This window comes from Hyperolius riggenbachi, chromosome 11, assembly GCF_040937935.1.
Source record: "Hyperolius riggenbachi isolate aHypRig1 chromosome 11, aHypRig1.pri, whole genome shotgun sequence".
Classification (NCBI taxonomy): domain Eukaryota; kingdom Metazoa; phylum Chordata; class Amphibia; order Anura; family Hyperoliidae; genus Hyperolius; species Hyperolius riggenbachi.
The window spans coordinates 88,370,035-88,658,392 of NC_090656.1; the positions used below are offsets into that span (position 1 = coordinate 88,370,035).

The 288,358-nt window shown below is 44.7% G+C and overlaps 2 protein-coding genes across 10 annotated transcripts in view; one reads left to right on the plus strand and one right to left on the minus strand.

Annotated features, from left to right (window-relative positions):
- Nucleotides 1-251: 251 nt before the first annotated feature.
- Nucleotides 252-154,075, minus strand: DAGLA (diacylglycerol lipase alpha). Of its 3 annotated transcripts, XR_011024755.1 has the most exons (21): nucleotides 153,883-154,075; nucleotides 79,550-79,687; nucleotides 60,578-60,789; nucleotides 60,384-60,485; nucleotides 56,281-56,419; nucleotides 53,858-53,945; nucleotides 50,893-51,027; nucleotides 47,664-47,741; nucleotides 47,453-47,577; nucleotides 47,071-47,230; nucleotides 39,248-39,331; nucleotides 39,064-39,141; nucleotides 36,569-36,649; nucleotides 29,478-29,620; nucleotides 28,708-28,776; nucleotides 28,548-28,620; nucleotides 24,799-24,995; nucleotides 24,559-24,688; nucleotides 22,386-22,576; nucleotides 1,983-3,016; nucleotides 252-614 (listed from the first exon to the last, which is right to left on the minus strand). XR_011024755.1 is itself a non-coding variant. In XM_068260428.1 (20 exons), exons 2-20 carry the CDS (start codon nucleotides 79,642-79,644, stop codon nucleotides 2,095-2,097), a joined length of 3,102 nt encoding a protein of 1,033 aa, XP_068116529.1. In that variant the 5' UTR covers nucleotides 79,645-79,687; nucleotides 153,883-154,075; the 3' UTR covers nucleotides 252-2,094. The 3 variants fall into 3 exon arrangements, 2 of the variants coding, with proteins under 2 accessions (XP_068116529.1, XP_068116530.1); XM_068260428.1 differs by having other exon boundaries at nucleotides 252-3,016; XM_068260429.1 differs by lacking the exon at nucleotides 153,883-154,075 and adding an exon at nucleotides 103,688-103,742 and having other exon boundaries at nucleotides 252-3,016.
- A 94,937-nt stretch (nucleotides 154,076-249,012) lies between these two features.
- The window catches only part of SYT7 (synaptotagmin 7), a 945,664-nt gene continuing 906,318 nt past the window's right edge, over nucleotides 249,013-288,358 (plus strand). For 6 of the 7 annotated variants that reach the window (XM_068261176.1, XM_068261179.1, XM_068261180.1 and 3 more), the window contains exons 1-2: nucleotides 249,016-249,066; nucleotides 262,518-262,563. The gene's annotated coding sequence lies outside the window, so the exon portion shown is untranslated. Of the gene's footprint in view, nucleotides 249,067-262,517; nucleotides 262,564-288,358 lie in introns of all 7 variants that reach the window. The other variant, XM_068261178.1, reaches the window with a different exon arrangement.

Consider the following 288,358-nt stretch of genomic DNA (forward strand, 5'->3'; position numbering starts at 1 on the left):
TGCCATGTGACCTGACCTGGGTAGATTCCACAATTATTATTTTACAGTCTTTGTTGGAATAGCATTTGGAATACCAAACATTACAATGCTTGTGATACCATATTGTTGGTCTACTGGCGATCACTGAGAATATTGGAAACTACTACTACTACTATTAAGGCTAGATGGGCCAGATTTTCATTTCCCTTCTAGATACAAAAAATAAAATAAAGCATATTTTTGAAAGGAGCAAGATGAAAGTAGCACAATACTTTGACAAAGTGGTCAACTTTTAATATCGTAGGTTTTCTCTCAAAGATTTCTGATTGATCACTAAAAGTTGTACTCTGAATTCTGCATAATTCTCTAGACTCCATAATACTAATTTCTTGTTTTGGCTTTCATATAAAAACTTCTATTCCAGTTGAGAGTTCCAAGTGAAATGGTGAGTATCGTAGGGATATAAATAGACTCATCTGACGCAAATACTTTCTGCCTGAAGAAACACTGACCTGTAGGAGGTGTAGGTTTTCGCTATAGTGCAGTTGTCCACTTAAGTACTTGTGGGTGTGAACCATGTAGAGTTCTTCCACAAGTGCATTCATAGATGAGCCCTCCAAAACTGGCTGTACTTCCTGTCACAGCATAAAAATATAATCAAAAAGATGACCAATGGATTTGTGCAAGCACAAATATTAATCAGCATTGACATGAAGTCTAACTGGGGGTACCTTGAACATTTGAAAGTAGGAATATTTGACTACACTGGACTTCATTGAGTGGGTCTTGTTATAAAGACTGAATTACTGAACGGAGTTGCTCAGGCATACAAGTATCTGTGGTGTGTGGATTTCCCATCACAACAGTTTCTCAGTTATCCAACACCCACCTTTTTGTGTAATAAATAAGAGGCATTTTTAAAAAGATGCCAGTATAACTTTCTTTGAAGTCCCCTCTGCATGATCAAACTGTCAAGCAGATGAAAAAAACTGTGCCCACAGAACATACATCTGCAACCTACTGTGGTACCTATGGTGGACCGATCCTTCTCCAGTTGCCCCAATGTGTTTAAGAAGAAGCTAATGGTCAGGCAAGGTTTTGGAACGTTTACACCCTAATCTGACAATATGATGAAAACAGCATGCACAGATATGGATCTCAGATGGCAGAGGTAATCCAGCTATATATTTATCATGTCTGTCTATACATGCTATTTCTGTACATCTGGTTACACTGTCCTTTGTTTGGCCACAAGTCCGAGTCATAGTAAGATATGTTGGACTGCATTCATTGGCACAGGTGAGAGATGCCTTTAACCAGTTTCTTATTGCTTCACGCAAGAGGGCAAAACACACACACACTGGCAATTCTAACTGAAGTAAAAGAGACTACCAATAGTGAAAAAGCACATAGTCCTGACTATTTCTCATAGTACATGTCCCTTTGACCGTGCTGTAGTGCAATGTGGAGAGTGAGGTCATGCTGCTTAACACAGGCTAAATATTCCAGTTCATATTCCGTAAGTTTGCCACTCATACATTCTTGCACATAACCCAGTCTTATAAACCTAACATGGCACCAAAAAAGACTTAAGCAATGAAGGCAGAGGGTAAAAGGGGGCCCTGCTTGCCCCGCAGTGACTGTGAGCCAGTAGTTTGACTGGGTTTCTGTAGGGCAAAGGGTAGTAAATATGGCCTTCTGTAGATGCCCTAGGGCAGACAGTGGTAGAGCGACCTTGAAAGTCAGCTCAGTTTTCTTAGTAACTTCAACATTCCAACAGACCAATGACACAGGATGGCAAGTAGCTTTGGCTGGTGAAGGACAAGCCATGCAAGACTGCCAAATGGTGGTATCTTCTTAGTGCAATGTAACACTTTCCTTGGTTTATGATCTTCTCAAACGTTCTAAAATCCCTTTTAGCTGCCACATGGTCTGCAACTTATTGGTGCCATAGGCATTAAATTTAATGGCAAGACGGCAGCTATTTCTGCCATCTTATTTACCTCTGCTAATGAAGCTCTGGCACATCCCTTCCTTTAGTAACCTGGCAGGGCTCTATTCCTAAAGCTGAATTCCCACCAATCAGATTCTACCATTTTTTCTTTGTGCATTCTGCTAGAGGGCAGAGATGAGCAGTTCTTCCTGTTTAGCATGTGTGGGTCCTGTAGGAGTAGCAGTCCGCGTGGGATCAGGTGTCAAGCACTCCTGGCTGCTCATTCCTGTAGGAGTCAGGTCCATGAGCTCACCTGAAGAGCTAAGAGGGAAGGAGGCAGAAACAGATATGCCTGAAGAAGGATCAGCTGAACCAGCAAAGAGGCGAGGAGGTTTCGGCACCAGGTTCGGCTCAAACTGTGCTCTTAAAAGGATCTCCTGATCGCTAACTGACTTGGCAATTTCTCTGTCTGTTCCTTCTGAGACCATCATATGGTAAAGGTCCTGAAGTGACCCACTTTTAGTGTCTAGATTGAAAAGGCTGTCTATGAACTCTGCAAACTCTAATACTTGTGGGCTGGGCACTTCTGTGAGGCGACCATTCTGTAAAGCCAGCTCCTCCTGGGCAGGAGTCTGTACCCTAGTGGTTTCTGCTCCTGCTACTACTTCTTCCTCCCAGGGTGGTAGTTCTCCTGGAGATGACCGACCACTGTTATGGATAATTTCAGTGTGTTGGCTTTCCTGTGAGTGTTTTGAAAGGGCATCTGCTCCTAAAAGCTCAGTACGGGAGCTTAGGGATGGATTCTCCTCCGGAATGGTGGGGTCAATGAAAAAGCAGTGCGACTCATCACGTTCCAGGACAGCTCTGAGACTCGGAGATCCGCGTATGCTTCGAAAGCCAGAGGAACGTCTGGAATCAAAACTGTACACAGACTCATTGTCTGATAGGCTCTCCATTGTAGCCAATGGCGCCCTGCGGTCGTGCAGGGAAACTGCCAGGCAATCCTTGGTGCTCATCAACAATAACTCCACAGGGTCCTTTAGCACTGGGGACAGAAGTCGGGAGTCATAAAACCCCTCTAGGCTGATCTCCGATTGTTTGCTCCTAAGGAGGTGAAACATAACAGTCAGAATCTTTAATACCGGTGCAAGAAATGCAAAATTAGAAAGAAACAAACAAACAAACAAACACAAAAACAAAGTATACATTACAAGTAAAAGAGTAGGAAGAGAGTAGAAACGGCACTAATTGTTTTAACAAGTTCTGCAGCACACTTTATCTCATAGACATTGAAGAATACTCCTGATGTATCCTTTGGTGGCTTTGTGGACATAATTTAATTCCCTGATAAGAACATAATAATACATCAGTCTCCATTGACTAGCACCAAAAATGGAGACACATGTATTGTAGCAAATATGTATGTATAGTAGAACAATAATGCAATAAATACACTTGAAATTCTGAATGTCAATCTTTCAGCAGCATGAGAAAAGCGTATGAGGACAAACCAAATAAGTCTGTTTCATCCCACTCTATAGAAACTGCTCTGTTACAAACCAAGATATGCATGATTAAGCCATGATGAAAGCAGCTGTAAGGGCCTGTACACACTGCTGCACTTGCGCTGCGCTTTTCAAATCGCATGCGCTTTTTAATCGCAAGGTCTTTTGAAAAATAATGAAAATCGCGGAGACCTGTACACACTGCTGCAATGCGCTTTTCCTATTCTCATGAAGGCTTGCGCTTTTAAAAATCGCATGCGATTTTAAAAGCGCAGCAGTGTGTACAGGCCCTTAGAGAACAGTCCAGCAGCATGCTACTTTAACTACTTGCTGCATGCCGTGCAGTATATTCACGGCCCTTTAAAAAAGACAGGATGCAGCAGGGCCGTGAAAACAAGTCTGCAGCGGCATGCAGCCGCCACTCGCTCCCGTTCGCGCGTGCGCGCGCACCGCCGTTACCGCCGCTTAGAGGGGAAGTTAATGAATGGGACCGCAGGTCCCATTCATAAATCTAAGTCCCCGATTCAATGAATACCAGCGTCTACGAGACGCCGGCATTCATTGTATCTTCCTGTGTTACACAGCCACGGATTACTTCCGATTCACGTGCTTACGTACGTGAATCGGAAATGACGACTGAGGACATCTTGTGGCCAAATAGTATATTGCACCAAAATTGCATTTTATTTAATAAAAATCCCCACACTGACTGATATAATTAACTATTTCCCTCCCACAATACCCAAACTTTTTTTTTTATTTATAAAAGGGGGGAAAAAAATTTCATCAAAAAAAAAAAAATATAAGTAGTTACCTTAGGGACTGAACTTTTAAAAAATTTATGGCAAGGCAGTATATTACTATTAATTTTTAATTTATGGGCTTGTAATTCGTGATGGACGCAAAATTGAAAAAATGCACCTTTATTTCCAAATGAAATATTGGCGCCATACATTGTACTAGGGAAATTTTTTGAACGTTGCAATAACCGGGACAAAAGGGCACATAAAATGTGTGGCTTTTATCCACAGTAGAATGTTTTATTTTAACACTATAATGGTCAAAAACGGAAAAATAATGCATTTTATAATTTTTTTTTCTTATTATTCATGTTAAAATGCATTTAGGATAAAATAATTCTTGGCATACTGTACACCCAAAGAAAGCCTAATTGGTGGCAAGAAAAACAAGATATAGATCATTACGCTGTGATTAGTAGTGATTAAGTTATTGGTAAAAGAAAGGGAGGAGCGCTGACAGGTGAAAATTGCTCTGGTCCACAAGAGGAAAAATGCCTCAGGTGTCAAGTGGTTAAAGTGCTAGCTGGGTGCTTAACCTCCTGAGTGTTACGCCGCTCAGGAGGTTTTGCAGCCTCAGAGTCCTGCGCTAAAAAACTATTAGATTACATACGATCGGTACATATTAGCTAGCACTAGGTGGCCGGCTCCCCCCGATTGCCTAGAATCCCCCCGATCAGTCCGCTTATACATTACCCAGCCAGGATCCAGCGATCGCTGCAGCCTCCCCGGACAGCTTGGCTCTTCTCTATGGGGAGGATCGTACATGACATTATCAACGTCATGCGCAGACCCGGTCCTCCCCATAGCGAAGAGAGGATCTGTCCGGTGAGGCTGCGGCGATCGCTGGATCATGGCTGGGTAATGTATAAGTGGACTGATCGGGGGATTCTGGGCAATCGGGGGGAGCCGGCCACCTATTCTTGCTAGCCTAGTGCTAGCTAATATGTATGGAGTGCATGTAATCTAAATAGTTTTATAGTGCGGGACTCCTGAGCCTATTAAAACCCCTAGAGCGGCATGCCCGACAGTGTCGGGCATACCACTCAGGAGGTTAAAGAGGCACTGTAGTGACAAAGTAGAATGCAGCTAATTATTCAGGATACCCACTTTAAAGGTAATTTTCCTGGTTTTATCATTAGAAATACTTTCTATATCTATATATTTCTGTATATTGTATATAACCCCACCCTCCCAGTAATGCGTAACCTAGGCTGTTTAGCTATGATCCCACGGATGTCAGACTGCACCCTATGAGGTTAGAGGCTCATGGCCCTGTGGGCGTTCTCAGGTAAGTTTGCTCTTAGGCTTTTTATCCCACATTAGACATACATCCAATCGTGGATACGCTCACTGCATGTGTAGGATACGGATGTATCCATCGTTAGCGTAGGGGCCACTCTAAGAGATTGGCCTTGATGATGGCAGATAGGCTTAACCCACATGTCTTTTGGATATGTGGCGCCAACAATCTCATTTATTTTGGGATGTTGTGTTAGCCGCTGGCGATCTGTGAGTTTTGAGCCCAGGTCCCTTTAAAATTTTTCTCTGTGTATTTGCCCAGCCTTGTGAGCTCCTCTTATGTTGGTTATCAGCCTGATTGAGTGACTTCCAATCTTTTGCTGTGTTTACCTATGCAGAATTCTCCCCCAAGAGCATTCTGGGAGACCAGGTATTTTTGTACTGGCTTCAGAATTCTCAGTAAACCAACTTTCCGCAGAGATCACCTCACAGAACTAAAGAGGTCAACTAGCTGTGATAAATTCCGGAACGTAAATAAGGGTGTGGAAAGATTTTCAATGAGAAAATAGTGACTAAATAATTTATAAACAATTATTGTAAAAAGAAAAAAAAAACAATTTTATTAATTAAGATTATTTTCACTGCAGGTTCTCTTTAAATTCAGGTTGGCTGCTGTGAAACTATTACTGAGCTCAGGAGGTGGAGAACCTCGGCTCATATAGCACAGGCTTTCAAATTAAGCCTGGTGCCAGTTTGCTGTCAGTTCTGCATTATTTGATGTCAGTTTAACTTTAGTTTGACCTCAGTTTGCTACACTGTCTTCAGTTTGATGTCAGCATTCACTAGTAATCCTAGACATCAAGTCAGATGGAAAGCTACTAAATAAAATGCTCCATTGTGATCCTATATAATAGGGATTGACCACCGTTATACTGAGGGTGGTTCAAGAGAATCCGGAATGATATCTCAGCGTTGTTTTCTCCATTGGTATTGCTGTGCAATTCTTGTTCAAACAGACACCAGTCCTGGTCTTCCCACAACACTTTTATTACCAGTTTCATGTAAAGCTATATGGCATGGTGAGGATCAGGGCCGGGCCGAGGCAGAGGCTGGAGAGGCTCCAGCCTCACAGGGCAGTGTAGGAGGGGGCGCACAACTCGCTTAGCTATCATTTCCCTATTGTGTTTGGAGTAGAGAGAAATAAGAAAAGGGGATACATGGCAGTGACTGCAAGCCAGATAACTAGAGGTTAAGGTGTTGGGGGCCCTGGGGCACCTCTTACTCTAATAGCAATAAGTGTGTGATGGCTGGGGTGGGATAGATGGGGGGGTGCACTTTGGTGTTTCAGCCTTGGGTGCTGGAGGACCTTGTCCCGGCTCTGATGAGGATTCCTATAAGCACAATTTCTTCCAGTTTTATTTTCGCTCTGTATCTTGCAGTGTAAAGCTTTATCCGGCATATAAAGTTCCTTTCAAGGCAAACTATTTTACCTTTAAACACCCAGGGCCGGTTCTAGACTTTTTTCCACCTGAAGCAATACATTGTAAGGGCATCCTCCGTCTTTCCCAGCACTACAGCATGTCCTTCCTGCACTATGCAGCTGAAAGAATGACCCTTTCATGTGTCATACAATGGCATTCAGAAATTTAAGTATAATTTCCACCTAATGAAAAAGCTCTTTTCTGAAATGTGAACCAGCAGTAAGTAATCTCATCAACCACTGTCTATTAATTAAATTGCATTTTATCATGTTTCGTGCTTGAATCAGTATACATTTTTGCTAAGACCAAAACGGGTTTTCCTTTCTGGCTAGAAAACATGTTAAGACTAAAAATAAAAAGCCCTTTTGTGTATATATATATATATATATATATATATATATATATATATATATATATATAATGTCTTCAGTTTGGGAGAAGTAATACAGGAGACAGAGGGCATGTATTTCTGGGCCTATGAGGTCACCTGTCCCCATGTAGTGACAGTGACCAATAACACAAAATACCCTTTTATCTTTGGAGAGAGAGGAGTCGTAATTACCTTCCTCCTTTACATGGTGTGCCAGCAAAAAGGCCAAGTGGTTAGCATTGCCACCTTTCAACACAATTCTCATGGAGAAACTATGTTCTCCCAACACGTATTTGGGTTTCCTCCAGCTCTCCGATTTCCTCCCACATTTCAAAAACACACTGGTGAGTTGTCTTGCCCTTAAACTAGGTCCAAGACTGTGAAAAAGATATTAGATTGCTGTTACCTTGGTGGAAGTTAGTGACATGAATTTAGGTAAGTGCACAGGAAAATATTTGAGCACCATATAAATGTGTAATAATAATAGTGCATCTGCTGTATAAGCTTTTATTTATGAGATATATGGGCTGTGTTTTTTCTATTGACCTCCTGATGTTAGTTATTTCCTTGAATGTAACACAGTTATGTATGGCAGTGCAGAGTCTGATTAAAAGGAAGTTTTAATAGTCATTATAAATATTGCTTGCAACAAGTGGACCATTAAGGTGTGTTAAAGTGGAACAGAACTCTTGCACAGCACACAATGAAAAGTCTCTATGCCACATATAGTTGCTGAAGACAGCCACTGCTGTTTCTGTGTCCAGTTTACCCCTGCAGTTTCCTCCCTGCAAACTAAAGTCAAGTTCTAAATTTCAGAGGGGTTTTAGGATTTCCATAAATGTTAATGAAAAAGTTTGTCTATAAAGGTTATGCTGCGGCTAATCTTTTAGAGCACAGAGAAAATTATTAATTTGTTCCACTTTAAAAGACAACTGAAGTGAGAGGTATATGGAGGTATTTCCTTTTTAACAATACAAGTTTCCTGGCAGTCCTGCCAATTTATTTGGCTGTATTAGTGTCTGAATAACACCAGAAACAAGTACGCAGCTAATCGTGTCAGATCTGACAATAATGTCAGAAACACCTAATCTGCTGCATGCTTGTTCAGGGTCTATGGCTAAACGTATTGAGGCAGAGGATCAGCAGGACAGTCAGGCAATTGGTATTGCTTAAAAGGAAATAAATATGGCAGCCTCCATATCCCTCTCACTACAGTTGTCCTTTAAGCAAGCACTATTATGGTGGCCATACATGGTACAATAAAAACGTTCGATTATCCAGTTTATTCGATCTAAATGATCGAATCGAATGAAAGTTGAAAATATTTTTTCTTTCGATTAAGAAATTTGAACGGTTATAGCGTTTTTTCGAGAAAAATAAGATCGGACATGCTGGAAAAATCTTTATATTCGATCTAACGGAATAATCAAATTAAATTATCTAATCGACAAAAAAAGAAAAATTGTACCATGTATGGCCACCTTAAATGGATGTAAGCAGTCAATACTGCAACAGGAACAGAAGGGCCCAAATTAAATGCAGTTTGAGGTTGGCAAGATACCAATCTAGCTCACCTCCAGAGGAAGAGCAATTTCACTGTGTACTAGACTAGTGAATAAATGACAAACTACAAGCAAGGAGGGGGATGCTGAAAGGACATGTCTGGAAAATAAAAATTGAAAAAACTCACAGATGAGATTACAAATCACGACACAAACAGGCCATGGTAATGCAAGAAAAAGGGACAGAATAGTATCCATTATACAGGCGAGCACAGAGAAATCAGACCACACCACACAGGTTCCTGAATAATGAGGACAAGAGATGTGTGTAAGGAGATGAGAGACACATGGAAGACGACATGGCACACATTGAAATCATTACTGAGAGGAAAGAAAAGCTAAAACGAGTACCCTTCATTCCAAACTCATTTTAGTTCAAGCTATCCAATTCTAATAATTCGTCTAAGCCATGCACACAATCCCATGCAGCATCATCCATATGAGAACAAGATTGTCCTACCGGACAACTGACACTTCTAGTATGTGCTCTATAATGAAAGCATTACAGAAGATTTCCAGTTTAGATAGAAATTCTCCGTCTGCTTCTGGCATCTGGGCACAATAACATGGAAGACACGCTGTTCAGAGCAACTGCATTTTACGGAATGTGGAGTGGAGGGACAGAGATTAATCTGCTATGGCAGCCCGGAAATTAAAGTGAACCTGAAGTGAAAATAAACTGATGAGATAAACAATTATATTTATCCTCCTACTCCTAAGTATCCCATGGTTATCTTTTATATGTAAACATTTACAAAGTAGGTTGAGTGTTTTACTGTTTCTAATCAGTGGCAGCCTATTAAGTGTCCCAGAGTTAGAACAAGGTCAATAGTTAATGTATTTTATCTCTCCCTGCTATCAGAAGTTGTATTCTGCCAGGAAAACTACTATGGCTGTAATTTGATTATCAGTGATGATTACCATATTCCTGAAAAGGTAATGACAACTTGACAAGACAAAAGCTGTCACTTGCATGCCTAGAAATTAACTCTTTCAGACAGAAATATAACAGTGAAACAGCCTGGTTATTAATGTTTTGTACCGTACATACACGTTTATCTCATCATGTCCATATTGCCTCGGGTACACTTTCGCTTGCATAAATGTAAATGAAGTGAGATGCTGGGACAGACGTCTGTCTGAACCAGCCCTAATCCTCACAATTGGACAACACAGTAAAACATTATCTTGATAATACAGAAGGTTGCAGGAGGTTATTAGTTCCTGCTTATGTTTAAAAAGCAAGACCATATTACATTACATCTCAACAGCGTTCACATATACAATTAATTGATTCTGATAACTGGGATAACAGAGCTATTTTATTCTGATATCCGGGGTAAGATGGCTACTTAATTATATCTGGGGTGACACTGTCCCTGAATTCTAATATCTGGGGTCAGGGTGGTACTACTGTTTAATCCTGATATTTGTGATGACAACGCTACGTAATTCTGATATCTAGGGGCACAGTACTGCTTAAATCTGATATCTGAGGGCACAAAGCCTGATTAATTCTGAAATCTGGGAACAAATAGATAATTCTGATATCTGTAGGTTTTTAGTTCTGGTATCTAGGGCACATTAATTACAATAGGGAAACTTGACTCTTTATTAGCGTTATATGGGGGCATGCCGCTGTTTACTTCTAATAATGGGGGGATATGTGATTTGTAAAGGTCAAGGGTGGGGTGGTGCCCATTCCTTGCACCTACATTTGAGTTTGCATTAACATCACCATCCCTCAACTATGGACATACTGTATGTGTAGTTGCCAATGTTGATATTCACCTGCAAATTTGGGACTGATCCTTACTGCAAGCAGGCAGTTTAGCCATCCATGTGAATTGGTAATGTTACTACCTCTCCCTTTCCAGTCAAAGAGGTTATTCAATGGGAAAAGCTGGAAAACTTACATGGCTCCCACAGCACAGCGACTGTGCATTGGGAAGCATTATGTGCTTTCTCCCGTGGCATTTTCATGGTGTGGAAATATGGCTGTGATTGTGACAGGTGTGAGCCCTGCCTAAATGATGGAAGAAGGCTGTAGCAGGAGTTTACAGAGACACCGGAAGCAGCCAGGGTAAGACTATTTAAATTGGAAATCTTTATTAGCCCTGTACAAAGAACACATCAACACTGCCCAGAAAAAAGCAGGCCATACATTGGGAAAAGTTTAGCAAACCCTTAGACTAGGTTTCCACTAGCTAAACTTGTGCGATTTTTTCCACAATTTTCGCAATTAAAGTGTACCAGAGATGAAAACTCCTGGATGTTCGGTACAGGGTGCCAGTTTCTTGGGCCAGTCGGGGCAAGCTGGCACATGCACTGTGCGGCTGCCGAGCCGCGCATGCGCAGTAAGCCCCGACTGGCTAAGTACCGGGACCCCGTACCAAGGATCCAGGAGGTAGTGGACCACACAGAGGGAGCGGTCAGGTCGGAGGGGGCTGGAGGAAGCCCCAAGGTATGTATGAAATTTTTTTTAAGCTTTCGTCTCTGGTTTCCTTTAAAATTTGTATGAAAAACAATGATTGTGAATGGTGAAAAAAACTATTTTTTTACTTGCAGTACATGATTTCTTTTGTATAGAATGCAAAAAAAATGCATTCAAATCCAAATTTCCACTTCCCAGTTCTTACCAGAAAAAGGAACTTGTCATGCTGTTACTAGGCAGAACATGTAAATTAGGGTCATTGTGAAAATTTGCATAAAAACAAGTAAAATACCATGCAGTTTTTTTGATTTTGAGAAAAATCGCATATGATTTTCCTGATGTGAAAACGCAATGCTGCAGTGGAAACATACCCTAAGACAGTGTTTCTCAACATTTTACTGGTATGTACCCCTTTTAAAACCCTGTACTCACCGAGTACCCCCTAGCATAGTAAACATTATCACAAGTACCCCTTACAAAATATATATTTAATCATAGTACATGATAATTGGTTCTAAACCATTTCCAAGCATTTACTATTGCTTTTAATTAGCTAAAATACTAACTTGGTGTTGTTTAAATAAGATTTATCTTTTTCTAAAACTGTAAATTTGATATTCTTGGTTAAGTATATCAAGCCCGAGTACCCCCTGAAACCACCAGAAGTACCCCCTGGGGTACGCGTACCACACGTTGAGAACCTAGGCCCTAAGAGACGTTGTGGATTTCTGCAAACATGGCTTCTTAAAGGGTCTGCTCTACAGGCACTAACATTCCATGGTGTGACTAAAAGTACCTCTTAAATTACCGTATATACTCGAGTATAAGCCGACCCCCCAACTTTTACATTCAAAATCGTGGAAAAATGATTGACTCGTGTATAAGCCGGGGATAGGAAATGCAGCAGCCACTGGTGACTTTTAGATTGGACCTGAACTTTTGCAGTAGATAGAAGGAAAATGGGGAAAGGCCTCCCCCTCATCTGTCAGCTGACTGCCAGGGCAGAGCAGCTGATTAGTAAATGCAGATTGTTAACAATATATGTGTTCTTCCATGAAAGCAGGAAGTAGACACACTGCAGATGTATTGCAGGATTTGTATCAGCTATAAACAAAAATATTTTCTCTTTAACGGTTATTATGCTTTTGCTTATCTTTTAGAGCTGAGATTGTGTTCTCAGTCAAAATAGTATGTCACTATACAAATTAATAAGGAGCACACAAGAGCTCAGGAATACACAGGTGCCAGGGAAAGGACATATCTACTTTGAAGCTAGTTACATATAAATGTACTGATAATAAATTGGAAGACCCTGCGAGCACCCCCACAGGAAGAGTGGAACTGGATTGTAAACTGCCGTCCGAGCAGAGCAGCATGTATTGTGAGCAGCGTGTAGTGTGTTGAGGTGAGGCTGGAGGGCTCTCACCTGCTGGCTGCTGCCTGGGCATCGGTCAGCATGTACTGTTCTTCCCCAGACAGTTCTCCGCTGCCCTCTCACGCCAATTTCCCCCACTGTCAGTGGATCAGAGCTCCGGAAACTTGCTACACGGCACGGAGTCCTTTCTAACCTTATTGCTATGGCGCCCTCTGGAGGCGCCTATGCGGCATTGCAGGAGTCAAAGCAATACAACTAGGGAGAACAGCAGAGGCCTCCTTGCCGTGTAGCAAGTTTCCGGAGCTCCGATTCATTGATAGCGGGGGAAATTGGCGTGAGAAGGAAGCAGAGAAGCGGCGAACCGGCGGGAGAAGCATAGTACATGCCGACCGATGCCCAGGCAGCAGCCAGCAGGTGAAAGCACTGCAGCCTCACCTCAACACATGACACGCTGCTCACAATACATGCTGCTTTGCTCGGAAGGGACGACGGCTTACAATCCAGCTCCACTCTTCCTGTGGCGGGTGGGGGTGCTCGTGGTGGGTTGTACTTTAGATACTCGAGTATATGACTCGAGTATAAACCGAGACCCCCACTTTTGGGTTTATACTCTAGTATAAACGGTATATAATTTCAGTTCAGGTATGCAATATATTTTTGTTGTTTGTAACCTGATCAGAAAAGTAGAAACAACCAGTTCTGCGTATCTAATGGGTCTGCATTGCTACACATTTTGACATTGCATTAGTTTCTTTCAAGCAGTACACACCCATTCTACTGTCTTGAGCTAGAGACCAATAATTTAGGGAGGTGCCAGGTCCACGGCCAGAGAACTGATTAGACAGACAGATTAGGAAAAATAAAGCTGGCCGTACACTGGCCCGATTTGCCGCCGTTTCGACAGCAGATTCGATCACTGGGATCGAATCTGCTGCCAATCGTTCGCGCTACACGCCGAATTTCGATCCATTTCGTCCGATCCCGTCGATCGCTCTGTGCGGAAAATTACCGTCGATCGCCCCCCTGTAGAGAGCGCGTCGCTAGCGGCGTTCGAGTGCCCGACGACCGACGCAATAGAGCGGCAATACATAACCTGCTCCACCGGCGCGACTACCCCCGGTCACCGCTGCTCCGTGTCCGCGCTGGTCTCCGGCATGCTTCAGTTCCTCCTGCCCGGCAGGAAGTTTAAACAGTAGAGGGCGCTCTACTGTTTAAACTTCCTGCCGGGCAGGCAGAAGTAAAGCATGCCAGACCTGGAGACCAGAGAGGAGAAGGCAGCGGAGACCTGGGGACTGGAGTCGCGCCGGCGGAGCAGGTAATGTATGCGGGCATGCGGGCTGGGGGAGCGGCGGCAGCACCACCACCACAACAGATTGTGAACGGTTTCAGGCTGAAATCGGTTCACAATCTGTTTGCAGTAAAGGTAGCCATACGATCCCTCTCTGATCAGATTCGATCAGAGAGGGATCTATCTGTTGGTCGAATCTGATGGCAAATTGACCAGTGTATGGCTACCTACCTACCTTTAGGCTCAGTTCCCATCTGCACGTGAAGCAGTGCTCAGCGTAGTGTCCGCTCAGATGGTCTACTATGGTCCGGATGAAGCCCGGGCAGATTTGTTACCACTGTACGCTATAGGGGGAACAAATCTTCCTGTCCGGATATTATGGACAACTGCACAGAAGTGTGGTCCGCTTACTGCAATGGATCAAATGGACCGTTCAATGGATCTGTTGCAAAATGACAAGTGGAAACGACTCCTATGTATAAAATAGGTTCTGTTCGCTGTAACCTATGCTATGCAGTAAAACGCATAAAAAAATGTCCATTTTACCCTCAAATGGGAACACAGCCTCAGACATTTCTTTAATATATATCTCTGTCACACAGGTCATTTGCCTATATATCAAATATCCTGCAAGCAATTTGTGCATATAAAATTCAGGGTATGAGGAAAACAATTTCTAATTATGTATAAATGTCCTCCCTCCAGAGCAGCATTGCTCCTTCTGTAACCTCCTTTTGGTCTGAATCACAGGAATTGATATCTACATTCACCTTTGACTCTGAAGATGAGGTAATTGAGGAAACCCCCGAGCAGAAGTTCAATGTTTGGGCTTGTGGAAGTCAGTAAATCATTGACACATTTGTGACCATCTAATTCGCTTTTCCTGCTCCGTTGTTTGTCAACTGTTTGTCACAGTTCTAATCACTGAACTAAATAGCGAATACTAAAGGATGTATCAGACTCAGGTTATGAGAAGTAAAAAGAATTGCTTAGAGAGGAAAACACTCAGAGAGGAACCTACATATTCATTAGTGTGAATCTAGGCTAGAAGAAGAAAGCACACTTATACAGCAATTTTTACATCCAAATTTCTGGACACATTGAAACCAATCTCTAATGATAAAATATTTTTGATTTCTGGCCTTCCACATAAAAAAAAATAGACAAGAAGACTGTCTGTGGGAGTATAATGGGGAATAGTATGTTACGTTTTAGAAATAAATTTTACATGCAATACAATTTACATGCAATACAATACATTTTATTTGTACAAGTTGAAAAAGTTATATAAAAGACTTAGCATCCTATATAATAAACCCTAAGTGTCCCTGCATCATCCTGTCCGTGTGCTGCGCTACTGCGCATGTGCAGGAGTGACAGCCGTTGGGACAGGAGGACGGGGCCAGGGAGCTGGGTGTGCGCGCATGCACACTGACATGCGGCAGTTTGAAGAGACCTAGAGCCCGCTTTTAAACGGGCTTAGGTCTACTAGTATTCAATAAGATGAACGGAGCTTGGTTCTCTATTTACGTCAGTTATAACAAATAGAATTTTTCATACCCACAACCCTAAGTGGAATACACGGTGTGTCTAAATAACACAGAAACTCGGTTATTCATTAGACTATGTATAAGTCAGAATACTAATAATTTTTCAAGGCCGAACATAGACGACACGTTTTGTGAAAGAAACTCCACTTCTTCTGGAATTTTTCAGCTCTTGAGTAAGAGACATATATAATCACCTACAAGGTATAAGAAAACACTCGTGTCACGGGACAAATAATCTTATCTAGAGGCCAATGGACAGAAAGATGGGAGGGAAGGGGCAGAGGAGGGAGGGAAAGAGGGAGGGGGAAGGGAGAGGGAAATGGAAATCACTCAAGACCACCACCATAAAGCTCAAGTTTCTGAACACCACAAATGCACAGTGCGTACCCTAGAGATAACCATAACCTGATGCAGTGCACTGTTAAAGAATAATCATAGAATGATAAGTGATATGCATGTATATAGTTTACTATCACCCTAGTGAACTTTCGGTTTGCATACACATATACATACCCATCCGAGAAGCCCTAATTAGGTATGGGGTTGTCTATTAAAAAAATATATAACTGGATTAACTGTATATATACACTGTGAAAAAACATAGTGACAACAATAAAATAACAGCAAACGTCACCAAACATACAGTATCCCCCAATCTTAATATCAGTGCTGATAAAAACATAGATCTCTCACTCAGGCATAGCTTAATGGGGCTAGTCTTGACCCATCTACAGCTTAAAACTATCCCTATTTCCCTCTCCCTTCTCCTCAGGGCTGTGGATTCGGAGCAATTTTTGGGTACATGGAGTCGGAGTCGGGAAAAAAATGCACCGACTCCGAATCAATATAAACTGTAATTAAAATAGAAAATATGATAACATTTTCTATTTCTCAGATAATAGTCATCATCAATTATGTATACAGTAATAGCTGTGCTTAGCACACAAAAATGAAATAAACTAATCAAAAATAGAAAAAAACATCTAGAGACTGAAATCCTTGCCCATTCTTCTTTGCAAAACAGCTCCAGCTCAGTCAGATTACATGGACAGCTTTGTGAACAGCAGTTTTCAGATCTTGCCACAGATTCTCGATTGGATTTAGATCTGGACTTTGACTGGGCCATTCTAACACATTGTTATGTTTTGTTTTAAACCATTCCATTGTTGCCCTGGCTTTAAGTTTAGGGTCATTGTTCTGCTGGAAGGTGAACCTCCGCCCCAGTCTCAAGTCTTTTGCAGGCTCCAAGAGGTTTTCTTCCAAGATTGCCCTGTATTTGGCTCCATCCATCTTCCCATCAACTCTGACCAGCTATCCTGTCCCTGCTGAAGAGAAGAATCCCAGAGCATGATGCTGCCACCACCATATTTGACAGTGGGGATGGTGTGTTCAGAGTGATGTGCAGTGTTAGTTTTCCGCTACACATAGCATTTTGCTTTTTGGCCAAAAAGTTCCATTTTGGTCTCATCTGACCAGAGCATCTTCTTCCACATGTTTGCTGTGCCCCCCATATGGCTTGTGGCAATCTGCAAACGGGACTTCTTATGCTTTTCTGTTAACAATGGCTTTCTTCATGCCATTCTTCCATAAAGGCCAACTTTGTGCAGTGCACGACTAATAGTTGTCTTATGGACAGATTCCCCCACCTGAGCTGTAGATCTCTGCAGCTCGTCCAGAGTCACCATGGGCCTCTTGACTGCATTTCTGATCAGCACTCTCCTTGTTCAGCCTGTGAGTTTAGGTGGACGGCCTTGTCTTGGTAGGTTTACAGTTGTGCCATACTCCTTCCATTTCTGAATGATCGCTGGAACAGTGCTCCGTGGGATGTTCAAGGCTTTGGAAATCGTTTTGTAGCCTAAGCCCGCATTAAATTTCTCAATAACTTTATCCCTGACCTGTCTGGTGTGTTCTTTGGACTTCATGGTGTTGTTGCTCCCAATATTCTCTTAGACAACCTCTGAGGCCGTCACAGAGCAGCTGTATTTGTACTGACATTAGATTACACGCAGGTGCACTCTATTTAGTCATTAGCACTCATCAGGCAATGTCTATGGGCAACTGACTGCACTCAGACCAAAGGGGGCTGAATAATTACGCACACCCCCCTTTGCAGTTATTTGTAAAAAATGTTTGGAATCATGTATGATTTTCGTTCCACTTCTCACGTGTACACCACTTTGTATTGGTCTTTGACGTGGAATTCCAATAAAATTGATTCATGTTTGTGGCAGTAATAGGACAAAATGGAAAACGTCAAGGGGGCCAAATACTTTGATACTATGAGATGCAAATAATTTTGCATTGATGCGTGTTTATGCAAATGCATGCACTCCTTTTTCTCATGAAATCAAATAATTTGATATGTTGTTAGAATTTGGTTTGGACTACGAATGAAAGGATACCTGAGGCGGATGAAAAGAACGTTTTATACATACCTGGGGCTTCCTCCAGCCTCCTTCAGGCTAATCAGTCCCTTGCTGTCCTCTACCACCACCTGGATCTTCTGCTATATAATTCAGCCAGTCAGCGCAGTCCGGCCACGGGCCGCTTCCACAGCCAGGAGCGTTCTGCATCTGCGTAATAGTGCTGCGCAGGTGTAGTACATTCCTGGCAGCGGAATGTGTGCATGCGCACTGCCTGGCTCAAGCGCCTGGACCCATAGCAGAGGATCCAGGTGGTGGTGGAGGACAGCGAGGGACTGATTAGCCTGAAGGGGGCTGTAAGGAAGCCCCATGTATGTATAAAACTTTCCTTTGTCTCAGGTTTACTTTAAGTTACACAGTAGTACTATACTCTACATATGCACTCCCCACAGAGCTGCAGGGAATCTTCTCAGAATGTTGTGCACCCATAAACCTGGTTCAGATTGTACATGAAGAATATGTAATACAGGAAGAATCGCCTCATTCTCCTGCAGAGTACCTGCACATCACTCTTCCATGTACCCACAGTTACATTGCCTAGGGCCTGATAGATGTTCTTTGTTCCTGTCTGTACCTTCTACAAGTACTCTTACCAAGCACTAGTTTTAGGCCTCGTTCACATCTATGCAGCACAGATGGCCACGCGATCGGAACCCAACGCGTATGATCGCTCGCCATCTGCGCTGCTACCCGCTGCACTGCTGATCCCATCCATTGACAGTGAATGGGTCAGCTCTGCACTTGCGTGCAGAATGCATGCAGGAGTACGCAAGCACATCATAGCCCATCGTATTGCTGCGCATTTCATGTGAACGGTAGAAGGGCTGTCTATACCCTTCTGCCTTTCTTGCATGTTACCACATCATACGCGCTTCCCAACGCACATGGAATCGCTTATGATGTGAACGAGGCCTAATTCAAGTCTATGACTAAAAGTATTAAAGGCAGAAGATCAGCTGGATAGCAAGGTAACTGGTTTTGTTTAAAAGGGAATAAATATGGCAGCCTCCATATCCCTCTCAGTTCAGTTGTCTTTTTAAATTTCTAAGCGTTGGCAGTTAAGAGATGCATTTTATGTCACATCCTTTCAATCAACAAGATAGTAATATGCAAATTAGAGGAGTCGGTGGAACCCTAACCTGAGGAGTCGGAAGATTTTTGTACCGACTCCACAGCACTGCTTCTCCTCCCCCCCCCCCCTTTACTCCTCCCTCCCTCCATCTTTCTGTCCACTGGCCATATCTATTGGCCTCTAGATAAGATTAATGGTCCGTGACACGTGTTTTCTTATAACTTATAGGTGATTATATAGGTCTCTTACTCAAGAGCCGAATAGTTCCTTAAGAAGTGAAGTTTCTTTTACGAAACATGTTGAGTCTATGTTAGGCATTCAGAAAATATTAGTATTCTAACTTATACATAGTCTAATGAATAATAGAGATTCTGTGGTCACTTAGACACACTTTATAGTCCACTAATGGGTGTGGATATGGATAACTATATTTGTTATATCTGACGTTAATAGAGAACGAAGTTCTGGGATTCATATAACTTCTGGGTCTTATATATTTTTTTTTAACTTGTATAAATAAAATGTAGAAGTTTTATGGAAATGGTGCCATATGACTTTTCTTTCTAAAAAATAACCTGCTATTCCTGTTTATACTCCCACAGACCTTCGTATTTAATGAATGCTTAATTGAGAGGAGGGGTCTTAGATTAATATCATAATCTAAGCAGGAAGGTAAATACTCCATTCTCCTCCTCCTTGACCTTTCAGCAGCTTTTGACACAGTAGATCATCCCCTACTTCCCCAGTGCCTCCAGTCCATGGGCATTCATGACCTCGCCCTGACCTGGCTTTCATCCTACCTCTCCAACCGCTAATTCACAACCTCCTTCAATAAGTCCTCATCCACCCCAACCGCCTCTCAGTGGGAGTCCACTAAGGCTCAGTCCTTGGCCCCCTACAGTTCTCCCTATACACATCCTCCATTGGCAAGGTTATCACCTCCATGGGTTCTAACTATCATTTGTATGCTGATGAAACCTAGATCTACCTCCACACCCCTGACATATCCCCCACTACCATGGACAAGGTCTGCTCCTGCCTATCAGCCATCTCCTCCTGGATATCCGCTAGGTTCCTGAAACTAAATCTAGACAAAACGGAATTTATGATCTTCCCACCCCGGCCATGCCTGAACCTCCCAGATGTGCATGTCACTGTTAACCACACTAACAATCGCCCTACCTCTCAAGCTCGCTGTCTGGGTGTCACCCTGGACTCCGCACTCTCCACATCAAAAACCTCACAAAGTCCTGCAACTACCACCTTCGTAACATCTGCAAGATCCTACCTTTCCTGACCTCTGCCACCACCAAACTCCTCATCCATGCCCTCAGAATTTCCCGCCTTGACTACTGCAATGCCCTTCTGTCTGGTCTCCCTATGACCCGAATAGCCCCACTGCAGTTCATCATGAATGTGGCAGCCAGAATTATCCACTCCTCCTAACGCTCCACCACGGTGGCTCCCCTCCGTGAATCCCTCCACTGGCTTCCTATCCAGTCCAGAATCAGGATACTGTGTCTGACCTACAAATCTGTCCACAAAACCTGTCCAACCTACATTTCCGATCTTACTCAGTGGTACACACCCAGCCGCTCACTCCGCTCCTCGAATGAACTTCGCCTGACCGCCCCCCGCATACCTCCAGAACTTCTCAAGAGCTGCTCCAACATTATGGAACTCCCTACCTCACCCCATTAGGGCAGCCCCCTCCTTCGACATCTTCAAGAAGGCCCTCAAAACTCACCTTTTCACTCTGGCCTACCACCCCTCACAAGTGCTCTAAACCCACAGCTAAACTCTGGTCCCCTACCTTTCGTGTCCCTACCTGTCCCTCTAGATTGTAAGCCTTTGAGCAGGGTCCTCCTCCTTTTGTGTCCTACATGATCATGCACCTCCATTACTGTGCACCCATGCTATGCATTTGAGTGAACCTAACTTGCTTAATCTGAATGCTCCCATCCAGTGACTGACTAAGCATTACCTTGTACTCCTACTTTGCTGCGTGATCTGGTTTTTCTTGTATTCCTGTATTGTTGTATAGCTGCAGGTCACCCCTAAATATTGTCTGTGACCTAAACTAATGTCCAGCGCTGCGTAATATGTTGGCGCTTTATAAATACAACAAATAAATAAATAATAATAAATAATTATGAATCCCTATACTAGTGCTTACTCAATTGGTCTTAATTTAAAAACGTACGCATAAAAAGCAATATGGTCTTATTCCTGTGATTGGAAATACTAGTAGAACATCTGATAGAAATACTGCTGTATCTCTGAAAGTAAGATGACCTGCTGAGCATCTGATAGAAATACTGCTGTATCCCCGGCCACAGTAGGATAACCTGCTGAGCATCTGATAGAAATACTGCTGCATCCCCGGCCACAGTAGGATAACCTGCTGAGCATCTGATAGAAATACTGATGCATCTCTGGCCACAGTAAGATGGCCTGCTGAGCATCTAATAGAAATACTGCTGTATCTGTGGCCACAGTAAGATGACCGGCTGAACATCTGATATAAATACTGCTGTATCTGTGGCCACAGTAAGATGACCTGCTGAGCATCTAATAGAAATACTGATGTATCTCCGCCCACAGTAGGATAACCTGCTGAGCATCTGATAGAAATACTGATGCATCTCTGGCCACAGTAAGATGACCAAATGAGCATCTGATAGAAATACTGATGTATCTCTGACCACAGTAAGATAACCTGCTGAGCAGCTGATACAAATTCTGATGCATCTTTAACCTCAGTAAGATGGCCTGCTGAGCATCTGATAGAAATCCTGCAGCATCTTCGGCCACAGAAAGATGACCTGCTGAGTATCTGATCCAAATACTGGTGATGCCGTACACCTTCAACCCGCAAAGCTACCTGTTACGTCATTTATTGATAGAGGACATGAATAAAAGTTACTTGACCACAAATATCTGCTCACTGGCTGCCAATATTTAAATGAGCACAACTGTAGTATGTACCGTAATAATTATACGCTAATAGTTAACACGCTTACTTTAAGAAGCCAAGTGTAGATCAATCCAGATAATAACTAATACTGGGATTACACGGCTCGATTCTGAGCTGATAAGATGGTTAGATAGATCATTTCCGACATGTCCGATCACCGGTCGATCGTTTTGCCGCTTGATTCCTCATTGAAGTGAATTGAAAAAAGATAAGAAAAACTAGCGGAAGATAAGAGAATCGAGCAGGCAAAATGATCGGGTGCAGAATCGACCCGTGTATTCCCAGCATTAGAGTTTCAAAGCTTTTTTTTCACTTCTGTAAAATCTTCTATCATTGCTAAGTAGAGGAACTGAACAGTAGGAAACCCTTCCATTGTGTGATCATTTCCATCCCTTACTTGGTGCTGCTGTTCCTCCTGTTGGCATTCGTCCCAGGCATAATGGCAGGTATCACCTCCAGGATTGGGGGAGACAGATGGGGAGGCTGATGGAAGATCAGCTCAGGATTCAAGTCAACCTCTGTTGGACTAACCATTACTTTAGCAGCAGAAAGCAGAGCTGTCTTTCCCTTGTTATAATTCTCCAGCACCTGACCAAGGAAAAAAAAAACAGTAATCATAAGAAACTAGATTTCCACATAGGAATTTAAAACTAAGCTCCAGACAGCAATCCAAGCTCATACATAAACAGTTAATAGTTGACATATTAGTCCACCCATTAGGGCAGCCCCCTCCTTCAACATCTTCAAGAAAGCCCTCAAAACTCACCTTTTCACTCTGGCCTACTACCCCTCACAAATGCTCTAAACCCACAGCTGAACTCTGGTCCCCTACCTTCCGTTTGTGTCCTACCTGATCATGCACCTCCATTACTGTGCACCTATGCTATGCATTTGAGTGAACATAACTTGCCTAATCTCCATGCCCCCCTCCAGTGACTAAGCATTACCTGGTACTCATACTGTGCTGTGTTATCTGGTCTTTCTTGTATTCATGTATTGTCATTTTGCTGTATGTCACCCCTAAATATTGTCTGTAACCTAAATTAATGTCCAGCGCTGCGTAATATGTTGGCGCTTTATAAATACAATAAATAATAATAATAATATTAACATGCATAAAGATCCTATCAAGTAACTTAAAGTGGGATTATATTCCCAAATCTAAAATTTCAGTACTACTCTTAGTTACAAAGCTAGAAGAACCACACAGTCGGCACCAAATGCACTGTTGGACCTTAGGGTGACGATTGACTACTCCTGCGGTGTGCACTCGTAACAAGGATAATCCAATATAGCAACCAGAGAGGCAGACAAGGCACCATCCACAATGCTTAGCAGTATTTATTTTTCAACCATCACCAGCACAAGAGTTACAAGCATCTTACAAGTGATGGACTCACTTGGTCGTCCCTTATATGCTGCTTGTAACTCTTGTGCTGGTGATGGTTGAAAAATAAATACTACTAAGGATTGTGGATGGTGCCTCGTCTGCCTCTGTTGCTGCTATATTACATTAAAAGACATTTGAAAGCATTCTCACGTATTCTCTGTGTGTAAAATTGTCTATTTTCACTGCAGAGAGCAGTAGAGGTTTGTAGAAGCAGAAGAAGCTTACTTATCTCTGGTCAAAGGCAAGAATCTCCCCATAACGGTGTCTTCACTCTGCCCCTCTACTTTTCTGCTGAAGTGACTCAGCTGTTGTCAGGGCGATGTGTTTAATCGGGGGGCAGAGTAAAGACGCAGAGCTTTAGCCGGAAATTATTACATTTAGATAAGCAAGCTTCTACTGCTCTGAAGTGACAAGGAATGATGTTACACACAGGGAATGCTTGGAAAAGCTTTCAAATGTTCATTTATATAACTAAAAGTAGTTACAGTCATTTTATTTTCGGGAGTGTAATCCCACTTTAAAAGATAGATGCAATTACATGGTACACACACACCAGTAACATATTCCTTTATTTCTAATTAGTATAACCATATGCAATCACATCTCCCCCTCCATCCCTGATGTGGTATGATCCAGCTGATGCCAGTGAATGCAGGAGCTGTCACCTCAGACTTATTGGTAAGAACATATATGGAAGACTATACCTTTTCTTTAGTTTTTAATTATAGGTAAGGACTAAAGGCCATTTTTCACTAAAAAACATGACTGCATTTCTTGTCATTTACACTACTGCAATTGTACCGCGATCAGTCAGGTGGACATCACGACTGGGGTATGTTAGCATTTTTGGCAGAAGGAAAAAAAACATCCAGGAAAATACATTGTATCGCCGAAAAATAGAGCAGCACAATTGCTTTGCGGTTCTCTTGTGTGCCTATACTTTGTATAGAGGTAAAACAGCAAAAAAAATGCAGCAGGCATAACAAATGTGAAAAAGAAAGAATCACGGCACAAACGCAGCATGCTAATGGGAACAATCCTGCATGTTTTCCATTAGTTTAAAAGTACCATACCTAGCATTTTGTAATCCGATTGTATTGCAAAAGGCATGCATGGAAAACACATAATACTCACAGGTTAACTGTGGGATCCCTAAATGAAAATGAGTTATTTCTCTTACCTTGTTTAGTCCTTCCATCACTACATGAGGAAGATGTTCATGCAGCATGGCTGGAGAGATAATCACTTCCTCAAATGCTTTGTTGTCCCCCCAAATAGCAAAGTATGTTGGCTCTTCTTGATCCCAGAAACTTCAGAAGGTAAAGAGGCAAGCCCAGTGTTAGAAGATGAATATACAGACTTGAGTCTTACTATTCACAGCAGTTTATAATGAAGTCTATGCAAGTCTACAAGCACTTACCAACACCGTTCCTCCGGATGATTGTGCACAACATGAATGATTCGTCCGGGTGGATACAGTGGTGTGCTGGCAGAGAGTGCAATGGTCAGGTCACTAGGGTGAGTCCACAGCCGATTATTTGGAATGGTTATGCCCTCAGACTCATCAGGGAGTTCTGATTTAGGTATACACTTTGTTCCCCCCAAGATGATCCGCCACTATAGGAGCAATACAAAAGAGAGGAGATATTTATCAGGACATGTGCAGAGGGAATAAGGTGCTGTTCCTAATCCATGGACACCCAAGGCTCAATTAGGAACAGTTTTTGTGCATTTTTATTTGATTTAAATAACGGATGATCTGGAGGTACATAAACTAAGATTTCTCCTGGCCACGGGAGTGTGATTGGCCCACAACCCAGACAAAGTCGGTGATCTTACAGAGGGGACAGCAGCAGCCTGGAGGACAGGGGGACTTCAGCGCTGGATCAGCTAGACGTCTAGGGACTGGAACAAGCTCCAGGTAAGTAAAGCTTAAAGAGAACCTGAGGTGGGTTCTAAGAATCCAATTAGCATACAGAGGCTGATTGGAGGGAAGGGACGCAGACGGGGAGCGGCGATATCAGAGGCGGGGGAGCGGCAGAGACTGACACTTAAGATGTAAACAGCCGGCTGGCGACACGCTGCACGTCGCCAGCAGGGCGATTGATTTCTGGGGGTACAGCAGAGCGCAGGGGGAGACTGGGGCAAACAGTATAGCAACAAGGGCTGTGTATTATATGCAGACCCAGCCTCTGTGTGCTAATTGCATTCTTACAACCCACCTTGGGTTCTCTTTAACGTTTTATTTTACATTAGATATCCTTTAAGGTTCCTGTGCTATTATTTTTAATAACATGGAGAGGTTTACCACATTTCCTGTATTGGGGACTGACCTAATTCTCCAAACAACATAGATGCAGTAGGGGTAGAAAGATGTCTTCATTTTTTTTTGTTTACCATTCTCTAAAAGCTGAACACAACCAGGTCCTTTCCCCACAAGTTGGATGAGTCTCCTCCACTCACACACAACAAATGCTGCAGAATTCACCCTACAATAGCCTAGCCTATACTAGCCCTGATGTTCCCACTAGGGCCGGATCTCCAGCAGCCTTCGATGGTCCATTGTGGGCCAGTTGGAGTCTACAGCAGATGCGTTTGCACCATAGACTCCTATGGGAAATGTATTCGCTGTCCAGTAATCATCATGCAGGTTCCAATCTTGCATCCCACTGGCCGCAACGGAACCAATGGATCTGTTGCTGTCTTATACTGGGAATACACGGGTCCATCCGGCGGCCGATTAGCCGCCGGACCGACCCCAGCCGCGTCCCCGCTCGTCTGCGCGGATCGATTGCCGCTCGTCCCATTATGCTGGGGGTACACGGTACGTTTCTGTACCGTGTATCGGCCAGCTGATAATATTCAGCTGGCCCGATCAAGCCGCTCGACCCCCGCCGGATCGACCCGTGTATTCCCAGCATAACAAGTGTGAACGGATCCTATAAAAACAATAGGATCAGTCAATTGACAGTTTTCCGATGCGGTAAAACAGACCAAAAAAAATAATCTTGTTTTCTGCTATAATAGGAAGGGGGCATAAAACAAGTGCAATTTGAGTAATGCTATGCCTTCTAGTGGTAATAGTGAGGTTATGTATGTACAAGTGAAACTCAAAACTCAAAAAATTAGAAGATCGTGCAAAAGTTTATTTCAGTAATTCAACTTAAAAGGTGAAAGTAATAAATGAAATAGACTCATTACATGCAAAACAAGATATATTAAACCTTTCTTTTGTTATAATTTAGAGATGATTAAGGCTTACAGCGTATGAAAACCCCAAAATTAAAATCTCAGACCATTAGGATATTGTGAAAGTGTTCACTATACTGGGCTCCAAGTGTCAGACTCTATTCAGCTAATTAACCCAAAACACCTGCAAAGGGTTTCTATTTCATACATTAATTTCACTTTTTAGTTGAATTACTGAAATAAATAGCAAGATATTCAAATTTTTCGAGTTTCCCCTGTAAATATGTTAGTTTACATGAACGGTATATATGTGAACGCCATCTTTCTTTTGACCTGTTCCTCCGTGCTCTCGTTTATTTATCTTGGATATAATCCCATAGGTGGAAGCAAAAAAAAAAAAACAGACCACCCCTTTCCTGTACACAAAACTTCTGATCTGATGTAATTGAATATTTTTCCTCTTGATTTTTTATTCCCAACCTAATTCTTAAGAATGATTTCATCTTTTTTCTCTTGTAGTTGCTTCTAAATCAAATATACCTGTGTGGTACATTGCTTAGAGGAATCAGAATCTCCGTTCAGCCAAAAATAACGATCAGAATTTTCAAATCGATACAAATAAATTGTATGGTATGTGGCCACCTTTACATGATACATTGTCCACGTGCTCCTCCCCCACTCACTTCCTACATCAATTAGATATGTCTGCTTCTGGGGTTTCCCCATCCTGCTGCTTGTGCCCCCTGCCTCACTGGGGCTCCCCACACAGCGTCCTCATTGTGTACCCCATTCCTTATCCCCCCTTCCCCCACCCCTTGACTACCCTCCCATGTTATGTTCCCCATGCCCACTTCCCTCTCTCAATGTACCTCACTCCTAGGATCCCATACTCCGCATATTCTCTGACCTTGGGATACCCATATGTATTCCTAAAATATGGTCTTCCGCCTTCTTTCACTGAACCATCCACATTCCTAAAGTCTACATTATTGTACTTCCCACTCTCCACCACTGTGCCCCTCCAATCATCTGTAGGGAAACAGGGGTGTCCAGAAGCAATGCAGTGGTAGCAGTGCTCTGTTCTCCTACATATTTTGTGCTCTGCGTGGCTCTTAGCATTGCATACTATCCTCAACACTGCTTCTGCTCTATTTCCTGCCCATAATGCCAACCACATTGCATGTTCTTTCCGACTCCTGTTTCCTCTTCCAGCTCTATGCTCCCCTAACCACTGTTTCTGCTTTTACCCCTATTGTGAGCAGGGCTGTGGAGTCGGAGTTGGAGTCGGAGTCAAGGAGTCAGAGTCGGGGCAATTTTGGGCACCCGGAGTCAGAGTAGTTTATTTCATAAACTGAGGAGTCGGAGTATTTTTGTACAAAATCCACAGCCCCGTTAAGTATTAGACTAAGGAGTCGGAGTCGGAGCCATTTTGGGTGCCCGGAGTTGGGAGTCGGAGTCGTGGTTTCAGAAACTGAGGAGTCGGAAGATTTTTGTACCGACTCCACAGCCCTGATTGTGAGTAGTGAAAAGATCCACTAACCTGCAATGTGCATCCATTTGTCAGAACACTGGCCTGACATCACATAGCATGAGCTATAGAGCTACATACTGGCATACTAGTATATGAAGCTGTACAGTGTGGTGTTGAGCTCTAGCTAACAGAATTAACAGAGATAACAGAATGTGGCTAATGCTGGGAATACACACTACGTTTTTCGCGTTCGATTCTGCGCGATCTATTAGCCATTCGATTTTCTGCTTGATTCTCTTATTTCAAGTTGTGTGATGTCAGGATGGCAGAACACTGCGAAGGAAGCAGAGTCTGTCTCTTCTCAGAGGAACAAAGCAGAGCAAGAGGAACCACGGAACAATGGGATCAAGGCAGTACGGGAGAGTCGATAAGAAGTAGCATTGACTGAGAGACCTCAGCAAGTGATTTGAGTGCAGGGACCTATTACTATGGCTGATTGGCCAGCTAACCTTTGGCTTGTTGCTTCTCTGAAGTACATCTAGAAGATGCCTGCGAAAACCTTCAAGCTGAGATAAACCAATCCTACACAAAACAGGAAACAAAAATAAGAACAAAGTACGGTATATTGTACAAAATAAGACCATGCCAAGGCTAAACAACCAAAGTTACCTGGGAACCAAGTCTTTTCCAAGCACTACAGATGTCACAAATTCCTTTGAGTATTCCATAGCATCCTCACTTAAAAAAACAAATATAAAAATTAGTGTAATGAATGAACTTGAGCCAATCCATCACTAAAGCTACTGTTCATCTGAATGGAAATGGTACATGTCAGCTGTACAAAACCCCATGGCTATTTTGAGTACAAAGAGCTCCTGCCTTGCAATTAAGAAGTTGAAGGACTTTGTGACATACAGGTGGCTAGTAAAAGCTAAATCCACAGAGATTACATTAGAAAACATCTAGAAATGAAACTCACTTGTCTTATACTTTACAAACTTACAGCTTGAACCACAAAATAGACCTTTTCATGACTTCTTTGTACTGGTGACTATAAAATTAGAGGAGGCATAAAAAGACCTGACATAACGAGGTGGATCCTCTGAACCACATACTGCCTATCATTAAGATGTTCTATTCAGCCAGATTTTTAGAGCAACAGGAGCTGTAAGCTTACTGATCTCTCCCTCAATTACCAGCTCGGACTGGATTTTGCAGTCTAGCCTCCTCTTCTTGTAACCCTCACTTTATTTCCTGCCATCTTTCCCTATGCTTTATCTTCTATCCAATGTTCATAATGTATTATCTTCCTTGTTTGCGCTACACTTTTCTTCATTTTTTTACTCTGACCCTTTTGTTCATTAATTTCAGGTTAGGAATTCTCCTCAGCATAGCACATGCTGTGAACAGCCCATTATACGCATATGTGTAGAATGTACCTTAGCAGGCCACCCGGTGGAGAATATGCAAAACACTTGAGGGAAGGGTACTGTGGGCGCAGGAGGAAGGAAAGAATAGCAGCAGTTCCGGCTCCAAGAGAGTGTCCTACCACAATAAGGCCGTAGTGTTTGGTTCCACGAGCCTGAAGGAAAGAACAATGAGCTATAGATGGTCACACAGGTGGTAATCTCGGTTAACACCTCAGGAAGTTACAACACCAAGTCACAAAATGTGATATACATCTCCACTTTACTAAGTTAATGAAGAACACCCTTAAAATGAAAGCAACGTTTGCTGATGCACAATCACAAACAAGGGTCTCTGCATGGCCAAAATCTGTCGAAGGGTTTCATAAAATTTACCAGCATGCTGGAAAATGTCTGTCCTTTAGAGGTTGCAGAAACTGAATTTGTGCATGTAAATGGCAACTGCATTTCTGAAAAGATTCTCTCACTGGACAGACATCTGCAAATACAGTACAAATGTGGATGAGATCTGAAATTCAGCTGTCTGGAAAAATACAGAAAACAAGTACAAAATGCGAAAACTGGAGAATTTGGTGAACAAGCAAACACTTCCTGTTGTCACAGGAAACACCCAATTACATGGTTTAGCAATAGTTTTATCTCTACACATAAACTACTGAGAAAACAGTTCAAAGAGAAACAATCAAATATCAAAAAATACATTCCATGGAGTCAAAGGGAGTCCAGTACTGTATAAAAAGGAAAATATTGGTTATTGTTAGCCTGGAGCAACCAATCATATTCTTCAGTTTCCCTGTGATAACTTTAAAGAGGAACTCCAGTGAACATTTTAGTGTTGGCAGGTGATGTAGCTGCGGCATGGTTTTTGGCAGTTGGAAACAGCTGTAAACAGCTATTTTCCACAATGCAACAAGGTTCACAGATAGGAAACTGCCAAAAAAGTATGTACTTTTCTTGTGGGAGGGGTTTCTAGTGGGAGGGGTTTCACCACAATATCAGTCATACAGCACCCCCTGATGGTCTGTTTGTGAAAAGGAATAGATTTTGCATGTAATAGGGGGGGATCAACTACTGATTGGGATAAAGTTCAATTTTTGGTCGGAGTTTCTCTTTAAACTTGCTGTCGTGCTGCAAATATCCCATATCAGTTTCTCAGCACCCAATAGGATCTTTAAAATAAATACAGTGAAACCTAATTGTATGTTTGCTTCAGTAATGCCTGGTACACATCATGAAATTTCCTGTCAGATAGACAGGACAAATCAATATTTCCCAATGAGTGCAATGTGATTTCCGGTCATTCTTCTGACTGATTTTCTGATCACTTCTATACAAAATCGATCAGAAAATCAGAAAACAGATTGGACCTGTTTAACAACAAAGGTGTCCACTAATAATCCAAATTTTACCCTCTAATCGCCTGGATTGGATCAGATTGGATACTGTTAATGGTACCAATTGACAACAAAGGATCAGATCTTTGATCAAATTATCAAACCATTTTTCGGATCAATCCTGCCATCGGATTGGTTAAAATGTTTATTGCATTGATGGGCTCAATCGAAGATTTCAAATGGTTTCTTTACAATCGCAATAATCAGATCAGAAGATCAATTGGTAAAATTCAATAATTAGTGGGCAAATTAAAGGTAATCTGATCAAAGAGAGGGGCAAATACCATCTTTTACAGCTTGCACTAGAACGTGGTAGAGTCCTGTTGTGATGGCAGCCCCAGGCCCGCAGACCTCACAATTTTAGTCTTGACAGCAGTCACAGGAACAGGAAGGGAGGGAAAAAAATCTCCCTGACAGGAACCTTAGACAATAAAGCTCTACAGAGATTCCTATTCAAAGCGTTTTAACATGACTTCCACTTTAAGAAACAAAAGAAGGTCAACTTATTCAGCATGCAAACAAGTGAAAGAAAAGCAGATCCGCAACATATCTTTTGCTTGGAAAACCTCAAATCCCCACCCTCCACCCTGGGCAAGATGCCAGGACTTGTGTGAAGTGTGAGAGGAGAACTCTTTCTAGTCCTCTCCTAGCAACCAAAATAAAATACTGCCTTTTTTAAACACCAGAGTGTAAAGGACCCATTTGCACAGCTCTGACTACTATACTGCAATGATGATCAAGTGGTACCTGCAATGTTATGTGGAGCCATTTCTATCCATTCTTAAAGCGGTATAAAACCCTGACATAACATTCAATAAAACATGTTTTCCTACTTTTTATATGCCATACGATTATCGTATTTGCTTTTGTGCAGAAGTATTATTATTCATTTAGAAATTATAAGTTCCCAAAGTACATCTTTTTTTCTCTGAGAGCTGCCATTGCATTTTATTCATAACTGGTTTATTCATCTTGTAAAATAAGCAGAAATGCTTTCTGAGTGTCTGTGTCCAGGAGTGTCTGCACAGTCAGAGAAGTATTTACTTAATTGTATCAAGTGAGGAATGTAAACACAAGATAACATTATCTTCAGTTCCAATGGTCCAGCTTTCTCTGCACTGAGCTTGTAACTCCTGTGTTTAACTAATTGAATGCTGTTCTAGTAAAAACTTGGTGATAGTATATAATATGCTGTAAATAATAATAATGATCTGCCTCTGTGTCCTTGCATTGTGCCTCCAGCGCCCCCCCCCCCCCCACCTCCCCTGGGCTCTGCGGTCCCCCATTAAAAAAAGCTCCAGGATAGCGACACACAGATGGCCTGTGTCGCTGGCCTGCTATTTTACCTCAGCCTGTCAGTCACCGCCGCTCCCCCACCGTGTCCCTTCCTTTCCCACCTCCATAAGCTTCCTCCAATCGGCTTACGGAGGCAGGGAGGGAAGGGACACAGACGAAGAGCCGCGTTATACAAGAGGCGGGGAAGCAGGGGTGAAGGCACACTGAAAGGGCACAGAGGCTGGTGATTGTATACAGAACGTGCCTCTGTGTCCTAATATAATTTCACAAGCCCACTGCGGGTGTCCTTTAAAGAGAACCCAAGGTGGGTTTGTGAAATCAACACATGTCTCTATCCTCCTTCTCCTAAAAATTACTTTTTAAAATATTCCACAGTTTTATTTTATATTTAATTCTACTCTTTAAGTTTTTTCTGTTTTATTGTTTTTGCTCAATGACACATTCATTGAAGTATGCCAGAGCGAAAATCTATGAACTACTGTCCCTTTTTATCTCTTTCCTGCTCGCAGAAGTCATTTTCTGCTAGGAAAGTATTTTATAGTTGTAATTTCTTATCAGTGAGGGTCACACTGTAGTCTGACCACTTAAATACCTGAAATTTAACTCTTTCAGGCAGAGAAAGAAAAAAAAGGAACACAGCATAGTTATTTGTGTGCTAGGCACCGTACATACACGTCTATCTCATCATGTCACGTCACTTCGGGTATCCTTTAAGGCAGGGGTCCCCAACCTTTTCCGGCCCACTTTCTGACCAAATTTTTCTCCGGGGACCGCGGGGGTGTCTCCTAGTGGACAGTGTCGTGTGCAGAGGGTTACGGATGGGGGGGAGGGAGGGGGAGGGTTGGGGTGCGGCGGCATAGCTAGCATAGTTGCCCCAGTATAGGGAGTTTAGTTGCCCCAGTGTGGCTAGTATAGTTACCCCAGTATAGCTAGTATAGTGCCCCAGTATAGCTAGTATAGTGGCCAATATAGCTAATATAGAGCCCAGTATAGGTAGGTAGTGCCCGAGTATAGCTAGTATAGTGCCCAGTATAGGTAGTATAGCGCCCCAGTATGGGTAGTTAGTGCCCCAGTATAGCTAGTATAGTGCCCAGTATGTGTAGGTAGTGCCCCAGTATAGCTAGTATAGTGCCCAGTATAGGTAGTTAGTGCCCCAGTATAGCTAGTATAGTGTCCAGTATAGGTAGTATAGCGCCCCAGTATGGGTAGGTATTGCCCCAGTATAGCCCCCCCCGGCTGTTACCTTAGCCGGTGGCCGCTTCCTCTATATTCCCTTCTCCTGCCTGTGTAACTGATTCACAGCAGCGCACCCCGCGGCTGCTGTGATGAGGCAGGAAGCAGGAGAGAGCTCGGCTTCCTGTAGCGGCGATGTGTATCGCCGTTACTATGGGAACCGCTCTCTCTCTCTCCTGCTTTATCATAGCAGCTGCGGGGCGCGCTGCTGTGAATCAGTTACATGGGCAGGAGAGGGGAATAGAGAGGAAGTGGCCACCGGCTAAGGTAACAGCAGCGGCAAACGCTGGGGGAGCGGGCGGGGGGTCAAGAGGACAGTCCCGCGGCCCAACTGCAAACATCCCACGGACCAGCAGTGGGCCGCGGACCAGTGGTTGGGGACCCCTGCTTTAAGGCACACCTGCTGAGCCCACTATGCGGGGTGAACATTTCTGAAAATGCTGTAGCAGAAGTCACCCAGCTCTTCATTAATGCAAGCCAGGGTTCACTTCTCTGCAGCAAAAGTTAACTTATTGGACATTTACTTTTTCCATTCTTGAAGAACAATTAATTGTGTGTGGTTTATGGACTTTAGCCATTTCATTTAAATGTCACAAATCGTTTAGCACGTTTATCAAGACTAGAGAAAGTCAATGGGATGCAAATAGTTCTGAGTTGTTGCAGGATTATGCAAATTTTGTATGCAAATTTGTGCAGCTTTAAAGGAATACTTAAGTGAGCTGAAAAAAATGACTTTTACTCACCCGGGGCTCTCCTCAGCCCCCTGCAGCTGAACGGTGCCCTCGCCGTGTCCCTCCGATGCGTCTGGACTCGCCGGCGGTCACTTCTGGTTTGGCCGTCACCGGCCGACAGGCTGGGAACACGGCCTATTAGCTGTGTTCCCGGCCGCAATAGCATTATAGAGGGCGCTATTGTGGCCGGGAACGCGGCTAATCAGCCGCGTTCCCAGCCTGTCGGCCGGTGACGGCCGAACCGGAAGTGGCCGCTGGCGAGTCCAGGCGCAACGGAGGGACACGGCGAGGGCACCGTTCAGCTGCAGGGGGCTGAGGAGAGCCCCGGGTGAGTAAAAGTCATTTTTTTCAGCTGACTTAAGTATTCATTTAAGATGGACCAATCAAATTCCACTTCAGCAGAAAATGTTGCAGACAAACTTGCACAAATCTGCATGAACCCGGAATTATTTGCATCTCATTGACCATCCGTGCCAAAAAATTTAGTGCAAAAGTAGTTGCCCAGGAAACCAATCAGAAATCTTGTTCTATTTAGCAACTGAATCCTGCTGAGTTGCCATGGGCAAAAGCTACATTTTTCCTCCATTTCTCATTGCACCTGTCTCGATCTTTCTTGCTAGATTACCCATTAATCTATCATCCTCCCAGCACGATTCTTTCTATTCCAGGAAGTCAATTTCAACGGGTCAGTCGTATAGTTACCAAAGTAGATTTGAGAAACACTAGATTGGATGAGATGCAGCAAAAGTTTGAAGAGAGAAAATATCCTCGGCAGGTGCTTAGTAGGGCTAGGCAGAGAATACAGCATCAGAGATCTTCTGCTGTTGGTCATCGGAGGGGACATAGTAAAAGAGTTCCTTATGTATCTCAACACAATATACATAGTGAGAGAATTGCGGATGCCATACAAAAAAAATTGGTACATCCTTAAAGATGCCTTTCCCGATATCGAAGAATTTCAGACTACTCCCCTTATGTCTTATAGACGTGCTCCCACGTTGAGGGACAAATTAGTCCATGCTGATTTAGGTTCTAAAATAATATATCCAACATCTAATCGCCCAAGTGGCACTTACCCATGTTTGGGATGTGTCAGCAGTAATAGTGTTATTAGGGGTCAGGAAGTTAGACATCCCCATTTAGGTACTACGCTTAAAATTAAAGGCCAATTTGATTGTAACTCCAAATATGTTGTTTACGCATTGAAATGTCCTTGTGGACTTTTATATATTTTTATATATACAAAACAAAGTGTGCGCCAATTAAGTTTCCAGATATTGGATATTAGGGTTAAAAGATTACTCTATAGGGAAGCAGTATGGATTAAACGTTTAGATACTTTAGAATCCTGGGGTATGAATAGGGAATATGATATGCTGCCGTTTATCTACCGTAATTCTCTTTCTATCGTATTTATTCATTTTTATTTTGGGTTCCCTCTGATGATCAACAGTAATATTATGCGTATTTGATTTGTGTGAAAATGATCCTAAGAGCTATCCTGGACGTGCGTAGACTGGGGGCAGGCAGAGCGGCTGTCCGTGCTTCTGTTGACATTGTGGCCACGTGTGCGGTCTGTTTACATTCCACACACGAGGTCCTGTGACGTCTGATCCAGGAGGCGCGGAGGTGGCTGCGTCTCCGTGAACCTGTGAGGTTTCCCATCTGGTCCGCTTGCATTGTGGGCGTATCCAGAATGAGGTCACCATCTACCCACAGGGGATTGGTCGACGTCTTCAGTTGACGAGGGCACCCCCCGCGTGTCTCCTCCGCCTCCACCTGCGCATACATGGGAGTTTCCAGTGGCTGCCCACATTTGCATGTTAGGTAGTAAGTTCCCCATCAGGTCCGCCTGACATAGTGAGAGGGGATTGGTCACCATAGGTGACAGGCAAATGTGATTGGCTAATTTCCATGTTACATGACTATATAAAGCTGAATGTTTGAGATGGAACTTTAGACACTGACATACACTTGACAAAGGAGGAACTACCTCTGAAACGTCGTTATATTAAGATGTCTTGAGTGTCTTTTTAACAATAAAAGAGCAAAGATACAACTGATGGTGCCGTTCTTTTCTACTTGCAATCTATCATTTCCATAGACTTCAAATAAAACCCTCTGCTGGAATGGCAAGATGAATCATGGCTAGAAACAAAGTACAAGGAGATTCTGTGGCAATAGTGATGAATGATATAAACCTCTCCAAACTAGTTTGAGCTTTCCATGTCCTCATACTGGACACTGTTTAGCTCATTCTATCTCTGGATGGTATACAAAGGAGTCAGAAACACCCCTTTTTCATGTGTACAGAAGTGTCAAATTCCTCATTTTATTTTGTGACCAGCATTTGAAATCACACCAGTGCTCTCAGACACTTTGAATAACTGAGCTTGGGTAAATTCTACATCTACATAAGATGTGTCACTCACAAATAGGTCTAACCTACCAGATCTCGGCCAAAAGCTTGGGAAAGAACCATTTCTTGCTCCAACTTCTTCTTAATGTACTCTGCGGAAAGCACCATCCCCTGCAGGTGATAACATACAACGGTCAAAGAAAGCTTTATCCCACGGGATCAAAAATGACATCACCAAAAGAGAAAAATACATTAATCAGTCATCTCTATTTACTGTCCCCACAGGGTCACTGACAGGGGTGAGACTGAGATGTAAGCGACATTACTGTAATATGACTAATGCTGACACTGCCAAATAAAAGGTGATTTGTGGGAATAGTTCACATAGCTAATGTGTTACCAATGTGTAGTCTCTGTAGTATGTTTGTACAAGAGAAACAGCTCTAGGGGGCATGGGACAGGAACTTTACCCCCACTACAGTCCTGGCTGCTAAACAAGGTATTTAAGGGGAAAAAAAAGAAGAAGAAGAAGGGGAATGTTAACATTAACATATTATGTCGCTTTCACCTATGCCTGTCCTGCTTGTTTTAAGTCCACCTAGTCATAGTCATTCCGCTAATTCCCTTTAGATGTAGTTTTAGAACAATTAATGTAGCCATACATTTAGCGTTTCTGATTTAATCGACAAAGCGATCGGCTTTATTAAGGAATCTACTTCAGTATGGTTGATTGAAAGTCGATCGACTAGTGGCCCACACGCTACAAATGATATCCTATGCGATTCACCTTCAAAAATTGATCTGACCGATTTAGTGTCTCCATGCTCTGAATGCAAAAATTGATTCAGAGTCGATCGAATGACATGTGAACAGTAGCCAATTTCTGTGCGCTCATATCTTGCACCCTGCTCGATCGACTAAGCTGGTTGATTCGAAATGAATTCATCAACTGGAAATTCTGGAATAAACTCTATTCTCTCTCCATTCTATAAAATGATCGAATCGAATGGTGGATCGTACAGCCAAATCGCTAGATGTATGGCTACCTTTACGTTTGCTATTAAGTGTCCTTTACAATGCCAAAAATGCATTACAACCTCAGTGACCAATCAGGAGGCTGCCATCGCTTCCCATGCAGGTTCACAACAGACAAACATGGGCTGCCTGCAGCACACAGTGTAAGCCGTGCAGACGGTACAACATCAGTAATGTTGCAATCTGGCCAAGGTAACTCCTTTATCCTGTGCCAGGGTAAGGATAGCAGTTTGGTTCACATAGGAGCTAAACAAAAAAAACAAACATTGTTTAAAAGGATCTACCGCCATTGCAATAAAATGAATGGAAGCGTTAGTTGGTGTCGTTCATGTAAATGTCACAGTGGATCCTGTCGTTTCATTTCATACATTATGTGTAGCATCAGCTGCATTTGCACGGTTTTATATTCCCCTAGGCCTAGGGGCTCAAAATGTGACACAATGGGAACCAAAACCGAAGCTTTTCTGTAGCAGAAAAGCATTCAGCATCAGCCAGTTGTCCTGCCAGCTACCCGCGTGAACCAACCCTACAGACTGATTGTACTAGCTCTTGGGACTTGTTCTGTAAAGGTCAAGTAAAAAGTAACACATTTGAAGAGTTGCCGCCTCCCAACCTTTGTCACTGAAATGTCACTGAGATGAGCAAATACGCTAGACAGTCATGAGGCGCGGGGGGAGGAACGCTGAGACCGTTCACAATGATTGCTTATTGCAATGATTTCCAGGTCCTGAGGTCCTGAAATGCTGCATGTTAAGTCCCTGTTTTGCATGTTTTTGGAAAAAATGCCTTTTTTCTTTGTGAAATGCTGCTTGGTAGATTTTCTCCTGTGGAGGCCAGGCCGTGTGACACCATATTTCACTGCCCCATACAATGCCTTATGTGAGGATCTGTGGCCGGTGCTAGAAACGCCTCTCCCTCCCGCTGCTTTTCAAGAGTACGGTGTAAGTGGCGTATTTTGCAGGGACACTGGTCCAACAGCCAGATTATGTAAGCCAGAATGATTAAAAGGAAAAAATGTAATTTTCTTCTTCGTTTAAGTATCTGGAGGACTTGCTTTGAAAATAATAAAGTTTATCTGTAACGAAAAAGTGCCCCTAAGAAATACTTACCTCAGGAGGGGGAAGTCTCTGAATCCTAAAGAGTCTGCCCTCAGCCTCCTCCAAAAAGCGTGCTCTGGCGCTGAGACCCCCAAAAAGGGCTTACTGACAGCATGCACAGGCACACTAGCACCATTCCACTCAACTTTATTCAGAAGAAGCCGGGCCAGATCGGGTTCATGCTACTGCACGGGACGGTGCTAGTGCCTATGCACAAGGAGGCCTCTCTTCAGGGGACTCAGTGCTGGAACAGACTGATGTATGAGGACAGGAGGAAGTCTCTTTAGGATCCAGAGTTTTCCCCCTCCCGAGGTAAATATCTACATGTGGCCTTCGCAAACCTTTCAGGTTTAATCACTCGATGAATTGAGGATCTGCTGCATCAACTCTTCCTCACCACACCCCATGTAAAATATCATATTTCCTGCACACTTTCTTAATCCAGCCAGTTACCTTGTGACCCAACCACGTTCCATGGTGACCTTCCACTGGCAGGCGCTCTGCATCTCCTGTCAGGTCTGTCAAGGCATCCTGAGACAACACAAATGGTTCTGTTATATGACTACAAGAATATAGCATAAAAGAAGTTGAAAAATAAATCCTACAGCTCAAATCTAAATGATTCTTTTGCTTTTACCTTTGGAGAGAGTGTTCCACGTATGCTTATCACCACTTTCTTCTTGTCATGATCTACTGCCACAAAGAATGGGGTTTCATAAACCTACAAAAAGAAGATGTATATGACATTGCTAATAGGAGGATTTGCTGCATAACATTCATCAGCGGTTCCAGCGTTTCTTGGCAGGGCAAAGTGTGAAATGACTGTGTGGCGAGGCTGCTGGCAACACAAGTCAGGATTAGGAGGAGGCATCACAGAAAGTGGAGGAAAACAAGGTGCTGCATTCAGTAGCCAATCAAACACTGTCTTTTTCATCAAGAACATAAAGAAAATATCCAGTTAAATATGGGACAGCAAGGGAAAGGGGACAGCCTCATGACGGAATCAGTACAGGTAAATGTATACACTCTTCACTTTGTCCATGCCGACCTAACCTACTTGTACACAAACAGCAACCAGATAAGTTACTGGCTCCACAGTCAGGCACCTTGTACTGAATGATGACCTGTGAGCATATAATAAAACCACAGTGTACCATGCAAAAGGCCTGTATAAAGTGACATGTAGCCAAAAAATAGAGGGGGGGGGGGGTCTTTGCTGATCCCCCCACCTGGTATGTGAAAGGTGGGGTGTTGCTATCCCTTCTGTAATGGTCACAAAAGATAAAGTCACTCAGCCCTATGTATATTGCATAGATGCACCAGAATCACAATATGGATCAAATAGTAAAATGAACCTACTTAGTGGCAGGGGGCTAAATCGGCATGAATGTGATTGGATAAAAGTAAAATACTCTGACCACTATGTGTGGCCAGAGTAACCAATCACAGTGCCACCGTGCCCCCTGAGAAGGGCCAGCCACTAATAGGTATATAAGACCTTCATAGAAGGTAAATGGTGGTAGGAATCAGGTGTGAAAAATGGGTGCATATATATACAATGCTAACTAAACAAAGTTTCCTCCTGTAAGAGGGTGTCGTCAGGAGAATATAGTGCACAAAATAATAAACAGCAAATCCCCCCACCAACCAACAAAGATTCCCCAGCAATAGCCCAAGTCAGAAGGAAAAGAGATAGTACAGCTTTAATTGTGTCCTGACTAACTTTAGGCCTATTACTATTAAAAATAAATTCTTCAAGAGTAGACCTCAAACTAATGTATGTGTATCACCCATTTCACTGCCTGATAGACTCCAGATTTTCCCCAACCCATCAAGAACTGTATGCAGCCATTGAGGCAGAAAAATAAGTAGCCAATAAAACATATCTTGCCTGGCAATGAGGAGGTACACCCACACTGCGCAAGACAGGATGCATATTAGTTCAGTCTACCATCTAGCTACCATTACTATAAAAGTAGGGTGTGCTTTCAGGCTGTATGACAGCTCTGCAGAGAAAAAAAACCAAGAGGCCTCTGCTAAGCTACTTTGAGCAAGCATTGTGTTTGGACCAGGACATCCAAGCGCTGCCAGTAATTATACAGCTACAACATAATCCCACAGGATTCCGGCAATTACATATCCACACTACTGTAGAATTAAGCCTAATTATCCAAAGGCTAAGAATGCAACTACAGCACCGCTCTATGAATCATTACAAATGTAGCATTCGTGTCAATCAGTAATGAGGTCCAGAGTGTCGTTCTCACCAAGGTCACTATGGATGGAGTCAATGGGCCTCATCTACTAAAAGCAGCAGCTGGATAGTGTTAGGTGTGGTCTGGTTAAGTGTGCAGCCTTTGATATAGGATTTGAGCCTTCAAATCCCGGCTCAAGCTAGTACGTAAACAGTAAGGCGTCTTTGGTCGTCTGTGGAGAGCTTATTCATACAAGAGCTTTTCTACGTACTTTGCAGTTTTAAAAGCTCTTGCTAACGTTATCCTATGTGTGTGTTCACATTGAAAGGATGTGATTTTGTAAAAATCCCCCATAGCATTGCATTAGAAAGATCTTTTCAAAATCATTAGCGCTTAAAAAGCTCTTCTAGTGTGAACAAGCGGCTGCGGTAGAAAAGGCTGAAAGTCAGCCTTTTGCTTAACGCCAATACATAGCGTTTTCAAAGTGTTTTCAAAGCCTTTTGAAAGAGTTTTACAGCTCATATGAAAACGTCCTCTTTTTTTCTTCTATAAAAATAAGTGAACAAGTTAGCTGTAAAACGCTTTGAAAACGCTTTGAAAACGCTGAAGTTAGCGTTTTCCATTGACTATCATTGAAACGCCAACAGCCAACTTCGGCTGTAAACAGCCCTGAAAAAGCTCCTGGGAGCGTTGAAACGCAACGCTCCAAAACGCCGAGTTAGATGTGAAAGGTAAAATGAAAGTCTATGGACTTTCTTTTACCTAGCAAAACGCCAACTTCGGCCGTGGCGTTAAAACGCCGAAAAATCCCTCTGGTGTGAAAGGGCCCACAGGCCTCATTTCCAAGTGTGATTCTGTCTGTTTTTTTTCAGGACATCAATGTTACAGATTGATACATGTTGCTGAAAAGCGGACAGATGGAAACGAGGCCTAGTGTCTGCAACTGTGAAGCGCTTTGAGTCCACCAGGATAAAAACACAATATAAAAGCCCTTATCTACTAGTAAACACGATGCAAGCAAAATCGCACTGCAATGTGATCGTGCTTCCTTCTATTTCCACTACTGCAATTTGGCCGAGATTCGTCGGTTGTATGGCGCAATTTTGGTTGGCGATTTCTGATGGGTGGAAAAGAAACCCTGCCAGAAATATAGTTTGACTTGCCGATCATGGGGGAAAAACACATAGTGGCGCCCTCCTATACAAGCGTAGGAGCACAAATAAACAAAAAATGCTGCAAGCTAGTGATTGCGATTCAGAGGTCATCAAATTGCACAAGTGGAAAATAAGCACTGCAATTTACATATTAATCGCAGTGCTGTAGCGATCGGTAAACTGGCCCCTCCAGAGATCTTTAGTGGGGATATCATAAGAGATCAGGAAAACTATAGGTGTCCATTAATGCTACAATCTGGATTACCCAAGCTGTGTAATAGAAGTGCTAAGATTGTACAATAAAAGTTGTAACATTAGTGGGCAACTAAAAACTGTATTTTTTTTAAACCTAGTTGAAACATAGTGGATTGCTGTAAGGTTAGTGAACTGGCAGTTGTGTGACTGCAGTTTCATGCAGGTGCCCACAGTGAAAACTTTTACCTTAAAAAAAGAAAGAAAAAAAAAAGGATATGCTGGCTTTAAAAAACAACAACAACAAAACCATAAAAAATAAAGTACAACACTTGCTCACAAAGCCACTAATTCTCAAATCTCTCCACAACACTAATTATATGATATGACCCAGGTGAGGGTGGCTAATTATAGTGACATAATAGCAGATGGTTTTTAATTAATCCAGTCCAGGTTTTCTGGATTACCTATGATATCCTCACTGGAGTTGCCTCAGCAAATCAAACCCTGTATGTTTTCAGTGTTCACACAAGTGGACCTCTGTGTGCTTTCCCAAACTGAATGCCTTCACTGAATTGCTGAAAAGTGTCACTGGACTGGCTGGTGGGCAAGCGTTCAAAAACGGTTAGTCAATTGCGGGTTCTTAAACTCTGAATGCACTGTCACTGGCGCGAGTAAGGAGCTTGGGGCCCCAGTGCGATCTTTACATGGGGCTCCGAGCACTCTATTGATGTGAAGCTTCAAAACCTACCAAGGACAGCTGCAGTGTCAGAGAGGTGTAAAAAGAGCAAGGAAAGAGTTTAAGGATTACCACTATGCAATACACATATAGAGGTGTTTATTACCAGCACAGTACCAATGAAAAGCTAATAAGATGAATGAAGGAGGGCCCTAGTGGGCCCATCTGGTTAAGGGGCCCTAGTGTGGTTGCAGCCTCTGCATCCCCTATTGCTACACCACTGGTCAGCTGAAATACTGTATAAGATCTGCACTGGCACACTGTAAGAATGCAGATGTACGTGGCTGCCTAACCCCTACACCTTGACAAACAGTCATCCAGCACAATCAGGTGTGAACACATGCATGCTTGTCAGGGGCTGATCTCTGCTGAATGGGGATCTGGTGACAATGTGGCTCCTCTACTGTCAGTCTAAACCAGCATTTAACTAAAAGAGTAACAGTCGCCAAAAAAGGAATGTGTACTAATCTGTTTCACCACTCTGAACAACCATTAGCAGTAATGCCTAGATATTGTGTAGTGCATGCCTACCATAACAGTAGGTAGTCAAATTATAACAAATGTCCATCCTTCACAAATTCTCTTAAAGGATACCTGAGCTGACACAATAAGATAAGCAGAGGTACTTACGGTACTAGTCCTACTAAGAAAAGTCCCTTTCTCTTTTTCTGCACAGCAAGTGTTACAAAACTAGTTATGCTATCTAGGAAAATAAAGCAGGCAAATAAAAGCTGAACTTATCCTGAAGTCCTGAAAAGTAAACAGAAGGAGAAACTTTTATCTGGCTAAGGCAACAATGCTGACAAGGTTTTAGTGCTGAAAGGTTCAAAGGGTCATTACTTCTTTTGCTTTTCTGCTGCTGCATGTAGCAGATTTTACATCAGACTGTCAGCGCTGCTGTTTAGAATTCAGTATAAAAAATTCAGATCTAACACATAAATTAAAAATAGGAGACGGTTCCATGTTATTAATACACTATTTTAATGTTCTACACTAAACAAATAAAACAAATAACATTTATGCGCTCTATTGGCAGTAGCAGTAGGGAATCTTGCCCAAGGACTCCTACTGAATAGGTGCTGGCTTACTGAACAGGAAGAGATTTGAACCCAGGTCTCCTGTGTCAGAGGCAGGGCCCTTAACCAGTACACTATCCAGCCTCAACTATTTACCATTATTACTACACACATAATTATCTCATTAGTTTAGTTTTGGTTCAGGTTCGCTTTAAGACTAATTCATTTGATAGTAAAGGTTCAACAGTACTAATAATCTGGCCTGCATAAAAAAAATCCTGGGGCTATGCTGCTGCAGCACCATTCTTTGCGATTACTCACGTAGTAAGGCATTTTGCAACTAAGACATGCTTGATATTGTAATGATACAAAACTATATGAAATATAAAAAACTCAGAGAGGAAACAATTCAGAGAAACTGCATTAAGGTACAATGTCTACACAGAGGTTAGTGTAGGGACTGATCACGTGGAAACGCCTTGGCAGGCCTAATCAGCCGCTGACTATAATCTTTGGTAAACGGCGAGTTCCTATGTAAAACAATAATACCAACGCTTTTATTTCTGTCAAAATGTCACTTTGCAGAAGTTTCAGTGCGCTTAAGGTTAATATTATTTAATTGGTCTACATACTGCATGCTCCTCTCTCTTTGGTGATGAGTGATGATCTGTTTATAATTATGTTTTGTGTTAGCCAAGGGGTTGGGTGTACCTGTGTTTATTCTTGTTCTGGTGTGTTTCTGTTGCGTAAATGGTGTGAGCATTGATGTGTACTGCCAAGTTACTACAGATTTACAGTGTCTAGGCATCCCTTGTGGCATACGTTGAAAAAAAGGTAGTAAAAAGTAGTATACTAAAGTAGTACATTCCTCTCATGATCCCCGTTCCAGCACCCTCTACCCCGTTCAAATCTACCACCGCAGGAGGCTTCGGAAGTGTTCGTAAGCCAGAGTGCTCCTGAAGACGGGCAGCTCTATACTGTGCATATGCAAGAGAGCGCGCTCGCACAAGTGCACTACGGAACTGCACGTCTTTAGGAGCACTCATGCTCACAAAGCCTCCCGCGGTGGAAGAGAGCAGACACTGATCCATCAGTTGGAGACTCCTAAAGGGAGTGACAGTGCTATAACGAGGGGACAAGGAGAGGAATAGGAAGACTCTATAAGACCCAGAGCCTTCCCCCCTACTTAGGTTGTTTTTTTAACCACCTGAGTGTTACGCTGCTCAGGAGGTTTTGCAGCTAGAGTCCCCCAGGAAGATTCTAACAGATTGCATGCCCCCACAAGCTTTAGCTAGCACTAGGCTAGCTAGCATAAGTAGCCGTCACCCTCCGATCGCCGCCGATTATACTTTACCCAGCCTGGATCCAGCCATCAGTGCAGCCTCCCCGCACAGCTCCGGTCTCTCTATGGGGAGGATTGCACATGACGACGTCATGCACAGACCCAATCCTCCCCATAGAGAGACCGGAGCTGTGCGGGGAGGCTGCACTGATGGCTGGAGCCAGGTGGGGTAATGTATTAAGTGGTTGGATCAGCGGTGATCGGAGGGTGCCGGCTACTTATAATAGCTAGCCTAGTACTAGCTAAAGCTTGTGGGGACATTACATCTATTAGAATGTTCCTGGGGGACTTGTGATTCTAGCGAGCGGTATGCCTGACAGTGTTGGGCATACCGCTCAGGAGGTTAAAAATGCTTCAGGTTCACTTTAATGTGTTCTTCCTATGAGGTTTGATAAATAATAATAATAATACATAGTTAATTTGCCAAAAGGTGCCCATACACACATCCATTTTTCCATTTGATTCCCTGCAGATTCAATCACTCTAATCGAATCGGATGGGAATCGACTCCCTAAAATGTTTGATTCTATCGATCTTGACCAAATAAACGGTCAAAAGTATTTGGACGGAAAATCTAGGTCAACTGGGGTTGGGGCAGGAGTGGAAGATTATCGACGGGCCATAGCATTTCACTGCATTGAACAGTGCGATGCTGCAGTCCAATCAATTTTTTTATAGATCTCTTGCTGGAATCTATTAAAAATCGATGTGCTGTGTGTGGTTGGAATAGATTCCTTCTGAAAGGAATAGTTTGTTTTGGAACATTGGGTAGAAATTGATAAGTGTATGGTCAGCTTCAGTGTTGCTGTTACCGCAGGGTCCAAGTGGGACAAACATCTTGGTGTTAACGATCAGCAGACAATTACTGTAGTCTTTTGGGAATTAAAGTGGACCTGAACTCAGAACTTCCTCTCTGCACTAAAAGATGCGCAACAGCATAATAACCTTTAAAGAAAACCTGTAACTAAAAAACGTTCCCCTGGGTGGTATTTACCTCGGGTGGGGGGAAGGCTCCGTATCTTATCGAGGCTTCCCCCGTCGTCTTGTGTCCCACGGCGGTCTCGCTGTGCCCCTCCAAACAGCGGGGATGTAAATATTTACCTTCCCGGCTCCAGCGCAGGATCGGCTCTCCGCTCAGAAATAGGCGGAAATAGCCGATCGCTGTCGGGCCGCTCTAGTGCGCAGATGCAAGTCTCCTGCGCCTGCGTAGTAGAGCGGACCCAATAGGCTATTTCCACCTATCTCTGTGCTGAGAGCCGCAACAGCGCCCCCACTGGAGCCAGGAAGGTAAATATATCAAGCCTTGTCGAGCCAGGATTGCGGGACGCTTCGGCGGAGCCAGCGCTGGATTGCCTGCAGCTACAGGGGAGGGGGAAGCTTCATTGGGACCTTCAGGCCTCCCCCTCCCAAGGCAAGTACCCCCCAGGGGAACTTTTTTTTTTGTTACAGTCTCTTTAAAAAAAAATGTTTTGTTACAGCTGATACAAATCCTGCAATTAATCTGCAGTGTTTCCACTTCCTGCTTTCATGGAAGCAGACATATTGTTAACATCCTGTGCTTTCAAATGAGCTTATCTGCCACGGCAGTCAGCTGAGGGATCAAATTACAACTTGTGTTTAGTCACAGATCAGGGGGAAATAGGCTAAGCTCTCTAAATACATACAGGGTGCATTTCTCTAAATTTTCCTTCTGTCCTGTGCAAGAGTTCAGGTACACTTTAAGCATTCTCATTTTAAACAATAGCAGTGCTGCGTTCCTTGCGGTCTGTGAAAAAGTCATTGTGTGCACAAGTTTCAGTAAGAAGGTAATAGTCAGACTAACCGCATCATGGCACGACGTGTACACAATGTCCACCATGTTCATATTCTCATCCAGGAAGTGACGCTTTATGGCAATTGCGTTACAACCACAGCAGTTGTCTTCCTCAATGGTGACTCCCGGAGCAAAGCGCGGGCGGGCAGAGCAGGGGCAGCAGCAGCTACTAATTGCAGCAAAGACACAAGCAGATACAAATAGTGTGTATGTCAGAGAGGAAATCCACAGCTAAGAAAATAAATATGCATAAAAGATTCAGAAATATGCTGAAGGCATCAAAATAAAATGAAATGCAACAGCAACTGAGCGCACACACACCAGGAATGGAGATACAAATGTCAGCGACACGCAAAAAACAGAAGGAAACACACACGATCAGAGTACTTACGAGCATGCGCCCGCCAACCGACAGATGCCACATGTTGGCTTTCTAATGAGGTACATGGGCCAGCCATATGCTGCCAGTGCAAAAAGCATGTAGTAGCAAACCTCCTTGTAGCGCTGCATCTCTTGCTGGAAGAGGGAAGAGAGAAGCCGTAAGGAGGAGATACGACTCCATGAATGTACTTGTAGTGAAGCCGTGACAGCTGCATACTCACAGTATTCTTCAGGTCCAAGTACTTTGTTTTTCGGGTGACTGGCATGCCAGACAAGAAAGCCAATATGTCGTTATTAGCCTGAAGACAGAGAATAGTGCAGCTCAGCATAGAATATGTTCCATTTCACAGGGAAGTGACATTGGGCTGCACCTGTTAAATGTCAGAGAGAAGAACTGCCCAGAGAAACACTACCAATGTCAGTAATGTCATTATGCCATATACAGTGTATCCCAATACTGCTGTGGCTTTGTGCAACTCTTTCTTGCCAATTTTCTAATGCCAAGTCTACGGGATTCAGCATAACCCGAAGTGGGAGGAATACAGAACGAGTTACTACTGGACTTAGAGAAAAAAAACAACAACAAAAAAAAAACACACAAAAAAAGGTCACTGGCCTGTCTTTTGTGCGGATTATACATTTTTTGGATGTTTTATATATTCTGGATCACTGACCCGGGAAAAGTCCAGGTGTTCTCAGCAATTCTAAAGCAACTGACTGCATGCTTTTTTGCACGTAAAAAGCCAAAAGAACCATGCAACAGTGAAAAAAAAAAAAAATGTCGGAACTCAGCTCTGCCTGTTCAGTAAGCCAACACCTATTCAGTAGGAGACCTTGGGCAAGTCTCCCTAACACTGCTACTGCCTATAGAGCACGCCCTAGTGGCTGCAGCTCTTACACTTTGAGTCCGCCAGGAGAAAAGCGCAATATAAATGTTCTGTGTCTGTCTGTGTCTAATAGTGACAGAATAATATGGGGGGCTCTGTATTCCCCACACTTCAGGTCACCTTGAAGCTTTCAACGCCAAATTGCCCCAACATGGCCTAGCCTCACCTAATCCTCCATGCTGTGCTAGCACTAACTTTATTCTCTAACATTCCCTTACACCAGTGATCCCAATCTACTCACCCAACATTCACTTAAAGCGGACCCAAACCAAACATTTTTTAAATTAAAAATATTTAGTTGCACCACTCTAACACATACAAAGCTAAATAAACACTCCTTCAAGCCTATAAGCATTTCAGTGCATGCTTTTCACCCTTCTCTTTTCATAACTAGGGTTATACTGGGGGCAGCCATTAGCAATTCCTCCATTGCCGGACACTATCTACTCCACCAGTTTGCCGGAAAAATGCCGGCAATTTGAAAGGAAGGGAGGGGTTTCTCCAATAAATGTAAAATATTTTATATTTGTCATCATGCAGCTGAAAAAAAGGCTGCTATTTATTATTATAATTTAGAAAATAGATTTTATTTCTGAAATCTTGTCTTTTTAATTTGGGTCCACTTTAAGCCCAAAAAGTGCAAACTCCTATCCCATCCCCTTCACTCACCATCCCTAACTATGCACTTAAAGGGAACCTGAAGTGAGAAGAATATGGAGGCTGCCATTTATTTCCTTTTAAGCAATAGTTGCCGGTCTAGCCTGCTGATCCTCTGCCGCTAATATTTTTATTAGCCATAAACCCAGAATAAGCATATGCAAATCAGGTGTTTCTGACATTACTGTCAAATCTGACAAGATTAGCTACATACTTGTTTTTGGTGCGATTTAGACACTACTAGGGATAGTCAATGAGATGCACATAATTTCAAGTTGATTAAGCATTATGCAAACTTTGCATGCTACTTTATGCAGCTTGAACATGAACCAATCAATTCCTGCTGAGGTAACATTCGATTGGTCCAATTTAAAGCTGCCTAAATGTACATATAAAATTTGCATAACCCTGCATCAACTCAAAATTATTTGCATCTCATTGACCATCCCTAGACACTACTGCAGCCAAATACACCAGCAGGGCTGCCAGGCAACTGGTTTAGTTTAAAGGGAAATAAATATGACAGCCTCCATAAACTTTGCACTTCAGGTTCCCTTTAAAGCAACCCTTGCTTGCAGATGTCAGTTGATATTTGCGCTTTGTGCTTCCATATTGGTTTACTGTGGACTTCTAATGTTCCTATATAGATCTCAAACATTAGGTTCCAGAGATGTACATAGTTATTGCTAAGAACACATTTAAGGTGGCAACAACGTACAATGTTTTAAATATCTGTTCAATTCAAGAATTGCAAACAATTTTTCTGACTGATTGTAATATTTCAAAAATAGGACCAATTTACCACACACCAATTTTCCCCCAATTATGATATGATTGGAAAATTGCTAATCTAATCTAACACACACTATACAATCTTTAGATACATTTAAGAAAAATGTCCAGCATTCTGGATCAATAAAAATCGAAAAAAAGCGGGAATTCCAATCGGATTTTTCAGTCGAATGAAAAGAAAGCTTTTACATTTTTTTTTTTCAGGAGATCCGATCATATTTATCGAATGGCCGTAAAATCGCTTCATCTTATTGTTTGGTGTGTGGCCACCTTTAGATCTGGTAAATGGTTGCATGGGCAGGGTCACAGGAGTGGGAGGAGCACTCTGCACACAACAAAAAGAAATTAGAACTGGGAGCCTGTGCAGTAGGTTATCAACAGCAGAGAGAGAGAGAGAGAGAGTGCGGACAGGTGGGTTACTTTAAACATATCCTTTTCCACAGACGGAACCCAAAAAACTAACCCAGCCTTTCACTGAAGCTAGAACGAGCAAAAGCTAAATTAAAATTGGGCATGTATTATTTTAGTTAACTTTCCCGACACCCCTCATATTGCTCGTGGTCTACAGGGTCCCTCCTGCTCCCCCTTCCAATACCATTTAATATTAGACTGGCTCTTCAGTGGATTAATCTGTAGGAAGTGGCCATGGCAATGCACAAACAAATCTAGTTTGAGCTTCACCCGTGCTCAGTTTAGAATCACTTGTTCACCACTTTGTTAACTCCTGTGAAGCTGTGAGTGTGGGAAAGGGGGGGGGGGGATCTTTGAATAGGAGGGGCCCAGAATACAATAGGAGTGTTAGAAGTACTGTAAGTGTTTTTACACCCCCACCATTTTTTTTTTTTCAGCACACTTCAAGTATGTCCTGACAAATGACTATAAATACCAACTTACTTTTTTCTAGAAATAACTGAGACCCCAAACTAACCAAATCTGACCCTCTCACTAACCTTTCCTCACCTAACCAACCCCACACAAGATCAATATTTACCTATTAGGACAAGAAGTATTAATAATTATGTACCACTGACATAATCCCAAAATGACTCAATTGTTCCCACTTTGAAAAAGAAGACCAGTTCTTTTTGAAATATACTCATCCTGCTTAACTTGCCTCATCCAGAACTGCATTCCGTTTCGCTCTTTGTCGCTGGCGCAGTAGGACTAGCCCAGCAATGATATCAGAAGGAACAATGTCCAGATCTCGGAAAAACTCAGCAAACAGATAGGCAATCTCTGAATAGGCATCCTGGGAGAAGAGACATATTTGGGTCAAGAACTAGAAGAACTATGTACAGTACGCAAAGTTCTGCAATTAACCTACTTAGAGGAGTGATTATATTTCAAAGCTGTGAAAAAATATACTGAAGTTAACGTAGTGCCTCTGAATGCTCTTAAAGAAAACTTAACATTAAAGATAAATACAGTAAATAAGATAAGAAGGAACACACAGTCACACTATAGTTGTGTGGGGGATCTACCACACCTCTGCCTATCATCTGGCCAATCAACAGACAGGAACACTTTTAGATGGAGATGAGGATACGCATGTGTCAGAACTGTAACTCTATGTGACAATTGGAAATTGTACAGCAAGATGAGTACGTTGTGTTGTATTTTACTGATTTCTGAGACCTTACTATAGACATTTCTGTACTTTTCTGTTAGCCGGGCGCATCCAATTGGTGGCGCTAATTACATTAATAGTCACGTAACAAAAGTGCAATGTAGTCGATTCTATTGTTTTTTTTACTGGCCGTCTCGCTGCGGCCAAATGTATTATCAAAAGTGAATTAATTGAATTAAATGAAGCCGGTGGCAATGTAACATATGAAGCCGCTTGCTTCGGCTCTCCCCCCCCCCCCCCCCCCCCCCGCCACTCTCCTATACAATACTGGCAGCCGGCAGGGACATGCATGTCCCCCCAGAGTCGTTCGTCACGGCAGGGAATCCTGCCGTTCGTTCTTGCAGAGCGGGTGCTGGCAGAAGCAATGTCTGCAGCCTCCCCGCTCTGCTTTCCCTGCTGCGAAGAACGACTCTGGGGGGACACGCATGTCCCCGCCGGCTGCCAGGATTGTATAGGAGAGAGGCAGGGGAAGGAGAGAGAGCCGAAGCCGGCGGCTTCATCTGTTACATTGCCGCCGGCTTAATTTAATTAAATTAACTCACTTTTGATAATACATTTGGCCTTTTGTTACGTGCCTATTAATGTAATTAGCGCACCTACCGGATGCGCCCGGCTAACAGAAAAGTACCGAAATTTCCTTAGTCGTATTGTCTTCAGTGATTCGAAAGGATCTGAGTGTCTATAGGAGTGATGTGTTATGGGAACCCACAGTTGTTGACTTACAGCTGGATTAACGAAAATACCTTCTGTTTTAGGAAGGTAAATTATACTCTGCACTGTTTTGTATAATGTCTTCTATGCTGTTGTGTCGCCATCTCAGGTTCCAGATGGAAAGTGAAAGAAATGTTATTAACCATTTCAAACTTTAAAAAAAGGGGATTGTTTGAAGTTATACAAGAATGTGGGAGGAGTTTGGATAAGCAGAGACCGCCGTTCAGTCTAGCCCAGGCTTTCTCAATCAGGTTCCCTGGAACCCCAGGGTTCCTTGAGTACTCTGCAGGGGTTCCTTGGCATTTTCCCCCATCGTGGGGGAAGTATAATAGAGCACATTATAATAGGTAGTACTGTAACAAGAAGCACTAAATTGGGGCATCAGGAGACGGTATAATGAGTGGCAGTGTAATGGGGGTAGTGAAATAAACAACCACACAGACTTTTAAAGACCATGTCTCCTCCAAAATAAATGCAGGGGTTCCTCGAGATCAAAACATTGTTTGCAGTGGCTCCTTGAGATCCAAAAGTTATGCAGGTTTCCTCCATGGTAGAAAGGTTGAGAAAGGCTGTTCTAGCCAATCATCATCTGAACTTAGCAAAGGAAGGCAGCATTGCAAAACATGCCATCCAAGTAATGAAAAAGTAGAATGCAAAAACATTGGCACCAGTCTAGTTCAGGGGACTCTGCAGTAAACCTCATAGGGGACAGTTCTCCAATCACAGCACTGTCTACAGCACAAAGCCTTGTGAATGGCTCAATAGAGCGGGCATAGTTTACTACAACCTATCTGAAACCTAGCAGCTCGAGAGGGTGCTGTCTACCTAATCATATTAGCAGTATTTCCCAATGAGGTTTCCTGCTGGGTCCCCTAAAATAAAACTAGTGGCAACACTTTTCATGTGCAATGAACAAACCTGCATGCATTGTAATAAATTATATATTCTACAGTGTATGTAACACATATTTGAACTAGGGCTTAAAAAACATCTAACCTTTGGGTGGGAGACTACACACTTCCTTCCAAGATGAATGCTGGGATGACTTACAATAACGGAGTCTGCAAACAGCTCCACCCAGGGCTTCTCCACAGCTCTGACAGAGGAATCTGGCATTTTTAAATAAATGATGAGATAAGGACACAGCATGCAAAGGCTGGTATACGGTTTGTTGCATATTATGCAAATTACATAATATTTGAATATTATGTCACTTCCTGGGGGTGGGCATATAAAACCTGTTTGGACTGTGGGTGGTACACCTGAAGAAGGGCTCCGCCTGAAACATGTAGGGTGTGCCCACTAAGCTCCAAGCATACAGCCTTTGAGTGCTGTGTCCTTATTTCATCGCTGTCCATTGGATTACAGTTCCTTTCCCAAAGGTGTGAAGTTTGGATTTACTTTTTTAAATAAACCACTATTAAAAAAAATAAATCTGAAATGGGGTTTTCATTCAGGATAGGAGAATGTCTATTGGCTATATTCTACTAAATATTATTATTTAGTTAGCAATCAAAATAGTGCCTTATATAAAAAATACATAATGGGATTATTTGCTTAAGTTCGCATACCTTTCGCACACTGTATAAATCAACATCTATCTATCTATCTATCTATCTATCTATCTATCTATCTATCTACTGTGACATGGGAGAAGTAGGACCTCAGATCACCGTGAGAATATATACAGAGGCAGAGCTTAGCCATTTCAAGTGACAGTATTGGTGCTCTGTAAGCTTACAGACTGAGAGTCCTTAGTGCGAGTGCAGCACAGGAAGACTTTCAGACGACGAGTCCAGCTGCTGGCTTGGCCTTCTTCCAGACGGTGCCTATGAGAAAAGTAAGGATTAATCAGGCAGGCATAGCAAAGAATGAGCTTCACTGTACTTAACACAAAGGAACTGTAAATCTATAGCGAGCAGTGAAACATTAACTACTGAACTCCAGGCTAACAGCAAAACACAGTGTGTGTCACATATTATACCTTCCAAAGATCTGTTATGTCCAGCCAGTACTGTGAGAACATGAGAGAGTCTGGCTAGACAGTGGAAAAAAAAAAACTCTCCTCCTCTTCATTCTTAGGAACTACAAATATGTCTGGTCCTACCAACTGGAGTATGAAAAGCTGCATCATACTGATGAGGTCATAACTGTGTGTCTATAAAGAGTCTAACAGCGCTTATCGATGTGTGGTAAATCAGGTAAACGATCTTCCAAATCTCAATCATTTACCAGTTATACCTCTCTGCATCTTTACATATTAGACAAGAATTCAGTTGAATCTGTTGTCCGTTTATTAAGATCATGGCTGCAGTCACCAGCTTTCTACTGCTCAATGAAATACAAAGCTATGGCAAACTTTCATTGTGCGCTGTCGCTGCCCACACACCCCACATGCAGCATTTTCGATCTATACATGATTAATAATTTGATAGTAATATTGATGCCATAGATTTTCCTTAGATTCAGTGTTTATTGTATGTACTTGAGCCGACACTCTCCAAACTTTTACCTCAAAAATATGTAGGAATTGTAGTGGTCTTGTGGTGGAGAATACAGTTGGCTTGGAGGTGGTAGAAGGGACATAAGCAGTGAAAACTGCTAGAGTGGAGCAGTATGTGTAAGTGATCTCTGAGAGCGTCATAGCAATGAGACTGATAAGCTGCAGAGGAATGTTGACAGCGTGGACCAGTAAACCATTGAGCAACAGAAGCACCACCACACTGCATATGCTGGAGGGGACATGGAGGTCTCCCACAAAGTCCTCTCTGGGGGGTGGGAATTAACACGGCCACCGCAAGGTACCAGCAGCACCCTGCACATGGCTATTGGGACACCGCGGTCACCGCACACCTCCATTGTTTTGCGGGGTTTTGTGCTCATATTGCGGTGGGAGGTGCACACACGGGGTCACTATAAGCTTAGAACTTGAGTATAAGCCAAGACCCCCACTTTTGGGCCACTTTTTTGGTCTCAAAAACTTGGCTTATACTAAAAACAGTAAATTAAAACTGATGTATAATCTATTGAAACAAGTAGAGTTTGGGTACCTTAAAGGAAACATCCGAGCTTTATAAAAAAAAAAAAACACGATCTACTTACCTGGGGCTTCCTCCAGCTCCTGGCAGCCTATATGTCCCTTGCCGCAGCTTCCCTCCCAGCCGGTGGCCCAGGTTCCTCTCCACTGGAGATGCCGCATCTTCTGCGCCTAGGAGTGCGTGGCCACGCTGCTCGCAACTGCGACAGTCTCTGCAACAGAGGGGACCCCTGACCACCGGCTGGGAGGAGAGCTGTGGTGAGGGACAGATAGTCTGCCAGGAGCTGGAGGAAGCCCCAGATAAGTAGATCTTGTTTTTTTCTTTTTAGCTCGAACTGACCAATGCTGCCACCTCCATGTAGTATGAAGGCCAACAGATTCTGAATACTATGAGCAGACTGTGTAAGTAAGAACTGATACTACAAGGAAATTGTAAAATTGTCCAATCATTGGCCAATCAAAATTGGATGCATGTATGCACTGTCTGGACGTATTGTGCTTTCTCTTCTTTTCGCAGACATTGAGCCATTAAACAAGGGTATACCATAATGCTAATCTACAAGCAGGTTTAGGTATTAGAGACTAGCAAATACAACTCTGACAAAATAATTTTCAACAATTTACGGAAAAAACTTAAGTTGTCATTTAAGACTTTTACTGCCGCCTGTATAACACAATTTGAGAACTTCACTTCCTTCCTGTTATCAGTGATGCCAAAGGAAGTGAGAGGAAACTGTCCCTACAAGGAAACTAGCAGGAATAAAAGCAAGACAGAAGCTTCTAACATTCTTTGCTCTGTCCAGACCTAAAAAAATGAAGTTTTGGTTGGGATTTTCAATCAACATTTTATATACAGACTAGTTAAAAGGCCCACCCATTAAAAAATGGGTGCTAGGCCTCGCCTAACCGTGTATGGCCTCGAATCGCACACAAGGCCGCAACTGCTGCTGTCCGAACACTAGCATGCACAGTGGCCACCCATCCTCCTTCGCTGTCTGAAGTTCGCCCGCAGTTCGTTACAGGGACAAAAGGGGGATGCAGCGACAGGTATTTCATTATATAGGATGAAAGATATATTACATTTGCCTGGAGGTCACCATTCAGGATGGACCTCAAGCTTTTCTTACCGCAAGTTGTAAGTGCGTAAATTCCTCTGTCTTCTCTTTGTTGCTCGTAGCTTTACAAATGTTCTTCCAGTTGGATCAAAGACACAGAGAACCGTGATGCAGACACTGAGTATGACCACCCAGTTACACACCACCATCCCTGCATGAAAAACCAAACACATCCTCAGCAACAGGGAACACAAGGATTTTACTAAAGATGCCAAAAGCATATAATACAAGAAAATATAGAAACCTATTATAAAGACACATGCTCATAGGGAGAGTGCTTGTCCATTTGTAAAATCTATTTAAAGTGGACTTGAACTCTTGCACAGGACAGAAGGATAACCTGGAGAAATGCACCCTATATGTATTTAGAGAGTTTAGCCTGTCTAATTACCCCTCATCTGTGACTAATCAGAACTGTAATATGATCTCTCGGCTGTCAGCCCCGGCAGAGCAGTTAATTTGTAAACACAGGTATTCATTGAATCGGGGACTTAGATTTATGAATGGGAATTGCGGTCCCATTCATTAACTTCCCTGCAAAGCGGCGGTAACGACAGTACGCGCGCAAGGATGAACGGGAGCGAGCACCGGCTGCACGCCGCTGCAGACTTGCATTCACGGCCCTGGTGCATCCTGTGAACTTTGCAGGGCCGTGAATGTACTGCACGGCGTGCATCATGTAGTTAATTGCAGGATTTGTATCAGCTGTAAAAAAGAAACACGTTTCTTTAAGGGCCCTTTCACACTAGAGCGGTGCAGCATTTTTACCGCACCCCACCGACGGGCAATGAAAGTCTATAGAGACTTTCATACTTCTGCATTATGGTGTGGCACGAGTGAAATTTTCACTGCATCCCCATTGCAGGTCCAGAACTACTGTACGTTACTGCGCGGCTTCTGCGTCGACCTGGAAGGCGTGTTAGTCTATGACGACAAATTAATTTTTAAAAGATTACCAATGCAACCTTGCGGCGCGCAGAAGCATATTATTTTAACAATACACTTCCATGCACTTCCGCATACCCCAAAGCAGAAAGTGACCGCAAGCGCGTCACTTCCTGCTTGACCCAATGCCAGATGGGGAATCGGTATTCCCGAAGGCCTGTTTTTTGGCGATGCGGTGCTGCTGTCGCACCGCCAGTTTGCAGTGTGAAACTGGCCTAAAGGTCATTATGCTGTTGCTTATCTTTTAGAGCAGCTTTAATTGGACTGTATTCAATAAACGTCATCATTTTTGTAAATGTGTAATCCAAAGGTAACATAACCATCAGAAAAATGCCCTGGTGAGAACAGCACAGGTTACGTGTGACTTTCCATGTTGAGGGCAGCCATACTGGAGCTTTAGGCTGCATACACACTTAGAAGAAAGGCAGAGACCCTTGTTCTGCAAGCTATTGGCTGAAATCTAGCAAGCTTACAGGCCTCTCACAAACTTCTGTAGCCATTCAGGACACCGGATCAAGTACATTGAGGACTGAGTGCACTGTGTTCACACTTACCCTGCCTGCAAGAAGCTGCTCACTCCATCATCCCTCCTTCCTGCTCCATTAAACAGGACACATTTGTTGGCTAAAGATGAGAAGCGTATCTGTGCAGCGCAAGTACACTGCAATGTCTATGGCTTTTAAAGGGAACCCGAGGCGAGAGTGACATGATGGCTGCTATATTTATTTCCTTTTAAAAAAAGTTAGCTTCAAAGGAAATAAATATGACAGCCTCCACATCACTTTCACCTCAAGTTGACTTTAGGGCCCCTTTCACACTGGCACGGTGCGGCAACCGCAGACTAATGAGACCCTATGTGGGAGTTCATACTTCATACATTGCAGTACACTGCGCCATAAGTGCAGAACTATTTACCGCGTGGAACCCGCAGCAACCTGCGACGATCTGTATCAGCCCGGAAGTCATATTAGTCTATGGCTACGCAGGATTTTTAAATAAGTTGGTGTCGCAGCATTGCGGTGCCCAAGTGCGGAAGTGTATTTTTACATCCGCATACCCAAAGCAGGAAGTGACCGAAGTGCGCGTCACTTCCTGCTTGGCTGGTGGCCAGACAGGGAACACCGTGTACTAGCACCCCCCAGATGACACACTACTCTGCCAAAGACTCTGCAGAGGTCCCGGGGAGCAAAAGTTAAGATGGGGGGGGGGGGGCACCTTGGGGGCTCCTACAGGCTCTGGGGTGATTGCCCCCTTTGCCTCTATGATAGCGCTGGCCCTGCCCATGCAGCTGAGTGCTGTGGCATTCTCTGTATCGGAGATACAGAGTGCCACTAAAGCACCACAACACTTGACTGCAAGGGGGAGGGGCTAACCATAGAAAGTCATGGCACAGGGAATCTCCGAGAGTCAGTTATACTGAGAGCACAGCTGAAGTCAGTATAACTTTTTACAAGAACGCCATGCACATGATGAGTATTTTAGACTATAATCTCTTTAAAGTTGTGTTGAGCATGTGCACTGCAGTTAATTTCCCGATCTCTGTGGAGATGCCCCAGTAGACATGTAAGACTCTAAACTGTAGTTGCTAAATATTTGCACTACCATTCCTCCCAAGGGGTTTCCCTGAGATGTCCCTGATTACATTGCATTATAAAATACATTTTACTTTGTCAATTGGGGAATCCAGTTCTCTGCTGTAAAGGTTGTGCGCAGATTTTTTTTCCCATGTTTTATAATCTACCCTAAAAGGTGATTAACTATCTCAGAAATATTGTCATTTGATTTTAAAATATAAAATCATAGTTCAGGCAAATATAAAGCATAGAAGAGTCAATGTTTCTGTTGTCCAATGTCTGTTCTAGGTTACACAACAGGCTATCTGGACATAAGTGGGTTTTTCCTAATGAGCCAGAGCCCAGTTCTGCCTAAAAGTGTGGAGCAGGAGGAAAACCCAGCCCAATTCCTGACCTGTAAGGCCGGCCTACCGCCTGCATACAGTGTCTCTTCCTACAGTATATAGCATCATTTGAATGATGAGCAGGAGACCTGTGATCCTGTAACCAGATTGAGAATTTTCCAAAATAGGTAAAAGGCTAGTTTATAATAGCTGAAATGTATTACAGTACATACGGCACCTCTTAGGGTACATTAAAGTGGACTTCCTTTGTAAATTCTGAAGTGAGAAAAAGCCAACATTAAACTATGACTGTACCCTCCCTTTTCTTTACCAAATGCAGCAATGGGTGGACTACTTCATTAACGTAATCCTGAGATGAAAGGAATCTCAGGTTCTGTACTTACCTTCGCCGGGAGTGTTCTGTGCCTGTGCAGCGCAGGTGCATAACGTTTCCAGTCACGGGAGCGCGATAGGAGTGCACATGTGCAACGAAGCACGGCTTGGCTAGGCTACCGGGCCGTATTGCGTGGGGACAGGAGCCACCCGAGAAGAAAGCGAGGGATCAGAGCAGCCTCAAGGGAGCTTAAGGAAGCCCCAGGTAAGTATGGTATCTGAGATGTCTCATCTCAGGTACACTTTAAGCAGCAGGGAAGCACTGTGGCAGTTCTGATTGGCCTGATACTCTACTCTGAGATAGGCTGGCTTAGCGTCACAGGTACACAGGTAGAAGCAGAGTACCTTTCAGGCCACAGTGAGGCTCCTCCCACCCACAGATCACACAATGGGCTTGATTCACAAAGCAGTGATAACCCAGTTAAAGACTTAAGGCGTGATAACCATTTTTATCATGCCTAAACTCAGTTTAGGCATGATAAGTTTAGGCATGATAAGTTTAGATCGCTCGCAAAGTCCCGCACGCAAAGCAGCGCCATTAAACTCTATGCAAAGTGCACCAGACTTTGCTAGCGCAAAACTTTTGATCAGTTGTGCACTGCGGTGCTAACACTGTTGGTGCTTAAATTTATCACGCCTAAAAACGTATCACACCTAAACTTATCATGCCTAAACTTATCATGCCCAAACTTATCACACCTAAACTTATCACACCTAAACTTATCATGCCTAAACTTATCATGCCTAAACAGAGTTTAGGCGTGATAAAGGGCTTTTCACTAGCGTGCTAACTGTTAGCACCGCTTTGTAATTCAGGCCCAATCTCTTACCATTCTTTGCAATTTCCACTTAAAAAGAAAGTAAAGAGGGTTTCACTTACCAAGTGTAACATTTTTTGCTGTGATGTCATTGCAGGATGTGTAATACTGAGCAAGCCAGACAATGCCAACGATTGCGTAAATAAACTCAATCACCAGAATTGCTACAAGGAAAAAAAGTAGAATAAATAGAGGAACTTCTTTACTTTCCTTATGACTGATTAATGAAAAACATTTAAGGTTAGCTGTGACTTACCAAGCCGCACGTATAACACATACTGCATGGAGTCCCGGGGCTCGGTGTACAGGATCCCTCCTCTCATGCTCAGCCAGATGATGGCCACCTCTGCAATCATGCAGCTGAGCAGGATGCCCAGATATCCTCGCCCGTGATCCACCAGATTCAGAGAACATGTTTCATGGGGGTTATAGGTCAGACCAAAGAGAACCACGGAAAGGATCACAAACCTGCAAGAGAAGAAAAAAAGAATATACATTAAATCACTGTATTTATCAGAACTACCATCAAAACTCAACCACTTGAAGTCTGTATGGTATGTTCTCCTCTAGCACCGTTTTATTTTACATCGGCAGAATTAGGCAGTTGCAGTGGTAGAAAAAGTGCCAAAAAAACATTTAAAGAATAGTAAAATAGGTAGGAGGAGGCACCCCAAACAATTGTGAACAGCTGGAGAGCAATGTGAAGTAAGCAATCTTACTTTGGTACAAGGATAGTGAGAAATATTTAATTTATTGGACGCTTTAAGGATGGCTCATTTTGAAGTCCTTACTTGCTTCTTCAGGTAAAAAAATACAGCGTCTCACAAGGCGCTCCGAGTCTGAGGCACTTGAGTTACAGACACTGTATTTTTTGACCTGAAGAAGTGGGTAAGGCCTGCCTGCAAAATGCGTCATGCTTTAAAGAGTCTGACGCCTCTTAAAATTCCTCTTTTTATTTAACAATCCCCTTCTACACTATAACCCCATCTAAAAAGCTGCTATCCCGCGGCAGAATGCTGTGTTAAACCCCCCAAATACCCTGGGCAATGTTGGAGCGTTTCCTAGTAGAGGCAGAGCTTTGGGCTGTAGCTCTGTCTCTACTCCCGTCAATCGGCGCTGATCGCCGCCTCTCCCCGCCCCTCTCAGTCTTCCTTTACTGGGAGGGGTGGGGGAGAGGCGGCGATTAGCACTGATTGACGCAAATAGAGGCAGAGCTACAACTCAAAGCTCTGCCTCCCCGGGCAGCAAAATCCATGACCTGGAAAGTCGTGGATTTTTGCCCTGGTGTTTGGGGGGGGGTTAAACTCTGCGTTCTGCAGCGGGATAGCAGCGTTTTAGATGGGGTGATAGTGTAGAAGGGGATAAAAAGATGAATTTTAAGAGGCTTCAGAGTCTCTTTAAGTGTCCAATAAATGGAATATTTCTCACTCTCCTTCCTCTACCAAGAGAAGACTATTTATTTCACACCATTGCCAATTGTCTGGGGTGCTGCATCCCACCTATTTTAGTTTGTTCCGCCTAGTTTGGGGCCTCCCCTGTGCAATTAGTTCCAGGGGGCGTTTTTGCTTCTCTGGAGTACGACCCACCATACTGCGAGGAACAGGACTGTGGAGTCGGTACAAAAATAATCCAACTCCAACTAAGACTCCTCAGTTTATGAAACCACTGACTCCAACTCCGAGTACCCCAAATTGCTCCAACTCCCCGACTTCAACTTCTTAGTCTAATACTTACCAGGGCTGTGGAGTTGGTACAAAAAGCATCTGACTTCGACTCCTCAGTTTATGAAACCACCGACTCCGACTCCAGGTACCCAAAATTGCTCCGATTCCTCGACTCAAACTCCACAGCCCTGGTGAGGAAGATTCCTGTATATCTGTGTGGAGACTGAATTCTACACACGCCTGTTACTGTGGTTGCCTTTCAGCAACTCAGTCTTGTACACAGCATTTCTTGTACCAGTTATCTAGTGTTCTGGAATACTGCACTATATTGGTGCTCCTGGTTTTTCTGTCTTTTTTCTGCTTTGGTTCCTGGAGTTCATCCTTTGAATATAATTCACCAGATACACCTATCATTGAAAGAATAGTGCTTTCTACAAAATTATTAAACAAAGCTCCAAGATATATAGGTGGAACTGCATCTGTAAGTGGAATTGACTGCGACGCAGAGATTATATTGTGAGCTTGATGGAGGATGCATAATAAAATAATAAATAATAAACACAACGTAATACAATAGTAAGTAAAACAATAACAAATGTTGCATAATGTGTAATCAATATATAAAAACAGAAAATGAATATGTTAAACATAAGGTGTATCACAATACCAACTAGTATAGGCAGGAGGTTTTCAGTTTTCTCCAATGTTGCGATCGTGTTCTAGAAATGCGTGTGGAACTAATATTTGGCATAATTTAAGCAATAACTTCCCGTGGGAAGAAATGAAAATGGCTATATTTGTATTCTACATTCGTAACTCAGACCCAAATGACATACATACCATAGAAATGAATGATGAGACCAACCACTCAATAATTCAGTTATGTCTGCTAATGTTGATCACATCTCATCTCAGAAGGTTCAGAAAAGCCCTACAATGTCCTGTGGTGCAGCTGTAAACTGCAGACAAAATCTCTTAAAGAGAACCTGAACTGAAAATAAAAAGTCAAAATAACCATACACAGGTCAATCTTCCCTCCTGGGTAGTCTACTCCTCAATCTCTTTCTCCGCTCCTGTGTCCTGTTTGTCCACTGTGATCAATGGAATTCTCCGTCCTCCAATTTAAAAATGGTCATTACCCCATAACAGCTTCCTGGTCAGCACACTGTTAAACTGTAATGTCACCCACTTGAGTCATAGGGAAACATTCAGTTGTAACTGACAGCTGCTGCTATATAACTGACAGCAACTGGTATATTTCAGTTCTGACAAAATATTGTCAGAACTGGAAGGGATCACTGTAAGAACAAAATGGTGAGCTTCTGAGAGGAACTGATGGTGAGGTTAGTATGTAATATTCATTTCCAGCTACGTCACGTGTTATTTTTAAATAATTTTACTCGCTTCAGGTTCCCTTTAAGTATCAAAGCTTAATTAATCCATGCAAAGTACTAAATCTAAATTTGTACACAAACTGGACATTGATCGTTTGAAGAATCTGATGAGCAATCAATCAACCAGAATAAAGGGTTACTGCACACGGTGTACAACTAAAGCTTGGAACACATCATGCAATTTTCACTAAGAGCAAGAGATCACATCGATATTCAGATCCGACAGTGATCAGCTATAGAAGAAAGCTAGCGTACACATGTATGCCATTTTATTCAAATTGGATATCAATCGGAAAAGAAACAATAAAGGACATACACATGGAACAATAGCCAGTATTTTGATCAATATTTTCCAGCATGTCCCATCTGCTTCTGATTGAGAAAGAGATCGATTTTGAGCTTAAGATCAGGCACTGGCAATCAGTAGAAATTGAAGTGAAAACTGCATGATGAGCACCAAGTCTTCCTTATTGCACACAATGCATCACTCATCACATAACAGAACAAATAAGTAATCAGAACCATAATAGTGTGTGTGTTGTGTGGTGTGTGTGTGTGGTGTGTGTGTGTGTGTGGTGTGTGTGTGTGTGTGTGATGTGTGTGATGTGTGTGTGTGTGTGATGTGTGTGTGATGTGTGTGTGATGTGTGTGTGTTGTGTGTGTGATGTGTGTGTGATGTGTGTGATGTGTGTGGTGTGTGTGTGTGTGTGTGTGTGTGTGTGTGTGTGTGTGTGTGTGTGTGTGTGTGTGTGTGTGTGTGTGTGTGTGTGTGTGTGTGTGTGTGTGTGTGTGTTTGTGTGTGTGTGTGGTGTGTGTGTGGTGTGTGTGTGGTGTGTGTGGTGTGTGTGTGTGGTGTGTGTGTGTGTGTAGTAGAAGGTGTCAAAGGTCCGCTGAGTACATACAAATATTTCAGCGCTACATATATACATAATAGTAAAATAAACATAATAGAAGTCATGTGTTTGTTACATATGCAGGCTGTGCGTGCTGGAAAGCAGTGCACCATATGGCTTTATTGTGTCCATCCATAAATCCAAATCTGTATGTTAAGGGGAACCGAGCTGAAAGTAATATGGAGGATTCCATATTTATTTCCTTTTAAACAATACCAGTTGCCTGGCAGTCCTCCTGATCCTGTGTATCTAATATTTTTTAGCCATAGACCCTAAACAAGCACATGCAGGTCAGGTACTCTGACTCAGCTGACCCAGGTTTTACTGAATTAGCCATATGCTTGATCCAGGGTTTTGACTCATACACTCCGTGTACCAGAAGATCAACAGGGCAGCCAAGCAACTGGCATTGTTTACAAAAAAATAAATACGGCAGCCTACATATTACCCACAACTCGGGGCTCCCTTTAACCCTAACCGTGAAATTTAAAAAATACAATCAATAAATACAATCAATAAATCCGATGAAGATTATTAACTTTAGTCAGTCTGTCTTTGTCTTACTGCACAGACTGATGTAAAGATAGCCATGGGGACATAGTACTTATCTCGATATGAATCAGCAGAACGATATAGGAAGTGCAAGGATGTACTATGTAAATTCCACAACAAAAACTGCATAAACTTTACAAAAACTCCAATTACATATTCACTTTTGTCCTGGATGACCTCCTACAGCTCATCCAACTCCTTTTGTTCAGCCAGATGCACACATACTACAGTATAAGGCTTATGCTGGGAATACACCATACGTTTTTTTTTCAGCAGATAGATGGTTCGAAAGATAATTTCCGACATTTCCAATCATTTTTCTGATCGATTTCTCATAGAAGTGAATGGAAATTGATAAGATAAAAAAATGGATTGTAAAAGCGGTCAGAAATAAGATCGGACAGTAAATCGACTGAAAAATCTCATTGTGTATTCTCAGCATTACAGTTACACAACACAGTTTGTACGCACCCTTGTGAATGAAACTAGAGTGTGCTAGGGTCAAAATACAATATTAACCACATCAAGAAGCAGAAACCCCGGAACAAGCACCACTCAATACTATCACTAATATCATATAAGAGATCTTTGACAATGATCTACCAAAGGGTACACGTACAAAGGGTATAGCACCAAAAAGATTAAAACATATTTAAAACATTCCATAAAACATCTCCATGCAAAATATATCTGCAGCAATCAATATTCATCACTGATGGGATGTAAATCGATGTTATGGGATGTAAAAATTACGTTTAGCATTCAATGGGCCTGATCCAATTCACTTTTTCTTCTATGTTTTCTCCTAGGTGATAACTAACATCTTATCAATAAAATGCATTTTAAGCCACCAGCAAAAAAAAAAAAAAAAATCAAAAATAATTTTGACAGAACTTTTTCACTTACTATTTGGTACTTTTTCAATTGCATTGTGTTATTTTAAACAGAAAATGCTAATTATCCCCTAGGAGAAAAAGTGAATTAGATTGGGCCCAGTGTATAAAGTGCACAAAAATGGCTAACTACCTAATTTGCACCTTCTATATACTTGTATTCTTGGAAAATTATGAAATGGCAACTTACCGTATTTATGCTGTCAATATTCGGAAGTTTGCGTTGCATTTACCGGAACAGATCTAACTGGTCTGTTATGGACTGACAAGTGTGTTTTGTGTTGCAGTGTGAACCAAGCCTTGGGGATGGAAGTACTCAATAGCTGTCACCTGTGTTAAAACAGCTGGTATATTTCTGCAGCTCAATATTAAAATGGATTTCCATTTATCCAAGTTGCCAGACAGGGAATGCCGTGTACCAATGCAGTGTTCCCTGAAGCCCTGTTTTTGGTGGTGCGATACGCAATGCATCGCATCACTAACGTCAATATACAGTGTGAAACCATCCTAAAACCTCCTTTTACAAATACCCATTATGTAGCACAGCTCGTTTTCTTACACAGTGGGATATCATCCACATACACTTGTAGTTTGAGGTAGTTGGCTTTAGGGTAAGCATGTACTTTCACACGACCTCAAAAGTCCCAGTTATCCAGAATTCAGGCAAGCGGAAGTCTCAACTAACCAGCATGCCTGAGGGGGATAACAGGGACAGTACTTTGGGGTGTTTGCAGAGCACTGTAGGGTCAAAACTAATTACTGCTCCCTCCGGCTTTCCGGAAAGCCGCCAGGAGCTACAGGAAGTGTAGAAGCACCCAGAGGCCTGCAAAGCAGTTCAGGGGCAAACCCAGGATTTTCAAGGGGCGGGGGGGGCGGGATTCCTGAAAGGTCTCCCTCAGCTGGGTACACATAATGCAATTTCTCATCCAACCGACCAACAACGTAATTGATCAGGAGCAGTTTGGATACAGATAATAATGAGGACAGCAGACATTGGTAATGAACGGGAAAGTGAAGCATTCACCCAGCAGGGCACAGGGCTGGGCTCATACCTGACTTTTTAAAGTTCCCCAGAGCTGCTCCATGCTCTGTACACACGCTGCTGCTCCATGCTCTGTACACACGCTGCTGCTACATCCAAAGTCAACTGTAGCTGGGAAAGAAAGGAGGCGGTGCTGTGAGCTGCAGGATACCTGCAGATAGTATGGTGTATCAACTTGTGCCTGTCCCCAGACACATCAACGGCCCTGGTCTGAGGCGGGATTCTGGGCAGCTGTAAGGTTTGTGCTTTGTCTGAAGGCTGCTCAAGCAACCTGCAAGCACACAAATCCAGCATCAGGCAATCCCAGCTGGAATCAGGAAATTTGGGTGCCTGCAGCTAATGGACTCTTTGGGCGCACTATAGGTGCTAATGCAAAATATTGGCTATTGGGCGCACCATAGGTGCTAATGCAAAATATTGGCTATTGGGCGCAAAAAGCAGAAATTTGGGCACCACCTTTATTAGCCTGTCAAACCAAAATTTTTCATTTTGAGAATTAATTTTTTGAAAATTACGGTATTGTCTTGAAATTCATTTTGACAATTGTAAATTATTGTTTTACTTTTTTTTGTCACTTTGAAATTCGTATTGAGAATTATAATTTCGTAAATTGTCATTTTGAAATGTATTGTCTGAGAATTGTATTGCTTTTTGTATTTATGTTATTTGCAGCGTAGAAAGGGGATTATAGGATTAGGCATCAGGAAGGGAGGTTTTAGGGTTAGGCACCACCAGTGGGGTCTTAGGGTTAGGAACCACGGGGGGTGGGGGGGGGTCTTAAGGTCAGGCACCACCAGGGGTGTCCTAGGGTTAGGCGCCACGAGGTGAGGTCTAAGGGTTAGCCACCACTAGGGTGGTCTTTGGGTTAGGCACCACCGGGGGGGGGGGGTCTAATAAAACATTTACCAATGTTTTATAATCCTGATTACGGTTGTAAATATTTTTTCATTTTCATTTTTTATAAAGGATATTTTGCAATTTCAGCTCTACCCTGTGCCCTTTTTAATACCATCATTTTAACATATTTATTATTCTATCTCAGATAAAGAAATGATCACAAAAAGACAATATCTAAAAATTTCAGGTATACCTCATGCCCTTTATTCCTGGAAAATCATTTAAAAATAGTTCACTGTCCTGCCCTGTGCAGTAAGGGCTGGGACCCAAAAGGTGCACTTTGGCAAAGCGTTAGGCCAGTGGATGCCTATGGGGGTGGGCCCACTAGCAGTGCTGCGATAGTGGAGTGATCACAAAACAATTGTGAAGCGATCCCAGAGCAAGCGCATCAGTGGCTACAGTAGTCAAATCGCTATCACTGCAGGAGATTTTGGCACTTCTATGATTTTAAAAAGTGTGGGCGCTTTGTGAAACCTGTAATAACACCTGTAGTAAGTCCCAGCTCTAAATCCCCCCTGCAACAAGGTACGAATTCCTGAAGAGTCTCATAGCACTGCCACTAAGGCTGCAAACAAGAGCAGCTCAATTTTGGAATTTCCTAGATGGCTGTGGGTTGAAATACAAGAATGATTTTTAATAACATTAAACTGCAGAAACATTTGTGCACCATAGATCTGTATTTACAAATTTATTTTTTTCTATGTGAGAAAATTAGAACTACGGTACTTTTTAAGCCACAAGAACCAAATGTACTGAGCAGGAAAAAAACAATGTGTTTCGTAAGACTTTTGCTTATCTGCTTATGCTTAGGGAAATTTTCAGTTTGCTAAAACTGAACCTTCCTGAGAGGAGCAATATGAGATCCAGCAGGCAAACTTTGTACCACAGTTCATTACGGTCTCCTCTGTATGTATATACATTGATGTATGTACTTTACCATCCAGTGTATATAACTATGGGACAAGGGTCACACAGCTGCTTACAAGTGGAAAAGGAAAGAGGTGGAGCCTCCTCTATGTTGCTGTAGGTATGTGTCTGGATGGAAGATTGAGATCACCAATTGCTGTAAAAGTAAGCCAGGTACTCCAGCATGTGATAGTAAATAACTGTGAACTAGCAGTGGGCTGAAAGTACAGTTGTGGCAAAAATGATTAGCCCCTCTTATGAAATTAGACAACACTCTTGATTTATCCATGAAAATGACCATGAACAACAAGTGTTGTTACTTTGGCTACAAATACACTATAAAAAAAACAATGTCCACTAAGTTTAAAAAGATTCAGAGATGAGCAATACCCCTGCATTTATACTTACCTGGGGTTCCTCTAGCCCCACGCGGTCCTCTCCGGCGACTCTGTTCAGTAGACATTGCCCCCGGTGTTCTGGCTAGCCGCGGTCTTCTGAGGATGCGCAGCCTGGCCGCATTCTATTATTATTTATTGTATTTATAAAGGGCCAACATATTACACAACACACCATGCAATTTTCCATTAGATCAGAGTTGAATCGATAATTTTCAACAGGTCTAATCTGATCAATTTTGTACAGAAGTGATTTGAAATAAGCAAAAAATATTCTGTTGTATTGTTGCATGGCCAGTATTTCATTCAATTAGGTCTTAACGTCATTAAAGATCATATCACAATCAACAAATGCTCAATCAACTTCAGGGTATATTATTGATTGAATTACTTGAAAACTAGAAAACAAAAAGAATCCTGAGTGGCAGGAGGTGCAAGGAGAGGTGTGGAACATGAAGGGGCCCCACTGGAGCCCAGTGGTGAGTGGCAGGAGGTGCAGGGAGAGGTAAGGAACATAAAGGGGCCCCACTGGAGCCCAGTGGTGAGCGGCAGGAGGTGCAGGGAGAGGTAAGGAACATAAAGGGGCCACACTGGAGCCCAGTAGTGAGTGGAAGGAGGTGCAGGGAGAGATGTGGAATGCAAAGGGCCACACTGGAGCCATGTGGTGAGTGGCAGGAGGTGCAGAGAGGGGTGTGGAACATGAAGGGGCTACACTGGAGAAAGGCAGGAAGTGCAGGGAGAGGTGTGGTACACGAAGAGGCCACACTGGAGCCCAGTGGTGAGAGCAGCAGGAGGTACAGGGGGTGCAGGGAGAGGTGAGGAAAATGAAGGGGCCACACTGGAGCCCAGTGGTGAGTGGCAAGAGGTGCAGGGAGAGGTGTGGAACATGAAGAGGCCACACAGGAGCCCTGTGGTGTGCGGCAGGAGATGCAGGGAGAGGTGAGGAAAATAAGGGGGCAACACTGGAGCCCTGTGGTGACTGGCAGGAGGTGCAGGGAGAGGTGAGGAACATGAAGGGGCCACACTGGAGCCCAGTGGGGAGTGGCAGGAGGTACAGGAAAACGTGAGGAACATGAAGGGGCCCCACTGGAGCCCAGTGGTGAGTAGCAGGAGGTGCAGGGAAAGGTGAGGAACATGAAGGGGTCACACTGGAACCCAGTGGTGAGCGGCAGGAGGTGCAGGGAGAGGTGAGGAACATAAAGGGGCCACATGGGAGCCCAGTAGTGAGTGGAAGGAGGTGCAGGGAGAGATGTGGAACACAAAGGGCCACACTGGAGCCATGTGGTGAGTGGCAGGATGTGCAGGGAGGGGTGTGGTACACGAAGGGGCCACACTGGAGTCCAGTGGTGAGAGCAGCAGGAGGTACAGGGAAAGGTGTAGTACATGAGACGGCCACACTGGAGCCCAGTAGTGAGTGGCAGGAGGTGCAGGGAATGGTGTGGAACATGAAGGGGCCACACTAGAGAGTGGCAGGAGGTGCAAGGAGTGTTGTGGTACATGAAGCGGCCCACTGGAGCCCTGTAGTGAATGGCAGGAGGTGCAGGTAAAGGTGTGGTACATAAAGGGGCCACACTGGAGCCCTGTAGTGAAAGGCAGGGGGTACAGGGAAAGGGGTAATACATGAAGAGGACACACTGGAGCCCAGTGGTGAGTGGCAGGAGGTGTAGGGAGAGATGTGAAACATGAAGGGGCCACACTGGAGAGAGGCAGGAGGTGCAAGGAGAGGTGTGGAACATGAAGGGGCCACACTGAAGCCCAGTGGTGAAAGGCAGGAGGTGTAGGGAGAGGTGTGGAACATGAAGGAGTCACACTGGAGCTCAGTGGCGAGTAGCAGGAGGTACAGGGAGAGGTGTGGAACATGAAGGGGTCACACTGGAGCCCTGTGGTGAGCGGCAGGATGTGCAGGGAGAGGTGAGGAACATAAAGGGGCCACACTGGAGCCCTGCGGTGACTGGCAGGAGGTGCAGGGAGAGATGTGAAACATGAAGGGGCCACACTGGAGAGTGGCAGGAGGTGCAAGGAGAGTTGTGGAACATGAAGGGGCCACACTGAAGCCCAGTGGTGAAAGGCAGGAGGTGAAGGGAGAGGTGTGGAACATGAGGGAGCCGCACTGGAGCTCAGTGGCGAGTAGCAGGAGGTACACGGAGATGTGTGGAACATGAAGAGGCCACACTGGAGCTCAGTGGCGAGTGGCAGGATGTGCAGGGAGAGGTGAGGACCATGAAAGGGTCACACTGGAGCCCTGTGGTGAGCGGCAGGATGTGCAAGGAGAGGTGAGGAACATAAAGGGGCCACACTGGAGCCCTGTGGTGACTGGCAGGAGGTGCAGGGAGAGGTGAGGAACATAAAGGGGCCACACTGGAGCCCTGTGGTGACTGGCAGGAGGTGCAGAGAGAGATGTGGAACACAAAGTGCCACACTGGAGCCATGTGGTGAGTGGCAGGATGTGCAGGGAGGGGTGTGGAACATGAAGGGGCTACACTGGAGAGAGGCAGGAGGTGCAGGGAGAGGTGTGGTACACGAAGGGGCCACACTGGTGCCCAGCAGTGAGTGGCAGGAGGTGCAGGGAGAGGTGTAGTACACGAAGGGCCACACTGGAGCCCAGTGGTGAGGTGCAGGGAGAGGTGTGGAACATGAAGGAGTCGCACTGGAACTCAGTGGCGAGTAGCAGGAGGTACAGGGAGAGGTATGAAACATGAAGGGGGCCACACTGGAGCTCAGTGGTGAATGACAGGAGGTGCAGGGAGAGGTGTGGAACATGAAGGGGCCCACTGGAGCCCTGTAGTGAGTGGCAGGAGGTGCAGGTAGAGGTGTGGTACATAAAGGGGCCACACTGGAGCCCTGTAGTAAGTGGCAGGGGGTACAGGGAAAGGTTTAATACAAGAAGGGGCCACACTGGAGCCCAGTGGTGAGAGTGGCAGGAGGTACAGGGAGATGTGAAACATGAAAGGGCCCACTGGAGCCCTGTAGTGAGTGGCAGGAGGTGCAGGTAGAGGTGTGGTACATAAAGGGGCCACACTGGAGCCCTGTAGTGAGTGGCAGGGGGTACAGGGAAAGGTGTGATACATAAAGAGGACACACTGGAGCCCAGTGGTGAGTGGCAGGAGGTGTAGGGAGAGATGTGGAACACAAAGGGCCACACTGTGGAACATGAAGGAGTCGCACTGGAGCTCAGTGGCGAGTAGCAGGAGGTACAGGGAGAGTTGTGGAACATGAAGGGGCCACACTGGAGCTCAGTGGTGAAAGGCAGGAGGTGAAGGGAGAGGTGTGGAACATGAGGGAGCCGCACTGGAGCTCAGTTGCTAGTGGCAGGAGGTACACAGAGATGTGTGGAACATAAAGAGGCCACACTGGAGCTCAGTGGCAAGAGGCAGGAGGTACACAGAGATGTGTGGAACATGAAGGAGCCGCACTGGAGTTCAGTGGCATTGCATATTGCAGGAGGTGCAAGGAGAGTTGTGGTACATGAAAGGGCCCACTGGAGCCCTGTAGTGAGTGGCAGGAGGTGCAGGTAGAGGTGTGGTACATAAAGGGGCCACACTGGAGCCCTGTAGTGAAAGGCAGGGGGTACAGGGAAAGGTGTGATACATGAAGAGGACACACTGGAGCCCAGTGGTGAGTGGCAGGAGGTGTAGGGAGAGATGTGAAACATGAAGGGGCCACACTGGAGAGTGGCAGGAGGTGCAAGGAGAGGTGTGGAACATGAAGGAGCCACACTGGAGCTCAGTGGTGAAAGGCAGGAGGTGCAGGGAGAGGTGTGGAACATGAAGGAGTCACACTGGAGCTCAGTGGCGAGTAGAAGGAGGTACAGGGAGAGGTGTGGAACATGAAGGGGCCACACTGGAGCTCAGTGGCGAGTGGCAGGAGGTACACAGAGATGTGTGGAACATGAAGAGGCCACACTGATGCTCAGTGGCGAGTGGCAGGAGGTACACGGATATGTGTGGTACATGAAGAGGCCACACTGGAGCTCAGTGGCGAGTAGAAGGAGGTGCAGGGAGAGGTGTGGAACATGAAAGGGCCACACTGGAGCTCAGTTGCTAGTGGCAGGAGGTACACGGAGATGTGTGGAACATGAAGGGGCCACACTGGAGCCCAGTGGCGAGTGGCAGGAGGTACAGGAAGATGTGTGGTACATGAAGAGGCCACACTGGAGCTCAGTGGCGAGTGGCAGGAGGTACACAGAGATGTGTGGTACATGAAGAGGCCACACTGATGCTCAGTGGCGAGTGGCAGGAGGTACACGGATATGTGTGGTACATGAAGAGGCCACACTGGAGCTCAGTGGCGAGTAGCAGGAGGTACACGGAGATGTGTGGAACATGAAGAGGCCACACTGGAGCTTAGTGGCGAGTGGCAGGAGGTACACAGAGATGTGTGGAACATGAAGAGGCCACACTGATGCTCAGTGGAGAGTGGCAGGAGGTACATGGATATGTGTGGTACATGAAGAGGCCACACTGGAGCTCAGGGGCGAGTGGCAGGAGGTACAGGAAGATGTGTGGAACATGAAGAGGCCACACTGGAGCTTAGTGGCGAGTGGCAGGAGGTACAGGAAGATGTGTGAAACATGAAGAGGCCACACTGGAGCTCAGTGGCGAGTGGCAGGAGGTACAGGAAGATGTGTGGAATATGAAGGGGCCACACTGGAGCTCAGTGACGAGTGGCAGGAGGTACAGGAAGATGTGTGGAACATGAAGAGGCCACACTGAGGCTTAGTGGCGAGTGGCAGGAGGTACAGTCGGGGGTAACTCAGTAAGCCAACCGTAATACACTAAACTATTTCTGGAGCTGGGCTATAAAATTAACATTACAATGAAAATACAAACTGCCTGATAAACTAACACATCCAATGGTATTTCAGTGTATTAAATTGCACCATGTTATGTTTTATTTTTAAATATTGACAATGTCATTTGAAACATTTTTACATTTTGATAGTCAGGCCTTAGTGGCAGAATTTTACACAATACCAAGAGAAGCTGTGGGGTTTGCAGCCCCTTTCCTCCCCTTATCAGAGCTGGAGGAACTGTGATTACATACTTCCCAAGTTATTTGGGAACGTAGCTGCTGTGCAGGATGTTATAAAACAAGTACAGCCATTGTGACCCTCACAATTCAGGAGGGTACAAAGTCTGGCTGGCTGCACTTTGCTATACAGAAGTCAGTCTTGGCCGCTCCTGTGGAGAGGGGCTATGAGAAAAGGCAGAACTGCTTATGTTAACTTCTGAGTGCTGCTCACAGGACCAAGCTCTATATGTTATCAGAATCAAAGCATACAAGAAATTGCATATGCGAGGAGGGAGGAAAGAGCTTCAGACCAGTGAAGCGCAATAATACGTGATTAAATGAGAATGTGACCGGAAGTGTGATGAAACCATGATGATGGGGAGTCAGGAGATTTGATGGTGTGACTGGAAATGTGACTGGTAGTATAGCGGGAGTATGGCTAGAGGTATGATGAAAGCAAGGTGAATATGTGATTAGAGGTGTGATGAAGGTGTGACTGGAGGTGTGATGAAGGTGTGACTGGAGATGTGATGAAGGTGCGCCTGGAGGCATGATGAAGGTGCGCCTGGAGGCGTGAAGAAGGTGCACCTGGAGGCATGATGAAGGTGTGACTGGAGGCGTGATGAAGGTGCGCCTGGAGGCATGATGAAAGTAAGATGAAGGTGTGACTGGTGGTATAATAGGAGCATGGCTGGAGGCATGATGAAGGTGTAACAGTGGTGGGGTCTTTTGCCCAAATATGTCTGCACTGAAAAGCATCCTCCTTTCTCACCTCAGAAATTTGGGAAGTGGGACTCTGGCATTCATATAAATAAACAGGTGATCAGTCAGCACAAATGTGATTAAGTCCTAATGATATCCCAACATTTTATGAGCAAACCCAATGGGAATTATACAGAATAGGAATATGTAGACCAGAAATGGAAAACAATTAAAAGAAAAAGAGAGAGAGAGAGAGAGAGAGAGAGAGAGAGAGAGAGAGAGAGAGAGAGAGAGAGAGAGAGAGAGAGAGAGAGAGAGAGACCATAGAGTGGGGGAGGATCTGATAATTATTTCATGAGACTTCAGCATATCCAAACACTAATAGTAAACAGATGGCAGCTGGCGGATGCAACCATAAAAACCTTGAAATGATATACATTGTAAAATTCTGTAAAATATTTATATTTGCCAAATGAATGAAAACAAATGGCGATGAATGGCTAGCCTGCGTCATCCCTTCCTAAGATGTCAAATCCGGTGAGGAATTTTCAGTGACAGGAAAATTGGACATCTGTACACATTACAAATGTGCAGTTTGTTTACATGTAGGAATCTTATCTAGTACTGCAGTATATGTATTTTTGAACATACAATGTGTACCAAGTCATTGCTGCTTCAAAAGCCACAGTGGCAAAACAAAACAAAGTCATTGGGAACAGAAATAATAAAAAAAAAAAAATCCGGATATTACCTAAGGAGAGGGAAGGCTCTGGGTCCTATAAAAAAGCCTTCCCTCTCCTCTCCTGGTCCCTGTTACAGCGCAGGATTCCCCGTAGCAGTATTTGACCAATTTGGTCAAATACTGCTGCTATCTTTACCGCCGAAGGAAGGCTTTGAAGTCTTTGGGAGCCCAAGTGCTCCCGAAGATGGGCCGCTCCATACGGCGCACGCGCAAGTGCTCTCACAGATGCGTAGTATGGAGCTGCCTGTCTTCATGAGGACTCGGCTTCTGAAGTACCCCGCGGCGGGGGATTCAAACAAAGGAGCTGCCGCCGCAACAATGGCACCAGGAGAGAAGTGCAGAGAAGTGCTTCAGTGTAAGCTGGCTGTACAGGTAAGTGCTTCAGTGTAATGTGGTTGTGCAGAGAAGCGCTTCAGTGTCAGGCGGCTGTGCAGACAAGCGCATCAGTGTAAGGCGGCTGTGCAGAGAAGCGCTTCAGTGTGAGGTGGGTGTGCAGAGAAGCGCTTCAGTGTGAGGTGATTGTGCAGAGAAGTGCTTCAGTGTGAGGTGGCTGTGCAGAAAAGCGCTTCAGTGCAAGGTGGTTGTGCAGAGAAGCACTTCAGTGTAAGGTGGTTGTGCAGAGAAGCACTTCAGTGTAAGGTGGTTGTGCAGAGAAGCACTTCAGTGTAAGGTGGTTGTGCAGAGAAGCACTTCAGTGTAAGGTGGTTGTGCAGAGAAGCACTTCAGTGTAAGGTGGTTGTGCAGAGAAGCACTTCAGTGTAAGCAGCTATGCAGAGAAGCGCTTCAGTGTCAGGTGGCTGTGCAGAGAAGCGCTTCAGTGCAAGGTGGTTGTGCAGAGAAGCGCTTCAGTGTAAGGTGGCTGTGCGGAGAAGCGCTTCAGTGTGAGGTGGGTGTGCAGAGAAGTGCTTCAGTGTAAGGTGGTTGTGCAGAAAAGCGCTTCAGTGTAAGGTGGGTGTGCAGAGAAGTGCTTCAGTGTAAGGTGGCTGTGCAGAAAAGCGCTTCAGTGTAAGGTGGGTGTGCAGAGAAGTGCTTCAGTGTAAGCAGCTGTGCAGAGAAGTGCTTCAGTGTAAGGTGGCTGTGCAGAGAAGCGCTTCAGTGTAAGGTGGCTGTGCAGAGAAGCGCTTCAGTGTAAGGCGGCTGTGCAGAGAGGTTCCTAAGTGAAAGGTGACTGTGTAGGCAGGCAAAGGTTTCTGTGTATGCATGCAAAAAAATGGCATGTTGCATGACAGCTTTGCAAGGAGATAAATGGTTTAAAGTATACTAGCTGGGCACACAGAAAAGCACATCTATGTGTTGTTGCTGTGCAGGAAAGGTGGCTATGCAGATAGACAATGAATTGAGTGTGTGGTGGCTGTGTAGGGAGCAATGGTGTTAATTCATGATTGGTCATGTAGGCAAAAAAGCAGGTAAGTGGTGGTTCTGCAGGTGAGAGACAGTTCTTTGTCTGTTCGTCATTGCATGCTTTGCACTACTATGTTTTTGCCGCTTTGTACTATGCTCTATGCCGATGTGTACCACAAACAATTCCGAGTGTGGCAACTGCTGCACTTGGCGAAATAAATCTGATTCTGATTCAATGTATGCTAGCTGTTCAGGCAGGGAAGGTGTTAAGTGCTTAAAGTGAACCAGAGACGAAGCACCCTTATGTATTTTACCATATTTATATCAGTGGGAACATTAGAGAAAAAAACCTATCCTGCTCTCTGTTTCATTCTTCACTGCTCAGCATGCTGGTTATCAGCCCTGATAAAATCCCAGACTGAGCATTCAGTCTAGCTTTGTTCAGGAATCATTATAGCAGAGTCTGTCTTCTCTGATGTGTACCAAGTCATTGCTGCTTCAAAAGCCACAGTGGCAAAACAAAACAAAGTCATTGGGAACAGAAATAATAAAAAAAAAAAAATCCGGATATTACCTAAGGAGAGGGAAGGCTCTGGGTCCTATAAAAAAGCCTTCCCTCTCCTCTCCTGGTCCCTGTTACAGCGCAGGATTCCCCGTAGCAGTATTTGACCAATTTGGTCAAATACTGCTGCTATCTTTACCGCCGAAGGAAGGCTTTGAAGTCTTTGGGAGCCCAAGTGCTCCCGAAGATGGGCCGCTCCATACGGCGCACGCGCAAGTGCTCTCACAGATGCGTAGTATGGAGCTGCCTGTCTTCATGAGGACTCGGCTTCTGAAGTACCCCGCGGCGGGGGATTCAAACAAAGGAGCTGCCGCCGCAACAATGGCACCAGGAGAGAAGTGCAGAGAAGTGCTTCAGTGTAAGCTGGCTGTACAGGTAAGTGCTTCAGTGTAATGTGGTTGTGCAGAGAAGCGCTTCAGTGTCAGGCGGCTGTGCAGACAAGCGCATCAGTGTAAGGCGGCTGTGCAGAGAAGCGCTTCAGTGTGAGGTGGGTGTGCAGAGAAGCGCTTCAGTGTGAGGTGATTGTGCAGAGAAGTGCTTCAGTGTGAGGTGGCTGTGCAGAAAAGCGCTTCAGTGCAAGGTGGTTGTGCAGAGAAGCACTTCAGTGTAAGGTGGTTGTGCAGAGAAGCACTTCAGTGTAAGGTGGTTGTGCAGAGAAGCACTTCAGTGTAAGGTGGTTGTGCAGAGAAGCACTTCAGTGTAAGGTGGTTGTGCAGAGAAGCACTTCAGTGTAAGGTGGTTGTGCAGAGAAGCACTTCAGTGTAAGCAGCTATGCAGAGAAGCGCTTCAGTGTCAGGTGGCTGTGCAGAGAAGCGCTTCAGTGCAAGGTGGTTGTGCAGAGAAGCGCTTCAGTGTAAGGTGGCTGTGCGGAGAAGCGCTTCAGTGTGAGGTGGGTGTGCAGAGAAGTGCTTCAGTGTAAGGTGGTTGTGCAGAAAAGCGCTTCAGTGTAAGGTGGGTGTGCAGAGAAGTGCTTCAGTGTAAGGTGGCTGTGCAGAAAAGCGCTTCAGTGTAAGGTGGGTGTGCAGAGAAGTGCTTCAGTGTAAGCAGCTGTGCAGAGAAGTGCTTCAGTGTAAGGTGGCTGTGCAGAGAAGCGCTTCAGTGTAAGGTGGCTGTGCAGAGAAGCGCTTCAGTGTAAGGCGGCTGTGCAGAGAGGTTCCTAAGTGAAAGGTGACTGTGTAGGCAGGCAAAGGTTTCTGTGTATGCATGCAAAAAAATGGCATGTTGCATGACAGCTTTGCAAGGAGATAAATGGTTTAAAGTATACTAGCTGGGCACACAGAAAAGCACATCTATGTGTTGTTGCTGTGCAGGAAAGGTGGCTATGCAGATAGACAATGAATTGAGTGTGTGGTGGCTGTGTAGGGAGCAATGGTGTTAATTCATGATTGGTCATGTAGGCAAAAAAGCAGGTAAGTGGTGGTTCTGCAGGTGAGAGACAGTTCTTTGTCTGTTCGTCATTGCATGCTTTGCACTACTATGTTTTTGCCGCTTTGTACTATGCTCTATGCCGATGTGTACCACAAACAATTCCGAGTGTGGCAACTGCTGCACTTGGCGAAATAAATCTGATTCTGATTCAATGTATGCTAGCTGTTCAGGCAGGGAAGGTGTTAAGTGCTTAAAGTGAACCAGAGACGAAGCACCCTTATGTATTTTACCATATTTATATCAGTGGGAACATTAGAGAAAAAAACCTATCCTGCTCTCTGTTTCATTCTTCACTGCTCAGCATGCTGGTTATCAGCCCTGATAAAATCCCAGACTGAGCATTCAGTCTAGCTTTGTTCAGGAATCATTATAGCAGAGTCTGTCTTCTCTGATGTCTTTTCAAGCCCAAGCCTGCCCCCTTCTGGCTCTGCTATAATGACTCAGCTATAATGATTCCTGAGCAAAGCCAGACTGAATGCTGATTCTGGGATTTTATCAGGGCTGGTAACAAGCAGGCTGAGCAGTGAAGGATGAAGCAGAGAGCAGGGTAGGTGTTTTCTCTAATGTTCCCACTGATATATACGATAAAATACAGGAGGGTGCTTCGTCTGTGGTTCACTTTAAATGGTGGTATAAACAAAGCTAAATAAGAAATAATATTTTGAACTAGTAATGAAACATAACAATTACAGATTTTATTCAAACAAAATTGGCAGATATTGCACAGTAAACTTTGCATAGTATATACACTAAATCCTTTTTTACTGGCAAACAGTGGTCATTGAGGTATGCGGTTTTGCCACTTACCAGGTGCTATGCAGTACAAATAGGAAGATTCCTGGCAGCACCAAATCATCGCTGCCCACAGACCAGCGCCGGCGGAACACAACAATCCCCGGCATGGTGAGCAGCCAGCACTGGGTCACCGCGGCCTGCCTTTACTGTCTGCAACACAAAGAAACACAAGCATTGAAACAGGGCAACATAATGAGAAGTTAATAATGTCAGTGAACAATAACTAAGAAACTTAAACTGCAGTAGCAATCGCTGCTTTCTTCTGCATGTCAAAAACACTAATATTTAACCTGAGTTTTTATCAGTTTGTTATCAGTACAATATCAGCTGGAAACAATACTGGCTGGTACAGAGCTCTCTACACAAACAGATATTGGTAAGCAAGGGGGCAACCTTTGGAATGGCTCAACAACTGGCCATCAGGAATTAATGATACGTCCAATTTTTGTTCTTAGCAATAAAAGTGTTACTGCACTGAAATCATGACTGCATAGCAGACATTGCATCATCTGCACAGACAGTGGCAGAACTGTTTTCACCGCAGAGCTTACAGTCTAAGCTTTGATGGCCGTTACTGTCTGCTCCTTTACATCTCACATGAATATGAATATCATGTCCTTGTTTCTGTTGCCGTAGGCCATGTCTTGCACAATAGTGAATATACAGTGAAGTTACCCTCTGTGACGCCACAGCCTAACAAGCAGCCTCTGTTCCCACTCAGCTCGGCGCCCACCACGGTCCATTCCTTCCCTTCTTCAGCTTGTTCTCTGTGCGCACACACCTGCTGCAGCACATGACTCTGCGCCTTCTAGCCTCCTTTGTCACTTGCTACTCCACCTGCTCTAACTTTAGCCAGTAAGGTTTCTCTTTCTCATTTTAGGCTGCAGTCTTGTAGAACAACAATCCATACAATCCAAAGCACTCGGTACTACTAACACACGTCAATAGCTACAAGCACCTACTTCCTGTCCTACATAAGAGACAACTGGTCCACTATTCTTGAGCATTTGTACACATCTGAGGCATTTCCTTATTGTAATCAGCAAAGCAAACCTGTCAAAGATCTGGTTAACAGCTACAGAAAACAGAGGTGAAAACTGCACATCAAAATATTCTGTAGTTACCAGGGATGGTCGGAATTGCCAATTTTTGCTTCGCGGAAAATCCGCATTTCGCCATTGCCGACCACCGCTACCAATTCTGCTTTCCGCTACCGATTTCCGCATTCTGATGCAGATTAATTAGGAAATTTTAGCCGATTTTAACATTGATTTTCTCAAAAACTACAAGGTCTTTTTGAAAGATTTTTTTCTCTTCTTGTTCCCAATCTTACTCTTAACATAGCCTGAAAATTCGGTGTGTCTAGCACCTATGGGGGGCTTTGCTGTTAACCTCTAAATTCGGCAACATACCGCATATCAGTAATCCAGATTTTCCGCATCTTACATTACAGTCAATGGCCACCGACTTTAGCGGTTATTAGCAAAGCCCCCATAGGAGCTAGACACAACAAATTTTCAGGGTATGTTAAGCAGAATAGTGGAAACAAGAGGAAAAAAAAATCTTTCAAAAAGACCTTGTAGTTTTTGAAAAAAATCAATGTTAAAGTCGGCAATAATTTCCTCAAAAAAGTCCAAGATTTCAGCGAAAATCCGATTAACCGCAATTGTATAACCGACTTCCGATGCGGAAATGCAATTTCCTATCGGAAATTCGAACGAGCATCCCTAGTAGTTACATGGATAAATGAATGTGAAGTCAAAGTGAGAATGAATGGCCTGAGCTCCAGTATTTGCCTACTGGTCACTGAATCCACTCATGCAATTATAAGACCAATAGTGAGCACTGCAAGGAGGTAAAACACTACCCAATCTGCACAGCTACAGGTATGCTCAGCATTATTTGCCAAGCAATATCTGTGGAACTAACGAGCACTTTGGCGTAAGTTTTCATTGACTATAACCTCTAATTATGTAATTTTTTTCATCAAATCCTGTTTATTTGGGCTAGGCTTGCTGTAATGGAATAAACTGTACTTTGAAATCTGTCTCCACAGGAAGCATTTAAAAGGACCTCTAATCAATAATGCATATGCTGGTTTATTGTTTTGCTTTCTGGAAAGAGATATTAGAAAGCGAGGAAATCTAAAAGCAATAATGTGTTAGCATCTGAATGCATTGAGTAATAACAGTATAAAAGTCACCACCAATAAATATTGCTTATTTATGTGGTTACATAGGTCAATGAGGATTATAGTAGGGTTGGCAGAAGCATTAGGCCTTTGAATGCATAGGTAAGGATTCTGCTATAGTTGATAGCAGTTGATAAGGGTGGGTAAAAGCTAAAATCAGTGTACACATGTATGTCTCAGGACTTGATCACATAGGCAACAGTTCAGGGCAGAGTGCTGTACAGACATGTTGCATGGCTACAGCCTTGCGTTGCATCCTGTTGCTATGGAGGGGTAAGGAGCATCCAGTGGGGGAGGTAAGGAGGGGGGGGGGGGGAAATCACACTCCACATCTCTCAGAGTCGCATCAGGGAGGTTGCACACACACTAGGTTCTCAGCTCAGACCAAACCACCTCGGCCAAGAACCCAGTAGCATGTGTACTGGGCATAAAGGGGTAGCTGAACTGATATGACACAATAAAATAAACACATATGGTAGTCCATGTCCTAAAAAGTAAATAAAATGCAAGACACTCTTATCTGGCTAAGAAAACACTGCTGATTAGGGATGGTCAGAAATACTGATTTCCAATTCCGCAGGGATTCCGATTTCCGCCAATATAGATTATCGATTTTGTGGATTTCTGCTTTCCAGGTATTTTTTTTTCCGAGTTGACTCGGAAGTATTGGCCCAATTAGATAATGCATTATTTTACCACAGTAACCAAAATACCACAGGGGTATCCGAGTCTTGTGATTGGTCTAAAATTACAGATTTTCACTGAAAAACTCTGCATTCTCCGATTGGTCCAATGCTTCTGAGTTCTGTGATTGGGCAAAAATTACAGAGTTGCAGTAATTCGGTATTCCGGAATTTTCAATTCTGTGGAATCCGAATGCTCGAGCATCCCTACTGCTACGGTTTCAATTCTGAAAAACATTAAAGGGTTGTTACTCCTGTTTGTTTTGCAGCAGTATGGATAAGATTTTATATCAGACTGTCATGACTGCTGTTTATAATTTAGCCTTAAAAAGTCAGATCTTAGCGTTAGATGCAAGGTTAGAGATAGAGGTGTCAGGGGTTAGGCAGAATTCAGTGGGTAAGGTCAGAGAGTGGCTCGGAGGGGGAGGTATGTTCAGGGCCACGTATGAATGCACATTTATGGGATTGGTGCTCATTAGTGCAATGTTCTAGACCCAGTTAAAGAGCAATAGACCAATACAAACAAAAGTCACACTGATAGCGTATAGCTGCAGCAAATAACCCTACCACAAGTACCAGTCCAGTGTTCTCACAGGCTCTTTTAGCCGGGTGCTCCACCCGGCTAGTTTTGGTGAGCACCCGGATGTCATTGGCTCACCACCTCCTATTCTGTAAGCAGACTTGCACACAGAAGCACAGGCCCTGCATTCTCTCATTGCGCCCCACCCGGCTACTTTTTCATGCCACCCAGCTACTATTTCATGCCACCCGGCTGAAAAAAAAATTCTGGGGAGAACAAGTCTTAATACCAACCACCTACCAGGAATATCAGAGTACCTACTTATCACAGGGCCCAGTCTAGAGCACGCCTACTGTTTCTTAGATGCATGAACAACTGGAACTAAAAAAAGCAGAAGTGGTTTAAAGTTCACTAAAGGTTAGAACGTCTTTGAAACTTTTACCTTGGTCCCTATCCCCATGTGTAAGGAATTCCTTTACTTCCTGCTAATCTCTTTGGCTGCAGTAGTGTCTGAATCACACACCTGAAACCACAAGCATGTGGCTAAACCTGAATGGCATGCTTGTTCAGGGTCTATGGCTTACGCCACATTTACAGTTTTTGTAAAGCGACTCACCGCGTAGCAATGCACCACCTATTACGACTTTCACACTGCAGCAGGCGCATTTGGGAATAACGGTTGCTGTATGGTAACACACTGCATGCATCGTTCCTGGTTAACAATAGCACTGAAGCATACATTTTATTGACTGTATGCTTCACTGTACCCAACACAACGCGAGCATCACGCATGGCGCCGATGTCCTGAGCTATTGTGTTGTGTTCCTACTATTACTGTGAACGCTACGGCTACTGTGAAAGTGGCCTAAAATTATTATGCTAAGTACACACAATGCAATTTTCTGACAGATTTACTGACAGATCAATGATTTCCAACAAGCCCGATCTGATTTCCGATCGATTTTTCATAGAAGTGAACAGAAAAACAATTAAAAAAAACAATAAGAGATCAGATCGGATATGTTGGAAATAATCAATCTGATAGTAAATCTGTCAGAAAATTGCATTGTGTGTACCTAGCATAGGGGTATTAAAGACAGAGGCTTAGCAGGACAGCCAGCCTATCAGCGTTGTTTAACCACCCTGGCGTTTTGATTATTTGCGGCGCTCGGCCGCGGATGGGGTTTTTTAACCTAGCGCTAGCTACATGATTCCCCCCTCTCTGCGGCATCCCTCCCACCCCTCCAATCACCGCCGGTGATCATACGCAACAGGAAATCCCGCTCTGAACGGGATTTCCTGTTAGAGATTCCCTCGTCGGCATGGCGATGATCGGAATGACGTCATCGACGTCAGGGGGAGCCCCGATCCACCCCATAGCGCAGCCTGGCAGTGATTGGCCAGGCTACGCTGAGGGTCTAGGGAGGCCCTCTTTCGCAGCGGCTAGCGGCGGCGACCATCGAACGAAACACGCAGCTAGCAAAGTGCTAGCTGCGTGTTTTAAAAAAAAAAAAATTATAAAAAAGACCCACCAGGGGCTGAGCAATCCACCACGGTGGTCATGAACGAGCTAAGCTCATCCAAACCGCTCAGGTGGTTAAAAGGAAATAAATATGTCAGCCTCCCCTCAGTTCAGTTCAGGATTGCTTTAATTCCGCAAAGCTGTTTTTAAAGAGAGACTGAAGCGAACAAAAATTGCTATTTTTACCTCATAGTTCACTTCAGTATTCTCAGTAGAGGTAAACCGCAGCATCCCCGAGCCAAAACGAGGGCTTTAAACTCCCCAAATCCCGGGGGGGATCCGGGGAGCACTTCCTGAAAGAGGCAGAGCTTTCTGCTGTAGCTCTGCCTCTACTGATGTCAATCGCCGCGGATCTCCACCTCTCCCCGCCCCTCTCAGTCTTCCTTCACAGAGAGGGGCGGGGAGAGGTGGAGATCTGCGCGGCGTTTGACGTCAGTGGAGGCAGAGCTACAGCTCAAAGCTCTGCCTCCCCTGGCAGCAAAATCCACGACCAAGAAAGTTGTGGGATTTTGCCCCAGGATTTGGGGGTCTAAAGCCCTCGTTTTGGCTCGGGGATGCAGCAGTTTACCTCTACTGAGACTACTGAAGCGAACCACGAGATAAAAATAGCAATTTTTGTTTGCTTTAGAGTCTCTTTAAGCGCTTGCGATTTGAAAAGCTGTTGCTAATGTAATGCTATGTGTGTGATCTACCCAGAGCGATGTGATTTTATAAAAATCCCCCATAGCATTGCATTAGCAAGAGCTTTTTAAATCACTAGTGCTAAAAAAAACTCTTGCAGTGTGGACCAGGCCTAACCTCTTTCCACTCTAACCAAAACTAGTATAGAGTGAGACACAGCGGCCCAATCCAGCAAGTGGTCAGAGAGTTGTGACTGCATCATATCCCGCCTAATATCAGATTTCTGTAAGGTCTCTTGCACACTACATGCAATTCCGATTTTGACGTGATTTTACATGCGATTCCGAATTTTACACTATTTTACATGCAATTCCAATTTGTAATTTTTAATCGGTACTGCATGCTGTGTTTTTACTGCGCTTTTCTTCTTATTTTTAAGCATCCAGGGAAAATCGTAATCGCAAATCTGATTTGCAGGGGGCCTCAAACACCGTGATTGAGAAATGACCCTGGTCAACCTGCTAAGCTTGCTGCAAAGCTACACAGCCCTCAATCCCCTGCTGCCCCCCCCCCCCTCCCCCTGCCAAGCCAAAGACAATTTTCAGCTGCAGGATCATGCTTCCAATCAATAAACTGTCTGAAATCAATCCGAATTTATGGTCACCTGAAGTTAGATTTAATAGGCAGGCTTCCTGTGTGTGAAGACAAACAGTACAGACATGGTACTGTGCTTTAGATGTATTTCAACAAAGGGGCTCTTCAGCCTCCTCCTATTTCCTAGACACAAAATCCATAACAATATATTTGCATTATTGATCAAGAGCTATTTTTAAAGCTTGCTGTGAATTTTTTTTTAGAATATCTGCTCACAAAGTACTCACATCTTTGTAAGCTCCTTTCTGACCCCTGACACCCACTCACTAAAAAACATTGTTCTCTTCTGATCCTTGCTAGGATTTCTCCGCTGAAGCAGCCACTATTTGCAACACTTGTCAGTCTAGTTCAGGAAACGTATAGAATGTTTGCACTCGTGAACAAATATGAGGTGCAGGCTATTTTCAGTGTAATGTCTGCACAGTATCTTGGCACTGCCAGGACAAGATACATAGACACCTGCCGGAACTGACATTTACGCCAAAGCAGTCAGGCCTGATTTACTACAGTTCTCCTGAGGTGGACAACAAAACCTATTCAGAAAACCTGACCGGGATCTATTAAAACCTGTCTCCTATTAACCACTTGGTGCCATTACTGCAGCATATTCATGTCATCTGTACCATCTGTCATCTGTACTCGTTTTGACATAACAATGTGACTGTAAATCTGTAGCTGTAATGAGCACAGTTAGCTGGCTAGCATGTGCCTGTGCTCATATAAGAGGACTAATAAGGAAAGCCCTCCTGGATGTCTGATCGCCCCTTCCACCCTCCTGTTGATATAAACAGATGGAAGCAATGCTGAGGTAAACTATTACACTTATCCCCATTCCAGTGATAATTGTGGCTCTCCTGTGTCCTTTATGTGCACTGGTTCTCAGCTTGGTGACCTGGTACATATGTCTGACAAGGCTGGTTCCAAAGCAAACACCACACCTGAAATCATCACTGGCACTGGGAGGGGTGAAATACTACATACCCAGATTGTTTCCAGTGCCAATCTCTATATGGAGGGGAATCATAAGACTATAAAGGAGCTCATAGGAAGCACTAAGAGAGCACCACAGAGGCATTGGGAGACTAAATATAAAAGGGGCAACATAGAGGAAGCAAAGAGAGGCCATTGTATAGTAAACAGTGTGGGTATACAGTGGAGGAAATAATTATTTGACCCCTCACTGATTTTGTAAGTTTGTCCAATGACAAAGAAATGAAAAGTCTCAGAACAGTATAATTTCAATGGTAGGTTTATTTTAACAGTGGCAGATGGCACATCAAAAGGAAAATCGAAAAAATAACCTTAAATAAAAGATAGCAACTGATTTGCATTTCATTGAGTGAAATAAGTTTTTGAACCCTCTAACAATAAAAGACTTAATACTTAGTGGAAAAACCCTTGTTTGCAAGCACAGAGGTCAAACGTTTCTTGTAATTGATGACCAAGTTTGCACACATTTTAGGAGGAATGTTGGTCCACTCCTCTATGCAGATCATCTCTAAATCCCTAATGTTTCGAGGCTGTCTCTGTGCAACTCTGAGCTTGAGCTCCCTTCATAGGTTTTCTATTGGATTAAAGGGAAGGTTCAGGGAGGGTAGGGAAAAAATAAAAATCAATTTCCACTTACCTGGGGCTTCCTCCAGCCCGTGGCAGGCAGGAGGTGCCCTCGCCGCCGCTCCGCAGGCTCCCGGTGGTCTCCGGTGGCCGACCCGACCTGGCCAGGCCGGCTGCCAGGTCGGGCTCTTCTGCGCTCCAAGTCCTTCAAGAGCCCGACCTGGCAGCCGGCCTGGCCAGGTCGGGTCGGCCACCGGAGACCACCGGGAGCCTGCGGAGCGGCGGCGAGGGCACCTCCTGCCTGCCACGGGCTGGAGGAAGCCCCAGGTAAGTGGAAATTGATTTTTATTTTTTCCCCACCCTCCCTGAACCTTCCCTTTAAGGTCCGGAGACTGACTAGGCCACTCCATGACCTTAATGTGCTTCTTCTTGAGCCACTCCTTTGTTGCCTTTGCTGTATGTTTTGGGTCATTGTCGTGCTGGAACACCCATCCACGACCCATTTTCAGTTTCCTGGCAGAGGGAAGGAGGTTGTCGTTCAGGATTTCACGATACATGGCTCCGTCCATTTTCCCGTTAATGCGATTAAGTTGTCCTGTGCCCTTAGCAGAAAAACACCCCCAAAGCAAAATGTTTCCACCCCCATGCTTGACGGTGGGGACGGTGTTTTGGGGGTCATAGGCAGCATTTTTCTTCCTCCAAACACAGCGAGTTGAGTTAATGCCAAAGAGCTCTATTTTGGTCTCATCAGACCACAGCACCTTCTCCCAGTCACTCACAGAATCATTCAGGTGTTCATTGGCAAACTTCAGACGGGCCTGCACATGTGCCTTCTTGAGCAGGGGGACCTTGCGAGCCCTGCAGGATTTTCTCTTTCAAAATGTTTATTGAAATTTTCACAATACAATATATCGTCTGTTGCAGACTTAGCACAGAACAAACTGAACATAATGATGTACATATTATAAGTTGGTGGACCAGCACAACAGTCTAGCCTAAGGCTCACATCTACACCAAAGTAACATCGTCTGACAAGGTGCTGTTTTCCATTGACTTTTAAATTTAACATAGCTAAATCAGGCGCTAAAACCCACAGATAAAGATTGAAGGGGAAGGGTCCCTTCAAAGTAGAGGAAAAGAGAAGACAGAAAAGTAGGAAAGAAAGTAGAAAAGAAGAAAGAAGAGATGAGGGTATCTGGGGCCCTCTTAACTTCCTATCCATTGCAAGAGAGCAATGTGCATAAGGGTAATCAGTGATTGCCTATGTAATTTGAGGCAAGCCTATATATGAGCGCCAAGGATTCCATGTTTTGTAATGTCTCTCCACCTTATCTTCCAGTACTCCAGCCATCTGCTCTTGAATCATAAAATTTGTTACTCTATTCTTCAGTTCCTCAAATGAAACAAACTGGGTCCTCCATGCTCGTGCTATTACTTGAGAAGCTGCCATGAAAATAAAGTTAGCCAGAATGTTTTGAGGTTTATTAAGTGTTTCTAGTCTGGAGTGCAAAAGAGCAGACCATGGATCTTTAGCAATTGATTTGTTGAATAGTGATCTGAGCAATCTGTACACCCGAGACCAGAACCTTGAGAGCATGGGGCATTGCCAAAAGGTGTGTAACATGTCACCTTTAGTATCACAGCCTCGAAAACAGTTACCAGTGTTAGATTGGGAGAGATGTCGGAGTCTGGAGGGTACCCAGTACCATCGTAGCATCACTTTATAGGCTGATTCGACCAGTGCTAGATTAAGAGAGAGTTTAGGAGTTATGTCCCATATGTTTCCCCACTCCTCTTTAGTTTTTGTACTACCCAGATCAGATTCCCATCTTTGCACATATCCATGGCGGAAGGATTGGGGTGGATCATTAAGTAAAGCATATATTACCGATATTGCTCCCTTGGCAAAAGGATCTGAAGCGCAATATCTCTCAAATCTGGTCATAGCAAGAGGAAATTGTGTCTGGGGTGAAAGTAAAGATTTCAGCCAGTGGCTTAATTGCATGTAACGAAATCTTTCTGTTGCCGGAATTTGGTATTTTTCGCTGAGATTATCCCAGGTCAATATGCCTGAGCTATAGGTCAGAGCTTTAACTTGCTCCAATCCCCGAACCCTCCACCATTTAAAACTCCTAGGGTTGTCGTGTGCTGGAGTAAATAGCGGGTTGTCTATGAAGGATACCAATGGTAAAGTGGGTGACATCAAACCTGAAGAATAGCGTACCGTGTCCCAGACTGTTAGCCAGTGTTGCATAATTACGCTTAGATTCTTGGGGCGAAGCTTCTTGGGAAGCCAGACAGGGGTTTGGATCGATTGGGGAGCAGCTGTCGGGATGTCAAATAGAGTCCACGTGGGATTCAGCTGTGCTGCTCGGTAATAGTTGGCAAGATTGGGAACCCCCAGGCCTCCATCCCTCCTATGCGCATAAAGTGTCGCCTTAGGAACTCTGGGGCGGGACTTATTCCAAATGAAACTGTTTAATTTGCTCTGTAGCATCCTGAGAAAGTGAGGAGGGACGTGGGTCGGTAACAACCTGAAATAGTAGAGGATCTTAGGAAGGAGCGTCATTTTTATGGAATTTATCCGACCCAACCAGGAGAGATTATATGAAGACCATTGTGCCAAGGAATGGGTGATTGATTTTGCTAAAGGGTAATAGTTGTGTCGAAATAATGCTTGATGAGAGGCCGTCAGTTTTATTCCCAGGTAATCAATAAAAGTATCTGACCATAAGAAGGGGAACTGAGTTTTTAAAGATTCACTTGTGCTGGGAGATAGGGTGATATTGAGGAGTTTAGATTTGGCGGTGTTGACCTGGAGCCCTGAGACCTTGGAGAATCTGGCTAATAAGGACATAAGTTCTGGGAGAGAGGATTCTGGTTTAGTGATAAATATTAATAAATCATCCGCAAATAGGTTGAGTTTGTGGTGGATACCTTTCAATTCTACCCCTGAAATTCCATTGTTCTGTCGGATGGCAGTTGCCAAGGGCTCCATGGCCATGATGAAAAGGATAGGGGACAACGGGCACCCTTGTCTAGTACCTCTATTTATCTGAAAGAGGGGAGAGGTTTGACCTGCATAATGAATGCTGGCTGAGGGATTGGAATACAAAATTCTTACCCAAGAAGAGAAAGAGCCATCTAGCACCCACTTATTCAACACTGCAAATAAATATTCCCAAGAGACTGTGTCGAAGGCCTTGTAAATATCAAGGGAGAGACACATACCCTCTATTTTCCTGGAGTGTAATAACTCAAATACTTGGAGTGCTCGTAACGTAGCATCAGAGGCCTGGCGCCCTGGTACAAAACCGGTTTGGTCTTTATGGATTATGTTTGCTAAAAACGTATTTATTCGGGTAGCCAGAACCTTTCCCAGTAATTTATTGTCTATATTCAGCAGGGATATAGGTCTGAATTGTTGGAGATCTAGAGGCTCCTGCTCCGTCTTAGGAAGCATTGCTATGTTGGCTTGTAGGGAACTAGTATGAGGGGTCTGTCCTCTCTTATAGGCATTAAAAAGTGAGACTAGGAGAGGTCCCAGTGCTGTAGCAAATTTTTTTGTAGAATAAGCCAGAGAAGCCATCAGGCCCTGGGGTTATATAAGTTTTTATTGTTTTAATGGCTTCCAGTATTTCGTCTAATGTTATATCTCCATTAAGGGATTCTATAGAGTCCGTAGGAATTTGTGGGAGTGGGACCGAGTCTAAAAAGGATTTAATGTCTGAAGGTGAGGGAGGATGCGTCTGTGCGTACAGCTTGCTTAAGAAGTTATGGAAGCTATCAGTGATTTTGAGTGGGTCTGAGGTAGTTTGACCTGTAGGTAAGCGGACCATTGTTGTAGGGGGTCTATAGATCCTATTTTTCAGTTTATTGGCTAGCAATGTATGAGGCTTATTAGCCCATCTGTAGTATCTGTTCCGTTGCCACCTAAGGCATTTTTCGGCTGCATCAGTCAATTCGGAATCTAGCTGCACCCGAAGCGCATCCCTTTCTTGCTTCAATTGAGTGGAAGGGGTCTTTTTCCAGGCTGCTTCTGCTGCTTCAAACTTGGTTGTCAGCTCCGCGAACTCTTTCTGGCGTTGTTTTTTAATGTGTGAGGCTAGGCCTATTATGCGGCCGCGTACTGTCACTTTCAGTGCTTCCCAAAGGATCACAGGAGAAGAAACAGATTCACCGTTCTCGTCCAAATATTCCTCCAAATAGGAGTGAATTTTATCTAAAGTTGTTGGATCAGAGAGCAGTGAATCGTTCATTCGCCACTTGAAACTAGATTTCCTGGGAACCAGGGAGGAAAGTTGTGTAAGCAGGGGGCTATGGTCTGACCAAGGGACTGCTAATATTTTGGATTTAACTATATTTGGGAGTAGTTGTTGAGACAGGAACAAGTGGTCTATCCTGCAAAAGCTGCCGTGGGGGTTGGAATAAAATGTATAATCTCGCGTGGTGGGGTTTACCTCTCTCCAGGCATCATGTAGGTTTTGAGAATGAAATAAAGAATATATGACCGATGGACATGGGGCTCCAGGGGCCTGGGGTGAGGTAGTCTGGGGTGTTGGTTTAGACCTGTCCAGCTTTTCATCTAGTACTGAGTTGGTATCCCCGCACAATATGAGAGTGCCCACTTTATGACTATTGATAACCTGGACCAGGTGAGAAAGAAACCGTTCCTGGAATCTATTAGGTGCATAATATGACACTAATGTCAAGGGGACATCTCCCAGGGTCCCTACCAACAGCACATATCTCCCGGTTGGGTCGGAGATTTGGATTATACAAATCACGCGCCCGAGAACTATAGGTCAGTGGGTAATGATAACTGAGAAAAGAGGGGTGGGAAGACACTGAGAATCTGGTTTCCTGTAGGCAGACAATGTCCACCTTACAGGACTTGTAATAACGGAATGCCTTGGCTCTTTTCTGTGGAGCATTGAAACCTTGCACATTATGTGAAATTATTGTTAAACCTCCTATATCATTATGCGTTGCCATTGTACCAGATAAATGACTCTATAACCATATTGATATCATACCAGAGGAAGAAAGGGGGCCCCAGAGGACAGTAAAGAAATAGAGAGAGTTGAAGAAACAAAGGATGAGAAACTAGGTAAGAGTAGAGAAGAAGAGTTTGATGAAGGCGTCCCTCTAGTTGGAGGCCAAACAGAGGGAGGCCTGAGGATACCTGAGAGTGACTGGCCCTGCGCTTTAAGAGCGCAGGGAAAGTCAAAAGCACGCTCAGCAATGCTGAGAGTAAGGCCAAAAACATGGCAGGGGGTCGGCGACCTCCCCCAGCCGCATAGTTTGTTAAAACAGAAAGATATCGTAGTTTAAACGCCTACAAAAAACAGAACAGGCTCCAACCTAAAATGTAAAATACAACGGACAATGTGTATATAGATCCGGATCCAACATCACCTGAGGGAAAGAAAAGGTTAATCAGGAGCTAAAAGACATGTTAAGGTGGTACTTTTTAACCAGGGGGATCGACAGGAAAAATAATGGGCAGGCAATGTCCCTTCTGGTGTTTCTGTACAGTTCCTGAGTTATCCGTGGGATCAGGCTTCTATATATCATGCCTCTGGTCTAGAGTCAGTGGCAAGATTAAGTAAGCAGCAAGTCCGCTGTTTTCCAAGAATACTTATGAACTGGTATATTTAAACTGAGATGAAGAAAAAGGAATACGATCAAATTGACAATCTCGCAGGAAAAAGTAAAACAGTCATCCTGGGTCAGACATTCTAGAAGGAGAGGGTGAAGTCGCACCTCGTCTAGATGTAGTGTGGCGAGATTTAACCGTTTCCCAGAGAGGTTTAAAGCGGCTAGAATGTTGACTGTGGGCAGGGGATCCAGCAGGTAAGCTGAGCTGTAACAGTTCAAACTTTCGTTGAGCTTCCTCAGGTGAAGCAGCAGTGATATGCTTGTTTTGATATGTAAACATCAGTTTAAAGGGGAATCCCCATTTGTATTTCACCTTATGTGCCAGCAGTATTTGTAGGAAAGGCTTCATTGCTCGTCTGCGCTGGATTGTGGCTGGGGCCAGGTCTGCAAAGAGCTGGTAGCTGTAGCCTTGGAATACGAGATCGGCCTTATCACGGGCTGCCTTCAGGAGGGCCTCTTTCGTATTATAGAAAGTAGACTTCACTATCACATCACGGGGAGGACCCTTCTCTTTAAGTGGGGTGAGGGCCCTGTGAATGCGGTCAAACTCCAATCTGTCAATAGGTATAGACGGGTTCAGCTCCTGAAAGAGAGCAGTAACTGTAGATTGGAGGTCAGTCACTGTTTCCGGGATCCCGCGGATCCTGAGGTTGCAGCGCCGGGCCCTGTTTTAAAAGTCCTCCATTTTTAGATGCGAGAACTGTACATCTGCTTGTACTGCTTCTATATCTTTTTCATGTGCATCCAGAACTACTGTGGTTTTATCCATCCTTTGCTCAAGATCATTAGTACGTTTTCCCAGCTCTCTGATCTCCCTCTTTAGTTGGGGTGTGATATGTGTGGAGGCCTCATCTAATCTGCGCTGCAGGATTGCCTCAAACTGCTCCAATAGAGCCCTGTCCCATGCAGTTGTGCCCCCGGTACATTTAGCTGCGGTAGTGAGCTTCTTTCTGCGGTCCACCGATTGACTCGAGGCGACACTGCTATTGTTGTCAGAAGCATGGGCTGGAGACTCGGCGCGCTGCTGCTGCCCGGACGCCATCTTGGGCGGAGTGCTGTTTGCGGAGGGAGGCTGAGATGCGTCTCCTCCGTTCCGTTTGCCGGTGCGGCGCCCGCCCATTCGTGTTCTGAGAGGGCTAGGGAGCTTTGCCGTTCGGGTGAGCCGGCTGGGGCAGGTCTGCTGTAGGCGTGCTGGGATCTAATGCGGCCGGGAGGTGCAGGACAAGGCTAGCACGCGTCCATCTTCCTCGGCTGCTGGCCATGCCCCCCGCCCTGCAGGATTTTAATCCATTGCGGTGTAATGTGTTTCCAATGGTTTTCTTGGTGACTGTGGTCCCTGCTAATTTGAGGTCATTCACTAACTCCTCCCGTGTAGTTCTAGGATGCTTTTTCACCTTTCTCAGAACCATTGACACCCCACGAGGTGAGATCTTGCGTGGAGCCCCAAAGCGAGGTCGATGGATGGTCATTTTGTGCTCCTTCCATTTTCGAACAATCGCACCAACAGTTGTCACCTTCTCTCCCAGCTTCTTGCTAATGGTTTTGTAGCCCATTCCAGCCTTGTGCAGATCTACAATTTTGTCTCTGACATCCTTGGACAGCTCTTTGGTCTTTCCCATGTTGGAGAGTTTGGAGTCTGCTTGATTGATTGATTCTGTGGACAGGTGTCTTTTATACAGGTGACTAGTTAAGACAGGTGTCCTTAATGAGGGTGACTAATTGAGTAGAAGTGTCTAACCACTCTGTGGGAGCTAGAACTCTTAATGGTTGGTAGGGATTCAAAAACTTATTTCACTCAATGAAATGCAAATCAGTTGCTATCTTTTATTTAAGGTTATTTTTTCGATTTTCCTTTTGATGTGCTATCTGCCACTGTTAAAATAAACCTACCATTGACATGATACTGTTCTGAGACTTCATTTCTTTGTCATTGGACAAACTTACAAAATCAGTGAGGGGTCAAATAATTATTTCCTCCACTGTATATCATATAGAGGACATCATATAGGAACGCCCTATTGGGAGACACTATAAGGGGGGTTACTACACAGGGTGGCACTATACACGTGGCATTACTAACATGGAAACTGTATAGAGGACACTATAAAACTTGGACCACAACTCCCCATGTCTTCCATCGCATTTGGAAGAGATGGAGAGTTCTGGGGGCAGTGTGCCCAGCCCATATCAGGTGAGATTGTTCTTCCACCACCTCTGCACACAGTACCCTGTAATTAGGGGACGTGGGGAGGGTGGCCAGAAGATCACTAGGGAGGAATGAGGAAGTGCCGGGTAATAGAGCTCATTCATGGATTGTCAGTCTTCCTCACGGTTCTCCCCCAGGCAGCAGCCAGCAGTACAAGGAGAGCGGAGGCGCACATTGAGGCGGAACGGTCGGTGGGGAGTCATGGTCCTGCCTAGCCCAGCAGGGCAATGGGGGAGAGCCCGTGGGAAAAAAAACTCTATGCACTCATACGCACGCAAAAACATGAGTGAAATTTTAATATAAAGATTTTACTGGTTTTATTGTATCACGCTGTGAGAAGCATTTCTTTGAGGTATTGTGCTGCAAGACACCACACTGTGGGAAATCTCTCTGCAGTCCAATATCGTCCACCTGTGATGATGGTACCAGGATCCTGAGGCTCCTAGGCTTCCTGGATATGTGTACATTTGGCCAGTCTGTCAGTGGCCAAATTATCTGGTGAGTCTGTATGCTATCGGGTGTCTATGGTGGAGGATTATATCACACATAACTGAAGCAAAGGAAGTCTACACATAAATTTTGAAAAGACTTATTGTGGATGTGCGCTAAACATTATTTATGGATTGATAATAGGTCTGCCAAAACCTGGTTGCAGCGCACTCTTGCGACTGTCTAATTTTTAGCTATAGCACTTTGATATGGTATTAATGTCCTTTAAGGATAACTTGTTCAAATAAAGACTCTTGTCTGATTATTTCCCCAGTGAAAAGCTGGCAATGACAGAATGTGCACACAGCTTAACCTTCCCCTTTGTACAGCAGAATTAGGAACATTCAGCCAAGCTAAAATGTTCCTGCTCTCATTGGGAATACAACTCCAGCCAAAACGTATTGTTATTAAAGTAAATGGTTTGATTAAGGGCCGCCCCACTTATTGATAACCCCACATGCACTGTGATGGCGTATGTTTAAAAAGAGTGTTGCAGTAATTTGGGTGCTGGGTAAAGCCGCTAATGGAATAATAATAAAATTACAGATATTCCACCAGAGACAGTTGCTAATTACAATTATTGGTATATCAGTAAAGATTACTGATGTTTAAACAAAAGGTACCCATACATCTCTTGATTTGGCGGACGATCGACCATCCATTTCGATAATTATTATCGAATCAGATAAAAATTGGTGCTGCCAAGAGCATGCCCAGTGGACGATGCCACCAATATTGGGCCGAGTTTAGTCGCATATATCAATTGGACGTGCTGCAAGATGTTGGGCCATCATGGTCGATCAGGTGCGTGGCGGTAACGGCAAGAGACATTGGGACGAGTGACGAACCCGCCGGCGCTGTTCCCCCAGTGTATAACTGTACCCCACCACCCCAGTGTGTGCATTTATTCATTACCTGTCCTGTGTCACACACCTCGCTGTGCCCGTCCATCTTCTGAATTGGCTCTTTCATAAGCAGTATGTGACATCATACACGCGCCAACTGCTATACTCCGGCACTGTGTATACAGCTAATAGAAGAGCACAGGATTCCGAAGACGGATGAGCACCGTGCGGTGGGTGACACAGGACAGGTAATGTATAAATGCACACACGGGGGGGACATTTATACACGGGGGGGCAGCAGCAGAGAATTCATGCCAAAATTGATTGGGAATCGGCCTGCGGTTTATGGGCAACCAAGAGAGCTCTCTCTAATCAAATTCGATTAGAGAGAGATTTGTCTCTTGGTCGAATCTGCCCATCATTGCTAGATGTATGGCTACCTTTACACCTCATGCTCTTCTTACACAATACCTAATCCTAAACGGGTCACCCCCACCCCGCAATCTCCACCAGTGTTTATTGCCTACCCCTTACCTATTCTCACACTGACCTAATTATTACAAAAAAGGAGTCGCATTTGGTTGGGGCCACCTCTGCTGAGAATCTCGCATGCATATAGAGGACCTCCACTTCCCTCGATGTGTCGCTTAGGGATCCGCCTAGCAGAGCAGGCTGAAGGAGACATTGTTCTCCTACTCACCCCACTTGCTCTGTGGCGCTCCGTCATACACTGAGCCATCGGCCCTCCTCGCCCCTTCATAGCAATAGAATGCATTGCTAGCCTCCGGAGCATCAGGCTCTGAACTGTTGCCCAAGGTACTGAGTCCCAATTCCGACAGGAAACAAAATGTTAAAGTATGTGTCACGGACGGTTGCGGGGCCGCAGGCGCGTCCTGGAACCGCCCGTGAAGAAAAGAACGATCGCACTAGATTCCCTGCATCGATTGCGCTTTAGATCAATAGAACCAAGATTTGATGTGTAGTATCCCTCTGCCTAGGAACAGCTGGGGGATCTGTCTTAGCTGAAGTGAAAGCCTGGGGGGGAGGTGTTAATTAGCTTGGACATATTCCTGTGGAAGGCACAATTCCCCTTTTTGTTCTGGGAACCAGGTGACACCTAGCTGATCTCATGTAGATGTTAATTAACCAAAGGGTGATCAGGATGCCTAGGTGCAGCCAGGCAGGCTACGAATCCTCGGGAGGTCTTGACACCTTGCTCTCTGGTAAAGATCAAAGGGAAGTCAGCTGTTAGCAGCTAGAACACATCCTGAATAACCTGAGTCTCATAGCATAATCCATAACTTCCCAGATCTGTCATATTTCTGGGGTTCCTGAGATGGCAGCTTCGCCAAACGTGGGGGAAGTGTAGCATGAGTCCCGATGCTGGTTCTGAGGAAGTTTCAGAACATTCTGCGGTAAGGACTGCCAGTTAGGTAGTTTGAAAGTGCCCTGATGATACCACAGGGGTCCCACCCCTCATGTCTGGTATCAGGGCGCTGGGTAAATTGAGACAGACCTGAAAATGTTAATAAATCTGCCCTGACCTGTACGGTTCTGTGAGATAGAGCCCATATATGGGTAGATATGATTTCTGGTCCCCAGGACAAGGGGAGGGCTCATCTCATCTTCTAAGGGGGTGTGTGGCTCCCCGCCCTCACTCCCTCCTACTGAATCAGGGGCATAAGAATGGCAGAGGACCCAAACTCAGTGTCCTCCACCCTGAAAACATCTTGAACTCATCGGTGCCAGCTTGAGGATATGCTGGCATCCACCTGGTCTGAACTCTGATTGAAACCCAGAACTCTGATTTTTCCCACAAAAAGGACATCTTTCCAGGAATTGAGTATTTTTCTCCCTTCTTTTATATTTTATACTGGCTATTACTGTTTTAATAATTGTTGATTTTAATAATTGTCTGTATATATTAATTATTTATATTGCTGTGAATAAAAGACTTCCTCCAAGTCATTCACTGTTCCGCTACCCTGCTTATCAGCACACACAGAACTGATCCCGGGTCTCTGAAGATACGCTACTGTTTGTTTGTTGTTGGCTAGACAGAATACCATGTGTTTAACAGTTTTATTCGCAGGACTAGTCAGTCAGTAAATCGGGTCCACTGGCCCATACCAGTGGTGGTGGCAGATACCGTGGAATCGTGTGTACGGTGTAATTACCCGTGTCTCACGGGCTCCCTTCTGAGTTGTCTGCGGCTAATTCTTAACGGTTCCTGCGCATTGACTGCGACCAGAGTTCGCACGATCTGTGCGCTGGCAATGTTTAGAAGGCTAAGTGCGGTCAGTCACTAGGGCTCCTGTGACAGTATGTAAGCAGCTTTCAGCATAGCTTGCATTACTGGAGGTGGGGTGAAGAAGGAAGTTTAATAAAAAAGTTACTTGGCCTTTATGAAGAGGTCAAGAATGAGCCCAGGACAGCAGTATGCAAAGCCAGTATACGGGCTTCTGTACCTAGACAGACTAAATAATAAATGCAATGAAGGGACAGGTGCAAAACTGATAAGTGGCATGAATTATTAAATACATCATCATCAAAGCTTAAAGTACCCCTGAAGCAAGTTCCACCAAATTAAAATACACACAAAGCAATATTCAAAGTGCTGTGACATGGCTCACAGCACGCTCTGTACTTTTCAGCTCCCTACCGAGTACCCCAAAATGATTTCACTATTGGACTGGGTGGCCCGTCAATTATGGAAGAGGAAAAAGAAGCAGTCCACACAGCATCCTTACCAGGTCCACCAATTTCTCACTTAGTCTACGCCCCTTCCAAACTCACTCCCAACAACAGCATGCATACCAGCTCAGAGCATGCTCACAGTGACAAAGCACTGAACTAGAAGCTGCTCCAGGGTCAAGCACTGTTTTTTAAGTGCAGGAGTTTGCACCTGGGCAAGGGCCATGAGCCAAGGGAAGATGTCGGGTTTCATTTACGGGAAGTAAGTATTTTGTATATACCTGTATGTTTATTTGCAACTAAACCCAAAACTAACCCTGCAATTCAATATCAGGTATGCTTAGTTGTGCATTAAAGTGGTAGTGTAATTACCACAATTTACTTGTATTTATTTGTATTTACCGGTACTTGTGTCAGCCCCAATATAAACAGTATAAGCTGTCACACTGTGCTTATCAGTCTGTGTTGCTCTCTGCCCGAGTACTTTGGCTGAAACTTTCCTTATGGTCACTATATGGCTAAACTGACTCTATACATTCATGATCCCTAATTCAAGCACTAATATTGTCTATAAAACACTGTAAAGAAGCCTGCTGCTGAGTCGTTTCTGCTGTGGCACTTAGTGTTGTGCGCTACTAGTAGCAACGAGTACATAGTTACTTGTAATCGAAATTTAAACTAGACAGTGCTGCCCGCGGCAGATGTGGGGTTAAATTACCCATACCGTCAACTAAGCCGCTGTCCTCCACTCGCATTCCACATTACTTCCATGCTTCCCTCTTCTGGGTTGGAGGAGGAAGCAGTGACGTGGAACGCAACGTGAAACGTGAAAGGAGAGCATTGGCTAAGTTGGTGGCATGGGTAAGTTAACCCTCCCTCTGCTGCAAGCAGCGCTGTCTAATTTAATTTGCAAATTATGAGTAGCTATGTACTTGTAGCTTACTCATAGGCCTCAATTCACTAAGCTTTATCAAACATTTTATCGAACGTTTGATAATTTACCCCATGATTAAAATCTAATTTTGAATTGACTAAGGTGTTACAGATTTATCGAATGTTTTATCGATAAAATGTTTAATACATCTATAACACCTTAGCGAATTTAAAATTAGATTTTACTCATGAGGTAAATTATCAAACATTTGATAAAGTGTTTGATAAAGCTTAGAGAATTGAGGCCATAGTGTACAACAGTACTGGCAATAGAAGCAGTACATAGACCGCTGGTACAAGAATGACGGAATCCTGACGAATTGCCGCTCATACCCGGCGCAACCACCATCATCGCCACTCGCCGGGATCCTCAGGACATATGTGAGCCGGTCAGGAGCCGCTTTCATTGGCTCCTGACCGTGTCTATCAATGTAAGCCAATTGGAGTGGCTTACATTAATAGACACGGCCAAGAGCCAAGGGAATCGGCTCCTGAACAACTCACATGGCTCTGCCATCATAGAGACAGGTAGAGCCTGCGAGCTGTGGCGAGAACGTCGGGTTTGAGTGGCGTGATCGGCAGGGAGCGACGGAAATGGAGATGCACGCAGCAGCGGCTAGTTGAAATCTACGCCCTGCCAGCCAGGAGCCCACCAAAACAGGGCATAGGTTTCAATTAGCGCGGTCCAAAAGTAGTTAAGTCACTTAAGCACTCTTAGTTACAAGTACATAAACAGTCTAAATTCTCAAAGCAGTCATGTTCAGTGTTAAATATTACTATAACCTCTAGAGTTACATTTTTCCTGTTCAAAAGCCCACTGTGTAGCTCTGCTTGCCAGCAGCTGTGCACCTATGCATGCAGGATTAAGACCTCTATTGCATGACTAACTTCTTTTTAGCAGATTGAGGTCTTAAGGCCCATACACACGTCTGATTTTTGCGAACGACGGGTCATTTGAACGTCCTGTCGTTCACCCGTCAAATCAGGCGTGTGTACAGACTGTCGTTCGCATGATGAGACTGAGTTTGGGCGATCCGCCCGGCGTCTTCCTTCCTTCCGTCTTCCTTCCTTCCTGTGAACTTAAGGTCCACAAACCTTTGTAGTTTGTAAATACCCATAATTTACACCAAATGACAAATTTTCAAAACAGACCGCATCCCATGTTACAGTTACAAGAATCATACATTAAGCAGATGGAAACCTGACATACATGATATCATAATAATACAGGGATGTCGAGCTCCATTCCTTATCCATACCATGGCCATATCCATACCAGTGTTTAGGAAATACTGAGAAATGGAGAAATGTGTTCTACATGATCTACCACATCTTTCCTGATTCAGTCCCATCAATTCATTTGAGCTATACCAAAAATATGTGACAACCTCGGCCCTTAAAGCGGATCCAAGATGAAAAACGAATTATAACAAGTAACTTGTCTATATATCTTGTCTAAAGTTTAGATAGTATACACAGCATATCTAGCTGCAAGCAGTTCGAAAGTTTATGATTATTTATTCCTGTGATACAATGAGGGCAGCCACGTTCTGTTTGTCACATTGTCACAGGCTGTGGGCTGGAGATGCTATCAGCTTGCCTGTGTGTAAATTCAGTCCCCTCTCCTCCTCCCTCCGCCCCTCTGCCTCTGAAATCAATGGCTAGTAACCTCCTCCTCCTCCTGCCCAGATTAAGCTCCCATAAGCCCTTGCTACAGTGCTAAGGCACAACAGGAGCTGTGGGTGAAGCTAGTTTAGTTTTTAGGGAATTAGAGTATTAAAACAAAACAAAAAAGTATTTGGCTTGAGGAATGCCCTATAAACTATATGAAAGGAACACAATTATGCAATGAGTAAAAGTTTATCTCGGATCCACTTAAAGAACTGGAATATTCATGGTCCCATACCCAGGGCTGTGGAGTCGGACTCCTCGACTCCTCTAATTTGCATATTACAATTTTGTTGATTAAAAGTATGTAACATGAAATTCGTCTCTTAACTGCCAACGCTTAGGAATTTTACAAGACAACTGAAGTGAGAAGGATATGTAGACTACTATATTTATTCCCTTTAGACTAAAACTAGTCCTTGGTAAGAATCCTTGTAAAAGGTACAAACCGGAACAAAGAACATCTATCAGGCCCTAGGCAATGTGACTGTGGGTACATGTAAGAATGATGTGCAGGTACTCTGCAGGGGAATGAGAAGATTGTAAACAGACTCCTCTGTGTTCAATGTGCACAGCATTCTCAGTGGATTCCCTGCAGCTCTGTGGGGAGTGCATATGTAGAGTATAGTACTACTGTGTAACAAAGTAAACCTGAGACAGATGAAATTAAAGTTTTATACATACCTGGGGCTTCCTCCAGCCGCCTTCAGGATAATCAGTCCCTCGTTGTCCTCCTCCACCACCTGGATCTTCTGCTATGAGTCCAGGTACTTGAGCCAGTCGGGCGTAGTGCGCATGCACACACTCCGCCGCCAGGAGCATACTACACCTGTGCAGCACTATTGCGCAGGTGCAGAATGTTCCTGGCTGTGGGAGCGGTATGCGGCCGGACAGCGCTGACTGGCTGAATTACCAGGACTCATAGCAGAAGATCCGGGTGGTGGAGGACAGCGAGGGACTGATTAGCCTGAAGGGGGCTGGAGGAAGCCCCAGGTATGTATAAAACTTTACTTTTCATCCGTCTCAGTTACCCTTTAATTTGTAGTCACCAAACCAAATTTTAACAACATATCAAATTATTTGATTTCATCAGCAAAGGGAGTGCATACATTTGCATAAATCAGCATCAATGCAGAATTATTTCGATCTCGTTGACCATCTCTATTAGTGACATAGCTACACATCAGGCTTTATTCTTACAGCATAGATGTTATTTAGTATATATAAGAGATTCCTGTGTACACATCATATATACAGTCACAATCAGATATGTATATCTGACCTTAAAAATACGGGGACTGCTTTATTGAAGCAGCACAAGTAACTAATTTTGATTGGTTTATTTCATTTTTGTGGACTAAGCACAGCTATTACTGTATATATACATTATTTTTAATGACTATTATCTGAGAAATAGAACATTTTATCATATTTTCTATTTTAATTACAGTTACAAATTCATTAGGAGTCGGAGCCGGAGTCGGTGCATTTTTTCCCGACTCCAACTCCAGGCACCCAAAATTGCCCGACTCCACGACTCCGACTCCACGACCCCACAGCCCTGCCCATACCCCCCCCCCCCCTTCCACTCACCTGTATGTACTTTAGTTGACCCTGGTCGAGATAAAAAAAAGCAGCTCAAAAGATTGGATTTGCTCATCACATTGTTCTTGTTTCTCCCCAAGGCAACCAGGTCCCTTGGTACCTCTCCTTGCCCTTATACTCCTACCACCTTCGCACAAGCCTAGCTAAGAAGGCATGTCCATACACAAATCAGTCTGCAGTCTAGCTGTAGGCCAGCGTCAGCGGAGACTGAAGGGTGGACATATGTCTGTCAGCTAGCGCTACCTGTAATTTAGCTCAGTTTGTATTCCAGGCCAAACATCCCCACAAGAAATGGACCACACACCTCTGAAGCCGGGCTCGCCATTCACTGCTTAATGAAAAAGATCTGTGCCTGCTACGGTCTCCCATCTGTCCTTCACTGAGCTCCGCTGTGCTGCTTTGTCTGAACTATGTGAAATCAATATTGACAGTTTGATCTTTGCCTGGTGAAGCAGGTGGAAATAGGCACAGTGCCCTGACTTCTTAACTATTTCCTAATATCTCTCCAGCACAGCTCACTCATATCATTAGGAGAGATAAAAGTCTGGCTACACACATCTGCAAGAGGATATTTCCTGTGGAGGATAATGTCAGAAATAAGGCTCATTTCAGCATTATGTGGATAAGCTTGGATTAAGCTGGATCACTCTGGGAATCACAACATATGGCATTTAAGATGAGTACAGCTCACTGGACTGGTACACCTATAGTACAGTACATACATGATTCTAATCCTGGACCGAATTTCACAAGCCAGAGATAATGCTTCTAAATATAGCGGTTTAATTTCACATTTTTTGACTATATTCTCTTCTTTCCATGGAAGTGTATATGCCCTGGCGCTAGAGGGGAATAACAGCAAACACTATAAGCAGGGTTGCTGCTTAGCTCAACATCATTGTGCTGTTCAAATTACAAGGGGTGTGGCACAGACAAAGCTTTTTGAGAAGACTGCAGCTTGAAGCTTTGGTAGTCTGTGCTGGAGGAAATGGCTAGTGATATAGCTACTGACAAAGAAGTTTGAAAATCAGTCAGCAAGCTAGGTTACGCATAGCTAACACACACATACCACTGAAGCCGGGCTTAAAGGCTATGAACACTTCCTGACTGCCTCTAGCTAACGGGAAGATGTACCCCTTCCTACCTTATACTTGCCTACTAGGGTCATCAATTTGGGGGTTTATATATCACCCTCCCTCTGAGCAGAATGTACTGTTCTTATCTGCACCTTGTAGATGTCCTGCCTCTGCTCCATTCTATGGGCCACAAGTCCCTAATGAAACATTGGAGGATGCTAAAGTAGCACTCCAGCACTACTCCTGCCAAGACCCAATGTGTCACATCCCAGAAGATCATGCACCCTTGTTCTGCAGCCATACCCTGACATAAGCAACCCATCAAGCTTAGGGGAGAGGGCAAGTGGTATATACACTTTGCTCCTTGCCAGAAAGCACTGCAGGAGGCTGGGCAGCTGTTATAATGCAGAAGCCTTCCTCCAAAACACCTGAGAACAAGTCCATAACATCTGAGCATGGATCACTGGTGTGAGGAGTAGAAGAGATTTTTGGAGGACAGAAGGGTATTTTTTATGGAATGGGATAGAAACCTGAAGTGGGGGCAAGGAAAAATAATACTCGACCATACATCTGGTTTAAAGCAAACATAATGCATTTTCCTTCACTTCAAGCCACCTAAATAACATTATTTTCTTTATAGCTCGTGGTTCTAACAAACATCTGACATTTCAGGCACTAAAGGGTTAGCTCTGCATACAAGTTCCCCTGAAAGTGTGTTTACACAGCAAGATCCATTGACGTTTACAGGTCTTCTATAGGGGCAAACAAAGACAAAAGTATGTGTCTTCTTTTAACAACTTGCAATGTGCAAACAAAATGTATGTCTTTCTATGTTTAAAGAGGACTCAAGCATAGCTTTTTGTTTGCAAAAGTGAGTCATACACAGCTCTTCATAAACTGACAGGAGAACCTCCTAATGCCCAGGCACTGACTACTGTAGATGGTGAAATCCCTTAAATACTGCTGTGGAGGACACACTATTTTACCATCACTTTGTGCCTTAGCACCAAACCCAGAAGACCTATAGACGTGAAAGACAGGAGGCCCGAAGCTACCAGAATTTAAAATAATTTTTATTGTGAAGAATGCATCAAAGAAACAGCTCACACAGGCTTACTTCCACTTTTCGTACCATATGGCGTTGGGTAGAGTTCTTCTTTACTTTTCCACCAATACCTTTTGCAGGTATAAAAAACAAGAGCAAAATAGTGGCACATATATTCTATGTCTTCACAGGTTATTGCACATAAATAATGGACTAATGTTGCCGTTAAAGGGAATCTCAAGTGGAAATAAACTTATGATAGAATGAATTTTATGTGTGAACAGTACAGACCTGCATCAGTGTTTTACTTCAGTTAACATCTGGAAAAATGTCTGAAGAATAGGACTAGATCCCAGAAAGCTTGCATAATTTAACTTTATCAGTTAGCCATTAAAAGGTATTACCTTTACAAGAATTAGGTTTTTTTCTACCTACCATAATGTGTAGTACAGAGAAGAAATAGAACATTAGTAGCAAATATATGAGTCTCATATTGTTTCCGGTACAGGAAGCGTTAATAAACTAACAATAAACCATGCCTTGTAAGAGTTTTTCGCCTTCTTCTGGATCAACAGGGATATGTGAGGGAGCAGGCTGCTGTTGTACTTTGTTCTCTGGTTGAACTCAATGGACGTATGTCTTTTTTCAACCCAAATAACTATGTAACTAAGTAACTTCACTTGTTATCTATGCAAAAGAGCTTCTCTGAGCTCTCCGACTAATTTAGTCAGAGAGCAGTGCTATCCTCCTTGCCGGTCTAAAAAATCCGGCAAGGAGGCAGCGCCGCACATTTTTTTAATTTTTTTTTTTTTTAAATCATGTAGCGAGCCCAGGGCTCGCTACATGATAGCCGCTGCTCAGCGGCATCCCCCCGCCCTCTTCGATCGCCTTCGGCGATCTCCGATCAGGAAATCCCGTTCAAAGAACGGGATTTCCTGGAGGGCTTCCCCCGTCGCCATGGCGACGGGCGGGATGACGTCACCGACGTCACTGACGTCGGGACGTCATTGGGAGTCCCGGGCCTTCCCTCGGCGCTGCCTGGCACTGATTGGCCAGGCAGCGCACGGGGTCTGGGGGGGGGGGGGGGGGCCGCGCGCCGCACCGGATAGCGGCGATCGGGCGCGCGGCAGCGGCGATCGGGGTGCTGGCGCAGCTAGCAAAGTGCTAGCTGCGTCCAGCAAAAAAAAAATTAAACAAATCGGCCCAGCAGGGCCTGAGCGGCACCCTCCGGCGGCTTACCCCGAACGTAGTTCGGGATTACCGCCAAGGAGGCTATTTTCTGAAGCACTTATACATAAAAGAAACAGTGTAAGACAACTTCAGATAAGATTTTCTGCTCTGTTTCATAGTTTAAAATGCATTGTTTAGTTTTTAAACTGCAAATATTAGAGAATTATGCAATGTCATAAAAAAAAGGCTATATACCGTAACTGAGAATAAAAATATGAGACTATTTTCTTTGCTACGAATGTTCTATTAATTGTCCGTATTACATATACAATTAATTATATCATAAGGGTTATCTTTCGCTTCAGTGTCACTTTAAAAGGCATCAGTTTTCTATTCTACTGCCAACACCAGACCAGGCAACACAGCTGCTTCCTTGAGCAACAATATAAATGACTGGTGCAAATGTCGGACAATCTAGCAGGGCTGTGGAGTCGGTACAAAAACCATCCAACTCCTCAGTTTATGAAACCAACGACTCCAAATCAAGGTACCCAAAATTGCTCCGACTCCACAGCCCTGCAATCTAGAGCAGGAAAACAGCTACAAACTCTGTATAAAAAACTTTGGGGGTTGAAAGGAGTTCTACAGTAGAGAGGAGTAAGGTTTTACCACATATGTTTTAGAATTTATAAATATGAGCAATGTAAAGGAAAAAAATGAAAATTCTTTGCACATTGCTGGATTTTTGACACAATTACATTGTCCACACTGCTTTACAGAAAATACTGATCAATTAATATCTCTAACTTTCCCCTCAGAGAGGCTCAAATAGTGCCCACTAACAGTACAATTTTCAGTGAAGATTAGATAAATGCGATAGAATTGGCAGCAAATAAGCCTTGTTGATGTCCCAAATTGAATGAGTCTAAGGCCTTCAACCTCAACATCAACAAGTACACTCGTAATGCGTAAAACTGTACTTGTTGATATCTGCAATAGCTTCCTGCACCAGCAGGAATGCGTAAAAACGTACGCATGGCGGCCGGCCGACCCGCAGTCGGCCAAAACGAAACTAGCTGGCAGCGGGGGACCAGAGGAGCCATGAGTGACTGCGAGGGCACAGGATGGCTGTAGGGGGCTGGTAGATGCCCCAGGTAAGTAAAACTCATTTTTTTTTACAGTTAAGGTTCCCTTTAAAATCGCTACCAAAGTCACCGGAAGTGGACAGAACAATACAAATGTTATGTAAAGTAAGTTATTAAGTAAGTAAAGCATTTATTTACTTATATATGTGTTTTTTTTCTGAGATTGTATGGCTGCCAGCTACACTTTAAGCGCAGGCTCTATGACAGCAGCACAACCTTAAATCCAGGAAGGCATGCTACGCGCGGTCTTGCAGCGCAGTGTGCCTTTCTTAGTAATGTACATTGCTTACATTAGCACACGCATTCCTTTAAATTCCGGCCACTGCTGTGAAGTATCGCAACCGCGATACTTCACTATCGCAGCTGCTACTATGCTAATTAAAATAGTTACTATGTAGTAACTATGTTAATTAGCATAGTACTATGTAGTAACTATGTTAATTAGCGTAGTGCTATGTAGTAACTATGTTAATTAGCATAGTACTATGTAGTAACTATGTTAATTAGCATAGTAGCGGCACAGCAGCATCCAGCATTTAAAGAAACACGCGTTGCTAATGTAAGCAGCGCCCGTAACTAAGGAAAGCACGTTATGCGGCAGAACTGCGCAAAGCGTTCCTTCCTGAATTTAGGTTGCGCTGCTCTCATGGAGCTTGTGCTGCTATAGCAGCTGGGCTTTATGAATCAAGCCCATTAAAACAAAACAAAAAAATATTGTAATAGATTAACTAAGAATTGTTCAAGTACCCCCTAAACCCAGCCCAAGAACCACCAGGGGTTCACGTACCATCTGTTGAGAACCTAGTTCCTAGGTGATGTGTCCAGTGGTAAATAGAAAAAAAAATGTCGCTTGGTATACTATATATTTACGCTCGTAATGAGATGGAAAATGAATAGTCCCTTGGATTGTAAGCCTTTGGCAGGGTCCTCCCTTCCCTAGTATACTGGTAGGTGATCAGAGGCGCCAGCAGAATAAAATTAATATAAAATTGTTAAAAATTGCCGGGAGGAAAAGTGGTGGACTTCCCCTCAATAATTAGACACCAAGGTCTGTAATCAAATCAAACAAATACATTTATTCAATAGTACCCCAAAATCTGCAACGCGTTTCGTGGGAACAGACCCACTTCTTCAGGCAATAAAACGGGGACAACAAACACTGTGAACAAAGGACAGAGGGTATTGCTATAAGATTGCCGCAAATAACAAACATACAAAAAGATCACAAAACTATGATATAGCAATGATCATATATCAAAAATCAGGATAATGGTTATGTAACAAAAGTAGGGACTAAATCCATAGGTGGCACATGAGCTAAGTGGAGTATCCAGACGTATACATAGGGGTATCAACATATGTACAGACAATAAAAGTTGATGAAATTATAATAACAATAAGTATAAAAGATAGGGACAATAATTATATATACTAAATTCATGTGTTTTCTAGATCAAAAGCCATAACAATGTAAAACAGGATGGTAATATATCAATGAAAGAACAAAAATCAAAAAAGAAAAAAAATTACATTACATTATATTTGTACAGATGATAAAAAAGGATGAAAAAATAGGGATAATATTTATGTGTTAAATACTTGAGGCAAAAAAAAAATATATATATCGCTATATTGAGTGTCCCAATATAGGGTGGAAACATGTGAAGGTCATGATTGACCCTATTTTTCCCGTCCTTATAACGTGAAGGGACGGGAGGACGGGAAAAAAGGGACTAGGTATGTGCTTAGTGTCAAAGAACCCGTGGTTTTGCTAGTAAGAGATGGCCATGGGGTATAAGGTTTTGCATTAGAGATACCACCATTAAAGACAAGGCTATAGGAGTGGAGGATACAGAAAAGTATGAACACATGGGGAAAGATAAAAATAATAATAATAACACCACCTGGGACAGCGGTTACATGGTGCTAGAGTCATATTAATTAGTGACATGTTTAGGTGAACATATTGGGGCAAAAAAGGGGGGGGTTAAAAATAGGCAAAAAAAAAAAAAAAAAAAAAAAGGGCATAAATAACAGATGCAAACTTACCAGCAATCAATGTGCAGTGAATTTAGCGCCTCTGTACTGGTCTGAGGATGCTGGCTGGTTTAAATGTGAAAGCAGAATGTCATCTAGCCAATGGGAAGGCTCGTTTGATGTGGGAGGGAGGTGTGGATGGTCATGGTGATATTGATCTAACGAATCAGACTGCGGGGAGCCGCTGAGTCTGATTGGGCTGCTCTTTTTGGTGGGAAAGTGTTATCAGTGATGCATACTGTCATGGGCGGTGAAAAAAACAAACCTTATCTGGACAGTTTCCCCTCTTTCTCTTTTCCTCCCCTTCCCTCTTTCTTATCCCCTCCCTTCCCCTCCTTCCCCCTCCTTTTTTCCCCTCTATGCTTTCTCCTCCCCCCCCCCTTTTTTTTCTTCTTCCCCTTTTACTTTTCCTTCCCCTTTCCTCCTCCTACTCTCTTTCCCTTTCCTTCCTTCCTTCATCGCGCATGACACAGAACATCCTGATATGCAACACTGGTGGCAAGTTGTTCAGCAGACAAAGGGGACGGAATCGTCATACTAAATCGATCTGATTATCTTGAGGAAGCGGCTAGACTTCTCAATAACCGTTCACAGTATGAAACCCTGCCCTCTGACCCAACCCCCTCTCTTAATCAGACTCTTAAGACATTCATTAACAATGCCCTTCAGCTAAAGATCATTACCAAGAATGAAAGGAACTTTATTAACACCCAACCAAGCACCCCCATTTTTTATTATTTACCTAAAATACACAAAAGCCTTCATAAACCCCCAGGCCGACCTATTATATCAGGAATAAACTCCATTACCAGCAACCTTTCCAAATTTCTGGACCAACATTTACAGCCACATGTCCAGGCCCTACCGTCATTTCTAAAAGATTCCCAACAACTGATTAATTTCCTCCAGGATGTCCCATGGAAGCCGGATTACATTTGGCTTACATGTGATGTTTCGGCACTCTATACCAATATTCCCCACTCATTTGGCCTCAGTGCATTAAAACATTTCCTGGCCTCCAATCCCTCCATGCCAGCCCAACAACAAACCTTTCTACTGCAATGTGCAGAGTTAATTCTTCATAATAACATATTCACTTTCAATGACCAAATTTTTCATCAGGTAAGCGGGAAAGCAATGGGTAGTTTCTTCGCCCCTTCATATGCGAACCTCACTATGGGTCTATTTGAACATATGAAATTTTCACAAGACAGACAATTTTCTAGAAACATTGTATTCTATAAACGTTATATTGATGAGCTCATATTCATTTGGAAAGGTGACACCTCCATCATTCCCCACTTTATAGCTTTCCTTAACTCCAACCCTGCGGGACTTCAGTTCACACACCACCACCACCATTCCACTATCGAGTATTTAGACCTGATACTCTACATCGAATCTAATCAATTTAAAACAAAGACTTATTTTAAACCGGTTGATGCCAACAACTACATACACTTCAACAGTTTCCATCACCATCCCTGGATTACCAATACACCATACAGCCAATTTAGGAGAATATACAGAAACTGCACAGACCAAACAGAATACAATATACAATCTGACATCTTGATAACAAAATTTTCAGAACGCCAATACCCCCGAAAACTTATTAAAGATGCCAAATCAAGGGCCTAATATCACACTACCCCAGGGACTCCCACCGAACCCATTACTAAGACAGGCTCTCCTAGATTAATCACCCAATATAATGCGCAACACTCAAAGATCCGAAATATACTTAATAACAGATGGGAAATCCTGCTACAGGACCCCTACCTACGGACAATCTTACCCAAAACCCCACAAATCACCTACAGAAGAGCACCCAACCTTCGGAGCATCCTAGCACCAAGCAAATTGCACCCACTCCAACACGATGCTCCAGATCGCTTAGCACCGCTCGTACCCGGCTGCTCCCCATGCAACAGGATGCGTTGCCTAGCATGCCAATTTATCCGTACAGATACCTCATTCACCTCCACGAGTACTAACTGCCACTTCTCCATAAATAAACATCTCACTTGCGACTGTAAATCCGTGATCTATTTGATCTCTTGTCCATGCCGACTTCAGTACGTGGGTAGAACCACACAATTACCACGTAGCAGAATAGGACAGCACAAAAGAAATATTATCAAGAATTTTCCACTGCACAGTGTTTCACGCCACTTCAGCACCCACCACGACAGCAACCTATCACTATTTAACCACTTAACGACCCCCTAAAGCCCATAGGCGTCGGCGGGTCGTTAGTGGTATAGCATGGAAACGGCCGCTCGAACGGCCTTTCCATGCCAGTTCACGGAGGGTGTCTCCGTGAACAGCCGGAGAGCGGCCGAACACGGCTTGCCGGCAAAATGTAAACACGCGGGGAAGAAATCCCCGCTGTTTACATCACACGGCGCTGCTGCGCAGCAGCGCCGTGACGTAGATCGGCGATACCCGGCCTCTGATTGGCCGGGGATCGCCGGCATCTGATAGGCAGAAGCCTATCCTATCAGGCACAGGACGGATATCCGTCCTGCGCCGCTCAGAGAGTAAGGGAGAGGGAGGGAAAGCCAGGGAGGGCGGAAAGCGCTCCGGAGGGGGGCTTTGAAGAGCCCCCCCCCGGAAAGTGCGGGTAGCCGGCGGCGATCAGACCCCCCCCCAGCAGGACATCTCCCTAGTGGGGAAAAAAAGGGGGGGGGGGAAGTCTGATCGCCCTGGCTATTTCCTGATCGGTGCTGCGGCCTGGAGAGTCCACACAGCACCGATCAGAAGAAAATCCCCTGGTCCTTCAGTGGTTATTATCACACTGATTGACTCAGTGGATCCAAGTAAGCAAAATGCATTCGAGCACCTCAAAAAACGAGAAATGTTTTGGATTCCAACATTAAAAACGTTAGTACCGGAGGGCCTCAATGAAATTTTAGAAAAAATACATTAATTATACATTCTGACAGTTTTTCTTTTATCTTAGTCACTCTCTTCTAATGGCTATTTTGTTTTACTATTTTATACCTTACAATCTGTTATTATTTATGTATCATGTATTTTAACATGGATCTGTTTAACGCATTTTTACGTTTTTATTTTCAATTGTCCCTGTCTTTTTTACCTCCAATTGTCCCTGTCTTTTGCATTTCTTTGATAGATATATATATATATATATATATATATTTTTGAATAATTTGCCACTGGTATTGCATATCAGGATGTTGTGTATCATGCACTTTTAGAAATTGTCCATGTCTTTTTTATCTCCAATTTTCCCTGTATTTTGCATTTCTTTGCTCTACATCTTTTTGAACAACTTGCCACCAGTGTTGCATATCAGGATGTTCTGTGTCATGCGCGATTAGGGAAGGAAGGAAGGGAAAGAGAGTAGGAGGAGGAAAGGGGAAGGAAAAGTAAAAGGGGAAGAAGGAAAAAAGGGGGGGGGGAGGGAGAAGGAGAAAGGATAGAGGGGAAAAAGGAGGAGGGAGGAGGGGAAGGGAGGGGATAAGAAAGATGGAAGGCGGGGAAAAAAGAAAAAGAGGGGAAACTGTCCAGATAATTTTTTTTTTCTCCGCCTATGACAGTATGCATCACTGATGACACTTTCCCACCAAAAAGAGCAGCCCAATCAGACTCAGCGGCTCCCCGCAGTCTGATTCGTTAGATCAATATCACCATGACCATCCACACCTCCCTCCCACATCAAACGAGCCTTCCCATTGGCTAGATGACATTCTGCTTTCACATTTAAACCAGCCAGCATCCTCAGACCAGTACAGAGGCGCTAAATTCACTGCACATTGATTGCTGGTAAGTTTGCATCTGTTATTTATGCTGTTTATGCCTTTTTTTTTTTTTTGCCTATTTTTAACCCCCCCTTTTTTTGCCCCGATATGTTCACCTAAACATATCACTAATTAATATGACTCTAGCACCATGTAACCGCTGTCCCAGGTGGTGTTATTATTATTTTTATCTTTCCCCATGTGTTCATACTTTTCTGTATCCTCCACTCCTATAGCCTTGTCTTTAATGGTGGTATCTCTAATGCAAAACATTATACCCCATGGCCATCTCTTACTAGCAAAACCACGGGTTCTTTGACACTAAGCACATACCTAGTCCCTTTTTTCCTGTCCTCCCGTCCCTTCACGCTATAAGGACGGGAAAACTAGGGTCAATCATGACCTTCACATGTTTCCACATATTTTTTTTTTTTTTTGCCTCAAGTATTTAACACAAATATTATCCCTATTTTTTCATCCTTTTTATCATCTGTACAAATTTAATGTAATTTTTTTTTGATTTGTGTTCTTTCATTGATATATTACCATCCTGGTTTACATTGTTATGGCTTTTGATCTAGCAAACGTATGAATTTAGCATATATAATTATTGTCCCTATCTTTTATACTTATTGTTATTATAATTTTATTGTCTGTACATATGTTGATACCCCTATGTATACGTCTGGACACTCCACTTAGCTCATGTGCCACCTATGGATTTAGTCCCTACTTTTGTTACATAACCATTATCCTGATTTTTGATATATGATCATTGCTATATCATCGTTTTGTGATCTTTTTGTATGTTTGTTATTTGCTGCAATCTTATAGCAATACCCTCTGTCCTTTGTTCACAGTGTTTGTTGTCCCCGTTTTATTGCCTGAAGAAGTGGGTCTGTTCCCACCAAACGCGTTGCAGATTTTGGGGTACTATTGAATAAATGTATTCGTTTGATTTGATTACAGACCTTGGTGTCTAATTATTGAGGGGAAGTCCACCACTTTTCCTCCCGGCAATTTTTTAAATTTTATATTAATTTTATTCTGCTGGCACCTCTGATCACCTACCAGTATACTTGAGTCCACCCCAGGTGGAGCGGTGACCCTACCCCATTTTTTCTGATCTACAGAGAGCGACTTCTTAATCCTGAGTGAGGACAGGTCTAATCTCCTCACCTGCCTATACAGTGGTTGCCTGAGCGGTAACCCATGTTTGTGAGTATAACCATCTCACTTATTCATTTCCCTGCGTAACTCTGACATACTACACCATATTGGGCTCTCGATTTCTCTCTTTTCTACTCCCTTCCCTAGTGTAGCTTTGTCCTATGTTGTATAACCTTGCTAAGTCTGCCATCCTTTGTATCTTTGTATCATTGTATCATTGTATGTATTTATTGTCCAGCACTGCGTAATATGTTGGCACTTAATAAATACAATAAATAATAATAATAATAGTCTCCCTTCTTTGGAGGATTGGAAACTATTGGTTAGCTTTTTCTGTACCTCCCTTTATTTAATCTGACATTGTAAAACTTTTCAGATCATGTTTTTCTTTTGTATGCTTTTTCTACAAAAAAAAAAAAAAAAAAACTATTGGGTTAAAAAAAAAAAAAAAATCCTGTCTGAAATTTGAATTTGGGATTCCAAATAAGCCAAACAACAGCTCTAACCACTAAACAACATCATCACTCATTTTTTAATAGTTTGTTGATACAACCACATATCCTGTTTATTGATTAATCCTCCACGATTGGCAGGTTGGTTATGAACATTTTGGTCTATTCATTCTGTGCCGATTCCATGACATAAAAAAGAAATGTATCACTGTTCAAAAGGCAACAAAGCTCAACATGCTGAACATTGACTGCAACCATCCAATGAGAACGTGCTTCATACAGCCAGACGTAGGGCCAGTGCACACCAAAAACCGCTAGCGTATCCCCAAACGCTAGCGGATTTTAAAGCGGTTTATCAGAGCGATTCTCTAAACATGCCTAGCGTCTTTGGAGTGTTTTTTGTGTAGCTTTTTTTATATTTTGTTACAGTACAGCCGTAACTGAATGCTTGGAAAACCGCTCTGATCTAGCGTTTTTTCAGAGCGGTTTTCCTCTTTCCTAAACTTAACATTGAGGCAGAATCTCCTCAGAAATAAGCAAAAATGCGGCAGGAAACGAGTTTGCGTTTGGGGAAAAAAACGAATCGCTCTGGTGTGCAGCAGCCCATTGAAATACATTAGCCAAGCGGTTTTCAACCCGCAAACGTTTTTGAAAACGCTCAGAACCGCTCTGGGTGTGCACCTGCCTGTATACTTGTTTTCTCCTTCTTAGATTTGGATGGAAGGAAAGGTTAATTACTAGCATGCAGGGATGGGCTCAAATCCGAATTCGGGTGAATCCGGATAGTTGCTATCCGGATTTCACCCAGTTACCTGTGCGGGGTGGGCGGGGGTGTCAAGCTTACCTGTCTGACATCTTCTTCGGTTCGTCCCTCGGCGCCTTCCACGATGCGGTCCACGCGGCAGTCACGTGATTACAAACACTTCCTCCTTCCAGGTTGAAGAAGGAAGTGTTTGTACTCACTGGTAATTGGGTGAAATCCGGATAGCAACTATCCGGATTCACCCAAATTCGAATTTGAGCCCATCCCTGCTAGCATGAGGCTCTGAGCTCTGGCGTTTCCTGTTAGGTTAGAGGCATGCAACTGGCATTCTTATACAAAGTTTAAATCCAAATGGTAAATCTTTCCTCACCCTGATTCAGACAGGGAACACACTTGCAGGGCAGTTTTCCCCTGCGTTTCCCAGGTTTCCGTCGGGTTTTGCGTTTGTGTCTAACGCATGCGTTTTTGCGGGTGTGCGTTTCCGCGTTTATATGGCATGTACTGCCATGAAACGTGCGGAGAAAAAAGCAGAAAACTGACTTTAGAAAACGGCAAAAAAACGCGAACGCAAATGCAGACAAACGGATGCAGCGCACGCGTTTTCCGCGCTTGACTTCAATAGCCTTTACAATTGTGCTCTTTTTCCTGTTCGCGGCAAAGCGCAAAAACGCATGTAGTGTGTTCCCTGTCTCACATTCTGAAATTTAGCACAGGTGGTAACATCTTTAGACCTCACAGGTCCAACTCTGCAGAATATTTGTTTCCTGAGAAGTCCAATGCCAGTGAAAATAATGCCAGTTCTCCAACAATGCTCTGGGAGGATAATTTTGCAGAGTTGAGCAGTCTAGGGTAAGCATCAGTGGGAGGGCAGACAGCAGTAACTAACATATTGCTGGGCATACATGGTTAGATTATGTGCCGCTCGATGCCAGCGCGTCACCGCTCGTACACGCATATCAAGCGTGGTATCGACCCGCCGCGGTGATCGGACAGGTTGAATATTATCAATCGAGCCATCAGCGGCTCGATTGATAATATAAAACGAACCGAGTATGCCCAGCATTAGAGTGGGTATCCCGATTCCTGAGTAATTTACTCCATTCTACTATATGTCACCACAGTGCCTCTTTAAGGCAGGGATCACACTTTCGTGCACGTTTTCTGTACAGAAAAACTGATTTCAACGTAGAACTCATGCTTCTCAAAGGGCTAATCGCACCTGAATACAAATTTTGTGCGCAGAAAAAAAAACGACATCTTGCACAATTTGTCAGTGTTCTCTATAACTTAACATTTGCTGCTGTAAGGCAGGGGTCACACTTGTCTTTCAAATTTCTGGCGAGGTCGGCATCTGCAACGGAGCGGACCCTGGGACACTAGAGCGGTGGCGACGAGGGACATATCGGCTTCGGGAGGAAGCCCTGGGTAAGTAGAACTTTTTTATTTTTACCTCAGACTTTCTCTTCAAAAGAATTCAATGCATTCTGCTCATTGCTATACTGCTGTCGTTTAGTAACAAACTGGGTGATAAGAGTGTCAGAGTCTGCTGCCAATAAATTAGTCTGGGTGATGAAATTGAGTGACAATGGCTGCAGTCAAGTGTAAAGGTGCGTACAGACATGCGACTATAGTCGTTTGAAACGATCGTTCCCGACGTCGTCGGCCGACGATCGTTCATAAAATAATAACAAACGATCGTTCCAACGACCGACGAACGGCAGATGTAGTCGTTAACTAACGATTTATCCCGCCCGATAATTTCAAACGACGGTCGTTACATAGTCATATGTCTGTACAACGATCAGTCGTTGATCGTTCGTTGCCTACAGCACATGCGCAATTACATTTTTTCTCATATTTGTGGCCCCACACACCAATAATACAATGAAAAACAATAGTCTTGGGTTGATTCAAGCTTTTATCTCAATATAGTTTGAGTCACGAATGGTACAAAATACATTGTACATAACATGAAAGCTTTAGAACATGTAATATAACTCTTAAAAAATCTTACAACATATTTTAATTTTTATACTTATAATTATATTTATAATTTTTAAAATGGTGTATATAATTATAATTATAATATAATATAATATTATAATATATAATATAATATTATATATATATAATTATAATATATAATATAATATAATATATAATAATTATAATTATATATCTCATAATATATAATATAATATTATAATTATATAATTATAATATATATATATATAATATAATATATAATAATTATAATTATATATATATATAATTATAATATATAATATAATATTATAATTATAATATAATATATTATAAATATAATTATATGTATAATTTTTAAAAGGGTGTATATTCCCCTCCCACAGTGGCTTGCTCATGCAGTAGGCAAAGGCCGACTCTGACTCAAAATCCACAGCCCTGGATACAATGACAGCAGCCATTAAAACCTTCATTGAACATAAATATCCATAATAACCATACATAGGTCATTCATGACTCCTGTGGAGTCTACCTCTTATTATTTTATCTTCTGGCCTGCATCCTGTGTGTCCACTGTTATAATTAGAAAACTCTACTATTACTGCACGGTAGACCAATAGTTTTGCACGCTTTTATAGTGTTGCCACGTCATTTCCCGTGAACGACCGTTCGTTACATAAAGATCGTTTCATAATTACGCAACTTCCTAAAATCTACCACTGATTTCGGCCTTTGATAGATGTCATTTCCTTTTTTCTATTGACTCTCACTATATACGTCAGTCATTAGAAAACACGCCATTGGTATACAAAATTTTTAAACGACCGAGTGGTGTTCAGTCATTTCCTGCTGCGTGCGCAACGATCGGTCGTTGATCGGTCGTTCAGGAACGTACGTTTAAACTCCATTTCCCCAACGACCATCGGCCGATCTTTACTTTAAGATCGTTCGTCGTTTGACACGAACGATTGTTATCGCATGTCTGTACGTAGCCTTAGACTAAAGGCGAACTGTGAGGGCTAGAGAAACTGCTGAACTGTGTGCTTTTGCAGCAGTTCTGCATCCCCTCTGTCAATTTAAATGCAGCCAAATGCAGCGCATGTAACACCACACCATGTGATGGTGTCACCTTGAGGTAGAACACTGCGACATGTTGCATCTGAGCATGGACATCCCTGAATGCGACTCCAGGCTGCCTTTCGATCGCCTGTACAGAGTGCTAACAAGCACCCCGGCCAGTGCACATAAGCAGCCGACTGGCGGCGAATTCAGCTGCCCATCTGTAAGAGGTCTTAGGCAGATAACACATTTGTCACTGCGTTATCTCAGCCAGTTTTTCATCGTAAAATAGTGCTGCAATCATATTTTCTTTTGCGTTTTCCACACACAATTTTCAGAACTTTGACCAATTTTTACAGCAGAAAAAGTTGCATTAACAGAATCCAGATCAGTTAAAAAAATAAACATTCAGGAGTGGTTCATTGACTTTAATTACATGTGCGACTGTGCGTGTTTCTCGTAGTACAGCAAAACACACAATATGGGCTGGTGTGTTTCCTGCCTAATGCACAGACTACATAAGCCATAGCCTAGATGAGTTGCTGCTGGTGTTCTGAAGGAAAAAGGCACAAATGAAAGGCAGCAGCTAATGTAATTGGAAGGATGCATAATGAAGGCTGCAAATAAAAGAGGGAAGCTAGGCTGCAGCTGCATATAAGGAGGCTTGTTGTACACAGAAGGAGGGCTGCACTGAAAGGACAGAGTGGCACAAGGAAGGCTGGCCTAGGGATGCAGCAAGCAGAAATCAGGCCCTCTAGGCGGTCTGTAGACATTCTCCACATGCACCCAAACAACATTCCAGACTTTGCCATGATTGCAAAGAAGTGTAATGGAGCTGGCTTTACAGATTTGTAACTTGCTATAGACTGAACTGGAAAAATATATTTTTTCACATTCGGTGATTTGACAGATCTCTTAGGCCACGTTCACAGTGGCCGGTGTGTTCCCTATGACAGCAGGAATGCATGTTCTGCTAAACTAAAATAATATGTTTCCTGGAGTTGTGCTTTTGTTGCTATTTTGTACCATGCTGTCTTGGGATTTTAAGGAAACAGTGTAAATATAACTACAGTATTACTTTTAAATGTAACAAAATAAAGGCTGTGAATGTTTCGGCAGCAGTTGTTACGCTGTGCAGAGATACAAGTGGCAAACGCACAGGCTCTTCTCTTCAGAATGCACGGCCATGCAGAAGAGTACAGCCTGCCTCATTATGAGCCATTAAACAGCATTTGTCCACTGGCTCTGAAAGACATTCATGCAGAAAATTCAGGGATGGCCAAGCCTCAGCCCTATGATTAGCTTAACATCATGAGAGATGGGAGCGCATCATAGTACACACGGCTTAGCTGGAGACCAAGCTGGCAATGAACCCCGCTCATGCAAATAAGCCACAATACTGCATTTTCCAAGAATAGTCAATTCCTAGCCAAATTTACCCAAATACCAATAATCATCTCCAAATGTGCACAGGTCTTCTAGGAACTGGCCTTATGCCTCAAATGCTCTACAAACAAAAATAAAAAAACACAATAAAGCAACTAAATCCTAGGAATACAATACAGTGTACACAAATAACCTGATTTATTGTTAATAAATCCAAGTTTCAGGCAGTGTTTAAAAGCCCTCTTTTGCGAAAATCTAAAACATGTTAAAATATACAAATAAGAAGTAGGTTTCTTCCGGAGTTAAAGAGAACCCGAGGCGGGGTTCTGACAATGCAATCCACGTACAGAGGCTGGGTCTGCCTATACTCTGTTGCTATTTCAATCCCCCCTAAGTTCCTGGAGCTATGCAGGAGCCGGGGGGGGGGGGAGGGGAGATATGGAGGGAGCGGCAGACTGACAGTACAGAGAACACATCCGGCTGTGACACACTGCGTGTCGGCAGCGCGGCTGTGATTTATAGGGGATAGCAGAGCGCAGGGGGGCTTAGGGGGGGGTAGAGATAGCAACAGAGGCTGGGCAGTATAGGCAGACCCAGCCTCTGTGTGCAGCTAGCATTGTCAGACCCAACCTCGGGTTCTCTTTAAATGAGCCATAAATTACTTTTCTCCTATGTTGCTGTCATTTACAGTAAGTAGTAGAAATCAGTCATTACCGACAGATTTTGGACTAGCCCATCTTCTCATAGGCCTGGTGCACACTAAAAACCGCTAGCAGATCCGCAAAATGCTAGCAGATTTTGAAACGCTTTTTATTCTTTTTCTGTAGCTTTTCAGCTAGCATTTTGCGGTTTTGTGAAGCATTTTTGGTGTAGTAGATTTCATGTATTGTTACAGTAAAGCTGTTACTGAACAGCTATTGTAACAAAAAATGCCTGGCACACCGCTCTGAAGTGCAGTTTTTCAGAGCGGTTTGCGTTTTTCCTATACTTAACATTGAGGCAGAAACGCATCCGCAATCCAAAATCTGCAGCAGCCCGGGAGTATGCGTTTCTGCAAAACGCCTCCCGCTCTGGTGTGCACCAGCCCATTGAAATACAATACCCTAGCGGATCCGCACCCGCAAGCGGATCGCAAACCGCAGCAGAACCGCTCTGGTGTGCACTAGGCCATAGTTCTTAGGGTTTTCTTTATTTTTAAAAGCAATTAGTGAATGGCATTTGCTCCGTCCAACTGCCAAAAAAAGTGTACAGTGAGCAGGGAGGCTGGCCAGCATTATTGTATAAAACTTTTTCAGGGAATGTCTTTATCTTCTATAATAAAACCACTGTGTCCCTGCGTCACGCTGTCCCTGTGTAGCTGGGTCTGTGCTTTTTGCTACTGCGCATGTGCGCAGCACAGACCGAGCCTCACAGAAACAGGAGGACTGGGCCAGGGAGCCGGGCGGGCGGGCGGGCATGTAAGCGGGCGGCCGGGTGCGCGCGCATGCGCAGTAACGGACGGCGGTGAGAAAACACAGACCTAGAGCCCGTTTTTAAACGGGCTTGGGTTTGCTAGTAAAGAATAAAGGCCATGCTGAGAATCCCCCATGAAGAGATGGTCTAACCCAAAGTCGGTAATGTCAGATTTCTGCTACTTACTGTAAGTGACAGCAACATAGGAGAAAAGTCATTTATGGCTCATTTTACTCCGGAAGAAATGTACTTCTTATTTGTATGTGTTTTAAATTTTAAGATTTTCATGACAGTTCCTCTTTAAAGGACAACTATAACAAGACAGATTTGGAGGCTGCCATACTTAGTTCCCTTTAAAGCAGCCTTTCTCAACATTTTTACCCTGGAGGAACCCTGCAAGTAATTTTTGGATCTCCAGGAAACCCTGAATTTATTTTGCAGGAGGCATGGTTTTTAAAAGCTGGTGTAACTGTTTATGTCATTACCCCCATTACATTGCCCTTTATTAGAATGTCTCCTTATTCTAGTGCTTTTTATTAATGTGCTCATTATTGTTCTAAATGTAATGCTTCTCTTTACAGTACCTCCTATTACAGTGTGCTCTCTATCATACCTCCCACTCCAACACCCACGATGGGGAACATGCCAAGGAACCCTGGGGTTTCCGGGAATCCTGGTTAACCTCCCTGGCGGTAAGCCCGTGCTGAGCACGGGCTATGCCGCCGGGAGGCACCGCTCAGGCCCCGCTGGGCCGATTTGCATAATTTTTTTTTTGCTGCACGCAGCTAGCACTTTGCTAGCTGCGTGCAGTGCCCAATCGCCGCCGCTACCCGCCGATCCGCCGCTATACGTGTCGCCGCAGCCGCCCCCCCCCCCAGACCCCGTGCGCTGCCTGGCCAATCAGTGCCAGGCAGCGCCGTGGGGTGGATCGGAGTCCCCTTTGACGTCACGACGTCGATGACGTCATCCCGCCCCGTCGCCAGCCCTCCAGGAGATCCCGTTCTTTTGGCTGGGGGGATGCCGCTGAGCAGCGGCTATCATGTAGCGAGACCTCGTCTCGCTACATGAAAAAAAATAAATAAATAAAAAAAAAAACTATTTGCTGCCCCCTGGCGGATTTTGCCAAACCGCCAGGAGGGTTAAGAAAGCCTGCTTCAAAGTGTACCTGAGCCGAAGCTTGGGTACACAAAATCAGATCCTTACCTAAAGAGAGGTATCCTATTCAGGCTTCCACCTGTATCCTAATATCCACCCTCCCCCCCGTAACTCAGCGCGACTACCCCCCCCCCCCTCCCCCAGAAGATTAGCAGCATGGCGTTGACCTTCTCTTCCTTATTGATGGCCACACAAAAGCCGACTGAGCCTGCCAGCGGATGCGCAGTAATATGAGCCACGGGCTCCATGCTGCTGTGCATGAGCGAGCGTGTGTGACTACAGCACGGCCATTAATACGGAAGTGGAGCTGCGCGGCATGATTCGGAGGGGGGGGCGCACTCTGCAACAGGGTGCTGCCGACAAGAAAGGGTAGTCTCAATAGGATCCTGAGGCTTCCCTTTTTTTCAGAGTAAGAACTTGTTTTAAACCCGAGCTTCGACTTGAAGTGAAGTCTAAAGCAAAATAAAAAAAGATACTCACCTAAGGAGAGGGAAGGCTCTGAGTCCTATAGAGCCTTCCCGTTCCTCCTACGGTCCCTTTGTTCTAGTGCTGTGTCCCCCGTCAGTAGTTTCCTGCTCTCTGTGTTGTGGAAGGCTTTGGAAGTCTTCAGTCCGAGGGCTCCGTACTGCACATGTGCGAGCGCCCTCTCTCATGCGCAGTATGGAGCCGCCAATCTTCGGGAGGGCCCCCAAAGACTTCCAAAGCCTCACGCGGCAGGGGATTTGAACAGGGGAGCCAGTGCTGAATTGAGCAGACTGTGAGAGGAATGGGAAGGCTCTATAGGACCCAGAGCCTTTCCTTAGGCGAGAATCTGATTTTTTTTTAATTTTCAGACTCCCTTTAACCACTTGCCGATCGCGCACTCATAACGCGCGACGGCAAAGCGGTAGCTGCAGGACCAGCGACGCACATCTGCGTCGCCGGCTGCAGGCTAATTAATCAGGAAACAGCCGCTCGCGCGAGCGGCTGCTTCCTGTCAATTCACGGCGGGGGGCTCCATGAATAGCCTGCGGGCCGCCGATCGCGGCTCGCAGGCTAAATGTAAACACAAGCGGAAATAATCCGCTTTGTTTACATTTTTGCAACGCTGCTAACAGTAGCAGCGTTGTACTAGATCAGCGATCCCCGGCCAATCAGCGGCCGGGGATCGCTGTCACATGACAGGCAGGAGCCTGTTAGAGGCTGCACAGGACAGATCCGTTCCTGTGCAGCCTCCGATCTCCTGGGCAGGGAGGGAGGGAGGAGAGGGAGAGGGGGAATCCTGCGGTGGAGGGGGCTTTGAGGTGCCCCCCCCCTGCCAGCCACACGCAGGCAGGAGCGATCAGACCCCCCCAGCACATCATCCCCCTAGTGGGGAAAAAAGGGGGGCGATCTGGTCGCTCTGCCTGGTATTTGATCTGTGCTGGGGGCTGTAGAGCCCACCCAGCACAGATCAGCGAAATCAGCGCTGGTCCTTAAAGGGAAGGTTCAAGCAAAAAAAAAAAAATGAGTTTTACTTACCTGGGGCTTCTACCAGCCCCATGTAGCCATCCTGTGCCCTTGTAGTCACTCACTGCTGCTCCAGTCCCCCGCTAGCAGTTTTCTGACCTCGGAGGTCAGGGCCACATTGCATACATTTTTACGCATTCCAGCTAGTGCAGGAACAAAAATTTACGCGTTGCACCACTAACGCGTAAAAATGTATGCGTTAATGTTCCTGCACTAGCGGGAATGTGTAAAAATGTACGCAATTCGGCCCTGACCTCCGAGGTCAGAAAGCTCCCAGCGGGGGACTGGAGCAGCAGTGAGTGACTTCGAGGGCACAGGATGGCTGCATGGGGCTGGTAGAAGCCCCAGGTAAGTGAAACTCATTTTTTTTTTTTTTGCTTGGACCTTCCCTTTAAGAGGGGGGGGGGGGGGGGTAAAGGCTGAGTCCTGAAGTGGTTAAAGGGAACCTAAACATAAGAGGGATATGGATGTTTCCTTTTAAACCATACCAGTTACATGGCAGTCCTGCTGATCTTTCACTGCAGAAGTGGTTGAATCACAAACCTGAAACAAGCATGCAGCTAATCCAGTCTGACTTCAGTCAGAGCACCTGATCTGCATGCTTGTTCAGGGGCTGTGGCTAAAAGTATTAGAGACACAGGATCAGCAGGGGAGTCGGGCAACTGGTATTATTTTAAAAGGAAAAATCCATATCCTTCTCAGTTTAGGTTCCCTTTAAAGGGCAACTGAAGTAAGAGGTGTACGGAGGCTGCCATATTTATTTCCTTTTAATCAATACCAGTTGCCTGGCAGCCCTGCTGGTAGTTTCTCTGCAGTAGTTTCTGAATAACACCAGAAACAAGCATGCAGCTAGTCTTGTCAGATCTGACTTTAAAGTCTGAAACACCTGATCTGCTGCATGCTTGTTCAGGGGCTATAGCTAATAGTATTAGAGGTAGAGGATCAGCAGGGCTGCCAGGCAACTGGTATTGTTTAAAATGAAATAAATATGGCAGCCTCCATACACTTCTCACTACAGTTGTCCTTTAATTTTTTTTCACATGTATTTAATCAAACATTATTTAAAATGGATTGTTCAGAAACAATCTTTGTATGAACACTGTTTTTACAAATTAAGAAAGGAAATCGTGTTCAGTACCATTTAATAACTACTAAGAAAACTAAGGGAAAGGGAGCCACTAGCAATTGCAAATCACAATAGTAACTATTAGCATTTGCAATTTGTTCGACATCCTACCAACTATTTTAGAAATCACAAGCGTTGTAGTGGAACCACGCTCATAGGATTCCACTGACCTCGCAGTCTGCACATTGCTGGCAACCGCTGACAATCAGCAAGCACACTGAAAGCACTGCTAGGGCGAACACAAGGAATCCAGAGCAGGAGATTTGGGCGCAGCCGGCGCCACCATAGACCGTAATAGGAATTACGGCTATAGCGGCACACAGTGAGTAACTTCGGCGGCGTCAGAGGAAGGAGCTGAAGTTACTTTTAAGACACTGTAGTTCAGTTGCCAGCAATAGCTGGCAGCTGAATTACATCATTCCCCACTATCCATGTCAACCTGGAGGGGGAATAGTAATTAACGCCGCCAGGACTTGTGCCGCAGCAGGGTAAGCTATATATCGGCTGTATCCTGTGCCCAAGTCTCCTGACTGCGATTTCGCTTGTACGCCTGTTAGGGTCCCGGCCTATACTGCCTGCTCATTTCCGCTTATCTTCCCCTCCTCCTCACAGTCTAAAAACATGCCTCATGATAGGCTACAAGCAAACTGGAGCTTGTGTGTGTACAGCGCAAGCATATAGTGTGTTCAAGTGCAAGCTGTGTGGGTGTACAAAAAGGAACGTTTATATTTGTGCTATAGAAAAAATGCAGAGTCATAAAGGCTGACCACCTAGCCACGAGAAACAAATTTAAAACACAGAAGTAGACTACTGCACAAATTTAATTTAGTGACAGAGATATTTCTTCAACAAGTTAATTTTTTTTTTTTTTTACAAAACGTATGCATAATTAGCTTAAAGTGTACCCAAGGTGATATGTGACATGATAAGATAAACATGTGTATGCAAGTACAAACCATATTAATAACCGGGCTGTTTTACTTGATTTATTTTGCTGCCTGAAAGTGTTAATTTCTAGGCATGGAAGTGACAGCGTCTATCTTGTCAGTACCTTGTCTGGAATATAGTAAACATCACTGATAAGCAAATTACAACCATAAAAGTTTTCCTGGCAGAATACAACTTCTGAGGGCAGGGAGGGAGAAAATATAAACTATTGACCTTTTTCTAACTCTGGGACACTTAATAGGCTGCCACTGATTAGAGACAGTAAAACACTCAACCTAGTTTGTAAATGTTTAAATATAAAAGAAAACCATGGGATACTTAAAAAAATCATTTTTTTAGGAGGAGGATAAATATAATGTTTATCTCATCAATTTATTTTCACCTTGGGTTCACTTTAAAAATGTTATAATAGATGCATATACATATCTTTGTCTATGCTAAGACTTTAACAATACTAACAACTACAAATAAAAACTAAAGAAAGAATAGAATTTTCCCAGAGCAATCATGCGCAGTACTATTCTCCACCGGAGAGAGCGCACTGCACTTGCGCAGACTGGCCACGGCTGCCGAAGTTACGGGACCCGGTACAGAAGACTGAGGATGGTGGCATAAATCTAATATTGTTTATCTCTGGTTTTCTTTAAGAAATTCAGTTTGCAGTCTGGGCTCCAAAATTATAATTGGCAGTAATTTTAGTGCCCAGTACTGAATTCCTTAAAGCGGACCCAAACCAAACATTTTTTCATTCAGAATATTTAGTTGCACCACTCTGACACATACAAAGACAAATAAACACTCCTTTAAGCCTATGAGCATTTCAGTGCATACTTTTCATCCTTCTCTTTTCATTACTAAGGTTATACAGGTGGCAGCCATTACTTCTGAGCTTAGTAGGAGGTTTTAGATCATAGGTGTATTTGTCATCAGCTACCCTCCCTCACAGGGGCATCGTCTATGTGAAATCTCACACAAGCTGAGATCACCTCCCCTGTGACATCATCAGTAGCAACTTGTGTTTTGTTTTTGTTTTTATCTCCTCCACCAGTTTGGCGGAGAAATCCCAGCAATATGAAAGGAAGGGAGGGGTTCCTCCAATAAATGTAAAATATTTTATATTTGTCATCATGCAGCTGAAAAAAGGCTGCTATTTATCATTATAATTTAAAAAATATTTTTTTTTTCTGAAATCTTGTATTTTTAATTTGGGTCCACTTTAAGGCCCTTTATTGACCTGAGGAAGCGGGCAGGGACCTGAGAAACCCGTTGTCTTTTTAAATTGTGCTTAAAGGGACTCCGAGCTCATCTAAAAAATAAAAGTTGTACTCACTCGGGGCTTTTTCCAGCCCAGTGCTGGTCGGGAGGTCCCACGACGGCGTCCTGGCTCCTCTCCTACTCCCCGCTCCGGAATGGCTGACCGGCTGCAGCCCGGGCGACACTCGGCCGAGTGTCGGGCTGCTCCTTCCGCGTATGACGCAGCTGACGTCACACGCCGGCCGCCTCGCGTCATCACGGCGGCCGGCGTGGCAGTACCGCGCATGCACGCTTTCATCGCGCATGCGCGGTACTTTCACGCCGGCCGCCGTGATGACGCGAGGCGGCCGGCGTGTGACGTCAGCCGCGTCATGCGTGGAAGGAGCAGCCCGACACTCGGCCGAGTGTCGCCCGGCTGCGGCCGGTCAGCCATTTAGGAGCGGGGAGTAGGAGAGGAGCCAGGACGCCGTCGTGGGACCTCCCGACCAGCTGGAAAAAGCCCCGGGTGAGTACAACTTTTATTTTTTAGATTAGCTCGGAGTCCCTTTAACCACCTTAGCGGTATGGACGAGCTCAGCTCGTCCATTACCGCCAGAGGGTGCCGCTCAGGCCCTGCTGGGCCGATTTTGACCAAATAAAAAGCAGCACACGCAGCCAGCACTTTGCCAGCCGCTGCTCGCGGCGGATCGCCGCAGAGCGGCGGCGAAAGAGGGTCCCCCCAGCCGCCTGAGCCCTGCGCAGCCGGAACAAATAGTTCCGGCCAGCGCTAAGGGCTGGATCGGAGGCGGCAGACGTCAGGACGTCGGCTGACGTCCATGACGTCACTCCGCTCGTCGCCATGGCGACGAAGTAAGCAAAACACGCTCATTGCGGCCTTCCGTGTTACTTTTGGCCGCCGGAGGCGATCAGAAGAACGCCTCCGGAGCGCCATCTAGTGGGCTTTCATGCAGCCAACTTTCAGTTGGCTGCATGAAATAGTTTTTTTTTGATTTAAAAAAAACCCTCCTGCAGCCGCCCTGGCGATCTTAATAGAACACCAGGGTGGTTAAATAAACCTTACATGATCTAAACCCTTGTTTTTGTGGGTTGGCTCATCTGGAGAGGTAAGATGCCTCATGTATTTACTTATGTCTTTATAATGTATACTCCAAGAGATTTATTTTTGGGCGCCTCCACCCTTCTCTGTTGATCTCTTGGGCTGAAGTAGTTTCGGAATCACATACCTGACACAAGCATGTGGGTAATGCAGTCAGACTTAAGTCAGAAACATCTGATCTGCGTGCTCGTTTAGGATCTATGGATAAAAGTATGAGGCGCAGAGGATCAACAGGACAGCCAGGCAATGTGCATAGTTTAAAAGGAAATAAATATGGCATCCTCCATATCCCTCTAACTTCAGGTACCCTAAACAATTCCATGATTCTGACTGGTTGCTCTGAGCAACTGCTCCTTTTTTGCTCATTTTCTTTGTACCTTATGACTGTGATCCTTATTAACCACTTAACGACCGCCTAACGCCCATAGGCGTCGGCGGGTCGTTAGTAGTATAACATGGAAACGGCCGCTCGATCGTGCCAGTTCACGGAGACTGCCTTCGTGAACAGTGTGCGAGCCGCCGATCGCGGCTCGCACGCATAATGTAAACATGCGGGGAAAGAATCCCCGCTGTTTACATCACACGGCGCTGCTGCGCAGCAGCGCCGTGACGTAGATTGGCGATCCCCGGCCTCTGATTGGCCGGAGATCGCCGGCTTCTGATAGGCAGAAGCCTATTGTATCAGGCGCAGGACGGATATCCGTCCTGCGCCGCACACAGGAGAAGGGAGAGGGAGGGAAAGCGGCGGAGCCCGGAAAGTGCTGCGGAGGGGGGCTTTGAGGAGCCCCCCCCCCGCAAATCAATAGTAGCCGGCGGCGATCAGACCCCCCCTGCAGGACATCCCCCTAGTGGGGAAAAAAGGGGGGAAGTCTGATCGCCCTGCCTTTTACCTGATCGGTGCTGCGGGCTGTAGAGCCCACGCAGCACCGATCATTCCAAAATCCCCTGGTCCTTAAGTGGTTAATCAATCTATGAAGAAATAATAATCTCTCACAGGTGCTGCCTATGGCAACCACCTTCCCTTATACAGAAAAGGAAAGAAACATAATTGTGTGCACTAAGCAACAGACACTGAGGCCTGGTGCACACCAAAAACCACTTGCAGATCCGCAAAACGCTAGCGGTTTTTGAAACGCTTTTACTTATTTTTATGAAGCGTTTTGCGTTTTTTTGTAGCGTTTTTTGGATTTTTTTTGTGTAGCAGATTAATATATTGTTACAGTAAAAGCTGTTACTGAACAGCTTCTGTAACAAAAACGCCTGATCGAACGTTTTTCAGAGCGGTTTGCGTTTTTCCTATACTTAACATTGGAGGCAGAAACGCCTCCGAAATCCAAAAAAATGCTGCTGCCCGGGAGTATGCGTTTCTGCAAAACGCCTCCCGCTTTGGTGTGAACTACCCCATTGAAATACATTACCCTAGCGTTTCCACATCCGCAAGCGGATCTGAAAACGCGACAAAAGCCTCTCGGTGTGCACCAGCCCAGAGGCTATTCTCCCAGGCACTTATAAATGAGTCCTACAGAACCACATGTCAGTACTACCTCTGTAAATGTGAATGCGTAGTAATTATTGATCATCTCTGCCTTATTAAAGCGATATAAAACCCTAACATAACACGTTTTCCTATTGTTTAGATGCCATACGGTTATCATATTTGCTTTTGTGCAGAAGTATTATTATTCATTTACAAATTATACGTTCCCAAAGTAAACATTTTTTGCTCTGAAAGCTGACTTTGCATTTTATTCATAACTGCTTTATTCATCTTCTAACGTAAGCAGAAATGATTTCTGATGCTTTCCGATAGTCTCACTGTCTTCAGGAGAGTTTTCCGTGTCAGAGAAGGGTTTGTTTACATCTCTCACTTGATACAATTAAAACACAAGATAACATTATCTCTAAAGGCCCGTATGCATGCCATACCGCCGCAAACGACGGGTCCCTCAGACCCTCCCGCTGGGCGGACGTTTAGCCGACAGTAGCACATGTGTACACGCTGTCGGCATACTGATAAGGCTGTCAAACAGCCAATAACAGCCTTATCAGTATGCCAACAGCACGTACACACGTGCTACTATCGGCTGAACGTCCGCCCAGTGGGAGGGTCTGAAAGACCAGTCATTTCCGGCGGTATGGCGTGTGTACGCGCCTTAGTTCGGATTCGTCCACCTTTCTCTGCAGGGGAGCTTCTAAGGCCTGTGTTTAACCCTTTGAATGCTGTTGTAGTAAAAAAAAAAATGCTGGTTATATAATATGCTGTAAATAATATATTAGAGCAAAGAAGAATGCTGGGTTTCATTCAGCTTTAAGCACAAAGCTTTTGTCTGCATCCCTCAGTGTTATTAGTAAGACCCACTGGCTGACCCAAAACTGTGACTGCAGCCAGGGATGTTGGGTGAGGCTTAATGCAGGACTAATCTTAATGTGTACTAATTGTTGCTGTAATGAAATCTGATAATCTGTTTACACATAGCTGTAATTAGAGCACCATGCTATGCAAGGTATGAATGGCATTGTGTAACCACAGACTATAGATGTATCACAATGAGCAAGAGACATAGGCCTTGATTCCCATAGCTTGATTCACAATATTACCTGTACTAAGGCCCGCAAAGTACTGCATATTGCACATTTGGTGTGACATGGGTAACGCGCATTACACATGTAACTCAACACATATTACCATAGCAATGCTTGTGTTACCCATGGTCCGCGGGATGTGCTAATTGCGCATAGCATGGCACTCTGCTGGAACTAGTAACGGTAATATGGTCATGCGCAAGCTATGTGAATAAAAGCCATTGAGCAGGGGTGTCAAACTCAAATACACAGTGGGACGAAATTGAAAACTGTGACCAAGGTCTGAGCCAACCTCAATGTCTAGTGGCCACCTCCATCTTTTATACAGCTCCCAGGTGCCTAATGCCCCCCATACAGTTTTCTTTTCCCTGGTGTCATTTGCCCCGCCCCCCTCCTCTTTACAGCGTCCTGGGATCTACCACCTGCACCCCACCCCTATTCAGTTCTGTGGTGTATAATGGTCATCCCTCCCTCCCCTATACAGTTCCCTTGTGTCTAGTGCAACCCCCCCATACGATTCCATGGTGTCCAGTGCCCCCCCCCTCCCTCCCCTATATAGTTCCCTGGTGTCTAGTTGCCATCTCCCTCCTCTATAGTTCCCTGGTGTCTTTTAGCTGCCCTCCCTCCCCTGTAAAGTTCCCTTTTGTCAAGTGCCCCCCTCCCCTTTGCAGTTACCTGGTGTCTAGTGGCCCCTCTCCCTTCACCATGTGGCTTAATAATTTTAGCACTTAGCCAGGTAGGCTTAGCACTCAGGTGCTTGTGGGCCAAATAGGATACAAAGTAGGGAAATTAATTGGGGGGCCAAATTTGATGACACCATGGGCCAGATTTTGGCCCAGGGTTCAGAGTTTGACAAGTATGCCATAGAGCCATACTAATATAAAAATTACCCAAAAATTATTCTCAATGCAGTTAAAATATATAAATGGCGCAAACATATTAAAGCCCAGCTGAGGTACAAATGTTATCTTAAAGAGGAACAGCAGCCTAAACAAACATACTGCCATTAAAGCGGTTCCGAGATGAAAAACGAACTATAACAAGTAAACTTGTCTATATAACTTACCTACAGTTTAGATAGTTTACACAGCAAATCTAGCTGCAAACTGTGAGAAAACGCGGAAAAGCCGAGCATGTACTAGCAGCAAGGCGGCTGATTCCGCGTCCAACGCGGCGGTCTGCACGCAGAAGCGTGCATCTAGTGACATGGCAGAACGCGAAAAAACCGTCGCATGTATTGATAGCGAGGCGGCTGGTTCCGCGTCCAGCGCGGCGGTTTGCACGCAGCAGCGTGCAGCTGGGGTGGCTGAGCCTGTTAGTTCACATAGGTTTAGGAATACATGCGCGCGCTGAAAGGCAGAACTTTTATGATGGCCAGGGGGGGGGGGGGGGGGGGGGATCAGCTGACCAGGCTGGTCAGCTGACCTCCGAGCTGGTAACCATTGGTTGATCACTTTAGGGCGGCGCCAGAGAGCACTGCTCTATATATGGTTACTGCTGGCCACTCTCAAATTGTCTGCCGTTGCGATCACTACGTGGTAATACTCAGACCTTAGTCGGATCCTACAGTGTGTTTGAACCAGGAGGACTTGGGAATTCGCACTGAGCCAGATTACTTGTGTTATGATTCTGTTATACTTCAGACTAGTTCCAGGGTGTAGAGACCACGGACCTCACACCCAAGACTAGGGAACTTGTGTTATCATTCTGTTATACATCAGACTAGTTCCAGGGTGTAGAGACCATGGACCTCACACCCAAGACTAGGCATTGTTTGATATTTGTTATGACCTGTTGCTTTCCTGACTATCCCTCTGCTTTCTGATTCGGTACCACGCATATCTGACACACCGTTGCCAAACCCTGACTGCCCTGGATACCGAATCAGCCTTTTGTCTTTTGTACTTTGTCTGTCCGTGTGTTGCCGACCTGGCTTGCCCGACCTCGAGAGCTATTTCTCTCCACTTAAGAGATAGTCTCCAGATCTGTCAGTGACACCCACCTCCAGGTGTCACTCACTCTCTGGTCCTTCCTACCTTCAACCTGACTCCACCCCTTGGAGAGTCTCAGGCTGCTGGAAGGTTTCTGTACTACCTAGGGCCACCTGCTCTTCAGGTGGGTTACTCAAACTCATACTGTTACACCAAACACTCACTATATACTTTATTAGAGGTGTCCAGAGGTTAGCACTATATCTGTATTATTGGTGATTCTGCAGATCATCCATAATCAGGTATAGATCTGTATTCTTGGTGATACTGCAGATCACCAATAATCAGATTCTCTCTGTGAGCTGACACCGATCGTTACACAAACAGCTTTAATAGAAAATGATTATTTCTTCCTGTGATACAATGACAGCAGCCATGTTGTTTGTAAACATTACACAGAGGCAGGCTTATCTGCACCATCAGCACTCAGACTGTGAAAAAAACCTAATCCCCCCTCCTCCCCTCTGCCTCTGAAATCAATGGCTAGTAACACCTCCTCCTCCCCCTGCCTAGACTGAGCTCCCATGAACCCTTGCTAGAGTAATAAAACAAAAACAAAAAAGTATTTGGCTTGAGGAATGCCCTATAAACAATAGGAAAGGAACACAATTATGCAATGAGTAAAAGTTCACCTCGGATCCACTTTAAGTTACATTAGTTATGTTAATTAAAATCGATAGGTAATATAATCTCTTACCCACCCTGTTTTAAAAGAACACGCAAATGTTTGATTTCATGAGGGCAGCCATCTTTTTGGTTGAAAGGAGGTGACAGGGAGCATGAGAGACAGTTCCAACTGTCCTGTGTCCTGATTAACGCTCCCAGTTGCTAGGCAACGTGAATAACAACATAGGAAATCCCATCATACTTTGCACAGCATCAGGGAAAAAACCCCGGGCAGTTTTCTTTGATAAGGCGGAGCTTAGCCTTTGTAAAGCTAAAAATAAGTTCTGATGCTGTGAAACTGTTAAAGAAACACCAAGCCTTTTCAGTGCTGCTGAGTAGATTTTTAGTCTGGAGGTTCACTTTAACCTTGTATAAAACACCCAAGGTCAGAGCTGGTAAATATCAGTATATTAACTCTGTAATTAGCTGATGAGTCCCATTTGCATATTAACAAGCTTTGCTAGTGCAGCCTGTGAGGGGATTAGCAGAGAAGCAAGTCACCTGATTGCACAATTCTACCAGGAAGTTCAGTATCTAGAAAAGTCTTCATATATTACACTAGCATTTATGTATGGAGGGAAGCAGCCAGCTGTCCGGGAGAATTCCTGAAAGTGGCTTTAATGTATATCATTTTATTGATGGCTTTTAAAACCTTGTTTCTATATATAACTTCTAACAATATATGTAAAATGATATTTCCTGAATACTTTTGCTGACTCGCCAGAAACAGATTCCCTATGTCACCTTGAAAGGGCCCATCAGTTTGAAAGGAACAGGCTATGCTACATCTGATGTTCCTGATGGAAAACAAACACTTATAATGCACCCCCCCCTCATGGACTCAAGCCCCATACACACGCTCAACCAAGGACACTCAGTACAAACGCGAAGGCAAATTTAAGCAATAAAAAGATACGCCTTGACGTGCACACGATAATACACACTGCACGACAAAACGAGCGACTTCCTTAAAAGACGTGCGTTTACCATATCGTTAAAGCTCCACAGCGACGTCTCTTCACCATAGTTGATAATAGTACATAATAGCACAATCCTCTAGATTTGTGTACACATTAACAGTTTGCAGATGTCTTCTCACCGTCTTTTCCAAAATCAGCCGGAACGATTCAACCTCTTCTTATCTGTCGTTTGCCGTTCTCATCGGTCATTCTCGCGCAGTCGTCCGCACGTCTACACGTGAAGACTGTAGTTCAGTTTTCCCAAAACGTTTGATTTTCGCTCACTGTAAAAGACGGCGGTTGAGCGTGTATATGGGGCTTCAGAGAGGAATCTGGACTCAGCGTGAGAAGTGCCACACAGCAGACAGGGTGAGTGAGCAGAACAATGCCCTCAGGCAGCGCTCAGCCGAGTCAATCTGCTGGTATCTGGGGGGCAACAGGAGCCACTGTACACACACTGCATCCTCGGCAGAGGTGGTCTTATCAGCCTCCTCAGCTATTATCTAGCTTTACAGGTTATCCACTTGAACCGAGGCAAATAGGGCAAATTAAAGCACGATATCAACACTTGTGACTTGCTGCCTTCGCTGATGCATGTGAGCACTTAAAAGCATGCCAATATTGTCCAGCTTCCATGTTTATCTATTTTTAACCCCCCCCCCCCCCCCCCCAACCATCACCAGCCCAATCTCCCACTGAAATTTCTTTTGGCAGCCTTTCGCTTGGGCTCACAGTGGGGTTAGGTGGTTCGCTCTAGGCGTTAGGTGGGAGGGTTCATTTTAGGTACTTGGGGAGGGGTTAGTATTAGGTATCTGGGTTAGGTTTGAAGATGGTATGGTTGGGTGGACGCCAAACAAATCATTGAAGCGCTTTCCAGAGGAACATGAGAAATATCCTGTATGTGAGAATCCGTAATTGTGCGAGATTGCTCTTTGAGGAGAGAGGAAATCTCGTGTGATTTTGCCATGGCCACAGAGCTGGGGGCTGGCTACAGGCTGTGTAGTTGGACTACTACATTTACGGAACTTTACCTCAGGAATCTCTAGCTCTGCGAACTCACTAAGCATATGTGGACAGTGTGCGGTGTAGTTTTAATTAATACTTTAAGAGAAAAAAAAAACCTTTCAATTTTTCAGGACAACTAATTGTTTTCATCTAATTGCCGTAAAATTGGATCATTTTATTGTGTCGTGTGTGGCCACCTTTAGGCTGGGGTCACACTTGTCCATGCAGAAAAGTATCATTTTAGGGCAATTGAGCAAGTGGAAAAATTATTTTCAACTAATTTTATCTTTCCCATAGGAATGCATTAAGTGAGAAAAGCATGCGATTTGCATGCAGCACACATTAGGAATTAAGCGGGTTTTTTTCAGCACTTCAAAATGCATAAAAAAAACACACACTCTTTTGTGCGTCCCGCAGACTAACCTTATATGCATTTTTGCATGTGTTTTCTGCTCTGTGGCTAAATGTGATTCTAATAAGCGTGACTCTAGCCTTAATGCTGAGGGCTGTAAAACAGAGCAGGGCTGGTCAACATGGCAGAACAGGCATCTATCATTTTTGGAAAAATTGTAATCAATGGCAGACTCCATATTTTTAACGTGACAGGATTACTTTGATTCTAGACCTAGGAGCAGAGGTCTGGATGCCAAGGAGAAGTGTGATATTTTGGAACACTGGGCACTGTTTCCTTTCAACCACTCATGCTCTGACAAGTATGCTTGGCAACTGAAAGGAATGTGGTACTGCAGGATCCTGTAACGCTGAAGAAAACAGTCTGTCACCTCATGCCCACGACAAGCACTCAGCCTCTCACAAAGAGGACGTCTGCGAAATAAAACGTCGACTGGTCTTCTCAAATCAATCCGACAACAATAAAGACCTACAAAAACACAGGCAGAACCTGCCCAGCACTACTACAAACAATCACGTAACAACAAAACACTGTCCGCACAGAGAACCCTCTCAGACAGAAGGAACGGATTCTCCTGAACACACCCTTTATTATTCGGCAAACGCTAAGATGTGTTGTATAGTTGAAAACTTCCCTGTAAGCAAAATTGATACAAGAACTTCATTTGTTACAGCTGCTAAATATGCTCTGTGTTATGATAAAAACCATATGCCAGTCAACTCCTCACTAATCTAATAGCGTTACAGTAAATAAATTGTAAGATATACAGCTTGCAATGCTGCAGAAGCCAATTACGTGGTAAACAGAACTCTGGCCACGGCAGTAAACATAAGATGAGGATTCCCTCTCTTTTTACTGTTGTCACTGAATATGAAAAAAGCCTTCAAATAACAAAACTTTTCTGAAGTGGTGGTCCCATGACTTTCCTCATCCCTCATTCACACTTGCTGATCGCAAAACGCTAGCGATTTTGCTAGCGTTTTGCACTGGCATTTTTTGTTTAACGCCCAAAAAAAAAATCACCATTCACACCTGGTGATTTTTTAGCGATCGCGTTTTGCGCTTCTATAGCACTGAAACGCGATCGCCGGGAAATCGCCTGAAAATGGTGCAGGCTCCGCGTTTGCATTTAGCTTTTTTGGGCGATTTGCAGCGATTAGAGCAAGTCGCCCAAATGAGAACGGGCCCATAGACTTTTATTACCCATGCGCTTTGAAAAGCGTTAGCGTTTTGCAGAAATCGCCGGCAAAACGCTCACGTGTGAATGGGCCATCAAATCCGTGTTACAGATTACCCAGCAAGCTTATGGGGAAGCAGAACTCCGAGGAGTGTGTAAGGGGCTGAAAGGGATGAGAAAGCTTCCTTACTAAAATACAATGTAAAACAGAAATTTGCCTTCTTAAAACAAGGTATTTGTGATTATTCAGGTTGGAGTGAGCTCTGAGGTGTCCCATAATGCATCACTGCTGAATATGCAAATAATCCCTTTGTTATCCCTGATAGCTAAACACACCTCCAGAACCGCTGGAATGCATTGATGTGTCAGCTTGTTAATATTACAGTGTGACGCATGATAGCAATACAGAGGGGCTCCTCATCACTTTTATGATTCTGAAAAAGTTAATAGGGGTGCTTATTTCCTTTGATACAGCACAGCTTTTGCACAACTATGAGAAAGTGCCTGCAACTGTCACATGACTGCCACTTCTGCAACCAACATGAAGGTGAACCTTAAAGCAGATCCGAGATGAAAAACTAACTTACAAGTAACTTGTCTATATATCTTGTCTAAAGTTTAAAATAGTTTACGCAGCAAATATAGCTGCAAAAAGCTTCAACAGTTTATGATTATTTATTCCTGTGATACAATGAGAGAGGCCATGTTCTATTTGTCACATAACACACAGGAAAGCTGATAGCATCTCCAGCTCTCAGCCTGTGACAAATTCACTCCCTTTCCCCCTCCCTCCTCCCCTATGCCCCCGATATCTCTGGCTAGTAACCTCCTCCTCCTCCTGCCCAGACTGAGCTCCCATAAGCTCTTGTTACAGTGCCAAGGCTCTCTGAAGACGATGTGGGCGAGGCTGGTTTAGTTTATAGCAAATTAGATTATTAAAAAAAAAAAAAAAAAAAAAAAAGGATTTGGCTTGAGGAATGCCCTATAAACTATACAGGGAGTGCAGAATTATTAAGCAAGTTGTATTTTTGAGGAATCATTTTATTATTGAACAACAACCATGTTCTCAATGAACCCAAAAAACTCAATATCAAAGCTGAATATTTTTGAAAGTAGTTTTTAGTTTTAGCTATTTTAGGGGGATATCTGTGTGTGCAGGTGACTATTCCTGTGCATAATTATTAGGCAACTTAACAAAAAACAAATATATACCCATTTCAATTATTTATTTTTACCAGTGAAACCAATATAACATCTCAACATTCACAAATATACATTTCTGACATTCAAAAACAAAACAAATCAGTGACCAATATAGCCACCTTTCTTTGCAAGGACACTCAAAAGCCTGCCATCCATGGATTCTGTCAGTGTTTTGATCTGTTCACCATCAACATTGCGTGCAGCAGCAACCACAGCCTTCCAGACACTGTTCAGAGAGGTGTACTGTTTTCCCTCCTTGTAAATCTCACATTTTATGATGGACCACAGGTTTTCAATGGGGTTCAGATCAGGTGAACAAGGAGGCCATGTCATTAGTTTTTCTTCTTTTATACCCTTTCTTGCCAGCCACACTGTGGAGTACTTGGACGCGTGTGATGGAGCATTGTCCTGCATGAAAATCATGTTTTTCTTGAAGGATGCAGACTTCTTCCTGTACCACTGCTTGAAGAAGGGGTCTTCCAGAAACTGGCAGTAGGACTGGGAGTTGAGCTTGACTCCATCCTCAACCCCAAAAAGGCCCCACAAGCTCATCTTTGATGATACCAGCCCAAACCAGTACTCCACCTCCACCTTGCTGGCGTCTGAGTCGGACTGGAGCTCTCTGCCCTTTACCAATCCAGCCACGGGCCCATCCATCTGGCCCATCAAGACTCACTCTTATTTCATCAGTCCATAATACCTTAGAAAAATCAGTCTTGAGATATTTCTTGGCCCAGTCTTGACGTTTCAGCTTGTGCGTCTTGTTCAGTGGTGGTCGTCTTTCAGCCTTTCTTACCTTGGCCATGTCTCTGAGTATTGCACACCTTGTGCTTTTGGGCACTCCAGTGATGTTGCAGCTGTGAAATATGGCCAAACTGGTGGCAAGTGGCATCTTGGCAGCTGCACGCTTGACTTTTCTCAGTTCATGGGCAGTTATTTTGCGCCTTGGTTTTTCCACACGCTTCTTGCGACCCTGTTGACTATTTTGAATGAAACGCTTGATTGTTCGATGATCACGCTTCAGAAGCTTTGCAATTTTAAGAGTGCTGCATCCCTCTGCAAGATATCTCACTATTTTTGACTTTTCCGAGCCTGTCAAGTCCTTCTTTTGACCCATTTTGCCAAAGGAAAGGAAGTTGCCTAATAATTATGCACACCTGATATAGGGTGTTGATGTCATTAGACCACACCCCTTATTACAGAGATGCACATCACCTAATATGCTTAATTGGTAGTAGGCTTTCGAGCCTATACAGCTTGGAGTAAGACAACATGCATAAAGAGGATGATGTGGTCAAAATACTCATTTGCCTAATAATTCTGCACTCCCTGTATGAAAGGAACCAGGGCTGTGGAGTTGGAGTCGTGGAGTCAGAGTAATTTTGGGTGCCTGGAGTCGGAGTCGGGAAAAAATACACCGACTCCGACTCCTAATGAACTCAAACTGTAATTAAAATAGAAAATATGATAAAATGTTCTATTTCTCAGATAATAATCATAAATAATTTATACATACAGTAATAGCTGTGCTCCAGAAAAATGAAATAAACCAATCAAAATTAGTTACTTTTGCTGCTTCAATAAAGCATGCCGCTTCCACAGCCAGGAGCGTTCTGCACCTGCGCAATAGTGCTGCACAGGTGTAATACGCTCCCAGCGGCGGAGTGTGTGCATGTGCACTGCGCCAGACTGGCTCAAGTACCTGGACTCATAGCAGAAGATCCAGGTGGTGGAGGAGGACAGCGAGGGACTGATTAGCCTGAAGGGGGCTGGAGGAAGCCCCAGGTATGTATAAAACTTTAATTTCATCTGTCTCAGGTTTACTTTGTTACACAGTAGTACTATGCTTTACATATGCACTCCCCACAGAGCTGCAGGGAATCCACTGAGGATGTTGTGCACATTGAACACAGAGGTGTTGTCTATCACCTATAAACCTGGTTCAGATTGTGCATGAAGAATGTGTAATAGAGGAAGAATCTCCTTATTCCCCTGCAGAGTACCTGCACATCACTCTTATGCTGGGCATACACGGCTCGAGAATGCGCGAGCACACGGATCGATTCCGACTCGTCCCCGCGGGCGCTGCTAATCAGCGTTTTTTTTGCTCCCATTGTTCTCTCCGTCGGTATCGAGCGCAGAATCGATCCTGCGGGGTATCGGACAGGTTGAATATTGTAAAACGAGCCGTACCCACAGTTGCATTGCCTAGGGCCTGATAGATGTTCTTTGTTCCGGTCTGTACCTTTTACAAGTACTCTTACCAAGGACTAGTTTTAATCTATGACTAAAGGGAATAAATATGGCAGTCTCCATATTCTTCTCACTTCAGTTGTCTTTTAAAATTCCTAAGTGTTGGCAGTTAAGAGACGAATTTCATGTTACATACTTTAAATCAACAAGATTGTAATATGCAAATTAGAGGAGTCGGATTCGGTGGAATCCTAAATTGAGGAGTCGGAGTCAGTGGATTTTTGTACCGACTCCACAGCCCTGAAAGGAACACAATTATGCAATGAGTAAAAGTTTATCTTGGATCCACTTTAAGTTTCTCACACGGAATGCGGTAAGCCTAGAATTGCAGCACAAGAGATTTTATTTAGTAGATTGGAACTCTCCACATCAATCCCCCGCAGGGAATGAAAGTAGATCCTTCGGGTAAAAGCTTGGGGCCAAGTGCTGCTCTTTTGCTATGTAAGGAGGGATGGTGATGCAGCACACAAACAAAGGACCTCTGTTGCGAAAATCTTAAAATTTTAAATACATGTAAACATATACAAATAAGAAGTACGTTTCTTCCAGAGTAAAATGAGCCATAAATTACTTTTCTCCTATGTTGCTGTCACTTACAGTAAGTAGAAGAAATCTGACATTACCGACAGATTTTGGACTAGCCCATCTTCTCAAGGGGGGTTCTCATAGTTTTCTTTATTTTTAAAACCACTTAGTGAATGGCAGTTGCTCCGTCCAACTGCCAATAAAGTGTACAGTGAGCAGGCAGGCTTACAAGGAATGTCTTTATAAAGAATAAAGGCCATGCTGAGAATCCCCTACGGAGAGATGGACTAGCCCAAAACCTGTCGGTAATGTCAGATTTCTACTACTTACTGTAAATACCAGCAACATAGGAGAAAAGTGGTTTAAGGCTCATTTTACTCTGGAAGAAATGCACTTCTTATTTGTATGTGCTTTAAATTTTAAGGTTTTCACGACAGTTCCTCTTTAAGCGGCTTCCAGTGAAAGGGGTAAGGAGAACAATGTAATCGAGATCACTGTATACACGTTAGATTCTTTGCAAAAAAAAGCCCTGATCGCCCTTGGCCAAGAACGCTCCAGTGTGTCAACGTTTTAGATACAGTGACATGTGAAATAATCAGGGGGAACAAAATGCTCCATTTTTCCCCCCTCTTAGTTTCAAAGAGCATTTATTAAAGGAGACAGAAGATACATAAAGAGATGGCAGTAAACCACAAAGCCCATCAAAAGGCCTGATTGAGCATATAAATACAAGACAATGTACAAAAGTCACTATGAAGACAAAGATAACGTACATTATTATTATTATTTAGTATTTATATAGCATATATATATATATATATATATATATATATATATATATATATATATATATATATATATATATATATATATATGATAAACCATCCACAGATCATAATCAGCTCCCTTTCACTTTCACTTAAAAAAGTTAACCTATAGATATGCATGGCAGCAGAGTTAGTTCATATCAGTGAACAACCACCCATACAAACTTGCTCCAACATCACCGTGGGCTTCTACTGAAAACTTTTTCTATATACTGTATATGTACTTGGCCCTAAAGTTGAAGAGAAACCGTAACAAAGAATTGAACTTCATCATATTATTTTCACTGGAGTTCTACTCCTTGTTAACAACAACAACAAAAACCCTCTCTCTACAGTTCAGATTTATACAAGGCAAGGTAATATTCTAAATGGGATTAGTATTATGATTGATTTATAAAGTGCCAACATATTCTGTGGCATTGTACAAAGTAAGAAACTAACGTGGGGTACATAATAATATAGACAAATGGAGTAAGCTTGCAAGGGCAGGGCTCTCTCCCCCTTTTGTGTCTTGGAAATCATTATACATTTTATTCATCATGTTACTTTTATCACTGTCGTTACCAATTCTATATTTTGTATCATACTTTGTATTTTGTCACTAATTATGTATCTTGTATATTGGTCTACACCATTGTCTGTATTATTATGTACCCCATGTTTGTTTCTTACTTTGTACAGTGCCACGGAAAATGTTGACGCTTTATAAATCAATAATCATAATAATACACTAGTATACACAATACATAATTGGTGACAAAATACAGAATCAATACAAAATACAGAATTGGTAATGACAGTGACAAAAGTAACACGAAAAAGGATAGAGAGCCTTGCCCTTAGGAGCTCACAATCTAAAGGTGATGCCTAGGTTGCATCTGCACTGGCAGACACTGTGCGTGTCTCAGGCTTCCTGCAAGCAAAAAAAAAAAAAAAAAAAAAAAAAAATTGGTGTCAGTATTTTTTATTTTATTTTTTTATAGGTAGCGTCAGGCTACCCCCAGATCTACTTACCCGGGGCTTCCGCCAGCCTCTTGCAACTATGTCCCTCATCGCAGCTCTGCTCCCAGACGCCAGGCCGGGGTCCGCACCATTGCAGAGGCAGAACACAGCAGCTCATGCAGGCGCAGCTCATGCAGGCGCAGTAGAGGACGACCTCGCTAGATCAGCCTCTGCACCGGTGAGGACCCCGGGCCGGCGGCTGGGAGCGAAGCTGTGACGAGGGACTTGTCGGCTGCAAGGGGCTGGTGGATGCCCAGGGTAAGTAGATCTGGGGTATCTGGGCATAGATTGCCTGATGCTTCTTTTAAAAGAAAAAACTTGACACCCATTTTTTTGCTTGCAGGAAGGCAAAAAATGCCTGACAATGGCTGCCATATTTATTTTCTTTTAAGCAATACCAGTTGCCTGGCTACCCTGTTGATTCTCTGCCTCTAATGCCCAATCTACAAAATACAATTCTTTGTACGATTCGATTACGATTCTATTGACAATTCGATTAAATCCGACATGTCCCATCGGGATTCGATGCAATTCGATTTACCATTGTTTGCAATTGCAAATCGAACTGAATTTAATCGAATCCCGATCGGACATGTCAGATTTAATCGAATCGTAATCGAATCGTAAATAGAATAGTATTGTGTAGATTGTGCTTAATGGTTTTAGCCATAGACCCTGACAAAGCAAATGCAGATCAGGCCTGTCTGACATTATAGTCAGATCTGACAAGATTAGCCACATGCTTGTTTCTAGTGTTATTCACACACTACTGCAGCTAAATAGATCAGCGGGGCTGCCAGGCAACTGGTATTGTTTAAAGTGGGATTGTCACCATCAAAATCAAATTTCCTACAGCAACTGGTCTGAGTGTATTAAATGATAAAGATGCTAGTCCTGCATCCAAAACTTTAAAAACGTTTTCTGCTGTTATGGTTTGGAGTTATCACAAACCTTAAGAGCACTGGCCCTTTAAGGGCCCTTTTCCACCAGCGCTGGCCGAATCGTAAAGTCGCAAACCGCTAGCGATTTTACAAACGCTACGGTTTGCTTTTCAACATAGGAATCGCGGTAGGTCATTTCCACTACCGCGATTCGTTTTTGACGGGAACGCGAACGCGCGGCGGAGCGATATTTGCAGCGATTTTGCTATGCAGTGCATAGCATAGTAAAATCGCGGCCGCAAACGTTGGGAAATCGGCGGAATTGCGATTCAGCAATCGCTAGCGTTCAGCGTGAACGCTAGCGACTGCTAGTGGAAAAGGGCCCTTACTGCCATTGCCAAACAGTTGCATGCTGGGGGGTGTTTTTATCTATAATATATTCCTCCTCTTTCCTTTATTTCCCCCTCCTTCTAATGACATAAGTGCACTTCCTAGTATAGACCTCAGTGGGAGTGTCTGAAGACTCTAGGAGGAGGGTAGGTAATAAATACACAATTAACAAGAGGGGAAAAAAAGAGTGAGGGAGGAAATTATGTCAGAGATCAAAGATAGAAAATTTCAGTCAATTGAGTAATTTCAGCAGCTTTCGATCAGTTAGATTAAGGCCTCTTTCACAGTGCGACGTTAAAGTTGTACGTTAGAAGAAGTTTTAACGTGTACTAACGCACAACAATACTAAAGTCTGTGCAACATTCACAGTGCACATGTTGCGTTTGTATGTAACGTGTAGCATTATTAGATAGTGCTGCTTGCTGTGCGTTATACACGTTATTAGCTGCGTTGGACTGTTTGCACATGCTCAGTAATGACCTGGAAGCATACTTTTCATTGCCTGTATGCCTGCTGTATGCGACCATAACAGGACATAGAGTTGCGTTTCAACATTTTTGGGATGTTGCGTTGTTAGTTTGCGTTGCGACTTTAACGTTGCATCAAAACGCAAAGTCCCACTGTGAAAGAGGCCTTAGGCTCTGTTCACATCTAAAATCAAAATTGCTGATGGCAGCAATTTTCGATTTTTTGAGCAAATTTTTTCCCCTCCTGGGGCTCCACTTCGTGCCACGATTTTGGGCAAAGCGCTTTTTGAAGCCCTTTTGCAGAGCAATTCCTTTTTGTCACTTCCTGACGTCAGCCAGGAAGTTAACTCTTTGACCCGAAAAATAATAAATACAGTGTATTTATTTTTTAAAACACGAATGCAATCGCTGCACAAAGCGATTTTGTGAGCGTTTAGCGCTCTTCCTATACCTTCCATTAGAGCAAAATCGCCCCAAAAATAGTACAGGCACCGCTTTGCGGAGTGCAAAGCGGACGAAAATGCATGGATATGAATCTTCTCATAGAGAATCATTGCACAAGAGTTTTGTGGGCGATCTTGAAAATCGCCTGCACTTGAAAAAAAGGCCGAAAACGCCCTAGATGTGAACGGGCCCTTACTGTTTGTGCTGGCGATAATGACATCACTTCCTATTCCTTTGACATAAATCTCATTGCAACTTTGAGCAATAGAATCACATATTCAATCGATAATTTAGATGAAATCTCAATATCAGTGCTTTGACAAATTTGTTCTCGATTTATAATTGTTCTATCCATTGACCCGGACCTCAATGTATGGCTACTTTTAACAGTAGCTGGTCAAATGTGATTTGTCTCAGGGCCCGTTTCCACTGTCGCGGAAACGGCCGCGAATCCGCAGAGTTTCCCCGCAGGCAAATCGCGTGTGGAAACTCTGCCATAGGGGATAACTGCGCCACCGGCCGAATCGCTTGCAGTAGTGATTCGGCCGGAACCCCCTACAACATTCACGCCGGAGCCTGCGATTCCCATAGCCGTGCATGGCACGGCTCATGGGATTCGCCTGCGATCCCGCCCACCCGCACAGTGCTGGCGTGCGTCTATGAGACGCACGCCGCACTAGTGGAAACGAGCCCTCAGAGGTATACAGAATGCAGATTCCAGGTATACTCTAGGTAGATAATAAAACTCCCTGGTAAAATATACTACCTGCAATAGTTATAACTTATTACAGTATTCAAATGTTTTATCATTATGTATATGGAAAATATCCTCATAAACGCCTCACTTTCATTTGAAGCTACAGCCATTATGTATTTACCTGCACTAAACAATATAATTAACTTGCTTTAATAAGTCTATGAAAGCAGTTTATAGAGAGGAGTGTGAAAGAATATCCTGACACCATTAAATACACAGCACACATTCAGCCTGTATGATGGCAACATGAGACTGTTTTACTGAAAGCTCTCCAGGCCTGCAGGTGAATGGGCAATAGAAGAGAATTATTATTATTATTTATATACTGCACACATGCAGAACTCTCCTGGCAACAGAAGCGTGAAGGGGCGGACACGTGGCCAGTCCGTGCTTGCGCTTACTGCAAAGTTACCGGGGCAGATTGTGGAGGAATAAGGCAGCGGCGAGGGACAGATCACCATGAAGGGGGCTAGAGGAAGCCCCAGGTATGTATAAAACATGCATTATCCTTCCTCTCAGGTTTACTATAAGGTCTTATAAATGCTCATCTTTATCTCTTGTGTACTACGAAGTGCCACTACCTCATGTAGACACGATTTCTACTGTAATAGTGGTATTCTGGGGAATGTAGTCAAGCATATGTTTTTTTTTCCATTTTGTGTGTCACATGGTCACACTTGACTGTCCCACCCACTAGCTGAATCCAGAAAGGAAAAGCAGAAAGTTGTACTGCAGTGGCAAGTATATTTGGCCATTGAAACAGGTATTTTGTCTGCTAATTAGATTAACTTATCCTATTTTCTATTGCAGTTTACCTTATTCAGTTCTGCACATCCACACATCCAGTTTTTTGGGCCAATTTCAACACTTCTATAGTGGCTGGATAGAGAACCGGTTATGGGCACAGCCCCTTACATAGGAGACGAGGGTTCAAATCTCATCTCTTCCTATAGTAAGCCAGTATCCTACTCAGTAAGGAGTCCTTAGGTAAGACTCTAGTGGCTGTCTCACAATCACTTTGAGTCTGACAGGAGAAAAGCACTATACAATTGCATTTTTGGGAAAAATATTTTGCCACTCATTCTACATGAGAGTGGTAAAATTGGCCACTCATTGGCCAATCAAAACTGAATGTGTGTTGGGCATCAATGAATGTCACTATCAATCCACAATTGTTCAGCTACAGGCTACTACCCTTTGCCTGTCGCTGGTCTACAGCCTCTTAAGCTAAATACTCACCTAACAACAAAGGAAGATGGATCATGGCGTTGTCCCTCTACAACAAGCATTCTCTGACGGGCACAAACAGGATTTCATGTGTGTGGAAGTGGAGTCATAGGGGTTCTTAAAGATCCAATCCATCATGACGGTTGTTATTGCCACTCATCGTCAGATGTCGTCTGTAAAATCGCTTGCCTGTACCCACGTCATGAGATCGCATAGACAATTGCTCATCGCTCAAAAAAATCACTGGTTGCTAGAAAAATCACGTCGTGGGTACGGGCCTTTATACAACTACGGGGCATGTCACTGGGTGAGGATTACCACCTAATATTTGGGCAACATTGCAGTGCTGAGGCTGTACAAATGAGTTGCAAGCCAGCAGGCTAGTGTTCTGTTCCTAAGCAGGAGCCAGTGCAGTATGGGAGTGACGTCATGCGGCGGGAGAGGTAAGTGGGGGAAAACAATGCTCTTGTCCATCACTTGGCCGAAGAGATTAACCTGGCGACTTACTGCCAGGGTTCATGGGTTGCTGTACACACGCTGCACTCTCATCAGTGGCTGTCGTTATACCCACCACACGTTTCATTTAAAGTGTGTACGGTGCATGTACACATATCCAAATTTGAGTGGCCAATTTCACCACTTTCATGTAGTGTGAGAGCTTACCTACACAATCTGTTCATTGAATTCAAAATCTGTTGGCCCTCATAGTACATGGAAGAGGTAACATTGGGCGACCCCTTACCAATCAACACTGTAAATGTGTACACAGAGTACACATATTACACAGAGTAGAATATTTTCATTGCTGTTATTGTTAAAACATGCCAGCATGTGTGATAAATGTTACAGCACAGAACAAAATAACCCTAGGGTAAGCACTCGAATATACATTACTCCTTCCAGTCAATGTAAGTTGTTATCCAGGAATGGAGGTGCATGCTAGAGGATCAGTCATCTGTCCAGCTCTCTCATTATTTTGCCAACTCCAAAATACTCAGACTTGTTGTTAGATGCCTATTCACTGTGTATGGGAGCCTTTAGGCTAGCTTCAAACTGGGGAGTAGCGTGCCCTGTAAAGACAGGATTGCAAAGCAACGGAATGGAAAAGTAGGGCATCTTTCACTCAGGCAGCTGACAGGTGGAGAATTCACTGCCTGACCGCTGCTCTTCTGCACCGGCAGGGCGGTTGTTAGTGCTCAGTACCAGCCCTAGACAAGCACCCCTTCATGGAGTCAGATCAGCAGCTGTGCTCTGACTCAACATGTTACTTCCATCCGCCGCCCTGTAACACCACCAGGTGTCAGCGCTACTACTACTGCATTTAAAGAGAAAACGTACCCAAGAATTGAACTTCATCCCAATCAGTAGCGGAAACCCCCTTCTCCATGAGAAGTCTTTTCCTTTTCACAAACGGATCATCAGGGGGCTTTGTATGTTTGATATTGTGGTGAAACCCCTCCCACAGTGTGATGTCAGGACCATGGTTCTGACATCACACTGTGGGAGCCTTGTTGCATTGTGGGAAATAACAGCTGTTTACAACTGCCAAAAAAGCAAGCAGCATCGCTTTCCACTGACATCACCTGTCAGCAATAAAAATTGTCACCATGTGATAAATGTCAGAATGTAAATCAGGGAGAGGAAAGATTTTACAATGGGCAAACACTGACTAAATCATTTATACATAAATATTGTAAAAATTAAGCACTTTTTATAACAATATTTTCAATGGAGTTCCTCTATAAAATGCACCTGAATTGCACTGGAATGCTGCATGCCATTCTTCCACACCACCCCTGTCACACTGGGAACGTCAGCCACCACACTTTGAACCTAGCAACTGTTGCAGAATAATTCTGCAAGTCACTGCCCATACAATTCTATGGGCTTACATCTCTTCATTGCAATGGATCCCGCTATTCTTGCTGCATGCAGGCTTTGTATTAATGTGATGGTATAATGCCCGCAGAGTCCATGGCAGTTCACACACGTTATAACATGTGCGTTGTGCAAGGCGCAGTGTGAATCCAGCCCTACATACATAACAGTATGGTGTAGCACAAAACATGGTTCATTTTTGGAATTGTACTGTAGAACAACTGGTCAGCACACTTTATAGAGATTGTTCCATTTTTCAAGCTGCATGGATTTGCATAATTCTGCATCAGCTCAGAATGAACCATCCCTGCATGTAATATGATGAGACAAACGTGGATACATATGCAGTAGTACCTACCATAGTAACATGACGCCTACTGTAGGTTTCCCCCTTTTCCCAAGGGTTATGGAAATGCAGTGTGTTATATATATACAATTAACGTATGCAAATAAACTAGTCAAATACAGCCGCAGCTCTCCAGAAAAGAAAATAGAAGCCAAACACTTATTTGGTTATGCAATAAGAAAGTAAAACACCAGGCAGGTTTTCTGCATCATACCAGCAACAAAATGCGTACTAAACGATTATTTTGTGTGGAAGATGTAATAATTGGGGTACATGAGATCCCAGAGTAGCATGACAAGGCCCATCCCAATTATGAAAACTCTGCCCACATATGGAAGCTGCCATATTCATTTCCTTTTAAACAATGTGGGCTGGTGCACACCAGAGCGGTTCTGAAGCGTTTTTTAAAACGCTTGCAGGGGGGAAAACCGCTTGGCTAATGAAAGTGAATGGGATGGTGCACACCAGAGCGGGTCGTTTTTTCCCCAAACGCAAACTGCTGTACTGCAGCATTTTTTAGATTTCTGAGGCGTTTCTGCCTCAATGTTAAAGTATAGGAAAGTGGAAAACAGCTCTGAAAAACGCTAGATCAAAGCGGTTTTCCAGGCGTTTTTGTTACAGAAGCTGTTCAGTAACAGCTTTACTGTAATAATATTTGAAATCTGCTACACAAAAACGCTCCAAAAAACGCTAGGCATGTTTAGAAAATGTCTCTAAACATGCCTAGAATCGCTCTGAAATCTGCTTCAAAAACCTTGCAGATCTGCTAGAGGTTTTTGGTGTGCACTGGGCCTATCAGGTGATTGGCAGCCCTGCTGATCTTTCTGGTTAGCATGGTCTAAATCACACACCTGAAACAAGCATGCAGCTAATCTTATCAGATTTGTCATAGACATCTGATCTGCTTGCTTGTTTAGAGTCTATTGCTAGGTACACACCATACAATTTTGTTGTTTCGATAGATTATTTCCGGCATGTCCGTATTTCGATCTGTTTTTTCTCGAGTTCTCATAGAAGTGAATGGAAATAGATAAGAAAAGATAATAGTATCGAATCAGAAATCGATCAGAAAATTGAAATCGGAAATTGATCAGACGGAAAATCGACAGACAAAACGCATCGTGTGTACCTAGCATATGACTTATGCTGGGAATACATGGGTCAATTTTTCCACTCGATTCTCCCGCACGATTGTTTCGCCGCTCAATTCCCTTATGTTCCGCTCGTTTTTCTTATCTTTTTCCATTCACTTCAATCCAGAATCGAGCGCCGAAAACGATCGGGCGGGAGAATGGGCACGTCAGAAATGATCTATAGAGCCATCTTAATGGTTCAAAACCGAGCCGTGTATTCCCAGCATAAAAGAATTAGAGAAAGAGGATCAACAGGACAGCCAGGCAATGTGCATTGTTTAAAAGTAAATAATATCAGCCTCCATATCCCTCTTTCAATTAGACAGGAACTGAAATGGGTTGTGGGTCAGTGATTTAAAAGCACTAAAGCCCAGATCAGGCGGTTTTTATGTGACTTTAACATGACAGTATTACATGTTATGCATAAGGTCTATTTGATACGGGCAGAAAAGGCAGTGAATTCCCCGCCTGCAAGCTGCTGTTTTGCCCAGCCACATGCTTGTTAGCGCTTGGTACCGGTAGTGTAAAGGCTGCACCCCCATGAGAGTCACATCTGAACGCAGCTGTACCTGTGCTCTGACATGTCACGTCACGGATCTGTGCTGCCATGTAACAAGAGCATAGGTCAAGTGCTGGTGTTACAAACACTGCCATTTGGCTGCATTTTAACTGCACCCCAACAGCGCACGTAGGCGGCAGAGGGGACACATGACAAGCAAGCACTAGGCGGCAGAGGGGACACATGACAAGCATGCAGAAGGGACACATGACAAGCACACAGTAGGCGGCAGAGGAGAAACATGACAAGCACGCAGTTCAGCCACCTGACTAAAAGAGGCCTTAAAGAGACACTGAAGCGAAAAAAAAAATATGATATAATGAATTGGTTGTGTACTATGAATAATTACTAGAAGATTAGCAACAAAGAAAATATTCTCATATTTTTATTTTCAGGTATATAGTGTGTTTTCTAACATTGCATCATTCTCTAATATGTGTAGATTACACAACACTATGGATTCAAAATGATTCTTTCAGAGCAGTCTGTGAACCAATGACCTCTCCTCTGGCAGATAAAAAGAAAACTGTTCACTTACAGTTGAGATAATAAAAGTCAGAAGACAGCCCTCTCCACGACTTTGAAAGTCGTAGAGATTAATGGCTTTTTTGCATAGAGATAACAACTGGAGTTTCTTAACTCTTCCTGTACTGGAAACAATTACACTGATGTATCTGACCTTAATGTTTTATTTCTTAGCTGTGCTACACATACAAATCATAATATCATAATTTTTTTTTCGCTTCAGTGTCTCTTTAAGTTTAATAAAAAGTATAGATTTTGCAAGATAAATGCCTACTGTACCAGTTCATAGAGCCACATTGACTGTTAGCTTGCTGCGCACACCCTGTGAGCCGGAGACTCTTCTCTTTAGTTGCATGGGCATTGCAGATGATTAATGAATGCATATATTAGACACCATTCAGATGGAACTCAGCCAAACAAATGCAGGCGCTGCTGAGTTTAGCTCAGTTCCAAACTGCATGCAAACTTGGAACTGGGTTAATCAAACTTCGCAGAAGGTCAATCTGACTGGCCCGCGTGTAAGCTCTAGATCTCTGATGCACAGCGAGATTGTTATGTTGGGCTGGAGCCTGCTAACTGCCAGTCTATCAGAATGCATGACTTCAGACTGGCTAGGAGGAGGCAGGCAGCTAGTCCTCTGATGGATTAGGAATTGGTGCAGCAGGTTTTATTTTATTTTGCAAAAACTAAAGTGTTTTTACAAATCTTTTTTTGTGCACAATAAATGCAAAAGTGGCTTTAAACATGGACATTAAAGGCAAAGGATCAGCATAACAATAGGGTTAGTACCATTTTCAAACGTGCCTCTACAATGCTCTTTTGCATTAGTAAATTAATACTGTCCTAGATTTATTAAAGACAAGATTGGTGCTGCATGTCACAGCATTTCTACAAATCTCACTATATTGTGATATGGCCCAGGACAGGGCTGCATCACTTATGCTCTCTAAACTTAATAAAGCAGCTCCTAAGAGCAAAACTGATTCATTTTCGATAAAATCCTCATCCTTTGCCTGTCAGGCATCAGTTCTCACAGACAGGGACGTCATTAATGCTGCAGCAGGAATGCATGAATATATATATATATATATATATATATATATATATATATATATATACACGCACACACACACACACATAGTATATACATATATAATTAAAAACAGATGTGAGATATTGTATATAGGGTATATGTGTGGGAATAAAATAAATATTGGTACCACTGCTTATTTCTTCCATAGCTTATTAAAACAACTAAAACACCCATTACTCCCCATGATCTATAAATACGTGTATGTGTTCCCACATTGCATATACTGATACACAGCACTGTAGCCCAGTAGTAAATCAGCTCATGTTTTTTCTTTAGCTACAGTCATTCAGCCAGTAGCAATGGATGGATGGGAGGACAGATATCCAGTGCTACACCAGGGCAGGTGCTGTATGTCATTTGCATTAGTGGATATCGGATGCTGGGAAGGTGCTCGGCATGACATCAGTGCAGGTGTGACAGTGATGTCACTGGATCAGTGCAGGTGACACGCGCTGTGCGTAGTAGTGACGTCATGGCGAGCGCTGGCCACCGTGACATCACGCACAGCTGTACAGCGGAATCTCCCTGACACCAGCCGGGGCCCTGCTTATCGCCAGGGGGAGGTGGGCGGGCTTCCAGCCGGGTGTTCCCCCATCATCCCCGCACCCACCCCAGCCTTCTCACCTCTCGGGGGTCCCATGCCTCCTGCTCCCTGGCTTTTCCTTGCCGTGATCCCGGCGCAGCAGCACGTCCGCACCGGGGCGGGACCTGACGTCACTTCCCGAACCTCCTCTGCCACCGGCGGTAACCATGGTAACAGCGCGGCCGCCGTGACGGAGCGGGGGATCGCCTTGCCGGGATGATGGATGGCGCGGTGCTCTCCTGGCCGGGGATGGGAGGAGGCTCGTCCCCGCGTCACGTGACCGCCGGATGCTGCTCGGCACTGCCAGCTCCATGTGTGCCGCTCCGCTTATCCTGCTGTCTGATGCTGGGAACCTCCTGGGGAAATATTTCCTTTGGGTAGTTCAGTTCTGTTTCCAATGCTCTATTCTCAGCACACAGCTCCCAACTGCAGTCCCTCTTTGGGAGCCCTGTCCTTCAGTCCCTCTTTTCTCCTCATTTGTCCCTCTTTCAGGACTTTGTCCCTCTTTCTATGTAAATATACCGTATATATTTCTCTACAAAAAAATGTTTTACTTTAAACTATATTCCCATCCTTTAAATTTATATATTACTAATTTTAAAATGAAGGAAAATTAACCAGGATAGAAAAGGCCAATGTGGTTTGAATTATAAAAAAAGTATTTTTTTTATGAAATCTTTATGGTATGCGTGATTAGGGGTGTGACGGGGTGTTGCAGGGTTGTGGCTTAAAAGGACCCCAAGCAGTGCCTGAAATGAAAAGATTACACTTACCTGGGGCTTCTTCCAGCTCACCGTAGGCAGCTTCATTTAAATAAAAACATTTATTTGGGTTTGCTTCTATATAACTTTTTATTTTCAAATTACACGTAACCTATTTCAGACTGCAAAGCTCTGGCCCCTTAACCCTCCTGGCGGTTTGTCAAAATCCACCAGGGGGCAGCAAATACGTTTTTTAAAAAAAAATATTTTTTTTTCCATGTAGCGAGACGAGGTCTCGCTACATGATAGCCGCTGCTGAGCGGCATCCCCCCAGCCCCTCCGATCGCCATCGGAGATCAGGAGATCCCGTTCAAAGAACGGGATCTCCTGGAGGGCTTCCCCCGTCGCCATCCCCCGTCATCGACGTCGTGACGCCAAAGGGGACTCCGATCCACCCCACGGCGCTGCCTGGCACTGATTGGCCAGGCAGCGCACGGGGTCTAGGGGGGGGGGGCGGCTGCGGCGGCCCAGCGGGGCCTGAGCGGTGCCTCCCGGCGGCATAGCCCGTGCTCAGCACGGGCTTACCGCCAGGGAGGTTAATCAATTTGGGACTAACATGCGCTGGCCCCTTAAAGGGACACTGTAGGGGGGTCAGGGGAAAATGAGTTAAAGTTTCCCGGGGCTTCTAATGGTCCCCCACATACAACCTGTGCCTGCGCAGCCACTCCCCAATGCTCCGGCCCCACCCCTGGTTCACTTCTGGAATTTCAGACTTTAAAGTCTAAAAACCACTGCGCCTGCGTTGCCGTGTCTTCACTCCCGCTGATGGCACCAGGAGTTTACTGCGCAGGCCCAGTATGGTCTGTGCCTGCACCGTGCGCTCCTGGTGACATCAGGAGAAGCGAGGACATGGCAATGCAGGCGCAGTGGTTTTCAGACTTTAAAGTCTGAAATTCCAGAAGTGAACTGGAGGCGGGGCCGGAGCATCGGCTGCACGGGTACAGGATGCCTGCGGGGGACCATTAGAAGCCCCGGGTAACTTTAACTCATTCTCTCCCGACCCCCCTACAGTATCCCTAAGGACCAGAATATTATTTTCTTTTTTTTTTATACTTCCTGATCACTGTGAATGGCTCACAGTGATCAAGAGCCAGTCTGTACTGGGTCCAGTGCTGTTCAATTTATTTATTAACCACCCTAGCGTTCTATTAAGATCGCCAGGGTGGCTGCGAGAGGGTTTTTTTTAAATAAAAAAAAAACTATTTCATGCAGCCAACTGAAAGTTGGCTGCATGAAAGCCCACCAGAGGGCGCTCCGGAGGCGTTCTGATCGCCTCCGGCGGCCAAAAGTAACACGGAAGGCCGCAATGAGCGGCCTTCCGTGTTATGTTTACTTCGTCGCCATGGCGACGAGCGGAGTGACGTCATGGACGTCAGCCGCCTCCGATCCAGCCCTTAGCGCTGGCCGGAACTATTTGTTCCGGCTGCGCAGGGCTCAGGCGGCTGGGGGGACCCTCTTTCGCCGCTGCTCGCGGCGGATCGCCGCAGAGCGGCGGCGATCAGGCAGCACACGCGGCTGGCAAAGTGCCGGCTGCGTGTGCTGCACTTTATTTCATTCAAATCGGCCCAGCAGGGCCTGAGCGGCACCCTCTGGCGGTAATGGACGAGCTGAGCTCGTCCATACCGCTAAGGTGGTTAATGACCTAGTAGATGCAGTAGTGAGCAATGTTGCTATTTTTGCAGATGATACAAAATTGTGCAGAATCATCAACTCTCAGGAAGATAGTGTCATATTGCAACAGGATCTGGGTAGGATGGCTATATGGGCATATACATGGCAGATGAAATTCAGGTCATGCAATATCTTTGCTGCTGTGACCAGGATAGATGAAATTCAATGTTGAAAAATGTATGCATTTTGGTCGTACCAATGGTCTAGCACCATACAAAATAAATGGGATACAGTTTGGGACATCAAACTTGGAGAAGGACTTAGGAGTACTCATCGACAACAAGTTAAATAATCGTACTCAATGCCAAGCAGCTGCAGCTAAAGCTAACAAAATTTTGGGATGCATTAAAAGGGAAATAAAAACTCGAGATGCTAGCATAATATTGCCCCTGTTTAACTCTCTAGTAAGGCCACATCTGGAGTATGGAATTCAGTTCTGGGCACCGCATTACAAAGAAGATATTGCAGTTTTAGAGCAGGTGCAGAGACGAGCAACAAAATTGATACGTGGGATGGAAGGTCTCGCTTACCAAGAAAGGTTAGATAAACTGGGTTTATTTAGTCTAGAGAAAAGACGCCTTAGAGGAGATCTAATTAACATGTATAAATACATGAGAGGGCAATATAATAGCTTGGCGGATGAGCTTTTTGTCCCTAGGCCTTCTCAAAGGACTAGAGGACATGATCTGCGCATGGAGGAAAAACGTTTTACCCAATTATTTAGGAAAGGGTTCTTTACAGTAAGAGTGATTAAGATGTGGAATGCATTGCCACAGGAAGTCGTTATGGCAAACTCTATACCTGCATTTAAAGGGGGCTTAGATGCTTTCCTTGCGTTGAAAGACATCCATGGCTACAATTACTAGGTAATGCCTAATGATGTTGATCCAGGGATTTTATCTGATTGCCATCTGGAGTTGGGAAGGAATTTTTCCCTTTTGAGGCTAATTGGACCATGCCTTGTAAGGGTTTTTTCGCCTTTCTCTGGATCAACAGGGATATGTGAGGGAGCAGGCTGGAGTTGTACTTTGTACTGGTTGAACTCGATGGACGTATGTCTTTTTTCAACCAAAATAACGATGTAACTATGAAAATGGCTCCTGACTGATGTATGGATCTCTTCTGTCTAAAGATCTGTGGTGATGGGGACATGCTATTGTGTCCCGAGCCATTGGTGTTAAATCTTTGCCGAAACAGGCTTAGGGAGTCACAAGTGTGGCGTAGTTTTAACTATCAGGCAGTCCTGAGTCTTAAAGTAAACCTGAACTGAAAATTCAAAGTCAAAATAATCAAACAAGGTCATACTTGCCTCCCGGGTAGTCTACTCATCAATCTCTTTCTTCTCTCCTGCATCCTGTTTGTTCACTGTGATCAATGGATTTCTCTGTCCTCCATTTTAAAAATGGCCATTACCCCATAACAGTGTGCTGACCAGGAAACTGTTAAAGGACCACTTTCATGAAAAAAGTAAGCAGTTAAAATCTGACAGAACCGACAGGTTTTGGGCCAGTCCATCTCTTCATGGGGGAATTTTAGGGTTTTCGTTGTTTTCAGCAGCATTTCTGAAACAGCAGTTGCGAAGTCTAAGGGCTCTTTTCACTTCTGCAATTCCCGATGCGGAAGTGTATGGAGCGGGCAGATGCGGCTGTGCGAGAATCTGCAGCATGCTGCAGATTCCCGGATTACTCCTCATCGCTCCACACACAATGCACACAGTGGAAACTGTTCCAGTGCTGTGCATTGGGCTCTGGACACCCGCGGTGCGATGCGGCTATGTAGCCGCATCGCACCGCTTCTAATGGAAACTGGCCCTTACTGACAAAATAGTGTGCAAGTGATAAGGGAGGTTGGCTGGTATGTTACTATTTTGGCAGTTAAACTGATGTTCAGGAAATGCTATTGAAAACAAAGGAAAACCCTGAGAATCCCCCATGAGGAGATGGACTGGCCCAAAAGGATGATGGACTGGCCCAGTTGTGTCAGCTTTTAAATGCCTACATTTTTCACGATAGTGGTCCTTTAAACTGTAATATCGCCCACTTGAGCCCTAGGGAAACATGGACATTACCTTGCACGTCAGTTGTCCTTTCAGTTATAACTGACAGCAACTGATATATTTCAGTTCTGACAAAAGCTTGTCAGAAATGGAAGGAATCGTTGTAAGAAGAAAATGGTGAGAAGAGAGGAACTGATGGTGCGGTAAGTATGTAATATTCATTTGCAGGCACATCATGGGCTCGATTCACAAAAGGGTGCTAACTCAGCACGCCTAAAAGCGTTGGGCATGCTAACTAGGGTGCTAAGCCATTAGCGCGCCCAAAGCTTTTATTGATCGCGTGCAAAGTTTAGCGCTGCGCGGTCTGCGCAAAACATCGCACCAGGTGCGACTAAACCGACGAACTGGGTGCACCTAAAACGCCACCCTGGGTGCGCCGTTTCAAGCACATCCGGTGTGACGTTTTAGTTGCACCTGGTGCGCCATTTTGAGCGCACCGCGCAGCGCTTAAATTTAGCGCGTGAAACTTTACGCGTCCTAAAGGGCTTTAGGCGTGCTAAGGGGCTTTTAGGCGTGCTACCTAAGTTAGCACCCTTTTGTAAATCAAGCCCCATGTGTTTATTTTATTTTTCTCGGTTCAAGATCACTTTAATGCTTTTAATTTCAATAAAAACATTGAGGGCTCAGACACACTATAAGCGCTTTTCTGGACACTTCTTGGGCTTGTCCCCATGGAAACACAGAATCCATGCCGTTCGTATTGGCGGGACGTTCGTAAGTCGGGGACTATCTGTATAAAGGTGCCCATACACTAGAACGAATATGGGAAGATTCGACCAAGAGACAAATTTATCTCTAATTGAATCTGATTAGAGATAAATATGTCTCAAATCGAATCTGCCCATACACTACAGGCTGCTGTCCCATAAATGTATAAATGTATGTAAATTATGTAGTGCATTTATACATTACGTGTCCTGAAGCAGCTCGCCGGGTCCATCCGTCCATCTCGCTGGGTAAGCCGCATACAGCCGCTATGCGCCTTTGTGACGTCAGAGCACCGCTGGCGTGTATGCGGAACCCCACAATAAAGAAATGGAGGGCTACACCATATCATTTACGATCATATAGTACACTGAATTGTGTTCTCCCAGTACTCGCCTGTTTAGCGACACATTACCCCGATTTATTAGACTTCAAGAAATTACATATGAGGCTAGGGTTCTTAATGTGTTGCCAGGTAGACCATTTTATTATGACACTGTACAAAAAGGCTTGACTACATGCAAAAATCAGCCGTCTAAAACACTTTAAAAACCTTGCTGGAGCGTCTGTGCGACACAATGATAATGAACACGACTCTGACCGATTACCATCTAATCTAAGCCGGCAGTTCATACATTCCTCCACACACACTTGCAGCCATGGCGCCCAGAAACGCACTTTAAAGTACTGTAGTTCAGTGGATAGTTGCTTAACCAGATATTAGGCAACCCATAGGGAGCAGAGGGATCCGACTGTATAACAGCGAAAGACAGCAGGTATAATGCAATCCTGTACTTCTCACAGAGATAGTCCCATAAGTTAGTACAACAGCAGCTAACAGCCATGCACAGATGGTAACGCTGTTTATCTCACCACCTCCGTCGTGTAGTTCCTTCAGTAGATACCCACACTGTCAGCAACTTGCCACTGGGGTTTGGGTGTTCTGAACGGAATTCCGCTTGTGTTCCGTGTATGCCGGTGCGTAAACTAGCACTCCAGCAGCCAGGCAGTACACCCTCTCCTATGCGTTCAGGTCGTGCAGATCACAGGGACGCCAGCGGAAACTTCCGCAATCTGGTCAGCGTGCAGAGTATGGAGTAGGTCACATGGACGCACAGGCTCCGCCCATCTACGCGTTTCCCGCCCCTAAGTTGGGCGATTCGTCAGGATGTCCGTTAAGGCGTTCAACAGTCCTTCCTTATAGCTTCCTCCCCATGTTAACTCCTCCCCTCTCTGTTACGTGTCATACAGCCTCATTATAGAGATTCCATGCAGCACACTCGGACATCTGGGGGAAAGGGAGGCATATCATTGGCTCCAAACATTTCTATGAGTACATACGCCTCAAGGTATGGTGCTACAATTTGGATCATCAGTATAACAGAGAGTTTTTTGACTACACAGTTCCAAGTTCTCACAACACTCGTCCATTAACGTTTTTTAGGACAGCAATCAAAAAACAGGAGAAAGAACAAGTGACTAGCAAAGCAATGCATGACAGTTTTTCTCTCTCCTTTATTCCTCTCCTTGACAATAGGCAACAGGTATTCACCACATGCAAATATCTCATATGCACAACAGGTACAGGCACACCTATCTCTATGATCAGAGTCATCTCAGGAATATGCAACCTTTTTCAAATGGGGTTTAAGGCTAAATTCATTGTTAAGGCCGCATGGGGATAGGGTCTGCAGTTTAAAAATCCACATACTTTCCTTACAGAGGAGTTCATTCCTCCAATCCCCCCGTCTCCCAGAGATCTTCAATCTATAAATCCCCTTAAAAAGCGCACCCTGCAATTTTGATCCATGTTGTTCTGCATAGTGCCTGCCCAGCGTTGTGTCCATATTTTTATTTACAATGTTGCCCATATGTTCTAATATACGTGCCTTCAGAGCTCTTTCTGTCATCCCTATATACATAAGGCCACAGGGACAGGTGACCATATATACTACCCATTCTGAGTTGCAATTAATAAATGATTGGATCCTATATTCCTTTGATCCTCCACTGTCCCAGAACGTTTGAGCCTTATGTATATAGGGACATGCCTTTCACTTACCGCATCTATACATTCCTACTACCGGCACTTTATTTAACCAAGTTGTCTGTGCTGGACTTCGCCTATATTCACTTTTAACCAACATGTCTTTCAAATTTGTTGCACGTCTTGCTGTCACCTTGGGAATAGGGTCAATTATCTCAGCTATCTCTGCAGATCCAGTTAATATATGCCAGTGGCGATCTAACATCTCATGTAGTTTACTCCAATGTGCTCCATATGTGCTTATCACCCGGATCTTGACGTTTTTTCTTTTTCCTGTTTCTGGTGTGTCCTTCTCTGCTCTCCTTTCCCCACCTATAAGCTCATTTCTATCTCTCTCCCATGCCCTCTTTAAGGCTCTCCGCAAGACCTAGTGTGGATAACCCCTCTCTCGGAATCTCCCATACATTTCTCGTGATTCATTTCTAAAGCATTCATCCGAGGAACAATTCCTCCGTAGACGGACAAATTGCCCATACGGGATCCCCTTAATTAGGTGGTCCGGATGATGGCTGGTGGCGTGGAGAAGGCTATTACCCGCGGTCGGTTTTCGATAGGACGACGTAACTATCCTATTCCCACTCAGATTTAACATCAAGTCGAGGAATGACAAATTTTCATCACTATAGTTATACGTAAGTCTAATATTCCTCTCTGCATTGTTCAAGCGGCCGATAAAACGCTCAAGTTCATCCGCGCCTTTCCTCCACACCACCAGCACATCATCAATGTATCTCACCCATAGGGCCACCCCCTCCTGAAACTCATCATCATGATAGACGACTTGTCGCTCTCACAGACCTAGGTGCAGGCAAGCATACATGGGCGCACACGATGCGCCCATTGAAGTTCCCCGCACCTGTCTATAGTAGCATCCTGCAAATGAAAAACAGTTATTACCCAATATTCGGTGCATAGCTTCCACTATAAAGGCATTGTGAGCATATGCATGTGGATAGAACTCATATGCAAAAAATTCTAAAGCTTTAAGTCCCTCCCGGTGAGGAATAGACGTGTACAACGACTCTACGTCAATACTCACCAGGCGGGACCACAAAGTCGGACAGCACACGCAGAACATCCCCAGTGTCTAGAACAAAAGACGGGAGTGATGACACAATAGGCTTCAATCTTATATCTATGTATTGGCCAAGGCGTTCTGTGGGCCCCCCCGTTTCCGGACACTATTGGGCGTCCTGGGGGATTTGGTAGCTGTTTATGAACTTTTGGGGTAAAGTAGATTGTCGGTATGTTATATTCATCTACCCTCAAATATTCCCATTCCTTTTGGTCAATTATCTCTGTATAGAGGGCTTCATCTAAAAGATCATTTACCCTGTGTTTTATTTGTGGGAAAGGGTCCTCATCCAGTGTATGCGGAACCCGGCGAGATGGACGGAAACCGCGTGGAGGCTGAAACTGGACAGGTAATGTATAAATGCACTACACACTTCTTACATTTATACATTGCAGCGGCGGAGGTTTCGTCGTCATGTCGCTCGTTTGCAATTCGGCCACCGTACCGCCGCGCACCCGACCAACCAACCTTGGCCCGAAATTTTCCAGCATGCGCGATCGACCATGCGGCCAATTTCTGTCCCAAAACTGGTTGCTTTGTCGGTCGGGCATACACTTTCCAGCACCAATTTTCATCCAATTCGATTATAATTATTCGAATTGCATGGTCGATTGGTTGGTTGGTCGCCTAGTGTATGGCCCCCTTTAGACTTTTTTTTTTTTTGTCAAATCACACTTGAAAGGCAGGGGTCACACACTTGCTTTAGATTGTGTGCATATTCCGCAAAACTCATAATACTTCTCAATGCACAATCAAAGTGCACTGAGGGCAATGTGCGATTTTCCGCAGTGGGGAAAAACAAGCTGGCACTGCTGCTTTTTATTGCACATTGCACAAGTACGATTCCCTATTGCTGACAGTCAGCTGCTTTCCTCTGGCCGTAAGTCAAGAATGAAGATTTTGCCTTAGGAAAACGCTGCTGTTTTTCCTCATCGTCAAGTGTGCCCCTTACTCACTTTGACCCTTGTGATTTACTCAGTGGCATAGCTAAGGAAGCTATGGGCCCCAGTGCAAATTTTACACTTTATTTGCATACTGAAAAGTGGTAACATTTGTGCCAAAAGTTTTATGTTTACGTTCGGTAATGGAAGAAAGGACAAGTGTCATCTAAAAAGTCGTCATGTATTTTGTTTATGAATCGTCCATGATATGTGTGACTGCGTGTGGTGAGGGTATAATTGAAGGTGTGAGCAAAGATGTGGTGAGGCTTAATGGAAGTGTGGTGAAGGTGTGGCTAGGTGTGTGATGGCACGGTGAAGTTGTGTCAGATGTGTGGTGAAGGTGTGACTGGAGGGGTGATGATGGTGTGACTCATAATGTAAGTTCACTTAAAGAGAATCTGTATTGTCCGATTTGTACAATAAAAAACATACCAATCGAGTCATTGTGATCTCCTGGATCCCTCTTTGCCATTTCCGCCGCTCCCTGCCGCGATCCTGAATTTTAATCACCAGTTTTAGGCAGTGTTTACAAACAAAAAACATGGCCGCTAACCAGGAAGTGATGTTTTTGTATATATGCTGTGTATATATATATATATATATATATATATATATATATATATATATATATATATATATATATATATATATATATATATATATATATATATATATATATATATATATATATATACAGGATCTTCTCAAAAAATTAGCATATTGTGATAAAGTTCAATATTTTCTGTAATGTACTAATAAACATTAGACTGTCATATATTTTAGATTCAAATACACACAACTGAAGTAGTTCAAGCCTTTTATTGTTTTAATATTGATGATTTTGGCATACAGCTCATGAAAACCCAAATTTCCTATTTCAAAAAATTAGCATATTTCATCCGACCAATAAAAGAAAAGTGTTTTTAAAACAAAAAAAAGTCAACCTTCAAATAATTATGTTCAGTTATGCACTCAATACTTGGTCGGGAATCCTTTTGCAGAAATGACTGCTTCAATGCGGCGTGGCATGGAGGCAATCAGCCTGTGGCACTGCTCAGGTGTTATGGAGGCCCAGGATGCTTCGATAGCAGCCTTAAGCTCATCCAGAGTGTTGGGTCTTGCGTCTCTCAACTTTCTCTTCACAAAATCCCACAGATTCTCTATGGGGTTTAGGTCAGGAGAGTTGGCAGGCCAATTGAGCACAGTAATACCATGGTCAGTAAACTATTTACCAGTGGTTTTGGCACTGTGAGCAGGTGCCAGATCGTGCTGAGAAATGAAATCTTCATTTCCATAAAGCTTTTCAGCAGATGGAAGCATGAACCCACTTTTGAACCAGAAACAGTGGCAGAAGCGCCTTACCTGGGCTACAGAGAAGCAGCACTGGACTGTTGCTCAGTGGTCCAAAGTACTTTTTCCGGATGAAAGCAACTTTTACATGTCATTCGGAAATCAAGGTGCCAGAGTCTGGAGGAAGACTGGGAAGAGGGAAATGCCAAAATTCCTGAAGTCCAGTGTCAAGTACCCACAGTCAGTGATGGTCTGGGGTGCCATGTCAGCTGCTGGTGTTGGTCCACTGTGTTTTATCAAGGGCAGGGTCAATGCAGCTAGCTATCAGGAGATTTTAGAGCACTTCATGCTTCCATCTGCTGAAAAGCTTTATGGAAATGAAGATTTCATTTCTCAGCACGATCTGGCACCTGCTCACAGTGCCAAAACCACTGGTAAATGGTTTACTGACCATGGTATTACTGTGCTTAATTGGCCTGCCAACTCTCCTGACCTGAACCCCATAGATATTCTCTGGGATATTGTGAAGAGAAAGTTGAGAGACGCAAGACCCAACACTCTGAATGAGCTTAAGGCCGCTATCGAAGCATCCTGGGCCTCCATAACACCTGAGCAGTGCCACAGGCTGATTGCCTCCATGCCACGCCGCATTGAAGCCGTCAATTCTGCAAAAGGATTCCTGACCAAGTATTGAGTGCATAACTGTACATAATTATTTGAAGGTTGACTTTTTTTGTTTTAAAAACACTTTTCTTTTATTGGTCAGATAAAATATGCAAATTTTTTTAGATAGGAAATTTGGGTATTCATGAGCTGTATGCCAAAATCCTCAATATTAAAACAATAAAAGGCTTGAACTACTTCAGTTGTGTGTATTTGAATCTAAAATATATGAAAGCCTAATGTTTATCAGTACATTACAGAAAATAATGAACTTTATCACAATATGCTAATTTTTTAAGAAGATCCTGTGTATATATATATATATATATATATATATATACACACATATATATATATATATATATATATATATATATATATATATATATATACACATATATATATATATATATATATACACATATATATATATATACACATATATATCTAGCACAGTTGAGCATATAAAATCAGTGGTTTGCACATGTTCAAAGAGTTCATTCAGTAGCTAGTAAAAGGTGAGGTGTTTTTAATTTCCTTTTCTCCCATTATTTAGTTGACTCTTGGGTTTTTGGATTGGTTCCCACTAGACTGCTAATAAAAACTGGCATTTTTGCATGGTTAGAGTAGGACTCACCAGATTGGGGACACTTTGGCGCAGTTGGTGAGCTTAAGCGCGTTAAAGCGTAACCAAGAGCCCCTGTCACTGTTTTCCTGTTGTGTGCTGCAGCCCCTCTGTGTATGTATATATATATATATATATATATATATATATATATATATATATATATATATATACATATATATCATGTTACAGTATACTACAAGTTTTTATTACATAGTGAATTTTCTGCACTCCTGCTTTCTCAGCATGTGACAGGCAGCAGCTTCCTACCCCCTCAGCACAACACAGACAAGCTGATAGAGAGCAGAGACCTGTCTGTGACTAATAAAGCACACACACAGAGCCTGCAGGGGGCATGCATAACTTCTCCCTATCACAGCAGAGGCAGTGCATTCCTGTCTGGGTCGACAAAGCTTGACAAAGAAAAGAAGATAAGATATATTACAGTGACAGTGCAACTAAAAAAGGCTGCAGTAATCCAGACCACATTAGAACACGTATAGGAACTTATAGGATAGAAGAAATAAGGCTGAACATTTTGTTACAGAGTCTCTTTAATTTGCCTCACGGAATATAAAACAACTATAAAATCCACATAAAATCCTTCACAGAAAGTGCTTTAAAATTTTCATGGACACATAGGGGTCAATTCATAAAAGGCTGTGCGAAAAAAATATCTAGTTGGGAAAATACTGCATTCAGTATTTTAGACTTTTGTGTGCTAATTCATAAAAATGTTCACAGGTGCGATACAAGTGCTGTAAATTACCGAAGCCCAATGAGAAAAACAGCAGAAGAGAGTGGAGTGTCTCTGGGCCAGATTTATCAAGAGTGTCTGAGACAAACTATTGGTAGGTTTTTAGAAATCCGTGCAGAACTGTCTCAGGCATCTTAAGAAATCATTAGTGCAGATTCCTCCTAAAACTGTTGTAAAATAGGAGGAGCTAGGAAGGTCTCTCAGACAGTGCCGTGTGTGAGGGGAATTGCTGTTGCTGAGGTAACCAACGCACTTGCTGTATTGATAGCAGCAGGCTCTGAGGAGGAATTCCGCATTCATGTCTAGCCTGCACTCTACAATCATATCTAGCCTGCAGTTTTACACCTGTAGAACTGCTATCAAGCACTTCTTAATCTGCACCAGTTTAGGGATGGATTTGCACTTTTCTTAACTGTAGTGAAGCTCTAGAAATCCATGCTAAATTGCCACTATTACCTAGGATTTAAGAAGGTTCTTATTATGCAGAACTGTTCTCCCTGCTGGTTAGAACAGATTAAGAAGAAAAATCTGTCTGTAATGCGTTGGTAAATCTCCCTCTCTGTGTTGTTACAAGCTGTTCGGTACAATGAGGGCAGTAAGGCACATCCCAACATCCCTTTAGATCAGGAGTGTCAAACTCAAATACATCGTGGGCCGAGATTGTACACTGGGACCTAGTCGCAGGCCAACCTCAATGTCTACTGGCCACCTCCCTCTCTTATAAAGTTCCCAGGTGTCTAATAGTCCCCCTTCAATCCCTATACAGTTCCCTGGTGTCTAGAGGCCCCCACCCTCCCCGATACAATTCCCTGGTGTCTAGTGGCCCCCACCCTCGCCTATACAGTTCCCTGATGTTTAGTGCTTTCCCCCTCCCTCTTCCATATGCCTTCCCTGGTGATCTAGGGCTTCACCTCCAATATTGTTCCCCTGGTGGTCTAGAGTGGGCCAAACATAATGCAAAGTGGGGAAACCACTTGAGGGCCAAATTGAATGGTTCTGAGTGCCAGATTTGGCCCGCGGGCCGGAGTTTGACATGTATGCTTTAGATGTAATGTTTTGTTATACTGCCTCCGCTAGCTCTGAATCTGTTTATTAGTCTTTCTTAACATTCTATTTAATTGCCACAGCTTAGATTAACTTCCAAGAAACTTGACACATTCCATGCTTAGGTGATTTTCCCCACTAGCTCCTGAATATATTCAAACAGTACCCAAGTTAACAGACACACAGCTAAGGTATTCAGGGGATGACTGTTTTGTTCTGATCTCACTCTGCTGCTGCCTGAGGGGTTAAAACCTTGTCCCTCCGGCGAAGACTGAGGGTCCTATCAGATTCCATCATCTTTGCAGAAGACAGGGGCTGTTTCTATTGGCTCCCTGCTCCTTTCAGTCACAGCTGCCTCTGCTTCTGCTAGTGAGTCACGCTCCCAGCACAGTCTCCTCGCACAGACTCTGCATTCTTTTCACCACTTCAAAGTAGACGGTATTGTTTCGTGGCTTTGCCGCATGTTGCAGGCTTTATGAATTGACATTTACTGACATGTGTTGAGGTAATTACCACACAACTCGGTAATTTACCTCACTGCTCGGTAATTGTAGTTTTTCATGTGATAACAGCTTTTATGAATTGATATTTTGCTAAGTGCTCGGTAAAGTCAGCTGTTTACTGCATTACCAAATGCGGTAATGCTTTATGAATGAACCCCATAGCTGTACACTGGGGCAGACCTACCATGAAGCCACCTAAATTTACATGATTCAGGTGGTAAAATCTAGGGGGTGGCAGTTTGAACCACCTGGTGCCTGCCTCCCTTCTGCCTGCCTTTCTGGTACACACACTACTATCCTCAACCACCATTTCCAGAATCCCCGTCCTCATTCAACCAGTGGCACCTGCCGCCCTTCCCTATGACATCATATGCAGGTGAGGTGTTGATATATGCCTCTTATCAAAGCATGGGATGGTAAAACGCCATCACCAGCGAGAATTCACCATGGCCAGTCAGAGGTGAATCTTTGGCACGCAAACAATTAGGCCAGGCTGCTGGCACCAGCAGGTCCGGATTTGTACTCTTTATCGCCCAAGACCGCTGTCACCAGCCACCTGGATCAAGGCAACAACTGGGTAAATTACTTGAAAACCATACAAAAATGATAGAAAATTATCATGGTGGCAATATATATATATTTATATATATATATATATATATATATATATATATATATATATATATATATATATATATATATATATATATATATATATTTCCATAATCTGGTGAATATATATATATATATATATATATTTATATAAATATATATATATATATATAAATATATATTTATATATATATATATATATATGTATATATATATATATATATATATATATATATATATATATATATATATATTCACCAGATTATGGACACGGTGCAGTTGGTGAGCTTAAAGGATACCAGATGTAAACAAAAAAAACCCGAATATGCAGTAAGTAGGGGAGTATGAGCTGATACTTACCACTCCTTCCATTCCGCTCAATCAACCGCCGCTCTCCTGTAATCCTTCCCGGTCTTCTCACAAGTCAGACGACTCTCCTGGCTTGCAATCTTCCTGATATACCGTGTCACACATGCGCAGTGTGGGCTTTCTGCTCTACCGTGGCTGTGCATAATAATGTAGCAGGGGTTTTGGAGGAAACAAACTGAAAAAGCCTAAAAACATAATATGTGAGGGAAACAAATGAATAAATTATTTAATTTTTATTTTACCCATCTCTGCAGAGAATTAATTTACCGGGGGAGGATAAAAACTGCGTGTGGGAGCACTATGTCGGCACACTCTGTAGCAGGGTCATATGAATTTATTTTTTGAGGGGGGCAGAGCATTGCACCTCAATGCTTGCCTCAAGTATAAAACTGGCCTTTAAGGTAAGCTTCAGTATGTACAATTAACAAGCTGACACAGCGTTGTATTCCAGCAGTTCTGGTGTGGTTAGCTTACAGGGACAACAGAGGATGATTTGCATATTCAGCAGTGATGCATCGTGGGAGACATCAAATGCTTACTCCAACCTGAATTATTGCAAATACCTTATGTTTTAAGAAGGCAAACTTGTGTATTGCATAACCATTTTAATAAGAGGGCTTTTTGGTCCTTTGTAGCCCCTTACACACTAATAGGAGTTCTGGTTCACCATGAGCTTGCTGGGTAATCTGTGAACAAGAAGAGACGAGATTCCAAAGATTCCAAAGTTAGGGCTATACACTTTGCTCCAAATCTTTATTCCTTTACAACAGTTAACGTGAAAAATTGTGATTATTATTAAGACATAAAACGAGTAGAGAAGGCGCGAACCGGTTCGCGCTAACTTCGGTGGTTCGCATTCGCGGTGAACCGCAAACTATATGCGAGTTTGACCCGCCCCCTATACTACATCATTAGGCTCAACTTTGACCCTCTACATCACAGTCAGCAGACACATGGTAGCCAATCAGGCTACACTCCCTCCCGGAGCCCCCCCCCTTATAAAAGGCAGGCAGTGTCAGCCATTTCACTCACTCGTGTGGCTGTAGTAATTAGAGAAGGGAGAGCTTGCTGCAAAGAGACATAGGGAAAGCTTAGTTAGGCTCTTGTTAGGCTTGTTAGCTTTCTCCTTGCTGATACTTATTGCTAAAAAGCACCCCTCAACAGCTCTTTTGAGAGCTAATGTTGTTCTTGTGATCTATTTTTGTGTGTGTGTGTGTCCCACAGACACTTGTCGCATATACAGCCCTGTCAGTCAGTCGCAGCTGGCCCTTGGCCCCTTGGTAATTCCTGCTGTGTCACTGCCAGGCCCAGCACATTCAGTGACTACCTGTTCACGCTACCTGTGTGTTTGACAGCTGTACATTTGTAATACCAATCCCTGCATACCTGTTCAGTGCACCTACCTACGTGACCGCACGCAGTGTTATATTATATACCAGTCACTGCACCTGTTCACGGTACCTGTGTGTGTGACAGCTGCACATTTGTTATACCGATCCCTGCATACCTGTTTAGTGCACCTACCTACGTGACTGCACGCAGTGTTATATTATATACCAGTCACTGCACCTGTTTATGGTACCTGTGTGTGTGACAGCTGCATATTTGTAATACCAATCCCTGCATACCTGTTCAGTGCACCTACCTTCCTGACCGCACACAGTGTTATATTATATACCAGTCACTGCACCTGTTCACGGTACCTGTGTGTGTGACAGCTGCACATTTGTAATACCAATCCCTGCATACCTGTTCAGTGCACCTACCTACGTGACCGCACACAGTGTTATATTATATACCAGTCACTTCACCTGTTCACGGCACCTGTGTGTGTGTGTGTGTGTGTGTGTGTGTGTGTGTGTGTGTGTGTAACAGCCGCACTTTTGTAATACCAATCACTGCATACCTGCTCAGTGCACCTACGTGATCGCACTCAGTGTTGTATTAAATACCAGTCACTGTACCTGTTCACGGTACCTGTGTGTGTGACAGCTGCACATTGTATTGATACCAGTCAGTGCGTACCTGTTCAGTGCACCTACGTGACCGCACTCAGTGTTATATTATATACCAGTCACTACATACTTATTCACGGTACCTGTGTGTGACAGCTGCACATTTGTAATACTATTCATTGCATAATTGTTCACGGTACCTGTGTGACCGCACACTGTTTAATATACCAGTCCATGCATACCTGTTAACTGCACCTGTGTGACAGCTGCACATTGTATTGTAATACCAGTCACTGCATACCTTTCACTGCACCTGTGTGATTGCACATTGTATTAGTCAAGTCATTGCATACCTTTCACTTCATCCCGCCCGATATGGACAAAACAAGAGGCAGAGGCAGACCCAGAGGCAGGCCACCCGGCAGGTCTGTTCGAGGTCGTGCTGACGTGATTTCGTGCGGCTTTGGACCAAAGTACAGTGCTCAGAAGAAGGCACGTCCCATCAACTCCCAAGATTGGCAGGACGTGGTTGACTATTTTACACAGAACACCTCATCTTCCGCAGCCACCAGCACTACTACAAGCACCACATCCGCTGCATTTGACACTTCGCAGGAGTTATTTGGTGGAGAATTAACTGATTCGCAGCCATTATTGTTACAACAAGATGAAGGCGCTAAGCAAGTTACACCACCTCATATGTCTGTTAGGCGACACTATGGACGTAAGGTGTGAGGAGGAGGAGGAGGATGAAGTACCTGCTGTTGGTGCAGTTTTGGAGGTGTCTGATGCAAGCGAAGCTGAGGAGGATGATTATGATGATACGGATGTCACAAGGGTTCCCAATAGAGGAGATGAACAAGGGGACAGTTCAGAGGGGGAGTCAGAGAGTAGTAGGAGGAGATGAGTTCCTGAAAGAAGCTGGTGGCAGTGTCCGGCACCATGTATCGCCACCTATGGACAGCCAGCCAACATGCCCTTCAATGTCAGCTGCTGACGCCACCGTAGTACCCACACCCCAGGGCTCAGCGGTGTGGACATTTTTTTGGTGTGTCTGCCTCAGATCAGAGCAATGCCATCTGTTCTCTCTGCCACCAAAAATTGAGCTGTGGAAAGACCAACACCCGTGTAGGGACAACTGCCTTACGAAGGCACATGGAGAAAGGGCACAAACTGCAATGGGAAGATCACCTGAGGAAAAGCAGCACACAAAAGCAAAGCCACCCTCCTTCTCCTCTTCCTCCTTCAGGTGCATCATCTTCAGCCGCTTTCTCCCTTGCACCTTCACAATCACAGCCACCCTCCTCCACACCGCCTCTCACCCTGAGCGGTTCCTGCTCCTCTGCCCACAGCAGCAGCCAGGTGTCCGTGAGGGAATTCTTTGAGCGTAAAAAGCCAATGTCTGCCAGTCACCCCGTTGCGCGGTGTCTGACAGCTGGCTTGGAACTGTTAGCTCACCAGCTGTTACCATACCAGCTGGTGGACTCTGAGGCCTTCCAAATATTTGTGGCCATTGGGACACCGCAGTGGAAGATACCAGCCTGCAATTATTTCTCAAAAAAGGCGATACCCAAACTGTACCGTGAAGTTGAAAGGCAAGTGGTGTCATCTCTGGCACACAGCGTTGGGTCAAGGGTCCATCTGACCACGGATGCCTGGTCTGCCCATTGGGTCAACCTGGTGGCCGCTGGCAAGCAGGGAGTACGTGGCTGTGCAGCGGACCTAGTTGTGACACCTCCACGGCTTGCAGGCAGGCCTCCTGCCACCTCCTCTCCTTCTCCTCCTACTCCTCCTGCTACATCCTCTTCACTGTCGTCCTCCTCCTCCTCCTTGGCTGAGTGGCAGTTCAACTTTACTGGTGCTGCGATCTCCTCTCCAGCTACACAGCCCTAGCTCCCCAGGGCCTATGCTGGATGCCAGGTACGATGGTGTCATGCCATCTTAGACATGTCTTGCCTGTGGAAAAGCGGAGAGTCACACTGGAGCAGCTCTCCTGGCTGCTCTGAACAAACAGGTGGATCAGTGGCTGACCCCGCACCAACTGGAGATCGGCAACGTGGTGTGCGACAACAGCAGCAATCTCATTTCGGCTTTGAATTTGGGAAAGTTGACACATGTACCCTGCATGGCACATGTGCTAAATCTAATAATTCAGAGATTTGTGTGTAAGTACCCAGGCTTACAGGACGTCCTGAAGCAGTCCAGGAAGTTGTGTGGGCATTTCAGGCGGTCTTACACGGCCATGGCTGGCTTGGCCGATATTCAGTGGTGAAAAAACTTGCCGGTGAGGCACTTGATTTGCGATAGCCCGACTCGCTGGAATGCAACCCTCCTTATGTTTAACCACCTGCTACAACAGGAGAAAGCCATCAACCAGTATCTCTACAACTACAGTAAAAGGACACACTCTGGGGAGATGGGGATATTCTGGCCAAAGTACTGGACACTCATGCAAAATGCCTGCAGGCTCATGTGGCCATTTGAGGAGGTGACAAACATGGTGAGTCGCAGTGAAGGCGCCATCAGCGACTTGATCCCATATGCTTTCTTCCTGGAACGTGCTGTACGGTCGATCAAGCTGTGGAGGAGCGTGAACAGGAACAGTTACAGGAACAAGAGGAAGAGTTGTGGGATCAATTCTCAGAACCAGATGTTTCCTCAACACCTGCGGCAGCACAGAGGAAGGGGGAGGAGGAGGAGGAGGAAGAGTCGTGTGGGGAAGAGAAGTCAGATGATGAGGAAGGTGTTCTTTTTTTAGGAGGAGGAGGAAGAACAACCGCAGCAGGCGTCGCAGGGGGCGTGTGCTGCTCAACTTTCCTGTGGTATTCTTCGTGGCTGGGAGGAGGAGGAGAACTTACCTGACATCACTGAGGAAGAGCAAGAGGAGATGGATAGTACGTCTGCATCTAAATTTGTGCAGATAACAGCTTTCATGCTGTCCAGCCTGTTGAGGTACCCCCGTAAAAAAACTCAAGGGGAATGGCCTGTACTGGGTGGCAACGCTACTAGACCCTCGGTATAGGCACAAAGTGGCGAAGATGTTACTAACTCACCTGAAGGCAGAAAGGATGCAGCACTTGCAGAACAAGCTGGCAACTATGCTTTACAGTGCGTTTAAGGGTGATGTCACAGCACAACGGAATAAAGGTGCCACTACCAGTAATCTTCCTCCTATGTCCACGCAGGCAAGGACAGGACGCTCTAGCGATCTCATGGTGATGGCGGACATGCGGACATTCTTTAGTCCAACGTCTTACCTTAGCCCTTCCGGATCACCTGGCCTTAAGTGTGGATGTAGACACTCTGAGCAGCGATGAACCCCTGGACTACTGGGTGCGCAGGCTTGACCTGTGGCCAGAGCTGTCACAATTTGCCATCCAACTTCTGTCTTGCCCTGCCTCAAGCGTCCTGTCAGAAAGAACCTTCAGCGCAATTGGAGGCATTGTCACTGAGAAGAGAGGTCACAAAAGTGTTCAGTACCTCACCTTTATCAAAATGAATGAGGCATGGATCCTGGAGGGCTACTGCCGCCCGAAGACTAAGTCTGTCCCCACACACAGCATCTCTGCTTGCACACCGTGTGACTGCCTGCCCCAAGACTAAGTCGCTCCCCACACAGCATCTCTGCCTGCAGGCCGCTTGACTGCCTTCTCCGCCACCACCAACAGGGTCCAGGACTCCAGGTGGATTGTTGAATTTTTAAGGCCGCTGCTATAATAATTTTTCTGGTGCGTGTATATGCCTGCCTAATTTTTCTGACTGCACTGCAGCTGCAACAACAAAACAAAAGGCATGTACATGTGTCAATTCCCCTTTTGTTACCTTGCCGCGGTGAAGGGGCTTGCGTATCACAATGAAGCAATGACCGCCGGCTATATGAGTGTCTCGGGGGGGGGGACACCCAAGATAATAAGGTCTTGCTTCATTGTGGACAGACCAAATTCGATCAGCTGGACAGTCACTGTTTTTCTGTCATTGAGCTACCTCAACCATATGAGCTTGAAAATCGCTATCGCCTGCACTCTGGCCATGGTGCGCACCAGTCCAGCACAGCCGTCACTACACAAACAGCTATTTGCGGTGCGTTACACAGTGAGTTTGGTCTGTCAGTGTGAAGCAGTACACTAATTACACTACCTGAAGATGTTTTAAAGCACTTTAGGCCTCCAATTTAGCATGCAATGTGATGTCTGCCCTTAAAACGCCGCTGTACGTCAAATCCGGATTTTTCCTTGGCACTTTTGGCGTGTATCCCACTCTGCCATGCCTCCCTCCTGAAAGCAGAGAGGAAAGAAATAAATTGCTCCTAGTTCTAGTGGTAATGTGGACCCTAATATACAGTATTAAAAAAAAGTTGGTTTTATTGATGGTTGTCCCAAGCCACAGTTTCAATTATGATTGGCCAATCACTGACCAATTTTACAAACTCCATGCAGTTTGAAGGCCAACAGACTTTGAATACTATGATAAGATTGTGTAGGTAAACCCTCATACTACGTCGAGGTGTTAAAATTGGTCAGTGATTGGCCAATCAAAATTGTGTACCTGCGGTGCCAAAGGAGTGCGACCTAAACAGTTAATGCATGTTAACTATCAACTCAAACTAATAGATACATTCACTTTTACACAGAGAACAATAAAAACCGCTAGCATTGTTTAAAATGGAAATAATTCACAACAAACTGCAGAAATGTGTATATCTAAATCAACAATGCCTTAGTTACTGGGGCTTCTTCTTAACCCCCTGAAGTCTTCCTGGTCTCTCACCGTCATCTCACACTCTGCCGTTCCTCCGATGTCCCCCTCCAATGCTGGATGCGTGGCCTCATGCTGCGCACCTCATCTAACACGTTCCCGTGATCGGGAGCACTCGCGCTTGCGCAGTCAACAAAAATTAGTACTGTGCATATGCAGAGCGCTCCTGCCTGTGGGAGTGCGATAAAGTACTCACGCGATTTGGCTCCACACCTGTGCATTGGCCAGCTGACCAGGAAGGTGAACAGTGAAGGAACAGCTGAGCACAGAATTACGATGAGGGAGCAGGAGAACTTCGAGGAGAAGCCCCAGGTAAGTAAATGGGCAATTTTTTTTTCACTTTAGGTTCACTTTTAGCTAGCCCTCAACCATCTGAGAATGTTGGATAAAGGCTCATCCATATACCCATAGTTTCGTGATATGTCAGTTTTGTTATCCTTCAATGACATGACTGATGAATTTTGAGCCACAGACACCCTCTCAGGACTCACAACATTGTTTTGTCTGCTCTGTGGTGGTGTTTGGCAGATGACCTGCAAGTCCATGCTGGAGAGAGCCTAGATATCGGACAGGATACTGAGCAACTGAAAGCAGCCCTTTTCACTGCACTGAAACTAGAAGAAAATATTATTCTACTCTCTTCTTTGACGGGGAGGCCCAAGGCTGGCATTAACATAAGGGAGAAAACACATTTGGAGGGCCATTTTCCCCTGTGATTCCTGGGTCTCCGTAGGCTTTGGTGATTGCGTTTTTCGTGAACGTTTTGCCATGATCATTCTCTGATTTTCCATTTGCAGAGGCATATGCTGCAATTGCGAATGCGCGCTTTGTGAAAGAAAAAACGGGGAGCTTTGCAACAATGAATGGAAAATCATGAACGCAAAATGCAAACGAACATTCACAATGAGCGTTTTCCGAACGAGGCTGAGGACTGAGTTCTAACAAAAGTATATTCAAATTCTGTAGAAACAAAATCCAAAATAAAAGCATGCATCTGGTGGTAGTAGGACAGAGAAAATAAAGCAGATTTGCAATCCTTGGTGTGCTGGCAGTTATAAAGTATCTCGCGCTCACTTGCTGGATACAAAAAGGGGGAACCAAATCACTGTGTCACAATCCATTACTGTTGCAGTGGGATGCGGAGGAAATATATTGCTTAGTATTCTCAGAGTGGTGTGACAGAGGAGGAAAAGGCAGGTCTGACCGACCTACATGCCTCCAGCCTTTTAATCTATTTACCTTTGTGCTGGCTGAATGATGCAGCACTAATTACATCAGGAATCTTAAATGGAAAATACAGTGATTTTATTTTATTGTTCTTTAATTCCTTTGAAGTGCAACAAAATATGATTTTATTATATCACCACCTACTGGTCTCATTGCCTTGTTTTGTAACTATGAATAAAATCTTGTTTTACTGCTAAACAATAAAGATAACTTCAGACTGTAAGCTTTTTTGAAAAAGGTTCTTCACTTGTGCGTGTTGCAAAGGGGAGTACGTTTGTAGCAACTCCTTTTAATGGAAATTTACTATTATTATTTAGTATTTATATAGCGCCAACATCTTTCGCAGTGCTGTACAGAGTATATATAGTCTTGTCACTAAAGTGTCCCTCAGAGGAGCTTACATAGTCCTATGTCTATGTACTGTATGTATCGTGTAATCTATATATATTGTAGTCTGGAGCCAAGTTAGGGGAAGCCAATTCATTTATCTGTATGTTTTTGGGATGTGTGAGGAAACCGGAGTGCCCAGAGGAAACTCACACAGCTACGGTGAGGACATACAATCTCAATGAAGATAGTGCCCTGACTGGGATTTGTACCGTGGATCCAACGCTGCAATATGAAAGTGCTGACCACTATGCCACTGTATTGAACAGGGCTTAGCCACTGCACCAGTTTCAACAGTTACCGTATCTATTAAATTAGACAAAAAGTGCTTGATAACTACAACAGTGGCGGACATCCCGCCGTGCAGGCCGTGCCGCCGCACGAGGGCCCCTGAAGTTCCGTTTTCTTCAGGGGCCCATTAAGTATTTTTTTTTTTTTATATATATATTTTTTTTATTGTTTTTTTCCCACGGGGGGCCCCGACTCCTATCCTCCCTCACCTCGGGGGCCCCCCTCCCGGTATGCGTGGCGGAGAGCGGCAAATCCGGGTCTCCAGGCATCCGCTAGAGGGCTCAGCCGCTTGGTCTCCGATATGTCTCCAAGTTGGAGACATATTGGAGACCAAGCGGCTGGGCCTCTAGTGGATGTCTGGAGAGCCCTGAAGACTTCCTGTATTTGCCGCTCGCTCTCCCGCCGCGCATATCGGGAGGGGGGCCCCCCGAGGTGAGGAAGGGAGGGAGAGAGGGAGGGAGGGAGGATAGGAGTCGGGCCCCCCACCCAGATAGCTAAGGGCTACCTGCCTAACCACCCGGCTACCCACCCACCCACCAGGCTTCCTACCTACCTACCCACCCGACTACCTAACCACCCACCAGGCTTCCTACCTACCTACCCACCCGGCTGCCTACCCACCCACCAACCCGACTACCTAACCACCCACCCGGCTACCTACCCACCCGGCTACCTACCCACCCACCAAGCTACCTACCCACCCGGCTACCTACCCACCCACCCGGCTACCTAACCACCTACCCACCCGGCTACCTACCTACCTACCCACCCGGCTACCTAACCACCTACCCACCAGGCTACCTACCCACCCGGCTACCTAACCACCTACCCACCCGGCTACCTACCCACCCACCAGGCTTCCTACCTACCCACCCGGCTACCTACCCACCCACTAGGCTTCCTACCTACCTACCCACCCGACTACCTAACCACCCACCAGGCTTCCTACCTACCTACCCACCCGGCTGCCTACCCACCCACCAACCCGACTACCTAACCACCCACCCGGCTACCTACCCACCCACCAAGCTACCTACCCACCCGGCTACCTACCCACCCGGCTACCTAACCACCTACCCACCCGGCTACCTACCCACCCGGCTACCTAACCACCTACCCACCAGGCTACCTACCCACCCGGCTACCTAACCACCTACCCACCCGGCTACCTACCCACCCACCAGGCTTCCTACCTACCCACCCACCAGGCTTCCTACCTACCTACCCACCCGGCTACCTACCTACCCACCCGGCTACCTACCTAACCACCCACCCGGCTACCTACCGGGCTAGTTACCAACCCACCCACCAGGCTACCTACCCACCCACCCGGCTACCCACCCACCAGGCTACCTACCTACCCACCCACCCACCAGGCTACCTACCCACCCACCCGGCTACCCACCCACCAGGCTTCCTACCTACCTACCTACCCACCCGGCTACCTACCTAACCACCCACCCGGCTACCTACCGGGCTAGTTACCAACCCACCCACCAGGCTACCTACCCACCCACCCGGCTACCCACCCACCAGGCTACCTACCCACCCACCCACCAGGCTACCTACCCACCCACCCGGCTACCCACCCACCAGGCTTCCTACCTACCTACCCACCCGGCTACCTACCTAACCACCCACCCGGCTACCTACCTACCCACCCGGCTACCTACCTAACCACCCACCCGGCTACCTACCGGGCTAGTTACCAACCCACCCACCAGGCTACCTACCTACCTACCCACCAGGCTACCTACCTACCTACCCACCTGGCTACCTACCTAACCACCCACCCGGCTACCTACCAGGTTAGTTACCAACCCACCCACCAGGCTACCAACCCACCAGGCTACCTACCCACCCACCCACCCACCAGGCTACCCACCCACCCACTCACCCACCCACCATGCTACCTATCCACCCAACCACCCATGGGAGCTGCGCGCCGGATGGAGGCTGGGACAGGAGGTCTGCTGCTGCAGGTGAGTAAATGTTTTTGTTTTTTTATTTATATTAACCTCCCTGGCGTTCTATTAAGATCGCCAGGGCGGTTGCGGGAGGGGTTTTTTTAAATAAAAAAAAAACTGTTTCATGCAGCCAACTGAAAGTTGGCTGCATGAAAGCCCACTAGAGGGCGCTCCGGAAGCGTCATTCTGATCGCCTCCGGCGACCAGAATAAACAAGGAAGGCTGCAATGAGCAGCCTTCCTTGTTTTGCTTACCTCGTCGCCATAGCGACGAGCGGAGTGACGTCATGGACGTCAGCCGACGTCCTGATGTCAGCCGCCTCCGATCCAGCCCTTAGCGCTGGCCGGAACTTTTGTTCCGGCTGCGCAGGGCTCGGGCGGCTGGGGGGACCCTCTTTCGCCGCTGCTCGCGGCGGATCGCCGCAGAGCGGCGGCGATCAGGCAGCACACGCGGCTGGCAAAGTGCCGGCTGCGTGTGCTGCTTTTTATTTCACAAAAATCGGCCCAGCAGGGCCTGAGCGGCGACCTACGCCGGTGATGGACATATATAGTCATCCATACCGCTGAGGAGGTTAGCAGGTGTATGTTCTGGGCAGGTCTGCCGACATGATTGCATGTATTTTCTGGGCATATCTGACGACAAGATTGCACGTATTTTCTGGGCATATCTGCCGACTTGATTGCACGTATTTTCTGGGCATATCTGCCGACATGATTGCACGTATTTTCTGGGCATATCTGCCGACATGATTGCACGTATTTTCTGGGCATATCTGCCGACTTGATTGCACGTATTTTCTAGGCATATCTGCCGACATGATTGCACGTATTTTCTGGGCATATCTGCCGACATGATTGCACGTATTTTCTGGGCATATCTGCCGACTTAATTGCACGTATTTTCTGGGCATATCTGCCGAAATGATTGCACGTATTTTCTGGGCATATCTGCCGACATGATTGCACGTATTTTCTGGGCATATCTGCCGACATGATTGCATGTATTTTCTGGGCATATCTGCCGACATGATGTGTATTTTCTTGAGAAAACCTGCACAATTATGTGAATTTTCTGGGGGAAGGGTCACCAAAACGTGGGCCCACTGTCTTTGCGTTGCACTTTTCAAGGGAACCTGAGGTGAGAAGATTCTTGAGGCTGCCATATTTCTCTCCTTTTAAGCAATACCAGTTGCCTGGCTGCCGTGCTGGTCCTCTGCCTCTTATTCTTTCAACCATAGACCCTGAACAAGCATGCAGCAGGTCAGGGGTTTTTGACAATATTGTCAGAACTGAGAAGATTAGCTGCATGCTTGTTGCTGGTGTAATTCAGTTTATTACTGCAGCCAAATAGATCAGCAGGGCCGCCAGGCAACTAGTATTGTTTAAAAGGAAATAAACCCTCACCCCGGGTTCGCTTTAAGTTACAGTTAGCCCCGCCCTCATCCGGTCATTGCCACGCCCATTTTTTTGCCGCGGCGCTACGCGCCGCAGGTTCTATCCACTAGGTTGTAGCCACGCCCATATTTTGGTAGGGGGCCCACAATTACAATTTTGCACAGGGGGCCACTGCTGGCTGTGTCCGCCACTGAACTACAACATGTATGATTTAAGTGGTTGAACCTGATCAATTGGGTAAGGGCTCAATTGTGCTGTGAACAGTAACATGAAAGTCAAAGGACACACACAATGTGCAGTGCTTCAACTGACGGCACCACACATAGGGCCTGATGCACTAACTAGCAGTAATATTTTTGTGCAGAGACTGTGCACGCCAATATTACTGGTACAACCACAACAGTGTACCGCAAGTTACGCTTTAAGCACAACCCATGGTACTCGGGTTCCCTCGAGTGTTTCTACGGTAATGTGTAACACTGTTGTGGTAGTACTGGTAATATTGACGTGTGAAATCTCAGCCGACAATATTATCGCTAATTAGTGCATTAGGCCCTTATCCAATTCACTTTTTTTAAAAGTTTTCTCCTAGGAAAAACAAGGGTGAAGAGGCACCCAGGATATATAAAAATTCAATAAGAACACAATAAAATAAAAAAAATAGGAGGCAGCTTACCTATCCAATGACACTAACAAAGATAAACAATAAAGATTTTTATTTTGCACAGGCAATGCGTTTCATGGGTACTCGCCCACTTCCTTAGGCTAGTTACCGTGTCACTTTAAACAAGCCAAAAAGCCAGGAGCGTGAGAACAGCTGAGGAATTTTTAGATACAGAGAAGGATCTGAAGAGAAGGAGGCTTACTTTATTCCTATTCTTGGATGCTTCCTCCCTCCCATTCAGAATGAGCTCTCCCTGGCTGTAAACTTTATTTTACACTGCGAGGCAGGCAGAGAGAGAGAGGAACACACAGAGCTGCACCTGATGTTATTTACACACATTTGAAGCCATAGTTCTACTTTCTTTGTATCATTCTCAGCACATTTTACTCACAGTATTACTACTAGTGAAGATGTTTCTGTATGCTGGATGTGCTGGACACAGTCCTCCATAGTAATCAGGGCCGGCCTTTGACCTGAGCGACCGGTGCGATCGCTCAGGGCGCCGGCCTCCAGGGGGCGCTCCTGCCGCCTGTATTTTAATGCGGAAGCTGCGTCCCCGGCTGGGTCCGTCTCGCTCTGCCCCCTGGTGCCGCAAACATGCCCGTAATAGAGGGGAAGCCGCGGGGAGGGCAGCCCGACCTCTCCCTCCCTTCCTCTCCGGGCCACCCTCCGTGCTCCCCCCTCCGATGCTGCTGCAGACTGCAAAGAGAACAACTCACCTCCCTGGTTCCGATCACCGGAGCCTCTCACGTCACTTACCGCTGGTCTCCTCTTCTACATTGTCACTGATGCACACTAAACTTCCTGCTTAACAGGAAGTTTAGTGTGCATCAGTGACAATGTAGAAGAGGAGACCAGCGGCAAGTGACGTGAGAGGCGCCGGCGATCGGAACCAGGGAGGTGAGTTGTTCTCTCTGCAGTCTGCATCGGAGGGGGAAGCACGGAGGGTGGCCCGGAGAGGAAGGGAGGGAGAGGTCGGGCTGCCTTCCCCGCGGCTCTTCCTCCGCTATGAGGGGGGGCAGCTACCTATCTAATCTATACTGGGGGCAGCTACTTATCTTGCCAATACTGGGGGGACCTACCTATCTAACCTATACTGGGGGGCACCTACCTATCTAACCTATACTGTGGGGCAGCTAACTATCTAGCCAATACTGGGGGCACCTACCTATCTAACCTATACTGGGGGGCACCTACCTATCTAATCTATACTGGGGGGCACCTACCTATCTAATCTATACTGGGGGCAGCTACCTATCTAGCCAATACAGGGGGCACCTACCTATCTAACCTATACTGGGGGGCACCTACCTATCTAATCTATACTGGGGGCAGCTACCTATCTAGCCAATACTGGGGGGCAGCTACCTATCTAACCTATACTGGGGGCACCTACCTATCTAACCTATACTGGGGGGGCAGCTACCTATCTAATCTATACTGGGGGAAGCTCCCTATCTAATCTATACTGGGGGCAGCAACCTATCTAATCTATACTGGGGGCAGCTACCTATCTAACCTATACTGGGGGCAGCTACCTATCTAATCTATACTGGGGGCAGCTACTTATCTAATCTATACTGGGGGCAGCAACCTATCTAATCTATCCTGGGGGCAGCAATTTATCTAATCTATCCTGGGGGCAGCTACCTATCTAATCTATACTGGGGGCAGCTACCTATCTAATCTATACTGGGGGCAGCAACCTATCTATACTGGGGGCAGCTACCTATCTAATCTATACTGGGGGCAGCTACCTATCTAATCTATACTGGGGGCAGCTACCTATGGTAGATCCCCCCCCTCCCTTAGTGTATATAGGCTACTAGTCTTGTAGATGTAGACAGATTCCCCCTTTAGTGTATATAGGCTACTGGTCTTGCAGTCGCAGATCCCCTTTTAGTGTATTTAGGCAGCAGATTACACCCCCCCCCATTAGTGTATGTGTGTGGTGCGCTCACACGCAAAGAGGATGAATTGGGGGGTGGGGGGGTGGGGGAGGCGCCAAAATCTGGTTATGCTCAGGGCGCTGTGAAAGGCCGGCCCTGATAGTAATGCTACGCTCAAAACTGTTCTCTGTAAATGTCATAATTTCTTCACATAAAACATGAAAAGATGAAAAAAGCCTTTGTATTGCTATTTGCTAGTAATTACTTGAAATATATGTGGCATTTAGAATTTTAGTTATAATTTTAGTTATCTTTGATAGTTGTACTTTAAGTATGAAGGTTTCTCCAGTTTTTGTCAGATTCACCTTGCCTACAAAACATCTTGAGGTACAACCAAATCCTTAGGTCTCTTTTCAATACTAAGCCTGTGCGACATTCACAGTGCACACGTTGTGTTTGTGTGTAACGTGTAGGCGTTGTAGCGTTATTAAAAAGTGCTCCATGCTGTGCGTTTAGCAATAATTCTGATGCGTTACTTGTGCTGCACATGCTCAGCAATGTTTTTTTTTTTTTTTTTTTAAAGAGTAACGCATGCGCCGTTTTCGTTCCAACACTGTGCGACAAAAATGGTGCACCAAGAGATGCATAAAAAAAAGAAAGTCTATATGCGTTGCGTTAGGGCCACGCCACGTTGTGCGACCTTAACGTCGCACTGAGACGCAACGTCCTACTGTGTAAGAGGCTTTACAGGAAGGCTTGGATTACAAGTTGTGAAATGATGTTCCTGTTCTCCCTACAAGCACTTTTGGCCTTTTTTTCTAATGTGAGAAACCCAAACCAGTGAGTACCTAGGGTTATGGCAGTGTTTCTAAAACCTGTCCTCGTGACTCCCCAACGGGGCATGCATTGCAGGCAACCTCACCTATGCACAGGTGGGGTAATTCGTGTCTCAGCTAGGTGGATTCCATGTAACCGAGACGCTAATTACCCCACCTGTGCATAGGTGAGGTTGCCTGAAAAACATGCACCGTTGGGGAGTCACGAGGACAGTTTTGAGAAACCTTGGGTTATGGTGTGCACTAACACACAATCAGTGTCTCCCATAACAATCATGGCTTGGAATAAGCACTGTACAGACATGTTCAGGCATGAGCATGGCCACACAGCGACTGCGCAAATACAGCCTTGTCTGCACAGTAAGTCGGAGCCACTCATGCATGCAGGAAGCCAGAGCCATGCTCGCTTAGGTGCAGCCCTGCAGTGCTCGTGCCAGAAGAGGTGCACTGCCTCAGTATTAATGAGGGATTAAATGCTGACATAACATTCAGTAAAAACACGTTTTCCTACTTTTTATTACCTATACAGTTATCATATTTGCTTTTGTGCATAGGTGTTGTCCATTTACAAATTACAAGTTCCCATAGTACAGTTTATCTGCACTGAAAGCAACCATTGTAATTTATTGCATAGCTGCTGTAGTTATATATTACAACATATCCAGTGAGACTGTGTCTTCTCCTGTGTACACTTTTGGCTTGTATTCAGCTGAGACACTGCTAGCAGTGTTTATATTATCATGTTTGTTTTCTTATCAGCTACTATTGTAATCATTTCCTCAGATTCGTCAATGGCTCTAGGCTTGCCACTGAAGAAGAAAATGCTGTGTTTAACTGTTTGAATGCTGTTCTGCTACCAATGTTTTTTTAGGGTGGAAGTACATTTTTTTGCTGTAAAGAATCTTTAAGAGCAAAGAAGACATGCTGAATTTCACACCACTTTAAAGGAGTGATCCAAGCAAAGAAAAAGAAGCAAAAAAAGATCCACTTACCTGGGGCTTCCTCCCGCCCATTGCAGCCATCCTGTGCCCTTGCCGCAGCTCCGGTGGCTCCTGGGCTTCTCTGCTGGCGCAGCCGATCTCGCCAGGTCGGGTTCCGGGTCGGCTTCTTCGGGTCACGGTACTGTGCAGGCGCAGTAGTTCTGCGCCTGCGCAGTACCATCCTGATGACGTCGGAGAGACCAAATGACCCGCGCAGTGGAGCGCAGAAGAAGCCAACCCGGAACCCGACCTGGTGAGGTTGGCTGCGCCAGCGGAGAAGGCCGGGAGCCACCGGAGCTGCGGCGAGGGCACAGGACAGCTGCCATGGGGCTGGAGGAAGCTTCAGGTAAGTGGATCTTTTGTTTTTTTTTACTAGCTTGGATGTGTCCTTTAAGGAGGGTAGAGCACTGGAAGTCAGCATTGGAAGCCTCTGAAGGATCCAGATTCTTCCCTCGCCTTAGGTTAGTTTTTACTTTATTAGATAGTTTGACACCTCAGGTTTTCTTTAAAGAGACACTGAAATGAAAAAAAAAATTATGATATTATGAATTGGTTGTGTAGCACGGATAATTATTAAAACATTAGTAGCAAAGAAAATATTCTCATATTTTTATTTTCAGTTATCTAGTGTTTTTTATAACATTGCATCATTCTCTAATATTTGCAGTTTACACACTACTCAGCATTTTAAATGATTTTACAGAGCAGGCCAGTGAACTTTTGAATTCTCCTCTGGAGAGAAAAAGAAAATACAGTGACTGACAGTTGAGATAACAAGCTTCAGAAGACAGAGCTCTCTGCAACTTCAAAAGTTCTAAAGCACAATGGCTCTTTTGCACAGATAACACTGTGTGTTTCTTAACTCTTCCTGTACTGGAAACAATATTAGACTTATATATCTGCTCCTAATGTTTTATTTCTTAGCTGTACTACACATACAAATCATTATATTAAAAAAAATGTTTTTGCTTCAGTGTCTCTTTAACGACTTGAGGAACTCGGTGTTAACCCCCCCCCCCCCCCCCCCCCCCCCCCCCCTAGTGACCAGGACATTTTTTACTAAAATGGCAACTGCAGCTTTAAGGCCTAGCTGCAGGGCTGCTCAACTCAGCACACAAGTTATTTCCCCCCCCCCCCCCATCCTTTTCTCCCTACCAACAGAGCTCTCTGTAAGGGGGGTATAGCAGTAACATCTTCTGAAGCACTTTACAAAGTACATACAGTGGGTTGCAAAAGTATTCGGCCCCCTTGAAGTTTTCCACATTTTGTCATATTACAGCCACAAACATGAACAAATTTTATTGGAATTCCACATGAAAGACCAATACAAAGTGGTGTACACATGAGAAGTGGAACGAAGATCATACATGATTCCAAACATTTTTTACAAATAAATAACTGCAAAGTGGGGTGTGCATAATTATTCGGCCCCCTTTGATCTGAGTGCAGTCAGTTGTCTATAGACATTGCTTGATGAGTGCTAATGACTAAATAGAGTGCACCTGTGTGTAATCTAATGTCAGTACAAATACAGCTGCACTGTAAGGGCCTCAGAGGTTGTTTAAGAGAATATTGGGAGCAACAACACTGTGAAGTCCAAAGAACACACAAGACAGGTCAGGGATCAAGTTATTGAGAAATTTAAAGCAGGATTAGGCTACAAAAATATTTCCAAAGCCTTGAACATCCCACGGAGCACTGTTCAAGCGATCATTCAGAAATGGAAGGAGTATGGCACAACTGTAAACCTACCAAGACAAGGCCATCCACCTAACTCACAGGCCGAACAAGGAGAGTGCTGATCAGAAATGCAGTCAAGAGGTCCATGGTGACTCTGGACGAGCTGCAGAGATATACAGCTCAGATGGGGAAATCTGTCCATAGGACAACTATTAGTCATGCACTGTACAAAGTTGGCCTTTATGGAAGAGTGGCAAGAAGAAAGGCATTGTTAACAGAAAGCATAAGAAGTACCGTTTGCAGTTTGCCACAAGCCATGTGGGGGACACAGCAAACATGTGGAAGAAGGTGCTCTGGTCAGATGAGACCAAAATGGAACTTTTTGGCCAAAATGCAAAACGCTATGTGTGGCGGAAAACTAACACTGCACATCACTCTGAACACACCATCCCCACTGTCAAATATGGTGGTGGCAGCATCATGCTCGGGGGGTGCATCTCTTCAGCAGCGACAGGGAAGCTGGTCAGAGTTGATGGGAAGATGGATGGAGCTAAATACAGGGCAAACTTGGAAGAAAACCTCTTGGAGACTGCAAAAGACTTGAGACTGGGGCGGAGGTTCATTTTCCAGCAGGACAATGACCCTAAACATAAAGCCAGGGCAACAATGGAATGGTTTAAAACAAAACATATCTATGTGTTAGAATTGCCAGTCAAAGTCCAGATCTAAATCCAATCGAGAATCTGTGGCAAGATCTGAAAACTGCTGTTCACAAATGCTGTCCATCTAATCTGACTGAGCTGGAGCTGTTTTGCAAAGAAGAATGGGCAAGGATTTCAGTCTCTAGATGTGCAAAGCTGGTAGAGACATACCCTAAAGGATTGGCAGCTGTAATTGCAGCAAAAGGTGGTTCTACAAAGTATTGACTCAGGGGGCCGAATAAATACGCACACCCCACTTTGCAGTTATTTATTTGTAAAAAATGTTTGGAATGATGCATGATTTTCGATCCACTTCTCACATGTACACCACTTTGTATTGGTCTTTCACATGGACTTCCAATAAAATTGATGCATGTTTGTGACAGTAATGTGACAAAATGTGGAAAACTTCAAGGGGGCCGAATACTTTTGCAACCCACTGTAGTCATGTCTTCGGAGGAGCTCACAATCTAATCCTACCATAGTCTAATGTCCTACCATATAAGTATGTATTTATATAGCACTGGCATCCACTGCAGCACTTTACAGAGTACATAGTCATGTCACTGTTTGTACTTAGAGGAGCTCACCCTCCAATCCTGTCATAGTGGAATATCCCTACCATATTGTTATGTATTTATATAGCACTGACGTTTTGCAGCACTTTATAGTACAGTCATGTCACTCTGACTGTCCTCCAGAAGAGTTCACAATCTGCTATATGTATAGTAAGTAGTGCGTCTTTTTTTATTAGGAGAGGAAGCATTATTCAAAGTTTTGCTATTGATGTCCACAGTCTGTGAATTACACCACTGCTAAGTTCATGCACACCATGACCCCATATCCACTTTCCAGTGCATAGACACGCCCCTTTTTTGTACATGCTATGTTTTTTTACCACGCCCCTGCTGTTGGCCACACCCCCTCTTTTTCTACGAAAGATCCAGCACCTGCATAGCACCCCCTAAAAAAATTTCCTGGACAGCAACATAGGAGAAAAGTTATTTATGTCTCATTTTACTCTGGGAAAATGTATTTCTTATTTGTATATGTTTACATGTATTTAAAATTTTAAGATTTTTGCGATAGTGGTCCTTTAAGGCAAGCAGTATTGTGTATTTGCCAACATATAGCAACCAGTCATAATTTATCTGATTAACTGGAAGGGCGAATGGACATTGGAGAACTGGGAAACTTGCCAAGCACCTGACAGCTGTGACAGAGGAGAGGAGCTCTGCGAGTAAAGAACAGGAGGATTGGAGGCCAGCAGGAGCCTTCCTAAATACATGTTTTCCTACCTTTTTAAAATTTGCCTAGATAAACACTTTAAATACTCTAGCTTTATTTTGCCTCGTAAATAATTCATAAGAGACATTCGTGTTTATTTGTGTGTTATGTTTGTACATGTGAGTGTTTTAATTACACTTGTATTGGTGGGTTTAAAGTGCCATTTGCTGTGATGTGTATCTAGGTGGAGAAAAAGCCATTATGTTAAAAGTAGTGGCTGATGTAAAATCTCTGGCATAGCTCAAGAACTGCAGAAGACAAAAACAAATTGCTTTCCATAAAGAAGACGCCTGACGTTGTGAATGCTTCCATTCTATTCAGTGCTCTTTTTAACCTGTAAAATAAAATGTATACTTACTTTGATAATCTTTATGCTCTTGAGATGGCTTTAGGTCCCTTTATTGGGCCTGGCCTTCCCTCCATCTTGCCACTGAAGGCCCCGTACATAGTTGCAAAAGGGATCAGTCGGAGCCCGAAGCATGCACAGTCTACTCCGCGCTGCCCTTCTCATATTTCGTGCTCCCACACTGCTGTGCACAGGAGCAGTTCAGCGCATGCCCAGGACAATCCAGTGATGGCTGCCATGGGCGTAGCAATCACCCCTTTGACCCCTGCCATCGTAGGGGGGGGGGGGGGGCAGAGGCTTTGGGGGCCCTACTCCTTCCTCTCCCCAACCGCAAGTGCAGCTAATTAGCAACAAAAAATTCCCTTTCGCTCACAAAAACTGTCCCCTCCACCTCCTCCTGCCACACAGAGTAGTAGGAGCGTGTGTAATTTTTTTCCTGCTTCCAGACACTGCTTCACAGCCGAATACTCTCTGTTGCCATTTGCTGGATCCCGATAACGTGACCTGCATAGAGTTCGGGGAACAAGGGGGCCCCATGCTATCATTTTTGCAGGGGGGCCCTATGCTATCATTTTTGCAGGGGGGCTCTATTAACTCTATTTATGCCCCTGATGGCTGCTACACACAGCCATGTGGGAGCGTAAACAGAGAGGGCACGTGGACAGTCTGCATGACCTGGAAATGCCACCAGAATTCCAGAGGGGAGTCCAGATGCAATAATAGGACTGGGGGCCTGAAGAGCCTATAGATCATCAAGGTAAGCATGTTTTAACACTTTTTTTTTATCCTCAGGTTCACTTTAAAGTACACCTGAAGTGAGGGGGATATGGTGGCTGCCATAATTATTTCCTTTTAAACAATACCAGTTTCCTGGCAGTCCTGCTGATCTTTCTGGCTCCAGTAGTGTCTGAATCACCTACCTGAAACAAGCATGTGGCAAATCCAGTCAGATATCAGTCAGAAACATCAGATCTGCATAATTGCTCTGAGTCTATGGCTGAGAGTATTAGAGACAGAGGCTCAGCAGGACAGCCAGTCAATGTGCATTGTTAAAAGGGAAATTAATATGTCAGCCTGCACTACTTGCTGATTAGCTAAGTTTTCATATAAATGTATTTTCATTTTTGCCTGTGTACTGTGCATGACAAACGTATAGGTCCCAGTTTTCTTGTGAGAATCTCAGTACAGGCTTGTAGGAATACAGGGGTTCATTTTTCTCAGTCTATCACAGGATTGACTACACATAGAGCATAAAAAGCTAGTTGCAGAAAACAGTATAAGGATTACAGACACCAGGGCCCATATGCAATTCACTTTTTCATCTAAGTTTTCTCCTAGAAGATAAGTTTTCAATTTTTTTTTTCCTTTGTTTTTAACCCATTCAGGTTCCGTCGTTTTCACTTGAGAAATGTTCACCTCCCATTCATTAGCCTATAACTTTATCACTACTTATCACAATGAACTGATCTACATCTTGTTTTTTCCGCCACCAATTAGGCTTTCTTTGGGGGGTACATTTTGCTAAGAGCCACTTTACTGTAAATGCATTTTAACAGGAAGAATAAGAAAAAAACGGAAAAAATCATTATTTCTCAGTTTTCAGCCATTATAGTTTTAAAATAATACATGCCTCCATAATTAAAACTCACGTTTTGTATTTGCCCATATGTCCCGGTTATTACACCGTTAAAATTATGTCCCTATCACAATGTATGGCGACAATATTTTATTTGGAAATAAAGGTGCATTTTTTCCGTTTTGCATCCATCACTATTAACAAGTTTAAAATAAAAAAATATAGAAATATTTCATCTTTACATTGATATTTAAAAAGTTTAGACCCTTAGGTAAATATTTACATGTTTTTTTTTTTTATTGTAATTTTTTTTTTTATATTAAACATTTTATTTGGGTATTTTTGGGAGGGTGGGATGTAAAGTATAGTTTTATAATGTAATTGTGTGTTATGTTTAACTTTTTTTTAATTTTAGTTGTAGTTTTACTTTTTGGCCACAAGATGGCGGCCATGAGTTTGTTTACATGACGTCACTCTAAGCGTAACTCACGCTTAGAGTGACTCATCGGGAAGGGAACGGCCAGAAAGGCGCAGCTTCCGAGAGAAGCTGTCGCTTTTTCAGCGGGGGAGAGGAATCAGTGATCGGGCACCATAGCCCGATACATTGATTCCTTGGCTACCGAATCCGCGGCCGGGAGTGCGCGTGCACGCGCGCGATCGGCCGCGGGAGTGCGCGGTAGCGCGCATGGTTCCTGGACGTAGTTTCTACGTCCAGGAACCAAAATAGGTTAAGTTAGTCAAAATTACAATATTTCCATTTCAGTAAGTAGACAGAAATAATAAACATGATACATTAATACAATGTTGTTGATTTTTATCGAGTACAATATATTGTCAAGTAGTAACCACCATTATTTATCAAATTTTTTTCCCCTTTATAGCCCTCCCTCCTCCCATCCCTATCACCGTCTTGTATATAATTCGAAACATGACGTTATATATCTCGAAAAATGTATAGGACTAATTTTCCCATTAACAATTTGATACTTCGTCGATGTTACTCGTTATGAATAAATCTACCATCTATCTATGCCCTCAACTTGCTCAGATTCCCTGCTATTTCCCTCTGTAAATACCATGGAGTATCCTGAAATGGTTTCATAATATTTTGAATTTCTACAGTATCAAGAGTACTAATAATAACATTTTTCCAAATATCAAACAAATGTTTAATCTTTTTTTTTCCTCTATATTATCTAAGTGGAACATATGCAAAAGTTCTTGTTTTACATCCCAAATGTTAGGTTGACTGAGGTATATCCACTTATTGTATACAACCTTACGCGCTGCTATAAGTGTTATGTGCGCTAAAATTGGAACCAGTGGCGTAGCTAAGGAGCTGTGGGCCCCGATGCAAGTTTTACAATGGGGCCCCCCAAGCACTCTATACATAACAATTGACACGGCGCACCAAAACCTGCCAATGGCAACTACGGTGTCAGAGGTGCAAGAAGGGGATGGGGAACAGTTTGTTAATGATTACCACTATTCAAAGTAACTTTAGTAGTGATTATGAGCACAGGACCAATAGAGAGCTAATACTGCAGTTGAGGGAGGGCCCTTCGGGGCCCCTCTGGCCCAAGGGCCCCGATGCGGTCGCTACCTCTGCACCCCCTATTGCTACTCCCCTGATTGGAACAGTTGATGTCTGTTCCTGTGTATTAATATCTGCGAGTTCGGAAAAATTGAACAGACATAATTGAGGAGTCAAGGTGATCCTATATTTACAGAGGGTAAGTATATACCTTTCGACTTTAATCCAAAAGATAGCTATATTACTACATCCCTATAAACAATGGAAGAGATTAGCATCTTGTAGGGAGCATTTGGGGCAGCGCGGCCGGTAGTAATTCAGAGGGTTTCTATATTTAATGGTAAAGGCATATTTTGCGCGATGTATCATCTTAAAATGAGATTCTCTCCATGTCTCATCTGTTACTATTGATCGAAATGTATTGTTACCTTTTATAATTTGAGAATTTTTCATCTTTTATCTTTTGAATTATAAAATTACATCTTTTGCATATTAATTTTTTAAAAGTATGGAAGGTTAGGGGTGTGGTGGGGGCGTGATTAGAGGTGTGGCAGGGGCGTGTCTTAAAGTATTCCTCTTTCTCATCAAAAAATGTTAGGAAAAATGATGATGGACTGTGAAACTGTATGACTAAAGTAGTGGGCACCAGCGAAGCAACTTACCATTTGTTCCCAGTGGTGCAATTCAGCCAGCTGAATGGGTTGTGAGCAGTCATAGCTGCTGAGTCTCATCCTTAGACAGAGACATTTCTAACATTTTTGTCACCCCAGGCAAGAAGTGCCCCCTTCCTCCCTCCAGAAAAAAAAACATGCACACAGTAGAAAATATAAACCATGTGCCATATAATATGGGTGCATAATACAGTAAGTCCCTGAAATACAAACAACCCGCTATTCCTATTGCATTTCATCATTTCATTGCATACTCCCTTCCTGCCACTGAAAAGCTAGACCTGGAGAGCCACCTCTTGTTTTCTCAGTGCAACTTAATAATACGGAGCCAGCAGATTAACTTCTAACTTCATACACAACAAATAAATAAATAGTCTGCTGTCTCATGCACTTATGAATATTTATTTTTAGCCTTGGCTGCACCTTGTTGTGACACTAACATTTAAAAACAGACACAATTAAAAACCAACTACCTGGCCAGGAGTGCTAGCTGTTACTCAATGGGGCCTGACCCACTCACTTGTACGGTATGATCGCCCGACCTCAGCCTATGCAAAAGACACCGTACTGAGATGGATCAAGGAAGGCCCTCTACCACCACCAAAACACCACACACTGTGAGATATCGATCCGATTGGAACAACTTCACACACGGAATTTTGATCCCTTCAAGCGGTTTTCAGCAAGCCAAAACATATGAATTATGCACTGGAAGATGGAGGAAGCTGCTGGCATGTAAGAACACAACAGATCCTATAAGCACAAAGTCACTTGATAAGCTGGAGCATATGCCGATTCCGCAAGATGGTTGACACAAAGCCTTTATACTTGCGCATTTGAAGGTGAGCTCCGGCTCACATTACTGTAGGACCGACAGTGCACTGGGTCAAGACTGTTCATTCAGCCGCGCTGTTGTCATTCCTCTCCAGGGGCTCGATGGCTGTCATATGCCGCTATGGGATCCCGGCCGTGTTGATGGAGTGTAGCTCAGCGTGCCAGCGTTACACGTGGTGGGCCAGCGTGAGCACTCCGGCGGTAGCCACGCCTACCGATGCGTTTTGCCCCGTCCACGGGGCTTTCTCAAGGTAGCGAGTGACGAATGGTCTGACTGTTCCCCCTCTTATGCTACCTCATCTTGACTCCACCTCAAGTTTAGATTCTCCATAGTAACCCGTGGATATACATTCTCATATATTCGGAATAGCAGAGGGTGAGGATAAGCAACACAGGAACATGTCATTTTTACTCGCTCAATGGAATTCTGATTTGTCTCAATTAAATCACAGTACAGGAGAGTTGCATGATGCGACTAATTCATATCTTTCTTATATTACTCTTGTCGCCTGTTTCACATTTAAGGGGACATCACTCCCAATCACAGGAAGTATACCAGATTCAGATCTGTATTGAGTCCTCTGGGCACTAATGTCCCTTAACGATAAATCCATGTTTGCTCAATCTTCTATAATTCCTTCTCAAAATCTCCACCGCGAAAAGGTACATGTTGTTTTATAATGCCTTTGAACGTCAGTCCATCAGGTTTACCATCATGGTAATCCCTAAAATGTTTACCTAAGGGGCTATCCATGTCTCCGTTAGGAATATTTCCCACATGTTCACCAATGCGCTTACTTAAGCGATTTTTTGTTTTCCCTATGTACAACAGATTGCAGGGACACTTTATAGCGTATATTACACGTGTTGAGTTACAGTTTATGTTGTCTCGTATTTCAAAGGACACTGTGCCATCATGGTTAGTAAAGGTTTTACTTCTCTCCACATATCTACAATTGAAATAAACCATGACACTTGAGGGCAGGTAAATTGAAATTGCTGTTGTATTGGTGAATCCACCTTTTACATACAATATAAATTCATCCCCTTCCCCAAGTTATTGCACCAATCCCTTAGCCTAGGCAAAAAACGTGACCTCCTACTAACTACCCTAATGTCCTGGTACGCGAGCCAAAGCACTTAATCTTCATACATTTCATACTTTTCCGGAATCCGTATATTTATATAGTTCATACTGCAGTATGTACGCCCAGTGCACTGTTGCATATTACTCACGATACCCGGGACTTGGTTGGGAGAGTCACTTCAGTTTGCCCTTGCCATGTACATGCTTCAGATTCAACTTCCCTTCCGGACACCGTGTTCCTCCTCATCACACCAGTGACTGTACGCTGTGACTGCCGCTACGTTCCTACGTCCAGATTAGCACTCTGGGGTGTAGATAACCCGTGCTTGGTTCTCATTTGCAGTCCGCGGGCGTCCCCGCTCTCCCTGGGGTACTGCGTATAGCGCTCATCCCCTGGTGTGCGGCATGTGTAGGTCTGCGGGTAGTTCACGCTGGGTGGCGGTTCCATCAGCATGTTTCCAACCGCCACCCTTAGGATACGGTGGCCTGGATGGGCCAAAAAGGTCTATGCGTTTCGTCAGGTCCTCCTGACTTTCTCAAGACCAATAACCATTTGTATACTCCCTCTTGTGGTCCTTTTTATATTGGCAGACATTCTCAACTGTTTATTCAGGCTCACTTCTTTCTTACTTAATACACCATGTCTCCATCTTGTGGAATTATCTGTAAGTGCACTTAAGGATTATTATTATCCTCTGTGCTTGTGGATTTCCCCACTCGCACAGTGGCATGATCATTACCATCATAATTATTGCCTGTAAACTATACAGATAGATTGATTATTCCTGCCTTTTTTTTAATACCCTCACGGAGGTCACATAATTATTGCACTTCTCTCTGAGAAATATGCTGCATATAAATATCGGAGAGATGAGGGACCTTAATGAAGGAACCCCAATAGCGCACCCATTCCCCCCCACCCCCCCACCAATCTAATCTCCCCTGAAATTTTTTCATGACATTCATCGTTTAACATTATCTGGACCTGAGAAAACGCCTAGAGGAACACACCTAAATTAAAATCAGCATTTAATCCCTTGGGTGCTAAAGATTTGCATTTATATATCCACATACACTCTTTCTGTAACAATATCCTATAGAAGTCTCCCCTTCTGGGGCTGACCTTTAATTGATATATTCACCTAAACTTAAGATTCTTGGGGTCACTGTTATGGAATTCTTTAAAGTGCTGAGCTACTGCACTTTCCACTTTTTTATTCTTAATATTATTTGTGTTCACCTATGCGCGTTCCCAGGTCCCTCCCTGTTTTGCCTATATAAATCTTCTCACACGGGCATATCAATTGGTATATTACCCTAGTGGTTGCACAATCTATGTAATCTCGTATTTTATATTCAACCTTACAATCGCTGTCAGTGAAAGTCTCACCCTCCATGGCATGCGTGGGTTTCGGGAGTGCGTCGCGCTCTGGCTGCGCTTCATAGACGATGTGTTACTTGTATGGCAGGGTGACAGGCAGGGTTTACAAGAATGTGTCAATCAGCTGAATTGCAACCAGAGAAATATATATGTAACTTATCATTGTGATGAGAGAGAAATTACTTTTTTGGATTTAAAATTGAAGAAGTGTGATGGAAAACTTGTGTCGGGTACATATAGGAAAGAAAGTGCAGGGAATACACTGCTACATGCCTCGAGCCATCACCTGGGGTGTCAGATAAAATCTGTACCCATTGGGGAATTTTTAAGAATCAGAAGGAATTGTTCCACAGTTGAAGCTTATAAACAGGAAGCAGCCATTCTGAGGCAACGTTTAAAAGAAAGGGGTTACCCGAATAGGACAATTAAGAGGGCCTATATGAGAGGCCTACAAACAGAGAGACAGTCATTATTAGTAAAAAAAAGAAAGAAGGTTAGAGAAGAGCCAACGGGAAGAGGGGGATTTAGTCAGGTTCATAACCAGGTATGGGAGTCATTGGGACCAATTGGTACAAGTTCTCAACAAAAATTGGGGTATTCTTACCCTGGACAAGGACATTGCTGAGATAGTTGGACAGACACTCCATGTGACGGCTCGGAGAAGCAGTAGCTTAAGTGATCTTCTAGCGAGAAGTGAATTCCAGAGACATGTACAAGAGAGGAGAAAAAGAAAAGGCATGTTTAAGTGCCAAAACTGTCGCCACTGTGGACATGTGATGGAGGGTGAGACCTTCTCTGACAGCGATTGTAAGGTTGAATATAAATTACGAGATTACATATATTGTGCAACCACTAGGGTAATCAACGGGCGGGGCTGCAAACAAGGCTGGCGTAGAGGAAGCTAACAGCATGGGCTCCTGAGACGAACGGAAGACTGCTACACAGTAACCGGTCGAGTGAAGCAGTGGATTACAGCAGCTCCCGGGTGAAATGACAGTCTGAGCAAGTCGGCTAACCGTGAGTCAGAGGAGGCGCGCCCCTCACACCACTATACTTTACGCAGGCAGGATAAACCAACAAGTATGCTGCAGAGTAAGAAGTTACTTTGGCTTTTAAAGTTGCATCTATGAGAGTGGACACGGACTGGGATTGAAATCTAGATCTATTGGATGGAAGATATGACAATATGATTTGTGTTGAAGCAATCAATGCCTGAGGCGTACTCTTTCCAGTCCATACAAGTATCAAGCAGCTCCACAGTTTTAGGCAGTTATAGTAAAATGGTTGCAATCTATCAGTGAGCGTTGTGAATGAGGCCTCAGTGTGCGTCCATGGTGGTGGGGCCACATAGTAGTCCAGTGATGCCAAAGTGCAGGGGGTTTATGCATAGGCTGTAAAGCCGGGCGATCCTCCATTGCGCATATTAGGCTAGGACTAGTGGCAAGAAGAGCGAACCCGAGCACGCCAGCCTTGTAGTTTATTTTAAATGGGAAGTTTTAATTCAGGTACAAGTGTACCCAGCTTGTGGTTTTGGAATGCACAATAAAGTAATTTGTTTGATAACCAACTGAAGACGCGGGTGACATATAATTTTTTGTACAGATATAACGTTTTATAGCACCTTAGCGTCTCCTCTAAATTGAGTCTATTTGGTATCTACCCAGCATGGCCGCTCACTACACAAATAAACAATTATAGTATTGATACGGTGAGCAGGACAGCTATACACCACTTTTAGTGGTATTTTTGTGCGACATTGAACCACAAGTGGTGGAGATACACATAAGATCTGGGATTTTACGCGTACTTAGGAATAGAACCTCTGATAGATGTGTTAAGATATTGAGTGATTCAACTATGGCATATATGTTAACGGAGGATATTGATCATGATATTACCGCAACTTTCACACAACAAGGGACAACCGAAAGTGAGAGGGAACTAGGTGAAGAGATTGAACCCCTGTTTAGGGAACATAAAAAATTAATTTTTAAGTCGTTACGCAGAAAGTGAGATATATCAACACTACAATTTTATGTAAAAGCGAAGGTTGTCCCTTGGGGTCTGAGAGAGAAGATCATACCAGCAGAACATTTACACAATGAAAGATTCATGAAAAAATGGAAAGAAGGTTGCATCTTGAGGGGTCTTTTTGTTATGGGCCTGATTATTGAGGAAGAGAAAATTCAATTTGAGGAATTGAGCTCAAACATTGAGGCGAGTAAGGAAAAGTTGGATAAGTTTCAAAAAAATCCCAAATTTGAGAAATTAAACAAACAGCTCAAATTGGAGGTAGAGAGAAGTCAACAAAAAATTAAAAAAGAAAAACAACAAAAATTTCAAGAGGATCTAAAATCATGGAACAATGGGGAATTTTTTGAATGTAAGCGTGGAAGACCTAGGAGTAGATCTAGAAGCAGAGTGTTAGCTAAACCAAGGGAAGGGGGAGGCCCTGTGGACGAAAATTCGAGTAGGACTATTGTTTTTTTAGATCAGGAAAAAGAAAGCGAGGTAGAAGGGGAAGAGGAGGAAGAGGAGGAAGAAGAGATAAAACAGATAGAAAAGAAGGGTATTTTGAAAGTACAGAAGGGAACACAAAAGAAGGAAGAAGTAAAGAAAAGGAGTCAGCCAGTGAGAGGACAGAAGGACAAATGAATAATAATAATGTAATCAATCTTGCAAATATTGAACTAAATGAGGACGCACTGTCACTTTTACATAAGGGGTTGTCCTTTGCCCCTAAAACGGGAGGCGACCAATTTGAGGTATACAAGGATCTAACATTCTTCCTTAGACGGGTGGCATTGAAATTAATGTTTGAGAAAGGAGAGGAGGAAAATGTGGAGATAGAGTCCCTAACGGGAGAAATTGAAACAAAAGGTAAACGAAGTGTCACAGACAGAAATTGTCTGAGAGATTTGGAATCTCTGTTAGACGAGGGGGGCAACGAAGTACAGACAGGTGTAATTGAACACCTGAATCCAAATCCCCTTGGGGTACGTAAAAAATCCAAATATATGCCATCTTTGAATCACAAACTGAAAACTTTTAAGGACCTGGTACAACGGGACCTAGAAAAATTAAATTGGGGGTTGAAGAGATGGGAGAGAGATAACTTGACCCCGGGAGAAAGAACAGCAATGGAGGTGCTAAAAGCAAGGGATGATATAATAATACGCCCCAGTGACAAGGGGGGCAATGTTGTTATCTTGACCTGTGAATATTACAAAAAGGAAGTACTCCGCCTTCTGTCTTGCAGTGAAACCTATGTAAGATTACGGGAAAACCCCTTCCTGACCATGAAGACTAGGGTTAATGCCTTGGTCGGTATGGGAAAGGAACAGGGAGTTTTGACGAAAAACGAAGCAGAGTTTTGCACAGTGACTACATTTAGGATGCCAATTTTCTATATAATCCCGAAAATTCATAAAAACAGAGACATGCCCCCGGGACGTCCTATAGTCTCGGGAATAGGCGGTCCCTTAGAGAACTTGGGGAAGTTTTTGGATGGGAAATTGAAACACATGGTGGAAGGTCTGCCCTCGTTTGTGCGTGATACAGGGGATGTTATCTCTGTCCTGGAGGAGGTGAGAGTGGAGGACGGCGATGTCATCGCCAGTATTGACGTAGAAGGGCTCTATACATCAATACCGCATGAGACGGGCCTAGCAGCAACAGCTTTTTTCTTACAGGAATATCACCCTGATACGCCACTTCACAACCAGTTCATTTTGGACGCATTACAATTGGTGTTGGAGTTCAATTGCTTCTCGTTTGATGGTCGGTTCTACCGCCAGGCCAGGGGCACGTCCATGGGGGCATCTTGTGCCCCTGCATACGCCTGCCTCCATTTGGGACTCTGGGAAAGACAGGACGTGTACCCTATGTACCTCTTCCAACGGCACGTTGTGCTGTGGCTGAGGTTCATAGATGACGTGCTCCTGGTCTGGCGGGGAACAAGTGAACAGCTAAAGATGTTTGTGGAGGAATTAGGTCAAAATGAGAGAAATTTAAGTTTTACGTATCAGTTTGACAAGGATAGTTTGTCTTTCTTGGACTTGATGATCTTTAAGTATGAAAACAAATTGCTATCTAAGACATTCAGAAAACCCACAGCAGGAAATACACTCTTACATTACTTTAGTCACCATCTGATATCACAAAGGACAGCGGTCCCTGGTGGACAATTTACTAGATTGCGCAGAAATTGCGCGTTAGAGGAGGATTTCAGGTTGGAAGCAATCGATTTGAGTAAGAGATTAAGGGAAAGGGGGTACCCTGATAAGTTGATAGAACAGGAGTTTTCAAAAATTAGCAGGAAATCAAGGTCAGAGGTCCTAAAGGGAACACAAAGAAAAATCAATCCTGGGAAAAATGATCCAGTCAGATTTGTTACAACCTATGGGTCTCACTGGTATGGATTACGTGAACTCTTAGAGAAACATTGGAACATTTTGATGTTAGACCATAAAATCAAAAACATAGTTGGAGAACGACCTTTTATGACGGCAAGAAAGGCATTGAACTTGAAAGACCGCTTAGTGCGGTCAGAATTTAATTCAAAGAAAAATGAAACCTGGTTGGGACGTTGTCCTAGGAAGGTAGGAATGTTCAGCTGTGGAGACTGCAGGGTCTGTAGGTTTGTAGAGAGAAGCAAGGAATTCACCAATGCAAAGGGTACACGGACTTATGAAATCAGGGACAATATTAATTGTAATACTGAGAGAGTGGTGTACTGTATAACGTGTCCGTGTGGACTGATGTACATAGGGAAGACAAAAAGGAATTAGGAACTCGTATTGGAGAGCATATCAAAAATATTGAAGAAGCTGACCCAGACAGCCCCCTGGGAACGCACTTTGAAAGATATCATAAAGGAAACCCAAGGGGATTGACATTTAAAGGAATTATAAAACAACATCTACCTAGAAGAGGAGGAGATATAGAGAACGAACTTTATAAAATAGAGGCAAAATGGATTTACCAACTGGGAACGTTAATCCCAAGAGGTCTGAACTCGGACCTAAATCTGGCATACTTCCTTGGAGAATAACAATGATAATAAAATAATAATAAAAAATTGTGATGTTCTGTATGTGTCCACGCTGTACCTGTTTCCCTCAGGATTTGTGCTGTAGGGAGAGGTGAAAAAAAGGTGGAGGGGACATGCAACACAATCAAAAATTAAAAAGAAAGTTTCGAAAATGAGGAGCAATTTGAATTAAAGAAAATAGAATCTTGACTGCAGTAGTGTCTGAAAAGGAAATTTGCCGGTATTGGTTTAATGCGAGAAACACCTCATGTGGAGAAAGTGTGTGTTGAAAGTGCCTCATAGTGCTCACCAATGAGGAAATGGCTGTATAAAAGGACGAGGAGATGAATATCTTCAAAGCACTGTCAGTGTTACACTATACGTCTTTAAAAACAGATACAAGCCACTCCTTCATGTATCAGAGGGATTTAAGGATGACAAGTACGTGAATCTGGCAAGCCCCCTTCCGTTTTGAGAAAGCCTCGGTGGGCGGGGCGAAACGCGTCAACGGGCGGGGCTGCAAACAAGGCTGGCGTAGAGGAAGCTAACAGCATGGGCTCCTAAGACGAACGGAAGACTGCTACACAGTAACCGGTCGAGTGAAGCAGTGGATTACAGCAGCTCCCGGGTGAAATGACAGTCTGAGCAAGTCGGCATTGAAATTGAAAATCTAGATCTATTGGATTGAAATCTAGATCTATTGGATGGAAGATATGACAATATGATTTGTGTTGAAGCAATCAATGCCTGAGGCGTACTCTTTTCAGTCCATACAAGTATCAAGCAGCTCCACAGTTTTAGGCAGTTATAGTAAAATGGTTGCAATCTATCAGTGAGCGTTGTGAATGAGGCCTCAGTGTGCGTCCATGGTGGTGGGGCCACATAGTAGTCCAGTGATGCCAAAGTGCAGGGGGTTTACGCATAGGCTGTAAAGCCGGGCGATCCTCCATTGCGCATATTAGGCTAGGACTAGTGGCAAGAAGAGCGAACCCGAGCACGCCAGCCTTGTAGTTTATTTTAAATGGGAAGTTTTAATTCAGGTACAAGTGTACCCAGCTTGTGGTTTTGGAATGCACAATAAAGTAATTTGTTTGATAACCAACTGAAGACGCGGGTGACATATAATTTTTTGTACAGTTATAACGTTTTATAGCACCTTAGTGTCTCCTCTAAATTGAGTCTATTTGGTATCTACCCAGCATGGCCGCTCACTACACAAATAAACAATTTTAATCAATTGATATGCCCTTGTGAGAAGATTTATATAGGCAAAAGAGGGAGGGACCTGGGAACGCGCATAGGTGAACACATAAATCATATTAAGAATAAAAAAGTGGAAAGTGCAGTAGCTCGGCACTTTAAAGAATTCCATAACAGTGACCCCAAGAATCTGAAGTTTAGGGGAATATATCAATTAAAGATCAGCCCCAGAAGGGGAGACTTCTATAGGATATTGTTACAGAAAGAGTGTATGTGGATATATAAATGCAAATCTTTAGCACCCAAGGGATTAAATGCTGATTTTAATGTAGGTGTGTTCCTCTAGGCGTTTTCTCAGGTCCAGATAATGTTGAACATTGAATGTCATGAAAAAATTTCAGGGGAGATTACATTGGTGGGGGGGTGGGGGGGAATGGGTGCGCTATTGGGGTTCCTTCATTAAGGTCCCTCCTCTCTCCGATATTTATATGCAGCATATTTCTCAGAGAGAAGTGCAATAATCATGTGACCTCCGTGAGGGTATTAAAAAAAAGGCAGGAATAATCAATCCATCTGTATAGTTTACAGGCAATAATTATGATGGTAATGATCATGCCACTGTGCGAGTGGGGAAATCCACAAGCACAGAGGATAATAATAATCCTTAAGTGCACTTACAGATAATTCCACAAGATGGAGACATGGTGTATTAAGAAAGAAAGAAGTGAGCCTGAATAAACAGTTGAGAATGTCTGCCAATATAAAAAGGACCACAAGAGGGAGTTCACAAATGGTTATTGGTCTTGAGAAAGTCAGGAGGACCTGACGAAACGCGTAGACCTTTTTGGCCCATCCAGGCCACCGTATCCTAAGGGCGGCGGTTGGAAACATATTGATGGAACCGCCACCCAGCGTGAACTAGCCGCAGACCTACGCATGCCGCACACCAGCGGATGAGCGCTATACGCATTACCCCAGGGAGAGCGGGGACGCCCGCAGACTGCAAATGAGAACCAAGCACGGGTTATCTACACCCCAGAGTGCTAATCTGGACGTAGGAATGTAGCGGCAGTCACAGCGTACAGTCACTGGTGTGATGAGGAGGAACACGGTGTCCGGGAGGGAAGTTGAATGTGAAGCATGTACATGGCAAGGGCAAACTGAAGTGACTCTCCCAACCAAGTGAAGTGACTCTCCCAACCAAGTCCCGGGTATCGTGAGTAATATGCAACAGTGCACTGGGCGTACATACTGCAGTATGAACTATATAAATATACGGATTCCGGAAAAGTATGAAATGTATGAAGATTAAGTGCTTTGGCTCGCGTACCAGGACATTAGGGTAGTTAGTAGGAGGTCACGTTTTTTGCCTAGGCTAAGGGATTGGTGCAATAACTTGGGGAAGGGGATGAATTTATATTCTATGTAAAAGGTGGATTCACCAATACAACAGCAATTTCAATTTACCTGCACTCAAGTGTCATGGTTTATTTCATGTGGAAATTGTGTTAGGCACAAATTAGAGGAGGTTAATTAACATATCTACAATTAACACATGATCCACAGGGGAACATCCCCTCTCTCCTCAGATATCTATCCAACCATTTGGCAGACTGTGTGGAGTGGAATTCAGACCTCACCAGATGGTCCTTTAAATTTCGTGCTCTGCGAGCTGTCATAAAAGGCCTATCTCCAACTCGTTTTTTTATTTCCGTATCTAACATTAGTACATGCCAGTGCTTCTGAAACGACTTTTGCAGATCGTACCAGTATGGTCCAAAGTCGGACACAAACCTTATTACTTCATTATTTTTAGGGGAGGATTTTTTATTTTTTTCATAGCGTCAATCAAGGAGCCCCTATCTTTTTCAGCAACTATTTCTTCTGCCTCATCCACCAACTGTTCGGGATATCCTCGTTCTCTGAACCGAGTTTTCAAATCATTGGCCTCTCTAAGGTAATCTTCCTTTTGAGAACAGTTACACTTAATTCTTGTAAACTGTCCCTTAGGCTCAACACACACCATACAATCTAGGTTGTTCAATCATACCACTTTCATGTAGTATAAGAGCTTATCCAATCAATCATTCAAGGTATTTTCAATCTGTTGGCCCTTATACTACATAGATTTGGTAAATCTGTACAACCAAGATTGTATGGTGTGTGTTGAGCTTAAGGGATAGCTTTTTTCTGTGAAGGGAGATGAAAGCTGGAATAATGCAACAATGTGTTCCCGGCTGTTGGTTTGCGGAATGTACATGTTACCAATCTACCACTTTTTTTTTTTTTAAACCCCCTTCCTGCACTCCCCCAGCACAGTGTGTAAATGCAGAGTATAGCGCAGCAGAAGCTGTGCTCTCACCTTTCCGCCAGAGTCCAGTTCTGTGCTTCCGCTTGTCTGCTCACCGCTCGGCCTAGTGCCCGGCATCTCCTACTACATGCAGCTTGATTCCACTTGACATGAAACAGGGAGGTTAGAACACAGCCTCTGCTGCTCTATGCTCTGCATTTACACACTGGGCAGGGGGGGGGGGGGGGAGGTGCAGGAGGTGGAAGGGGACAGAAGGAGGCACAAGGGGATAGAAGGAGACACAGGGGGGTCAGAAGGAGAAACGGAGGGCCAGAAGGAAGCACAAAGGGGGACAGAAAGAGACACAAATGGGGACAAAAGGAGGGTCAGAGAGATGTGCAGGGGGCAGAGGTAGCACAGGTCGACAGAAGGATGCACAGGAAGGGGGGAGGAAGAGAGAGGGTGGTGGCACAGAAAGACACAGTCGAGGCTGCCTGCAGCTTACATTATGTTTTGATGTGATGTCTGCTCTCCAAGGACCAATGATGCTGCTGCACACATGCAGCAGAAGCAGGTGATCGAACATCTGTGGGAGGGGGGGCTTCATTCAGGGATGGGGCTCCATTTGGGAGTGGGCCTTTATTTAGGGGTGGGATTTAATACAGAGGCATGGCGTCCCCCAGGACCAATGACACTCTAGGCAATGGCCCGGAATTCCTTTGCACAGGGGCGCCTCTAGGCAAGAAAACCTGGGGAGCTCCCCCATGAAAATAATCGTATTGGGTCAATGTTTCACCATAGGAAAATCGTAATGCGGCAGCGTTTCACCAGAAAATAATCATAATGCAGCAATGTTTTAACAGAAAATAATTTTAATGTGAGCAGTGTTTCACCATAAAATAATCGTAATGCGGAGATGTTTTACCATAAAATAATCGTAATGCAGCAATGTTTCACCAGAAAGTAATCATAATGCAGCAAGGTTTTACCAGAAACTAATCGTAATGCAGCAATGTTTCACCAGAAAATAATCATAATGTGGGCAACCTTTCACCAGAAGATAATCGTAATGCAGCAATGTTTTACTAGAAAATAATGGTAATGTGGGCAGCGTTTCACCAGAAAATAATGTGCACCTATAAAAAAAAAGCATTTACTCACCTGCAGAAGACTCCTCTCCCGGTGCACAGCTCCCCTGATCATCTTCCTGCAGCCAGCGGCTACGAAACTCCCACACTGACACAGGCAGAGCAGAACTACGGGAAGATGGCACCCGAAGCCCTGTACTGGAAACACAAACAGTCTCCAGTGCAGGGCTTCGGATGCCATCTTCCCGTAGCCCTTCTCTGCCTGCTGGAAGACTCCTGCAGGCTGAGGTGATCTGTGGGCTGTGAGAAGTGAACTGGTGCGGCATTTATTAGACGCCGCAAGCCAGTTCACCACCTGGGGGTCCTACAATCTGGCGATGGGGTGGGCACTTCCCCCCCCTGCGTAGCACTCCAGGCGACTGCCTGGTTGGTCTGGTGCACTAGGCGTCCCTACCTTTGCATAAAAACAGCCATGTCCTTAGAGAAACTGGGAAACATCTGATCTGGAAGATGGTCCCCTGTATCGGGGAGTTAGTAATAGGGGGCCCCCTACAGCTCTGGGGTCTCCTGCAGTTCCCCTATAGTTCCCCTATAGTTAAGGAGCATTGTGAGTCCAAATCAAATCAGCTGTATTCCCTGTATGTTTCTGTTCAGATGTCTTGATTTTGAAATAAAGAAGTATCTTAGGCAAGCATGGAGTATCTTCATTTTCTGTACAATTGAAATGGGTTGCAACAGATTGGGGACCAATTATTCTACATGTAGGTGTTTTCCTCAGTAAATTTAGAGTTTAATCTGGTCCTGGGCCGGAGGTCTACATTATCTATCTAGCATGTGCTAAAACTAAAGTATCAGTTGTGGACCGACTTTGAGGACCTATAGATTTTCTCCTGATAGAATTCAGGGTTTTTCTTTATTGTATTGTACCCACCAAACCAGGTAACATTTTCATTGAGAGAAAGTTTCTGTTTCAAAAACTACTTCTAACTGAAGCATTCCTGGACTTCCTTGCTAAATGTTATGACATTCTTTCACTGAATAGATCGCTCTATAAATAACCCCAAGAGAAAAGAAAATATAGTGATTGTAAGGAAGTGACTACACAAACAAATACCAACAGTTTGCATGACGCAATGTGAAAGTTTAAAGTAATGTAAAGTAATCCAAGCTAGGGCACTATCTGCATGAAGTTTGTATATGTCTGTGTGGGTTTTCTACAGATGCTCTGCTTTCCTCTCACATCCTAGAAACATACAGATAAGTTAATTGGCTTCCCTCTAAATTTGCCATAGACTACGATGGACATATGACTATGGTTGGGATTAGATTGTGAGCTCCTCAGAGGAATAGTTAGTGACAAGACTATGTATTGTGTAAAGTGCTGAAGAAGATGTCAGCGCTGTATAAATAATAATAATAATTTTGTCCGTTAATTATTTGAAGTGGTTAATTTTAATGGTCCTCTGGGTACAGGGGTGTAGCTATAGCGGAACGGCCCCTGTGACTGCAGGAGGGCCTAGAGCAATAGGGTTACCCCTATTACTAACTTTCCATTCCACCGATACAGGGGACCATCCTCCAGATCATGTATTTTTGTGGCTACACTTGTTATGGTGTGTTTTATGACCCTTGTGAGATAACTGGGCCCCCAAGCTGTGAGGGTCACCAAAGGGAGGCAGGGGAAGAGGTGTAAACATTAAGGGGGACTTATCAAAGTTTTGCTGGAGGTCCCCAGAAAACTAGGCGATGCCATCTTTCTCCAGAATGTCATGTGACTCCCTTTCCCCGCTACACAATATGTGCTCTCTCCAGTAGAGTGTGTCATCAATGAGGAGTCCATGAGCAAGAAATCATGTCATAGCATCACAATGGTAGCGTACACCTCCATAGCTCAATTTTATCTGCAGTTCCCATAAAGCTCTCTCACCACTAGAGATGGTTAATGAGATGCTAATAATTCCAGTGCGTATGCAAATTCCATGCAAATTATATGCAGTTTGGAAGTGAGCGAATCGAAACCATGAGAAAAAGTACATTTGATTGGCCCAATTCCACGCTGCATAAAATTTGCATGCAAGCTGGACTTAGCATCACAGTGACCATCTCTATTCACTACTCCGTTGGTAGCTTGCATCTGAAATCTAATTTTTTATTAAGATGAACCAAACAGCTTGATTCACTAAAGAACATTTATTTTAATGTGTGCGTACATTGCAAGTTGAGATTACAGCATTTATACAATTTACACAGAGATTCACACGATTTCTGTAACTCTCTAAATACATGCACCACTTTCATTGCATGTTAACCAAACAGTGTAAGTACTGCATGTATAATGTGAATAATACAAATTGTGTAAATCATTACATCCATTGCAATAATGCCGGTAATCTTAACATGCGCTGCCTGCATAGGTTACGATTAGTATACTTTACGTGAATCAAGCCCCAAGCTGCATAATATAAAAATACTGAATAAGAATTAGTTTTAAAGGACAACTGAAGTGAGATGGCTATGGAGGCTGCCATATTTATTTCCTTTTAAACAATACTAGTTGCCTGGCTGTCCTGCTGATCCTCTGTCACTATATGTTTAGCCATAGACCCTGAACAAGCATGCAGCAGATCAGGTGTTTGACTGGATTTGTCCCATGCTTGTTTCAGGTGCGGGATTCAGACACTACTGATGCATGAATGATCAGCATTACTGCCAGGCAACTGGTATTGTTTAAAAGGAAATATGGCAGCCTCCATATCCCTCACACTTTAGGTGTCCTTTAACAGATCAGACCTGATTTAGCTCCTAAACTACTGGTATAATCAGATCATCTTACTGCAATGGAAAGGGGAAGCTGCAAACACAGCATCAGGACTAGCCTATTGGGGGACACAGTAGAAATCAGACACAGTTTTCCACCAGGACTCAGTAAGTAGTCACTTGGCATATCTCAAGACTCAAGATTTTCAGAAGGTAAGTCCCTCTTTTGGGGTTTTCAGGACTTTTTTAAGCTCTGCTCAGCGCAGTAGGTGGATCCTAATGTTAAAAATACGATCCGATTCCACTTGGTGAAAAAAGGATCCATTTGCCGTGTTGCAGTAAGCAGAGCCCGAACTTGATGCATTGTTTTCAGAATTGTCGGGAAAATGTATGCAGTGAAAGCCTATGAGAACGGACAGTGTTTGCTTTCAGTAGGCAAGTCAACATGTGCACTTTGTCCACTGTCGCCTCTGTGACGGAAATACTCACGTGTCTCCACACTTCTGATGCTGCAGACTCCTCTGCTTAGTCCCAGGACACAGATTGGTGCCAAGCAGAAGCATAAGGATCAATATAGGGTTGCAAAAGACCAGTGGGAATCCTCAGCAACAGGAGGATTCTCATTGGTTCAGGGTGGACCATTGAAAATTCCTGTTTGGCAATGATTACCATTGTTCCAATCACATTTAAAGGCAATCATTACAGCACGAATAATGCGCTAATACAGCAACTGGAGGATGGCCCCATGTGGGCCCATGAAGAACAGGAGCCTTGGTGTGTCTGCATCTTTTATTAATACCTGACAACTGAAATGAAAAGATTATTTAAGGAACATTAAAGCAAACCTTCAGGCACCTTTTACACTTACTATGTTTCATAGCGTTGTGTCGCTTCCTCTCAACGCACCTCATTGCAATGGTCATTAAAATTAATGGAACAAGACATACTGCGACACAGTGTAATGTAACAAAAGTGCTCTAGCTGCGTTATCGCATGCAGCACCGGAAGCAATGAAAGTCAACGTGCAAATTTAGAGTTTTTGCAGCGTTCGCAGTACAGTGCACATGCGCAGATGCAGGTTTTCAGATGACATACTTCCTGTCCACCAGTATACATGTGACTGAAGGGTGCAACTTTTTGAAGGAAGGTTGCCTCCAATTTCCCTGTCAATGCAGTCTGCCGCATATAAAAGTGTGTGTAAAGGTGCCGTGCGAATATCCATTTAGCCAAATGCAAATTACATCGCACCAAGTGTAAAAGGGAACTAACTGAAAATAAACTAACAAGATAATTTAGGGCTGTTTTCCCTGGCAAATCACAATTGCACTCCGATCTGATCGTGATTCGGGGCACGGGCTCCGAATCTATACTCATAGCCATGCTCTTTGTTCACATTACGTGTGATTTTCTGTTTGCGTTGTATTACAAATTCTGGCAGCCTGCAGTGTATTTTGGACACTGTGACGGAATGTGCAGTCACCCTCCAGTTCCTGTTCCCTTTGCCGCAGTTTACCATTCAGCCTCAGACCCTGAGGGAATCCTGAAGGCATACAGCACAGCAGGCAAAGTAACCGTTTGGATTGGTTGGTGAGTCCACACACAGTCCAATTTTTATTGTATGTACAATCGATGCAATCTGCGATCTCATATAGAGACCAGGTCGCTGCCACCAATTCGCAATTTAGCGTGCGAATCCGCCAAGTCTAACTCTAGCTAAATCCTGTAGGAAAAAGGGTTAATTCAACAACCTTTCTAGAGAAAAATAACAACATCAATAAAACGGTTATGGTAACGTTTCTCTTAGGAGATGTGAACTCTTTGCAGAGATTTCAGAACGATTTTAATCACTTATATTAAAAAAAAAAAAAAATAATGCATAAACTAAATATAGCAATTGAAACAGATCAATGCAGTAAAAATAATCAGGATTAAAAGTGAAAATAACTGGGTATAACGTCATGAGCAGTCTTTGAGTCAAATTACTGTGACCTTTGCGATAATAAGTCCAAACGAAAGATATAATAGTCCTATTGTGGAAAGTTCTATGGTTAGAAGTCCCGGAGCAGTGCTTTTCAGCGCTGCTAGATTTGGGCTCAGCCAGCGCCGCCATAGACTATAATGGGAATCAGTCTATAGCGGCGCTCTGTGAGTAGCGTCGGCGCCGTCAGAAGACGGAGCCGAAGTTGCTTAAAAAACACAATAATTCGGCCTCCAGCAATTGCTGGAATACAAATTATATCATTCCCCCACTATCCATGGCAGCCTGGAGGGGGAATAGTAATTAACACGGCCCGGACTTGTGCAGAAGCAGGATCAGCCATATAACAGCTGTATCCTGCGCCCAAGTCTACCAGCGCCGTTTTCATATGTATGCTAGAAGTCCATGGATAACAACAGCCACTCCGAGATGGTATATGGGTGACTGGAGTCTCTCTGCCAGCCTGTGTCCAGCAGGTTTTAACCCTTTCTCCGGTGGTGGGTGGAGATTGTAAGGGGAGATGGGCTGTGTCTGCCACATGACCCTTTCTCCACCCCTTTGTCATCGCAGGCAGAAAAGAATATGAAATATCTGAAATGGTCAAATCTCGGCGTCATTTGATTTGAACACGCAGAGAATGATACAGGTATATTCCTGGCATTCTCTGCTTTACATAGACACTGAAAACCGTATATTGAGATATTCCATTTCCGACCACCCTGGAACTTGGGGTAGGAAGATGCTAGGGTGGTTTAGCTGGGTGGTTTAGCAACATTAAAATCACATCTAATCATTGTCTGATAACTTTGACATGGCTAGCATCGATGGAAAACTGATTAATTTAGTAAAATGACTAAATGACTATTTTTTTGTCTCAAGATGAATTTAAAGTCATTTCTGTAACTCCGGGCAGAGGGAATTTATGATGGTGGGGGTCTGGTTTTTTAGTCCATGCATCCTCTTATCAGTAGTAAATCTTGAGTAGATCTTGAAGTGTATGAGCTGGCTCTGGTTTATGGTTTATTGCTTCTCTCAGGAAGCACAAACAATCACATCCCCCAGTGCAGAGACTTTGGGCTGAAAGCTGGAAGAGGGACACTGGTTTTTAAAAAACAGGTTAATGAATTAAAGGGGGACTTCAACTCCTTTTTGTGCACAATTTTCCAGTGATTGCGTGGATGGCGCATTTCCTCCAGTGAATCCGTCCGTCACAGAACCTGCATGCATTCTAATTTTTAGATTGTGCTGCAGTAGACAAACATGAGTGTATTTTCACATACGAAAGCGTATGGTGTCCAAAACAAGGCATGTATAAATATGTGCTGGATTACTGCACATACAAGTGTGAACCTTCCCTGCATCATGTTTAGGCCCCACGGCTCTATTTCTGTCTAGGTAATGTGGCCCTTTTAAAGCAATACTGAAGTCACTGTGGGAAAAAGGCAGCTACTCACCTACGGAGAGGAAGGCTTTGTATTCAATGTTTTCCCTGTAAAGAGCCTCCCTGCTCCTCTCTCTGTGTCCTTGTTCTAGCGCTGTCCCCGATCAAATTTGCCACCTCTGGGCTTCAGAAGCATTCATGTCCCCAAGTGGGGATAAAAGCGCTAGGACAACTGCAGCAAGAGAGGACTGGGAAGGCTCTATAGCAGGCATGGGAAAACTTGGCCCTCCGGCTGTTAAGGAACTACAAATCCCACAATGCATTTGCCTTTATGAGTCATGACTGTGGCTGTCAGACTCCTGCAATGCATTGTGAGACTTGTAGTTCCTCAACAGCTGGAAGGCCAAGTTTGCCCATGCCTGCTCTATAGGATCCAGGGCCTTTCCTCTCCATAGGTGCGTATGTGTTTTTTATTTCCCACAGTTGCTGCAGTATCACTTTAAACTGTAGTGCATGCAGCACCAAGACAATTTTGTTGACAACACAATTCTACAGTATTTCTCACTATTCAAATTAATTTTGTCTCCTCTCCTATTTTCTTGTTTCTTTTTACTAGTGGATAATTGCAATTCCTTAGTATTTTCCTGTGTGTTACTCCACCATCTTGTGGTCATTTTGTAATATTACAGCACTCACTTTAATATTAAACTTAACACTATGTTATTTTGTAGAACTGTGTACTAAAATGACTCCTTAAAGCGGTATTGTCACCATAAAAACCTATTTTCAACGGCAACTGGTCTGAGTGTATTAAGTGATAAATGGTTTGGAGTTATCACATACTTTATGAGCACTGGCCCTAGTGCCAAACAGTGCCAAAAAGTTGAATGTTGGGAGTTCTTTTTATCTATAATATATGTCTCCTCTTCCATTTATTTCCCTGCCTAGCTGCTTATAAGAAACACCCTCTGATCACTTGTGTTTACAAGCAAGGCTGAGGTGACTCAGTGATTGGATGTGTAAATAAAAAAAAGACTCTATGAGGAGGGCAGCTAATGAATACACAATGAGCAAGAGAAAGGAGGGGGGAAAACAAGAGTCAGGGAGGATATGATGTCAGCATTAGCTTGGAAAGCTGGCCACTGCCTAGAATAGGATTTTCTGCTTTTCCTTTGTACTGTAAAATGTGCGGCGGGGACAGAGCGACGAAAGCGGCGGGGACGCGCGGTGAATGGGACATAGAGCTTACGTCCAGTCAGAACCGCAGCGTCCCCTGCCCGACGTAGAATCGTACTGCGTCGGTCCGCAGGTAGTTAATGTGATGCGATACAGTGCAACAGAAGTATTCAAATCTCCACAATCCCAACGTGAAGTCAACAGTGCATTACTGCATGACCTGTGCCTATTGCAGGGATTATGCAGTAATGTCAGGTTAGGGCGGCGTAGTACTGTATGTGTAAACAATAGAGCGCTGTGTGACGTGGTGCGCATGCACGGAGCGACGGAAATTCCGGTGATTTACTTCCTGTTCAGCAGGAAGTGTGTCACTGAACGGGGTGGGCCTATGCATGCGACTCTATCGGAGCACTCTGCCACAGGGTCATATAAAAGTGCAGCTTTGTATTGAACAGGTGTAAAACCAGCCTCAAACAATTACCCTATACAAATTTGAACTGTAAATGTATGAATGTTTTGTTTTTTCCAAAGAACTCCTATAATGCAAATATGCCATTCAGCCTGCAGCATATTTGCATGCACACAATTCTGGCACTTGGACATCCAAGAAGTGCTTTTAAAAATGAAAGTTATCCTTAGAATCTCCTATAAGGAGATGGATTAAACAGACACCAGTTCACAGAGACAAAGATTCACAGGGGTGCTACTTGGCTCAGGCAAACCAAGCAGCTGCTTGGGGCCTCACCCACAGCAGGATCCTGCCATGATGTCAGGGCTGCCCTTCTTGTGACTTGTATGGCTGATGCTGCCTCCCCGTGACTTCCACTCAGACCTCACATCAGCGGCAACGGGAGGGGAGAGCACATAGCTCCCAACTGTCCCTCTTTTGGAGGGACTGTCCCTCTTTAGGAGCCCTGTCCCTCTGTCCCTCTTTCCTCCTCATTTGTCCGTCTTTCTATGTAAATATGTATTTCTCTACTAAACAATCTGTTTGATTGACTCTAAACTTGATTCCCATCCTTTAGGCCTCTTGCACACTGCAAGCGATTCCGATTCAGATTCCGCTTTTTAATCTGTTTTTACATCCGATTCCGATTTGCAGTGTGCAAGGAGCAAACTGCAAATCGGAATCGGAATCAGATGTAAAAACAGATTAAAAAGCGGAATCTGAATCTGAATCTCTTGCAGTGTGCAAGAGCCCTTAAATTGATATATTACTAATTTTAAAATGTTACTATGAAGGAAAATGACCTAGGATAGAAAGGACCAGTGTGGTTTGAATTATAAAACAACATATTTTTCTTATGAAATCTTTATGGTAAGGGTGACTAGGGTTGTGGAGGATGGCATGATCAGGGGTGTGGTGGGGGTGTGGCAGCGGCATGGCTTAAGTGTCCCTCTTTCTCATCTCAAAAAGTTGAGAGGTATGGGAGAGCACACTGCAGATGTGGAAATTAGATCATTGCCCATTTCCTGAAATTAAAGAGTGCTGCACGGTTACTGCTGCTCTCCTCTCTATGGGTTGCTGATGATCTTCAGGTCTGTGTGTGAGGCAGCAAGAAGCTTCATACCTCCAATGACACCAATGCCCTATATGGGGTGGACACACTCACACACACACAACTTTGGCTAACTATACTGGGGCTGGCTATCTATACTGGAGGCACAAGATGGCTACCTAAACTGGGGGGGCACCTTAGCTACCTATACTGGGGATGGCTAAAGTTAATTGTGGGGTGCAACTACGGCTGCTTACCTATACTGGAGGGCTACCTATTTTTTTTTAAGGGGGGAGGGGGTGTTTTTACTCTGAACGTGTGTGCCTACGGTGCCCCCACACAGGACTAGACACACATGTGCCCGCAGTGCACCCATTACACTACAGGCGACACAGGACGAGACACAACACAAGTGTACCTGCAGTGCTCCTATTGCAATACAGCCACACTGGAAGACTCACAACACAAGTGTGCCTGCACTGCTCCTATTACACTACAGACCACACAAGGTGAGACACAACACATGTGAGCCTGCAGTGCTCTTACACTACAGGCCACACTGGATGAGACACAGCATTAGTGTGCCTGCAGTGCTCCCATTACACTACAGGCCACACAAGATGACACACAACACAAGTGTACCTGCACTGCAATACAGACCCCACAAGAGTGCCTGCAGTACTCACATTACACTACAGGCCACACTGGACGACACACAACACAAGTGTGCCTGCAGTGCTCCCATTACACTACAGGCCACACAAGATGAGACACAACACATGTGAGCCTGCAGTGCTCTTACACTACAGGCCACACTGGATGAGACACAGCATTAGTGTGCCTGCAGTGCTCCCATTACACTACAGGCCACACAAGATGACACACAACACAAGTGTACCTGCACTGCAATACAGACCCCACAAGAGTGCCCACAGTGCTCCCATTACACTACAGGCCACACAAGATGAGACACAACACATGTGAGCTTGCAGTGCTCTTACACTACAGGCCACACTGGATGAGCCACAACATTAGTGTGCCTGCAGTGCTCCCATTACACTACAGGCCACACAAGGTGAGACACAACACATGTGAGCCTGCAGTGCTCTTACACTACAGGCCACACTGGATGAGACACAGCATTAGTGTGCCTGCAGTGCTCCCATTACACTACAGGCCACACTACAGTAAATGACACACAACACAAGCATGCCTGCTCTGCGCCCACTGCAATACAGACCCCACAAAAGCGCCTGCAGTACTCACATTACACTACAGGCCACACTGGACGACACAAAACACAAGCTTACCTGTTCTGTTCCCACTGCAATACAGACCACACTGGAAGAGACACAACACATGTGTGCCTGCAGTGCTCGCATTACTCTACAGGCCACACTAGATGAGACACAACACAAGTGTGTCTGCAGTGCTTCCATTACACTACAGGCCACACTGAACAACACACAACACAAGCGTGCCTGGTGTTACTGTAATCTTTATAGGATTTGATAAGGGCATGTACATGTCTTATTTTTGTATCCTGTGAACAGGCCAGTATCGCTTAAGAGGCATGTGCTGGCATGTGCTCCTAGCAGCCCTTCAGGAGGGTGGGGGGAGGTCTCTGGCCTGGCAGTGTACTACTCATGTGTCCCCGATCCAGTAGCGAATCTCGCTGCTCTCCTCTTGCTGCCTGGCAGTAAACATGGTAACTTGACTTTTAGCAGCAGGAGCTGCTTAGCGTCCAGTTATCATGGTTACTCCGAGGCAGCGCGAAGAGAGCAGTGAGATTTGCCGCTGAATAGGAGACATGTGAGTGGTGCTCTCTCTCCCTCGCTGCTTCCCCCTAGTGCTGGCTTTTACTGACCCTGTCATTACCTGACCTTGGCATTAGGAGGAAGCAGCGAGGGAGGAAGAGAGGAGAAGTACTGCTGCTCCCGGGACACCTGAAGTATTAAAAAACATGGAGAACAGGCGGCACAATCGCCAGGGGGACAGGGGTGACACACAAGGGAACAGAGGTGACACAAAGGGGGAACAGGTGGCACAAACGGGGAACACAGGTGGCACAAGGGGGACAGAGGTGACACAAAGAGAAACACAGGCAGCGTGTATTTTGGGGTATATGATGCTGCATTATGTGTAATTTTGCGGGACACATTGTGTTTATTTTGGGGGAATCGCCACATTATGTGTATTTTGTGGGGAAGTACTGCCATATTATGTGTATTCTGGGGTGAAACTACCACATTATAAGTATTTTCTAGGGAAATGCTGCCATATTGTGTGTATTTTGGGGGAAACTGCTTAGCACAGAGAGATTCTTCTGTTTTTAACCATTGCCCATACTGAGTGCTGGTACTCACTGACATCTCTCTGTCAGCTCCCATCAAACTGCACCAATAGCAAACTTGCATGTTGCTGCATAATATTGCATGCATTTGTAATGAGAGTCCTTTCCTTGCTGAGGTGATTGAATAGCATTCCAGCTAGTTCAGATCCTGTGGATGTGACTATAGCTGCGTTTGCTATTCATTATGCTTCTTCCTGTTTGTCTTGTTTGTTATCACTGGGGCAGCGATTAGATTGGCAAACATTCCTTCTGTCTGTTTGTCTATCCTAGTCTACTCAGTGTGGTGGACATCAGATGTTCAGCTCTGCGGTCGCGCTGAACAACCACTGTGTCTTGTTTATAGTGGCGTTTATCGGACGCTTAGAGCTGCGGTCGCTCTGAGCAATCTTGCTCTCTAGTCTATAGCTTCTGTAGACTTGACAGCTGCCTGCTCACTACCTTGCTGTATTATCATAGTTCCTGTTGTGATCTGTCTAGTCTCCTCCACTAGTGCATCCTGCACTATTACATGATATTACCTATTCTCCTTGTTTTGCTAGGAAGAACAAAGAAAAATCGAGAGCCCAATATGGTGTAGTATTGTTAAGTTGGTTGTGGTTTGAAGCAAAATATGTAGATTTACTCACAAACATGGGTTACCAATAGCCAACTACTTCAAGTGCAGGTGGGGAGTATTAGAACCTGACCCCACTCAGGTTTTTAAGATGTCGCTCTCCGTAGATAGGAAACGGGGTAGCACCCCTCCACCGAAGGTGGAATCAAGATTTCAGCAAGGCTTAGTGTACAGAGGCGCCAGAGTAGAATAAAAACATTTACAAACCGTCTAAAAGAGGGGGATGTTCAGGTGGACTTACCTCCCTCGAAAATACAAGTATACACAGAAGGATCCGCAAACCGACCATTGGTTGAGAAAAGCTGGTATTCTTTATTCAGGAATTCCACATGACAAGTGCATAAAACCACAAGGTTCAACTGACGTGTGTCGGGCTTACAATCTGCCCTTAGTCATAGTTAAAAGTGAACCTGCAAGGGGAGGGCTTTAAGTAGGTGGGAGAGCAACAGACTCCACCCTATACCTCAATCAGCCATCACCTTAAAGGAGACATTACAAATACACACAATAAGAGAGTATATGACAAAATGTTATCATTAATAACAGCAATGAAATAGAATATATGTTATCATTAATAACAATAATGAAATGGATTAACCACTTTACCCCCCAGTGCTAAATTTCTCCGTCCCTCTGCGCACTGCTTCACCCCCAGGGACGGAGAAAGGCGCACTTGTTTGTTTACTGGCTGGGAGTGGGCGGGGACCTTGCGCGCACACTCCAGCCAGCCAGCACAGCAGGTGACTAATTGGATGTTAGGAACAAGCGTTCCTAAATCCAATTAGACGCGCCGATTGCGGACACAATGGAGACTGCTTCAAACAGAAGCAATCTCCATTGATAACAATAGAATGTAAACAAACGTGCAGTGCGCGATCGCGCGCCCCCGCGACCCGCACGTGCGCGCGCGCACCCCCCCGCTCTGCAGTGCAATGATTGGTTATGGGGACCCCAGTCCCCAATAACCAATCATATCACAGAAAAAAATGAATCGAAGCAGCGCTGCAAGTTACAAATCGCGCTGGTGCTTCAGGTGTAAAACCCCTCCGTTGTGAAGTGGTTAAAAAGTAATGTAAAAAAAGTCACCCCTGGAAGGAACATTAAAGCTTCAAGTAACAAATGTTAGACCATCTAAGAAAAAAGACTACCGGGGTATTTACAGGATACGCCCCACGTTCTGTCCAGTTTTGCAGATTTTGTGTGGGAAGAGCATTTTCATTGGGTGACTTTGGATGTCACCTCTTTATATTCCTCCATCCCGCACAGACTCGCTTTAAAGGCCCTTGATTTTCATCTCGTAAAATATTCAACCTTTGACACTTCCTTGCAATCCTACCTCATTAGGGCCGTGGAGTACCTCCTCACACACAATTATTTTATGTTTGATTCGGGGTTCTACCTCCAGAGATGCGGAGCTTCTATGGGGGCCAAGTTTTCCCCCTCCCTGGTCAACCTATACATGGGCTGGTGGGAGGAGCTCCGCATCTTTGGAGATGAGAACCCCTTTGCCTCCCATATCGTTTGGTACAGCAGGTTTATAGATGATTTGCTTTTGGTGTGGGGGGGTCCTCCCGGCCTTCTTAGTGACTTTCTGACCTATGTCAATTGCAACGAACCTAATTTGAACTTCACAATGAGCCATCATAATACACACATCGACTCTCTGGACTTGACTCTGACTGGTGACACCTCACTTCACCGAGTTTCCACCAGGACCTACCGCAAACCCACAGCAGGAAACTCCATACTCCTTGCAAGCTCCTGTCATCCCAAACACACTATAAATGCCATCCCTACTGGGGAATTTACTCGGGCAGCCCATAACTGTTCCAATCCAGTGGAGTTGGAGCAAGAATGCAATTCAGTTGAGGATAGACCAAAACAAAGAGGGTATACCAAAAAACAGTTAGCTTAGGGACGTCTCAGAGGCACTAGGAGACCACAGAGTGAACTTCTACAAACTAGAAGCCGTAATGGGGACCGAGACGACAGGGTCACTTTTATAACGGAATACAGCCTTGAATTTAACAGAATCACAAACATTGTGAAGAAATATCTTCCAGTGCTGAATTCCGATTACAGGTTCAGGACAATTTTAAAGAAAGGGTGCCGCTTCTCTGCCAGAAGGGCACGTACCTTGGGGTCTATCCTTTCGCCGAGCTGTTTTCAGTCTCCCCTTCCGTCTCGTACCCCCACCTGGCTAGCGACAGTGGGATCCTATCCCTGTGCGTTTTCCACCTGCAAATACTGCCATTGTCATAAAAGGGGATCGTCCAAATTCTCTTTTGCGACTGGTAGCAGTCTCCCCATTAAACAGTATGTAAACTGCGACACGAGGTGTGTTATCTATGTAATTTCTTGCACCTTGTGCCGCTTACAATATGTGGGGTGCACCACTCGCAATCTGAGAGCCCACATTGCTGATCATTATTGTGGTACTAAATGGAAAACTTTCAAAAAATCAGCAGTTTCTAAACATTTTGAAAACGTTCATAAGGGCGATCTCTCTTCTTTTGTCTTTCGAGGGGTGGAACGAATAGTGAGTCCTAAGAGAGGTGGCGATACCTAAAAATTACTCTTGAGGCGAGAAGCATTTTGGATCCATAAAATGGACACTCGCACTCCGAGGGGTCTTAATACACGTTGGGACTTAAATCTAGTGTACGATTGCTAATTTTGCCTCCTCCCCTTCCACTTCTGCCATATAGGACTCTAGTGTGTTTCTTCTTCCTCCTTTCTCCCCCCCTCCCCCTTTTTTCTTAGATGATCTACCATTTGTTACTTGAAGCTTTAATGTTCCTTCCAGGGGTGACTTTTTTACATTACTTTTTAATCCATTTCATGATTGTTATTACTGATAACATATATTCTATTTCATTGCTGTTATTAATGATAACATTTTGTCATACACTCTCTTATTGTGTGTATTTGTAATGTCTCCTTTAAGGTGATGGCTGATTGAGGTATAGGGTGGAGCCTGTTGCTCTCCCACCTACTTAAAGCCCTCCCTTTGCAGGTTCACTTTTAACTATGACTAAGGGCAGATTGTAAGCCCGACACGCTTCAGTTGAACCTTGTGGTTTTATGCACTTGTCATGTGGAATTCCTGAATAAAGAATACCAGCTTTTTTCAACCAATGGTCGGTTTGCGGATCCTTTTGTGTATACTTGTGGACTGGCCTGGCTTACCAGATCCTGCACCCACTGGTTTGATTCATAGGGGGTAGAGCGTTTTGAACTTTTCAATTTTCCTCGAAAATATAAAACTCAATTGAGTCACAATATATCAATACAAAAATGTTATTTAACTCCACTTAGTGCAACGCGTTTCGCAGGTGTGGTCCTACTTCATCAGGCAAACAGGAGTATAACTCAATGGGTGTTATGCTAGCGTACCTGGCGTACAGGAGACCAGTAAGCTGAGGGCAGCAACCCTTGCGGCTCACCGACTGGGGCCCCTGGAAGTGAAACAGGGGAGCCCAGTAAGCAAGAGGCAGGAGTCCGGCACTGCAATGACTCAGCAGCCGAGAAAGTCCAGTAACAGGTGCCAGGCAGGAGAAGACGTGGAACTTGGAACAAGCAGGAGTCGGCAACAGATCGGGTACTCGTACAATCCGGGGTCTGGCAACAAATCGGGTCCTCAGGCAAGCAATGGTCGGCAACAAATCGGGCAGTCGTACAAAGCGAAGGTCGGCAGGGAAGCTGGTAGTCAGGCAGGCCAAGGTCAACATCCAGGAATCAGAAACGGGCAGAGCAAGGCTCACTCACGGGAGTGCAACACACACACAAAGCTGCAATACTACAGCACCCGAGTGTTGCACTCTCCAGACTTTTATAGGCCGTTTTGGCGCGCACGGCGCAACACATCACGCGCAGACGCGCGCAACCAAACGTGCACGCACAAAGACGTGCGCACACGCGCGCAAACAACAATATGCATAAACAGAACATTCCTCACGCGCGCGCCTGCACAGCATCCAACGCAAGCATCTTACCACGCCAACATCTTCACGGCAGTACGCAACGCGCATGGGCAAGCACCGACAGTCCACCAAGCAGGGAAGACCGTCGAGACCCACCAGGATGACTGCCAGCATCCGTGTGTACAAGCCGCCTCGTCTGGACAGGTAACTGACCGTGACAATGGGTCTAAATCCCAGAGGTGCTCACTTCTGCATTTAGACCCATTGAGTTTGCCTGACTCAATTGAGTTTTATATTTTCGAGGGAGGTAAGTCCACCTGAACATCCCCCTCTTTTAGACGGTTTTTAATCGTTTTTATTCTACTCTGGCGCCTCTGTACACCAAGCCTTCCTGAAATCCTTGTTTTGCTAGTTTAGTTCTGGCAGTACTTCTGTCTTCCCGGCCTAAGTCCTTATGCTTTGCACGCTAAGATCCTGGGGGGTAACCGTAGTCAGGTAGGCGTAACTCCGTCTCCCATTCACATGGAGGTTTGTCTATAGGTGAAGGGTGTGGTGGTAGATTGGGGCATAGGGACTGAAGGAAGGCAAGAGATCTGCCAGGCCTTACAAGCGCTTTACAGAGTACATAGTCACGTTACTGTCTTCAGAGGAGCTCACAATCTGCGTAATCCTACCAGAGCCATAGTCTAATGTCCTACCATATTATTATTATTATTTATATAGCACTCAACATCTTCTGCAGCACTTTATAGAGTACATAGTCATGTACATACAGTAGAAGCTCACAATCTAATCCCTGCCAAAGTCATAGTCTAATGTGCTACCATATTTTTATTATGTATTTACCAGTATATAGCATTGACATCTTTTGCAGCACTTTACAAAATACAAAGCCATGTCACTGGCTGTCCTCAGAGGAGCTCACAATCTAATACCTACCATCATTTTGTGGGAGAGAACACTGGCTAAAGTGTTTTTTTGGTGGGAACACTTCCTACTTACTTGTTTGAGGGTCATTTTACTCATATTTGGGTAGTAAACACGGACCCACAGACTTTAGGTTGCACTGTTACTTGGAAATTTGCATTGGTTATACCCACTGCTGTTGTCACCAGACCCACTGCATGTTACGGCCTTGCCCTCTTTTGCTGCATACTACGAGGGTGGGTCAAGGTCTGAAATGCCCAGGGCAGCACAAACCCTAAATTTGGCCCTTCCTGTAAAAGGAATGAGCAAATGTGGTAGAAGTAATTTCAGCTGAAAGTTGAGGAGGTGGTTAGTTTATTAATGTGAGGTTTAAAGAAGAGCAGAATCAATAATGACAGCTGGGCAGGGAATGTGATGAGATTATATTGATGTGTTGTTTATATTGATTGTTATTTGATTGTTATTTTCGGGGCCCAAAAGTTTCAGAAAGCGTAAAAATCACAAGTTCAGCTTTGTGCGTATTACTTTTCAGAAAGTGAAAGCATACTGCTGATACAAGTTATTTGGTTTTAACCACACTGAGTAGTCATGATCGTTTTACGTGAAAAAGTAGCCATTTTTGTTTGTACAGGAAATGGAATTAGCAGGAAGATAAGCAAGAGCTGTGCAGGGAGCTCAGCTAATCAGATTCAGGGACTGGCTGCTGATTAATGAACCAACGGCTGGATTAATTAATCAGTCAATCCGTTCATTAATCTGCTATCCTTAACCTCCCTAGCGGTATGGACAGAGCTATCCGTCCATAAAAACATGCTGTGAACAGTATAAACGTGCATACACATCAATACTCTCCTGCACTGTATACTAGACCCTTGCTTGACACATTTTGGCAAGTTACAGGAAAAAAAGTTTTAAAAATACATTTTATCACTTTTAGCATTGAAATCCTGGGAAAATTGAACGCCAGGTTAATTCTGATTCAGGCAACCCTAAGCCTCATGTAAACGTGAAAACCACCTTCTCCTTGAAACTCTAATGTTGAAATCCATTTTAAGAATAACCACTAGATGGCAGTCTTAAGCTTATGATTGTAAAGTGGTATTGAACATACTGTAGGCAGGAGCTAGAGTAAGGCAATGTTTATATTATGAAATGTGCACTTATTGGGTAAAAATTATTATTTGATTCACTGCTATATTTTTAGATTCAAATATTTTTTATTAATATAAAAATAGTGAACAAACGAAAAGTTCAATAAATATCCCCACGCAGGGGACTATGACACCCCTGCTATATTTTTAAAGGAAACCTGTAATGTCCCCCCCCCCCCCCCCAAAAAAAAGAGTTTCACTTACCTGGGACTTCTGCCAGCCCTCTGCAGCCTCCCTGTGCCTGCGCCATATGTGATTGATCCTCCGGTCCCCCGTCACGGTTCATTTTCATTACTGCCGACTTGCAAGTTGATGGCCTCTACGCCTATGCGACCCTGGCCACGCACGTCCTCATTCACGCTCCCATGGCAGTGAGTGTCCTGTGCAGGTGCAGTATGAGAAAACTTTGTACTGCGCCTGCACAGGGAGCTCCTGGTGAGGGGAACATATACAAGGACGCACAGGCACAGTGGACGGCGACTTGCAGTAATGAAACTGAGCCGCGGTGGGGGAACCAGAGGATCATTCAGAGACGGCGCGGGAATGGATGCTGCAGGGGGCTGGCAGAAGCCCCAGGTAAGTGAAACTGTTTGGGGGGGGGGGGGAGCATTACAGGTTTCCTTTAAGTTTGCCCACTTACAAAGAAACGAACAGTAATTTTTATGATAGTTTCATTTTAACGAAAAGAGACAGAAAATCAACTATTTCAACTTATGTGTATTATGCACACCAGTCCACGGAATCAATTTCTTCCATTACGGCCTTTCTATCACCACACCAGTGCATTGGTCTTCTTGTGGGTGGGATCTGTGGAAATTTATGATGGTAGCACCTGTTATACAGGACCAGGACAGTTGCAAAATCTAACTGACATAATAGTGTGCAAGTGATTAGGGAGGCCGGCTGGTATCTTGCTATTTTGGCAGTTAAACTGCTGTTCAGGAAATGCTGTTGAAAACAAAGAAAGCCCTGAGAATCCCCCTTAAATAGATAGACTGGCCCAAAACCTGTCATCTGTCACATTTTTTAACTGCCTACTTTTTTCGCGAAAGAACCCCTTTAAGGAGCGCCCGCTTTGCCTGCCTTACTTAGCAGCGCTTGCTGCTATGTAAGCAGCGTGCCTACCTTAGTTACCCGCTGTGCTTACATAGCAACGCGCGTAACTGCAGGCGGGCGTTAATTTACATAGACACAACTACGTAAATTAACATGGCAGCAGCCACAAGTGAAGTATTGCGATAACGATACTTCACAGGACTACCCGCAGCTAAAGTTACGCGCATTACTATGTAAGCAAAGCGCGAAACTAAGGAAGGCACGCTTCTTACATAGCAGCAAGCACTGCTATGTATGGCAGGCAAAGCGGGCGCTCCTTCACATTAAGCTGCGCTGCTTTAGCATCAGGCCCATAGGCAGTGATGTACTTCACATAAACACATCTCAGAAAACTTCTGCATATAATTACCATAAAATTCTATTATACCATGAGACAAACACACAGCATCAAAGCACAATAACAATACAGTAATAAACAAGGTATGATCATGTCAGATTTATAGGCAAAACAACACTTTGTGCAAGAAATTAGAAGCAATAAATTACACACATAAACACTAATATCATATTGCAATTACAGAAGTAATACAAAAGGAGTATTTATTTGCTGATATAAAAAGTTACATCTGGAGGCTGAAATTAATTAATTTGCCAGTTGCTTTTGCCTTTTTAGTTTTTTTCCAATAATATTAAAAGTCATTGTTTTCATTAAATTATAGACATAGATAATTTCTTGTCTGGGTACAAATCGAATGGGCAAAAATTAGTAGAGCATGGAGCTCAGATATTGCAAAAAATATTTAATTCAGCCACAGGGAACAATCACATTGCTAATAGCCCAGAAACTCATTAAAGCAGATTGTCATTCTTGGGAATGCAGTAGGAGTGTGATGAATTGACACCTGGGAGTCATGAAATGTGTATTGCATCTCAGATAGTACCATCTAAGTATCCAGTAAACACATAACGTAGATTTACCTCAGACAACAAAGGAGGAATATGAAGACAATCCTTATCAAACATAAGGCATGAAAAAAACAGTCTATTATAGAATGCCAGATGATGCAATGGTTGGAGGTGTGTGAGTTAGATGCTCACCTTCTTGAAGAACCTCCAGTTTTAGAGAACCCACCAAGCGTAGTCACACAGCAGAGGTGTAGCTACAGACCTTGGAGCCCCGATGCAGAATTTGGACCTGGCCTCACCTCAGTAGAAGGAAGCATCTGGATCCTCCACAGACTTCCCATGTCCTTCTTCTGACTACTAATCCAGCGATGGTACCCTGGGAAGTTCGCATCCGCACTCCCAACCATGAACGGGCGTGGCTGCACCACTGTAATGATGGAGACGATCAGTTGATTTTCCCACTGAGGTGAGGGTCTCCAGAGGTGCAGGATATAGGTAACTGGAAAAATCTATTAACCCTTCGCACTCTCGCATGCAAATGTTCAAACAAGTGCATTCACAGATTTACTCATCCAGGCACAACTGTTATCCCTACAGCTAAGTTAAAAGCCGGGGTCTTAGTTCACAGAAGAATGCATTCTTATGCTTAGTCACCTATACTGCGCAGAAGTACCCAGGTAAACATAGGTGTCCTAACTCTAGCCCTGTAACATGCATAGTGCAGACATGCAAACACATTCATTGCATCAAACCTATCAATGGATTAGGAGCACACATCCTGACGTCCTCTCCTGGGACAGATAGTGCATCTTACCAATCGCACAAGGGAGCTAACATAATGTATCCATGTGCACCATGCACATACACCAGCATAAGCTGTGTGCATGCTGACAAACAATAGGTTTGATGCAATGAATGTGTTTGCATGTCTGCACTATGCATGTTACAGGGCTAGAGTTAGGACACCTATGTTTACCTGGGTACTTCTGCGCAGTATAGGTGACTAAGCATAAGAATGCATTCTTCTGTGAACTAAGACCCCGGCTTTTAACTTAGCTGTAGGGATAACAATTGTGCCCGGATGAGTAAATCTGTGAATGCATTTGTTTGAACATTTGCATGCTAGAGTGCGAAGGATTAATAGATTTTTGCTGTTTTCTAGCCACACCCCCTTCAGCACCTCCCTTTCCTTAACTTATTTAATGTCCTAACTAGATGTGATGTGCCTGGATATATCTATTTTGTTCTTGTTACTGGCCCCTGTGGCTAGGGTCTAATCCAGTGCACTCCCTCCTCCCCTGTATGTGTTTGTCAGCATGCACACAGCTTATGCTGGTGTATGTGCATGGAGCACATGGATACATTACGTTAGCTCCCTTGTGTGCAGGGGCGTAACAATAGGCCCTGCAGCGCCTGCACCCGCGGAGGGGGCCCGCCCCCCCCCTGGGGCCCGCTCGGGGCCGTTTTTTGGGTGCTGGAGGGGTGGCAGCATGAGGGGAAAGCCTTGCCCACAGTCGGCGGGGAGAGGGGAAGTTCCCCCCTCTCCCTCACCTCGGGGCTCTCCCCTCTGCGCTCCCCTCCAGCTAGTGAACCTGTGTGGGCAGCGAGCAGCAGCGGCGGCAGGATACATACCTTCTTCCTTGCGTTCCATCGCCGCCTTCTCGCTCTAGCGGCTGACGTCACTTCCGCTTCCGGGGGAGAGCCCCGAGGTGAGGGAGAGGGGTGAACTTCCCCTCTCCCCGCCGACTGTGGGCAAGGCTTTCCCCTCATGCTGCCACCCCTCCAGCACCCAAAAACCGGCCACGAGCGGGCCCCGGGGGGGGGCCCGCTCTGAAATTCTGCAGGGGGGCCCGGTGGGGCTTAGTTACGCCCCTGCTTGTGTGATTGGTAAGATGCACTATCTGTCCCAGGAGAGGACGTCAGGATGTGTGCTCCTAATCCATTGATAGGTTTGATGCAATGAATGTGTTTGCATGTCTGCACTATGCATGTTACAGGGCTAGAGTTAGAACACCTATGTTTACCTGGGTACTTCTGCGCAGTATAGGTGACTAAGCATAAGAATGCATTCTTCTGTGAACTAAGACCCCGGCTTTTAACTTAGCTGTAGGGATAACAGTTGTGCCTGGATGAGTAAATCTGTGAATGCATTTGTTTGAACATTTGCATGCGAGAGTGCGAAGTGTTAAAAGATTTTTGCTGTTTTCTAGCCACACCCCCTTCAGCACCTCCCTTTCCTTAACTTATTTAATGTCCTAACTAGATGTGATGTGCCTGGATATATGTATTTTGTTATAGGTAACTGGTACTGATAAATGGCCGCACACGCTGCACACGCGCATACGCAGACACCAAACTCCACGCAGGCTCACGCAGAGATGTGTGTATGTGCGCACCCCCTCCCCCCCACAGGCTTTAACTTGCAGACAGTGAAGCGCGCCCGTCACCATACCCGGTAACACAAGAACGTGAGGATGCCCCATGCTGGAGATGCTGCCCAGGGAACTTGGCCACTAGGTAACAATGACAACCACGAAGGACGCCTCGTACCTGATGTGCTCCCCCTTCCACCCCAGGATGATAGGCAAATGTGCTAGCCTCTCCCTCCCACCCCATCATGGTAGCCAGATGTTCTCCCCCTCCCTCTCACCCTAGTATAGTAGCCAGATGTGCCCCCCTCTCTCCCCAGTATAGCAGCCAGATGTGCTCTCCCTATCCCACCCCAGCATGATAGCCAGATGTGTTTCCCCCTTCCACCACAGTATGGTAGCCAGATATGCTCCCCCGAATTTGTCTGGTCATTGCCAACCATCTTTGGCTTTAGCAACCCCCTTGAAGTGAAGAGGTGTGCCTACACAAATCTGCACTGTTCACCAAACACCTCCATATACCACATTTCCCCTTCTTCATCATCTCTTTTTGGGATTGCTTCACAAAATGCTGGTGAATGTGTGGTGTTCACACAGAGTACTGCAAGTTTACTGGTACATACAGGGGTTGGACAAAATAATAGAAACACCTTAAAAATCAACAAAATATATTTTAACATGGTGTACCTTTTGCGGCAATTACAGCCTCAATTCTCCGAGGTATTGATTCATACAAATTGTGAATTGTTTCCAAAGGAATTTTATCCCATTCTTCAGTTAAAACACCCTCCAGTTCTTTTAGAGAAGATGGCGGTGGAAATTGACTTACTTGAATCTCTAATAACGACCATAAATGCTCAATAATGTTGAGGTCTGGGGATTGAGGTGGCCAGATGAGATGCTCAACTTCATTAGAATGTTCCTCGTGCCATTCTTTAACAATTCTAGCTGTATGGATTGGGGCATTATCATATTGAAAGATGGCATTCCCCTCCTTTAAAGCCTTTAAAGGCAAAGGAAACGAGTGTGAGGCTGGTCAGCTGACACAGCAGTCAGCTGACACTTGGGAAGCCTCTGATTGGTTGGGAGTTCGGGGGCGTGCTTGCACGTTACCCCAGTATATAAGACTTGGCTTCTCAGTTGTCCAGTGTCCGTTATAGCTATCAGGTCACTGAGCGCTGGACCTTGCTTTACTACTGAGTCTACTTAAAGTTCCACAGAGCTACGTATATATGCAGACACTGCCGATATATACGTACTCTAGTTAGTCTAGTATTGTATATTGTATATTGTATTATTCTGATTGTTTTCCTGTGTATGACCTGGCAAGCCCTCCACTTTGATTAAAGTCTCATCCCTTTATACAACAGTCATCTGATACTCGATATTGACCTCAGCTAGCCTAATGGCCCATACTCACAGGCAACTTTTAAGGCCTGTCGCTAGCACACAGGAGCGTGTGTGCGACAGGCCGGCGACAGCTCGTCGCCAGGTCCCTCCGCATACACACGGCGGAGGGACCTGGCAACTGATGCGGCGGAAGCTGTCGCTGTTGTTCCTCCCCCCGCCGGAAGCTCAAGGTATTCTCTACTTGTTGCTGTCGCTAGTCAGCATACTCACGCGGACTAGCGACAGTTGCGGCGGAGTTGCAGCGGTAACTGTCGCCATGCGATTGACAGCGCCAATCACCTGGCGACAGCAGCGACGAGCGACGGTTCGGGGTGCGCGCCCGTGCAACGCCTCATACTCATGGGCGACCTGTCGCCGCAACACGCGAGCGCCGCGTGTTGCGGCGACAATTGTAGCCCGTGAGTATGGGCCATAACGACCCTGTCTCTGTCTCATCCTTACTGTACCTCAACCATCTGACCTATGTGTATGACTTAGGCCTGTTTAACGACTTAGCACCTGTCTCAGCCTACTGCACTTTAGCCATCTGTTTACCAGTGAATGATTCTAGCCTGTATTTGACCTTGCTCTGCCTTAGTCCCTTGGTACCGCATATCTCTGACTTCACGTGTAGATACCTTCGGCAGGGTAGGCTGCATTCTTCTGTCATGTCTGGTCCTCGTTCTCTGAGTGCAGTTACTAACTCGGGTGAAGAACCCATGCAACTGGGGTAATCAAAGTTATCACCTTCTGAAAAACTTAGAAGATGACATGAGGGTTTATGTATGTATTGTGGAGAGAAGGAACATTTTGTCAAAAATTGTTCTGCAAAAAAGCAGGCGGAAAACTGCCGCGCCTAGATGTAGTTGGGAAATCTCACTTGGACGAGCAGATTTTTCCTTTAAAAGTAAAGAAAATACTGTTGCCAGTCAATATTATTTGGAATAATCAATCTAGTCCTTCGCAGGCCTTTATTGATTCTGGGGCGGCAGGTAACTTTATTGATTCAGAGTTTGCTTCTAGTTTGGGAATTCCAGCCCTGCCTTTGCAGAATAAATTATATGTCACGGCAATTGATGATTTACCTCTTCAAAATGGTCAGTCTATTGCCATTACTCCTGAAGTGTCTTTGCACATCGGAGTATTACATTTTGAAAAATTACAATTTTTCATTCTCAGAATGCCATCCAGCCTTTTGGTCCTAGGTCTCCCGTGGTTACAGGCACACAATCCACGTATTGATTGGTGCTCTGGTCAATTGATTAACTGGTCGATTCAATGCTCTGAGAAATGTCTAAAAAAATGTCATTATTTAATGTTGAGATCTCGTCCGAGAAATGACCTCGTCATTATTTGGCTTATGTTGACAAATTGCCTCCTCACAGACCTTACGATTGTCCTGTTGACTTATTGCCAGGTACTATGCCCTCCCGGGGACCTTTATATATTTTTTCTGGTCCCGAGAAACAGGCTATGAAAGATTATATTAAAGGAAACCTTGAAAAAGGTTTCATTCGCTCATCCACTTCTCCAGCAGGGGCAAGATTTTTCTTTGTGGAAAAAAAGAATGGCGGATTATGCCCATGCATTGACTACAGTAGCTTGAACAAGATTACTGTAAAAACAGATACCCACTCCCTCTCATTGACGATTTTTTCTCTCAGGTATTTGGCGCTAGGATTTTCAGTAAATTGGACCTGAGAGGAGCATATAATTTGATCAGAATTTGTCAAGGCGATGAGTGGAAGACGGCGTTTAACACTCAAGATGGACATTACGAATACCTCGTAATGCCATTTGGCCTATGTAATGCCCCAGCAGTTTTCCAAGATATTGTTAACAATGTATTCCGGGATTTGTGGCAAATTTGTTGTGGTTTATTTGGATGACATCTTAATTTATTCTAAATCACTGTCAGAGCACAGAGAGCATGTAAAAATGGTTCTTCAGAAATTGAGAGAGAATTCTCTGTGCGCTAAGTTAGAGAAATGTCTGTTCGAAGTTACGGAGGTACCCTTTTTGGGTTAGATAATTTCAGATTCTGCTGCTTGCACGTTACCCCAGTATATAAGACTTGGCTTTTCAGTTGTCCAGTGTCCGTTATAGCTATCAAGTCACTGAGCGCTGGACCTTGCTTTACTACTGAGTTTAGTTAAAGTTCCACAGAGCTACGTATATATGCGGACACTGCCATATATATATACGTACTCTAGTTAGTCTAGTATTGTATATTGTATAATTCTGATTGTTTTCCTGTGTATGACTGTGCATAAGGAAGGTGGCTTTAAGGTAAATTGCTGGTTGATTTTTATTGCTTTGCTGAGCTGTGTTTAGTAACAAGTGTTAGTATTGCCTCAGTGCTTCATTGTAATTTTTTGTAAAATAACAGCTGTAAAAATTTCCCCACGAGTTTCTCTTAGCCCCTTGTCTCCCATGCAGGCTGGTATTCCCAGACTGTCTGAGCGGGCCATTGCTGGGCTTCACTACCTGAACAATATTAGCCTGCACAGTCAATGACATGGTCTTGCAAAGCCCCCTTGTCTATGTCCGGGACAAGGGGCTTATTCCCACTTTAGTGCTCTGAAAGGTGGGAGAAACTAACTCCAGAAATAGTGAGGTAGGCCTAGGGGAACTTAAGTTGGAATCTGACAGTTCTCTTTAATATTAAGGGGACCCCCAGATATGTGGCCCATTCTAGGTAAATAGGCAAAGGGTGGCAATTCTGACCCCTTACTTATATTTAGTAAAACATTAAAGAGACAAAGGAAGTGAAAAAAAAATTGTGATATAATGATTTGTATGTGTAGTATAGCTAAGAAATATTTGTATTGTTTTTTTTCTTCTGCAGAGGACATGTCAATAGTTCACTGGAGTGCTCTGTAAAATCATTTAGAATACTGAGTAGTGTGTAAACTGCAAATATTAGAGAATAATGCAATGTTGTAAAAAATACGATATAACTGAAAATAAAAATATGAGAATATTTTCTTTGCTACTAATGTTCTAGTAATTATCCGTACTGTACAACCAATTCATTATATCATAATTTTTTTTCACTTCACTGTCTCTTTAAATGTATTGGAGAAATAAAAGCTGACAATACAATATGTATTAAAAATACAGTTTCCTCCTTTTTTCATCTGTATACTACCATCTTCACTTCCAGTGGCGTAACTAAGGCGCTTGGGGCCTCAGTGCTAGTTTTATATGGGGCCCCAACCACTGCATTGATGTGGAGCCCAAACACCTTCCAAGGACAGCTGCAGTCTCTGAGAAGTGCAGTCAGAGTAAGATAATTGCTTGCTAAGGATTACCATTATTCAATGCACATATAGAGGTGTTCATTATTAGAATAGCACCAAAAAAAGCTAATAAGATGGATGAAGGTGGGCCCCTAGTGGGCCCCTCTGACTCAAGGGCCCCAGTGCAGATGCAACCTCTGCGTTCCCATAGCTATGCCACTTTTCACTTCTGTAACCGTCTTTCTTCTTCTGTACACAGGTCTGTGATGTAATTTTCTTTTCTATATCTCTGTCTTCTAACACTTTTATTTGTAAACCTCTTCCTTCTCCTTAAAAAAAAAATTTCATCATGTCTTCTGTTATATTTTTTTTCTGTTGTTCTGCCTTCTTTTCTTCTAAAATGCAATACTAAAGTAAATTAGCAGGTATAAATTCCATTGGTCAGTACATAGATCAAAAGGTAACTCCAGGGTGTGCTGACATGAAGCAGCGTTGAAACTGTTGCTGAGGCTTCCCACCTGTCCTTCCATCTCGGGGAAACATTCTCATTGGTCCAATAGGGAGCCCCAGCGTGGGATTTGAGTCCAGCAGAGGTGCGTGGGCAGCTATTCAATCAACGTATTGAAAGAAAAGAAGAAAAATAAGTTTAAAAGAGAAGATAAAAGTTTATAGATGTAAATATCATAAGAAGTATAATGTATACTTAAAAATGATGAAACAAGGTAAAATAAAAAAAAAATCATTAGTATTTTTAATAGTTTGTCTGCTTTTATTTTAGCTAAAGTTTTACATTAAGTGCTTTCCTATTTACTGGGGAAAAGGGGCATCTGGGGATGGATTTATTGGAAAGAATCCATCAAAAGTGATTCTCATGGACTCGGACTACCTCCACATGCATTGAGATAGTTACCCTCACCCCCTTGAGCACCAATGGGAATATTTCCTTCTTTTTGACATTGACATGAGGACTTTGAGGGGGGGGGGGGGTGTAATTCTGCCTCCTCTTGCTGATACCCACCATATCCTGGACCATTTGGGTAGGTATCCGACTGAAGGACTCAGGTCAGCTGTTTCAGCAATGAGGGAAAAAGGTATGGGGCAAGCATACCATTAAAAAAACACACACCTTCTTGAGCACCAAAGGGAGGAGCCCCTTCTCTTTGACAGTTCAGACAACAGTCACCTAATGCATTGGTCCCAAACCTTTTTTGGCCCAAGGACCGCTTCAGCACCAGGCAATTTTTCCAAGGACCGGGGACCAGGCAGATGCAAGCATATGCGGGGGTGTTATTGCGTGTGTGTGTGGGGGGGGGGGGGAGGGGGGGTTCGAGGGCTTGTTCTACAGGCAGGGTACACCAGCCCTACCGAACCACTATCTTCATCACTGGTCCGTCAGCACTTTGGGAAAGCTGTCTTCACACTGCACTGGGGCTGCTATATAACCCACCAGCACAAGGTACATCTGATGTGACAGGTGGTGTGAAGGGGGTACTGCCTGGGCTTCCTTATCTAATGGCACAGTCATTTCCTACTCGCATCTGCCTCCCCTCACTTTTACCCTTCCCTCCTCCCCACAGCCCCTTTACCCTTCCTTTCCACACTCACTTCACCCTTTCCTCCTCCCTAAACCCAATTCACATTTCCCAACTCCCCACACACACACACTTCCCTCCTTCCCACAAACACACTTCCCTTCTCCCCACACACACTTCACTTCTCCCCACACTCACTTTTACCCTTCCATTCTTCTTCCCACAATAACTTCCAGAATCAGCTGCTCACCTCCTTGCAGACTGAACTCTGTGGCTGGCAAGCAGGGCCGGCCCTAGACTTTTTGCCGCCTGAGGCAAATTTTGATAAAATTGCCGCCCCCCTCCCCCCCCCGTGGCGGCGCTCTGGGGGGCCGCCGAGCTGGAGGGGTAGCTGGCAGGATGGGGGTATTGGGCCTAGCGGCGGGGAGGGGGTCGGACCCCCCCCCTCCCTCGCCTGGGTCCCCCGATCTGCGCTCCCCTCCAGCCTTAAATCGAAGCAGCCGCTATTAGTAGGCACGGGCGGGGAGGACTCAGGACTCACCTCTTCCCAGCGTGCGCTCCACTGACGGTACTTCCTGCAGCGTTGCAGGAAGTGACGTCAGTGGAGCGCACGCTGGAACGAGTTAGAGGTGAGTCCTCCCCGCCCGTGCCTCTTACAAATAGCGGCTGCTTCGATTTAAGGCTGGAGGGGAGCGCAGATCGGGGGACCCAGGTGAGGGAGGGGGGGTCCGACCCCCCTCCCCGCCGCTAGGCCCAATACCCCCGTCCTGCCAGCTACCCCTCCAGCTTGCCGGCCGGCTCCCCGCACCCACGGACGGGCTGGTGCCGCCCCTGGAAATTTGCCGCCTGAGGCAAAAGTTTCACCCCGCCTCATGAGCGGGCCGGGCCTGCTGGCAAGAGACCAGAGCGTCCCAGTCATCCTCACTGATGCCACCTGGTGTCGATACAGGTATAAAGCATGCTGCATTACAAATAACAGACACTAGGTGGCAGCAGTAACAATGGCTGCAGACGGCTCTTCTCTATAGCTTCCGGCAAACTTCAGTGACACTTCTCTCTGCACTGTGATGACAGATGACACGGCCCAGCTCAGAGCAGCCAGCGGCCCACCGGAGGGCCGTGGCCGAGAGTTTGGGAACCCCTGAAATTCTATTGTATGTGTAATCTTAAAGAGAAGCTGTAGTGAAAATGACACAATTACTAAATTGCTTATTGTTTGCAATATTCATTTATAGATTATTTGCTCAGTGTTTGGGCATTGTAAAATCTTTACAAATGTATCACTGGCGGGGACATCTTTAGTTCTGCCAGGTGATCTGTGTGGAATGTTCATTACTGAGAGTCCTATGCACAGAGGGAGATATTGCTTGCCAGTTGGAAAAAGCTGTTATTTCCCACAACGCAATGAGGTTCACAGACAGCAAACTGTCAGGACCTTGGTCACGATGTCACACTGTAGGCGGGTTTTCACTACAATATCAGCCATACAGATCCCCCTGATGATCTATTCAGAAAGAGTAAAGATTTCTCATGGCAAAATGGGGTATCTGCTACTGATTGAAATGAGGTCCAATCCTTGTTTTAAGTTTCTCTTAAGGATGCTTATTTTGTCATTTACTAACTCTGTAAAGTGTCACAAAATACAAATAATATTATATAGTAATATAATATAATAATAATATTAGAAATGATAGCTTAGAGACATATATATCATGTTCTGAAGGTTTGCTATGCCAAATCAAAGAAGTAGTATTTTTGTTTAGGAAGCCAGTTTTGCTTTTCATGTGCACAATATATGAAATGACTTCAGAGATGTTTTCCTAATAAAATAAAAATGTTCCATCTTTCAAAACCTCAAGCCTTTGCTCTCTCATACTGCGGTTTCTACTGAAATATTAAACCTGCCCCAAGAGAACAGCTGTGCAGTACTCTTTATTTGCATTTGTGGCTTTGGCACATGCCTCCAGGCAAAGAACACTGAACAGTGGACACATCACAAATTCATGATCATAAATAAAAAAATAGTAGACTGCACTACACCTGATGTTCTGGTAACGCTTGAAACCGTAATGGAATATACTGGTACGTGAACCAAAAATGCCTCTTTTTAAACCATGTTAGAGAAAGCAAGCACTTTTTGGACTTTTAAGATGTGAATGTCAGTTGCACTTTCATTTGTACTGTAGCTAGCAAACCTTCAAATTGCCTTTTTTTAATTTTATTTTTTTAAGGTAGGATGTTCTTATGCACTGAAGTCTTATTAACCCAAGCTGCATCCAGAGGCCACAGAATCGGAGCTGCAGTCCTTTCCCGTTTATCAGATATGCACCCCACCCCAGCTACAGAGGCATAGCTATGTGTGGGCAAGGGGGGACATATGACCCCGGGTGCAGCACTGTGAGGGTGCTCAGCACGACCATTGCACCCTAACGTGCATGAGAGGTGGCTCGCCGGCTGCCTGAAGTGCCTTTGCTTCTCTCCCTCCCTCTGCAGAAGCGATAACAGCAGCAAAATAAGGCTATCTAAAGGGGGCACATTTGGCTAAACAGGGTGAAGGTGGCACATCTGGTTAACTAAGGGGCACACATTTGGCTAGTTAAAGGGGGGGGGGGACATCTGGCTATCTGAATGGGGTAAGGGGGCACATATAGCTATCTAAATAACTTTTGACTCCACCCATGACTATGACTACATTCTGATGTGTGGCCACGCCCATTTTGTCCACAGGGGGGGCACAAAAACTGTCTTTGTCCCCGGGCGCTGAAAACCCTAGCTACGCCTCTGCCCAGATATTGTGTGCAAGGTTCTTTCCGAGACCCCTTACACATTTTCCAGTGTAATAAAGGTTGAGGGTTTGAGATAAATCACACAGTCATCGTTAACTATTATTTCTTCTTTGAGTTGGTGGCAGGGCTGGCTCTAGCTACAATGGGGCCCTGGGTCTAAAGTAACTTGGGCGGCCCCCTAGCAATTTTCCCACCTCCGCAGCCTCTGAACCGACTCCCAGGACCCATCCCGATTCCCAACAACATAAAATCATTAGGTGTCCATTACATGCCCCCAAAAGCATTGTTAGGGACCCCATTATCCTCCTTTCCCTTACAAATACAGAGTGTACACACATTGGGGTCTTACCTAATCCAGGCAGGACACAGGAGGCCGCACCATGCTCTACACTCCCGACTTCTCCCCACGGCGCCTCTCTTCCTCATTCTCTGCAGTCATGTATGGAGTCACCATAGCTAGAGGGGACACACACCTTGGGGGCCCTACAGGTGCTGAGGCCCTGGGGCAATTGCCCCCTTTGCCTCTATGGATACGCCGGCCCTGGTTGGTGGATGCTTTTGGGGGGTATTCTCTGGCACACTACCTTGATTCCCAGCTTCTTTATTGCTTTTCACAGATTTTTAGCAAGAGAAGCATACGTTGCATTTTATTAAACGGCTATTGTGAAAAATGTTAAAATTTAAAGAGAACCCGAGGTGGGATTTAATTATGTTAGTGGGGCACAGAGGCTGGTTGTGCACACTAACACCAGCCTCTGTTGCCCCATGGTGTGCCTCCATGTCCCCCCTGCGCGCCGCTATACTCCCCCGCAGTGCTGACGACACGCAGCATGTCGCCAGGACAATGTTTACCTATGCCTGTCTGTTAGCGCCACTCCCCCGCCTCCTCTGTATCGGCGCTACCCGCCCGCGTCCCTTCCCTCCCGCTGATTGGGTTAGCGGCGCTAACAGACAGGCATAGGTAAACATTGTGCTAGCGACACGCTGTGTGTCGCTAGCACTGCGGGGGTTATAGCGGCGCGCAGGGGGGTCCTGGAGGCACACCATGGGGCAACAGAGGCTGGTGTTAGTGTGCACAACCAGCCTCTGTGCCCCACTAACATAATTAAATCCCACCTCGGGTTATCTTTAAATTAATTTTCAAAAGCACTTACTACATGACATTGTGCAAACAGGTAGGGAGGTCGGTCTGCATCTGATCATATAGATCCTTTCCATTAAGTGCTTTGGTAAATATTAAAAGAGATTCAAAAGAATGGACTGTACATGTGCAGAACACTGGAGGCGTCAAAAGTGTGACTGAGAAGGGCGTGCGGACGCGGCCGCGCATGTGCAGTAGGCGCAACAGGAGTTCTAGTCACAGATCTTATGGAACTGCCAGCGGGAGAATGAAGGGGACTTTGAGGACACAGAGCGACCTGACAGACTATGGGGGGCTGGAAGAAGCCCCAGGTAAGTTACAATCCCCAGGTTTGATTTTAGTTTAAGTGTGCTCTAAATATATTACCGTGTTAGCCATCAGTAAAAGCAAGAAGTTTTGAATCAGGATGATACCATTTATTGGCTAACTTAAAAGTATATATAAAAGACAGGGGCGTAACAATAGACCCTGCAAGGGATGCCTCTGCAGGGGGCCCAGAAGCCACAGGGGACCCGTGGGGGGAAAAGTTTGAGAGACTGACAGCTAAGGGAATGGAGAAAAAAAACGTATTCTGCTCTAGCACCATTGTTATATTGACTGCATGTGTCCAGCACACAGATAAGGAAGCACACACACTTTGGAATTTGTACTCCGTCCCTGCTCCCTGGGGTTCGTAAAAAACATCTGTCTCTCACTGCTGCAAAGTTCTGATAACTAGATGTTCAACCTTACAAACAAAGGAGTCACATTTTGGAAAAAAGTTGTAGACTTTCCCTTTTCAGCAAAATGGTTCCTAGATTCTTATCACAGGGGCTAATGACTTTATGGCCTCTGAATACTTTTACAACGCAATGGAGTGCAGATTGATGTCTTATGCTGGGTATAGACGGTTCGTTTATGCGCCGGTATCAAGCCAGTGGCTCGATGCCAGCGCATCACCACTCGTCCGCCCGTGCGCGCGGATCGATATCCCCGCTCGTCCCCGCAGGCACTTCCTTATCAGCATTTCATTTCTACCATTGTCCGCCTGCGGGGATCGATAAATGTTGGCTTGAGGAGGGAGTCAAATGTGACAAGGAGGTGGTATGGGAGATATATGAGCTCAGAAACTTACTTTTGCTTGGAAATAGTGACAAAACCATAAATTCCTGAAGTTTGGCCTTATGACCAAGGAAATCATGATTGAGGCCAGATTTTCCCAAATTAACTTGTCTGCTTGTGCATTTTTTGCACACCTCTTGTTATAGAGGTAAAAATGGGATTTGTTAGGGTAAGTGAGAGGACGATTCAAGGGCATCTGTATTTAGACTCAATGTTAATATACAGTTATATTTAGAAGAAACATGGTTAGGATATGTAAATCGTCCTGTTATGGTCTCCCCCCTACTTCATTCAATGCTGTTACCTACCAAGACTCCTGCTATGCTCTGGTTGTCTCTTGCCACATCTTTAGGAACTGGATAGTACACATAATGGGAGGAGGTGCCCCTATGTAGTATGCAATGGGTAAACTTGGGTAATGAAAGTCTTACATCAGGTAGGAGGTTTAAAGATAATAATTTTATTGGACATAGGAAAAGACAATGCATTTTGCGGAACCTACCCGCTTCCTCAGGTCTACAATACAGTGTCTTATGTAGGCGATCCCAGTCCATGCTTGCAGCTGCATAGGACAGTTTTTTTCTGTTTAATTTCTTCTCCCATTCCCTGAGATTCGTCACCCGAATTTCATCGACCAGGCATCTCTTATCAGGAATTGGATAGTTACATTCTTGGCATAACAATACAATCTGGATTTTTATAGAAAAAAAATCATCTTCGATGATTCTGTGCCTTTACAGGTTTTCCTTCCTCCATAAATTTCCTGTCAACATCACTCTGACCTTAGAGAAAGAAGCAGCAGAACACCGCTCACTCGAACAGGGACAGTGCTGGAACCAGGAAGGCAAATCCAAGGAGACTGTAGCAAAAGGAAGGGATCCGCACATGTCCTAAAATGATCCTTTATTATGGACGTATCCAAAACACCAATCACGCATCAGTAGCTAACATGTTTCAGACCTACTGGTCCTTAATCATAGTATCACTCTGACCTTGCAGTTATAATGTTTATAAAAATACAGACTCAATGTCATTTACATGTGTATGGCTGTTTTCTACTTAAAATTAAGTTATTTATAACAACCCTAGCCAGGTGGTCTTCGCTTATGGTTCACCCTGAACAAGCCTGCAGACAATACACATTTGTAGCGGAGTTATGTCCATGTGTAACATGAGTGAGCGCTAATTATTGGCTGCATGATCTAGCCTGGTGCTACAGTGGCACCACATTCAACCAGAACATGCCACTATAATCTCAGAAGTGCTGCATTTTGAGCCCTGGTCCGATGGTGGGTAAGAAGATTTACCAACCCCTAAATTACAAAAGGATTCTACTACTGTGGATGGTAGATTTATTTTTTCCTGCACCATGGGTATTGTGGAGGACATTAGCGGCACTTGGGTAATATTGCTTGCATATGGACTGTGAGGACAGTATAGGTGCCCCAATATCAGACGGTGTATAGACAGATCGACCAAGAGACAGATTTCTCTCAGATCGAAGAGAGATGTTTTGCTGTCCACACACCACAGGCCAATTCCTGATCAATTTCATGCTGAAAAGGATCCAGAATTGACCTTGTGACGCCGCCCGACGGTGCCCCCCCTAATGTTTAATCTGCCCCCCCCTTCATTGCCCAGTGCTCTACACATGTCTCTGTCCATACACGCGCCCCACGTGGTTGCTGGTGTGATGTCACACAAGCGACCACGTGTGCGCTGGCAAACATGTGGAGTGGGTGTATGGATGGAGGACGGTACCTGGTCCTAGCGACGGACACGGACAGGTAATGTATAGTGCACTGAGCACTGGGGAAGGGGGGCTCCGGGGGGGGGGGGGGGGCTGGCATTAGGGGGGGGACAGCATTGGGAGTTTCGTTGCTCCTCCTGAAAATGCTCACCATCACCGCCGCGCATCTTACCGACCATAACGGCCCGGAATATTGCAGCATGTCCGTTCAATATGCTCGGCCTGAAAATTGTTGCATTGTGGATCCGGCATGCACTTATTATCGAAAAGTTTGGTCGATCGCCTGCCAAATCGCTAGATGTATGGTTACCTTATGCATGCTGAGAAATTGGTTGTTTATGGCTATTACCCTGCTTATTTATGATCTGGCTCCGGTTATCCTATGGCATTAAAGCATCAGTGAATGTATAACTTGCGTGTTGAAGGAGCACATCGTTTGGGACATGTCACCTCTAGCTTACACACTTGTTCGTAACATTGCATTTCCTCCAGAGGATAGCTTGGCTTAGCCAGCATATCTGTAAGGCTTTGTTTACATCTAAAATCGAAATCGTTGATGGCTGCTTTTTGCACTTTTTTGCACAATGTTTTTCCCCCTCCCGGCGCTCCACTGCGCGTTACGTTTTTGTACAAAGCGCTTTGTAAGCTCTTTTGCAGAGCGATTGCGTTTTTCAACTTTCTGACTTCAGTCAGGAAGTGAACTTTATAACCCGGAAATGAATAAATACAATGTATTTATTCATAACAGTGCAAACGTGATCACCGGATAATCGCCAGAAAAAAGCGATTTGTAAGCGATTTGCGCATTTCCTATACCTTCCATTTTAGCAAAATCACCCTTAAAATGGTAAATTCAGGGCTTTGCTAAACGGAAAGCGGACACAACGTGCTGGTATGAACTATTATATTCCAAGGTAAGAGAGTACAACGATAGGTTGGCAATAGATGCACAGACCGGCAGATCCAGGGGGTAGCAGGTGGACACTCTGTGCCTCCGGACAAGAAGACAACGATACAACCAGTAGAAAAGAAATTATGTATCCGGGCACCAGCCAGCAATAATGCTTAGATCACACCTTTATTGCATCCACCTGGAATTCCAAACAACGATATGTACAGTCGGCCTAACAGCCGTTTCGCAGGAGCACCTGCTTCTTCTACATAGCGTTGTTTGGAATTCCAGGTAGATGCAATAAAGGTGTGATCTAAGCATTATTGCTGGCTGGTGCCCGGATACATAATTTCTTTTCTAGTGGCTGATATGAACTATCCCATAAGGATTCATTGCAATAGTGATTTCAGGGCGTTTTTAAAAATCGCCAGCGCTAAAAAAAAAAAAAAACGCCGTAGGTGTGAACAAGCCTTAAGTGTATAGGTGTAAAAGGTAATTGAGAGCATGGTAAGGGCCCTTGTTTTACATGTTTTCCTTACAGAGTGTGCAATTAGAATAAAATAATTTTACTGGGAAATACCAGAGCTGAGCCAATTGTGTCACCATGCAATTTTCACTACAGATCCTATCCGAACACATGATCAATATTCAGATCTGTCATTAATTGGCAAGAGAAGAAAGCTAACGTACAAACATGCAAAATCCGATCAAACTTCCAATGATTTTTCTGATTTAATATCGATCAAAATTTAGTAGAAAGGACATGCACACGGAACAATAGACAGTAATTTGTTTGATTTTTTTCCAGCTTGTACGATCTGCTTCCAATCGAGAAAGAGATGGATCGGTCGCTGGCACTCAGTAGGCTACATATTTTTTGCCTGATTTGATCATTCTCGATCAGAAGTACGATTTGAAGTAAAAATTGCATGGTGTGTGCCAGGGCAGGCATCATTGTTCTACGTGAGCTCCTGCATAGCAGTGTAGGTGGTACATTTTGGAAATTGATTGGTTAGCTTTGCCCCCTCACCTCTTTTTTTATTCATTTTGTTCTGCCTGTCCTTTACCTAAGCTTTAGGCAGGGAGCACACTTATCTGATTGCTGCATGTTTTAACCAATGGCTAGCTTGGGAATTGCATACGTTTGAATCATTCCTGCGATTTTAAATCAGCTCTCTGCTTTTTTCCAAGCAGTGGCGTACCTAGGGCATTTGACACCCGGTGCTGGGTATTATAAGACACCCCCCCCCCCCAAAAAAGGTAAAGGGGCAAAAAATGGGTGGCGCTACAACATGCGGGCGTGGTCATGACCGGATGAGGGCGGAGCTAACTGTAATTTGACGTGAACCCGGGTGAAAATACACGTAATGTGTGCAGATTTGCCCAGAGAATACGTTCAATCATGTCTGCAGATTTGCCCAGAGAATACGTTCAATCATGTCGGCAGATTTGCCCAGAGAATACGTTCAATCATGTCGGCAGATTTGCCCAGAAAATACATGCAATCATGTCGGTAGATTTGCCCAGAAAATACATGCAATCATGTCGGCAGATTTGCCCAGAGAATACGTTCAATCATGTCGGCAGATTTGCCCAGAGAATACGTTCAATCATGTCGGCAGATTTGCCCAGATAATACGTTCAATCATGTCGGCAGATTTTCCCAGAGAATACGTTCAATCATGTCGGCAGATTTTCCCAGAGAATACGTTCAATCATGTCGGCAGATTTTCCCAGAGAATACGTTCAATCATGTCTGCAGATTTGCCCAGAAAATACATGCAATCATGTCGGCAGATTTGCCCAGAAAATACATGCAATCATGTCGGCAGATTTGCCCAGAAAATGCATGCAATCATGTCGGCAGATTTGCCCAGAGAATACGTTCAATCATGTCAGCAGATTTGCCCAGAGAATGCGTTCAATCATGTCGGCAGATTTGCCCAGAGAATACGTTCAATCATGTCGGCAGATTTGCCCAGAGAATACGTTCAATCATGTCTGCAGATTTGCCCAGAGAATACGTTCAATCATGTCTGCAGATTTGCCCAGAGAATACGTTCAATCATGTCTGCAGATTTGCCCAGAGAATACGTTCAATCATGTCGGCAGATTTGCCCAGAAAATACATGCAATCATGTCGGCAGATTTGCCCAGAGAATACGTTCAATCATGTCGGCAGATTTGCCCAGAAAATACATGCAATCATGTCGGCAGATTTTCCCAGAAAATACATGCAATCATGTCGGCAGATTTGCCCAGAGAATACGTTCAATCATGTCGGCAGATTTGCCCAGAGAATACGTTCAATCATGTCGGCAGATTTTCCCAGAGAATACGTTCAATCATGTCGGCAGATTTTCCCAGAGAATACGTTTAATCATGTCTGCAGATTTGCCCAGAAAATACATGCAATCATGTCGGCAGATTTGCCCAGAAAATACATGCAATCATGTCGGCAGATTTGCCCAGAGAATACGTTCAATCATGTCGGCAGATTTGCCCAGAAAATACATGCAATCATGTCGGCAGATTTTCCCAGAAAATACATGCAATCATGTCGGCAGATTTGCCCAGAGAATACGTTCAATCATGTCGGCAGATTTGCCCAGAGAATACGTTCAATCATGTCGGCAGATTTTCCCAGAGAATACGTTCAATCATGTCGGCAGATTTGCCCAGAAAATACATGCAATCATGTCGGCAGATTTGCCCAGAAAATACATGCAATCATGTCGGCAGATTTGCCCAGAAAATGCATGCAATTATGTCGGCAGATTTGCCCAGAGAATACGTTCAATCATGTCGGCAGATTTGCCCAGAGAATACGTTCAATCATGTCTGCAGATTTGCCCAGAGAATACGTTCAATCATGTCTGCAGATTTGCCCAGAGAATACGTTCAATCATGTCTGCAGATTTGCCCAGAGAATACGTTCAATCATGTCGGCAGATTTGCCCAGAAAATACATGCAATCATGTCGGCAGATTTGCCCAGAGAATACGTTCAATCATGTCGGCAGATTTGCCCAGAAAATACATGCAATCGTGTGGCAGACCTGTCCAGAAAACACTTCAATCGTGTAGCAGACCTGGCCAGAACATAAATGCTACCCCTGGCTGCTAATATAAATTAAAAAGAAAAAAAAAACATTTACTCACCTGCAGCAGAGCTCCTGTTCCGGCCTCCGTCCAGTGCGCAGCTCCCACGATCCTCTGCAGCCAGCAACTCCCAAAGTCTCCAGAGAAGGGCTTCGGACATTTTACTATAGCCCTGCTCTGCCGCTGCGGTGAACTGATACGGCGTCTATTAGATGCCGAAAGTCAGTTCACGCTGGGGGGTGCTTGGAGAATTTTAAGGGGTGCACCCAAAGCACACCCCCCCCCCCCGTGCCGCCACTGCCCCCAGTATAGGTAGCTAGCAGTTGCCCCCAGTATAGGTAGCTAGTTGCCCCCAGTGAAAGTAGTATAGTTGCCCCAATATAGCTAGTATAGTTGCCCCCAGGATAGGCAGCATAGCTGCTGCCCCCAATGTAGGTAGTGTTGCTGCCCCCAGTGTAGTTTGTATAGTGGCCCCCGTAGAGCTGCCCTCCAGTATAGCTAGTATAGTGGCCCCCATAGTTGCCCCAGTATAGCTAGTATAGTGGCCCACAGTTTAGATAGTATAGTTGCCTCCATTGTAGCTGGTATGGTGCCCCCCCCCCCCAGTTTAGGTAATATAGTGGCCCCCATAGATGCCCCCAGTGTAGCTAGTATAGTGCCCTGTGCCCCCCCCCCGTTTAGCTGCCTCCAGTATAGTGGCCCCCAGCTGCCAGCTAGTATAGTGGCCCCCAGTTTAGGTAGTATAGTTCCCCCCCCCCCCCCCCGTGTAGCTAGAAGGAGGGGTGACAGCAGGGATAGCGGCGGGGAGGGGGAAATATCCCCCCCTCCCTCACCTGGGTCCCCTCCTTCTGCCTCTCTTCTCCCCCCAAAAATGCGGGCAGCGGGCCGGTGGCAGTGGGCAGCGAGCAGGCGAGCGCGGAGTATACTCACGTTACTTCCGCGTATCAGCCTGGAACGCTGCGTCGCTGTCACGTGCCTCTACTGCGCCTCCAATGATTGGAGGTGCAGAAGAGGCACGTGACGGTGACGCAGCGTTCCAGGCTGATACGCGGAAGTAACGTGAGTATACTCCGCGCTCGCCTGCTCGCTGCCCACTGCCACCGGCCCGCTGCCCGCATTTTTGGGGGGAGAAGATTGGCAGAAGGAGGGGACCCAGGTGAGGGAGGGGGGGATATTTCCCCCTCCCCGCCGCTATCCCTGCTGTCACCCCTCCTCCTAGCGCTGCTCTTCCCCTTCTTAGTCAGGTGTAGGGGGGTCGTGGCGACACCCCCCTGGCTGACTGGTACCCGGTGCGCCCCGCCCCCCTGCGCCCTTAGGTAGGAACGCCACTGTTTCCAAGTAACATGTGAGTTTGCAATTACGATGTGTTCTGCTATCAGTGGCGTAGCAATAGGGGATGTAAAGGTTGTGACCGCACCAGGGACCCTGGACCAGAGGGGCCTATTAGGGACCTTCCTTCAGGGCGGGAACCCACTAGAGCGATTTTTTTAGCATTTAGGGAGCGTGAGAAATCGCTAGCGATTTCCCTAAATGCTCTGCCAATGTAAATGGATGGTGCAAATTCCACAGAAGCGATTGCGATTAGCAAAATCGGAAACGCAGGACATGCAGCATTCTGTTAGCGTTAGCGCTTTAATGTAAAGTATATAATCACTGGCGTAATTGCTCATCAAAACTTGCACGGAGCGATTTTGCTAGCGTTTTAAGTTAATGTACTGTAACAAAATTAAAAATAAGTGAAAGGACCAATCATACTTTAAAATGCTTATCGCTACACAACCGCTGGCAAATTGATTACACTTTCTAAAATCGCTCCCTAAAACGCTCATAAAATCGCTTACAAACTGCTCATACAAAACACTAGCGATTGCGATTAACGATAGCGTTTTGTAGTGGGTTCCAGGCCTCATACATCTTATCAGCTTCTCGTTGGTGCTGTGCTGGTAATGAACACCTCTATTGTGCATTGAATAGTAGCGTTCACTGTTTCCTGACTCAGATTACGCCTTTTCTGACACTAAATCTGTCCTTAGTAGGTTTTGGGGTTTAACGTCAATAGAATGCTTGAGGTGACATCCCATGTAAAACTTGCACCAGGGCCCCAAGCTCCTCAGTTACGCACTGTCTGCCATGATCGAAAAATCGCAAACTAATGCGGAAAATTGCATGCAGGAAATCACAAAGCAAATGCAGAAACCGAGGAGTCACAGAGAAAATGCTTTGACAAGTGCGCTCACTGCCTAAAGGTGCGTACACACATGCGACTATAGTCGTTTGTAACGATTGTTCCCCGATCTTTACCAACGACGATTGTTACAAAAAACGAACCACCGACTATTAAGGCAAACGACGAACGAGCCAAATCGCTACAAAAGAAAGTTCTGTCTCGGCGGATTTTAACCAACGACGATCGTTTGCAAAAGTAGTACATCGTTGGAAACGGTCGTTCGTACTAGGCTTGACATGCGCATTTCACTATTTCTCCCTGAAACTTCTCATTTTTATGTGCAGGCGCAATAGTTGCTTTACGTGATGTAACGTTCGTTCTAACGATCTGATCGTTACACACCTTTTAAAACTAACTTTACTTAGGTTGTTCTTTCATCAATTAAAAGTTCATTCGTCGTTCTCAACGAACGATCGTTGTCGCATGTGTGTACGTAGCATAAGGAATTGGATAATGGCATTAAAGAGACACTGAAGCGAAAAAAAATATATGATAAAGTGAATTGGTTGTGTACTATGAATAATTACTAGAAGATTAGCAGCAAAGAAAATATTCTCATACTTTTATTTTCAGGTATATAGTGTTTTTTTTCTAACATTGCATCATTCTATAATATGTGCAGATTACACAACACTCAGCATTCAAAATGAGTCTTTCAGAGCAGTCTGTGAAGTAATGACCTCTCCTCTGGCAGAGGAAAAGTAAATAGTCCAGGAACAGTTGAGATAATAAAAGTCAGATAACAGCCCTCTCCACGACTAACTAAGGACTGGTTCAGACGGACGTCTGCGTGGCGTCGCGTCTGGGGGCGTTGCGGCGGCTGCGCGGTCAGGCTTTCAGTAGCCTTCGGTCGCGTTACGATGCGTCACGTTTTTTCTTCCCCTAGGGGAACATCAGCCGTCGCGGTTGGCCGCCCCCTGGAAGCTACATGTCGCTTCCAGGGGCAGCTCGAACGCTTGCGAAAATTGGGACACGAACGGCGCGTTCGGGTAAAAGCGTGCAAAAGCTCGGTGTAAACGCTCCCATTCACTTGAATGGGAGCATTTACCGCGACGGTCCGAACACTTGCGGTAAACGCTCCGCAAGCGTCCGTGTGAACCAGCCCTTAGTCGGAGAGCTTAATGGCTTGTTTGCATAGAGATAACAACTGGAGTTTCTCAACTCTTCCTGTACTGGAAACAATTACACTGATGTATCTGATCTTAATATTTTATTTCTTAGCTGTACTACACATACAAATCATAATATCATCATTTTTTTTTCGCTTCAGTGTCTCTTTAAAAATGCTTTCTGAAATTCTGCAGTCTTAAAACTGTGGTCTCTGATGACTCCCTGCCTTTCCAGGTTTTCTCCTCTATTACTCTCCTGTCCGCATGCACTGCAGTTTCCTAGCAAGCAGTGTTTTCTTTCTGTGAATCCTTTAATATTTATGATACACAGCTGATCTAAACAGACTAATTAATTGTCCTGCTGCAAACATTCTCTGCATTGCTCCAGACCAGAGACCCAGCAAAAAATATATCAGCAGCTGACTGTACTGCTTGCGACAAGTCCGCAATAAGGAGTGGGCGGGGCATAAATAGCGGGCACACCACTTGCAATGGTGATGAGAAGAACACTCGTTATGCTGGCTGTGTGATGCTGCATTCTCCAGCAGGGGGTGCTGTGTGATTCAGACGCTCGTAGGCCGGAAAAGTCTGTGCGCGCAGAGATAAGTAAGTAGACGCCAGCATTATATGACTGACTAGAAGGCTGCATAGGGTGGTTGTCGTCGGTTTCCTGACTGAGCTGAATCATTTATAATGTGAGGCATTGACGTTTTCAGAGGAGTGCATGAGGTGGGATGGGTGCCTTTTTGTGACCAGCAGGGTGCAGACTTGTGTTTCCCTCTTGCATAGCTCCCAACTGTCCCTCTTTTGCACGGACAGTCAGGGCTGTATTTAGGGTTTGGGCTCCCCTAGGCACACCAAACCTACGGCGCCCCCTAGGAGAACGGCGAAAAGTGGGCGTGGCCACAGAATGCAGTGGGCGTGTCCATAACGCTGTGGGTGTGGCTAATTAAAATATCCTCGTAACAGTGCAGCCCAAAGTCAGTGGGGCCATGGTTTCTCCCTGGGTATGAGTAGAGTGACCTTAAAAAAGCAAGTAGGAAATGTCCCCCCCCAAAAAAAAAAACCCACACATTAGCCAGTGTTCTCTCGCACAAAATAGTGGTAGGTATTAGAGTGTGAGCTCCCCTGAGAAAAGTCAGTAACATGACTGTTCTCTGCAAAGTGCTGCAGAATATGCCAGTGCTATATAAATACATAATAATATGGTAGGACATTAGACTATGGGAGAATTAGATTGTAAGTTCCTCAGAGGATAGTCAGTGACATGACTACGTACTCCGTGAAGTACTGCTGAAGATGTAAGTACAATATAGTACAGTGGTATGGCAGCATGATGGCGTAGTGGTTAGCACTCTCGCCTTGCAGCGCTGGGTTCCTGGTTCGAATCCTAGCCAGGTCAACATCTGCAAGGAGTTTGTATGTTCTCCCTTTGTCTGTGTGTATTTCCTTAAGACACTCTGGTTTCCTCCCACATCCCAACAACATACGATACAGATAAGTATAATGTTAATTGGCTTCCCCTAAAAATTGGCCCTAGACTACGATACATACATAGACATATGACTATGGTAGGGATTAGATTGTGAGCACCTCTGTGGGACAGTTATGTGACAAAACAATACATACTCTGTACAGCGCTGCGTAATATGTTGGCGCTATATAAATAATTAGTATAAGTACAGTAGCCAGGTCTATAGGTGTCCAAATGTAGACATACTATAGGTGTCCCCAGTATAGATATCCAGGTCTATAGGTATCCCCAGTTTAGGTAGTAGTCAGGGGCGTAACTAGAAATCACTGGGCCCTCTTGCAAGAATTTAGATGGGCCCCCCCCCCCCATAGGTGCCAAATAATCATAATGTGGCAGTGTTTCACCATAAAATAATCGCAATGTGTGCAGCATTTCAGCAGAGAATAATCACAAGTGTAACATTTCAGCAAAGAATAATCGCAATGTGGGCAGCATTTCACCAGAAAATAATCGCAATGAGTGCAACATTTCAGCAGAGAATAATTGCAATGTGGACAACATTTCACCAGAAAATAATCACAATGTGGGCAACATTTCACCAGAAAATAATCGCAATGAGTGCAACATTTCAGCAAAGAATAATCGCAATGTGGGCAACATTTCACCAGAAAATAATCGCAATGTGGGCAACATTTCACCAGAAAATAATCGCAATGAGTGCAACATTTCAGCAAAGAATAATCGCAATGTGGGCAACATTTCAGCAGAGAATAATTGCAATGTGGGCAACATTTCACCAGAAAATAATCCCAATGTGGGCAACATTTCAGCAAAGAATAATCGCAATGTGGGCAACATTTCAGCAGAGAATAATTGCAATGTGGGCAACATTTCACCAGAAAATAATCACAACGTGGGCAGCATTTCAGCAGTAAATCACACAGTGGGCAGCATAACACCAGTGGGCTGGCTGAGTACCTGGCTGGGTGAGCGGGTAGTGGGCTGGCTGGGTAGCTGGGTGAGCAAGCAGTGGGCAGGCTGAGTAATTAATTCAAGTATTTGTATAGCGCCTTTCTCCTGTCGGACTCAAAGCACTTGCGAGGCAGCCACTAGAGCGCACTCAGTAGGCAGTAGCAATGTTAAGGAGACTTGCCCAAGAAACTCCTTACTGAATAGGTGCTGGCTTACTGAACATGCAGAGCCGAGATTTGAACCCAGGTCTCCTGTGTCAGAGGCAGAGTCCTTAACCATTACACTTCCAGCCACTGCCTGGCTAAGCGAGCGGGCAGTGGGCTGGGTACCAGGCTGGGCGAGCGGGCAGGCTGGGTGGCTGGGCGAGCGGGCAGTGGGTTGGCTGGGTACCTGGCTGGGCGAGCGGGCAGTGTACTGGCTTGGTACCTGGCTGGGCGAGCGGGCAGTGGGCTGGCTGGGAAAGCGGGCAGTGGGCTGGCTGGGAAAGCGGGCAGTGGGCTGGCTGGGTACCTGGCTGGGCATGCAGGCTGGCTGGGTACCTGGCTGGGTACCTGGCTGGGCATGCAGGCTGGCTGGGTACCTGGCTGGGCATGCGGGCTGGCTGGGCATACGGGCTGGCTGGGTACCTGGCTGGGCAGCGGGCTGGCTGGGTACCTGGCTGGGCATGCAGGCTGGCTGGGTACCTGGCTGGGCAGCGGGCTGGCTGGGTACCTGGCTGGGCATGCGGGCTGGCTGGGTACCTGGCTGGGCAGCGGGCTGGCTGGGTACCTGGCTGGGCATGCGGGCTGGCTGGGTACCTGGCTGGGCAGCGGGCTGGCTGGGTACCTGGCTGGGCATGCGGGCTGGCTGGGTACCTGGCTGGGCAGCGGGCTGGCTGGGTACCTGGCTGGGCATGCGGGTTGGCTGGGTACCTGGCTGGGCAGCGGGCTGGCTGGGTACCTGGCTGGGCATGCAGGCTGGCTGGGTACCTGGCTGGGTAGCAGGCTGGCTGGGTACCTGGCTGGGCATGCGGGCTGGCTGGGTACCTGGCTGGGCAGCGGGCTGGCTGGGTACCTGGCTGGGCATGCGGGTTGGCTGGGTACCTGGCTGGGCAGCGGGCTGGCTGGGTACCTGGCTGGGCTTGCAGGCTGGCTGGGTACCTGGCTGGGTAGCCGGCTGGCTGGGTACCTGGCTGGGCAGCGGGCTGGCTGGGTACCTGGCTGGGCAGCGGGCTGGCTGGGTACCTGGCTGGGCAGCGGGCTGGCTGGGTACCTGGCTGGGCATGCAGGCTGGCTGGGTACCTGGCTGGGCAGCAGGCTGGCTGGGTACCTGGCTGGGTACCAGGCTGGCTGGGTACCTGGCTGGGCAGCAGGCTGGCTGGGTACCTGGCTGGGCAGCGGGCTGGCTGGGTACCTGGCTGGGCAGCGGGCTGGCTGGGTACCTGGCTGGGCAGCGGGCTGGCTGAGTACCTGGCTGGGCAGCGGGCTGGCTGGGTACCTGGCTGGGCATGCAGGCTGGCTGGGTACCTGGCTGGGTACCAGGCTGGCTGGGTACCTGGCTGGGCAGCGGGCTGGCTGGGTACCTGGCTGGGCAGCGGGCTGGCTGGGTACCTGGCTGGGCAGCGGGCTGGCTGGGTACCTGGCTGGGCAGCAGGCTGGCTGGGTACCTGGCTGGGCAGCGGGCTGGCTGAGTACCTGGCTGGGCAGCGGGCTGGCTGGGTACCTGGCTGGGCAGCGGGCTGGCTGGGTACCTGGCTGGGCATGCAGGCTGGCTGGGTACCTGGCTGGGCATGCAGGCTGGCTGGGTACCTGGCTGGGTACCGGGCTGGCTGGGTACCTGGCTGGGCAGCGGGCTGGCTGGGTACCTGGCTGGGCAGCAGGCTGGCTGGGTACCTGGCTGGGCAGCAGGCTGGCTGGGTACCTGGCTGGGCAGCGGGCTGGCTGGGTACCAGGCTGGGCAGCGGGCTGGCTGGGTACCTGGCTGGGCATGCGGGCTGGGTACCTGGCTGGGCAGCGGGCTGGCTGGGTACCTGGCTGGGCATGCGGGCTGGCTGGGTACCTGGCTGGGCAGCGGGCTGGCTGGGTACCTGGCTGGGCAGCGGGCTGGCTGGGTACCTGGCTGGGCATGCGGGCTGGCTGGGTACCTGGCTGGGCATGCGGGCTGGCTGGGTACCTGGCTGGGCAGCGGGCTGGCTGGGTACCTGGCTGGGCAGCGGGCTGGCTGGGTACCTGGCTGGGCAGCGGGCTGGCTGGGTACCTGGCTGGGTATGCTGGCTGGGTACCTGGCTGGGCATGCGGGCTGGGTACCTGGCTGGGCAGCGGGCTGGCTGGGTACCTGGCTGGGCATGCGGGCTGGCTGGGTACCTGGCTGGGCAGCGGGCTGGCTGGGTACCTGGCTGGGCAGCGGGCTGGCTGGGTACCTGGCTGGGTAGCGGGCTGGCTGGGTACCTGGCTGGGCAGCGGGCTGGCTGGGTACCTGGCTGGGCATGTGGGCTGGCTGGGTACCTGGCTGGGCAGCGGGCTGGCTGGGTACCTGGCTGGCTGGGCGAGCTGGCTCCTGGCTGGGTAGCTGGGCTGCAGTTGCCAGCGTGTCCTTCGCGCTTCTCCCGACTTGCTCCCGCCCTCCAGCAGAGTGGCAGACATGATCGTGAACTCTGTATGCCGCCGCCTGGTCTAGTGACGTCACTAGACCAGGAGGCGGCATGCAGAGTTCAGGATCATGTCCTGACTTCCTGACTCCTGTCCGGCCGCTGCCACTGTGCTGGAGGGCGGGGGTGAGAGCCCCCCTCTCCGTCTGTAGGTGCGCTCTCCGCACCGCCCCCCCCCCCCCGGGCAAATAAAAAAAAAAAAATTTAAAAAAAAAATTATGAATAAAAAAAAAATAAAAAAAAATAAAAAAAAAATTATTGAACTACAGGTGGCCGCCCCCCCCGAGGACCCGCCCATGGCACCGGCCCACGGGTGCCTCTTAATAGATACGGCCCTGCGGACAGTCCCTCTTTGTGAGCCCTGTCCCTCTTTCCTCCTCATTTGTCCCTCTTTCAGGACTTTGTCCCTCTTTCTGTGCAAATATATATATTCTCTACAGAAAAATGAGTTTTAATTGGCTCTAAACTTTATTCCAATCCTTTAAATTGATTTATTACTCATTTTAAAAAATGTTAATATGAAGAAAAATGAACCAGGATAGAAAGGACCAGTGAAGTTTGAATTATAAAACAACATATTTTTCTTATGAAATCTTTATGGCATGCGTGACTAGGGGGTGTGACAGGGGCGTGGTTTAAGCATACCTCCCAACTTTTTGAGATGAGAAAAAGGGACACTCAGGGCTCATTTCCACTATTCGCATGCGTTTTTGCATGGAAATTCGCATAGCAATACAAGTGAATGGGACTGTTTCCACTTGTCAGGATTCCTTGCGTTTTTCTGTGCAGAAAAAATTCGCATGGCAGAGCCATCAGAATTCGCATACCGCATACCGCTATGCGAATCGCATACAATGTATTTAATAGGAAAATCGCATGAGGTTTGGGTATGCGAATTTTCATGCGAATTCGCATAGAAACAATGGAAAAGCACACCAGCACTGCCATGGTTAAATTCGCATACATCGTCATCCATGCGAATTTGCATGAAAATTCGTATAGACCCGCATGCGAAATTCGCATCCGCATGCAAATTTTTACCGCGGCGATTCGCACCGCACAAGTGGAAATGCAGCCTCAAGCCATGCCCCTGCCACACCCCTGGCCACGCCCTCACCATGCCTCTAGTCACACATACCATATATATTTCATAAGAAACATATGTTGTTTTATAATTCAAACCACACTGGTCCTTTCTATCCTGGTTCATTTTCCTTCATAGTAACATTTTAAAATTAGTAATATATCAATTCAAAGGTTGGGAATAAAGTTTAGAGTCAATCAAACACATTTTAGTATAGAAATATATATATTTACATAGAAAGAGGGACAAAGTCCTGAAAGAGGGACAAATGAGGGTGAAAGAGGGACAGGGCTCCCAAAAAGGGACTGTCCCTCCGAAAAAGGGACAGTTGGGAGCTATGGTTTAAGTGTCCCTCTTTCTCATCTCAAAAAGTTGTGAGGTATGCCCTCTTGTTAAGGGGAAGGCTCTGTCATAAAGATAACTTGCTTTATTTCCTGTATGTGTGCATTAAAGAGAGTCTGAAGCGAGAATAAATCTCGCTTCAGACCTCATAGTCATCAGGGGCATGTGTGCCCCTGCTAAAACGCCGCTATCCTGCGGCTAAACGGGGGTCCCTCACCGGATTGAGGCAGGGCTAACCGCCGCAGCCCTGCCTCTTGCGTGTTTGTCAGCGCGTATCTCCGCCTCTCCCTCGCCCCTCTCAGTCTTCCTTCGCTGAGAGGGGCGGGGGAGAGGCGGCGATGCGCCGCTGATAGACGGCGCTGAGAGGCAGGGCTGCAGCCGTTAGCCCTGCCTCAAGAGCAGCAAAATCTACGACCAAGTTGGTCGTAGATTTTGCATGGGGGGGGTCAGGGACCCTCATTTAGCCGCAGGATATCTGCGTTTTAGCAGGGGCACACATGCCCCTGCTGACTATGAGACAAGAAGCGAGATTTATTCTCACTTCAGTGTCTCTTTAAAGGGAACCTGAAGTGAGGAAAATTATTTAAAATAAACACATGATGTAGCTGCAAATGATTATTACATATTAACCTCACCATCAGTACCTCTCAGAAGCTCACCATTTTCTTTTTATAGTGATCCCTTCCAGTTCTGACAATATTTTGTCAGAACTGAAATATACCAGTTGCTGTCAGTTATATATTAGCAGCTGTCAGTTACAACTGAATGTGCAAGGTAATGTCCATGTTTCCCTATGGCTCAGGTGGGTGATATTGCAGTTTAACAGTGTGCTGACCAGGAAGCTGTTATGGGGTAATGGCCATTTTTAAAATGAAGGACGGAGAAATCCATTGATCTCAGTGGACAAATGGGACGCAAGAGAGGAGAGATTGAGGAGTAGACTACACAGGAGGGAAGTATGACCTGTGTATGGTTATTTAGACTTTTTATTTTCAGTTCAGGTTCTCTTTAAGCATGTACATTTATTGTATTGCTAGTGGTTGTCTTTTAGGGCTGGTTCAATTGGACGTGTGCCCCGTGTTTGCCGCCGGTGTTCGGGATTCGGTGTTATGTTGGGGATACGCGGTACGTTTCTGTACCGTGTATCGACCAGCTGATCCGGCCAGCTGATAATATTCAGCTGGCCCGATCAAGCCACTCGACCCCCGCCCGCTCGATTCCCGCCTGCGGACAATGGCAGGGAATCGAGAGCTGATAAGCAGGGGCGTAACTAGAAATCACTGGGCCCCCCTGCGAATATTTGGATGGGGCCCCCCCCCATAGGTGCCAAATAATCGTAATGGGGCAGCGTTTCACTGTAAATTAATTGTAAAGTGGGCAGCATTTTACCAGACAATCGTAATGTGGGCCAGAAAATCGTAATGTGGGCAGAGTTCACCAGAAAATCGTAATGTGGGCCTTTAGAAAATCATAATGTGGGCAGAGTTCACCAGAAAATCGTAATGTGGGCACCAGTCACCAGAAAATTGTAACGTGGACAGCATTCACCAGACAATCGTAATGTGGGCAGCGTTCACCAGAAAATCATAATGTGGGCAGAGTTCACCAGAAAATCATAATGTGGGCAGAGTTCACCAGAAAATCGTAACGTGAGCAGCAGTCACCAGAAAATTGTAACGTGGACAGCATTCACCAGGCAATCGTAATGTGGGCAGCGTTCACCAGAATATCGTAATGTGGGACAGAAAATCGTAATGTGGGCAGAGTTCACCAGAAAATCGCAATGTGGGCAGCAGTCACCAGAAAATCGCCATGTGGGCAGCAGTCACCAGAAAATCGCAATGTGGGCATCAGTCACCAGAAAATCCTAATGTGGGCAGCAGTCACCAGAATATCGTAATGTGGGCAGCAGTCACCAGAAAATCCTAATGTGGGCAGCAGTCAGTCACCAGAATATCATAATGTGGGCAGCACACACCAGAAAATCCTAATGTGGGCAGCAGTCACCAGAAAATCCTTATGTGGGCAGCAGTCACCAGAAAATCGCAATGTGGGCAGCAGTCACCAGAAAATCGCAATGTGGGCAACAGTCACCAGAAAATCGCAATGTGGGCAGCAGTCACCAGAAAATCGTAATGTGGGCAGCATACACCAGAAAATCGTAATGTGGGCAGCAGACACCAGAAAATCGCAACGTGGGCAGCAGACACCTGAAAATCGTAATGTGGGCAGCAGACACCTGAAAATCATAATGTGGGCAGCAGACACCTGAAAATCGTAATGTGGGCAGCAGACACCTGAAAATCGTAATGTGGGCAGCAGGCACCTGAAAATCGTAATGTGGGCAGCAGACACCTGAAAATCGCAATGTGGGCAGCAGACACCTGAAAATCGTAATGTGGGCAGCAGACACCTGAAAATCGTAATGTGGGCAGCAGACACCTGAAAATCGCAATGTGGGCAGCAGTGACCAGAAAATCGTAATGTGGGCAGCAGACACCTGAAAATCGTAATGTGGGCAGCAGGCACCTGAAAATCGTAATGTGGGCAGCAGTCACCAGAAAATCGTAATGTGGGCAGCAGACACCTGAAAATCGTAATGTGGGCAGCAGGCACCTGAAAATCGTAATGTGGGCAGCAGGCACCTGAAAATCGTAATGTGGGCAGCAGGCACCTGAAAATCGTAATGTGGGCAGCAGTGACCAGAAAATCGCAATGTGGGCAGCAGTGACCAGAAAATCGTAATGTGGGCAGCAGACACCTGAAAATCGCAATGTGGGCAGCAGACACCTGAAAATCGCAATGTGGGCAGCAGTGACCAGAAAATCGCAATGTGGGCAGCAGTGACCAAAAAATCGTAATGTGGGCAGCAGACACCTGAAAATCGTAATGTGGGCAGCAGGCACCTGAAAATCGTAATGTGGGCAGCAGACACCTGAAAATCGTAATGTGGGCAGCAGACACCTGAAAATCGTAATGTGGGCTGCAGACACCTGAAAATCGTAATGTGGGCAGCAGACACCTGAAAATCCCCCTGCAGAATTTCAATGTGTGTGGGCAGCGGGCAGCAGCGGGATACATACCTTCTTCCTTGCGTTCCATCGCCGCCTTCTCGCTCTAGCGGCTGACGTCACTTCCGCTTCCGGAAGTGACGTCAGCCGCTAGAGCGAGAAGGCGGCGATGGAACGCAAGGAAGAAGGTATGTATCCCGCCGCCGCTGCCCACACACATTCACTAGCTGGAGGGGAGCGCAGAGGGGAGAGCCCCGAGGTGAGGGAGAGGGGGGAACTTCCCCTCTCCCCTCATGCTGCCACCCCTCCAGCCCCCAAAAAACGGCCCCGAGCGGGCCCCAGGGGGGGGCCGGGCCCCCCCGCGGGCGCAGGCGCTGCAGGGCCTATTGCTACGCCCCTGCTGATAAGGAAGCGCTGGCGGGGGCGAGCGGTAATCGATCCGCGGGGACGCGGCTGGGGTCGATCCGGCGGCTACCCGCCGGTCGACCCGTGTATCCCCACCATTAAAGGATACCACAACTGAAATGTGACATAATGAGATAGACATGTGTATGTACAGTGCCTAGCACACAGATAACTATGCTGTGTTCCTTTTTTTCTTTCTCTGCCTGAAAGAGTTAAATATCAGGTATGTAAGTGGCTGACTCAGTCCTGACTCAGACAGGAAGTGACTACAGTGTGACCCTCACTGATAAGAAATTCCAACTATAAAACACTTTCCTAGCAGAAAATGGCTTCTGAGAGCAAGAAAGAGGTAAAAAAGGGGAATTTCTAATCAGTGAGGGTCACACTGTAGTCACTTCCTGTCTGAGTCAGGACTGAGTCAGCCACTTACATACCTGATATTTAACTCTTTTAGGCAGAGAAAGAAAAAAAGGAACACAGCATAGTTATCTGTGTGCTAGGCACTGTACATACACATGTCTATCTCATTATGTCACATTTCAGTTGTGGTATCCTTTACATTAACACTAAAGACTGGTTAACACGGACGTCTGCCCAGCTTTCAGCAGCATTGCGTTCGGCATCATCTTGGCGCCGGCGCATTGGGGCTTTCTTCGGCTTTTTGTGGCTTTGAGCTGCGGTCGCCGTTTTTCGTCCCCACAGGGGGCCATTAGCAGCGGCGGTGACCCGTCCCAAGACGCTACATGTAGCGTACAGGGTCGCCTCGAACGCCAACGAAAACTGGGATCGGAACGCCACATTTACTCAAACGCTGCTAAAAGTACAGTAAAAAAGTTCCCATTTACTTGAATGGGAGTGTTTAAAGGATACCACAACTGAAATGTGACATAATGAGATAGACATGTGTATGTACAGTGCCTAGCACACAGATAACTATGCTGTGTTCCTTTTTTTCTTTCTCTGCCTAAAAGAGTTAAATATCAGGTATGTAAGTGGCTGACTCAGTCCTGACTCAGACAGGAAGTGACTACAGTGTGACCCTCACTGATTAGAAATTCCCCTTTTTTACCTCTTTCTTGCTCTCAGAAGCCATTTTCTGCTAGGAAAGTGTTTTATAGTTGGAATTTCTTATCAGTGAGGGTCACACTGTAGTCACTTCCTGTCTGAGTCAGGACTGAGTCAGCCACTTACATACCTGATATTTAACTCTTTCAGGCAGAGAAAGAAAAAAAGGAACACAGCATAGTTATCTGTGTGCTAGGCACTGTACATACACATGTCTATCTCATTATGTCACATTTCAGTTGTGGTATCCTGTAAGTACTGGCTATCTCATAGCTCCCAGCTGTGCCTCTTTCAGAGGGACAGCCTCTATTTGGGAAGCCTGTCCCTCTGTCCCCCTTTTTCCTCATGTGTCCCTCTTTCAGGACTAATGTACAGAGCTGTGTACTTGTATGTATCTTTCTACGGAAAAAAATTGACTCTAAACTTTATTACCATTAATTAAATAGATATATTTCTTATTTTTAAATGTTAAAATGGAGAACTAATGATGGTAGGACAGTGTGGTCTGATTTATAAAACTGCTTGTCTTTTGAGTCTGAATTCTTTGTGATATGCTTGACGAGGGTTGCGGTGGGGGCATTGTGGTAGGGGTGTGTCTTAAAGTTGTCCCTCTTATCTATGGGTGGTGGCTTACTGTGAGCAGTGGCTTAGTTTGGCGGTTGTGAGTACATCTCATGGGGGCACCGGGCAGTTCAGTGCAGGATGAGCAGAATGACAGCTCTCCCTGCTGCCCGCTAAACTCCGACAGTGTTCTCCCCAGGGCTCTTTAAGTGGGCGGGCCGCCCGGCTGCTTTGAGGTCCCGCCCACCTACCTTGCTAAGGCTGATGATGTCACGCAGGCAGAGCGTTCTATTGCCTGCTATAAATAAGTGCTCGGCTCTCGCTATACACTGCAGGAGCGTGCCTGTGTGACCTGCTTGAGCAGTGAGTGGCTGGGTGGATTGTAAGGGGCAGGGCTGGTTAACTGTCTGTCACCGATTGGCTGGGTGGGTTGTGAGGGGCAGGGCTGGTTAACTGTCTGTCACCGCTATACCGGAAAGCCTCTTCTATGCCTCGCTTTGCTGGCTGCTTGTGTCTGTTAGCTTGCAAGCAGCTCAGCTAGCAGAGGCAGCCGCCAGGTAAATACAAACAGCGCAGGGAAACTAGTCCTGTCACTTGAGGCTGGGAGAGCATGAAGCTGCAGACACTCTTTCCCCCCTCCCCCCAGGGATCGTATCCACACAGCGTCTCTCTCTCCTGTGTGCCCTGGCTGCATGAATCTTCAGCTCCAGATCCAGTGCACGGCAATGCGTTCTGACGCCCCGCCCCCTCTGTTTCCCGGTTGCTTCTCTATCTCTACAATACGAGCTCTGAAGCATGCAGTGCTGGTGAAGTTCAGAACTCTGCACATGAACTGATTGATAATCACCCTTCCTCTGGTGTGAGCAGACCTCTGCTAATGCACTTCTTATCTGATATAGTGCAGAGTCTGCGGAGAGTACACGGAGCTTTCAAGGGTCTGGTAAACAAATAAACAATAAGCAATGTAGATTAGCTGACTTGCTGGGGATGGAGGCTGCTGCTGAATGCTGTCTGTCTCATCTGCCTGCTTGCTTGGTTGCCCATAAGATGTAAGTGCCCATACATTACTTGATTGAAGCAACTGGCAGATTTAATATAAGTGATTTTATCTGCCAGAGATCAGTTGTGAAAAGTTTGCCTAGGGCAGTAAAAATTACAAATCCAGCTCTGGCTGTACTAGTTGGGCAAAGTCTGTGAAAAGTTGCTGCTGCAAAAATAGAAAAAATGGAACATAGATCCAGTGTTGAGGGTATGTGCAGGTGGCTTGAAAGGACAGTGTGTGGCGGTGATTCTTGCAGAGTTCACATGTATGTAATTTCATATGGATGTTATTTGCTGTTGGGGTCCAGCAGTATTGCAGATAATTTACTATACCGACCCCTGTTTACTATCTGCAATACCGCTGGACCCCAGCAGCAAATAACAACCATATGAAAAACAAAAATCACCCCCTTTATGAAATGCAACAAACACCCCTGTATGAAACGTGAAATTACCCCCCCTCCCCCCCCCCCCATATTAAATGCAATAATCACCCCGTACGAAATGCAACTATAACACCCATGTTCAGTGTTCTCTCCAGGCTCTTTTAGACAGGTGCATCACCTAACTAAGTTTGGTGAGCAACCGGCTGTCATCAGCTCGCCTCCTCATCCTCTTCTTATGCTGTAGGTAGAGTTGCACCTGCCCCGCATTCCCCCTCGCACCCCACCCGGCTACTTTTTCATGCCACCCGGCTGGAAAAAAATCCTGGGGAGAACACTGAACTCCCCAGTGGTGTTAAATACTATTCCCCCTCTGAGTTGTCGCAACTCGGAGAGATGTGTAACTCAGGGTCTGGCAAACACCTTGGCCCCAAATTACCGTTACACGGGGTCGTGCAGCATAGCATTGCTGCTATTGCTGCCTATCGCCGAAGCTGGGTGCCGGGCACCAAAATCAACTGCTTTGCATACTGATACCTATGTAGAGGGAAGCGTGATTAGCCACTTGTCTCATTCACTCCTTCCCCCTAGTGCCGATACTTCCTGGTTGCATCATTACAGACGCGGACAGCACTGGGGGAAGGAGTGAATGAGACAAGCGGTTTATCATGCAAGCTCTAAGGACGGTGAGTGATGTCTGCGGGTGCCGCTGCTTAATTACATTTGCCGGGGTAATCAGGGATGGATCAAGACCAAGTTGCGCCTGGGGCAAGCTCAGGTTTTAGCGCCTAAAGGTCAGGATTTGGCGCCTAAACTGCCATTCATTTTGCCGCCTTTTTAAGAATTCAACAAACTGCGCCTGGGGCAAGATACCCGCTTGCCCCCCCCCCCCCTAGATCCGTCTCTGGGGGTAATGGAAGAGCACAGGACATAGGAAGAGGATGCCAGGGACACAGTGGGGAACTGCAGCCGCTGCAGGCACCCTCGGGTCAGGTGAGTAATACCTGCAGCTGCCGTTGCTAATTGCTTCATACAGGGACACTGGGGACACGGAGGGGGACAGGAGCAGGCCACAAGTGGGGACAGGAGCAGGCCACAAGTGGGGACAGGAGTAAGCCACAAGTGGGAACAGAAGTGATGTCACCTTTGGTATCACAGAGAAATATTATTTTCTTTTTTCAGGTTACATTTTGCTTAATTCTGACAGTGAACCCTAAAAACAGGATAGGTAAGCGAAATAAATAATTTATTATTAAATGATTAATTTAATTTTTTTCAGTTACTGTGGAGTTTCATCCCACTTAGCCTTAAAGAGACACTGAAGCAAAAAAAAAGATGATATTATGATTTGTATGTGTAGTACAGCTAAGAAATAAAACATTAAGATCAGATACATCAGTCTAATTGTTTCCAGTGCAGTAGGAGTTGAGAAACTCCAGTTGTTATCTCTATGCAAACAAGCCATTAAGCTCGTTAGTCGTGGAGAGGGCTGTTATCTGACTTTTATTATCTCAACTGTTCCTGGACTATTTACTTTTCCTCTGCCAGAGGAGATGTCATTACTTCACAGACTGCTCTGAAAGACTAATTTTGAATGCTGAGTGTTGTGTAATCTGCACATATTATAGAATGATGCAATGTTAGAAAAAACACTATATACCTGAAAATAAAAATATGAGAATATTTTCTTTGCTGCTAATCTTCTAGTAATTATTCATAGTACACAACCAATTCACTATATCATATATTTTTTTTCGCTTCAGTGTCTCTTTAAAGGGGGATGAAACTCCACAGTAACTGAAAAAATTGGGCATGATTCATTAAGCTGCACTGCTAAAGCAGCGCACCTTAATGTGAAGGAGCGACCGCTAATGCATGCCTTACATGGCAGCACTGCTATGTAAGCGGTGTGCCTTGCTTAGATAGGAGTGTGCCTTCCTATACATAGTAACTATGTTTAGGAAGGCATGCTCCTGTTTAAGGAAGGCACGCTCCTTACATAGCAGCGCTGCTATGTAAGGCATGCATTAGCGGCAGCTCCTTCACATTAAGTTGTGCTGCTTTAGCAGTGCAGCTTATTGAATCAAACCATTTGTAAATGGCTGGACACTACGCATCATGTTCTGTGATGTGCACTTCGCTGATAGTTTTGAAATCTGTTGCAATGTGTCACATGCACTCCATAACAAATTCACTGTGAAATTAGCCTAAGGCCTTGTTCACACTATGTGCCTGATGCACAAGATTGTTGTAAAGTGCAGAGGGAATGCACTTCAATCTTAATGTTACAAATGGGGGGAGGGGGGGGTGTTACTGCATGTTAACCTTTTAGCGCAGTGTGCATTACTGGGTTGCAGCACCTGTTGCTATGGTTGCACTCTTTAGCACTAGGGCAGTAGTGCTAAAGGGTTAATGTGCGGTTAATAACAGTAAAATTGTCTTGCACTCCCTGTGCAGTGTTATGCATCAGGCCCTATATGTGTTGCTTTGCGCCTTTCAGCAATGTGTACAGTGTGCAATACGCACAGACATCAGAAGTACAGAAACTGATGTTCCATCTTATGTGGTGCACAGTAGTTTATTATTGTAACGCACTGCTGCTTGCATTTTTGGCAGTGATGAAGGGATCACCATAGCAGGCATTGCGACTACTATGGGGCCCTAGCCAAGGGAGGGAGGCCCAATCCTGGCTGCTTTTTTTTGTTTTTTTGTTTTATTTTATTATTTGAGCCCCCCACCACCATCTGTGAAGAACATAATTAATCCTGTGTAGAGTGGAAGGCAGGTGAAAGGGGACTATTTTCACTGGCCGCTTTACTGCGGATCGATACTCCCCTGTCCCAGCCAACAATTACTGTATATACTCAAGTGTATATATAAGTCTAGAAATTTAGGTCTGACTCACTAAATCAAATTATGGGGTCGACTTGTACATGAGTCGTGGGCAACACTGAGTAATGTGTATACTATTAGTGACATTCCCATTTGCAGCAATTCACACTTTGTTGATAAAGGGAATGCCAAGAAAGCACAGGTCTGAAAGTCGTGGCCACAACAATTAACAAGGGAAAAGGGCAGGGGGGAAATACTGGGCTGCAGGAAGGGGAGTGAATAATTGCTGCACTTGTGGGCCTGAAAGAGTTTTTGACTGCACTTAAAGGACAGGAGGGGTTAATGGCTACAATACTGTATGCAGTGCAGTTATTGACCCCTCCTGGGCCACAAGTGCAGGTTTTAATTCTTCCTAATCCTCAAGTGCAGCCATTAACTTTGCTGGGTAGACTTGTACTTGAGTCAAGTAAAAAATTCCAGCTTAAGGGGTCAAATAATGGGGTCAACTTATACACAAGGTTGACTTGAACACAAGTCAACCTTGTGTAGATTGACTTGTGTTCAAGTATATACGATAGTGGTTAGTTCTGGCAGGAAGTTGTGCAGAGCAGGGCATCACAAACTCCCATCCAAGTCTCTCTGTAATTACAGCCTGTCAGAGTTTTTCCGACACACTCTGCAGGGCTGTGTGCTCAGGAAGGAGTTGGTACTATACTGAGGAGATGGAGGAGAGCAGAAGTCATGGCAGGACAGAGGAACCAGCAAAGGGAGAAGCTGCACAGCAGAGTGTAGATGTGTGACTGCTCAAAGCTAAGTGTAACTGGGTGCTGCAGAGTCTGGGGGTAACTAGCAGATCACAAGTGCTTCTATAATCATCTAAGATCTAATTACAACTTTACTGTTGTCATGTTTCACAGATTGAGCCAAAGAGACAATACAGGATCTCCACTGGGATATTTCCCAGATAAACTTTCCTTTATTACCAGCAGGGCTGTGGAGTCGGAGTCGTGGAGTCGGGCAATTTTGGGTGCCTGGAGTCGGAGTCGGGAAAAAATGCACCGACTCCGACTCCGACTCCTAATGAATTTGTAACTGTAATTAAAATAGAAAATATTATAATATGTTCTATTTCTCAGATAATAGTCATTAAAAATAATGTATATATACAGTATATATACAGTAATAGCTGTGCTTAGTCCACAAAAATGAAATAAACCAATCAAAATTAGTTACTTGTGCTGCTTCTATAAAGCAGTCCTCGTATTTTTAAGGTCAGATATACATATCTGATTGTGACTGTATATATGATGTGTACACAGGAATCTCTTATATATACTAAATAACATCTATGCTGTAAGAATTAAGCCTGATGTGTAGCCGTGTCACTAATAGAGATGGTCAACGAGATGGAAATAATTCTGCATTGATGCTGATTTATGCAAATGTATGCACTCCCTTTGCTCATGAAATCAAATAATTTGATATGTTATTAAAATTTGGTTTGGTGACTACACATTAAAGGGTAACTGAGATGGATGAAAAGTAAAGTTTTATACATACCTAGGGCTTCCTCCAGCCCCCTTCAGGCTAATCAGTCCCTCGCTGTCTTCTGCTATGAGTCCTGGTAATTCAGCCAGTCAGCGCTGTCCAGCCGCATGCCGCTCCCACAGCCAGGAACATTCTGCACCTGCGCAATAGTGCTGCACAGGTGTAGTATTCTCCTGGCGGCGGAGTGTGTGCATGCGCACTACGCCTGACTGGCTCAAGTACCTGGACTCATAGCAGAAGATCCAGGTGGTGGAGGAGGACAACGAGGGACTGATTATCCTGAAGGCGGCTGGAGGAAGCCCCAGGTATGTATAAAACTTTAATTCAATCTGTCTCAGGTTTACTTTGTTACACAGTAGTACTATACTCTACATATGCACTCCCCACAGAGCTGCAGGGAATCCACTGAGAATGCTGTGCACATTGAACACAGAGGTGTTGTCTGTTTACAATCTCCTCCTTCCCCTGCAGAGTACCTGCACATCATTCTTACATGTACCCACACTTACATTGCCTAGGGCCTGATAGATGTTCTTTGTTCCGGTTTGTACCTTTTACAAGTACTCTTAGTTACCAAGGACTAGTTTTAGTCTAAAGGGAATAAATATAGTAGTCTACATATCCTTCTCACTTCAGTTGTCTTGTAAAATTCCTAAGCGTTGGCAGTTAAGAGATGAATTTCATGTTACATACTTTTAATCAACAAAATTGTAATATGCAAATTAGAGGAGTCGGAGTCGTGGAGTCGGAGTCGGTGGAATCCTAAACTGAGGAGTCAGAGTCGGTGGATTTTTGGACCGACTCCACAGCCCTGATTACCAGCTCCATGTTGGCAGTGGTGGATCCATGCACTGATCAGTTGCTGGAAGGGTATTATTATTATTGCGTATTTATGCAATGCTGACATCTTCAGCACTTCTGTCCATAGTCATGTCACTGTCCCCAGAGGAGCTCACAACTATTCCTTGCCATAGTCTTATGTCTTACCATATTATTATTATGTATTTATAAAGCACTGACATCTTTTGCAGCACTTTACAGAGTATATAGGCATGTTTCTGACTGTCCTCAGACGAACTCACAGTACTGTATAATCCTACCATAGTCATCGTCTAATGTCCTACCATATTATTATTATAGTTATGTTTTTATATAGCATCTTCTGCAGCACTTACAGAGTACATAGTCATGTCACTGACTGTCCTCAGAGGAGCTCACAATCTAATCCTACCATAGTCATAGTCTAATGTCCTACTGTAATAGAACGCGGAAAAGCCGCCGCGTGTACTGACCGCAAGGCGGCTGATTCCGCGTCCAGCGCGGCGGTTTGCACGCAGCAGCGTGCGTCTGGTGTGGCTGAGTCTGTTAGTTCACACAGATTGAGGAATATGCGTGCGCTGAGAGGCAGAACCTTTATGACAACCAAGGAGGGATCAGCTGACCAGGTTGGTCAGCTGACCTCAGAGCAAGTGACTATTGGTTGATCATTGATGGGTGGCGCCGGAGAGCGCCGCTCTATATATGGTCACTGCTGGTCAGTCTCAAGTGGTCTGCCGTTGCGAACACTTACGTGAAAGCACTCAGACCTTAGTCAGATCCTACAGTGTGTTAGAACCAGGAGGACCTGGGAATTCATACTGAGCCAGATTACTTCTGTGTATCATTGTGGTATACTTCAGACTAGTTCCAGGGTGTCGAGTCCACGGACCTCACACCCAAGATTAGGGACTCTGTGTTATCATTGTGGTATACTTCAGACTAGTTCCAGAGTGTCGAGACAACGGACCTCACACCCAAGACTAGGGATACTGTGTTCCATCATATTATACTCCAGACTAGTTCCAGGGTGTTGAGACCACGGACCTCACACCCAAGACTAGGCATTGTTTTGATATCTGTTATGACCTATTGCATTTCTGACTATCCCTCTGCTTTCTGATTCGGTACCTACGCATATCTGATTATCTGTTGCCAACCCTGCCTGCCTTTGGATACCGAATCAGCCTTCTGTCTCTGTACCTTGTCTGTCCGTGTGTTGCCGACCCGGCTTGCCCGACCTTGAGAGCTATCTCTCTCCTTTAGAGATAGTCTCCAGACCTGATAGTGACATCCACCTTTCAGGTGTCACTCACTCACAGGTCCTTCCTACTTTCAGCCTGGGGCTCCACCCCTTTGGAGGTCTCAGGCTGCTGGAAAGTTTTCACACTTCCCAGAGGGCGGTATCGATCATACTGCCAAAGATCACCCGCTCCTCGGGTGGTCCAACTCAAAGTCATTACGGTTGCACCAAACACTCACACTATATAGGTGTCCAGAGGTTAGTTATACTTTGATTATCGGTGATTCTGCAGATCATCAATGATCAGGTATATATCTGTATTCTTGGTAATACTGCAGATCACCAATAATCAGATTCTCTCCGTGTGCTGACACCGATTGTTACACCTACCATATTATTATTATGTATTTATATAGCACTGATATCTTCTGCAGCACTTTGCATAGTCATGTCACTGACTTCCCCCAGAGGCAGGGCTGTGGAGTCGGAGTTGAGAAGTCGGAGCAATTTTGGGTACCTGGAGTTGGAGTCAGAGTTGGTGGTTTCATAAACTGGGGAGTCGGAGTCAGATGATTTTTGTACCAAATCCACAACTCTGGTGAGAATTAGTCTAAGGAGTCGGAATCGAGGAGTTGGTGTCGGAGCTATTTTGGGTACCTGGAGTCAGAGTTGGAGTCGGATGATTTTTGTACTGACTCCACAGCCCTGCCAAGAGGGGCTCACAATTTGATCCCTACCCTTCCCCTGCGTGCTACTCTGTCTTAGTATTTCTATACATCCCATGTATAGCTCCATGGGGTCACTAAGAGGTTGGGGCACAAACAATGGCAACACCAAATGGGCACCAGCTGTGATAACCCCCCCTTTGGGGCGCCTAAATCAAACACACCCCTCCCTCCTTGCTCCCTGAGAATCCATCGCCGTGGGGGGGGGGGGGGGGGGGGGGGAGATACAAAAAATTGCTATGGGGTCCAGACAAATCTAGCTGCACCCCTGATTTTTGTCCAAATGCAGGGCTGTCCCATTTAGTGTCATTGACTGGGGTCTAAACCATAATGAAGAGCAACACAGGTGCCGAGCATTGCCAATATTCCATATCTAGGAATATTTTTGAATGTATTCTCCCCAACTAACCCAAATGTAGTACCAGAATTTCTTCATACTGACCTGTTTGTATGTCCTTTTTAGGTCACATAACCCATTTTGCCAGTCAGACATACAGTTGAAAAACAGGTAGAATCCACCTTTGATCCAGTTAGCACTGTTTAACATCTGCACTGATGCATCACTTGCCAAAACCACACCTCTCACGGACTGATATAGTGGGAGAATGCCCTTGACTTAAAGAGAAACTCCGACCAAGAATTTAACTTTATCCCAATCAGTAGCTGATACCCCCTTTTACATGAGAAATATAATGATTTTCACAAACAGACCATCAGGGGGCGCTGTATGACTGATTTTGTGCTGAAACCCCTCCCACAAGAGGCTCTGGTACCCTACGGTACTCTGGGCAAACTGCCACAATGTTCACAGACAGGAAATGGCTGTTTACAGCTGTCTGCAAGGCCAAAACAGCTAGAAACAGCTAAATAACCTGCCCACAGTAAAAATGTCACCATGTAATAAATGTCAGAATGTGAATCTGGGAGAGGAAAGATTTTACAATGAGCAAACACTGACTAAATCATTTATACATAATTATGTTAAAAATGAAGCACTTTTTTTATTACATTATTTTCACTGGAGTTCCTCTTTAAAGTGACACTGAAGTGAAACCAAAAACGTATGATACTGTACAGGGTGGGCCATTTATATGGATACACCTTAATAAAATGGGAATGGTTGGTGATATTAACTTCCTGTTTGTGGCACATTAGTATATGTGAGGGGGGAAACTTTTCAAGATGGGTGGTGACTATGGCGGCCATTTTGAAGTCGGCCATTTTGAAACTAACTTTGTTTTTTCAATAGGAAGAGGGTCATGTGACACATCAAACTTATTGGGAATTTCACAAGAAAAAAAATAGTGTGCTTGGTTTTAATGTAACTTTATTCTTTCATGAGTTATTTACAAGTTTCTGACCACTTATAAAATGTGTACAATGTGCTGCCCATTGTGTTGGATTGTCAATGCAACCCTCTTCTCCTACTCTTCACACACTGATAGCAACACTGCAGGAGAAATGCTAGCACAGGCTTCCAGTATCCGTAGTTTTAGGTGCTGCACATTTAGTATCTTCACAGCATAGACAATTGCCTTCAGATGACCCCAAAGATAAAAGTCTAAGTGGGGCAGAGCGGGAGACCTTGGCCCACAACGACCAATCCACTTTCCAGGAAACTGTTCATCTAGGAATGCTCGGACCTTACACCCATAATGTGGTGGTGCACCACCTTGCTGAAAAAACTCTGGGAGCATGCTAGCTTCAGTGCATAAAGAGGGAAGCACATCATCATGCAGCAATTTCGCATATCCAGTGGCCTTGAGGTTTCCATTGATGAATAATGGCCCCACTATCTTTGTACCCCATATACCACATCATACCATCAATTTTTTTTTTGTTCCAACAGTCTTGGAGGGATCTATCCAATGTGGGTTAGTGTCAGACCAATAGTGGTGGTTTTGTTTCTTAACTTCACCATTCACATAAAAGTTTGCCTCATCACTGAACAAAATCTTCTGCGTAAACTGAGGGTCCTGTTCCAATTTTTGTTTTGCCCATTCTGCAAATTCAGTGCGCCCATCTGGGTCATCCTCGTTGAGATGCTGCAGTAGCTGGAGTTTCTAAGGGTGCCATTTGTGAGTAGCTAATATCTGCTGAAGGGATGTTCGACTAATGCCACTCTCCAGTGACATGCGGCGAGTGCTACTCTGTGGGCTCTTGCTGAATTAGGCTAGGACAGCCACTGATGTTTCTTCATTAGTGACAGATTTCATGTGTCCACATTTTGGCAAATCCAACACTGAACCAGTTTGACGAAACGTAGCTAGCAGTTTGCTAACTGTAGCATGGGAGATGGGTAGTCTCATAGGGTGTCTTGTATTTAAATCTGCTACAATGACCTGGTTACTGTGTTCACCAGACATCAACACAGTTTCTATCCGCTCCTCAGGTGTTAATCTCTGCGACATTTCAATGGCTGTAAGCAAAGAGTAAATAATTAATGAAAGAATAAAGTTACGTTAAAACTAAGCACACCATTGTTGTGAAATTCCCAATACGTCTGGTGTCACATGACCCTCTTCCTATTGAAAAACAAAAGTTGGATTCAAAATGGCTGACTTCAAAATGGCCGCCATGGTCACCACCCATCTTGAAAACTTTCCCCCCTCACATATACTAATATGCCACAAACAGGAAGTTAATATCACCAACCATTCCCATTTTAATAAGGTGTATCCATATAAATGGCCTACCCTATATAAGGAATTGTATCTGTAGTACAGACAATTAATAGAACATTAATAGCAAAGAAAAGTGTCTGAAATTTTTATTTTTAGTTATATAGTATATACAACACTGGCTTATTGACATTCAAATCCTTTCACAATCTTGGCTCTGGATACCTGAAGGATGTTTTGCAACTGCATCACCCCCCCCCCCCCCAATCTTTGATGAAAAGGATCTGATGACTTGGTCATCTTCAAAACCTTTGGAGACAGAGCCTTCTGTCATGCTGCCCCTTCACTCTGGAACTCCCTGCCACACCCAATCAGGACATCTCCATCCGTGGGATCATTTAACCAGTTCACCCCCAAGGGTTTTTATCCTAACGGACCAGAGCAATTTTCAGCTGTCAGTGCTCCTCCCTTTTATTCCCTAATAACTTTATTACTACTTATCACAAGAAAATGATCTATACCTCGTTTTTTTCGCCACCAATTAGGCTTTCTGTGGATAGTACATTTTAAGAATTTTTTTATTCTAAATGCATTTTAATGAGAAAACAGAACAAAAAGAAAAAAAATTATTATTTCTCAGTTTTCAGCCATTATAGTTTTAAAATTAAACATTCTCCTGTGGATAAAACAAACATGTTTTATTTTCCCAGTGGTCCCGATTATTAAACCTTTTAAATTATGTCCCTATCACAATGTATGGCGACAGTATATTATTTTGAAATATAAGTGTTATTTTTCTGTTCTGTTTTTTTTGTTCTGGCCATAATTACAAGCCTCTATGTAATAAATTAGAATTAATTTTCCCCCATAAAATATACAATAAAATAAGCTGAGTCCCTAAGGCAACTATTTATTTATTTATTTTAAGCTGATTTTCTTTTTTACAAGTGTTTTTTTTTTGGGGGGGGGGGGGGGGGGGGGGGGTTGGAAGTGTAATTTTATTAATGATGTGTATATACTTGAAAATGTATGTATTTGTAGGTGTAATATACTTTTTGGCCACAAGATGGCGCTAGTGAACACTCGATAGGAAGTGTTCAACTTTTGTTTTTTTTTACACTTTACACGTTTTTGTGAATGGATGTAGCCGCTGTTCGCGGTCACGTCCATTCACTCCAGGCACTGCGATTGGGTAGAGGACCGTTCGGTCTTCTTCCCCAATCACCCAGCACGGGATCCCGGCGGAAACAGCGGCAGTAGCGGCGCGCACACGGCGGTAGCAGCGGCGGCAATGCGCGACGTATTAAAACGTCATGTTGCCGTTAATAGCGGTAAGCATGACATTTTAATACAATAGGATGTCTGTAAATGGTTAAAGAGACACTGAAGCGAAAAAACTAATTATGATTTAATGAATTGTATTAGTATATAATTACTAGAACATTAATAGCAAATCAAATATTCTCATATTTTTATTTTCAGTTATATATATTTTTTTATATATAACATTTCATAATTCTCTAATATTTGCAGCTCACACACTACTTAGCATTCTAAATGATTTTACAGAGCAGGTGTAACGATTTGTGTCAGCAAAGAACAGAATTCTGATTATTAGGTGATCTGCAGTATCACCTACAATGCAGATATATACCTGATTATATGGTGATCTGCAGAATCACCCATAATACTGGTATATGAGAAGCTGATGTGACAACAAATAGCAATTAGTGATTGGTGCAACAGTAGTACTGATAACTTTGGCAATACCTCACCAGAGGAGCTGGTGGGTACTAACAGTACAGTGCCCCTCACCAGAGTCAAGGGCTGGTGCAACAATAGTACTGATAGCTTTGGCAATACCTCACCAGAGGAGCTGGTGGGTACTAACAGTACAGTGCCCCTCACCAGAGTCAAGGGCCCTCTGGTGAGAGTAGAGAGGTCAGACAGATCGGGTTCGGCAACAGACAGACAGATGCAGTACAAAATCGGGAGGCAGAGACAGGAAGGTATGTAAGCAAGCAGAGTCGGCAGCAAGATCAGATAGGCAGAGGTACAGAGTCACTGAGCAGAAGAGTACTCAGAACGAGTCAGAGTCATACACAAATAATAACAGTAATGTAAATCTTTAAGGCTATCAAACAATTCCTATCTTGTGTGAAATCCCTGGTTTCCTCCCGGATCAAAGCACACTGGAACTATCTAAGGGTCTGAGCGCTAACACAGAGTATTCGCACCAGCAGACAAGTTGCGAGTGATTCAGCTAGGCTTATGAAGCAGAGGAGACTCCTCTGGCACGCCCCCTCCTATTAGCCAATGAGGAGCGGCGAGCGGCTCCTCTGACGTCAGCCGGCCGGTCAGCTGACGCACCTCCTCCTCGCATAAAGGTCATGTCTGTGCGCACGCGACAAAGCAACCATATGTGCAACTGACAGACCCGCCCTCGGCGTGCTAGACGCCTAAGGCACGGAAACATTGCTAAACAGGGAGCTGGAGGCGGCTGCGGTGGTCGCGCTGTTCACCGCGGCCGCCTCTCCAACGTTTGTTACAGCAGGCCAGTGAACTTTTGAACTGTTCTCTGCAGGAAAAAAAACAATACAATGCCACACATCTGAGATAACAAGCTTCAGAAAGTCGTGGAACTCAATGGCTCTTTTGCATAGATAACAACTGGAGTTTCTTAAAGAGAATCTGTATTGTTACAATCGCACAAAAGTAAACATACCAGTGCGTTAGGGGACATCTCCTATTACCCTCTGTCACAATTTCGCCGCTCCTCGCCGCATTAAAAGTGGTTAAAAACAGTTTTAAAAAGTTTGTTTGTAAACAAACAAAATGGCCACCGAAACAGGAAGTAGGTTGATGTACAGTATGTCCACACATAGAAAATACATCCATACACAAGCAGGCTGTATACACCCTTCCTTTTGAATCTCAAGAGATCATTGTGTGTTTCTTCCCCCCTGCAGTTCTCATGCACTGAAGTTTCAGGCTGCTTGTTTTTCTCCTGCAAACAGCTTTGCCCTTGTCTGTAATTCCTCAGTATGTGAAAGCCCAGCCAGCTCAGAGGACGATTTATCCAGCTTGTAAAAGAGAAGAGAGAAGCTGCTCTAATCCTAAATAGCACACAGGCAGTGTGCATAGAGGGGCCGGGAAGGGGGAGTTCATAGCAGAACCACAACACTGAAGAACTTGGCAGCCTTCCAGACACAGGCCGACAAGTCTGACAGGGGAAAGATACATTGATTTATTACAGAGATAGTGATAGCAGAAAGTGCTGCAGTAAAGCAGAACACATTAGAATAGCTTTTGGAACTAGTAGGATGATAAAAAACAGGATGCAATTTTTGTTACGGAGTCTCTTTAACTCTTCCTATACTGGAAACAATATTAGACTTATGCCTCTGCTCCTAATGTTTTATTTCTTAGCTGTACTACACATACAAATCTTACTACACATCTCTCTTTAAGTCCGAACTGAAAAGCCACCTGTTTAGTCTGGCATTTATGAACATCTGACTATTTCCTCTGTGAAACAGTCCGGTCTGCAACCCTTTATTGATTTATGCGCTTTGAGTCCTACGGGAGAAAAGTGCTTTACAAATGGTATTGTGTGTATGAATGTATTTTGTGGCCCTCAGAAGCGTCACATCTGCATGATTGTAAGCAGTAGGAGAAGGGGAAAAAAACAATTTATGCTGTATACTTGTGCCTGTACTATCTTTGACATTCCCGTAGACACAGCAGGCCACTGCAGATTTATGTACATGCCCGTAATTTTTGTGCACTTTTGTTGACTTGTGCACATGTATCATTTTATCTTTTTCATCAATTTTCTGGTAGAATAACATAAGCATGCCCCCCGCGGCGATCGCGTATTGTTAAACAACGGACACAGTGGTTCAGATTGGGTAGATACCCAATGCGAACTCCTGCGCAAAGTACTGCGATCGCTTGAAGTCTCGTTTCGCCCGTTGTGTAACATCACGCATACCCGCCAGCCGGAAGATGGATCGGTGGAGCACTCATCGTCAGGGAGACATCGTTGGATCCATTTCCCTGCATCGCGAGGTGAGTACGTAGCATTATTTATTGACTGAAATGGGAATCTCATTTCCAAGACCCATAATGTGTGTTGATAAAGTTCAAAGAACAGTTGGTATCTGTGGGTTTGAAAAACATTTTAGAGCTGATAATGCCAGATAGGCTGCTGCCAATGTATACATTTACCAGTGTAGACTGAAAAGAACAACTGGACTAGGAATGAGATTACCATTTTAGTTATGTGATCGTTGAATACCATTTGCATAGTTTCCAGAAGTATTTGATTTTACATTAAGTACAACAATCCTTTTTCTTGTTCGTTTCGTGTTACAAACAAGGCTATATTTCAAATGTTTAGTACAATATCCAATTTCATTTAGTTTCTGGTAATTGCAAAAAGTACAATGTACTAAATTTCTCCCCTGAGTCACTCTGAATGTAATAGCTGTAATACCTCAGGTAGCATTGATTTACCTTCATTAAACTAATGCAGCACAAATATAATAATCACTTTCTTTTAATGAGAAATATAATGAATTTAGTGCTTGTGCATACCTGTCAAACTAAATTAATGCTAATCATATCTCTTTTCAATGTTTCACAACAATATTGTGAGCTGTGCTGTATTAAAAACCATTTCATAAAACTAGTTAAAACTCGCTGCAGTGTTAAGTGTAAAAATAGATTATAAAAATATCTCCTGAAATAGGATAAGTATTTGGTAGTCTTCTGTGTAATTAACATTCTCAGTACTTAATTTTTTTGAAGGTGGACCCTTTGTCATCAGTTTACATTATATTTTTTTATCTGTTGGCATTTCTGAAAGGAAGGGGTTATCCCTTAAGGGACAGCCTTTCTGAGCTGAAGAGGTGGAGAGGAGGGGTGCCCCCTGAATAATTATGCCTTTGCACTAAATGTGGGAGGGGTACCCTATAATTTTACAGCAAGGTGACGATTTAATTCCAGCCTGTCATTCTATAAAGTCTTAATGCGGTATTTGGGTGGGTGTGGAATCACGCTTCATTCTTTCTGCTGCTGTATATAGCATTGCCTGTGCACAGGTATTACAGTGACAGTCTTATGATAGTTCTTAGCGTGTGTATTTTTACCATCTAGTACAGCGGTGCTGAATATGACAAGATATGGCTCATGCAGCTACATTACCAAGAGATTTTAGTATACTCGGCACAGTTATGCTAGGTGGTTCTGTAGTCAGAGGCTGGCAGGCTGGTGTTTATCTACCTGAGGTTGGGCCAAGTCCAGGAATGTCTGGCTGAACCCTGCAAGGATGAACTATCTGACAGTTAACCTCCCTGGAAGTATGTTTATTTCCGGATGTTAGGGTCTAAAAGCAGTGCAATTTTGTTGCATGCTTTCAGACCCTAAAACATGGAAACAATCATGCTGCTCGAGAGATCTGCAGCAGCACTTACTCACCTCCCTGTAATGCTGGATACACACGTTGCGTTTCCGCGTTCGATGCGGCGTTTGATTCGCGTCGATTCGATTATTTCCGAGCATTTCCGAGCGCATTTCGATTATTTTTAGGTCGAATGCCATGTAAAGTATGGCAAATCGACCTAACGATCCATCGACCTGCGAATCAGACATGTTGGAAATAATCGAATCGACGCGAATCGAACGCCACATCGACGCGGAAACGCAACGTGTGTATCCAGCATTATACAGTGCTGCAGTTCTCCCTCCATCCTCCAGGTGGTTCTGTAACCTTTTAGTGAGATTGCTCGCTGTCGTCATGACGTCAGATTGCAATCTCACCAGAGGGATCCAGAGCCTCCAAAGACAGGAAGGAGAATTGCTGCCGGCATCCGGATCCCGGGGGAGGCGAGTTAAAATGCCTGCTATACTCTGCACAAGCCTCCCAGTGGCTACTCTGAGCCAGGCTCGGGGTTACAGCTCCTGGCTTCTTTTTTCCACCCTATCCTGATTTGGGGTTACCGCCAGCAGAGAGGTTAAAACGTACCCTCAGAATGAGCTGCTATAACTTGAACAAGATAGAAGGTAATTTGTGTGTAAGAGTAATCACAAGGTAAGGTCACTAAATGCAGGCACTAGTCGTAATGCAGGTTGGGAGAATAAACCTAATCTGATTGGGCTAAAAGTCGCTCTCTGTAGGACATGTATAGGATACAACCCTCCACTCAGAGTGGATCTAAATTTGGTTATACAGAGGCCCCTAAGGGCAAAAAAATACATTAAAAATATAGGTTTATTGAAAAATTGGATACTCAGACAATTTTGAGTATCCTAGCTTTGAAGAAAAGAAACTATTGCAAATTTGTGTGAACACTTCTGGAAGTAAGTCCACCGCTACAGGTTTAAACTGTATTTTATGCCCCTTGGGGGCCTCTGTATAATCAAGCTTAGACACTTTTTATATAAAGTTGTGTTCATATTTGATGTATATCATTGTCTGTATCGTTATGTATCCCTTGTTTGTTTTCTTACATTGTACAGCGCCACGGAATATGTTGGTGCTTTATAAATAAATAAATAATAATTAAATAATAATAAAGTGAGGTAAAGTTAAAATGCTTTCAGTTTTTTTTTTAATTTCTGCCATATTCCCTTTGTGGGAAGTTTCCTCTGATTTGTGGCAGTAACATTTTGTTTTAAGAAATGTAAAAGGGTGGTATCTATCTGATGGGGATACAGTAACGGTGCAGGAAATAGAGGAGTGGTGAAATTTGGGCGGCTTGGAATAGCCGATAGTAGAATACCAATATTCTACTATTTTACAGTGGTATTCTTTGTTAGTAAAACTTACAGATATTTTACTACAGCAAAATCTAACACTATTCTCACCCAGAACCTTCCCTCCACAATACCTAACATCAATCCCCCGCGACACCTAACCATTACCGCCCCTCCCACGGCTAACCTTAACCCCCCCATGCCTCACCTTTACTCAGCGCCCGCACATACCTAACCGTAAACACACCCTACGCACGGCTAACCTTAACCACCCCCCACTGCTAACCTTAACCCCCCATGCCTCACCTTAACTCCCCTCCCCCCCTAACCTTAACCAAACCCCCCTACCACCAATTTACCACAAAAATGAAAATTCTGTGCTGTCATAGGTGCCTTTTTTAAATAGCGGCAAAAGTGTGAAATTTAATATTGGGTGACGAGGCTGCTTGAAATTCAAAATACGGTTACAAATCTGGCCCTGTCGCCCAAATTTCACACTATTGCCTCTATTTATAAGGGTGCCTATGGCAGTGCCCAAACTTCTACCACTAGCAGGCACCTACATTTACAGTTTCCTACTGTAACTTATTAAAGTAAATGTAAAGTGACAGAAAAAAGGGAAGGCTCCTCTCTTGCGCCTCTTGTTCCAGCGTTGTCACCCCCATTGTGTGTATTCAACCAACTGGTCAAATACACGTCTGTGAGCCCTTGGGAGGCTTTAGAAGCGCTCAGTGCTTCCAAAGATGGGTGGCGCCCTACTGGGCATGTGTGAGCGCACTTGCACACACTCTCGCATACACAGTATGGAGCATCCCATCTTTGGAAGCACTCGGGGACACAAGTGCTTCCGAAGCCCCTCGGGGCAGCAATTTAAATGGGGGTGTCAGTGCTATAGCTAAGGGAACAAGAGGACAGGGAAGCCTCTATAGGATCCAGAGCCTTCCCTTAAATGGATGTGAGACTATATGTATAAAAATGATACTGGTGGACTTTGCTCTGTATGATGTGTCTTACAAAAATTGAAAGTTATAAGATGTATCAGTATGCTGTTAAAATAAAATAAAAAATATATTAAAAAATAAGAGGCAGAGGATCAGCCAGGCAACTAGTATTGCATAAAAGTAAATAAATATGGCAACCTCCATATACATCTCCTTACAGTTCTTCTTTAAGAACATCAGCTAGTTGATTCCATTTCTACTTAAGGGTTTTTATTGCTGACTGTGTCCTGACTAAGAGGCACTTGTCACTTGGATAGGAAGCGATTGTAGCTATACTCAGTGGAGACCCCGGCAGAAGCAAAATACTGACAGACCTTTTGATTTTTTTTTTTTTTTTTGTAAAAGAAGTGTTGTTTGTTTTGTGTGGCTGCTCCTCCTAAGTAAGACTACTAACAATAATTAATATATATATATCCATGGTGCTGAACAGAGTAGTAGGAGACAAACACAGATACATAAAAAATACAGACTTCTTTTGCGAACCTTATGCATTTCAACGTTAATGACAGTGGGTAAAATCATGCACCAATAAATGCAGAAAAATACATGCATTAACACAAACACATTCCGGGCTGTGGAGTCGGTACACAAATCATCCGACTCCTCTGTTTATGAAACCACCAACTCCGACTCCAGGTACCCCAAAATTACTCCAACTCCTCGACTCCGACTCCTTAGTCTAATACTTACCAGGGCTGTGGATTTGGTACAAAAATCATCTGACTCCCGACTCCTCCTCAGTTTGTGAAACCATCGACTCTGACTCCAGGTACCCAAAATTGCTCTGACTCCTCAACTCCAACTCCGACTCCACAGCCCTGATAACATTTTATAAATGATCCTTTAGCCTGGATTTTTCTAGAACACAAGAGACACCTGAAGAGAAGAGATATGGACCTAAGTATTTGGAAGCCTTTGGTTTGTCCAGAGGTTTCATGGATTTTCTTACAGTACACAGTTCTAGCGAAGGTTCCTTCTATTGGACAAAGAGAGTCAAAAAGGTCTGTTCTGGCATGGCCATGGATAAATGCATCTGGACTATGCATATGCGGGTAAGGGCCACACATGCCCAGTAGAATGTACAGCTCATGCACAAACGTAAAAAAAGCTTGAGTGGCTTCATTCTACTAGGCATGCATGGACCTTACTCGTGCATACCCAGTTCAGTTGTGCAGCCAGAAGATGATGTGGGACCCTGCGCTGGAATGGTGGGCTCCATTTGGATCTGGGAAGCCTCTGAACCATCCATTATGTTTCTACCGTTCCTACTGCTGGTTTGTTTTAAACTGGATGTTAGACTGCAGAAGCTTTTTTTTTGTTGATAGATTTGGGTTTTAATTTTCTTTTATTAAATAATTTCTTTACCACCTACAGAGTTAACAATAAAGGTACCACCTAGACACTCTTCTTACTGAGCTGTCACATGGTATTTTCTGATCTGGGCATGGAAACTGGCCTGAATGTCTTTCCACGCTCAGCACTACGTGGGTTGCCTGTGATTAGGTGCGTAACACTCCACAGTGATCAATTTTGTCAGGCAATACCTTCTTTGCCACAAAGATGGCAATGGTACATTGACCTCTGGAGGTAATATGTAAATTTGAGGTATAAGGAGATATCCATGGACACATCCATAGAGACAGAAAGAGTCCCTCAGCTGTTACATTGGGCACCTGTTACGTTGGGACATGTCTGTGCAACATTTTGGTCCCACAGTGTCATAATGGGGGGGGGGGGGGGGGGGGGGGGGGGGGGGGTGGAGGACAAATTGAGACAAAATTACGTGCATTAAGGAATATTATGGGGGAAAACCGAAATCTGGAAATTAGTTCTGTCTATTCTCAACTTTTGCCATTTCACAATGATGTGCCGCTCCAAATTTAGGTTATTAGACATGTATTATTACTTTATATAAATTAACTCAACAAATTTGTTGGTAATTTATAAAATTGTGCTGTATTTAAGTGTGATATTGATATTAATGTATTTTACAGAAAATATTTTGCTAAACGCCTGTAGGGCATACTAAATTGGTAACTTTTTTTTTTCTGGACGCGGAACTTTAGGAAAGCACACAATTAAGTATTTATTCAACACACTAGTAGACCTAAGCCTGTTTGAAAACGGCTCTAGGTCAGTTTCTTACAGCCGCCAGTCACGTGCGTGCGCACCCATCCGCCTGCGCACACGCCCGTCCGCCTAACTGGCCCCATCTTCCTGTCCCAACGGTCCGTGCTGCGCACATGTGCAGTAGAGCAAAGCATGGACCCAGGGACACAGAGAGAGGAGTACGCAGGGGAAAGTTAGGTTTTATTAGGTAGTATAGTTGCTCAATAAATTCACTGCTCTGTTCTGTCCCTGTTAAAGGGAACCTGAGACGGGGGATAGAAGAAATGTATACATACTTGGGGCTTCCACCAGCCCCCTTCAGCCTGATCCGTCCCTCCTCACCGTCCTCCGCCTTCTGGATCCTCTATAAGGGCTCCCGTAAGTTTGGCCAGTCTGGGCTTACTGTGCATTTGCGTCCTGGCCACATGCGCTGCCATTGCACTCCCGCAGCTGTGGGCGGTCTGCACCTATGCAGTACTAATGCACAGGCACAGAATGCTCCCAGCCACGGGACCGCACGCAGCCGCACTGCGCATGCACTGACAGGCCCCGATTGACTGAACTTATGGGATCCCTTACGGAGGATACAGAAGGCGGAGGATGGCGGCGAGGGAGTGGTCAGGCCAAAGGGGGCTGGAGGAAGCCTCAGGTATGTATACATTTTATCTATTGCCAGCCATTCCCCCGCCCCCGGTCGAAGGTACACTTTAAAGGTCCAAACTCACTGAAAGTTCATCATCTTTTGAAAAGACAGATTGTGAACGAGGCCTAGATTTTAACGACGCATCCCTGTGTTAAAAGTAACAATTTTTGTGCGATAAACACGGAAGACATCATAAGATTTTTAGGCACAGCAGAGTGTCCAATTAGTCTTATCTGTGAGCTGCCTCCTGTCCTGACAGCCACAGCTCTCTCTCATGGTAAAGTAAACAGTGAAATGTAACCCTTTCTGTGCTCCCAAGAATGTGAAATTAATTTAAACTTAAGGGTTCCCATAAATTGTAATAAGGATAACTTTCCTCTAAAGGTTGTAATGCTGCGGCTAATCTTTTAGAGCAGTGCTGTCCAACTTCATGGGCATGGAGGACCATATTTTTTGCAGACCCCATGGTGGAGGGCCGAAGGTTCTTGCTAGAGCCGCAGAACCGTAACCCCTCCGCCCCCCCCCCCCCCGGGAAAAAATTGCAATTAAAGGACAATTAGATTGGCAGCACTTTTCACAAAATGCAATTTAAAATAATGGTGAAGTACGCGCACCAGAAAACACGAGGGTTCCGTTGTGCGTAGAGCGGCGCTCGTAGCGCGCCGCACTGAAAACTGCGTGTGGCAATGGACCAGAATGCGGGTGTGGCCACGGGTGGAGACAAATTTACATGAACTTAGCAATGTGGGACATTAGATTAGGACAGTGGTGGCGAACCTTTTGGAGGCCGAGTGTCCAAACTGCAACCCAAAAGTCACTTATCTATCGCAAAGTGGCAACAGCAATTTAAACTACATACAAACGTTTTAACTCCTACATGAACATTATGGAAAATCCAAGTTGAAAATAAACTGTGAAGATAAACAATTTCATCCATCCTACTCCTGAAAAATGTGTTTTTTTTTAGAACCTCCCAGTTTTATTTTCCGTTTTAAAAAGCTAAAAAAGTAGGTTTAATGCTATTGTCTCATGATGACGATTCAGCTTTTCCATAGTCTCACAGTTCGCAATCATGTGACCCCCAACAAGACAAATTCAGCAATCATGAGGCCCCCAACAAGACACATTCAGCAATCATGATGCCCCCAACAAGACAAATTTAGCAATCATGAGGCCCCCAACAAATCATGAGGCCCCCAACAAGACAAATTCAGTAATCATGAGGCCCCCAACACGACAAATTCAGCAGTCATGAGGCACATAAATAGACAACATTCCACATAAATAAGCAGAATGCCCCTTTAATATGGTAGACACCTCTCACCTGGCTTCTAAATTCTTCTCTACTGGCTGCTGTGCCTGGCAATAGTGTTTTGGGCCGGATTGGGGATGATGTATGGGCTAAAATGCCAGGTGACAGGTGTGTCCCCAGTTAGGTAGTGACCTGTGTCCCCCGCCCAGCTAGATAGTGACAGGTGTCCCCCCCAGCTAGATAGTGACAGGTGTTCCCCCCCCCCCCCAGCTAGATAGTGACAGGTGTCCCCCCCAGCTAGATAGTGACAGGTGCCCCCCCCCCAGCTAGATAGTGACAGGTGCCCCCCCCCCCCTAGCTAGATAGTGACAGGTGCCCTCCCAGCTAGTGACAGGTGTCCCCCCAGCTAGATAGTGACAGGTGCCCTCCCAGCTAGAGACAGGTGTCCCCCCAGCTAGAGACAGGTGTCTCCCCAGCTAGATAGTGACAGGTGCCCCCCCCCCCAGCTAGATAGTGACAGGAGCCCTCCCAGTTAGATAGTGACAGGAGCCCCCCCCAGCTAGATAGTGACAGGTGTCCCCCCAGCTAGATAGTGACAGGTGTCCCCCCAGCTAGATAGTGACAGGAGCCCCCCCAGTTAGATAGTGACAGGAGCCCCCCCAGCTAGATAGTGACAGGAGCCCCCCCAGCTAGATAGTGACAGGAGCCCCCCCAGCTAGATAGTGACAGGTGTCCCCCCCAGCTAGATAGTGACAGGTGTCCCCCCAGCTAGATAGTGACAGGTGCCCCCCCAGTTAGATAGTGACAGGAGCCCCCCCCCCCAGTTGGATAGTGACAGGAGCCCCCCCCCCCCCAGTTAGATAGTGACAGGAGCCCCCCCCAGCTAGATAGACGACAGGTGCCCCCCCAGCTAGATAGACGACAGGTGTCCCCCCAGCTAGATAGTGACAGGAGCCCCCCCAGTTAGATAGTGACAGGAGCCCCCCCCCAGTTAGATAGTGACAGGAGCCCCCCCAGCTAGATAGTGACAGGTGCCCCCACCAGTAGCGAGCCCGTTACCTCTCTCTCCTGTGTCCCCGCTGCCGCTGCCCCACAGCTCAGACCTCACAGATCGCGGCGACTGAAGCAAGCACAGTGCGCGCATGACACCCGCGCGGCAGAACGTCACATGCGGAAGTGACTAATGATTCACTTCCGCATGTGACGTACTCCGTGCGGGTACCATGCACACTCTGTTTACCTCAGTCGCCGCGATCTGTGAGGTCTGAGCTGTGGGGCAGCGGGGACACAGGAGAGGCCACACAAGAGGGAGCAGGCATGGCGCCCATAGCACAAGCCATGCCTGCATCCCAGGGTGACGAGCGGGCCGCAGCAGGTGGCCTGGCGGGCCGGATGCGGCCTGCGGGCCGCCAGTTGGACAGCACTGTTTTAGAGCAGAGAGAGCAGGCTTATACACAGGAAAAATGTCTAAATATAGCAGCCAGAGGTTCCAAACACCACACTCTCTTTAATAAAGACAAAATCTTTTCTCCTTTAAAAGTTGGATCACCTATAATGCCCCTGTGCGAAACAGAAGCTCACCGCTGGCCACCACCATTACACATACAAAAAGTATGCAGCAGGATCAGATAGCTCTCTTTAAAAGCAACACATATACTTTATTTGTTCGCACGCAATAAATTCTGTAAAAAGCCATTTACATTGTGGGTCTCTGAAACCAGGACCCTTAAACATCAAAATGCTTTAAAATATATAACTCATAAGTTGTTTTTGCATTTAGCTAAAATCTGAAGTCCATAATTGTGATGTAGTTGCCTGTAGATGGCAGTGCAGTCCTAGAAATTGATCTTCTGATGTGGCATCTTGTTGTGCTAAAGTATGTACAAGTCTGAGTTGACTTACTCCACTGGTAGATGATTTCCTTGGTGAGCGTCTGTTGTTTATTCAGTTTATTCAAAGGAAAACAGAATGGTGTGGCACTTCTCCTTCAAGAGGTGTACTGCTTCCAGTTTCTGAGCGAGTTTGGTGCGGCCGAAGTGGTCAATCTGTTGCTGACAGGCTGTATGCTGCGTGTGATGCTTACATAAGACGTGTGCTCCGCTCTAACAGTTGAAGGAAGGAACTTGAACATTGCATCAAAAGAAACAGAATGCGTGCATCTTCCGTCTATAGCATATACATTTATTGCCAGTGTTTGACATTCAAGTGAATTCTGTGCATAGCATCATTCCATCGTTGCATATACAACTTGTAAATATTAAAGATGTAGTACCTTACAGTTCCTGGTATTAGCCTGTCAGCATGGGAGGTGGGAGTGCGGGACAGATGTGGGCCTGGCGATGGCCGTTTCGTGTCCTCCTGGACGCTTGGTCACGCCGTGTTCCACTGCAGGCCGGCGTTGTTCGGCCACTGTATACATACGGGAGGATCCGCCTCCACTATGGCGTCACAGCGCCGGCCCTGATTGGAGCTCAGAATTCCACCAATGGGAAGAGGCGGGGGACGCTACGTGATGCGGACGGTGCCCGGCGGGGATCAATCCATGCGGAAAATTGGTCGCATGGCTATGCGTACTATATCGCGCATCCCACGCGGCTCAACCTCAGCACATGCGTATTTATGTCATGTCGCTGGGGAGCCCACATGCTTGGCAAAAATTTACCAGTAGAGAGCGCCAACTAAAATATAGAAAAAATATATGTACTTTATTCCCTACCTGGCACCCTATTTTCAAGCATCAGGCACATATATATATATATATATATATATATATATATATATATATATATATATATATATATATATATATATATATACAAGTACGCTGGACCCATGAAAGATGGGTTGGGTGATAATGTATAGGGTGACAGTCCCTGAAGAATTTTGGTCACACTTATATCTGTATAAATTGATGATGTATGAACTGATGATGTTAGGTATGAGCATTTCGCTAGGGAACATTATGAGCTCTTTTGGAATTAACATCTTGTTATCTGATAATCTTAGACTAAGGGTGGCCATACATGGTACAATTTTTTCATCCAATCTTACCATTTCTATGTAGTATAAGGGTAAGCTAAGTGAATACATTGAAAGGATAATTTAGGCAGTTCCCTTATATTACATAGAAATGGTAAGATTGGATGAAAAAATTGTATCATGTATGGCCACCATAAGAAGGATGTATTTGTATGTTTCAAGGTGTTGTAACTTGATATTAGGTCCCTTCCTTGTCCCATGCTATCTCCCCCTCTTCCCCCCCCCCCCTTTGTTTTTGCTTGGTTGGAACTAATTGCTCCACAAGTTCGAGTGACAACTCAGAGATATAATGAATGGATTTACGAAGTTTTTGCTCCCCAGTCCCAGTATAAATTTTAATGGTGTGTCACTTATGCACAATCACTAATTTTATTATTCCCCAGTGGGCGAGCTGGGGACGCTTATTTTTAGGTTACTAAAATATATGTGCCTGATGCTTGAAAATAGGGTGCCAGGTAGGGAATAAAGTACATATATTTTTTCTATATTTTAGTTGGCGCTCTCTACTGGTAAATTTTTGCCATGCATGTGGGCTCCCCAGCGACATGACATAAATACGCATGTGCTGAGGTTGAGCCACGTGGGATGCGCGATATAGTACGCATAGCCATGCGACCAATTTTCCGCATGGATTGATCCCCGCCAGGCACCGTCCGCATCACGTAGCGTCCCCCGCCTCTTCCCATTGGTGGAATTCTGAGCTCCAATCAGGGCCGGCGCTGTGACGCCATAGTGGAGGCGGATCCTCCCGTATGTATACAGTGGCCGAACAACGCCGGCCTGCAGTGGAACACGGCGTGACCAAGCGTCCAGGAGGACGCGAAACGGCTGTCGCCAGGCCCACATCTGTCCCGCACTCCCACCTCCCATGCTGACAGGCTAGTACCAGGAACTGTAAGGTACCACATCTTTAATATGTACAAGTTGTATATGCAACGATGGAATGATGCTATGCACAGAATTCACTTGAATGTCAAACACTGGCAATAAATGTATATGCTATAGACGGAAGATGCACGCATTCTGTTTCTTTTGATGCAATGTTTATTCAGTTTAGTTTGTCCTTTGAATGTAATGGTGGCCATAGACATTAAATAACTATTATACCTCCAGGCATAACTTTTGTGAAGATATACATCTCTAATCTTGATCATGCATGAATGAAGCTTTTGTAAATTTAAAGCCCATCTACACTAATTATTGAAGTCCAGTATCCCATTTTTTAATACATTTTAGTGGATAGTGTATGCCTCTGACACAGGAGACCTGGGTTTGAAGTTCAGCTCTTCCTTTCCAATAAGCCAGCACCTATTCAGTAAGGAGTCCTTGGAGTAGACTCCCTAACACTGCTGATGGCTACTGAGTGTGCCCTAGTGGCTGCAGCTCAAGCGCTTTGAGTCCACCAGGAGAAATGCGCAGTATAAATGTTTTTATGATTATTATTTAATTAGCAATATAAATGTACTTTTTGCAAGAAGTATATTGAGCATTCCTGCTTGGCAGCCTCCAGTAGCTCTTCATTTCCAGTAGAGTTAAAGATCACCTGACCCAGCCCACAGATGATCACCTGACCCAGCCCACCTTCTTCCACTAAACACTGCAAATCTTTGGTTCATTCCTGCTCAGAGTGTGAGAAAATACATTTTAACTCTTCCCACACACTTCCCTAGTGTCCTTATAGAAGTTATGTGTACCTTTCATTGCCCTGTTGTGCTTGCAACAAGAAACATTCTCACTGCTCTTTTATTTATGGTAACTTCTTTTTATAAGCACATTGGAGAGGAAAGAGCAGGGTTGGATTATCCCAAAGACTGTCTTCCCTCCCTGCTCCTCCACAACTTATTCACGTGGGTGAAGATGGGAAGGAAAAAGAGTTTGCACAGCTCACAGACAGCCAACCACAGTACAGTCTAACCAGGCTTTATCTGACATTCACACAGGAAGGAAGGCTAGCTTAAAGAGAATCTGTATTGTTAAAATCGCACAAAAGTAAACATACCAGTGCGTTAGGGGACATCTTCTATTACCCTCTGTCACAATTTCACCGCTCCCCGCCGCATTAAAAGTAGTCAAAAACTGTTTTAAAAAGTTTGTTTATAAACAAACAAAATGGCCACCAAAACAGGAAGTAGGTTGATGTACAGCATGTCCACACATAGAAAATACATCCATACACAAGCAGGCTGTATACAGCCTTATGCTGGATACACACGGTGCGTTCGTGCACTCGATTTTCCCGTCGATTCGTTTATTTCCAACATGTCCGATTTGGATTTCGATGGATCGTTAGGTCGATTCGGCATACTTTGCATGCGAATCGACCTAACGATCCATCAAAATCCAAATCGGACATGTTGGAAATAAACGAATCGACGGGAATCGACGGGAAAATCGAGTGCACGAACGCACCGTGTGTATCCAGCATTACTTCTGAA

What these genes read in the sequence shown, in the direction of transcription:
- DAGLA (XM_068260428.1), bottom strand. Translation starts at nt 79,644, where the DNA reads ATGCCGGGGATTGTTGTGTTCCGCCGGCGCTGGTCTGTGGGCAGCGAT. An exon ending in GAACGTGGTTGGGTCACAAG is followed by an intron (nt 36,650 to 39,063) that starts GTAACTGGCTGG and finishes TATCACCTGCAG; the next exon opens with GGGATGGTGCTTTCCGCAGA. An exon ending in CATCCGGAGGAACGGTGTTG is followed by an intron (nt 24,689 to 24,798) that starts GTAAGTGCTTGT and finishes TACCTTCTGAAG; the next exon opens with TTTCTGGGATCAAGAAGAGC.